At 42.1% G+C, this 288,358-nt stretch overlaps 1 protein-coding gene, 2 long non-coding RNA genes, 1 other non-coding gene and 1 pseudogene across 10 annotated transcripts; 3 read left to right on the forward strand and 2 right to left on the reverse strand.

Moving 5' to 3' along the window:
• Positions 1-7,870: 7,870 nt before the first annotated feature.
• KCTD1 (potassium channel tetramerization domain containing 1) lies at positions 7,871-210,978 on the reverse strand. Of its 3 annotated transcripts, none has more exons than XM_008955728.7 (5): positions 210,778-210,978; positions 54,062-54,240; positions 29,467-29,611; positions 12,575-12,880; positions 7,871-8,861 (listed from the first exon to the last, which is right to left on the reverse strand). In XM_008955728.7, the coding sequence occupies exons 1-5, from the start codon at positions 210,784-210,786 to the stop codon at positions 8,703-8,705; spliced, it is 798 nt and encodes a 265-aa protein (XP_008953976.1). In that variant the 5' UTR covers positions 210,787-210,978; the 3' UTR covers positions 7,871-8,702. The 3 variants fall into 3 exon arrangements, with proteins under 3 accessions (XP_008953976.1, XP_034799640.1, XP_034799638.1); XM_034943749.3 differs by lacking the exon at positions 210,778-210,978 and adding an exon at positions 101,910-102,077; XM_034943747.3 differs by lacking the exon at positions 210,778-210,978 and adding an exon at positions 99,745-101,889.
• Positions 152,370-154,816, forward strand: LOC100970657 (anamorsin-like; annotated as a pseudogene).
• Positions 190,899-203,802, forward strand: LOC117976808 (uncharacterized). The gene is made up of 3 exons (XR_004667578.3): positions 190,899-191,082; positions 192,316-192,457; positions 202,801-203,802. It is a non-coding gene; the product is annotated as an uncharacterized LOC117976808 (long non-coding RNA).
• LOC117976807 (uncharacterized) lies at positions 208,358-243,096 on the forward strand. Of its 5 annotated transcripts, XR_004667576.3 has the most exons (7): positions 208,358-209,230; positions 221,191-221,255; positions 222,633-222,684; positions 224,052-224,169; positions 237,641-239,970; positions 241,506-241,760; positions 242,789-243,096. It is a non-coding gene; the product is annotated as an uncharacterized LOC117976807 (long non-coding RNA). The 5 variants fall into 5 exon arrangements; XR_008621930.2 differs by lacking the exon at positions 222,633-222,684; XR_008621929.2 differs by lacking the exons at positions 221,191-221,255; positions 222,633-222,684 and having other exon boundaries at positions 208,359-209,230.
• LOC112437831 (small nucleolar RNA U3) lies at positions 242,750-242,963 on the reverse strand. The gene has a single exon (XR_003026335.2). It is a non-coding gene; the product is annotated as a small nucleolar RNA U3 (small nucleolar RNA).
• Positions 243,097-288,358: the final 45,262 nt, after the last annotated feature.

Below are 288,358 nucleotides of genomic sequence, written 5' to 3' on the forward strand. Positions count from 1 at the left end.
ACCCCATTTCTACACACACACACACACAAAATTAGCCAAGCGTGGTGGCGGGTGCCTAAAGTCCTAGCTACTCAGAGGCTGAGGTGGGAGGATCACTTGAACCTGGGAGGTCAAGGCTGCAGGGAACCATGATTGTGCTACTGCTGCACTCCAGTTTGGGCAACAGAGTGAGACCCTGTCTCCAAAACAAACAAACAAGACAAAACAAAAAACAGCAAACAAAAAAAACCGAATATGACACTAAAAGTATTTTGTAGGAGGCCAGGGGTAGCCCCAGGTGAGGCTGAGGGGTAAGTAGAGTTAGATTAAGGGGGCTTGGATGCCACACTAAGGAGAGAAGATGATTCTAAAAACAACAAGGAAACACCGTCAGGCTTTTAACAGGGGAGTAACCAGGCTGCAATGTGGAGGATGGATTTTAAGGGGTGACAATCTCAATTCTCAAGAGAAAAACCAATTAAGATCCTTTGGAAATGGTCCATATAGGAGGAAGTGATAATATGACATTGGTAAGTGGAGATAGGGGTGGAAAGGAAAAGACCAATTTAAGAAATATTTAGATGATACGTTCTGTAGAACTTGGTGACCATGTAAGTGTGGGGATTGCAGAAATGGCTCCCTGGTGTGAACAGAAAGGAGCATCCTGAACTGAGATAGGAAATCTAAAAGGAGAGAGGAAAGGCCCAGGGGCCAAAATAAGCTCGGTTCTTGATAGTCCAATGGGAATGCTTGGCAGATCCTACATCTATCATTGCTTATGACAAAATATATTGAATCAATGGGTTTACATGGCTTATCCTCCTGCCTGACTAAAAGTCAAATGGCAAGGTCATGCCTTATTCATCTTGTATCCTCAGGGCTGGCTACCCCACCCGAGCTCTGGGAGAGGTCTGCCTGCAGCACAGGTGACAGGAAAGCCATCGATGGTTGAGATCTGGCAGGGAGAGTAGAGGAGACTGAGAAAAGCAGTGACATGCAAGAAAAAGACATTCACACCTGGGGTGAGAATTTGAGAAGTAAGTGGCCTGGTGGCCTTGCATTGTCTGTGGCTCTTCCATGGGCCCTGTGAAAGGCCACCTCAATGCAGGCCTGCAGCCCTGTCAGTGTCCAGGCAAGTCATTCCCTTTGTATGCTTTTAATATCTACACGAAGGCTCCTAGTGATTGTGCAGAAGTCATCTCCATCCATCACTTGACTAACTTTGGAAGAAAAGTGGGGAGTGGATGGTGGAGGAGGGGTGTTATTGCAGACTGGACAGAGGCAGGAAGCTATTGGAAAGAAGAATTTGGGGTGTGTGTGTAGTTTTTCTACCATTCCTTTCCTACCTAGAGGAAAATAACTGATTTTGATATTGTAATGGCAGTAGGGAAAAGATTATACAGGTCAAAATTCTGTTTTATAAACACATCTACCATGCTTAAACTAAGAGCTATAGCTGAATTATTTTCATGAATATGCATTCTACTTAGAATTTCAAATTTTCTAGTGTTTATGTATTTAAGAGACCAAACATTTAAGAATATGACTTATAGAAGAACAACATCTTAAATAATTTTTAAAAATTTCAAATAAAGAGCAATAATGGATGAACATTTAAATTTTAGGGGCACATAAGCCATCTGCCTCCCACCATTGCCCCTTCCCAAGCCAGGTTCCCATTACTGCTGATTAACTTAAAAACCCAGCTGCGTCAGATTGCTCAAGTTGCAGACCTTTAGATGATCCTGTAAGGCCTCCTCAAACTGGATTTAACCAACTGATCTTGCTTCTTTTCCAACGAGTGTGATCCTCTGTGACAAGGATTTGATCTTCAGCTTTTGGGACAGGCTTTCCGAGTCAAGTTCCAAAGTTTGAATGGAACGCACAATACATGTTTCTGTGGCTTTTTCAGTCCTGATCAACAGCATAATTTAATACTTGTACTATCTGTTCCCTTTTCTGACAAGCACAATCTGATAAACAGATTGGGAGGAGCAGTGCAGCACTGTGTGATTCACACTGGGAATGAGGGGAAAAGGAGAGACGGAGAGAGAATGAACCTGGAGTCACATGAAATGCAGTCAGATTGAGCTCTCTGACGCGAATGTTTTAGCGCATGCAAGGGAGCTTTGTGGTCAGTGGTTAGGGTCATCGATTTACATTCCCCTTCAAATGCGGAAGTTTTGAAATCATTAAGTTTCAAAGAAACTCACCTAGATTAAAATACAAGGGAAAAGACGGACCTATACACCTACAGTAGGCTATTGTTACAGGTGGTAGATGCTATGGTAATTACTTCCTGTGCTGGTTTCTGTTCACTTAAGCCTCTGACAGCTTTTTAATAGGAGGTATAAGAATTCTGTAGCTGGTGGGCTATTTCCACAGGATTGGGCAGTTTTCTGCCTAATTAGGAAAGGATGAAGGCCCTTGGATTAAATGTCACTTAAGTACTCCTTGCAACGCCCCCAACACACATCCCCTACCTCCTCCATTAACTCCATTTGGAAGTATTCAGTCTGAACTTCAAAAGAATAGCAGATGCCAACTATTGTTTACATCAGTGAAATCATAAAAAGGCACATCACAAAAGCACACTCAGAAGATCCTTATTTACTGTTCTTAGGCTACACTAGGGAGCACAATGACATTACCCAGTGTTTTTAATACTTGTCTGAAGAGTCACTGTATTGGGCATTATTAAAATATGGAGTCCCAGCCTCTTCACTTACAAAGTGGAATTCAGGCTGGGCATGCTGGCTCACGCCTGTAATCCCAGCACTTTGGGAGGCCGTGGTGGGCACATCATATGAGGGCAGAAGTTCGAGACCAGCCTGGCCAACATGGCAAAAACCCGTCTAAAAATACAAAAAAATTAGCTGGGCATGGTGGCGGGCGCTTGTAATCCCAGCTACTCAGGAGGCTGAGGCAGGAGAATCACTTGAACCCAGGAGGCGGAGGTTGTAGTGAGCTGAGATCGCGCCACTGCACTCCAGCCTGGGTGACAGAGTGAGATTCCATCTCAAAAAAAAAGTGGAATTCAGAAATCTATGGGGAGATGGGGTGGCGGGGTGGTGGTGGGCTGGAATTATAACTTAAAAACATGCCTTTTGTGTGTCTTAAGAACAGGCAAGTTTGGAAATCACTGATAGAACCCATGATCAACTTTTATGGAAAAGAGCTGCCTGACAGTGACAAAGTCAGACACAATGCATATTCTCAGGGTTTTAGTCCTATATATGAATATTAGTCAGTCACAAATGTTATTAGTAATTCCTACCAGTAGATTCCTACTAATAGTTACTGCAATGACATTTTTGTCTAGTGTCTTACAATGGAGCACACTGCAGCTGCCAATGACAGCAAGCTCATTTTTTGCATGGGTTGGAAAAGGAGAAAGAGTTGAGTTCAAAGTATTATTCAGACCTGGTGTATGTGTACGTGAATAAGTGTTGTTCTTTGTTATCAGAAGATATTATCAAATCAAACTAAAAATTTGCATCAAATTTTCATTTTTTATAAAGTATGTCCTCGATCAACTTAGTTTTTGTGATCTCACATGCAATCCCACCCAAATGGAATTTTTCTAGAGTGTCTAAAATTGTTTTATTTCATAACTCTCAGAGTTGCAAACTCCTAGTCTGCAGATGTCTTGTTTGGGCTGTACATTTGAAAAAAAAAATGAGTTAGCTCCAATATTTACACATCTAGAGATTTCACACAAAAGTCTGGATTCCCAGGTTTTCTAGAAAAATGAGATGTTTAAGTAGAAGGACGCTGTTCTCCTATAGCTGCAACCTGCTGGGGTTGAGTAGGGGCTGCTCCTTCAAATGCTCCAGTTTGGCCATCTCTTACTGATTCATGTAACTTGCCCAGCCCTTGCAGACATCTGAGTTTGCTGCGCTAACACTAAGGTGATGTCTTATTTTCTCATACAACTTTATGTCATCAGCTCTTAGCCTGCTTCATTCATCATGAATGGATGAATGGGGAAAACAGCCACTTAACTGCCCCTCCCACCAACAGACTGTTCCCGGACAGTCAAGCCTGCAGACTCCCTAAATGAGTATCTGCCCACCTTCTGTGATTCTCCAATGGTTCCTAAATAAAGTCCAAATCCTTGTCTGGCAGTCAAGATCAGCTCCCCTCTCACACTCCCAAAATCCAATTCCACCTTCCTTTTCTAGCCCATGCTTCCCTCGTCCCACACCATGTGCTGACCCTGCCTTGTGCTTCTCCAGCTCAGAGCCTCTGCCCCACCCCCAAATACTCCTTCCTTGCAAAGCCTACCCATCTTTCAAGCGCCACCTCCCCAAAGGATAGTTTTTCTAATTTCCCAGACTAGATATGATCCCATATGATTGGGCATTTCTAGAATCCTTGGTTTGTAAATATGAAATGACACATATTCCATTGTGCCTTGGACAGTAGTTAGGTATGCACATACCTTAATTCACCTCTAGATGTGCAGAGAGCCCCGCTCCTCTCACTCCCCGGAAACCCACAGCGGAAACCATGTCATGGTCGCCCTAGTATCAGCAAAGCCAAGTGCCCAACATACTGAAGAAGATGGTCAAAATACTTAACTATAGGAGTGCATTTCCGTTATAAGGAGAAAATGCTATTAACTAATAATCTACTCCTTCCTCCTATTGCAACATAAAAACTTACTTTTTCTTAAATAGTTGTTTTGGGTCCTCTTTATAAAACTTAATCAAACATTAGCCTTTATCATATCCTTTATTTGATGTCTTAGGTTCTTAGTTACTTTAACCAAGAAATAGAGATGGATAATACAACCTCCAGTGTGGTCATAAGGATTGAATGAGTTAACAGGTAAAGTGCTCAGTATGGGTCTGGCACACAGCAAACACTAAATGGATGACTATTATTATTATGGAGAAACTCATCTAATATTTGGAACCAATTTATAAGTGGCTTGCCTTATTCTAGTTTTCTAAAATACTTCTTAGAAAAGAGCAGGTCAAATAGTGTAGCTTGTCTGCCCTAGACTAAAGAAATATATTTTGCTAAAGAAAAAAAAAAAAGATTATTTCAACTATCAAAGATTCAGGCAACAGTGGCTTTGAGATAGTCTTGCTCTGTCGCCTGGGCCGGAGTGCAGCAGTGCGATCTCGGCTCACTGCAACCTCCACCTCCTGGGTTCAAGTGATTCTCCTCCTCAGCCTCTCAAGTAGCTGGGACTACAGGCACGTGCCACCACGCCCAGCTAATTTGTGTATTTTTAGTAGAGACGGGGTTTCACCCTGTTGGTCAGGATGGTCTCGATCTCTTGACCTCATGATCCACCCACCTCGGCCTCCCAAAGTGCTGGGATTACAGGCATGAGCCACCGCGCACGGCCAACAGTGGCTTTTTAAAAAGCAAACTTTTATAGCTACCAAGGTAATGATTGATTCAGGAAAGGATTACCAATGGATGTTAAAACCATCTGGTGAGAGTGTGTTGAGAAACAGGATATTTATAGTCTCATAGCGTCATCCCACAGGTAATCATTAATTACAAAAAGAAAAAGCTACCTTTACACTGGATAATTTGGTGAATGTTACTTTAACCAAGAGGCCAAAACTGCCATTACTAATATGGGTCAAACTGAGTCTTGTGATATAATGCACTGAGGACATGATATCACCTATGTAGTATTCTTGAAACCAAAAAACCTGACTCTACCAGTGAAGGACAAATCAGACAAATCCAAATTGTGCAACAATCTACAAAACAGTTGACCTAGACTCTTCCAATAAGTCGATGTCATGGAAAGACCCCTCCGCCTCCAAAAAAAAAAGGAAGGGGTGGGGGGCATTATTAATAAATGCAATGCATAATCCTTGATCAGATCCTCTAGGTGAAAAGCACAGCTATAAAGATCCTTTTGGGGACAGTGGCGAAGTTTGAATATGAACTTTATATTGAATAATAAAAAGTAGTGAAAAATAAGATTGTGATTCATTCACGCCTGTAATCCCAGCACTTTGGGAGGCCGACGGGGGTGGATCACTTGAGGTCAGGAGTTCAAGATCAAGCCTGGCCAACATGGTGAAACCCATCTGTACCAAAAATAATAATAATAATAATTAGCTGGGTGTGGTGGCACATGCCTGTAGTCCCAGCTATTTGGGAGGCTGAGGTGGGAGAATCACTTGAACCCAGGAGGTGGAGGTTGTAGTGAGCCAAGATTGTGCCACTGCATTCCAGCCTAGGTGACAGAGTGAGACCCTGTCTCAAAAAGAAAAGAAAAGAAAAAAGTGGTGATTCAATTATATTTTGACATTTTGATTGACCTACTCTTTCCTAAAGTATTTTGGTATCTGGGAATCTACATGTTTCAAGACCTAAAAAGGTGAACATTACAAGTGAAATGTTTGCTCCATTGAACTGGATCAGAGTTTTTGTAGAAACAATGTGCAACTGGGATGCAGTCATATAAATGGACCGAAGAACTTAGAAAAGAACAAAGTGGATGCCAGTAGCCAGTGCACACCATTCTGTGCAGTATTTGGTTGGGACAATGCTAACTGCACATAGGCAGTCCTGGGTAAACATTAACTGATGACAATAACCAGCAGAGTCCCAAAGTGAGGCCCTTGCATTATTGATTTGAGGAAATTCTGCCTAATGAGAATGGATTGCTAGTAAATCATAGAGCAATTTTATTCTCCTTTCAGTAAGACATGGATGACTGAGCAGCTGGTGGGAGCAGCCCTGTTTGTCCCCATCTGAGAGAGTGGTGTATTAGTCTCAAATAGGGAAATTACGCAGCAATGTGGAAGCCTGGCTAGCCGTCATTAAAGTAATTCAGTGTTTGGGCTGCCTGTGTTTCAGGCAGTGATAGGAGCCATTAACAGCTCACTTTTAGTTTCAGAAGCCAGAGATATTTTCATTACTAGTGTCCTCAGGCATACACTTTTTAATTTAAAAAAAGAAACTAAGTTCAGGATGGAAATAACCCATCACCACAGGAATATCTCTGCACCAGAAACACATTCTAGTTTACCTGTCAATCTTACCAGCATGCCAGATTTATTTTGAGTGTCTGGAATGAGGAAGAGGAGGGAAGAAAGGTGGGTGTAGGGCCGATGGAGGAATCAGGGTCACTAATACCTTGGAAAAGCTGAGGACTTCATTCTAAAGTGCTGTTGAAATCTCAGGTTTTTTACTTCTCTGGCTAGTAATAAAATAATAGCTCTGGCTCTGAGATGTTCCCTACTTCTTCATAGCCATAACGCCCTACTTTTAAGATGCCTTGGAGAGGTGTTATGGTAGACTGAAGTTGGTCACAAATGCTTTGTTACTTCCCCCAACAGGAGGTTCTTATTCCCCCTCATTGAGTCTGGGCTGGCCGTGTGGCTGTTCAACCAACAGAAAGCAGCAGAAGTGTACTGTGCAGTCCGGGGCCCAGGCTTTTAGAGAACTGTGGCTTTCTCTGCCTCCTTCTTGGAATCCACTTACCATGTTGAGAGGGGCCCAAGCCACATAGAGGCCAACAGCCAAGTATTTGCAGCCATCTGGGTGAGCCATCTAGGACACTCCACGCCAATCAGACCCCTGGATTGGAGCAGTGGAGCAGACATGGAGCAGATGCAGCCCAGCGAAGGCCAGTATCACAGGCCAGAACAAAATGTTTTAAGCCATTAAATTTTGGTGTGACTTGCTCTGCAGCCAGAGATAACTGAAATAGGTGTAACCGAAAAGTCCGTAAGAAGGAAGATTTACCTTGCTAACCAATGCAGAATAACAAAGCACAGGAAATAACATTTGCTGAGTCGGAAGACAACTGTCTGGAACAGGTGATGACATCCTTAGCCTTTTGTAGGTTTTGACTTCAAAACTGACCCCGGCTTTCATGCCTCTTTTTGATGCTCAACATGGACAATTTCAAAAAGAAAAAATTTCACTTTAATCCAGCCTCACCCCCACATGTGTGTTTCACACAGACCTTATTTTTTAAACAGAGTTTATTGTATTTAATACATTATAAAATTTGAAAAATTGTAGGAAAGCAGCAGACTTGAACTGGAGCAATTCTAACAAGGAATAATTCTGGCCCCTTGGCAAAACTGATCAGTTTTAAAACAAAGTAAAGTTCACATCTGTGAGGTGGACAAAAAAGTGTGACTTCTGTACAAACTACATTTAAAATTTCATGTCTAACATCTTTGCAATGTGCTCATGAGGGTTTTTCTGAAGTCCTGCCTGGTCCCTGCCTAAAGAAAGACGTGGAACCTCCATATACAAACAAACTTGATTCAAGGTGTTTTGTTTGTTTTGTTTTTTTAAAAAAAAAGGAAAAAGAAAGACAAAGGAAAAAAGAAATATGGATGGCTGTTGGCAATGGAAACTGTAAGGAGACTGTGTCCTCACCACTCATGGCTTGTTTATTTGTCAGAGGCCTCGGGAGGCCCAGGACACTTCACGGCCATCACAGCACCAACTGCGGCTGTCACCTTTTTTTTTTTTTTCTTTTTTGCATTTCCTACCTTTTGACATATATATATATATTTATATATTTTTTACACCTTGAGGATATCACTATTCCAATTGTTCCCATATGAATACAGGTGTGGTCTCTATTGGATATAAATGTGTCTTTTATTCGATTTTACGTCCAGGACTTGGTTTGCTGTCCCAACTGCACATAAATGTCCCTTTTTTGTTTGAGTTATTGGTTGTGTGTGTTTTCCTTTTTGCATAAGAAATATGTCCATTTAGTCCAGAGGCTCTTGCTTTATCCGGATGACGGAGGGTACACGGGGCGTCCGCCTCAGTTCCCGCCGAAGGACGTATTCGCTGAACTGGGACGAGTCTACTCCTCCCCCACAGGAGCCCACGATTTCAAATCCTCTTTGCTGCAACCTCTCGAGGACCTGCAAGGGAACAAGACAAGCATCCAGTTAGGGGTGAGGTAAGTCCTATGGCTACATAAACACCCCAAAGTTTGAGATTATGCGCACTCTGGTTCATCTCATCCAGCACCCATGTCCCTGTGAGCTGCTCCTCTCAAAGGAAGACCCTGGATTAATGGGCAGGAGAGAGGAAGCAAGCATTTCTAATGCCTAAAATGTGCCTTTCATGCTTGCTTTACACACACCAGCTACAACGCTCGGTGGTGTTAGGCCCATTTTATAGATGAGAAAACTGAGGTTCATGGCTAGTCAGTGATGGGACTGGGTTTCCAACTCAGGTCTGTTTGGCCTCAAATCTCCTGTTTTTGTATATGCAATGCTGCCCTCTCTGTCAAAAATGAGGGTTCACATTTCAAAGCTCATTTATCACTAAAATACATCCTATGAGATGATAAAGAATCTGGAAAGGACAGTGATGGCAGAGTTTACTTAGTCAGTGATTCATTTGTACTCTCAACTCCGCCTTTGTTCAAGTTTCCTAATAACGAGTTAATATATATGTTTTGGCCTGGAAGACTGATGTAATTTCAATAGCAGAACAAAGGGATTACTGAAGACGCTAGAGGATTATCTACAGGTTTTCAAGTTTGTAACATCTGAAACAGATTTATTGCCCTGCATTCATTCAAGGAGACAAGAACCAGCACAATGATTACATATTAGAAAATGTATGAAAAATAAAGATATTCTAAACTTCTTATACAAATGTAAGCCATAGAATCTGTTCCTTAATTTTGAAATCAAATACCTAACGCCAGCAAGATTCCTGGGTGTGGCACTACATGTCTGACACTGTTAAATGCAGGAAACAGTACCTGTGACTCTTAGATTAGATAGACAAAAATACAGGAAACTGATCTGGAGCATTCTGTTTCTTTAGGAATCCAACAAATATTAGACTTGCAAATGTTTCCTGCCCGAGTTCTGAATATAATTAAATTACTTCCACACCACCTTAAAGGCAAAGTGATTCAATCATAACTTACTTAAAAACAAAACAAAACAAAAAAAACCCACCTCAAAAAAACTTTTATTGGGATGAACTGAAATGTAGTCAATGTAAAGTGAATCCTTACTTTTTTAAAAAGTATTATTTTTTAGTTGCCTACTTCAATATAGAATATAGTCTGCTATGTTGCAAAACAGCTTACTAGATGAGATGGGAAAGCAAGAGAGTATGTTTTGTTTTCTAAAAATTAAAACCTCAAGTGCTGGCAAATTAAAAAAACATACACAAGTCCTTATAAGAACAAAATTAACATTCTACCCAGCAGTGCTCTATTTCTGTAGGTAAATTCACAATGCATATGCATACCTGTCAGCATAAGGACAGGAAGAAAACAATCCCTAAATTCAAAATCAAGATGTGCTTTGGTGGCAGGTAAATACAAAGACGAAGAACAGCTCCCTCCATGGATTCCCCAGCAGAGGCAGGAATGCAGCCTCAGCAAGAGGCATCCCAGCTTGCTTGGCCAAACCAGCACCCTGGAAAAGATCCCTTGCCATGATTAGGAGAGGAAATCCAAAGGGGAGGAAGCCATGAACGGCAGAGAACCTAACCCTGATGTCCATTTTTCTTTGAGTCTTAAGGTCACTAAATGCTAACAGGAGGAAATCGCTAAGCTCTTCTTCGGAGTCCGATAGGCATCATGTGATAATTATTCAATGTGATCCAATGTTACCTTGGATGTGGTCAAAAGCTTATTTCAATGTAATGCAAACAGCTGATGGAGCCATTACTTTGGAAGCAACAACACGTTCACAGCAAAGTTCCTTAAACAGTGATCACATAACAACTTAGTGAGGTATCGGGTGTCGTAAGCCTTATCCCAGAGTCTCTGCGTGCCCACAGGCTGGTGCCTATTTCTTGGTCGGTGGAGCAGGACGCAAGGGTAGGTCATGGCTGTGTCATATGACCACATTAATCCAGATGAAAATTTCCATATCTGATGTGGGAAACTGTCAAGCACATGAATTGATGATCGTTATTCACTGGCCCGAAGGTGTGGCCGAGGCCTTCCTGTCCTGGCTCTGAATGGTTCTGCCCCTCTGTCTGCTCCAGTGATAGCCAGGGCAGGCTGTTGTGTGGAAGGGGACAGGCTTTCTGGGCTTTAAGGAGGCTTAAACTGCTGAGGCCGTCTCAGGAACGCTGTGCAGGGCCATGCGGGAGCACCACACACCTCCAGGGGGCGCTCTCCGCACAGGTGAGAACGCGAAGCTCGTCCTCGGGAACCCTGCGACCCAGCAGCCACCCCGCCGCCTGGGAGCATGTGCCTTCCGCTAGCATGCTTAGGGAACATTTTCTGCCAGTTTTCTGCTCTTCTGTTCTCAGACATCTGTTCATATATTTTAAAGAGTTATAAATAGTAGTGGAACAATCCTCAAGAGGCAGCACAGAAGAGTGGGTGCTTCTAGTCTCTGTGCTTTGGGAAGGGTTCTGCTGACTAAATACTGAACAAAGTCATGGGCCCATTCCAGTTAAAAAGAGGGAAAAAACTAGAACCCTCACTCCATTGACTTCAAATGGTTTTGTGTCACACGGAGCTGGAATCGAGACCCAGGTGTGCCTCTGCCTTCCCATCAGCAAGACAGAGAGGATTAACAGTGCTTACCTGTTAGGGTTGTAAGAAGACAACACATGTTCAGGCCATGGCCCAGGGTAGGGCAGAGAGTCGGTGCTCAGCACACATTAGCCTCTGAGTTCTCAATTCCACCCCCACATCTCTTGCTCCCCTACACTTCTCCATCTCAGGAAATGGCAGTTCCACTCACCCAGTTCCTCTGTCAAAAATCTTAGTCATCCCGGGCTTATGTCTCACAACCCACAGCCATCGTCAGAAAACCTTATTAGCTCTACCCTCCAGACACACACAACTGGACACTTTTCAACTGCTTGAACCACAGCTTGCTGCCTGGTCTCCTTGTTTCTCCTATTCTCTAGCTGCTGTCGCAATGTTCACTTTAAAATACGAGTTCTGTCAGTTCTCCCTTCTGCTCAAAACCCTCCAATGGATTTCCATTTGGCTCACATACACAAATGAACCAAAACCAAAAGATGCCAAAATAAACAATCCTAGGGCACTTGCCACCTCCTAACGAGGCTCTCCGTGATCTATCCCTGATTTTCCCGGGCCTCCTGTCTGGGTACTCTCTCTCCCTGAGTCACTTTCTTCAAGCCAAACTGGCTTTCCTGATAGTCCTCAATATGCCAGCATACTCTGCCCCAGAAATCCACTTACCACCTCCTGGGCAATATATTTATGTTGACTGTTTGCCTCCCACTCCACTCCCATAATGCAGTTCCATGAACACAGAGCTGTCCATTGTGTTCTGTGTCTGTCTGTCTCACTATGTTGCCCAGGCTGAACCTGAACTCCTGGGCTCAAGTGATCCTCCTGCCTTAGCCTCTGGAGTGGCTGGGACTATAGGCGTGTGCCACCGTGCCCAGCTGTTGTGTTCTATATCTGTCTCTTCTGTATCTCCAGTGCAGCACCTGGCACAATCACAAGACTTACGGAATGACTGCTATAGAGGGTGATAATTCACCTACCCAACAGAAGTGTCACTGAGTGAGTTTCTCAGCTCTTTGGAGGAAAGGCACCATGTGAGGGCAAGGTTAAGTGACAACAGTAAGAGTGGCATTTGATGCCACACAGTGCGTAACAATGCTATACCTGGACTGAGTTGAGGTGACAGTAGCCATTTAGTGGAAACCTGATGACGTGTGTCGAGTCGTGATTCCAGCCTGCATTGACAGAGTTACACATCACGTCGCCGATCTCTGGAAATACTTCTTCTATCAAGGATTTGTCACCGCTTAGCGTGATCCTTTCTCCGAGGTCTGGGGCCACACGCACGACGAGGCACTCACAGGGCCTTGAAAATCGACCAGTTTCTCTGTCCTGCTTCCATCTTTCCATCTCCAACAACATGGGCTGAAGCTGAAAATATTTTGCCTCTTCATATAACAAAGTGTAGTCCTGGAAAAAAAAAAAGGTATTTCACAGTGCAAACTGCAAACATAAAGTACTAAACATGTCCACATCTAAGAGGTGATTTTTTCCACTTCTTGTTATGTCACTAATCAAATCTGCATGTGCGTTTTTCACTTACGACATGTTTGTAGAGGCTCAATTTGCATTCATTCATTCATTCATTCATTCAGTGAAGATAAAAGGAGCTGAGTAGATTAGGGCTGGTCAGGCCTCTTCTAAGTGCTTTACATGATTTAAATCCTGTAACCCTCGTCAATGCCCAGTGAATTAGGAACCACTATTATTCCCATTTTGCAGATGAGAAAACTGAGATGTGAAAGGATTCACCCAAGACTTCTTTCTTTTAGTAGAAAAAATGTCTTTGGGTATTTCAAGTTTGATTGTGTCGGTGAGAACCCAATTTCTATCCTCTTGGATGGAACGCATATATTGACCAAGGGGAGGCACAAGCTTGCCAATGGGCACCCTTCATCAGAAGCTCCCGGTCACCTTTGGTGGCCACAGGAGGGTGTGGGACAGAGATATGAGGCTAGAGACAGGCAGGGATGGGCACCTGGAGGGCAGGCATGTGGCTTTTACTTGAACCTAGGTGTTGATTTGTGATGGTTTGGGGGAGGCTGGTGGACAGCTGGAAGGCTAGTGTACTGCCCTGTGCCACCTGATGGAGCTGCCATCATAGAGTCAGAGACATAAACAACTTTAGGCCTCGACTCCTGCAAGATGTGCAATAAAGAAAACCTGTCCATTTCTGCATTTCTGAAAGCAAGAACACCTGGTCTTTTGGCATGGTTTCCTTTCTTCCAGCCTTAAAATAATCTGTTGAATTGAAACAGAAACCTAACAAAACAGGTATTAAAACACACACATAAGCCACTGAATGGGAAGACAAAAGAGAATGAGGGGGAGGCAGCAACTCAGGAACAATGTTAACAAGCAGGTCAATGTTATGGCTAAACGTAGCTATGGCCACAATCATTTCTGGGTGTAAGATAAGTGGATACTTGTCTAGACATGTTGACTGAGAACATTTTAATCAGCTGACACAGGCATTTGTGCCTTCCGTCCATGGGCAAGAGCTGGCAGGGGATGCCCAGTGCCTGCATGACAGCCAATGTTGCAAATATGTGGTCCGAGTGCCTCAAAGAGGCCCCTGATGTCCAGATGGGCTAGAGTATGAGAAGCAGAAGATGACCATGGGATAAATAGTTTTATTTTGCACTTTGCTCTTTCTCTTGCAAATCAAGCAACAGCAGCAGCAGCTGTAGCGGCATTATTCAACGCTTCCAGAGAAAACAGCATGGAGAGATGAGAGTACTTGGGGGTCTTTAGCTGGGTAATCCACTTTCCATATAAAGAAACTCAGATCAGGTAGAAGATGCTGATGATGACACTCATCTCAGTGGAATGGGCTGCTGCTTTATTCTGTCCTTTTCTGGCAACCCCCTTACCACAGGAGTCTTGGTTCCCTGCAGGAAAGAAGCCCACTGCTCTGAAAATCTTCCTTGCACATGTTCTACCTGCTTAGCCTCCTGACCCAGAGGAGATACTGTTTTGCTTTAAGGAGCTGAAAACTAGGCTGAGGTGTGGCCACTCTTAAGACAGGGCAGAACCGGGGCCCTTAGCCCAGCCTGAGGGGTAGGAGTGGGGAAGCCTCTGCAGGTTCCTCCTGGTTCTACCTGGGATCCCCACTCCGGGGCTTTGTCATCTTGGCATCACACCAACTGTAAGATACTGACCTAAATACTTATTTACCAAGGAGATTTTAAACAGCAATGAGAGTTACACAAGCAAGAGAAGCGAGAACTTATGCTATTGCTTTTTATTTTCTTGTGAGATTTAATTACAAAACTTAGCACAAGGAAGGATCTAGACTCCAGTGAAAATATCACTTATCGGCTGGGCGTGGTGGTTCACGCCTGTAATCCCAGCACTTTGGGAGGCCGAGGCAGGTGGATTATCTGAGGTCAGGAGTCTGAGACCAGCCTGGCCAACATGACGAAACCCCGTCTCTACTAAAAATACAAAAAATTAGCCGGGCATGGTGGCGGACAAAGCCCTGATCTCCCAATGTGTCCAAAGTGAATGAAGCTAACAGGACTTGGGGTTAGAAGTCCTCCCCATGCTGACCCTGAGTTCTCACCATCTTTTCTTCCTTCTAGGTTCACAAGCCACTTGTTTAATAATCCACTCTGAGGTCTGGCCCTGGATGGGCAGTGAGGCTCACAACATAATGTTGCTCTAATTAATTGTTACCCACTCTTGGAAAAGTCGAGAAACACTGGCCCTTTTCAGATTTTTGGCCCTGCTCAGTGACCACTCTGGGATCCTGCTAGGGTTTATTAAAGCGAGAGTCAGAAGCGCTCCTATGAAGGTCGTGTTGCCCCTGGGCTAGAGTCTCATGGGCCTAGCGTTGAACTGCTTTAAGCCACCAGGTGTTCTTTTACTCTCTCTTGATCATCCTGGCTCCATTTTTTTCCTTTACTATGCTGTTCTATCTGGTCTCCAGAGTAGAGCCACTGCTATGTCACGGGGAGCAGACGACAGAGAACAGCTGAGCACTCATGCTTCTCTCTGGTGACTGCTCACCATGCTGCCTTGCCTCTAAGCACTGGCTGGCCAGAGAACTGAAATGATCCTTCTTGCTGCGTTACCATTTTCTGCACACGGTGAAGTGCACGTTGGCCATTCATTTTCTTGGCAGGCTCCTTTGTGTCTGTCTTTCTATCCTGTCTAACACCCGCTTATAGTCTCAGCTCATCAGAAATGAACCTGCAAAGCAGAGTCAGTCCCATTGGCTACTATCTTTAGAAACCTCCTTTCCTTCCTTAAATGGGATCATTTAACTTTACTCTCTAAGTACCACGGTTTTTAAAGTTTAGTGTGTTTCTGTTAGGTTCTCTGGCCTTGTGCTTATTTCCTTCAGGCCTCTGAATTTTCCGAAATCTTTCCTTAAGCCTTTGTTCTAATCTGGCAATGTCCTTTCTGGGGCTTTTACAAACTCGAGATGACGGGTCTCTTGTTTCCAAGGTACTTGGTGGAAATAGGCAGGGGTTTATGGGGCAGCAGCAGGTTCAGCACCTGTTTTTCTGAAGGAAATGAATTCACAACATCCACTTTTCCTCCCTTCTGAGAAATAAGCTTTCAGCAAAGCCACTCAAGAGTGTGCTAGATGCTATCACTCTTCTGCCCTGTCCTATGTCCATTTTATCTTCTCTGATTAAGAAGCACCATCTGGCCAGGCACAGTGGCTCACACCTGTAATTCCAGCACTTTGGAAGGTGGAGGCAGGAGGATTACTTGAGGCCAGGAGTTCAAGACCAGCCTGGGCAACATAGGGAGACCCTGTTTCTATAAAAAGTAAAAATATTAGCTGGATGTGGTGGCCCGGGCCTGTGGTCCCAGCTAAGTTGAGGCTGCAGTGAGCTATGTTTGCATCACTGCACTCCAGCCTAGGAGACCGAGAAAGACCCATCTCAAAAAAAAAGAAAAAAAAAAAGGCACCATCCATATTTCTTGCTTAGCCCCATATACATTTAAAGGGAAATCAGTTACTCACAGACCTATTATCATGTTTAAATCATTTCAAAATCTTAGAATACGGTTTTTTTTTTTGAGATGGAGCTTCGCTCTTGTCATCCAGGCTGGAGTACAGTGTTGTGATCTCAGCTCACTGCAACCTCTGCCTCCTGGGTTCAAGCGATTCTCCATCCTCAGCCTTCTGAGTAGGTGGGATTACAGGTGCCCACCACTACGCCCGGCTAATTTTTGTATTTTTAGTAGAGACGGGGTTTTGCCATGTTGGCCAGGCTGGTCTCGAACTTCTGACCTCAGGTGATCCACCTGCCTCGGCCTCCTGAAATGCCGGGATTACAGGCGTGAGCCACCACGCCCGGCCTGAATACATATTTTTAAAATAATTTAAGATTTACAATGATTTTTTTGAGGCAGGAAGATCAAGATCTCATTTTACATATGAGCTTCCCTAAGATCCTGAGGACAGGTACACGGGACAAGAAAACAGACATGGGTGGTGGACTCCAAAATGCAGACAGGCCAGGTTTTGAAACTTCTTTCTTGATTAAATAATTGGAATTCAGAAAATATCCTCCCTAGAGGGAGGAAAACGATATATTCAGTGTATTAGGTTCCTACTGCTGCTGTGAGAAATTACCACAAATTTGGTGGCTTAAGACAACACAAATTTATTCCCTTACAGTTCTTCAGGTCAGAAGTCGGAAATGGATCTCACTGGGCTGAAGTCATGGTGCCGGCAGGGATGCCTTCCTTCTGGAGGCTCTGGGGACAAATTCACTTCCTCATCTTTTCCAGCGTCCAGAGGCTGCGAGAATTCCTTGGCCCATGGCCAACAAGCACATCACTTCTCTCATCCCATCTTCTCTAACCCCGGCCCTCCTGCCTCCCTCAAATAAGGACCCCTGTGATTATACAGGGCCCACCTGGATTATCCAGGCTAATCCTCCCATCTCAAGACCCTTAACTTAATCACATCTGCAAAGTCCCCTTTGCCATGCAAAGCATTGTATTCACAGGTTCTGAGGACTGGGGCAAGCTTCCCCCTCACAGTCAACGGTTCTGCAAAACAGTTGAAAGGCTTATTTTCTGAATGTACCTGAGGCTTTACCCAGAAGCTGACAGATCCTTACACTCAAAAGGCAACTCAACTGTTCACCCATTTCATTTTAAAAACTGTGTAGGTGCCAGATGCCATGGAAGGCACCGTGAGCACAAAAAGGATTTTTCTCTGAGGAATGTCTCCAATACCTCCCAGGAGCTCTAGCTCTCCTCACCCCCAGGCTTAGGGCAGTGGGATCCTGCTCTTGGGACCCTCGGCAGTGGGTGGTTCCCTAGCAGGCAGGGCACCTATGTATCAGGGGTACCACCAGCAAAGCAGGGGTGCCAAGAAAATGAAAGGATTTTACCTTTTCCATTTCCAAAACAGCAACCAAGTAGTGGTCATCATAACAAAAGACAGATCTCTGTAGCACTTACTTTCCTTTGGTTTTAAAGATTTTGTTTATCTTGTCGGGGATGGAGGTTGGGGGAGTGGCCACTGCAGTTTTTTCAGTGTTTAGAGTACTAAAGCTCTTAATTGCCCTGGCCTTGTAATACTCCTTTGGGCTGGAATAATTTCTTTTTTAATGGAGTTTCTCTCTCCTTGTCCAGGCTGGAGTGCAATGGCATGATCTTAGCTCACTGCAACCTCTGCCTCCCAGGTTCAAGAGATTCTCCTGCCTCAGCCTCCAGAGTAGCTGGGATTACAGGTGCCCGCCACCATGCCCGGCTAATTTTTGTATTTTTAGTAGAGATGGGGTTTTGCCATGTTGGCCAGGCTGGTCTTGAACTCCCGACCTCAGGTGATCTGCTCACCTCAGCCTCCCATAGTGCTGGGATTACAGGTGTGAGCCACCGTGCCCGGCCCATTCTTTCTTTTCTTCAAAGCCTGGAGGGACTCGCCCACGTGCGCCTTTTCTCCTGCCACTACTTGACAGTTCTCACCAGGCGGTCCCCTCCTCATCCAGGGGCACTGACTCCCAGCTTCTCCCGACTACTCTTGTTTTCCTGGGTCAAGGATACCCAGACTAGGATTAGTCTTGATGGCTATTGAAAGAAATGGAAGCAGCAGCAGTGTCCCGTCTAGGCCCTGCCCCTGTCTCCACTCCCGTCTTACAGACAGAAGCACACACAGGTGACCGTGTCAGGGTGCTGACGGCGGGACGGAAGGCAGGCCCACCAGCATTCTGAAACAACACCCTGGCTTGGAAAGTCACGAGGACGCCACACCACAGGAGCTAGGCCTGATGTCTAGGGCGTGCTGAGGGAGGGGGCCAGAGACACCATCGGAGATGGTGCCGGGGTGGGGCTGGCTGCTCTTCCATCCTCCCAGTCCTGCCTCTGGGAAAATATCCTTGGGAGGAGAAAAGAGGTCATGGGCAGTACCAGACAGCGCTAGTCACCAGACCACGGATACAGCCTCGGTGGCGGCAGCTGAGGCCGTGGTCTGGGGCATGTCCTGAGTAGGCACTCCCGCAGGTACCAGTGAAGAAACTCTGGCGAGTGGGGGCCTATCCAGGTCGCCACTCTGCCTTCTCCGAGAAAGACCTACCCGCAGGTACCGGTGAAGAAACTCCGGCGAGTGGGGTCCTATCCAGGTCGCCACTCTGCCTTCTCTGAGAAAGTTCTACCCGCAGGAATGAGGACCTAGAAGCAATGTGTGTGTTGCCACAGCTGATTGGCTAAAGTACAGGCATGGAGCCAAGCTGAGCCAATCAGATGGTGTCTCTGTAGGACCAAGGGAAGGGAACGAGGCCCTGGGCTTGCTGAGACTGGCACATGTTAATGGCACCTCCTGCAATTTAAGTCTTCAGGGCGGTCCTGTTGTTTCCATCCCTGAGAGAATGCTTCCACTAATTCTATGAGATAAACTAGTAAGCGCTTCCTGTCAATACTCCCTTTAACTTTTCCTTAAGCTGGACAACTGGTTCTCGAGCAGGAGTAATTTTGACACTAGAGGGCATTTAGCAATGTCTGGAGACACTCTTGGTTGTTGCAACCGGGAAGGGGGTGCTACTGGAATTTGATGGGTAGGGAGGGATGCTGCTGAAAACCCTATATTGCACAGGACAGCCCCCACCACAAAGAATTGTTTGGCCCCAAATGTTACTTTGAGCTTGACAGAGATCGTTTTTATTGCAGCCTAAGGAGCATGCAACTCACCTTGATACAATGATCAGTTCATTCCTAGCATCATTCATGGTGGCTCAACCACATGCCTTTGCTACTGTGAGGTAGTATGAAGCAAACAGCATCACTGTGATGTATTCTCCCCAACATGTCTAATGTAAACCCATCATGTCTTTAGAGATGACTTCCAGTTTACAGGAAATTAAGGGCTAGATTCATGAGCTAAACTACACATGACAAGGCAACCACACAAATCGAGATGGCAGGACATTTTGCAGGACAGCTAGCCCAGTCTCCAGCAAGTTGTAAAGGGCATTGTGGGGTCAAGCAGGGAAACTCAAATATAGTTGTGGAATTAGAGGAAATAATTTTTTTTTAAATGGAAAGGTAAAGGTTATTGTCCAAAATAACCACAGGAAAAGATCCAGAAGGCTACTCACTAATGTTTTAACATTGGCAATCTGAGTGGTGGGAACATACGGTATAGTTTTTTTTTTTTTTTTGGTTTGTCTATATTTTTAAATCCTCTACAATGTACATGTACTTCTTCTATAATATTAAAACGTTATTAAAAATAAACAATAGAGGTTGGTTGTGGTGGTGGCTCACACCTGTAATCCCAGCACTTTGAGAGGCCAAGGCAGGAGGATTGCTTGAGCCTAGGAGTTTGAGATCAACCTGTGGCGGCTCAGTGAGACCGTCTCTACAAAAAATGAAAAACTAGCTGAGTGTGGTGGTGCATGCCTGCAGCCCCAGCTACTTCGGGGGCGCTGAGTGGGGAGGACTGCTTGAACCTGGGAGGTTGAGACTGCAGTGAGCTATGATTGCACCACTGCATTCCAGCCTGGGTGACAGCACAAGACCCTGTCTCAAAAAAAATTTTTTAAGGCCGGGCACAATGGCTCATGCCTGTTATCCCAGCACTTTGGGAGGCCGAGGTGGGTGGATCACCTGAGGTCAGAAGTTCAAGATCAGCCTACCAATATGGTGAAAACCCATCTCTACTAAAAATACAAAAGTTAGCTGGGCATGGTGGGGGGTGCCTGTAATCCCAGCTACTTGGGAGGCTGAGACAGGAGAATCACTTGAACCCAGGAGGCGAAGGTTGCAGTGAGCCGAGATTGCGCCATTGCACTCCAGCCTGGGTGACAGAGCGAGACTCTATCTCAAAAAAACCAATTTTTTTTTTAATTAATTAAAAAATACCCAATAGACTTTTGAACATATCCAGGGATAGGTAAGTTGGGAGCTGCCTGCCAGCAAATTTGTCTATGTCTAGGAATGGTGGACATACAGACAGACCATGAAAGATGTGAGCAACATGGGGGCCACTTACCAAAGATGATGTTAAAGATAAAAGGCTACAGAGAGAGAGAGAGAGAGAAAGAGAGAATTGTGTGGTTCTCCATAAAAAATGGGGCCGAAGCTCTAGACTCTTGGTGTGCTCAGAGTTGCAACCACGTGTGTGTGTGTGCCTATGCATGCGCACACGCTCATGTGCAGGGCATAAAACAACAATGAGCAAATCAGTAAAATTGGAGGGAGGGGAAAATTAAGGGAAGAGGGACAGTCATATCCATAATAAAACACTGCAGAAAAGTTCTGCAATCACTTATGCAGAGAACAGATCTCAACAGCTTTCCATGGAAGCCAGGACAGGAGCAACTGCCACTTAAATGGTGTTCTGAAATATGAAATTATCTCAAAGATGAAATGGGTATCCAGCTCGGACAGCACATTTGCGGAATGAGATTTTAGGGGTGGAGGATCTTGTGACTTCAGGATTGAATGCACTTGTTCACCCAGTATTAAATGGCTAGGGAAAGAAGCAGGTAATCAATAAACATTCTCCTCCCTAACAAACTTAGTGAAAGAGATTCTCTCCTCATGCAAAAAACCATGTCCTGGTCGGGCACGGTGGCTCACACCTATAATCCCAGCACTTTGGGAGGCTGAGGTGGGTGGATCACTTGAGGTCAGGAGTTTGAGACCAGCCTGGCCAACATGGTGAAACCCCATCTGTACTAAAAATATAAAAATTAGCGTGCCTGTGGCGTGGTGGCGTGTGGTGGCGCGTGCCTGTAGTCCAGCTACTTGGGAGGCTGAGGAAAGAGAACTGCTTGAACCCGGGAGGCAGAGGTTGCAGTGAGCCGAGATCGTGCTGCTGCACTCCAGCTTGGGTGACAGAGCAAGACTTTGTCTCAAAGAAACCAAAAAACCCCAAAAACCATGTCCCTCCCAGGTTCAAGAGAAAACTCTGACGAGGAAGAAAGCACCAATAGTACTGTTCGGGATGCGCAGACTGAAAGCTCCTATGTGTACCTGTATTTGTGACTCCTGTAAACCGCACTGCTCCTGCTGATGCAATTCCATCACCCGCCACCAGAGCGGAAGGACCCCTTCAGCTTCTGCTGCCCCTCCCAGGTTCCAGAACACCCTGTACTGTAATTTACAGCCTGTCACCAGAGGTTCTGTGGGAAATGTTTTAAGGCCCTGGGATATGTGAGTTTCATTTGACATGCTTTTGTTTTTTTTTTTTTCCTCAAGCGTGGGTTACAGCTAAATCCTTAGCCAATTAAAGGGTGTGTTTGGTACTTAGAATTGATAAATAGCAGGTCTTTAAGAGCTCTGGAATCCTCAGGGAGCACGCAAAAGGTGCAGAGAAGCAGCTGTGCCAATCCTAGGCAGGTGGGTGGGTGAGTCCTTAAGCAAACTGGCCACAGTTGAACTCCGTGTGGAAGTTTTTCCCTCCCCAGCACCTAACCTGAATGCTCTTGGAGGAAAAATAATGCCTGCTATGTAGGTTTATGTGCTGAGGTTTAGTTAAACCAAAGTACATGCCTAAAATACCTGGCTGTTTCTGGAACATACTGCAACTAAAAATGAATGGCTACTATCATTTCTAACTGTAATTCCCAATATATTCTTTTGTGATTCCCTGCAGCCTGCATCCTTTTCAATAATGGGAATTATAAATTAATATTATTCTGATAAGCAGCATACAATGATGATATTATATACACGTTTTGTATTTTCTACTTAGTCCTATATAATTTTGAAAGGAAGTGCATTGCCTATTCCTATTTAGATTGTGGCTTCCTGCATCTCTTTTAACCCTTTTCTGCTGTATTTCAGTGAATTAATACTAAACATTGATTATGTGCCCAACACACAATGTCCTCTGGAAAAACATAAAAATGTCCCTGCCTGGAGAACTGCTTGAACCTGTGAGGCAGAGGTTGCAGTAAGCCAAGATCGCACCACTGCCCATCTCAAACAAACAAACAAACAAACAAACAAAAAGGCCCTGCCTGCAAGAACCTTATAATGCAGCAAGGAAGTGAAGATATATACACAAAATATCCAGAGTCCAAACATCAGGAAGTAGATCAGCAGGTTTCAGATGAACTGGTGGGAACAAGAGCCTAGTTTGAATGTTAGCCTCACTCCATTCATCTATTTACCCATCCATGCGTTCATTCACTCACGCCACAAATATTTACATGCTTAATATGTGGCAGGTGCTGAGTGTGTGGGACAGATGCTGCTGGCTAGCTTCCCCAACAGCTATTTCAACCTCTTTCCCTTGCCTATTTCTCTTACTACAGAGGCTAAAAATAAGTGAAGAAAAAAAAAATCCCTTTCTCAGCCACCAAGGAGAGGCTCCGTTCTGGCCAATGAGCCACAAAGGGAAAGTCTTCTGTGGGATCGTCTGACAAGGACAGAGTCTTGTGAGTTGAAAAGCTGTCTGTCCCTTTATCCTGCCTTGACTGAGGATGCGATGCCTGGAATGGTGATGCCTGGTGCCGTGATGCAGTCACCATATGATCTTGAGGTGACAGGCATGAGGCCAGAACGTCAACACTGAGGATGGCAAAACAGAAAGACAGAAAGCCTCCTGGTCCTTGATAACATTGCTGGGCAGATACCTCTGCCACAGGCCTCTGACTTCTCACGTGAGAAAAACAAATCTCCAATAGTGTAAGCCGCTGTTAATTGGCTGTTCCCACTCTCGTAGCTGGAAGCATCCCTACCTCACAGCTGCGCAGATGGTGCTGCACAGTGAGTGATAGATGCACTGTGTGTGACCACGGAGAGTCAGGGGTACAGGTGAGCCTAAGCTACACTAGGCCCAGGTAGGTTTGCTGGGGGATGTGGTGAAAAAGATGACTCCTGAATTCCAGTAAAGGCCAGGGGAATGGCTGCATAGGCGCACAGAGGGGCAGTTGTCAGGGGGCAAGAGGAGGGTGTGTCTGAGGGACCAAGAGAAGTCCTGTAGGGACGTGTAGAGGGCGAGAGTGGGTGAGGTGGGCAGGGGCCAGAGCTTTCTGGGCCTTGTGGGCTCTGACAGGGATGTGGTGCTTTGCTCTGTGAGACAGAAGAATGAATGGAAGAAGCCATGGCTGCTCATTTCTGCTTGACCCTCTGACTCTGGGAGGACGTGCAGGTCTCCAGGAAAATGCCTTGAAGACACAACAAAGCCGAGTATACAGCCCCCCCAGGTCTCCTGCCTGAGTCACTACATTCCTTAAGAGATACATGACCCTAGTCCTTGCCTTTTCTTCCATATGAGATAAAGTCTGACAGGTTGGTGATGACGCTTCTGTAATCTATAACACGCTGTACTCTTACACCCAAAGCTCGATGTATTCTGCTTGTAGCATCTGAGCAAGTGTGATGTGATTTTCCATGTACTGAACCTCCACCACCTATATAACAAGCTGTGGGCTGAAATCCTGTGTGGGACCTCAGTAAGACTTCTGAGTAAAACTAACTTTAATTCTTGAAAAGCTTGGTTTATCTTCTTCATTCGACAGTTTCAGGAACAAGAGAAAGTCCCTGCAGAATTTCAAGCAGGAGCAACTCATGATACAGTATCCTTTTTAAAAAGTGTCACATGGTCAGGGATGGGGTAGGATGGTGGCAGGGAGAGAGAGGGGTGGGCACAACTGTCAAATGACTAAAGGAGGGATCCTTGTGGTGGTGGAACTGTTCAGAACCTTGACTGTATCAGTGTCAATATCCTGGTTGTGATCCTAGTATTTTGCAAGATGTTATTACTGGGGGGAACTGGGTAACACAGCATCTCTATTATGTCTTACAACTGTATGCAAATCTATAATGATGTCAAAATTAAAAGTTGAATTTTTTAAAAGTGTCTCATAGTTTCAATGCAGAGAACAAGTCAAAAAGGGGTAAGAGTGGGAGGGGGTAGACCAATTATGAAGCCACTCCAAGGAGTCCAGGGAGCTGCTGGGCCTTGGGCTAGGGAGGTGGGATGAGGGTAGTGGATTGATTCGCGATGCGTCCAGGAGGTTAAGATGACGGATGCGCTGACAGATCACATGTGGGAGGCGAAGAAGAGGAAAAAGTCCAGAAGGACTGCAGGTTCCTGCCTTGAGCAAGTAGGTGGATTCTGGCATCTTTTACTGAGATAGGATACAAAGGAAGAGGAGCAGATTTTGTTCTTGGTGGTGGTGGTGGCAGAGGGGGAGGCAGACAGAGTGAGCTCATTTTTGGGCATCTAAAGTTTAAAGAGCGAATGAACTATCCAGGCAGGGATTCTGGGTCGGCATTTGGAAATGCAATCACCTAAACATGAGGTGATTTTCATATTGTACTAACCAAACCTTCTCCTGATGAAGTCCAGGCTATATATAACTTAGCGAAAAATATAATGAAATCCTATGGCAGTTTTTCCTTACTAGTATACATGTCTGTAGCTGTGATAACTTGACTTCTTTTTTGACAACTTTATTTAAAAATTATTTTATTGTTTTATTTTAATGACTTAAGTCATATGTGAATGCCTGCTCATTGTAAAAACTAATGATAAAATTCATACTAAAGCATACGGAACTAAAAGTGAAATATCCTCCCTCACCCATTTCCAATTCTACTGCCTTTCCTCTAGGAAAATATGAGAGAGTAAGAAATTGTTCCCCCACCTCTCCACATCATGCTTTGGCCCTTCTCTCTACATGAGCTTACTTACTCCCTAAAGTGGGAAAGGGTCCAGAGCTGACTGGGGAGCGCCCGACGTTGGTGGCTCAGGTTGGACTAGTGGCCAGTCACTGCTGGAATCTGTGCCCTGGGCAGGGACCCAGCTTCCTGATTCCTCTTCCTGTCTCCACATGTGGCAAGCACCTGCTTTCTAGAACAGTCCTGGTTCTCTCCCTAGGTCTCTCTGTTTCACCTGCAGCTGCTGTGGGAAGCTGGCCTGCTCTCTTCAACTATGCTATTCATCAGCTGTGGCCTCGAAGACATGGGGCTGCTGTCTAAATCCAGTCAGTCCCCTTGATCATGTCTGAGAGTGTGTGACCCCAGGTGCAGACTGAGGGCTGGAGGTAGAGACTGCACTTTGGCCTTGGGCCTGCAGAGTGTTGTCTAATTCAGCTATTATCTGAGAGCCCTGGATAAAATTTTTGCCCAAATTAATAAAGTAGCATGGAGAATAAGGCAGGAAAGAGGTTCAAAAGTTATCATGCCAAGAAAAAACTGTATATACTATATTGAAAATTATCTTTGAAAAGCCTCTAGGAAGAGGCATATTGGAAATCGCTCCTTGGAATACCATGCAGCCATAAAAAGGAATGAGATCATGTCCTTGCAGGGATATGGATGAAGCTGGAAGCCATTATCCTCAGCAAATAACACAGGAACAGAAAACCAAACACTGCATGTTCTCACTTATAAGTGGGAGCTGAACAATGAGAATACATGGACAAAGGGAGGGGAAGAACACACACTGGGGCCTGTAGCAGGGATAGGGGGAGGGAGAGCATTAGGATAAATAACTAATGCATGCAAGGCTTAATACCTAGGTGATAGGTTGATAGGTGCAGCAAACCACCATAGCACGTTTACCTATGTAACAAACCTGCACATCCTGCACATGCACCCCAGAACTTAAAATTAATAATAAAATAATAATAATAATAATAATAATAGTAAAAAAGAAATCACTCCTCAATATGCTTCCTTTCCTGAGCTGGAAGAGATCACTACTGATGAAGCGGCTTTTGCTTAGGAGCCATGTTGCACAAACCAAACCCCCATGTCTTCAAACCCTGGAATCAAGCTCAGTGCGGTGAGATGCACGCCATTGAGGGGGCCTTGGGAACTGCCCTTGGCTGGGAGCAGCGGGCTCCTGTGCCTTCCTCAGGCTCATTCCAGGGCTGCGGGAAGCTCATTCACTGGCTGCAGTTATTATACTCTCTCTATTTTCTTGCCAATTGCATATAGTTGCCATGTAAAATAAATGTGCACATGATGCAACTCCTCTGTGCTCTCTTTTCCATTTGGCTAATAATCCTTGGCATGTGCCCCACTGTTCAAAATCCTGAAGGAGAAGATAACTAAGGGGCCCCTGAGCTTCTTATTAACTTGGGATCTACTCTTCTGGATCTTTTTCTATGCATTTATATATGCATACATACCTGATCTTTTACATAAATAGAAACATACTATACATATGGTTCTGCAACTTAATATTTTCACTGAATCATGGAATTACATGATTTTCCCCCCACATATCAACAGATACAGATCTACCACATCTTTTAAACTAGTCCATAGCATGGATAGTCTATAATATTTGTAACCATCTGCCAATGAACTTTCTTTTTTAGAAAGTCCAGTTTTTGCTATTATAAACATGACTATAATAAACATCCTATATACAAATATCTTTACAGATTTACCTGAATATTTCTAGCAGATCAAAGAGTATGTATATTTGAAACTTTAACATTTACTGCTGAATTGTCCTCCAAAAATGTTTAATGATTTTGACTTCCAACCACACCGTATGTTCCCTAACACTGTATATTACACATCTTTTTAATTTTTGCCAATCTAATGGATAAAAGGGAGTATCTAATTTTATTTTTATTTGATACAAAAGAAACTGAATGTCTTTGCAAATGTTTATTGCCAATTTCTGTTTTTTTCTTTGGGAAAATTTTGTTCATAGCTAAAAAAATTTTTCCACTGGGTTGTTTGTATGTTTCTCATAGATTTTTAAGATAGATCTTTTATGATGGGTATTCATCTTTTGTTGCAAATGTTTCTTATGGTCTGACACTTGTCTTCTATTTGTATATGATGTCTTCAATTCAACTATTTTTTTTAAAGGATAGCTTCTGGGTATGAAGTCTCATTTAGACAGGCCCCTTCTGCCTCAAAATTATACTTTTAGAAATTTCTTTGTATTTTTTCATAATACTTTTATTGCCCTCGTTTTTGTATTTATTTCTGAAATTTTTGTGAATTTATGATGTAGGATAGGGCTCTGGCTTTACAATTCCCTCAAATGTCTCAGTGGTGATCGTCTCAGCACCTATTACTGACTATTGCTTTCTTTTCCCACTGATGTGAAATGCCACCTTTATAGTACATCAAATTCCTATGCACCTGTACATCTATCTCTGGACCCTATTCTTCTCCATTGATTTGTATATTTCAGTGCTGTCAGAACGACACCTTTAAATTAATATAGCTCGAAAGTCTGTTTTGACGTTGATAGGACACATCCACCATTACCCACCTTTACCATCATTACTATGACCAGAAATACTTTTTTTAGCTATCCTTAACGCTTTTTTCTTCTACACAAACTTTATAAATGGTTCAAATTTCATTTTGAAAAATCTATTACTTAAGTGGGTTTGCACTGACTATATAGAATAATTTGAGGATAACTGACATCTTAACAATATTGAGGTTTCCCATCCAGGAACCTAGAATGTTCCTTCATTTATTCAACTCTTTTACACTTGTGTGTAGAGATCTGCGGTTTTCTTAATCAGCCTTTGCTTGTTTCTCGTTAGGTTTATTCCTAGGTGTTATAATTTTTGTTGTATATTTTTCTATTATAGCTTATGATTGGCTCTTGCTATTCTCTAAAAAGGCTATTGACTGGCTGGGCACAGTGGCTCATGCCTGTAATCCCAGCACTTTGGGAGGCTGAGGCAGGTGGATCACCTGAGGTCAGGAGTTTGAGACCAGCCTGCCCAACATGGTGAAACCCCGTCTCTACTAAAAATATGAAAAATTAGCTAGGCGTGGTGGTGGGCAGCTGTAATCCCAGCTACTCGGGAGGCTGAGGCAGGACAATTGCTTGAACCCAGGAGGCAGAGGTTGTGGTGAGCCAAGATCACGCCACTGCACTCCAGCCTGGGAGACAAGAGCAAAACTCCGTCTCAAAAAACAAACGAACAAACAAAAAAAGCTATATATTGATCCTGAATTGAGCTGCTTTAATGAGTTCTTTATAAGTTCTAATAGCATTAAGTTGACTTTTTAGAATCATCCATTTGAAGAAACATTGTCAGCTGCAAAAATTACATTTTCGTGAATTCCCTTCTAATATTAACACTTTCTATTTGTTCTCCTTGTCTGACTCCATTGCCTAGAGTTACCAGCACAATGTGGGCTATCTCAGCGTGACTAACCTTAACACTTATTACTAACTGTAAAGGGAACAATTCTAAAATTTTACTGTTCATGTTTGCTTTCGATTTCTGGGGGCGGGGAGGGGGAAGTCTTCATTAAGCTAAGGAGGTTTCCCCTTTTATTCTCTAGCTCTCTAAGACATATCAGAAATGAGCTTTGAATTTAATCAACTCCTTTTCAATTTGTTCAAGTGAATTATAATTCAATTCTTTAAATGAAAAGCGATCCTCTTTAAGTCAAGTAGAAGTTTAATGGCCATAACCACTATTTCAGGAATAGTGAACCATGTCAAAGAGAACTCTGGCACCTTTCGAGTTGGTGTATGTTAATAATGTAGAACTAGAAATATTTTTTTGGAGCACATAAAAAAATCACATATTTATGCTATTGGTGATTTAACATGGATCCCTCACCTTGAAATCATCAGGAATGAGGAGTTTGGATGTTCGTAGAAAATTCAAGATATATCTGAACATCTGTCCATCTCTGTCAATGAAATAGTGCTGTTTGAGACTGTCCAAAACAATGGGCTCTGTACCATCAAAAAGTCTTCCGATTCTGTGATAGAAAAGAGGGAACAGTGAAGACAATTAGATCAATTGTTCGGCCACTAGGACTAAGAGGTGTCTTTTATCACTGTCAAAGGTAGCACTTTTGAAGATGGCAGTAGGGAAAAATTACGATTGTCTGCAAAGTGTTGGTCCCCGCTTGATAAATATCTCAGGACGAGACCATTCAAAATAGTCCTAGGCTTTGTCAAATGAATTCTTTTATTCACTGTCTTTCACCTGCAAAGAAAATGTTCCTGACATGGTGATTACGGCTAAGTGCTGTCACTGTAATGGAAGATCACATCTTTCCCCGTGTTACTTAAAACAAGCGTCCCTGCTACTTAAAAAATGTTATTGCTCCAAAGCATCTTTGAAACAGGTTCTACTAAAAAAGCAATTTTGTTTTTAAGAAATCGTTTTCTGAGTTTTCCCCAACCACGAATCCCAAACTTTCTAAAAATAAGGCAAAGCCTATATGTTGACATCTACATTTAATTATATAAAAAAGAATAATTTAAAATGTCACTCATCTAGGAGAATATGTTTTCCACTAACAATATACACTACAGTTTCTTAGGTCTCAGCGCAAAAAGCATTTTTAACAGCCAGGCATCATTACAAAAAAAATTTGGCCACCCCCAAAATATGACCTGTTCCAGAACATGAGTAGCTATGCTTAAAAACAATGATCCACATTATGCTTTTCCCAATTTTGGAATGAACATTTGTATGGTGTGCTACAGTTGAAGTGTTTTGCATCTATCATCATTTATCCCACTAATAAAGGCTGAACCTATACACATTAGTATATACTCAGTTAATACAAGGTGGTCATATCTATACTGTGAAAACCTAGAGGGCTGGCTAATGACATGCAAGCATTCCATATCAGAGAAGAGAAATCTCTCTCTGATTTGGAACAATATCATTTTGTTGCTCTGAAGATGATTTTGAAATTATACATTTTCTAATCATAGGTTGAAGTGGGGCAGGTGTAATGATAAATCAATAATTTCACCCCTCTTAAAATACAACAAACAAACAAGTAGGAAAGCTACTTCCCTCTCTCCCCCAGAAGAAAGGCATGTGAATTTTTGTTTCAATAGAAATCTTTTAAAGATAATTTTAAAGCTCATGTTTTAAAATCATGTTTAAAAACTCATGTTACGTTACTCTGAAGGTAGTAAGTGCAAAGAGGAAAGCAAGTAATTATGGTAGGGTTATTTTCTAAAATTCAATAAATATTTTTGAGCTAGCATTTTATCCAACTTTCCATGAATTGCCTGTGATTATCCAGGGTGTGGATTACAACCTTTCTGGGATTCTTTCACTGCATGCCACCTAGTCATTCATTTCTCACTGACACATCAATCAAACAGTAGGCTTGAAACTAAAATATGCTTAGTCACTTACTTGTAGTGTTTCCAGGACAATTTGATACAGGATGAAAAAGAATGAGATTTGTTTGCCTATTATTAAAACATTTTACTCTTCACTCTTAACAACATGATAAATTTCCAGTTGACAGGGGAAGAAAAGGGAGCTATATTAAGTGCTTTCCAGATGCCTTGTACCATCCTTAGTACTTTATATATGTAACAAACCCATTATCTTCATTTTAAAGATGAAGAAATAGGCTCGAAAAGATGATTAACTTGCCCAACTAGTTAAGCAGCATTGGGGGATTTGTGCACAGTCTGTCTGGTCCTAAAGGGGCCTCCCTTACAACGATTGGAATGAAAAGAATTACCACTATCGAATGAAAGCTTATGGTCTAGAGTTTTATTTCTGCCATATATTTGTGGAGTGAGAATTTTACAATGAAATCCAAGCACCTATACCGAAATAAGTCAGTATCAGTGATCTTGTCACTTTAGTAAGAGAGGAAAAGTAGGTATTTTGTTCTTTTAAAAATCCTGTTTTTTAATTTTTAGATAAACTCTCATTTTCAGGTCTAGACTTGGATGTACGCTTGCACAGAATGAGTGACTAATAAACCTATACGGGGTGAATGTGTAAAGGAATCAGGACTGAGGAGTGCGGAATGAGAATGGGGTTTGGCTAGTTACTAGCTGTAATCTAGGTGAATCGACTTCTCTGTCTCCATTTTTTTTTAAATTAAGTCTCACTTTGTTTTATAAAATAACTTTAACTTTTTCTCAGGGTTGATGAGGAAATCCAGTGTGCTCGTGGTGAACTCAAAAAATGCACAGCAATAGAAAGTATTCCAAGCCAGCCAACAAAAATTTCTATAAAAGCAGCTCTTAAAAGACTGCAAGTGCTAAGGCACAGGATTTAAGGAGAAAAAGGAACAATCCTGGAAGTGCATTGTTTATAGACCTTTCTAAAAATAGGAGAGAAGTGTCAATTAAATGGTTTTTAAGATGCAAAAACCAAGAACAAAAAACAACCTCGGGTGTGGATGCAATGAGGCATCTTCACTTCCAATGTAGTTAAAATAGAAAAAAGCTGCAAAGAGAAGAGCAAGAGGGAGATCTGAAGCGAGCACTAGCAGAGCTGGCCCCACGAATAACCTAGAGGCCGCCTGGGCGTCCGGGTGGGAGAGACAGTGGGGAGAAGTGGACTCTTCAGGCGGCCTCCACCAAGACCAGAGGAGACGAAAAGCTGAGGAAGGCCTGGATTCCACCCAGCACAAGAGGAACCCTAGCCAGGGAATTTTTCTTATGAGGGGGTCCAGTCAAAGGGCAGCAAGAAAGGCCCAGGCCCTGTCTCGGGGGCCCCCTTGCCTGGTGAAACCGCAGACCCCCCGCCAGGCCGTGGGAACGCTGGCGGCCAGCTCGGCCAGACCCGATGGAAGGGGCTGAAAAACGCGCGCTGCCAGGGCAGAAAAGGCTGCGTGGGCTCCGTGGAAGCAGAGCAGGCAAGGGGTGTGGAGAGAAAGAGGAAAGGGCTGGAAGGGAAGGGTGCTTGGGCCGCGGAGGCACAGGCCTGGCGGAGGTGAAAGCCTCTCAGAGAAGAAAACGTTCCCCATTGGAAGCAACAAACGTTGGGAGTAATAAAAAGAAACGCAGGGCTGCTGATTTCTGCCAACTTTAAAAGGAGGAACGTTGGAGTTGTGAAAACACAGTGGAGGGGGCATGTGGTGCCAAGGGTCGTAAAATGGCGTCCCTGGGTGGTTTCTGAGATTGGCAGGACTGTGCTGTGGAAAAGTATTGTTTGGCTAAGCAAATAATGGGGAAAATCGGCACAGGCTGTATTTCTTGTGGACATGTGAATGGAGTTACAAATCAAACTGCAGTGATTTGTAAACTCTGATGCCTGAAAACTATGTGGAACTCATTACAGTTTACTAACCTTGGAGAACATTCCTGTTTTCCAACTAGCCAAGACCAAGCTGGCTCCAGACGATGTATGGCTGGTTTTGGATTTTTTTTTTTTTTTTCCACTCATTGAATCAAGTGGCAATGCTGAGAACGACTTTCTTCCACCAATTTCTTTTTGTTTTTTAAGGATGATCATTACTATTTTAACTAATTTTTTTACTTTTTAAAACATTTTATTTTGAACAATTTCAAACTTATGCCAAAGCAGAGAAAATAATAGAATGAACCCCCATATGACCATCAACCAGCTTCAAAAGCTGTCAATTCCTGGTTAATTTTGTTTCAACTCTACCTCTATGCCTCATTCTCCTTTCCACTGGTTATTCTGAGGTAAATCTCAAACACTGTATTATTTTACTGTACATATTTCATTAACTAATAAGATTGGAAAGTTCACTCAAAATATGTTCACTAAAAAAAAGTTCATTAAAAATGACAGATACTGAATTCCACTCAATATTAGCTTTTTAATATTAGCACTCTGAGGCCGGGCATGGTGGCTCATGCCTGTAATCCCAGCACTTTGGGAGGCTGAGGTGGGCAGATCCCAAGGTCAGGAGTTCAAGACGAGCCTGACCAACATGGTGAAACCCTGTCTCTACTAAAAATACAAAAATTAGCCGGGCGTGGTGGCACACACCTGTAATCCCAGCAACTCGGGAGGCTGAGGCAGAGAATTGCCTGAACCCGGGAGATGGAGGTTGCAGTGAGCCAAGATCATGTCACTGCACTCCAGCCTGGGCAACAGAGCGAGACTTTGTCTTAAAAAAAAAAAATTAGCACTCTGTTGATTACTCTTGTTTATAGAGCAAATAATGCAAGACCTAATCTCTGAGGAAACCAAGCTCATTTGGTGGGAAGTGAGTCTGGTTCTCTCCACTCTCCCTGGCATCGTGTGCTGTCCACACTGTGCATTAAAGAATGGTCTTAAGTCAAAGAGAGTATGGGGCTAGGATCCTACATTTGGCTTAGCGTGAATCATTCATTAAGAATTTTTTCTTGTGTATTCATTCATTTTATGGACCTGATATCTCTAATTTCCTGTGACTCAGGTTCTTAAGAATTTCTTTGTTTCTTGTGTAATCATTCAGTTACTCATTCACTCTTTCCACCAGTATTAGTGGGGGCTCACTATGCCAGATACAGGGGATGCAGTAGTAAATAAGCCACAGTCCTTGCTTTTGTGGAATTTAAGTCGTCGGGGCTGGGAGTGTGGGTCAAGTGCAGTGTGATCAAGTGTGTCACTGGGTGTGCACGGTGGGCTCAGGAGGTGCACCTGGCTCACCTAACTCAATCTGGGGTTGGCAGGGAAGAAAGAGAAAGCTCATTGGAGACCTGAAGGAGAAGAAGTTGGCCAGGTACAGGGGCAGGAGGTAAGGTTAGGTAAGCAGGGAGAAGGGTGGGGAAGATACAAAGGCTTGTAGCCAAACCCTGCCATGTGATTACTCTCTATTGGGGTGTAGTCAGGCTGGCTGAAAAATGAGGCTGAAGCAGCAGAAGCCAGATCGTAAAAAGCCATGTGAGCCAGGTCAAGGAGTTTAGATTTGGTCTCAAGGGCAATAGCGACTGGTGTCAGGCTATGTTGTCAGGGACAGAAAGTAAAAGAGCACATTTAGGAGTGAGACAGAGTCAAGGTGCCACATCTGAAATCACGCCTTCTCACAGACACAGCTTCTGGCTTATCCAAATCCTGTCTGTTTTGCCTTGCTTTGACTACATCATTTGCATAATGCAGTGGTTCTTAACCCTGGCTACACAGTGGCATCACCTGGGCAACTCTGAAAAAATAATGATGCTGGGCCCCCATCCCCAGCTATTCTGATGTAATTGGTTGGGAATGAAGCCCAGGCATCTGTATTTTTTTAAAAAAAACTCTCTAAGTCTCAACTGAGTTGAGAACCAGTGTAAAGGAGGTTGAGCAGAGAGACCAACAAGGAGGCAAGTCAACATCAATTGAGACCCTGTCATTCTGAAGTGTCAGAGCATACTTTCTTAAACTGTGAAGGATCTCCAGGACAACCAAGTTCAGCCTCTCATTTACAAATGGAGACACCGAGTCACAAATATATAACACTCAAGGATGCATGGCTGGGTAGACACAGAGGTGGCTCCAGACCCCACCATGCTGCCCCTGTGGTGATCGGCACAATGGTCAACCTCAAGCTTACAGGGGACAATGGCTCTAATGCCAGTTACTACTCATTGAATAGCATTATGTGCCAAAGAGTGAGCTGGCTGCTTTAAGGGTTTATATCTCATTTAATCTTTAAAATGAGGTCAAGGAAATCATTGGTAGACTGAGAAGATACCCTACACTGAACTGAACCAAACCAAACTGAAACACCCCAAGACTCCTGAGGTTCCTTACAAACTGCTGGTACAATCATAAAGAGGCCTAAGGAGGGATGGGAAAGAGGATTCTCAGGGCAATGGAAACCTCTGGGAAGAGTAGTACACATGAGGTTTCATCTCCACTTACCTTGCATCTCTTGTTCCATTATGTGCTGTGTCCCTACACTTAATCCTGAAAACTCTTAAGGGATTTGTCACTTTACAGCTAAGGAAGTTTAGCTTGAAGAGGCTGCCAATTCTGCCGAAGCTGCCTTCTGGCTCTAGGCTCTGTACCCCCCACCCTTCCCATGCTGCACTGTCTAGGGCACCCCATGCCACCTCATGCACCAAGGCATGTAACTCGACACCAGGCCTGGCTTTACCGAGAGGCCAGCAGGTTAATCCTTTCAACTCTCCCCTGTGGTCCATGCATGGTAATTACAGAGGGAGGGCTCATCTGCATTGCTGCAGGATGGACCAACCCAGAGAGGGTGGAGACATCCTGCTCAGGGGTGAGGCTGGGGAAAGAAGTGCAAAGACAGATGGACCACAGGATGAGGACGGCGAGAAAAGGGAAGGGCCCGGGTGGTTGGGCCCTTTTATCCATTTGGCTCTCCTTTGCCAAGAAATGCCTCTTTTTCTCTATGTCTAGGCTTCCAAGCCATGGGACATATGGTTTGGACTTTAGGAAAAGATTTCATTTAGTTTCTGGTCCAGAATTATTTTGCTGGCTAAGAGATTCAGAGGCTACTTACAAATGACATCTTTAGCATTTGGAGATATTTAATTACAAAAGTGATACCTGCTTATGTTGTCAACTGGAAAAGTATAGACGGTGAAGGAGCAGCAAAACAGAAGAACAATCTGCTGTGAGCCCACCACTCAGCAGGGAATTAATTTTTAAAAATCTGATTTAAAGAGTATTTTTCTTTCTTTTCTTTTTTCTTTTTGTTTGAGAGTGAGTCTCGCTCTATCACCCAGGCTGGAGTGCAGTGGCATGATCTCGGCTCACTGCAACCTCTGCCTCCCGGGTCAAAGTGATTCTCCTGCCTCAGCCTCCCGAGTAGCTGGGATTACAGGCACCTGCCACCACGCCCGGCTAGTTTTTGTATTTTTGGTAGAGTTGGGGTTTCACCATGTTGGCCAGGCTGGTCTTGAACTCTTGACCTCAGGTAATCTGCCCACCAAGGCCTCCCAAAGTACTGGGATTACAGGCATGAGCCACCACGCCCAGCCTGAGTATTTTTCTATTGAACCATTTTGTTTTTGGAAGCACTTGTAGCTTCATACTTTTTTATGGCTACTAATTTGGATTCTCAACCAACTTTTTTTCCTAATATCTGAAACCTAAGATAGACAAATCCAGGGTGGAGGCTGGGTGAAGGTGTGTAAGTTGTGTGCATGCACAACGGAGATGTGTGTGTGTGTGTGTGTGTGTGCGCGCGCACATGAGAGGCATGTGCAGAGCTGACAGCGCAGGTGCAACCTAAACTCAGGACAGCAGGAAGGGAAGGAGTCGTGGAGAGAGGAGATGGTGTTGCAACCAAAGGGTTCCTTTGCCTCCTTTCTGCTGAGATGAGAGAGGAATGAAACAAAGTGGGGGGAAGGGAAGGAAATGCTAGGTTAATATATGAAACCTTTAGAAAAATAGGGGTTCAATATTGTATTCTCCCTGTTTTTGCATATATTTTTAAATGTCCATAATAAAAAGTTTTTCTGTTAAAAAAGGGAATGCGATGCTGGAGATAATTATAGTGTAAAAAATATCATCAGTCAATTTGTTGTTTCAGAAGTCTGCATTATCATAAACAGCATTTAATTCATTTAAAGTATTATAACTGTTAAAAATTCTAGGACTAGCTCTTTAAGATTTCCAGACTCAAGAAATTTCATCTATATTTCATGAACACAGATAAAAATTAATTCAGAGCTTGTTATAGAAATGAATAGAAGTAATTTAAGAGAAGGGGGAAAATACCTTCTAAGTAAAAACAAACAAAACAAATTTTATCTACTTATGAGGAGATAATGTTTCTAGTACCTGTTCCCTGAGGTGGCATCATTTTCTTAAATGATACATAGAACTGAAGAAAGTAGGGGAGAAAGGAAAGGAAAGTTTGAAATATAAGAAAAAGTATGAGTGCAATAACAAGTCAGGAACTCGGCGTTTTGTAGAATCCATCACTGAGGGCTCAGGGCCACTCGGGGGTAGCTGATTCTCTGGTAAGCTTATTAATCCTCCCCTGACTTCGGTTAGAAAAATTTTAAAAATTAGAGGGTTACATTGACTGTTTACTATGAAAAGTACTATTACAATGAAACTGAATCTTTTTAGAATTGACATAAGTAGACTTTTTGTTTCTTCATTTACTGAATGCCCACCATGTTCCCTGTGCTCTTTGGGGCCTTAAACTGGGCATGATATGGTCCCACTGGGTGTCATGGAAGGACAGAGGAGAGGGAACCAGCCGGCCTAGGCAGGCAGGGAAGGCCTCCTGCTGGAGGCAATGACTCTGCAGGGTTTGGAGTAAGGGGAAGGGCACAGGGGCTTGGAGAAGAGATTTTAGTCCAAGAGCTCAGCTGAAGGGAGGCCACGGAGGCAGGAAAGAACATGATGTTTAATGGGTGACGTACAGACACAGCCAGTGAAGAGCATTTCTCTCAGTATTGACCTGAGCGGGGTAGATAAGGGCGCCATTATTCACAAGAGTTTTGGCACAGTCCTTCAGTCATGTCTTAGGAACTTCCTGGCATGTTCAGCTCCAAGACCCATAGACCTGGGTTTGAAACTTGCCTTGAGTTTTGATTTCTTCACCTGAGCAATGGGATAATACCTACCTCAAATAATTCTCATGAGGAATAAGTGGATATCTAATAAGCCCTACATTGAACTGAGTGCTCCTCTGTGCAGGGCACAGTATAGAGTCTTGACACCTCCATGAGGTAGGTACTATTATCCCCATTTTAGAGGCAAGGACACCTAGCCAACTAATCAACGGTAAGGCCAGAATTCACAACCAGGCAGCTGGACCGCAGAGCCCAGCTGGGACCCACATCCTCACTGTGGCCATTCTGCTGCTCAGTAAAGCACTGTGCGTGGCCTTGGTAAATGCTGACAGATTTGCATCCTTGGGAGACAGTGTGCTATGCCAAAACAGAATTCTGACTGAATAGAAAATCCTGCATGCATCTTGAATTGAAAGAAAACTTTTAAGATCACCTGGGCCTGTTCTCTGACTTGAGTGTTTGTTTAAACATGATTTCTAGGGTAAATGGCTATTTGTCTAAAATCAATTGAGGATCAGATCATCATAACCTCCCTGGGAAGCCCAATTTAGTATTTTTTTCAGCTAGAACAGTTTCTGTTTAGGTTTTCCCTTGCTTTTTATTTGGGCAGGCAAGCATGAACATATGCACAGAACCTGCCCCACAGCCCACGCCCACCCTCCTCTCAACACTGTTCTATATTTGGAGGTATTTCTGATACACTCCTTAGTCTCTTAATTTAAAACTCCATAATGTGTTTTCCATTTCACAATAATAGTTACTATTCAGAGAAAAAAATGTTAAAATAGCTAACATGTATTAAGAGTATCAAGTACTCCACTAAAAACTTTATGGATTATCTAATTTAATCCCTTTTTTTTTTTTTTTTTTTTTTGCCCAGGCTGGAGTGCAGTGGCATGATCTCGGCTCACTGCAACCTCCACCTCCTGGGTTCAAGCGATTTTCCTGCCTCAGCCTCCTGAGTAGCTGAGATTACAGGCGTGCGCCACTAGGCCAGCTAATTTTTGTATTTTAATAGAGACGGGGTTTCACCATGTTAGCCCCCATGTCTCGAACTCCTGACCTCAAGCGATCCGCCCCACTTGGCCTCCCAAAGTGTTGGGATTACAGGTGTGAGCCACTGCACCCGGCCCTGATTTAATCTTATTGCAGCTCTATAAAGTATTTTGATTTTCCTGATGGAGAAACTGAGTTACAGAGCCATCGAGTAACTTGCCAAGGGTTTCTGAGCTACATAGTCTATTGTCCCTGAAGAGTGAGGGCCAGCACATGCTCGATGCTGTCCCCGACTCACAGTGTCCGTCTGTCCCAGAAGTCCCAGCTCCTTTCCTGCTCTGGCACCTCCTGCCAATCTTTCTTCATCTCGCAGTTGTGCTCTTTGTTACAGAACGAACTCTTTTGCATGTGTTCCCAATGAACCTAATCTGTGTTGGAAGGACTGTTCCTATTCCTGGGTTTCTCAGTATTCGCAACCCTAAATACTGGACTGGGGCCTTCCTGTGTGAAGAAACATTCTTGATTCTTCATCTGTGGTGTCAATAGCTCTAACAAATGGAACAGACTCTGGGCCCATCCCCCTGTGACTGCTGCTCTCCAGGTGGCCCCGTCTCTCCCTATTTTTTGATTATTTCCCTTGGTGTTTTACTGTTCCAGACTGTTGGAATTAGCTTGCATGTCACTGCAGTCACTTCATATAAAAACGTCAGATTAATTATATGACACTATGAGAGGAGTATGGCCAAACCAGCTATATCTATTTTCAATTTAACAATTTTTCCCACTTGCAATCATGCCAGCAAAAGAACAGTATTTAAATCTTTTGCTTTTTACCTATAAGTGAAAAACCAGAGGCTTAACACAGTGCTTAATTCAAAAAGAAAGAACTAGAAAATAGATGTAATTTACTTAGAGACTAGGTAAATACATTTTGGACACCTAACAGAAGATGTTTGGAAGCAAGTAACTGAATCTACCCTGATTCCTTCACACCCCCACCTTACCCCTCCATACTCAGACACACACACACACGACTTCATTGATGGTATCAGTCAACGGAATATCTCTTCAAATATCTACAGTATTGAAAGGTGGTTGGATGAATGAAAAGGAATGAATTATTCTGTCGTTTATGATGTCAGAGTGACTAGGAAGCTTAAAAACACATTCAGAACCTAAGCCTTGCAATGACAAAGTCAAAGGAAGGAGACAGCCTCAGGACTGTGAGCTATATCTCTCGAAAAGGAGGACAGAAAGCTGAAAATTGGACAAGAATCCTAATATACAACTTCAAAAGTATACAGACATTTTAAAGAATCTATCAAAAGTCCATATTACCCAACATTTTAAGAATGTCTAATTGCTTCTTCAAATCACGTGGAGGATGTGCCTGGTTGGCTTTACGCTCTGAGAAGCTTAAGGTTTCTAATTTATGTCGCAAGCTTATTTAAATAGCCACCAAATCAAAATGACATGTGAAAAATATTAAGTTTATATCAGCTAATGATTCAAAGACAACACTTGTGGGTGTGTGTGGTTGGGAAATACCCAAGAAGGCGCTCACAGCATTCTGCCCTTGGGTGCACTGTGGCCAACAATGCACGGTCTGTAGGTGTGTCTTGTGCAATTGTCTACGCCCTTCTGGGCTTAGTCGTGGTTTATCATAGTTCAAAAATTTACCCAGAGGCCCCAAGCCAGTCCATAGCCATGCTAGGTGATAGGAATATCTATCAATATTTCTCCCTACCCCTCAAAGAACAGAACCAAGCCCTAACCTGAAAATCATTTCAAGAAATAAAAGTTTCCCAGCTAAGAAGGATTCCTCATTTTTTTCCTCTTCCTTTTAAGATGATCATGTACAGGCATTGAAAAGTTTTAGTAGTAGTTTGATGACTTCACTTCCCATAACTTGTTGTTCCACTAGCTTTTCATTCAGAAGGCCTGGGTGAGAAAGAAATACTTTTCTAATTTAAAAATCTGCATAAAGAATTATCAATGGGTTCCTCAAGAGCCTGACACATGGTGTACTTGGAAATACAAACCATATCTTCCCTGTTTAGCTTTTCTAATCGTTATAGACATCAAGCTAGGGTGAAGAATGGAACTTCATTTTTTTTTTTAACGTGGTTCCCTAGGTTTCCTTGGTTGATACAACAACCTTTATTCCAGTCCATTTTCTCTGAATTCCACCCTTAAAGCCATTTTGTTCCTTCTGCAATATATCATCAAAATGATGATGTTTTAATGATGTACCTTCTTTAGGGCCCCTAAGATTACAGATCAGTGGGATATACTTAAAAGAGCATTCTTTTTTTTTTTCTTTTATATTGACTGTTTGTGTTGCTTTGAGACTAGGAGAGTTTTCAGTTTTTAGGTAAGCTCTAAAGCCCTCAGGACTTTCTAAGCTATTTTTTGAAAATCAATTTTTGGCGGGGTGGGAGGGGCCTCGCCAAGTTTAACGAGGCTGGGTGGGAGTTCAGGAACACACTCAGCTCCGATCACAGAAACAAGTTTGGGCGAGCTCAAATTCACCCTTCAGCTACGAAGCCCTCCCAGCCTGGCAAGGTTTGCCACTGTTTGAAAGTGGTGGTTAGCTGTTATGTACAGTTGTAATTTATCTTCTGAATATGAAGAACACAATAAGAAAAGTTGCATAAGAATAAAAATAATCATTACCACCAGAAAAGATAAACAGCAATGTTATTACTAAGCAAACTGACACTTGGCATTTGACACTCGGTAGCAGCAGGAAGCCATTATCCAACGAGTGTCTTTTCCACTGATACCACGTCTTGAATAGATTCAGACAGTCGGGCAAATAGCTGATAAAATTGTGGCACTGAAACATGATTTTTAAAAAACATTTTCATTTGCAAATGTCACTGCCGTCAGATTGGAGCTTCCAGGTGCCTACTGTTGAAATATGAACGCATGAAAAACACACACCTTGTAAGATTACACCTGACTCTCATCCCCTGCTCGGACCAGGACCATCCTGGGTACCTTCGAAAGGCCAGCACGGAAAGCATTCTGCACCAACGCAGCTGGCTGCTTTGGGGACAAACTGTCACCACTTCCTATCTCCAGGCAGCTTGAGAGTAATCTTTCAGAAGCCAAATATTGGTAATTCATCTAACTGAGGCTATAAATCCTGCATTTTTAGTAAAAAGAAATGGTATTTTTATACACGACTTATATAATTAATAGACTGAACTGTCTGGTGATGCGGTGGACCAGACTCTTCTCCTAACGTAGCTCACGTTTCAGTGATCCACGTTTCAGTTATGTGGCAGTGGACCCATGAGATATCTTTCAGAGGGACTTTCTGATACTACTTATAGGAAGTTTGGGTTAGAGATAATGTTTCCCTGTGTTTCCCAAGCTGGTGTTGAACTTCCAGCTTCAAGCAATCCTCCTGCCTGGCCTCCCAAAGTGTAGGGATTACAAGCCATTGTGCCTGGCCTGTTTTTTTTCTTTCAATCCTGAATATTTAAATGAAAATTATAACATCATGGTTTTGGGGTGTGAATAAATGCTTCTGTTTGGGAGTTGGGGGCAAAGGTTATTTTCCACGTTGGCCTGATAAAAAACATTTCCTCAGCTTGAGAATAACTTGTACGGGATTTTCTTCCAGCCTAGCATACGCATAGCATAGGTATCCTTGAAAGGAGATGCGTGAGATTCGTGGGCTGGGCTGTATGAAATAACATCTAAAATTTTAAACCCCTTTGAATGGAGCTGTTCTCAAGACACAGTAAAGTGGAGCATATTTGTCACATGTTAACGTTGTAAGAGACTATCTGAATCTTCTACGAAATGCCTATGAATTTTTCAAACGAGTAAATCAATCACATGGTTTATTATTATAAAAGTTCTTTCTGGTATGATGAGGGTAGACTCGAAATACGATGAAAAAACAGAGCAAAAATGCCTGGGGTGTTGCTCAATGATATTATTCATGACTGATCAAAAACGAGTACAGTCAGTATTATTGTCCCAAGCGATGTGGATTGTGCCAGAGTCAATAGGAAAGGCCTCACTCTGCCAGTGAGTCTCCTGCCACACCACCATGGTGCCCATGGTACTGCATGGTGACGCGTTTACATCTCACCACCTTTCTCTGCAGCTCAGGTGCCCTGACTCGGAGAGGCATGTGGATTGTGGGGAAACTTATGAAAACTAAAGATTTTCCTCACAACCTGGGAGATATAGATTAAGTAAACAGCAGGTGGCGCTCAGGAATCTGCATCATTAGAAGTACCTCGAGATGACCCTGACACAGGGGGATTAGGGAAAAGCTATCAATTGGAGGAAAGCATTCTGAAGGCAGGGGTCACTCTTCTGTTAATCTGGTTCATTGCTCTTTCCCTCCAGGATAGCGAGACTAGAAAATTCCTTTCTGGTTTGTGCCTTGAATTAAAAACGATGTAAATCTTTGCTGCCCATATTAAACTAGGCCAGGCAGGTCCTAAGGCTACTCTAGCACCTAAGACTCAAAATGTTTGACTTTCACACTGCAGCTGCCCTGGGGTGGCTGAGTTGCTCCAGGTCATAAAGGGAGATACTAAGCAAAATTCATTCACATTCAACAAATATTTATCAAGTGTTTGCTCTGTGCCAGGCACCGAAGACTACTGGTGGATCTGTTATTTGTTTTAAAACCTAGGGCATAGGTTTAGAGGGCTTTTTTTTTTTTTAGATAGAGTCTTTCTGTGTCGCCCAGGGTCTGAAGTACAGTAGTGTGATCTCGGCTCACTGCAATCTCCGCCTCCCGGGCTCGAGCAATTCTCATGCCTCAGCCTCCCGAGTAGCTGGGACTACAGGTGCATGCTACCATGCCCAGCTAATTTTTGTATTTTTAGTAGAGATGGAGTTTCACCAGGTTGCCCAGGCTGGTCTCAAACTCCTGAGCTCAAGTGATCCACCCACCTCGGCCTCCCAAAGTGCTGGGATTACAGGTGTGAGCCACCGCACCTGGCCCAGAGAGCATATTTTTACAATAAAAATTTAAACAAAGTTTCCTGGATTGGTGTGTGAGTGTATGCATGCATGCGTGCTTATGTGTGTTCCATGTAGGAGTGTGAACCTTGAGTGTCGCACTGGTTGTTGCATTGGCGGGGTGTTTTGGGGTCTACTGTTCCAGCAGCAACAAGAAAGGAGGGCACAGCAGGAGGGTGGTGACTAACACAGCCATGGGCCTCAATCCTCCCAGCCTGGAGAGCAGCCCTCAATATCCCAGTATTGTCAAGTGCACCATTCTTTCCGGTGGGCACACAGTGCAAGGATCAAAGCTGGTCACTGACTGTTGCTAACAACTTTCTCTTCATAGGTACAAACAAGGAGCCATCAGACAAGTGGCAAAGTCACTGGTCCAAAGTCAACTTTGTCCCTGGCTGCAGGCAGGCTTGCACACTGGACATGTGGGCCTGAAAGAAAAGGACTTCAGAAACCCACACGCAAATAAGAACAAGACCCATTTATCCCATTGCCCAGTCCAAGGCGGTCCTTTCCAAACTGTTCCAAGTCATGATACACACAGAAAATGATGGTGCCATATTTGTATGACACTAGGGTAGCAAGAGTTTTGTTCACGGCAGGAAGTGACTGGCCTGGAGCTCTGGCTTCCTCGGGGGCTGAAGGGCTCACATGGGTAACCCATGTCCCAGCACTAACAGAGATGCCCTTGGCTAGGGAATAAGGTGAAGGCTGCCTTGAGAAGAAAGTGGCTTGAAATATCATAGACAACTTGACCTTTTGTCTAAAAACCACTCTTAGAACACAGTTCCAAAAGGGGTGTGTTGGACTATATGGCTGAACATGGGAAACATTAAAAAATCCTGTGCCCAGTCCCTGCTCCAGACCAATAAAATTGGGATCCAAAGATCCCACTTGGGGTGGGCACGGTGGCTGATGCCTATAACCCCGGCACTTTGGGAAGCCAAGGAGGATCACTTGACCCAGGAGTTCGAGACCAACCTAGGTAACAAAGTGAGACCTCGTCTCTACAAAAACATAAAAAATTAGCCAGGTGTGGTGACGTGCACCTGTAGTTCCAGTTACTTGAGAGGCTAAGATGGGAGGATTGCTTGAGCCCAGGAGGTTTATGCTGCAGTGAACTGTGACTGCACCACTGTACTCCAGCCGGGGCAATAGAGTGAGACCCTATCTGGAAAAAAAAAATTGGAATCTTTGAGGGGTAGAGGCAGGCAATTTTTTGTTGTTGTTGTTGAGTCCCAGTTGATTCTAACCTGCCCCTGAGTTTGAGAACCATCATTATGAGGCTGGGAGCCGTCGCTCATGCCTATAATCCCAGCACTTTGGGAGGCTAAGGAGGGTGGATCACTTGAGCCCAGGGGTTCAAGACCAGCCTGGGCAACATGGTGAAACCCCGTCTCTATAAAAAATTAAAAATTAACCGAATGTGGTGGTGTGTGCCTGTAGTCCCAGCTACTCAGTGGGAGGATGGCTTGGGCCTGGGAGATAGGATCATGCCACTGCACCGCAGGCTGAGTGACAGAACAAGACACTGTCTCAATAAATAAATAAATAAATAAATAAATAAATAAATAGAACCATTGTTATCAAAGAGGAGGAAACAATAAGCATCATGGAGTCAGAGTGGGAGCTGGAGGCCTGGCTCTTACCCCATTTCCCAAAGAACACTGACTCTTAAGGTGAAGCCACTTAACCTCTCAGAGTTTCAGGGCTCTTCTCTGTAGGGATAGAGGGATAAATACAGTCCCTACCTATAAGGTTATATGTGATATAACCTTATATATAAATACCGTCCCTACCTATAAGGTTATATGAAATAAACCCAGCCCAGCCTTTAAATGTAACTTTATGATTTGAATAACGTTACTGAATTATTTTCCCTTCATTCTTTGGAGGATCTGGCCTCTGAGTACAATATTTTACCCAATCATTAATTTATACATTGAACAAACTTTTGAATGTCCACCCTGCGGCTGGGATGCTACCAGGTCCCAAGGATACAGGATGAAACCTCCCTTCCAGGGAGAGGGTTTCTGTCTATGATGAGACTGAGTTTTGGGTAAGTGAGAAGTTACTGGAAGTTGAGTGTATGACCCGGAGTCCTGCCCTGAGTTATTTCATGTTAGGATACCCAGTATGACTCATCTGGCCATCAGAGGCTCTGGCAGGGGTGCAAATGTGCGATGTCTGTGGCTAGCAGAGTGGCCTTCATTTTCATAGATCCAGTGTGATTTGTGATAGTGACAAAATCTGCTTCTAAATCTAAACTGACATGCAAACTAGATTTTGTCTTGAAAATATAGATGAACAAAGATGTATTTTTTTGGGGAAAAACATGTAGGAATAAAATTAGTTTTAATATAAGGAGAGAACTATATGTCAAAGTGGGCCTATTTATCATGTGTGTTCTTTTCTTTCTTGTTCTAGAAAAAGAACACCTAGATCTCACGCTTCCATCTAGATGTTCTTTTGCTTTTTTGAAAATTTTTGTGTGTACATAGTAGGTATATATATTATGGGGTACATGAGATACTTTGAAACAGGCATGCAGTGCACAATAACCACATCATGGAGAATGGGGTATCCATCCCCTCGAGCATTTATCCTTTGCGTTACAAACAATCCAATTGTAACTTTTAGTTATTTTAAAATGTACAATTAAATTATTATTGACTATAGTCACTGTGTTGTGCTATCAAATACTAGGTCTTACTCGTTCTTTCTAGATACTTTCTGTACCCATTAACCACCCTCTCTTCCCCTCCACCCCCAGCCCACTACCCTAGATGCCATTAGCAAAAAGCTCAATTACTTTTGCACCAACCTAAATATTTTTCTTAATATCACTACTCACTGAAACCTTGCTTACTGGTGGTTTACTTGTTTACTGGCTGTCCTTCGCCCTTGCCCAGGTAAACTATAAGAGCAAGGACTTTTGTTGGTAACTATTTATGCATTGGCAGATGAGGAGCACACAGTAAGTCTGTTGAAAGAATGAAAGAACGGGCCACGCTCAGTGGTTCACACCTGTAATCTCAACACTTTGGGAGGCTGAGGTGGGAGGATCACTTGAGGCCAGGAGTTTGAGACCAGCCCTGGCAACATAGTGAGACCCCTGTCTTTACAAAAAATAGAAAAATTAGCCGGGTATGGTGGTGCATGCCTACAGTCCCAGCTACTCAGGAAGCTGAGGTGGGAGGATCACTTAAGCCCAGGAATTCAAGGCTACAGTGAGCTATGATCCTGCTACTGCCCTCCAGCCTGGGTGACAGAGCAAGACCCTGTCTCAAAAAACAATCAAACAGGACAAAACAAAAACAAACACAATAGAGGAAACTCAGGCACTGTATGGCTATCTTTCCTTTAAATTAGGCTCGAAGACTTTATGAGCTAGATTACTTTAAAAATAAGGCCTTTTTTGTTCCCTAGTGGCAAAGGAAGTTTGCTGAATCCAGCAGTTGTGCAAGGTAAGTTACTGAAGGACTGGCTTTTCAGCACTAAACATAAAATCCAGTTTCATTGTTTTTTTAAAAGTCATTTGAAGCCAACCATTTCATTTACTCTTTACCTATATAACTGAGGAGCAATTTTGGAAAAGCAATATTGTAAGATGAAAAGAAGAGAGAGAGAGAAGAGGAAAATTTCTTCTATTACCCTGGAGAAACTTTCCATTTTTCATTTGCCAGGTACTTTCCCCCCTTTTAAGTTCCTCCATAAACTAACTTTTTTTTTCAAAGATTAACCCATCTTGCCAACCAAAACTGTTCATCATTTTATGCGTTTCCTTAAGACTTTTCATAGCAGCAGGGATATGCTCTCTTTCCATCTGTGCCGAGACTGCATAACGAAGGTTGATTTAGACTCATCTAAAAATCCCTAATACCTATTCTGTGACTTTTAAATTTGCTATCGACATTGAATTATAAAGCATGTGGATGTAGAGAGCAGATTATAATAAAAAGCTCACTATTCCATGTCATGCAGTGATTCCGAAAGCAAGTGTAGTGAATAAATTGAATGCATTTTTTTTTTTTGGCATTTCTGTTGAGATCCTAAAACAACGGCTTGCACGATGAGGCTGCTGAACCCATGTCTACGAACTGTAGTGTTAAAACTGGAACTGTAAAGTCATAAAAAGTGATAGCACAGAATCCCCAACCCTAATACAGGATTACAGCAAACTCCCTAGGCTGGCATACAACAATTACAAGGAAAGCCAAATTGTTGAATGCAATTATCCTCTGAATGTATGCACCAATCCCTTAGTGTTGCAGTTGTCTGAATTTCCTTTTGGTGTAGCTCCACATAAGCAATCCGGTAATGGCTAACACATCCGAGAATGACGCACGCCAAAAGCTGGATTGCTGCTGGCAGAGCACACATGTTTGGCATCTCCATCCTAAAGCTCCAAATACACACACCCCTGGGTGGCCATGGGTGTTGACTGCAAGGCTGAAAGTAGAGTTTCTTGCGTTTTGCAATTACCTACATATGCCAGCATGCTTAGTAACTCTACTGCTATTTAGAAGAGACCAATTTAACATTATCTACTTATGTGGGAGTTAACTCATGTACTGGGTTTAAAATATACAAAAGCTTTGTCAAGCAGTCAGGTTGGATGGCTGAGGGGACTGAAACATGAGATCTCACCTTTTACCTCTAGGTCATTGGTTGACAATCAGTGCTTTTATTTAAGACCCTTGTCTTATTACCACTTGATAGTAATAACCTATTACACTTGATAGGTTTGATGAATTAGTAGTATCAGTCTACTTCTTGGTTTTAAAAATGGTTATCCACATCTGAATAACCATCAGTACAGCTGCTATTAAGATTGTTTTTGTTGGAGGTAATAGTAGAGAATGAATAGATCTAACTTTGAAATCAGACGTGTTTTCTTTTAAAGCAGAAATAGAATGTATTTTCATTATGCATGTGGCTAAGAGGATATTTCAGTGTCAACAGTAGATCTTAAAGAAGCCATATAATATGGTACCAATATTAATTATTTATGAAAAATTACTTAGTTACCTAGATCTTTTATTACCAATGATGTTAATAAAGGGTGCCTTGGATTTTTGACTAAGATATAATCAGGTCTGCCCTTAAAATTTTCAGGGTCCAGGGCAAGAGTGCGAGTGGAGGGTCTACTTTGCATACTTCTAGATATTTACAAGCTACAAATCAAGCTAACAAACTATTAAACAAAATATGTTCTATCTTCTTTATCCATTTATAATTCTTTTTTGATGGTAATATATTTTTCTTGACAATACTTATTTAAAGTGAAATTACTGCAGATCTGAACTGGGTGTCTTTCTTGGGGATTACAATTCAAAATGGCCGTCAGAATTGGAGACTCTTATGAGCCTCTGAAAGGAATCAGTGTTTACCACTGAGATGGTGGAGATTAACCTCTGTCTCAGAAATACCTCCTAAAGAGCTGTTTTGCATCTTACATACACATTGGTTAAGAAAAAATACATTACTGATATATGTAATACTTCAGTTAATTTGAAAACTTTAGTCCCTTTAGCTAAAAAAACACCTGATGATGGAAATGAATGAACAACATGAGTGGTTAACCTTGAGGCGTAAAAGTCAATTTACTCACTGAATCATTACTCAGGGTTTACAAGCTAAAAAAAAGCATGTGCACACACACACACACACACACACACACACACACATTGGAACCACTGGTAACCTTGGTAATAAGAGAAATGAAGATTGAAAGCTATTTTCTTTTGGTGAAATGGCCATCATGAGATACATGAAATAATCATTGAGGAAGAGGCCTACATTCTCCAGAAGGGATCATACATCTTGGTGCCATTCAGAGCCAGATGGTGAAAATCAAGACCTCTTTGGAAAACTGCAGAGGTTCCTATTTTATTGGCCTGGAGCAGGGCCTTGCATGGCTTTTCAATGCTTCCCAGGTGCTTCTAATGTTCAGCTGTAGAGTCCATCATACTACTTTTTGGGGACAAAGTTCTAAGGGTGCTCTTTAGCCAAGAGGGTAGGTTAAGTAGAGACAGAATTTTAAAAACACCTACAACATTTCAAAATGGAGTAAAGGGGGTTCTTTGCAGGAACTCTGAAATTGTAGAAAGATAATATTATATCTTTTAAGGTCACTTGTTACATACAAATTAGTGTTTTTAAACTACAGGTCTTTCCCTTGAAATCTTAGAAAAAGCCCCCCTATCCTCTGGGTGACACTAAGGAAGAGGTAGGTGAGGGTGGAACCAGGGGATCCAAGAGGGTGGGGCAGAGAATGGTCCCATAGGGTAGGAAGGGTTTGAAGCACCCCAGAATCTACAAAACTAACTGGAGTTATTTGTGATTCCATGGCCATGGGCAACCTAATGTCCTTGGATTTATCCAAGAGGGGTTAATAATATGCAAGAGACTTTCCCAGAAATTGGAAGGAGCCCCCGACGCTATGGGAAAAGCATGAAGAACTAGTTCTTCTCTGTTTCTTTGATTACTAAAATTTGCGTATGGGTCCCATTAAATTGGATGTTGCTTTGACATGAACATTTAATTACCTACAAAAATATGCCCCCCAAAACCCAAGAGGAAACAAAGCAATACCCGATGGTCAATTCAACAGCAAAACCAGTGTTACCTGAGCAGTGTCATTTGCTTTAGGTATTAGCAGCTGAAACAGAAGTTACTTTGTAAGGCTTGTTTCAAAGAGTCTTGACAAATTCTTAAAGATATCTCCTAATGATAAGGATGTCTCGGAACTTGTGACCGGCTGGGGTATTTAAGATAAAGGAGGAGAAGGTGCAGGCCAGGAGTCCCCTGAGACGGGAGTCATCCAGGCAAGAATCCAGATGTAAAGCTGCTTCCATGGCTAGGAAAGCAAGAAATGGAAAATATTTGGAATTTGAAAAGAAACAATTCCTGGGTTTGGCAGAAGATTAAGTATGAAGACAATACTACATGTTGGGCACAGGGCCACGGTGTGCTTTTCACAATCACATTTAATCCTCCCAGTAACCTTGCAAGGAGACCTATTTGTGCCTGTTTTACACGAGAGATGACAGGTGTTCAGAACTTAGACCTTTCCATAGCCAAAGAACTGTTCGCCATTTGCCAGCATCCAATCCGAGAACCAATGAATCACAAATTATTTTTGCTGTTGCTCCTGTGATCCTAGGACTCACTGGTGACAGAAAGCAGAGGGCAAGTCTAGGAAAGGAAGATCAACAATTCTATCTTTTCTAATTACATTGGTGAAAGAGACACTCGCTTTTTTATGTATTTCAGTATCAGGTTAGGGGAGGGGTAGGTTTAGTGAGATGCTTTTATAAAAACATCTGTTTCATAGTTCAGCGCTGTCCAACAGAAATAAACAGCAAGACACATGTAATTTTATATTATCTAGTAGCCACATTAAAAAATCAAAAGAAACAAGTGAAATTAATTTTAATAATATGTTTTATTTAACTCAACATATTATCATTCCAACATGAAATCAATTTAAAAAATTACTGAGTTTACATTTTTTTGGTACTAGGTCTTTAAAAATCAGTGTATATTTCAAACTTAGATGATATTTCAATTTGGATTGGCCATATTTAAAGCGCTCAATAGCTGTACGTGGCTACTGGCTACTGTATGACACAGCGCAGGTAAATAAAGTGATGAGATCCATGGAATTTGGTGCATGTTTCAGGGTTTGGATAAGAAGGAACAAAAATAGACTCTTAGAAATATCCATGGAAAGATGGACTGAGAAAGCATCTCCAAATGGGACACTATTTGAAGTCTTTACCTCATAATATATAGTGCCAGAATAATGAAAGTAGCAAATTATTTGAGAGATAGGAACTGAATGAATAGAGCCTCTCTCCCTCTGTCTTCTACTTTGGCCAGCAGACCAAGTGATACCAGGGAGCTTCCCAGGGGCTAAATCCTGGCGGGAATGAGTCAGTGGAAGGAGACCCACCTAGTTACAATGAGCATAGAAGAAAACCTATTGCTTAAGTCACAGAAAATATAGTTTTTATTAACTTCCCTCCTGTCTCAAGGTTTAATTTACAGAAACTGAAGCAAAAGGCCATCAGACCAGACCAGTAAATCTTGCTACAGTTGAAGGTTTGCTTTTTGTCTCTTAATATGCATTTTGTGACTTAAACCCTAGAATTAAATTCATCTAAAGAGGCAGCTGTGATTTTCTGTAGTTGATGGTGGTATTAACAGAGGGTCGGAAGGAACGGAAATAGGCATTTTCAAAAAGAACACTACTTATATAACAAAATTCTTGAAAAATAAAGCCATTATTATAATATGATTTTTCGTAGTACCTATTCCAATATACTTAGGAAAGGTGGGGACTAAATAATACTAACAGATGACTAATACAATCATTTCATTTTAAAGTATATAGTCTTTTGGATAATTGAACAAATGGAAACCTATTTTATTTAAATCATTTCAATTGTAGAAATTAAATCTGGAAATTAAGAGAGAAAACATTTCATCTTTCTTCTTTCCAACCTTCACATTCTTTCATAAATTATCAAGTAATGGAGTGAGATTTTAAAACAAAAAACAAAAAGTCGGCCTTCATGTAGCATGCAAGGTGACAGTGACTTTTATGTCAGTGGTGTCTACTTAGACTGTAAGCTATCTGTTATCTGTCACTTCATAAGACATTCTGAAAAATGTGGCCGGTGCCCTTCTGAAGCTCAAGGAGTGTGTTTCCAGTTCCTGTGATCAGAAACAGAGAAACGCCCTGTTTCCCGACATTACCCCACATGAATGCATGCCTCCTCCCCTATCCACCAGCAAAAAACTTCCCTTACAGGATCTGGGCATAGCCCCCAAATCTGGGGCAGAGCCAGGAGGGTTGTCCCAGGGTAGAAAGGAAATTATTTCTTTGGAACTCCTTTAGAAATGGGTGGTTGGGGCCAGGTGCAGTGGCTCACACCTGTAATCCCAGCACTTTGGCCAAGGCCAAGGTAGAAGAATTGCCTGAGGCCAGGAGTTTGAGACCAGTCTGGGCAACATAGCGCGACCCCATCTCTACAAAAAATAAAAATATTAGCCAGGTGCAGTGGCTCACACCTAGAGTCCCAGCACTTTCAGAGGCTGAGACGGAAGAATTGCTGAGGCCAGGAGTTCAAGACCAGCCTAGGGAACACAGTCTGACCCTGTCTCTACAAAAAATTAAAAAAAAAAAAAGCTGGGCATGGGGGCATGCACCTGTGGTCTCAGCTCCTGGGAAGGCTGAGGTGGAAAGGTCACTTAAGCCCAGAAGGTCAAGGCTGCAATGAGCCATGTTTGCACCACTGCACTCCAGCCTGGGCGACAGAACAAGACCCTGGCTCCAAAATAATAATAATAATAATAATAAAAAATGGGTGGGCAGGGGCATGGGAGGAGATATCTCATAAACATAAACGTATACTGCCTACTTGTAAATCACTCTCCATCTTTAAACAATTTGTATATTTATTTATCTGCCTTAAGTTCGTAAGTTCCATGGCCCTTCATTTTTTGTAAACTATACTATTTTGGCTTCTTGGACTTTTGCATACAGATCTAAATATAATGCCTCACTGCTGAGAATCTCTTTTTTTTCTAGTTCACAAGTTGATGAACCAACTGATCTCCTATAAAATTATCAGAACCTATAAGAAAGCATGTTTTTAAAGAAGGAAGGAACAAAGGTGTTGGGGAGAAATCACCATTTTTTTTTGTACTACATTGAGAATTATGAATATCATTGTAGAGCAAAATATCACAGTATTCCATTCTCCTGTGACATTTTTACATGGACTCAACTAAGCTGCGGGTCCAATCCTGATTCGAAGATGTCCAGCCATTGTCCAAGACATCCAGCCTAGGCAGCAGGGTGGCTCACACAGCACTTTCACATCCTGCCCCCTGCCTCCACGAGGCTACACTGCTATGCTGGTCAAAGGAAAAACAGTTAGGTTACCAAATACATGCACGTCGGAGTCTGATTTTTCAGTTTTTCAGATTACCTGGATTCAGGGTATTTGGTGAGGGTGGCCAGGCTGCTGGTGTACATGTGGCCGCCCACATCAATGTGGACAGGCGCATTGGATTTTGTGAGTTGTGCTGGAGTAGGGATGCCTTGGTTGTTCAGTGGAGATGCAGGGGATCTAGTGATCAGAGGTCTTGACATATTGGGCCGACTGTCCTACAGAGAGATAAGCAAGTTTAGATACTTTTTCTCTTTACAGTAGAAAGATAGGAAATACATATAGCATAAAGAATAAACGAGTGATTAACGATACTCATTCAGTAATAAAACCTGAAAAACCGGCAAGCTCTTGCTCTTGTTATAATGAATATCAGAAAAACCAATTCTGTAGCAAAGAAAAGGAAATCTTCACATGCTCAGAAATAAGGAGCTGAACTAATGTTCACTTCAAATAACTCTGAGGACTATGAAAGCTTATTATACTAAGAAATTCTTGCATTTAACAATTGACACATGGCAACTAGTATGATATGAAAAGTCTATTCATTCCAAATAAAATGACAATCAAACACTTCAAACAATACATATCTAAATAAAAAGCGTATGAGTTAGCCCTCTCTTTGAAAACTTCCTCATTGCTATGCACTTGGAATAAAAACAGACCTCTGACACCTGTGTTCTACAAAATGTTTTCTTAAACTTTCATTTTTCAAATCAGGAAAAACAGAGCATACTGGTCTGGCCATCAGCTCACATACTTAAAGCAACCTTGCAAAGAGATACCACAAGTTCATCAGTCAACAGAATATACCCTCAAATGATAAATATGTGCTTGCTCATGAACCACAAGCGAACTGCTCTTCTGCATGCCTGACTTCTTGAAGAAATCAAGTTCCCAAAGTGTAACTGAGGCAGATGCTGATGTGCGGTTGCACAAGCAAAGGTGCAATGTGAGCAAACAGACCAGAATGAGGATATCACCTGGTGGCAGTAACAACATGTTTAAGAAATTGTACCTTTTTTTTTCTTTTTTTGAAATGGAGTCTCGCTCTGTCGCCCAGGCTGGAGTGCAGTGGCACGATCTCGGCTCACTGCCAGCTCCGCCTCCTGGGTTCACGCCATTCTCCTGCCTCAGCCTCCTGAGTAGCTGGGATTACAGGCGTCCGCCACCACGCCCAGCTAATTTTTTGTATTTTTAGTAGAGACGGGGTTTCACCGTGTTAGCCAGGATGGTCTTGATCTCCTGACCTCGTGATCCACCCACCTCGGCCTCCCAAAGTGCTGGGATTACAGGGGTGAGCCACCGTGCCCAGCCCGCCCAGCTAATTTTTATATTTGTTGTAGAAACAGGGTTTCTCCATGTTGCCCATGCTGATCTTGACCTCCTGGGCTCAGGCAATCTGCTCATCTCAGCCTCCCAAAGCGCGAGGATTACAGGCGTGAACCACCTCACCCGGGTAGAAACTGTACTCTTGAGAAAATAAATTATTACATCCTTTCCATGGATACAATATAAATATTTCAAATGCTATCAAAACACGGTTGTTTGCTTTTAAATTAGAGCCCAAACCACAGACAAGTAAAGATAGGTCTCTGGTATTCAATGAAGGGGTCAAACATTTAGAGTATCTAACTGAAGAGTAAGCTAAAATAGCATTTATGTACAAATTCTGTAACACCGATGACACACGTATACTCTCAGATTTATAATTTTAGCCAAAGATTGTTTTCAAACATGCAAACAATGTATGGCAAAGCCAGGGATAAGGCACACTGAAGGGATTTTGAAAAATGCCTTTGATGGAGACCACAAAGGGGAAGTCATCTAGTTTTTGTGCATAAAATGCAGCATGATAAAATATAAATTTGCAAAACATCATAGATTTTATGATCTGGAACAGCTTCAGGAGTTACCTGGGGCACAACTGTTAGACTACTTAGCATTAACCACATGTCCAAGCAAGACTGTGAATGCACATGGTTTCTGAAGCTCAACATCTACTGTGAATGGGGTGGTGACTGGGCCTTTACGCAAAATGTTTACCATCTGTGTTGTGCGTTTCTACATGCTGAATTAACAGAGCCTAGAAACAGTTATAGAAAAAGAGTTAATGTTTTAGTTCTTAAATCGGCTGGTCGGCTCAAGGGCGTTTACTACATTATTCTTTATATGTTTCTAGATATTTTTAACAATGCAAAATAGATATTGAAAAACACAACAGGATGTTTGTAACACACAAAGAAGAGGAGTTAAAGGGGTATTGGGTATTGGAAAAAAATAAAAAAAACAAGACAGTTGGTAGGAAATATGAAACACGTAAGGTTCAGAAATACTAAAAGTAGCATTTTAAAATCTGGATGACAGAAAACATATTTTTCCTTTAAAAATGCAATCATACAACCTCCACTTTTAAGAGATACGTACTGACTTCCTGTTAGAAAATGATTTCCTGGCTACGGACACACAAACACACACACACAGGCACACACACACCTCCCTCCCTGTTACATTTCAGCCCATCACAGCGCGGCAGAGTCTGTAATAGTTTTTCAATTGGACACATTCTCTATCCTGCCTGAGGGTGCTCAGGCGAAAATGAACAGATTTGCAGGGTTAATATTGTCGTTAGACTGTGACCTCATTCAGCATGGCTCTAACACTGCCAGGTCTATACAGAAAGAGAAAAAAATGAAAGCATAACTGATCGGTTGAAGCATTCCAGATTTCTCAGAATATATACCATTTACACTGTAAGTCATAAATGCAATGGATATTGCTAAATTTAAAATTAAACCAGTGTTTCTTCAGCTGGGGGTGGGGGTGGGGTGGGGTGGAGATTGGCCCTTAAGGGCAAGGATTAGAAATGCCCTCCTTTGGTGAGCCCTCTTGGTTCTCCTAGGCGCTTTCCCCATCCTGGATGTTCTCCTCTTTCTGCAGGGTTGCTGTGGCTATGCTCATTTCTAAGGCATTAACTGATACTAGTTAACACAGTCAGAGCTTTTCACTTGGTATTTTCCATATGGGGCAGATTGTAAGAACTTTTTTTTTAGGAGACAGAGTCTCTCTCTGTTGCCCAGGCTGGAGTGCAGTGGTGTGATCAAAGCTGCTCACTGCAGCCTCAAACTTCTGGGATCAAGCGATCCCCCCACCTCAGCTTCCCAAGTAACTGGTACTACAGGTACGTGCCACCACACTCAGCTAACTATTATTATTATTGTTATTTGAGACAGGGTCTCACTCTGTCACCCAGGCTGGTGCAATTTCAGTTCATTGCAACCTCCACTTCCCAGGCTCAAGCGATTCTCCAGCCTCAGCCTCCTGAGTAGCTGACACTACAGGTGCAGGCCACTAATGCCCAGCTAATTTTGGTATTTTTAGTAGAGACAGGGTTTCGCCATGTTGCCCAGACTGGTCTTGAACTCGTGAGCTCAAAGTGATCCTCCTGCCTCAGCCTCCAAAGTGTTGGGATTACAGGCATGAGCTACCACATCTGGCCTAATTTTTTATTTTTAACATTTTTAGAGACAGGGGTCTCACTGTGTTGCCCAGGCTGGCCTTGAACTCCTGGCCTCAAGCAATCCTCCTGCTTCAGCCTCCCAAGTCACTGGGATTACAGGTGTGAGCCACTGTACCTGATATATAAGAACTTTAAAAATCCTTAGGCTGGGGTTGGGGGGGCGATATTTGGGGCTGAGAGTTTGGGCACTTGTATTAGACACTGAAGTTGATGCTCAATATGTATCCCATTGACTCCAGATGTTTCATCTAACACAACTGTGGCAACCTCTTCCTTGGCCAGTAGCTGGAGCTGACACTTTCTCAACCTCACCTGGATGGACACTGAAGTCCAGGATGGGATGCTGCTACCTGCAGCTGCCATCTCCCTGCCAGTTTAAGGATGAAGCCAATGCCCAGGATGGCAGAGCTGAGAGCTGGAAGGAAGCCAGGTCCTCGCTGACATTGTTGACACACTGCATCAGCCATCTCTCAGCCTCCCACCTCTAGATTTCCTGTGACTTGGGAAAATAAATTTCTGTATTTGTAAAGCTAGTTTGAAATGGGATTTCTGCCACCTGTCTTGATAAGGAATCCTTCCTGTTACACAGCTGCTTCCCTGCGAGGTCATTTGGCTTGGGGGCCTTGGCCAGGGATGCCAAGCATGGCTGCCTGCTGAGATGCAGCAGAGCCTTCTGTCGTTCATCATCGTCCTCAACTCTACCTTCCCATCATCATCTTAGTTTGTGTATGTCTTTCAGGATTACTTCTGGAGAAAGGAAAACCATAACCTTTAACCAGAAAGAGTGCAAGGGACTTGGATGTGCCGTCACACTGCTGAAGAAACAACTCAGAGTGCTGAAGACTATTTCGATTTCTGCGCATTACTCAGGCAAAGAGCTCTGTGATAAAACTCCCTCCGGAATACAGATGAAGAACCCGGGAGAGGAACCCTTGTCTTAACATGAAGCTACTTGATTACTGCTCCTCCCCTGTGCAGCCCATTGTTCTCTCCTTTGCAACATTTTTACTAATTTATTTTTTAGAGACAGGGTCTTGCTCTGTTGCCCAGGCTGCAGTGCAGTGGCACAATCATAGCTCACTACAGCCTTGAGTTCCTGAGCTCAAGTGATCTTTTTGTCTCAGTCTCCCAAGTAGCTAGGACTACAAGTGTGCACCACCACACTTGGCCAACTAATAACATTTTTTTTGTAGACACAGGGTCTTGCTATGTTGCTCAGACTGGTCTTAAACTCCTGGCCTCAACTGATCTTCCCACCTAGGCCTCCCAAAGTGCTGGAATTACAGGCATGAGCCACCAGGCCTGGGCCATGACATTTTATTATCATTATTATTATTATTTTGAGACAGGGTCTCACCTCTGTCACTCAGGCTGGAGTGCAGTGGCATGATCTCAGCTCAGTGCAGCTTCCGCTTCCCAGGTTCAAGCAATTTTCATGCCTCAGCCTCCCGAGTAGCTGGGACTGCAGGTGTGCGCCACCACCCCTGGCTAATTTTTTTTTTTCATGTTTTTAGTAGAAATGGGGTTTCGCTATGTTGCCCAGGCTGGTCTCGAACTCTTGAGCTCAGGTGATCAGCCCGCCTTGGCCTCCCAAAGTGCTGAGATTACAGGTGTTAGCCACCGCGCCCAGCCCATAACACTTATTAACATCTCTTGAGTGCCAGGCACTGTTCAAGGTGATAAGTGAACAAGAGTAAACAAAACAGGCTGGTCTCTGGCCTCAGCAGTCCTGCTGTTCAGTGGGAGGGAGCCCATGAAACATGCGACTACAATCAGGACAGAGGAAGGCCGGGCTACTATGGCAGCTGATGGAGAGGACATTTAACCCAGGGTTGGGGGCTGGGAAGGATGGGGAAGGATCCCTAGAGACTGAGAACTGAGAAGTTAACAAACACTGGGAGGTTGGAAGGAGAGTGCCCAGTGCTATTCCCAAGGCTCCAAAGTGGGAGAGCACATGGTACCTTTCAGAAATTAAAAGGTCAATATAGTGTCGCAACCACTTATTTTTTTCTCCAAGGTTGAGGGATAATGCGGGAGACAGAAGCTTGTATGTTGATCTGTGGTCTGAGAACCACAGAATTAAATGATAATTTACAATGAAAAAATAAATGAAGCCCACCATAACATCCTTGTGTCTGGAGAAGAGGAGGTAGAAAGGTTGGGAGCTAAGACCCCACAATCTAAACAGAGCTGTCCATAGAACTTTCTGCAGTACAGGAGATGCTCTGGACCTGCACAGTTCAATATGGTCACCACCAGCCACAAGTGGGTGTCATAGTGAGACTGAGGAACTGAATCTTTAATTTTATTTTAGCTAATTTAAATTTTAATTTAGGCCAAGCGTGGTGGCTCACCCCTGTAATTCCAGCACTTTGGGAGGCCGAGGCGGGCAGATCACCTGAGGTCAGGAGTTTGAGACCAGCCTGGCCAACATGGCAAAACCTCGTCTCTATTAAAAATACAAAAATTAGCCAGGTGTGGTGGCAGGTGCCTGTAATCCCAGCTACTCGGGAGGCGGAGGCAGGAGAATCGCTTGAACCTGGGAGGTGGCGGTTTCAGTGAGCCAAGATCGCGCCACTGTACTCCAGCCTGGGTAACAGAGCAAAACTCCGTCTCAATAATAATAGTAATAATAATAAATAAATTTTAATTTAGATAGCTACCTGTGGCTAGTTGCTATCATTTTGGACAGTGTAGTAACTTTGGGTAGCAAGTAAACTTTGCTAGAATTTTTCTTAATATTTGGAAGCCCAAATTATGACAAACTTGAATTTCCCACTTCTGTGATGGAGAAGCAGGAGTATTTTAGAACTGAATACAATTTATTCTTATTTCTTAGAGACACGGTCTCACTCTGTTGCCGAGGCTAGAATGGAGTGGTGCTATCAGGGATCACTGAAGCCTTGAGCTCCTGGGGTCAAGCGATCCTCCTGCCTCATTTTTCCAAGTAGGTGGGACTACAGGTGTGTGCCACCACACTTGGCTAATTAAATTTTTTTTTTCTTTTGTAGAGATGGGGACTTGCTATGTTTATCCAGGCTGGTCTTGAACTCCTGGCCTCAAGTGATCAAATGCCTTACGACCCCTCACAAACACATTCATTTCCCTCTCCCTTTCTAACAGTATTTCTCCCTTCTTTACTGACACTATACTTTTTTTTTTTTAAAAAAAGAATGATGCCCTGTGGATTTGGAAGAGCACTGAAGAAAAGGTGTCAGGAACAAAAGGGCATGTACTGTATGATTGTATTTACATGAAGTGACAGGCAGGCAGGACGATGACAAAGATCAGAACACTGGCCACCTTTGGGAGTAGTGACTGGAAGAGGGAGTGACCAGCAAAGCTGCACATCTTGATCTGAGTGGTGACACAGTTGTATACATACGCACATGGAAGATTCATTCACTTTAAGTTCTATTAAATAAAAATAAGATAAACTGAAAATAATCTTGGAAAAAAAATCCTCCAATCAGAACACTTTACTGTTGAAATACTTACTTAAATTTCTGTGAAATAACACTTATTTTTAAAGCCAAAAAAAGTGCTTATTATTTCCTTTGATAGAATTCACCAAATCTGACTAAAATATACTCTGACATGAAACAGCCCTTAGGAATTCTCTAATTCCTCTTTTCCCATATCTGTCCTGTATAGATTTTCCAGGCGTGCTGATCGGTGCATCTTTAACATTTCCATTTCCTAGCTGCTTCCCATAGCTTCATCATCCATCTCACCTACCCAACAGAGGAGCAATGATTTTTTTGGTAGTAGAATCCTTCAAGGGATTTGACTTCAGGCATCTTTCAAAAGAAGAAGAAGAAAAATCTGCCTTCTAACCTAGCTGTGTGCTGTTCAAACAGGAGCCCTGGGGGTACTGCCTTGAACAAATGAGCTGAAGTTTAAACTGAAAGTTTTAATGACTTTCTTTGTTAAGAATGTATGTCCCTGTCTTATGTCACGTTTCACTGTTGAGTTTGACCATATTACCTCTTTCACTGGAGAAAGAAACAGGTTTCTTAGTGATACCTCCAGAAAAGCATGTCAGCGGTAAAATACCTATATTCTTTGACATTTTAATTCATAACATTCAGTAGAGCAGTGAAAGAATTTAATACAGATCATAACTTTTCCACAAATTTCAACCTGGATTTAAATATATTTCTCTCTCTCTCTCTCTCTCTCTCTCTCTCACACACACACACACACAACATCTGTATTATATGGCATACTTGGATATGGGAATGTTCTGATTAATTCTGATAGTCTGACAAGAGTAATCAAAGTGTCTTAGGCAAGGATCTTGCTTCCTGGGATGGAAATTTGTGGTTGCCTTGGGAGTGTTGTTTCAGGAATGACATAATCATTGGACCCTCAATAAAGGTTCTTATAAGAAAACATCACTTTACTGACCACAGCTACTTAATTGTATAGCAAGTCTCTCAACCATAACATCGTGTTTTGAAAGAGGCCTCACTGGTTTCTTCATTCATTCAAGTGCTATTTATTGGGCACCTATCACCTGCCAAACTCTATGGTCTCTATTGACTTTAACTAAATAGCAGAATGAGCCTGAAGAGAAAGAAAATAATCTTTCTGGTAATTTCACTTAAGTAAAAAAAAAACAAACTCAGCAGTGATTCAAAATTGATGAGTACTGTATGCATAATTTATTTAGAGAACAGTTTCTGTCAATCTTGACCATTTGGGAAACAGCAAAGAATTAGCCAAAAAGGTCTTCTGAGTATCCACATTTGATGTCAAGTTTTCTAGTCACTTTATTCACAGGAGCCCCCTTCAAATTCATAGAGACTACTTATTCTTTTCTTTAAGAATATAATAAAATTTTTAAAATTTTATTTTTGACACTTAATTGTACATATTTATGAGGTACAGAGTGTTAGTTCCATATATCTATACAATGCTCAAATCAGAATAATTAGGATATCCATCACTTCAACCATGTATCGTTTCTTTGTGTTACTTATTCTTAATCATTATAAGAAGTGGGATTACTGGTTTTCTAGCTCACAGGACAGTAGCTACTTGCTAAAATCATCTAAAATTAAGTCATCCAAAGATCAAACCTCAGACAAAATTAGATTGGAAAGTATATAATATATTGAATAAAAATTTCCATCCCAAAACAGTAAAGGAAAACATTTTTCTAAGTTAAGACAATTTTCAAAACTCCATATAGCTGGAAAAGTCACATATACAGGGCACCCTAAGTAAGGGTACAGGAGAAAAAGCCCTGTTCCTTCGGAATCTGAAGACCTGGTTTGAACTCAGCCGCCCGCCCCGTGCGATCTCTGAGAAGTTACCAAACCGATCTAACCCCAGTATCCTCATCTGTAAGACAGGAATAAATCGCCCTACTTGACAGAGGGGCAAAGATGGCAGTAGATGAGACAGTGTTTGGGAAGACATCTAACAGAGCGTCTGGCATTTAGAAGGAAAAATGAAGTTTATTTCTTTCCTCCGAGCACAAAAAAAGTGAAATTTGACAAGCCAGATGGACAGACAGACAAGCCTTCTATGGGCCTAGCAAGAAGTACAGTGAACTACTCTAAGGTCGCTGAGCGGCAAGGCCCAACAAAAAGGCAGTGCTTTGCATTGATGTAACACAGTATTACATTGTGGGGTGCAGATAAATAGAAAGAAAATGGGACAAGATGCTAATTATGTGCCTTGGACAAAGTGTATGAAAGGAAGTAGAGAATGAAATCATCACAGTAGGTTCATGAAATGGCACTTGAGCTGTATTACTTTTCCTTTTCAGATTAAAATCGTAATTTCACAGAATTAAAAACAAATTAAAAATAGGGTGCTTCAAAGTTGTCTCAAAATGACCAGGGACTGTGTTAAATTAATCTGCAGTTCTTTCCTAATCTGAAGTAGTAAAATGTTACCCTTCTTGCTGTGGGGCAGGACAAGGCGTTACTGCTGTTTATCTATTTCACTGCACAGTCTGTCTGCCAGATACAGAGTGAGTGTCCTCAACATGCCTTCTTGTTTTTTTTCTTTTTCATAGTGAAATATGTATCTGAGAAGCTCCCTTATTAGATTACCAAGCTGAGGCCATGAAAAGAATGACTATTGGCCAACATTTCTTTGCTTTTAGTTCAAAAGGAAAATGAACTTGAGAAAAATAACATCTGAATAGAATTTCGCATGTTTTTTTAAATTAGATTTCTTACATATTTTTAAATACACTTAAAACACTAGAGAATATTTTAAATACATTCTACAGCTCAAATATAGATACTATTCACTTTTAAAAAGTTAAAACAGCATTAAAAGTGCCAGAGCTGCTTCAGTAATAATAGTGCTACAGGGAAAGGTCATTTTTGCAAATGTGTGTAGGTATAATAAAAAATTCTAGCATTAAATGCACCAAAATATTAGTAGGGATTAGGACTGGGTGATGATGCTATGGGCAAAAATTTTCAGTTGTTTTTATTCCTTTATGCTATACAGAGTTGAATATTTACTACTTTTGAATTTTAAAAATGGAAAAAACAGCACTCGATGGCCCAATTAAATCATTTAGTATACACTCTTGACACAGTGCTATATTTTACCTTCATAATAGGGATTTTTGACATTTTTAAGAGGCCAGAATGAAGAAATACAGGAATGGAACTAAACTTAGGGATAATACTTCCCTTTCCTTAATTTTCTTGCCAGGGAGTAAACACGTGGAACTGAAAATTAAATGGGCTTCAGGTCAAGGGAGCTCGTATTCAGCTGACACAGAAGACAATTTCATTTGATCCTGAAAGACAGGGGCAGTCGCCTATGGTTCCCACACTCTCGGGGTCTATCTGGTCATCTGCCCCCTCTTCCAGATCCCTCCATTCCCAGCTCTAAAACCTGGCAAGAGCAAAATGATCAAAGCTATCCAAGTACACTGCCTGTGTTTCCTGAAGTCGCTCTGCACACGCTGTTGTGGGGGGAAGATGCGAACGACAGCAAAGGTTGGCAATGAAACAGCGTCTAACATGTAGAGAGGGCCTTCGAGTCTGAAATCAGAAACCTCTGCACAATGTTAGGTATTATCACCATTTCACAGAAAAGGAAGTTGACTCTGAGGCCAAGTGGCTTAGCCTATAATTATCTAGTAATAAATTTACTGTGATATTTTACATGCTAGCCATTGTGTACCCAGATAAGGTTGCCACTCTCTTATTACTAGGCTATACATGCTCTGACATTCCCTGGAGGAGGGAGAGATTTGCCTTGTTCCTTTCACCCTGTCTGTGTTTGGGGGTGAACATACTGGCTGGAGGCTTAGAAGGAGGGTCAGTGATCACAGAGAAGGTGGGGACCAGCTGGCCCAGGAAGTGGACACCTCCCCTACCACAGAGAATTGGCACTTTATTCACTCCCCTAACTCTTAGTTCCATGTGCATTTAGCAGGACAAATCGGCCTCTACATAAATCATAAACTTATTAACTTCTTGGATGTGGTCACTGAAATTCCTCATTCAGCAGAGTATCGAAAGCTAAATGTGCTCCTTTTAACTTGAACTGAGTCTCTGGGAACCTCCTCTGAGATTCTTTTTTATGGAGATGGAGTCTCACTCTGTTGCCCAGGCTGGAGTGCAGTGGCGCGATCTTGGCTTACTGCAACCTCTGCCTCCTGGGTTCAAGCAATTCTCTTGCCTCAGCCTCCCGAGTAGCTGGGACTACAGGCGCACGCTGCCACACCCCGCTAATTTTTTTATTTTAGTAGACACAGGGTTTCACCATATTGCCCAGGCTGGTCTCGAACTCCTGAGCTCAGGCAATCCGCCTGCCTCTGCCTCTTAAAGTGCTAAGATTACAGGTGTGAGCCACCGCACCTGGCCTCCTCTGAGATTCTTAAGTGCCCATTTGCTTGACGTTTTTGCATTAAAAAAAAAAAAATTAAAATGCACAGTTTATACGTACATGACTTACTCTATATAATAAATGTGTTCATAAAAAGTTCATTTGCTCATTTGTTCATTTAGTTAGAAAATGTTGGCTGGTTGCTCTATTTGGTGCCAGGCTAGGGCACTATGGAAATGAACTCCTCAGGGTGTCTGTAAGTTTAATTTGAGAATTAGTCATATGCACAGGGAATTCCTGATGACAAGAGACTCCATGTAAATAAAAATTTTTTGGCCGGATGAGGTGGCTCATGTCTGGAATCCCAGCACTTTGGGAGGCCAAGGCAGGTGGATCACTTGAGGCCAGGAGTTCAAGACCAGCCTTGACAACGTGGTGAAATCCCATCTCTACTAAAAATGCAAAAATTAGCCAGGTGTGGTGGTGCATGCCTGTAGTCCCAGCTACTCGGGAGGCTGAGGCAAGAGAATCACTTGAATCAGGGAGGTGGAGGCTGTAGTGGGCTGAAATCATGCCCCTGCACTCCAGCCTGGGCAACACAGAAAGATTGTCTCAAAAAAAAAATTTTTTTTTCAATCAAATTATGCCTGAAATACTCTGAGAACTAAATAATACTTAAATACCCCAAAGAATGCACCTTTCTGGGTTTTATAAATCCAGGGTGTATTTTTTTTTTTTTTTTTTGAGACGTAGTCTCACTCTGTTGCCCAGGCTGGAGTGCAGTGGCGCCATCTCGGTTCACTGCAAGCTCCGCCTCCCGGGTTCACGCCATTCTCCTGCCTCAGCCTCCCGAGTAACTGGGACTACAGGCGCCCGCCACCAAGCCCGGCTAATTTTTTGTATTTTTAGTAGAGACGGGATTTCATTGTGTTAGCCAGGATGGTCTCCATCTCCTGACCTCGTGATCTGCCCACTTCGGCCTCCCAAAGTGCTGGGATTACAGGCGTGAGCCACCGCGCCCGGCCTCCAGGGTGTATTATTTTTAAATAAGACATACCTATATTTAGTAATTCCACATTACAAAGATCACACTTCTAACTTTTGCCCCAATTACCTTTTAAAGAGCAAACTATTTGTGGCACTTCTAACAGTGTTGACATGGAGTAAGGTACCTAAACTCAGAACGTTTTCCCGAGGATGCAACAACATAGAGACTAAGTTTTAGCCTAAGCCATGTCACCAATGAGCTATGTGGCCTTGGCAAATTCTTTTCTCGCTCACTTCAGCTTTCCCATTTATAATCTATGCAGTCGGACCAGATGCTCTATAATGCTCTTTCCAGTTCTGAATTTTTACTAGTCTATGATTTTTAAAAAATATAAGCCATAGAGATTCAAATATCTTAAGAAAGCTAGCATTTTAGAAGGTCAGAATTGGAATTCAAAATGCCTTTGAAAGAAAGGAGAACTGGTCATGAAATGAAGGGCATTCCAAAAGTATGAGTGCAAAAAAGAGCTAACCCAGGGAGATTCCTTAACAATCACACCATTTGCTCTAGCTGATTGGGAAGATTACATTTTAATCACTACTGCTTTCTACTTGCCTCCACTGGCAGGAGAAAACAGCAAATAAAATATGGTGCTTAATAAGCAAAATGCCTACTTGGGAAAGATTCTTAGTGTCATTTTATTGGAGTATCATTTACTTATTTATATCTTTTATTGTTCTAGAATATTAGTCTGAAAGCAGCTTGAGATTCCCCTGTAGAACAGAAAAAAAATTTGTCTCAATGATATAAAGTGATGCTTTTAAAAAATAAAGTAACGATCTCTTGTAAGCAGAATCAGTGCCAAGTTTTCCAAAAGACATATTTGGTAATAAAAATTTTTAAAGGTGTGGGGGAGGAGAGAGCCAAGCACAGTGGCTCATGCTTATAATCCCAGTGACTTGGGAGGCTGAAGTAGGAGGGCTGCTTGCGGCCAGGAGTTCGAGACCAGCCTGGGCAACATAGTGAGACCCTGTCTCTAAAAAGATTAAAAAACTAGCTGGGCGTAGTGGTCTCAGCCTACAGTCTGTGACTCAGGAGGATGAAACAGGAGGACTACGTAAGCCCAGGAGTTTGAGGCTGCAGTGAGCTATGATCATGCCACTGCATCCTAGCCCAGGCAACAGAGTGAGACCTTGTCTCAAAAAAAAAAAAAAAAAAGAAAAGAAAAGAAACGGCAGAGAGATGTTGGAAGGAAGTAGTGTCATGTTTACACCCAGACCTAATGGGTCATGTGTCCTGTTGATAGGAATGCTCCAGGCCTAGCAGTTTGCCAGAAACACTCCTCCTGGACCTAGGGGACATCTGGCATTCACTGGGATTTTTGTCCTCAGAAGATATAGACCAATTCTCTTCTGGCTGTTGGGCTGTCCAGTTCTTAGTTACATTCGTCCTATTTGGACCAATAGTGCCTGCAGCTGAACTGCCAGACCTGGTATTAGCACAGGAGATTTGTTTCTTGGAATATTTTGGAGAGGATAGTGGTTGATGAAACTTCCTGCTTAAGAGCAGATGGGTGAGAAGATATCAGTGAAAGCTTAGATTAAGAAGCAGGCATTTGAATGAGCCCTAAAGACAGCAGTGAACAATCATCCTCCTCAGTATTTTATTGCATTGAGCTATTCTTTATAATTTTCACACTGTAAAGGAGACATCTGTGTTCTTGGAGATATATCTTAAAATAAAAACCAACAAGAGTACAAAACAAACCAACTTTTAAAAGATCAACCTGACTGGGAAGAAAAGTTTCCTATAAAAATGGAAATGCATTAGAAAACCATTGTAACTTGTATTCAGATAGTGCCTTATGCATATGAAGCCATCATTTATGAGATCCCAGAACTCCAAAGACTTTACAAACAATCACGACCCTTGTAAGGTCCAGAGGAAGCAGAAGGGAAAGCCAATGCCATCTTTTGCAAAGAAGGAACACACGGAGACAGCAATATTTAGACTAGTTGCTCAAGTTCAAACAACCTAGTTGATTTAAAAGTTAGAAGCAAAATATTCCAGGATCTAAACTTACATCCTCCTATCTTAGATGTCTGGGGCAATCTGGTGGCGCCTGACCTACTAGGGCTTAGACTCTGAAAACAGGCCTCTTTTTTCTTTTTTTTTTTTTTGAGATAGAGTCTCACTCTGTCACCAAGGCTGGAGTGCAATGGCTTGCTCGGCTCACTGCAACCTCTGCCTCCTGGATTCAAGCGATTTTCCTGCCTCAGCCTCCTGAGTGAGTAGCTAGGATTACAGGTGTGCGCCACCAAGCCTGGCCAATTTTTGTATTTTTAGTAGAGATGGGATTTCACTGTGTTAGCCAGGCTGGTCTCGAACTCCTGGCCTCAGGTGATCCACCCACCTCGGCCTCCCAAAGTGCTAGGATTACAGGCGTGAGCCACAACAGCCAGCAGAAAACAGGCCTTTCATTTACCTGTGGCAGCAGACGGCACTGCACTAGAGCATTCCTGCCCAAGGAAATGAAATGGGCGGCAGAATTTCTTTGGTATTGTTAAGAGCCCAGCTTAATTTCATTAGATGTTTTTTTAAAGCAAAAGACACAGTATATAATGCCAAGACAATGACAGGGGCTGGGAGAACACAGCGGATAAATGCAATTTTGTCTGAGAAGAAAAGGGGTCAGGGTCAGGGAAGCAGGAAAGGGACAGACAGCAGCTCCAAAGAGGCCAAGCAGTGAGAAGAAAGGGAAGGGGAGCAGGAAGTGAGGAAAGGACAGTGGTGTGGGAGGGAGTGAGAAAGAAACTGATGGAAAGGAAAATATAGGAGATGAGAAAGAGACAAGAAGACAGGGGTGTGTGTTGGGAAGGAGGGATCAGACTAGTTTTACCTCCTCATTTTCTTGACCACCTGTTTACTTACATATTCAGGAGGTTGCTAATGCCTGTGTGCTTCCCTGTAGATCTTGTTTATCCCATGGGAGGAACTTACTCGATCCCTCTGCAAGTGGGCCCTTTTGTATGAGAGAAGTTTGGAAGAAAAGTTTAAAGGGTCCTCCAGGTCCTGCATTTTGCTTCAGTCCTCCCGCCAACCAATCTGAAAGATCCCTCTCTGTAGGGCTTCCTTCTGAAGATCCTGGGGCTGAAGCCTGATTTTTAGAGAATCAGGTAGATCCTTGGCCCTGATGGAATGTTCACCACTAAATGAGCTCACAGATAAATGGTTATAGCAAGTAGAATGGAAGATCACAGGCATCAGTTGAAAGCCTGCAGATGCAATCAGAATAAAATCAGGTGGTGAGTACCATCCAATTACTTTTCCTATCAACTCCCCACAGTACTTCATGAAATCCTTTTTTATTTTTGGTTCTTGGTAGAAAATAAATAAACAGTACTGATGATGACAAAGCAAGATGATAAGGCTCTAGAATGGAGTGCTCTGATCTCTTTCCAGTAAGTGACCTCAGTAGTGATTTGTCCCTCAGGACAGTGGGCATCAAATGCTTTTTGATTTGTTACCTACCCATCCTAAATGTCAATTAAAAGAAAAAACAAACCCCACAATTTCATGTTGTTAATAGGCACACATGTCAAGTAAAGGAAAATCAAACACTCACAAGATGATAGAGATTTTGAGGAAATAAAGTAAACACATAATACTTCCCAGGACAGAAACACTGATGCAGTCACCCTGCACAGTAAAAACTCCAGTAACCAGGGGGAGCTAGGCAGCCTGTGCTCACTGAGGAATCTCTGGGTTATCAGCCCACACTCTGAGAAGCGGGACATTAGGACTGCTGGTAGTACTGAAGTTTTAAAAAATGACAAGAAGGCAGCTGATATGGTTTCGCTCTGTGCCCCCATTCAAATCTCATCTTGTAGCTCCCATAATCCCCATGTGTTGTGGGAGGGAACTGGTGGGAGATAATTGAATCATGGGGACAAGTCTTTCCCATGCTGTTCTCATGATAGTGAATAAGTCTCACGAGATCTGATGGTTTTAAAAAAGGGGAGTTTCGAGGCTGGGCATGGTGGCTCACGCCTGTAATCCCAACACTTTGGGAGGCTGAGGTGGGCAGATCACCTGCGGTCGAGAGTTGGAGACCAGCCTGACCAACATGGAGAAACCCCGTCTCTACTAAAAAATACAAAAATTAGCCGAGCATGGTGATGCATGCCTGTAATCCTAGCTACTCAAGAGGCTGAGGCAGGAGAACTGCTTGAACCCAGGAGGCGGAGGTTCTCAGCAGTGAGCTGAGACCATGCCATTGCACTCCAGCCTGGGCAACAAGAGCGAAACTCCGTCTCCAAAAAAAAAAAAAAAAAAAAAAAAAAAAAGGGTAGTTTCCCTGCACAAGCTATCCTCTCTTGTCTGCCGCCACGTGAGACGTGCTTTTCACTTCCACCATGACTGTGAGGCCTCCCCAGTTACGTGGAACTGTAAGTCCAATAAACTTCTTTCTTTTGCAAATTGCCCAGTCTCAGGTATGTCTTTATCAGCAGCGTGAAAACAGACTAACACAGCAGCCAAACACCTCTGTGGGGCTGACTCTGGATTCCTGCAGCTACAAGAGACAGACTCAGAGTGGGTGGGGTGGGGTCCCCCCAAGTCCCCCAACCAGGGCAAAGTGTTTTCAAAAATGAAATATGGTACTCAGAATCACCCTAGGAAATAAGTCTACCTGCAGGCTCTGCAGGGGTAGGAACTGTGTTTTGTTTGCTGTACCCCCCCCCCATCTCTAGCACAGAGCAAGACACTCAGTAGGCACGAAATAAACATTAATATGGAATTCCAGAAGAGAATTTAAAAGGTGGGTGCATCGTAGCTCCCCATCTTTCACCTTCCTTCACATAAACTTTTTCTTCTCTCCAATAACTATATAAAATATTAGAAAACACTTTAGTATGGAGAATAAAAGCAGAAAGGGAAACAAACTAATTTGAAAAATGCAAAGCTATAATTTTTTGTTTTTGAGACAGAGTCTCACTCTGTTGCCCAGGCTGGGTCTGCCTCCTGGGTTCAAGCGATTCTCCTGCCTCAGCCTCCTGAGTAGCTGGACTACAGGTGCGCACCACCATGCCCGGCTAAATTTTGTATTTTTAGTAGAGACGGGGTTTCACCACATTGGTCAGGCTGGTCTTGAACTCCTGACCTTGTGATCCGCCCACCTTGGCCTCCCAAAGTGCTGGGATTACAGGCGTGAGCCATGGCGCCCAGCCAAAGCTATAATTTTTCATGAAGGTTTTCAAAAGTTTGCAAATGATTATTAAAGATTTAATGATTATTTTTAAGGGATACTTACAAAATGCCAGTCTACACATGTTGCTCACACACCATCCTTACTCCTTTTTTCTTTTTTTAAAATTAAAACAAAATTTTGTAGAGATGGGTTCTTGCTATGTTGTCCAGGCTGGTCTCAAACTCCTGGCCTCAAGTGATCCTCCCACTTCAGCCTCCCAAAGTGTTAGGATTACAGGCATGAGCTACTGCACCAGCCATCCTTATCTCCTTATCCCCTCTGTTTTCCGGTGATTCTGAACTTACTGTGAAATCCCAACACACTTTATACTGCACAGGACACTGTGCTATACAAAGTAAACTTTGTAAGTATTATAAATGTAAACTTTACAAGTATTATCTTTTCTGCTGAGGGATAATGTATACTAATGAACTTCTGAAGTTACTAATTACAAGAATAATATGTGGTAAATTCATTATTTTTCCTGCTTTTATTATATTCTCAAAGCTTTTTAAATACAAATTCTATCTCAATTAAGAGATAGTAAAAGAAAATTTGCCCGACTTTTACATTTACGCTTAAATCTCACAAGTGATGATTTTCACCTGTATTCAGAAATGCCTAACTTTAATGATGGCCTTAGATAGTCACTGCTTAAAGAATCCTCATGTAAATGAAAAAGTGCCCTCAGAAGTACAGAACATAACTCCTTCCTGTTTGTCTAATCTCCATGGCAAATATGCAAAAGATGAGACTCTGGTATGTGAGTGATACTAAAATATTAACCTCTTGTTCCTAAGTCAGTCCAGTATTTTATGGAAAAATGTTTTGTTGAGACAAATTAAAAAATATTCTAAGTTATTTGAAAATGCTCTGGTCTTCTAATGAAAATCCTAAACTAGAAGTAATGAAATGAAGTTAATAATAACGACACTTAACGTTCTGGCCTGTTTATCACCATTTAGAGGCAATGACCTGATATTAACCATCAATCAACCATTTATATAAACTAAGACTCAAAATAAATTCCATCACTGGAATTATTTCATCTGCCAATAACATACTGGATATCCTGTTTCATGTACTCGGTCTGTGGGTATTAAAATGTTAAACAAATTAAGCAGTGATTACCACCTCTCTCTCTAAAGATATATTCAGTTGTACTAATATAATTCAGTTGGACAAGAATAAAGAGAGAGATGGGAGGAGGTAAGAAATTAGCATATTTGAAATGTAAAAAATAATCGTGGAGAGGGACTGTGGCTGCTCTAGGTAAAAGTCTATATATTCGGAGCCAGTTGCTGCCATTTGTTGCTCTTAATTTAAAAATCTGTAAGAAAGCATCAAAATCAATTCAGTTCAGTCTTAATGAGACAGCTCTAGCGAGAGCCTATTCACTGTACCTGTTCTAATTAGCATGAATATGTCCTCAATGTCAAATCTGACAATACACTTAACTAAATTAATGTTAATCCCGTAACACAGGACTATATTTGAGTTAGTAGCTCTAAAATAGATTTTGCATATTAGCATTTTGATAATGAATAGCAAATGAATTCAGGGCTGGAAAAGATCTGGTTCATGATCATTTCTGAGAAAAGGGAAACTGAGGCTCAGGGTGACTGGGTGGCTTGCTCAGGGCCACAGCTGAGAAGCACCTGGTAAGCACAGCGGCCAGCTTCCACACACACATGTGCTGGCTATTTTCTTTCTGCCATCTCCCCAGAGAGAACTGGAGCCTGCATAACCATGTAAAACTAAATGGAAGTCAGACGATAGCCCCCTAAATTATTGATGACTAACAGTATTTGTCAAGACTCTACAACAGAAGACCTCAGGTACCCCCGCAGAGGTTATTAAGTATAATCCTTGCTTTTTAATTGCCACTTAAGGTGAAATTACTACCTCTTCAAGATTTATACGAAGACAATTTAGAGATTTAGTTTGAGGTGGATGTCGACACATGCTAATTGACCTTAATTCACACATATTTCTGAAGTGATGTGAAAGATAAGGGATGAGGAAATTTGACACATTAGAACTCCCCAAAACCCCCCAAATTAAAAATAACTGCTAAAAAGACGGTGTCAGCTGACCCCATATTTTAGCTCTAAAATGTTTACTATGTCCCAAACAAGAGGCTAGAAAATTATTAGCTTTCAATTTATGCCTACAAACTCCTCCTCCAGCTTGCCTGGAGATACTGAGATAGTAAGAAGAGTCCTCACTTTGAACTGGCATGACATTAAAATATCTCAGCGTTGGGCTGGCATCTCCCTGTTTTAATTTCCTAAAGGCTGGAAGTTCAGAGAGCTGAGCTCCTGGCTCCAGCACACACCTGCTGCCCAAAGTCGCTAAGCCTTCTCATGCTGTAAAAAGGAGGCAGCAGAACCCCACTGGTGGGGTGCCCACACCTGTTCATTGTGGAACCTTTTCTTTTCAGAGGAAAGCTTACATTTTAGCTGGAGATACAAACCAGAAGGCAAAGCTGCTGGGGGAGCGGGAGTGAAGGACAGGGACAGGCCAAGTCCTCCCTGGAGATGGGGGGAACCTCAGGGCCCTGAAGGGTGGAGCGCTGGCCTGGATCATCACAGAGGGGCTTTGGCTGTGACAGCCTGCGAGTCTGCTAATCACAATAATGCCAGGTGGCATTTGGGGGTGCCCACTGTGTGTTAGGCACCATTCTCAACCCTTGACATCACTATCTCATTTAATCTTTACAGTGGCCTTGTGACACTTCACTAAAAACACCACTATGGGCATATGCCAATATTCTTAAACGCTCTTTTGCAAAAGCTCAAAATCTCTCAGTTCAACCCATTTTCCAGGTAGCAGTCATCAAAGACTTAAAAAAAAGATTCCCTAAGAAACTGCCTCTTTTATAAATGGAGAAAAGAACACTTACTTCACAGGGCTGTCTGGGGATTTAATGAGGGTATGAGGTGTCTCCTACAGGGCTACGGGCACAGTAAGAAAACAATAAATTTTTCCTTAAAGATCTATCAAGATTGTGCCCCAGGAGCTACAAAATTCTAAAGGCTGGATTTATAGTTATTAAAAACTTCTATACTCGATTCCTGTGGACTCACAGTCCACATTAAAAGAAGAGAAAAGCAGAAAGGTCAGCATAAAAATATAGGCTGTATAATTTCATTTACATGAAACTCTAGAAAAGGTACAGCTACAACTAATCTCCAGTGGCAGGAAGCAGAGCAGTGGCTGCCTGCAGGCTGGGACATGGGAGGGGAGCTGCTGGGGAAGGAGCAGGAGGAAACTTTCTAACCTGACGAAAACGGTCTATACCTTAATTGGGGCAGTGTTATTTGTCAAAATTCACTAAACTGTACACTTAAAAACAGATGCACTTTGTTGTATATAAACCATACCTCAATAAAGGTGACTGGAAAAAAAAAGTAGTTCTAAGGAAAAAGAAGCAAGCACAAAATTTCACAACTGGATGCTTAGCCAAATTCCTCTTGCACGTTCTTCCAGGGACTGACAGACTACACTCATGTTGTGAGTTAAACTGTGTCCTCCAAACACTCATATGTTGAAGTTCTAACCCAGTACCTCAAAATGTGACCTCACTTGGAAATAGGGTTGCTGCAGAAGTAATCAGTTACAAGGAGATCATACAAGAATAGGGTGCGCCCCAAGCCAGTGATTGGCATCCTTATAGAAAGGGGAAACTTGGATACAGACAAGCACACGGGGAACATGCCACGTGAGCTTCAAGGCAGAGATCGATCGGTTGATGTGTCTACAAGCCAAGGAACACCAAAGATTGCCAGCAACCCACGAGCAGCTAGGAAGAATCATGAAACAGATTCCTCCGCACAGCCCTCAGACGGAACCAACCACGCCGACGACCTTGATCTCAGACTTCCGGCCTTCAGAACTGTGAGACAATCCATTTCTGTTGTGTAAACCACTCAGTTTGTAGTACTTTGTTATGGTGGTCCTAGGAAAATAATATAATCTGGTACACGTGTTTTACTCCAGCTACATAGGATTAGACACTTCAACCAACTGTAACTTTCTCAGGTTTAATCAAATCTTGACGGTACCTCTTTGTGGACCATGCCCATTACCATCCTCAAGACAGAGGCCACTGGGCTCTTCTGAACAGCGAATCTGCTTGGAGCTCATGAACTAATAATAAAAAGTTAGTATTTTCTGAGCACTGACTATGTGCCAGGCTCTGTGTCAAGTGCTGTGTGCGAGTCAGCTTATTTACCCTCTTCAATGACCATGAAATAGGAATAAATATCATTTTCTGATATAGAAACTGAGGCTTACAGAGGGTTCAGTAATTTGGTCAAGTCACAAAGCTAGTAACTAGCTGGGACCTAAACTAGATTTTAAACATCTCCCACAGTGCCTTGTATACTGCTCCATGAATCTGGAAGTATTACTGTTAGCTGACAGCCATGGGGTAACTTTTGGAGTTTGTGAATTAGAGTTAAAATTATTTTAAATAGAGATACATTTTTTTAAAGTTACTCAAAAATTACATTTTTTTTTCCCATGGTGATGTTGTAGATTTGCGTTTCCCAAAGTGTTATGAGAAACCGTGGCGCTCGATATTACCAAGTGGAGGCAGGGGACGATTAACGATCAAGTAGATTTGGGAAACACTGAGTTAAACAGGCTTCTTTATATAGGGCTTCCAAGAGGACGGCACTGTTTGCCAAGCTTCCCTGACCCTGGAACTCTATTTCTTTAGATACCTATTGAAGGGTCGGTGTTCCCTCTACTTTGGGGGAAACTCTGTTGCAGATAGTGACTTACTTTCTGTATGAAATTGTCGTGGGATTCGGCTATTTTGAGACTCAATTTCTGCATTTATAAAACGTAGATAATAGTCCTCCCCCGGCCACCCAAAAGAGTTATTGTAGGGATCAAATTAGATATATGTGAGAAGCACATTAAAATCTGAAAAAAGCTGAGTGTGGTGGCTCAAGCCTGTAATTCCAGCTACTCAGGAGGCTGAGGCAGAAGGATCACTTGAGCCCAGGTGTTCAAGGCCAGCTGGGACAACACAGCGAGATCCTCTCTCAAACAAATAATAAAATTAAAAAATTTAAAACAAAAAAATAAAATCCAAACCATCATACACCTAAGGTAAGCCTTGTGTGGTTTTCTGAGAATCTTACTATCTAACACAGTTTTTGAGTCTGGAAAAATAGTGGTGGGGAGCCTCCCATAATCTATTGTTGATTCCTCTTTCCTAAATTAAGAAAAGCTTCAAGCAGCTTGGGAAATGCAATTTGTGAAACAACAATTAATGTTTAGGAGATCAAACTCTGGCTGGTGCCGGAATGATGACCTGGATTCTGGGGTCTGAGCATACTCACTGCTGGCCAATGGGGCTTCAAGCAGAGAACAGACTCCAATCTGCAGTCTCAGAACGGCTCAGCAGTCATTGAGCAGGATTTGGAGACTGCAGCAGTCACACTGGAGACAATGTAGGGGACAAGAGGGAATGAATTCATAAACTTCTCAATTATTATCTTGGTATCTTCTAATGCAAATACCTTGAGCCCGTCATTGAAAAGATGCATCCTACCCATAACAACTGGATTAGGATCTAGACCTCACCAGGCACACACTGCCTGCTTTCCAGCAGGGGTAGGGGGATGCCTGTTGCTAGGAACAGCTCCCAGGACCACATCCACCCTTACTTATGGGCCAAGGTGAAGGCGCCAAGGAGCATGCAAGACAGCGCTCACAGGCTCCATCACTATCCAGCTTTAGTGAGACAGAGAAAGAGACAAGACTCCCAAAGCTTCCCCTAATACAGACAAAATGAGAAAATTCAAGGTCTGTTTTATTTCAAAACACTCTGTCTTTACAGATAGAATTAGCTCACTTTAACTGTATGTATTATTTATACTTTTTCCTGTAGGAATGATCTGCATTATTTACATGAGCCCCCAAAGTCACTCAGGCTCAGGAATCAGTATCCCAATGATATTATTCATTCTGTATTGTTCTTTTTTCAATATTGTTCAATTTTTCCCTAACCGTTAAGGAGCTGCCATACACCCAAACATTTAAGAAAGCCCTACCTTTCAAAACCCATATGTGGTATGTACATATATGTTTGAATGTGCATATGATATCTCTGGAAGAATCCACAAGAAAATGTTAACAGTGGCTGTCTCTAAAGAGGAAAATGGGGGATTGGCAGTCAGAAATAGGAGGCAGAGTCATTTTTCATGGTATATTTTTAAATTTTAACATGTACATGTGTTAAATTTTAAGACATTTTTTAATTTAAAAAAAAATCTAAAGGCACAAACCGCATATGCTCTTCTGGAGTCATTTGTTAGAGGCACGACTTTTAGTTCTCCTTTAACAAAATGCCTTGATCTCACTGTTTATATGTACTGCCTGGATGAACTCCACCCAGAAAGGACCTCTGGAAAGAATGCTGAATATCAAAAAAGTTCATTTCCCTAAAAAAAACTCTGTCATAGAAAACCCAGCCAATACTAACTGCCAATCCCCAACACCTTCCTTTGATGAGGGCAGGGCAGAATGATCCAAACAGCCACTTTAAAAATCTTGGTTTCTTTTGCACATGCAACTCTCTTTTTCTATCAGTATGGACTTTCCAGAAGGCCTTAGGGGTTAGCAGGAAGCTCCATTGTGCTAAGAGGGTGCAGACACACTCTGGTGAGGTAGGGCCACTAGTGTCCCCACAGATCAAATCTAGTTTAGAGATACTAAAGTAACCACATGACAAACTGCAACAATGCATGTGCTCTGATCGGCTGGCGGAACAAATCTGCTTCATTTCCAGGGCTGAATTCAGGGATGTGATTACCTTTTGTGAGCCAATATTCAATAATTCCCCACAGCCTCCAGTGAGGTCCAACTAACTGCTCCACCTCATCCCCTTCTCTGCAGCCAAGTCAAACTGAACTAACTTGGTATTTCCCAAAGATTTTCCAAAACCTTTGCGTGAGCTGATCCCTCTGCCCAGGATGCTCTCCTATGGTCAGCCTCTTCCTGCCTTGGCAATTTCTTTCCCAAAGCCCACATCTAAGCAGCCCCACTCCCCTGATAACCAACTGTCATGTCCCCTTGTTTTCATTTTCTGTAGATACATTTACATTTACTACTATATAATATTTCCTCCCTCCCTGCCTGGCTTCCTTCCTTCCTTGAGACAGGGTGTTGCTCTGTCACCCAGGCTGGAGTGCAGTGGCATGATCATAGCTCACTGTAAACTTGAACTTGTGGGCTCATATGATCCTCCCGCTTCAGCCTCTCAAAGTGATAGGATCACAGACATGAGCCACTGTGCTCAGCATATTTTCTTAATGTTACCTATTTCCCCTTTCTGCCCATCTCATTCCCCCTAGGATATAAGCTCTTGAGAGGGCAGGGCGCTTGTCATCTTGTGGCCTGCTATCATTTCCAGAGCCCACACAGCCCCTGTGGTAGGTGTTTAGTGAAGAGTAGTTCAGAGAGAGACATACAAATTATTCAGACAGTTTACCAGATCCTATGTTTCTGGAGGCAGGTGGCCAGTCTTTAAGAGCATTTTCTTCTGGGTTGAAAAAAAAAAATCCAGGGCGGCACAAAATTGTGACAGTTAAATGTGAGAAAAGAGACCAGTGAAGAAGCAGCCCTCTCCGAGGAAAGCCGGTGTGTTGGTTATGCATTTCTGGAGATTTGGGGAGCAGCAGGAGGAGGGAGACCATGCTGCCCATGCACAATGAACCTCCCTGGGCCTCAAGGAATTCATGAAATTCAAGAAATCTGCGGGATTCCTTCCAGCTCTTGGAGGCTGTGATCTAGACCCGGGTTCACACATAGAGGACCTCGTGCCCCTGCAGAGCTGCAGGATTATTTGAGGTGGCACGCGATGACCATTTTACGGCTTCTAAATAGTCCTACATGTGTTTGAATAGGTATTAGAAAATATAACTAGCACATCAAACCTGGGATTTCGTGGTGACTGTCACTTGAGATGAGGCTGGAATAGCCAAGAGAAAGATGCTAGGGAAATAGAAATATGGCAAAATCAGAAAGAGCAAAAGTCAAGCCCAAGGCACACGGAAAGGGGTTCCTCTGCTCCGCTGCCTCCTTCAGCGCATCCAGAGGGATGCTGGAGACCCAGGAGGGGCTCAGTCAACACTTGAAAATGCTGAGCCAATCCCACTTGAGAAAAGATAAAGAAAAGAAAAAGACTAGGAAATGGAGAACATGTGTGGATTAAAAGCAGCTTATCTCTGAGGGAGCCTTTCCCTGAAGAATTGGTATTTTCAGTCCCATTTATCTTACATTTTGGGTTTTTTTTTTTTTTTTGTCTCCAACAACTTTCAAACCACAAAATATACAATGACCAGTTTCCCTAGGATTAAAGCAACCTATTTTCTGTAAAATGTAGTGATGCGTAAACAGTGGCGCTGTGAGCACTAATGCTTTAACCCCTTAATTCCCAAACTACCTGTTTTTAACTTCCCTGCCCTCTGCCTGGGGCATTATCATCAGCAACTTAAAAAGCCAAAGCTTCTCCTCCTTGGCCCTTTAGGGACAGAAATTTACTCTGCAGTGCCAGGAAGGGCCATACACATCCTCACTGACTGGCCCTCTGCAAGGTGGGAGGTCAGGGTCAAGGACAGGTCTGCCTGCCCAGAGGAGGGAAAAAAGCTTCTGCTGAAATGGGAGCTACAGAGAGCTTTAAAAGGGGAGGGAGAGCAACTAACAGAGAGAAGAATAAAGCTAGCATTTGATGCAGAAGACAATTGAATGACCTACTGCTTTAGTGTCCTAATTCCATGTCAGTGACTGAATTTTTCTTTTGTGTACTCAAACCAAAACAAAGCTATTATTAAGGTTGTGTCAAGATCTTCAAACAGGTGAGGCTGAAAAACACATTTTTATGTTTATGTGAAAGACGGCTACTGCAAAAAAAAGGGGGGGGGGCGTGGGAGGGATGACGAGGTGGAACATAGAGGACTTTTAGGGCAGTAAAACTATTCTATATGATACCATAATGGCAGAGACATGTCACTATACGTTTGTCCAAATCCATAAAATGTACAACACTAAGATGAACCCTTCTGTAAAGTATGGACCTTGAGTGATAACAGTGTGTCAATGTTTCAGCAATTGCAGCAAACGTACCACGCTGTTCCTAGATGTCAATCTTGTGGTAAATTGTGCCTTTTTGGGGGCAGGAGGTTTATGGGAACTCTACATAATTTTTGTTCAATTTTGCTGTGAACCTAAAACTGCTCTGACAAATGTTATTAAGGAAAAATAAATAAGAGAAAAATATATAATTGTTGCAAATCCAGTAATTTTTTTCCAGAAAAAGCCAGCAAATAGCAGCCTAGCTCTTCCCTGATGAGCATCTAGTCTACTCAGGCCCAACTCAGCCTGAAATCTAGAAACTTTCTCTGCATACAGGCACTGCACTTAAAATCAATTAAGTAATGCTAACAAGAGCCTATTTTAATCCCAAAAACACCAGACCCAGCATGTTGCACAGAATGGAACTCATTGGTTCTCTCTGTGGTCTGAGAAATATTTCTAGACAGCGCTCTTATTTTATTAGCTTTTCTTTCAATACTATAGGCCCCTACCTTGAACTTGATCCTCAGCTTTTGTCTCCTATTCAAAGTAAAAAGGATGCTGGAGTTCATCTGGTTGAATGAGGAACAGCCTTTAATGGGGAGCCAGGATCCTTTCTGTGGGAGTACAGTGGGCCCCATGTGAGGAGGATGGTCCCAGGATGGTGGGGGGAAGGTGAGACCACAGCGCCAGCTGAACGTGGGTCAATCTTTTCCTTCTGAGTTTAAAGTCTATAAAAAGTTAATAAAACAATCTAAAGCCAATCACTCCACCTGTCCTCAGGATCCTGCCATGCCTATACTCTGCCATCTCTCTTGCTCTTTCTAAACAGGTTCAGGTCCTCTCTCTTTTTAAAAACGTACGGGATCCACCTATCATCTCCTCTAGAGCCCTACCTTCCTCCAGCTGCTGCTCTGCTGCCTGCCTCCTTGACAGTCAAACTGGAGTCATGTTTCTGTTCCTCCTTCTTCACCTCTCAGGCTCCCTCAATTCTCGCCAATATGGCTTCTGCCCCATGCCCCACAAAACTGTTCTTGCAGAGATGACTAATGGCCTCCCTATAGAGAAGCTGCAGGACACACACCCAGGCCTCATCTCACTTGAAATCTCAGCTGCATTGAACAAAATGGACCACTCCCTTTGCCCCTGAAACTAAGGCCCACAGTTCCCCTCCTCCTCTCCGGCCACTTGTAGTTCTATGCCGGCAACACTTTTTTTGCTTTGCCTCCACAGATTCCAGTTTCTTGAGGCCCTCTTCTCTTCTGTCACTGTAATTTCTTTCTAAGCAAAACAATCTGCCCCAATAGCTTCAATTATCATCTGTAAACTGATGAAATTCCAAATTTAGTCCTCCAGCCCACACCTTTGCCAAACCTGTGTATCTACCTGCTTATCCAACATTTCCACCTAGTCACACCATAAGCCCCTCAAGCCCAATGCTTCTAAAGCAGACCCATCACAGCCTCTTGTACTCCCCTGCAGTGGCCTCTGTTTCCACAGGCAGCACTAGCATGTCAATATCTACTTCTGTTCACCCACTACTGCCATCCTAGTCCTCAGACACAATGACCTCTCCCCTTGCTCTGATCCCTCTGCAATCCGTGGTCCGCATCTCCCCCTCCACTCAAAACCCTTCCATGACTGCCCTGCCTATAAGATGAGGCTTGAAACCTTTAAATGGCCTTGGCACTTGCACCTTGAACTCTTCAGCTTTCTCTCCCACCACTTCCCTATCCTCTCTAGGCTACAAGCCCGTGAACTTTCTTTTCTAGAATATTCTGGAATGTTCCATGTTCCTTCCTGTATCAGGGCCTTTGCTCATGTACATTTCTGTCTACCACATCTCTTAGTCCAAAATCCTTCTCTCTGTTGCTCTCTCTGCACCCCCAGAAGTTAAAACAGAGTAAATCCCAAAGGAAAAGAAGAACCAAGAGAAACTAACCAGTTGAAGAAAAGTGCCAAGAAAGAAAAACAGGTAAGTTCATCTCCTTTTATTAACTGTACTTTGTCCTCTCAGACCACATTCTTTACATTTAAAATAAAATGTAACCCAAGGAGGTTGTGCCTAACAGAATACAAATTTCCAAATGATATTAAATAACTTTGAGAATACTGATTTTAATTTCTGCAGTTGTGAATGATCAAAAGGACAAATGGGATCCATGACCAAATCCCATAAAAGTAAAAAGTAAAACAGGATTAGTGACAATAGTCACTGATATTTCCTAACAGAGCATGTGCTATGTCCTAATAGTAACAGAATTAAACTCAGAAAGTGAGAAGAGGTGCTAAACATAAACAATGTCAACAAAACCCTAAGGTGGACAGCTAGACCTACAGACAAGGATCCAGGCTTGTCTCTGGCCCTTCTCTTCTGTAGAAAGGGTGCTTACTTACGAATCAGAGTCTTCCAAGGGAACGGAAATGGAAGACTAGACAGATTCATGCCCTGGGTTGACATTTATTCCCTTAATATTTCAAAGCAGTATGTCTAGAGTTCTTTTTACTCTTTTCTCTACACCCAAATTTTAACATGGACCCCCTCAAGTTGGAGTTCTTTCCCTAAGAACTTCAATTTTGCCCTGTCAACCCTACACTTTGAATAAATATATATTGGGTGATTCTGAACCTCTATAATACAGTTTATCTTTGTTGTATTTCCAAGGAGTTAGAGGTTGAGCCAGGGAAAGACAGAAGAGATATGAGGGTTACAGGGAAAGGAAAAAAGGAAAGAAAAGATGAGTAGGCTTGAGGCAGAGAGGAAAGGGACATCCATATAGACCCGAAACACGGAAGAAGCTGAAAGTCTAGATTTGGTGAACTTTGGGGCAAGTCCATCTCGGTCCTATCCCTCCCTCATCCACAGAGGGCACAACCTACCCAAACGGACCCACACCTCACTAGGACAGCAGTATTACCATCACAACCACAGTTAATTTGGCTGATGATTTATTTTGGGTGTATGTGATTCCTACTATGTGCTAAGAAATCAACAAAGGAGAACAAATTAAAATTGGAACATACGTGGTAGAGCACTTGACTTAACCTTCAGGGCACTGTCTTAATCGTCTGACCCTGCAGAGAACAGCACAGTGCCAGGCACACAGTAGGTATGTAACAACTATTTAAGGGATGATGTGGGTTTTTTTCTTTATGTGCTATTGGAAGAGCTTTTTATTTCTAACCTTCACAGCTAAGGAATTTGTTTTCATCTTTTCAAATAAGGGTAAAATACTTAGATCCTTTCTGTTCAAGGCAAAGAGGGCAAAGATTATCAAGTAACCTTAAAATGTTACTATAACATATTTTTATTCATTTCTGCAAGTACTTTCAGTACTTAGTACGCACCAACCACTGTGGCAGGCATGGGGAATAGGGCAGTGAGTAACACAGGCCATGTCCCTGTCTTTGAGGAATAGACTTTATTTATTTAAACAGTAGAAGGAATAGAAATCATGAAAATATTAATTCTCACTCTTACAAATATATAACCATTATTTTTTTTGAAGAACTACTCTGGTTATGGCAAATAAAATGAATGAAATAAAATAAAATGAAACAGTGAGCATGGTGGCTCACACCTGTAATCCTAGCGCTTGGGAGGCTGAAGCAGGAGGATCCCTTGAGCCCAGTAGTTTGAGACCAGCCTGGGCAACATAGGGAGACCATGTCTCTATTAAAGACAAATAAATTAAATAAAATAACCCAAAATCAATTAGAAAATTTCAACCACAGGTTGAAATACTTTAAGTCAAATACATACAGATTTCATTAAGTCAAATATTGTAAAAAAGAAGTATATGTGTATATACCCTTAAAACATATAAATCCTAACCAAAAATGACAACACTGTAAGGTATACCAAAGTATGTTTAACTTTAAAAAGCCTGACCCAGTATCAAAATTCATATCAAGGACAAATGGGAGCTATAAAAACAGAATTTCCCTCAGTGTACTTAAACTTTGATCTAATTTAGAAGCATTTGATTTGCAGACATTTTTTGCCAGGGTAGAATCATAGGTTCTTAGGGTGGAAAGAGATTCTAAATGTCACCTGACCAGGTATTCCTGGATCCTAGTTGCCCTATTCAGAAGGGCTCTTCCTAAATTTGTTTGGTGAGGTCACCTCATTGACACCAAGTGGGAGGATCAGGATACAGTTTAGCTGTGAACAGTGGCCTCCCAAGCTGATCTTATTCTCCAAAGCTAATCCCACGATTCTTTAGCATTACAAATATGGATGAAGCATTTCACAAACAAGTGCTTGCCTTTGTTAACAGTTTCTTTTGATTCCATCAATAATACCTTAGCTGTTTTCTTTTATAAGAATGGGGGAGAAAGGCCTGATTTCTTGACAGACCTATCTGGAGAGTGGTAGTTGGAAGGAAAGTGTGTATCCTAGAGAACAAAGATCTCAGCCCTTGAGCAATTCATTCAGATTTTGAGTGGTATGCCGGGATGAGGATGGGCTGAATAAGGCAGGATGTAATCACACCATAAAGGCTACACATAACCTAACAAGTGAGGAGAGGCGGCTTTGTCAAGAAGGAAAGAGATTCTGAGTCTATGAGTCAGGATCAATTCCTTTTTTATTCTTTTTCTTTTTCTTATTTTTTTTTTTTGAGACAGGGCCTTGCTCTGTTGCCCAGGCTGGAATGCAGTGGCACAATCATAGCTCACTGCAGCCTTGAACTCCTGGGCTTAAGAGATCCTCCTGCCTCCAGGGTAGCTGGGAGTACAGACATGCACTCCCACACCCAGCTACATTTTAAAATTTTTGTAGAGATGGGGTCTCATTATGTTGCCCAGGCTGGTCTCAAACTCGTGGCCTCAAGCAATCCTCTAGCCTCGGCTTCCCGAAGTGCCGGGGTTACAGGTGTGAGTCATGGCTCCCTGCTGATCACTTCCTGCCTCTAGGCCAGAATCTGCTACTCACCTTCTCTGGGCCGCCATCTCCTCACCTGTGATGTCTGCCCTACCTAACAACAGGTTGAGGTGGTCAGAGAAGTCTGGCTCTGGCTTTACGCAGTGCCTTATTGTGATTATGTTGGCATGAGTGGTCAGTGTGGCCTGCTTCTGTGGGGGTGGGACCCAACTGATGGGGAAAAAGATGACACATTAAGAGGAGGAATCCTGGGGACTAGAGTAGCTGCTCAGTTACTTCCATCTATATTAATCATGGTTTTATTAGTTTTCCTGTCTTTCCCACTTGACTGTCAAGTCCATGGGAAACAAGACCTTCACTGCCTTGTTCTTTATTGCATCCTCAGTGATAAGCGAAGTTGGTGCTCAATAAATGTTTGTTAAATGAATAGAAGAAGTGAAAGACCTGGGATCCAGTCCTAGGTTTGCCATTGACCACCTCCTTCCTGGAGCAGGTCACTTAACCTCTGTAGCCTATGAGATTGCTGTGAGGATCACATGGAATAGAGGACCTTGAGTACTTACATAACATGTGATACACAGATGTTAGTTATTGGGTTGATTGTGGGAAAAAATTCTTCAGGAATGAGATATGTAGTAGCCCTCTTACCAAGCAATGCATTGAAGGCTAATAATCTAACTGCGATTCACACTTTATGATGCAGATAATGTTTGCTGACTTTATTTCTAAACAAGCTAGTATAAACTAAATTACGACTAAAATGTGAATTATTTGATGGTTTTTGTCAACTGAGCAAGTATTTTATTTCAGTCAAGTAGGAAAAGGGGGCTAAGAGAATGACTTAATTTGTCTCAAATGAGCACTTTATTACAAAGAGTGCTACTGTTCTATGTAATACATTGCCAGAAAGTTTCATATTCTTTATTGTATTTGGATGAGATCTTTTCTAGCTAAGTGGCCATAAGAATTTTTTCTTTGTTTCCTCTGTAGCGCAGGCTGTAGTGCAGTGGCACGATCTTGGCTCACTGCAACCTCCACCTCCGAGGCTCAAGCAGTCCTCCCACTGCAGCCTCCGAGTAGCTGGGACTACAGGCATGTGCCACCATGCTGGGCTAATGTTCGTATTTTTTGTAAAGATGGGGTTTCACCATATTGCCCAGGCTGGTTTCGAACTCTTTGAGATCAAGTGATCTGCCTGCCTCAGCCTCCCAAAGTGCTGGGATTACAGGTATGAGCCACCACTCCTGGCCTGTGAGAATATTTGTAAAGCTATTATTAAAAAAAAAAAAAAAAAAGCAAGCCATGGAATTTGCGATTTATCATCTGGTTGTATGTGTTAGATTTTAATAATAAAAGTATAAGAGGTTCTAGTTCCATATTCTAGATGACTAAGATATATCTTTATTGAAACACATTTGGAATATGGTTTACTGGTATCGTAACATTCTAATGAAAATTATAAATAAAAAGTGACTGATCTCCATAAGTACACTGCTTATAATTAGGAAAAATCAATTTGTATATTTTTTTATGAGATGGATCTTACTGAAACCTGAAGATTTATATTGCTCACACTTGTAATTCATTTCAATTTTTTTATTTACAGTCTACTTAAAAATATACATAGAAAATAAAATCTACTTAGAGTTTGTTCAAAATTAATCCTTTAAATATTTTACATAAAGTATATTTAAATTTTTCTCTGTGGCATAAAGGAGAGAACAGAAGTTTGTGTTTCATTTTATTTTTATATTTAAGTGAGTCACACAGTACCTATACCTAAAATTTAATATCCATCTTTCTCTAAACTTTAGTTTTTATTATTTGTCTCTTGATTATCATTATTTTATCCTTGCCAAAGATGTGAGTTCTCCAACTGGTTTCTTTGTACATCTCCATACTTCTGCCTGTGTTTATAAATATTTTGTAATTTTTTTGGACCCTTTGTCTTATCTTTCAAAGAGAATACTGAAGATCATCTGTAAATTGTATATAATCTCTCTCATTTTCCTCTGACCTGTCAATAATCTCTAACCAATAGAATACATATGTATATTTTATACATATGTATTTTAAAGCTATCATTTATTCAGCACTTACTATGGGCTTTTAATACAAGTGTATTTGTATTATCCCTATTAAGAAATGTAGTAACCTGCCTAAGATCATTCAGGTCAATGATTCATGTAACTTTAACTTGGTCTATCCCTTGGTAATTCTACCAGAACCCATAGAGATATGAGTTTTGCTCCAAACTGATGTACCTCTTTCTTTATGACCAGAGGTTCCTTAACCACTTACTTCTCCTATACTTTTTTCTACTGTCTTTTCCTCATTTTCCCTTTTACTCTCATCACCAAAGTGTTCTTTATCTCTTGTGTTATCTGTCATCACCAGCAAAAGACCTACATGTCTGTGATTTTCACTTCTGAAGGATATTCTTGTAGTAAGAAGTCAGGTGACTCCAAGACAGCAGAATCTTTTCACTCACCTGTTCTGGCTGGGCAAGAGCTCCCTGCCAAGGACATCATGGAGGGAAAAGCCTGGGGTTGCGGGGGGGGGCTGCCATCCTGTGCCAAGAGGTAAACCCTTCCCCCATAAAGTACCTTGGTATTACTAAACATTTTCTATTTGTCAGGCACTTTATAGTCATTTTTATTGGTTCTTTTTACTAGTTATAACTGCATCAGAACTGCATTCCTTTTCTCTTTTAATTAAGTGCTCTGAATGAAGTGACAAAGACTGAGGGCCTTGGGGAGCAAGTCTTCAACTGCCAAACAGTCAGTGAACAGATAAAGAACCAAAGAAACAGAGGACTGGTCCCAGCGAGCGTCAGACCCCCAGCAAGGAGCCAGGCTGCACTGACCCACTGAAGAAATGGCTCCCGCGGGCTTGACTTTGTATTTTAAAAAAAGTCCCCAAGTCAACCTAAGACTGTAGCTTTCAGCCACTGATGTCTCGGGTGTACACTGACATTTGGAAGACTGGGCTGTTCATTTCACCCGACCCATCATGTTCCCCTTTCTTTCCCTGAGGCTCCAAAAACACAAAATCACACTAAGATTCATTCTGTTTTCAAAAGACACATCCATCAATATACTTGTGTTTTGGTGTCCTTTTTCTCCTCTCTTTAACACCTAACTATACCATGTTTATAACTTTATCTATAAGGTACAGCTTTAAAAGTACCAGTGTAGAAGTGGCCTGGAGCTGGAACCAGAACTTTAACTTTGCTTCTTGGTAGGTAGGTGAATGTGAGGGTCAGTTTTCCTCATCTGTAGAATGGGTATGATGAAAGTTCCTATCCTTCCCCTTCAGCTGTGCATAGATTCACAGGACTTATCACACAGTCAGGGTTTATTCATTTGGTTACTTATTTGCCTCCCCCACGAGACTGAGTGATTCCTCCAAAAAAAAAAAAAAAAAAAAAAAAAAAAAAGTTTTTCCTGTGTCCCCTCAGTCTGTCTAGCCCAGTACCTGACACTAGGAACTGCCCTACTAAGCCCTTGGAATGAAATCACATACAGGAAAGCCCTTTGCTTTCCTGTGAAAAACTATCTACAAGTACCTTAGTGATTACTCATAGTGTGGCCCCACAGACCTGAGAGGTGAATGAAACCACGCTGGGCTCCAAAGCCATACATTTAGTGAGTGTGAGTTGTAATTAACATGTGAACTATGACAGGGTAGCAGTTCTGGATTTTGTGGGATTATTGTACGTATGCTCAATCTTAAAATATGTGGCTTCACAACAGGGTGAACATTTAGAGTGGCTCATATGTGGTGGAATGTGGCAGCTTACTTGGAGTGGGGACACCTAAAACACAAGTATACTAAGGCTTACAGGAGAAGCCTGCAATGTTACAGCAAGGAAAAGGCTTAAATTTTTTGACAAGGTAATATTTTATTTTTTCCTGGGTTTCCACATTCCCCATACATGCACTTCAGGTTTAACTGTTTAGTCTTTCAGTTCTGTTAGGCCACTTTTGGTCCCATTTCTGAGATACTAATACACACCCCTTACTCTCCAGGGCTGACCTGGGAACACTCATCAAATGAGATAAGACTGATCTCCAGCCAGTACTTTGGACTTGCCCTAGGTATTCCACTGTAGTTTCTCCAGTGTCTTCTCTTAAATATTTCTAAGTTATTCTTCACCTCCAAGTTCCTACCTTGCACACAGTAAGTGCTCAATAAATGCTTTCAGAAATGAATCTGCTTTTCAGTTTTTCTGAATAGCATTCTCCTTCACCTTCCCCTTCTCTCAGATCTTGGCTCACGTCCCAAGAGGTGGTTCTAAAAACCCTTCAAGGGAGGAGTTATAGGATGACATGGGATTCTATGACTCCATGATCCTTTTCATAAATTAAAAAAAAAAAAACCCACGAGACACATTCCTGGATCATTACCACCCCCACCACCTCCATAAAGTGATCCTGAAAAAAACAGTAAAATCCAGCATTGTGAACACCCTACCATTAATTATAAAAGACGAACATGTGAAAGAACTCTGGGGTGAGCGGAAAAGAAGCTAGCATAATCAGCTTTCTAATGTTCTTGTTATACTTTTATTTAGATCTGTGTGTTTCTACAGCAACATGTTTCTAAATTGCTACCTCAATCCACTGAAAAATAAACATTCAGCAAGTCTCTTTTTTTTCTGGAGTGAAAAAACAACAACAATATTTGTTCAAGATGTAAGAAAATATCCAAAATCTATTTAGATATAGTTTTGTCAGAAAGAATATTACAAAATAGAAGCCAATATTCCATATAAACTGGCTTAATACAATATGCTATTCTATAAAACCCAAAAACCTATTCCATAAGGACTATGCTGGCTGAATACTATAAGTATTTGGAGGGCAAACTAAATCAGAGGTAATAAATCCCTGCACTGTCACACTAAAAACAAGTCACAAAAGATCATTAACTGGTCAGCGATAATGTATCAAAATACCAACCAATTATCTTAATTCTGTAGTCTATTTCAACCGTATATTAGTACACCTCAACTTTAAGTGGCATTTCTATTGATTTACATAGTATCGAAGGCAGAAGTCAAGTATTAGAAAATTGTGGTGCATTTTTGCATTAGGGAAACGTAAACATCATAACACAGGCTCTAGCCAAATATAGACCCTACTTCTAGAATACTGAAATTAAGAGATTTATGCAGATTATAGCTATAATGACCTTCATAATATTTTAGGAATCCTAGTATAATGACCACTCCCTTCATCTCAAGCCATTCCAAATAAAATTTAATCTCTTTTGAAAAACTGTTGATTTCATTCTGTTCATTGTTGTCTCATTTCATCTGTGAATGTGCTGTAGCCTGGGCAGCAATTATGCCCATCAGTGGGCTGCCCAAATCCTAGTGCTAATTTTTTAGCACTAGAAAATTTCTGGCCGGGCATGGTGGCTCATGCCTGTAATCCCAGCACTTTGGGAGGCTGAGGCGGGTGGATCACCTGAGGTCAGGAGTTTGAGACCAGCCTGGCCAACATGGTGAAACGCCGTCTCTACTAAAAATACAAAAATTAGCCGGGCATGGTGGCACATGTCTGTAATCCCAGCTACTCAGGAGGCTGAGGCAGAAGAATCGCTTGAACCCAGGAGGCGGAGGCTGCAGTGAGCCGAGATCGCACCACTGCACTCCAGCCTGGGAAACAAGAGCAAAACTCTGTCTTAAAAAAAAAAAGAAAAGAAAATTTCCATGCCTCTGTAAAGAGAAATAGGAAGGGTCTGCAGAACTAAGTTAGAAGAAGGTGTGGAGTTAAATCCCACGTGGGCCACAGAACATGCAAATCTTAAGGTAAAGCATCCACACGGATGGGCTTTTTTAGGTTAATTGTGAGAGGGAAGAGGGCCCAGGTAGGCCAGAGTGCAAGAGCCTGCACTGAGATTTCGTATCTCCCAGAAGACCTGCAAAAGTGCTACTGGCCAGAGTCTATGGATGCCCTGAAAGAAGAAACAACAGAGGGGCCCCCGGTGCAGCACCTGGACAAGCTACTTCCAAGAGCCAAACTGAAGGCTGGGGCTAGGACTTTATGATAAAGATCTGCATTTGTTCAAATGTAAAGCATTCTGCACTAACAAAATGATAGCAAATATTCATATAGTGCTCATATTTGAAGCACTTTTCAAGCAGTATCTCATTTAACACCCATGCTCCTGTGAGATCATTGTTATCATCATTCCCGTTTGACTGAGGAGGAAACTGAGGCACCCAGAGATCTGGGCAGAGCTGAGATTTGCTCCAGGGGATGTGGCTCTGGAGTCTGTTCTTAACCACTATGTGATATAGTTTCTCAAATGAGGTTGCTCCAAATCCCAGACCCAGCAAAGGCTGGGGGCCCCACACAGCAAAACGGAAGCATGCCACACACCGGAAATATTCTTTTGTGTGTCTCTGCATACTTATGTCACTGCTTTGTGATGCTGTCTTTTAACAAGTTCTCTCTTCTTTAGTTGTTCCAGAAAGCATCACAGGTAATAATGTGATTTCATGTTCTATCATCTTCTCTTTATTGGATTCTTTTATTTGAACAGTTGATAAGAATTTTGCAATCAACAGGCCATGGGTTTGAAAGAACATACTGTGGAATCTGACAGGCTGGGTTCAAATCCCAGCCAGCATAGTTACTTACCAGTTGTTAGGGCTCAAACAAGTGAATCAACATCTATGACCCTTAGCTTGCTTCCTCCTTTATAAAATGAAAATAATAACCATAATTCCTGGAAGGGCTGCATGAGGATTAAATGAGACCACATCGGCCAGTGCTCAAGATGTTCAGAGCACATGCACTGCCTAGGAGTCTTTTCAAGCGCAGGGGCTGATTCAGGGGCACAGAGTGGTGGGATTTTTGCATTTCCCACAAGCTCCCAAGTAATGCAGATGTTGCTGGTTGGTGGACCACTTTAAAGCTTTCAGTATGTCTTCATTATTATTAATGTTAATGATTATATTCTACTCCATAGCTACAGAACCAGTTAGAGATTGTGACAGTGTACATCAGAACTCTCCAATGAATGAATCAAGTTTGTCTCTGCAGACTGCATGCAGTACAACAAGATGGGAGCCTCATGCCTTATGCCCCTACAGTGCTCCCCCATTCACTCCTGCCTGGATCTGGTCTAACAGTCCACTCACTGACCCATAACAGCCAGGAATGTGGAAATAATTCACGTTTCTAAGTTAAGTTCCTTAAAACTGCATGTCAAAAACCATAGCAACTTGAAATATCAGAATTAATCCACAATCACAAGAAACTTATCCTCAACACTTATTTCTCAGATTATGATAAAAATGAAGGATTTTTTCAAATATCAAGTTTACATATACATATATATATATATGAAGATATTATCTATGAACATTTTGTCTAAATGGAGGGTGAGGCAGAGAAATGTATAAATATGAAATTCAATTTAAAAAATATAGATAGTGTACTTAACTAGTTTGGTCCCTGGCACACAGTGAAAGGGCCCAAATGGGAACTGGTGCTATAAATAATTGCTTCCTTTTTCTTGTGTTAAGACAGAAAGGATGGGGATTGAATGGGGAGATACTAGGCTGAACCGGGTTAAACCGGACTAGGGACATGAAGCAAAACTAGAAATTCATGATCACAAGCTCCCAAACTAGTCCTGACATTTTAATGTGGCAACTGAATTACTCACAAAGGAAGCAACATCTGTCTCTGTCATCCCTTAGCATTCCTTTCTGAACTCCTCCTCTTGTTGCCTAGAGGCCTAGCACCTAATGCTGTCTTAAATCTGCCAGCCTCTTCGGGCAGCACGTTTTACCCCCCTTCCTCCCAGGCTGGATCAAAACCTTCCAGGGTTCACTGCCAGTCGGGGGAAAGCAGTACACTTGACCCTTGAATGACAGGGGTTTGAACTGTGCGGGTTCACTTATATGCGAGTGTTTTTCAATGAAAGTCACACCAAGTGTGCCTGCCTGTCCTGCTTCCCTTTCTACCTCCTCTATCTCCTCTGCCTCTGCCACCCCTCAAACAGCAAGATCAACCCCTCCTCTTCCCCCACCTCCTACTCAACCTGAAGATGACAAGGAGACCTTTATGATCATCCACTTCCACTCAACGAATAGTAAATATATTTTTTCTATCTTATGACTTTCTTGATAACATTTTCTTTTCTCTAGCTTACTTTATTGTAAGAATACAGATGATACATAAAGCATACAAAATATGTGTTAATCAACTGTTTATGGTATTGGCAAAGCTTCTGGTCAACAGCAAGCTATTAGTTAAGTTTTGGGGAAGTCAAAAATTTGTTAAAAGCAGCGTTTTGACTGCAGGGGGTTGGCGTCCCTAAGCCCTGAGTTGTTCAATGGTCAACTGTAATTCAGGGTGTGAATGAGTCCAGATACTCCCAGGAAAGGTCTGGATTATGAAAAGGATTTTCAAGTGGCATTGGCTCTATCTTCCGGTGGAGATGGTGCTGCAGGGTTGGAGGTGCAGAATGGGCTGGTGGAGTGGGGATCACTAAGAAGCTTGAGTCCATCCTCAGCTCTCTCCTTCCAGGTCTCTCCAATTCCCTCAGCTATCCGGGGTTACATAAATGAACTCATCACTAGAGGCCTGCACCATCTTCCTGCTGCCCTGCAGCCCACAGGATTAAACACAACCAAAGTCCCTGCCTGGAGAAAGAGGAGCTGAATCACACACCTCAGGATGGAGAGGGTCTTCAGAGAAAGGAAATTCTCATTGGGGGTGAAAATGTGAAAAGCTAGCCCAAAGCACACTACGTACATGCAGGAGTTGCCTAAAAGCACATATGATTAAAAACTCCAAAGAAAACGCAGACACTTTTGACTTACGATACTGTAAGATAGCTCCCACCTCCGTTATTTTTGAAAATTCTGTTACCCAAGGCTTGGGCAAAATTTATGATATCCACCCCTGCCAAATAAAAAAACCCTGTCTGTCATGAATGAAAGTTTGTTGTCATATGTAAGTGGATCTTTTTTAGGGAGAAAGAAAAGGCTCTGTCAGGTTGCTATACGCTATAAGCTAAAAGGTAAGAAGTCTGGCTGTAAAGAAAGTGTTGAAAGGAATTTGGAGAATCACTGAAAACCCAGAACATGCCTCATTAGGTTCAGCTTCCTGTAGTGCTAGTGTGGGCATAGCAGGGTCTGTCATCCAGTTTATGGTCATGGGCATTAGATAACACAACCTCATATTCAGGTTTAATCTCAACCCATACCCTTTGCTGTAGTGTATCTCCAACGGCTGAAAAGATCATTTATTTCTGGGCCATCTACAAGCTCATGCTCTCATAAAGACTCAAAACCATTCAGCACCCATCTTCTCTTGAAAGAGAAGAGTAGGCAAAGGAACAGTTTTCATAAATCTGAAAATCCAAAAGAACTTTATAGGGCCCAAAACTTTAAAAGTTCACCTGTTTCCCCTCTGATGATCATGTAGCAAGCAGAGAATTATTTCAGCTTTAAGGGCATAAATCCACTAATTGCCCAGCCTCTATGAATCCCTCTTGAGGGCAAGGACTGAATCCTGCTCCTCTCTGCAGCACTTAGCAAGCAGAAAGATGCTCAGTTAACAGTGGATGAACTGAATTCAGCATCTTAGAGCACTAAAAACGTTAATTAAGGAAGTGTGCCTGTGCAATGTTTCAAATGTTAAAGCTACGTTTTCTTTCATGTTAGTTTATCAAGGTCAATCCATATCCCCTTTTTTTGAACCAATTAATTCATACTACCTTATCCCTTATATAAATTCTCCAAAGAAATCTTTAAAAAGGCAACTTGACTATTGGTACAATGCAATGAATGACAGATAAGTAAAATTGGTTCTACAAATAAAAGTTCTAACATATGACAGACCTACAGATGACTAGTTTACATGTACGTTCCTAAGACTTCAAAGACACGTACTACACAGCAACTCCTGTATCGATTTTGCTTTCAAAATGGCAGTTAAAACACCAAAAGGTGTCTTGAAACTCAAGTTTTATTGGATAACTGAAGTAGGGCTTTGACTGGCCTGGACCCACCTGGATGATCATCCAAGTGGTCTCACATATAACTAGTGGTCCTCGGAAAACAAAGGCTTCTTCCTGCTTGAAAACTACTTAGTAATGACAAGAGGGTGGCCTTTTGGTGACATTTGCTTGGGGAGTCAAATTTTAAAATCAGGGTGATACAAAGATTTAAGTTTTGGATGAATGGGATCCACTTTCTCCCTGGCAACAAATATTTCTTTTTCTGTTTCATGGGTCAGCTTGAGTACAGAGTGAACTGACATCAGATATGAGTTTATATCAATTTAAAATAATACTCCTGAATACTGGTTACAACATTAATATGTGAGTGCACGGAAGAGAATATAAAGGTACAGATTTCTTTCCCAAAATGACTGCTGCAAAACACTGAGTGCATCACCTTTTAACTGTCTTTATTTTGATCTAGTTTAAACAGATAAAGAAGCCAAAATTTTGCAAATTGGCCACTTGCCAGGTGGAAAACGATTAATTTATAGATTCCTGGTACAAAAGCCAAAACAGTAGGCGCTCAGTAACTACTTCCTGAATGAAGAAAGTTATATACTTATGTACAAAACATTTAGTTTCTCCACCAACTTGAACTTTTCATAAAGGAGAGCAAACATTCTTGCAGTAGAAAAAGGAATGTAGCCACAAACTAATATTAAAAATCAGAAAAATACCCACTCTTTAAAAGGCAGTTAATCTTAATAGCTCCAAATAACCATGGCAAGAAGTCTTGTTACAATCGCTATACTCCTTTCATGTTTATAAAAATTCGATTCCATCTATAAGAAATAAAGAACATCCCTCCCTCTTAGTCTTCAAATTCAAAATAGGACCTTAGCAGTTATTTCAATAATACATAAAACGCATGCCTTTCACTATTAAGTAGATACATTAAATATTCCTTCTTCCTTGCCCCTACAGAACCTGAGTGGATTCCCTGAGCTGTCAGCCTCTGGCTTCTCCTCAAAGGTAAGTTAATGAGCAATTAACTGTGTCAGCCTGCTTGCAGCCTGCTGCAGTTTCCACCCTGCTAACTATAAGGACCAACGGCCCACACTGAAGACAATAAAACACAAACAGGGGATGTGTACCAGCCCCCAAAATCTTTTCACTAATAGATGTCCTCTCTACAGAATTCCTTAAAAGTATTTCTGGAAATAATCTAGGTTAGGGTCAAGCAAGTGCAACTAAAGACACCTTTGTCACAGCTTGCAAATGCTTCACACTTTTGTTTGGCACAGGAGAGAGACATGTCTACAAAAACTGTAGTGACAAAACTATGACATTCAGAATCTAAACTTTATTAGTATTTTTTCCTCTGAGAATGATAAAGAACAAAATTATAAATCTCTATCATCCCTCTAAACTGAAGTACTATTCTCTGAGGTAGGAAAAATGCTCTATTTTTATGCAAAGAGAATAGTTATAAGGATGGAAGATACAGTGGTAAGCAGTTTAAAATGGACTACATGACCTCCACCTGGGAGCTTGCAAACCGTACCAATAACTGGATCATTTTAGATCACAATAGCTATTTGGGGGACAAGGGAACTAAAACTACGCTTTACTTTTAACACAACCATTCAAGAGAATTAAAGAGTGGACCAGTTAAAGCGACCATCACAACCATCGCCATAATTCCTCACTCCCCCCAAAAGCCAGATACTTCACATGAGCAATCACACATTCCATAATCTTTGTTAATCCTTGAATGCATTCATTTTTTAACCAGTCCCATAAATAATATACTTAACAACACCCTCAAGAAGTAAAAAGAGTAAATGCATTTAAAGAAGCAGGCTCTTCATCTTTAGGGAAACTTGCAATATTAGTAGAAAATCAAAACATCAGTGTGTGACCTCTCTGTTATCGAGATGTCTCTAAGATGGTCAACAGTGGAATTCCGTATGACACTACTTGATAAAGTCCAGTCAGTATTAGGCTAGAGAGCCCATGTTTATGATTAAGTAATAATGACTGAAGCTGGAGCTGCACAGGGCATTTCCTGGGGATTAATGACCAGCCAGAAGAGTTGATGACCCAAAGCAATGCCACAGGCCAGCAACCTCAGCTAGGCATTAAGCCCCAGGAAATGCACTGAACCTCAACTCTTACAGTGATTTTAATACACAAAGAAGGAAAAAGTTTGCTATCAGCTTTCTACTGAGCAATACTTCGACTGCTCAGACTTCATAAGTGAAAAGCTGACTATTAAAAATGTGCAAACTGAAAACTTTTTGTAGTGTTTTAACTAACAGGGACTTGGAGCTAAGATCTTGTTTGAGAGCCATAATAATCATATAAGCCACATATGGACACTCAAATCTATATTTAACTTAGGAGTTACCTGACAATAATGCAAGAATAATAAAAGCATCAGTATACAGTTTTTTGGAACTGATTTATTTTACTCAGGTAAATAAAAGATAATGACTGAAAGACTGCATTCCTTAGAACAAAACAAAACCAATGAAACGAAACCCTCTTATATTTTGTGGTTCTTTACGTCACAATTCTATATTACACTGGTGTCAAGAAACCAGCAGACAGATGCCAGTAGACAAATGGTTTCATTGTTATCCCAAGGCCATGCACGCCTTAATAAACTTTCTTAGGCTTTTAACTCTTAATTAATCAGGTGCTATTCTAAACTAGGGCATTTCAAGGGTTTTTACTGTATCAGAAGAATGTGAACATTTATTTTTGCTTTCAAAGAAAAAGCAAACCCTAAATTCTCCTCTCCATTCTTAAAACTCACTAACACAACCTGTCAGAAATGGACTACACACCTGAAGTACAGAAGACACATAGCCTACAGGTCTTGTGTATTTTAGAGAACTTTGGTGTTTATATTACCACTCACAGCCCCTTTCTCAGTTGGCCTTGAGGCTTGCCCATTAGCTGGTAAACGTTTGAAAGGGTCAGTGTGTCCAGAACTGGAATTTCCACTTTGGAAAAAGCACAGAGGTACCTGACATATGTTCCTGGAGGGCCTGCACTATACCTTCAGACCTGCAAAATTCCTACTTCTGCTTGATGGCAGGCAGGTCAAAGTTGTAAAACCTCCAGTGGCTACTCCTGCCTGCAGAATAGAACACAGTGTCCAAAGACCCCTGGTTTCTGACTCCTAGAGAGTGTCCAAAACATGAATATAACTTTAATAATACTCACGAAAATACTACCTTGGGGAAAATAAGAAAAGAAGAATCTAACACTAGAGGCCCCAATCTCGACCCAGAATTTGGCACTGCTTAGACTTAAATCATGTTAGGGTGGAAATAGTTTCTTCCTCTTTGATGAGGAGAGTGAAGCCAAGGAGAAGTGAAGTGATTTGTCCATGCTGACTCAGCTGCTGGGATAGCACTCTTACTCTAATTATCTACTTCATAGGTATTATCTGCCCCCTAGATAGTGAGCTCCGTGGGGCTAGGGGGAGACAGCAATGTTTCAGTGCCCACAGTGCTGGGCACCACAGGCCCATACTCCAATTTGTAGCCTGACTGGAATTGCAGATACCACGTTCCCACTTTAGTTTATGGAAATTGCACCCCACACTGCCAGTTTACATTCAACTACATGTTACAGTATAAACTGGCACTCTCAACTGCCTGGCTCTCCACTCTCCACCCCTTTTCTTTAAAAAAAAAAAAAGCTACAGGAAGTGGGATTGGCACCGTTTTCTTTTCAATAATTTATAACTGTTTTTCTACCTTCTAAAGTCATGGCGAATACGTAATAGAGTCTTTTAAGGGTTACTTGATTCAAATATGTCTTAAGTAACTGCTTCCTTTACGTTTACAGTGTTCTCACAGTCTTTGCCTTATAAAACTCATGCATTCAATGAAGAGCGGCTGCAAGAGTGAGCTAATCCTTTTGTTCGGCGAACTTTGAAGTTTTTCGCCTTACTGCACAGCAGTGATTTGTTAGGTAGCATGCCCTCTCTCACATCTTTTAAGGTTAGGTGTAAAGTTTCCCAAAAAGCACCAAGAGAGTTAACTTCTAAGGGTGAAACGAAATCCGATTCAGTACATTATCTACTTTTTAAAACTTCCCCCCTACCCAGAGCTGCATTAGCACAAAAGTTAGTCCCGAAGTGGTACCAAAGAAACATTTCATGCATAGAGTTTGGTTTGGTTACCTGGGTGGGGGAAACAATAGCAGGTGAAACTATTGTGGGAGAATTGGTGCTTCTGTGCCCATTGGCTTCTGGAAGAAGAGGCAGGGGGTCGTGTTTCACGGAAACCACCACCACCGCATCCACAGGCTCCGAGGGGCGGATACAAAGTCTTTTGGGGGAAGTGGGGCCGCAGATTTCCCCCGACCCGAACACCGACTCGTACAGGGCGCGCTTGGGCGCAGCCTCGGATTTCACGTCGGGCCCGACCTGGCTGTCTTTGGGGAGGATGTAAGTGTTCCCCAGCGAGGGCGGCTGGGGGCGGTGGTGGTGGGAGGGATGGGTGGGGGGGTGGTGGGAGTGGTGCCGTGCCGCCCCGTTCAGAGCCTCGGCGTAGCAGCCCTGCGGGGCGGGCGAGCCCAGCTTGGTGCCAATGCCCGCGATGCTGTTGAGCGTGGCGATGGAGACGGCGCCGATGCAGTGGTTGGTGTAGGTCTTGGAGAGCTTGGCCGCCTTGGAGAGCATCTGCATCCGAGTGCCTAGCAAGTTCTTGCCGATGGCTTTGTTCTCGTACCAGGTCACATCGCCCTCGCTGCAGTGGTCCCGGGGCCGCTGGAAGAACGCCTTGCAGAGAGGGTTGCGTTTCGACAGGTACTTGACGAAGCTGGCGTAGGGGCAGAACTCGGTGCCCGTCTCATACATGCGGGGCAAGTTCTCCTCGTCGCTGCTCTCGGCGCGCTTCTTGCTCCACGACGACGAGCGCGACTTGTGGTAGGGCCCGAGGGACTTGAAGTAGACGAACTTGCGACCGTCCTCGTCCATGGCCAGCCCAAAAGAGTCCTCCTCCAACTCACGCTGGTTCTCGCGGCCGCGGGTACAGAAGTACATGCACGTTTCGAACCAGACCTTGTTGAGCAGCCCGAAGGGCGTGTTGGTGCTGAAGACGCTGGAGGTGTACAGCTTGCGCAGGTCGGCGCGCGTGATGGCTTGCTTCTGCACCACCGGCCCGGCGCCCTGCTCCTCGAGCTTGCGGATGACCGCGGCCAGCGTCAGGTTGGCGCTGCGCAGCTCGGGATCCTTGGTGAGGTCGAGCGTGCGGCAGTACGGGGGCTCATTGAGGTAGCGGTTGAGGGAGCTGCGGATGCTGATGAGCGACGACTTGCTGTAGAGCTGGCCGCTCTTGGAGCGGGCCTCGGCATAGAAGGAGCGCAGCACGCGGCACAGCGCCCCCTTGTCCATGGTCTCGAAGTCCGGGCTCTGCGCCTTCTCGCTCAGGTACTCCCGGAAGATGCGCACGGCGTAGCGGGTGGCCAGCCGGGTGTTCTCGCTCAGCCGGGCCCGCTCGGGGCGCTGCAGCACGTCGGGGTCCAGCTCGGCGCCGTCCCCGGGCGGCCCACCGCGGGCCCGGGGCGCCAGCAGTCGCGGCGGCGCCTCGGGCTCCAGCGCGGCGCTCTGGTCCATATTGATCATATGGACCGGCTCGGGCTCCAGCTCCTCCCCGGCCGAGTCCTCGGGCTCCAGGGGCTCGTCCCAGTCCAGCCCCATCTCCTCCTCTTCCTCCTCCTCCTCGTCCTCCTCCAGCCCCCCACCTCCGTCCTCCTCCTCCTCCTCGTCCCCCGTTATCTGCACCTCCTGGATCTCGTCCTCCTCCTCCTCTTCCTCCTCCTCCTCGCCCGCGCTGCAGTAGTGCGGACGGCCGTGGCGGCGGCCGCGGCCCCCCGCGCCGCGCTCGCCCTCGCCCCGCTCCCCATTGTTCTCGGCGGCGGCGGCGGCAGCGCTGGCGCTGCCGCCCGCGCTGGTGTTACAGTCCCCGCTGCCAGGCATTCTCGCCATATTGCCGTCTCTCTGCCAGTCCTCGGGCAGGGCGCATGCGCTATATTGGACCGCAGCGCTGAGAGCTTTTGTGTTTAATGACCTTCAGCTACCGGGAGGCAAAGCCGGGCTCTTAAAGGAGCCGCGCTCCAATTGTCATTCACGAGCGCAGCTCCGGAGGGGCAGCGGCGCGCAGGGGATGGAGGGGAGGGGGGAGGGGGGGACAAGTTAGACGGGAAAGATAGGGTAAAGGACGGAGGCTGACCAGACCTTCTTCCTCCCCCACCCGGCTCCCACTTCTAAGAAAACTTTGAAGGAAAAAAAAAAAAGGAAAGGGAGGGAGAGCTGTCGGTGGGGGCGAAACACTCCCAACTTACCCTCTGGCGGAGAATTGCGCGGGCCCGGGCGGGAGAGAGGGAGGGCCGGCGAGAGGGCGGGACGGTCTCGTTTCTCTAAGTAATGCCCGAGGAGCAGTGCCCCTTCCACTGCCCCCTCATTGCCCCCCGGAGCCGGGGGGTCGGGGCGGCGGCTGCGCCGGGCGGGCCGCGGGTGCTGCCGCGGGAAACCCGTGTCTGGGGCCGCCCGGAGCGGAGCGGAGCAGGCAGGTTAATGAGCAGGGTGGAGGAGGCACGGCGAGGCCCCGCACCCTCTCGGCGCCCGCGGCCAGGGCGCAGCGGGCGAGGCTTGGGAGCGGGATGGGGCTGGCGGCGGCGGCGGCTCCCCCACCTACTTGCTGGCGGCGAGGCGCGGGGGCCTGGGGCCAGCCGCGCGGCTCCCAACTCCCTTTCCGACTCTTGCAAAGGAGCGAAACACGCCCCACGTCAGCCTCATCCCTTTCGACTTTTCCAACAGCCACATTTAAGCTGTCATTAAAGACCTGGGGCGCTCCCCGTAGGTCTGGGGCAAGTCCGCGCCGGTCCAGCCAGCCCCGGGAAGGAGCGAGGGAGAGAAGACTGGGAGGGGCCGGTGGGAGGGGAGAAGAGGGAAGAGGCGCTTGGGACCCCAGGGGCCACAGGGACCCTTCCCCACCCGCCCAGGGCGCCGCCCTCCCTGCCCCTGAGCAAAGTGACACAACTCCCTCGGGCGAGGCGCTCCACCAGGCTGGAGCTGAAGTCTCCCTAAGGCCCATCGGGCAGGCGGAAAAAGCGAACTTGGGTCTCGGCCGACCCTGCCGCAGCCACAATTCGGCAATTCGGATCCGGAGCGCACTCTCACTCAAAGTTTGCCAACAGCCATTCGTTCGCCCTCCGGGCTGCGCTGCCTCAGGCGCGCGGGGGCGGGCACCTCGGAAACTGGAAAAGCAGCCAAAGAGCTCGCCGGGTCTCGCTTTCCCATAGGAGACACTGCCCCACTTCCAGCCAAACGCCCGCCCCCGGCGCGCCCAGGCTCCGGGCGCGTCCTTGCGTCGCCGCCTCCCGCTCTCCCGGCCCAGGGGCAGCGTCCCAGAGCCGCCGGGGACCTCGGCTGTTCTCTTAGGAGGCACAGCCCAGGCCACTTTCGGAGCTCGCGCTGCATCCTAACTTTCACCTCCTCCCGCAGCCCGTGTGTACCCTGGCGCGCGGGCCAGCTGCGAGTCCCTGGGGTGAGGGGACACGAGGGAGTCAGGTCCCCAGCAGCGCGCCCCGGTGCCAGGCCGTCCTGCTGGGAGGCAGCCTCGCCTGCTCCTCGGGTGCGTCCTCGAATTTACCTCCAAGTCCGAATTCTCGGCAGTTAAGCTGTGAGAGTTATGTCAACTGCCTGTTTCCCCCTTCCCTGGCCCTCCTGTCTTGCTCTCAAGGGAAACATTTTACGCATCAATTGAAACCCATCCATCAATTTGCATTTTTTTTTTTTAAGAAAGAATGAAAGACCAGGTCTCAGGGCCGTGTGGGCTTCTGAGTGGGAGTTGACGATGTCTTTTTCTGCAGCGAACGCTGCTGGTCCTCCGCGTGCCTCCCCGGCCCTGGACGCCACCCGAGCTTCGGGGAAACCGCGCCAGGTGTGAAACAAGTTAGAGCAAGTCCCTGCCTCGCGGGCCGCCTCTGGCTCCTTAGGGAAACACAAGACACACAGACACACACACACACACACACACACACACACACACACACACACACACACACACACACACACACCAGGCTCTCATCCGCCAGGCTCTCCGCGGAGAACCGTCCGGGAATCGTCCCCGAGGTGCGGCGCGGGAGGGGGCCGGCTTTGTTCACAATGCACTGCCCGCCGCACCCGCCCTGGACACGTGCAGAAAGGCGTGTTCGTTTCTCCGAGGCTGCGGTGAGCAGCTAAGTTAGTTGCACACTGGGACCCCCACATACGAGCTGGCACACACTAGTCACACACGGCTACTTCCAGAGGGCTGGCCCTTTGTCCTGGGACGCTCCCAGGTTTTCGGGCCGCGGTGCGGAGAACTCAGGTGGGTGCCCGGCAAGTTACCTACCAGGGGCTGTTCCCCCGCGGCCCTCGCCATAAGCGCAGGGACCCGGGGGCCGCGCTGGCTCCGGGCTGCGCTCCTGGCTTGGCAGGGGACCAGGCCCACGCTGCAGCCTGGGAGCGGAGCCGCCCCCCAGGTCTCCCCACCTCTGCGGGCGGCGGGGTCCACCCCCCTCCCACCAGCTCCCCTCCCTACTGGGCGAGCTGCTTTGAATTGCTCGCAGTTTGCCGGAGGCGGTGTGCTGGGTTGGACGCTCCGGGAAACAAAGCAACCCAAAACAGCTCCCAGTTGACGTCAACTTATTTCCAGAAAAGAAAATAGTTTTGTGCTCCCAGGACAAAATATCCCCCAGGGCAGGTCTCTACTGGCAAAAGTCAGGGGAAGGAGGTGGGGTGTAGCAGAACCGAAAAACCCCAAGCGCAAGTAACTTTTTAACGGACTTGGAAAAGCAGCAGTTTTGGGTGCTGCTTGGACAGTTTGCAAACAACGGGCAGGACCCGCGCTTAAATTCGATATGAAAAACCCACCTTGGAAAGTATGCCTTGGCCTGATTATCGGGCAACTGTGGATCTGCTTCGTTGCACCAGCTCCGGAAAGGCTACCAAAATGATCTGCCCGTAGGATACTTCATTAAATACTGGAAAAGAAGACGTCTTTGGGCTACTATCTGTAGGAGTCACGGGAAGAACACCCAGAAAAATAGATATATACCCTGCTTCCCCTCGACCAAAAGAAAAAAAAAGTTGCTTAATTTTTAAAACCCAATAACACAAAATTACAGTGGAGTTCATAAAGTAGTTCAATTCCAAGTTTAATAAATGATCCCTTAAAAACATCCTGTGGTTCCATACACTCAATTCCAAAATGAAAGAATCAAAAAAGCTTTCTTCTTATTATTTCTGTAGAGGCAATATTGGTTGTCGTTCTGCCTATCAGGCAGCATCCGATTCCTCTACTTGACCTCTCCATATCATGAAGTCCGTTCAGACTACCACCTTGACAATCGAAGCTGCCGGTCACCCCTTTGAAAGGATGCTTTATTTCTTGTGCAGGATACATGACTTCTTTATAATCCCAGTACTATAGGGAACATTTATGGCAATTATTTAACTGTCAGAACTCTCTAAACTATGGTAAGATGTTTACAACTTTTAACAAGATTCTCCACCTTTTGCTGGTGGGGGTGGGGGGTCTCTTTGTATTTTGTGCTTCTCCACTTCTCAGAATACTTGAAAATAGTGACATGGTTATTTCGGCATGAAAAACTCCAAATGTTTCCCCCTCGATTCATAACCCAACTACTTCCATTTCAGGCTCACATTTTATGAAAGGTTATACTATACAGAAACATATTCAGCTCTTCCTCCTTTTTGCTTCCAGTTTTCTGAGTATCATCTGTTAATATACTGGATATAGTTGGTTTTTATCTGCCTGTTTCCTCTCTACTAAAGCAACACACACCCTTGTAGTTTCAGTCTGGTGCCTGGGGACATGGTGAGCACTTGTCATTTATATTGAATGAAGAGAATCTGTGTTTGGTTAAATCTTACATTTAGCAGGGAAGTTTTTGTGAAAAATTAAAAATAACATGAATCTGAAGTTCTGTATTAAAAATCAGGACAAATAGTAACTACAAGGCAACATTATTGTTTGCAAGTTAAAATGAATTTAATGGCTGCTTTGGATGAATATTTCCTTATCATTAATTCCCTCTCTAGTGGAACATGCTTTAGAAAGTTATTGCAGAAGTAGAGTGAGGGACCCTTTTCTTGCAGCAGAGTTAATGTTGCCCCTTCCGAAGGCAGATCTGGGGAATGGAAGTGTCTATTAAGAGAGGTGGGCTGGGGAGGATTTAAATTGTTAAATTTCAGAAATTTCATGGGCTCTTGAGAGCAGAGGCCAGAAAAAGCATTTGGTTCATCATTTTAAAGACGCAAATTAAAAGAGACGCCATACTGTCTTGATGTAATTACTAAAAGATTCATAAAGGGCTTTCAAGGCTAAATATGAATTCAAATTGAAACTATTTTGGTATATCTTGGTTTTAGAGGTTTCTTTTTCTTTTTCTTTTTTTTTCTTTTGAGACAGGGTCTTACTCTTTCACCCAGGCTGGAGAGCAGTGGCATGATTATGGCTCACTGCAGCCTCAACTTCCTGGGCTCAAGTGATCCTCCCATCTCATCTTCCCAAGTAGCTGGGACTACAGGCCTGCTCCACCAAGCCTTCCTAATTTTTGTATTTTTTATAGAGATAAGTTTCCCCATGTTGCCAATGCTGGTCTTGAGCTCCTGGGCTCAAGTGAGCCACCACTCCTGTCTCAGAGTTTAGCTATTAATTCTGTTGAATTCAACTGAAGATCATCTTGAGTAATGTTTTTTGAACTCAGATGAAAATTGAACCCATGCCATCTAAGTTGACAAAGTGTAAGAAAAGAAAAATAACTCCACAGGAGCAGAAACTTTGTCTTATTTATTTCTGTATTTCCAGTTCATTTCCAATTCAGTTTCTTGGTATATTTTAGCAGAGTGACTGGCACATAGTAGATACCCAATAAATATACGCACATTGATGTGTGGGGAGAAAGCTAACTTCAACAAAAGGTTGTATAGCAGAGTGGTGAAAAACTCTCTCTGAAGTCAGCCTACCTGGGTGTGAATCCTAGTTTGCCTTACTAGCCACCCTTTTCTATGGCTCAGTTCTCTCGTTATATTACCTGGGTGATAATGATAACAGTCCCTACCCCTTGGGATTGTTTTGAGAATTAAATAAGTTGATATGCACAAAACACTTAACACATTGTCTGGAACATTCATACACATTCAACCATTACTTCTTATTTATTAAGGCTCTATTGTTTCCCAAGCTTGATAGCAAACAAGAAAACTAAGGCCAGAGAGGGTAAAAAAAAAAAAAAAGGTGAAGACATTTGCCCAAGGTCTCCCAGACCTGACCAGGGCAGGCAAGTCTGGTTCCATAGGCCATGCTTGAACCACTTGACCATATTCAGCCTCTAGGAACCAAAGAATGAAGAGAGAAAGAGAGACAGAGAGAAAGAAAAGAAAAGATGAAAAGAAAAAAGAAAAGAAGATGAAAGAAAAGAAAGGAAGGAAAGAATGAAAGAAATAAAGAGGAAGGAAAGAAAGAATCTTCAATAATTCAGAAAGAAAGAAAAAGAAGGAAGGAAGGAAAGAAAGAATAGAGAAAGAATAATCAAGGGAACAATTCAGAAGGAAAGAAAAAGAAAGAAGGAAGGAAAAAAAGAAAGAAAGAAAAGAGAATCTTCAAGGGAACAATTCAGAAAGAAAGAAAAGACGAAAGACAGAGAGAAAGAAAAGAGAAGAGAAGAAAGAAAGAAACTTCAAGGGAAAAATTCCCTACCATTAAAATACCCCTGTGTATAATAGGATTTGGGAAACTTGGAAAGGCAGAATAGTACTTTGCCAAGGTCTTGGACTGTGACACACGTATAAATGGACTGAGAAACAGTGTCACCTTTGTCACTTGCCCACCTAAACACTGGTACATGTTTTCTTGGCTATTGGAAGTAGGGACCCATCTGTGTCTTAGAAGAAATGGCAGTGAAGAATTCAGAGACAAAAGGAACGCCCACAAATTCAACCAGACTAGAAAGAGGCACTTTCTATTGAAATCCTGGGCTATTGTAAATCTCCTGGGGCAAAGAGGGTATTCCTATTTTTTTCTTCAATGCTTTGTCAAAAAACAGGTCAGAGTAAACTTAATGCAGTAATTGACAGGAATAGAATATTTAGTTCCTAATTGCTACCTGGTAACTACAATTCTAGGTCTTTCCACCTAATAATCACCTACTTGTTTCCTAGGCTATTTGTAAAACAAATAATGTACAAGAGAAATGTAGTTTTCCATAAGTAAATTGGGTTTTTATCGAGCCTAAGAGTGTACCATCTCTCATTGTTATAATATTCTGATCATGAAACTTCACTTGGTTAATAAAGAAGTCAAATGTAAAGGTTGTCAAAGTTAAATGAAACCTAAAATTCAGAATGATAGTCATTTCTTTCTCTATCTTCTAGTTGTATATATTGGTAAAAGGTATGTGGGATTAAAGTGGACATTAGTCCTGCTATTAAATAAAATTTTATTTCAGTGTCATTGGAATACTAATTATGGTGGAAAAGGAGATAAAGGTATGTGATAATATGTCATGTAACAAGTATGTATTTTTTAAATAATGGAAGAACTACTTACAATGGTCTCACAATCTAAAATATTCCTGAAACGATTTGCTGTTATTTCAAATAAAGTGGTCTACTAAGTTAGTAAAAGCAAAACAAATACGAACTTAAACACTTTCTACCCAAATGTTGGTATGAAAATGTTATCCTTATCTTCTTTTACTATCAATATAAATTAAAATATCCTTTTACAGGAAAATCGCTTGAACCTGGGAGGCGAAGCTTGCAATGAGCCGAGATTGTGCCACTGCACTCCAGCCTGGGCAACAAGAGTGAAACTCCGTCTCAAAAATGAAAATAAAATAAATAAAAATGAAACAGCCTTTTAAGAATGCAATTATTAGGCAACGTCTTCAAAAGCCATGAAAATGTTCATATTCTTTGATGCACAAATTGCTTCTAGAAGTTCATCTTAGGAAATATCCTGCTTTACTTGTATTTTGGTAAAGTTTGGTTTATTGCATCCAGGCCACTTGGACAAATGAATTTTGTGGTATATGTCACAAACTATGCTGTAGAACTGCATTTTATACTGTCTTAGAGACCTCTCTTTGTTCACAGAAGTTTAGAGAATAAGTATTTGTGGAATGGAGAAGAAAGAAGTTCAATTAGGGTAAAATCACATCTTATCAATGTTCTATAGCAATGTCAGTTACCATTTAATGAGTATCGATAATGATAGTGAAATAAACGATATGTACTTAAAGGGCAAAACAAGATAAATTTTAAAGCTCATATTTCAATATCTTCATGACATTGAGAAAGTTTAAGGACCAGATTTTGAAGCTCTAGATATCAGAAATTGGTATCTGGGTGTATTGGGGCAATTCACAGGATGTGTGGAGGAGTGGGTATGTACCTGCCCCGTGGCTGTGTTTCTAAATGAACTAAAAAAGAAAAAAAAAAATCCCCTTTTAAATACCCAGAAGCACTAACCCACATTTTGAACTAATTGACTTACTTTTTCTTAGGAAAGCTTAATTTAACTGATAGGGGCACATGGGTTTATCTGAATATTTAAAGAAGCCCTGGGATGGGTTTGTTCTATTTCTTTAATTTGATGCTGGAGATCCAGGCTTTGCACCTGATGGAAGGAGACTGCCTTGGAGAGGGGCAGAGAAGCAGGAAACATTGTGACCTGGCCCTTCTCTTCTGTGACCTAAGTTTGCAGAGCCAGGGCATCATTGCTCCCAGGGGAAGCCTCACCATTCTTCATGTTTAGTCTTCCTACAGCCTGTCCCTGAATTAGGATACCCCAGGGGTCACATGGTGTCATTACTCCCAGTAAAAACAATCTCCCCTGACATGGATTGCATCTGTTGTTTTACAATCTTTTCTCTCTTTATAGCTCATTCCCTTAAACTAAAAAGCACAAAACACAAATGTGGTTTATCATTCTTTTCTGATTATAAAAGCAGTGTGTGTTCATTGGCAAAGATTTGGGAAGTACAGAAATCTGGAAACATACATGCATCATATTTCTTTCTTGCTAACGTTTAGTGAATGCTTGCTGTGGGCCTAGGTTTTTACATTAACACTCTCGATTTCTTCTTATGAGTATATGTGAGGGTTGTTCCTATTCCTATTTCACATGTGTAGAAACCCAGAGAGCTTCAATAACTTGCCCAACCTCACAGAGTTAGTGAGGCCAGACTCTAGGGCACACACACTTTCTGAACAACTCACCAGGCCAGGACCTTTCAGTTCTATTTCCACTGCCTAGAGACAACCACTCAAATACATTTGGGTGTTATTTCCGTGAATTCAATCACATGCCATTTACCGTTTAAGTACTACATACAGTATTTGAAAATCTGTAATTCAAACTACATAATCAGTGGATTTTTGGCAAACTCCGTCAAGCACCTGCTAAGAGACAGGAAGGAAAGAAGGTTCTCTCCAGGAACTCCCTGACTCCAGGGAGGGGCAAATTTTCAATAAGCCCAAAATGGTCAATAGTGTTTCTTCTGTTAATAGCATTCCTCCTGTCTTTCTCATGGTTATCTTAGTGCAATCTGCCGTAGAAAACACACAAACTTATTCTCTGTCCAACTCTGGGAAGTTAGTTGAACTGTCAGAGTTTGAGGATGAATTCCTCAAGCTTTTTTGGCTATTCATATGGTATTACATACAGAATACAGCTTTTAAGTGGATAGTCACTGAAATGCCCAGGAAAGTGTTTGCTGTGGCTACTGTTCCCAGTTCTGTGATACTTTGGATATTCTAAGTGCTTTTTAGACCTCAGTACCATGCTTTAGTGGTCAACATGCTTTCTAAATTCACTATTAACTTTGCTTTCCTAGAATTGTTAGTTTTTAGATTTAGAGCCTGAGATATAATAACTTTTAGAGTGCATCAGAATTAGCTGAATTACCTGGAGAACTTGCTTAAAATATGCATATTCACGGGTGCCAACTTCAGAGATTCTGATTTAGCAGCTCTTGAGTGTGGCCCAGGGATGTATATTTTTAACATACAGCTCAAACAATTCTAATACTAATGTGACCACACTTCGAGAAACACTGCCTCAAAGCTCATATATTAAGCAATAAAATAATTTCCTCTCTAGCAATCATTCTGGGGCAGTGAATTCACTTGAAAATTGAATGCAAGTTGTGAAACCTCTTCAGAAGATGCACACACACACATACACACACCAATTTTGCCTACCGTTTCAGCAGAGATTGGAGTGAAGCCTGCATTCTTGAAGCTCTGCAGCTACGTGGTCTCCAATACCACTTTAATACATATCCTCCCCTGGTCAAAACATCATCTTGGCTCCTTTCTTACTTTAGTTTCAAGTCCAAACTCCCCATAGTCTTGCCACAGTCTAATTTCCTGACATTCTCTGTTTCATCTCCCTGATATGAGTCCAGCTCTCTGTTGGGGAAGACTCCAGAGAGTTCTGGAGAGCTCAGACATCGGGAGAACATTTGGCTGGGAGTCCCCAGGACAGTGATCATGGAACTTGCGTGTGTTTCCAAATTACCCGGAAGGCTTGTTGAAGCAGGGTGCCTACATTTCTCAAAAGAAGACATACAAATGGCAAACAGGCACATGAAAATGTGCTCAACATCATTGATCATCAAGAGAAATATAAATCAAAACTACAATGAGATATCATCTCACCCCAGTTAAAATGGCTTACATCCAAAAGACAGGCAATAACAAATGCTGGCGAGGATGTGGAGAAGAGGGAATGCTTGTATGCTGTTGGTGGGAATGTAAATTAGTACAACCACTATGGAGAATAGTTTGGAGGTTCCTCAAAAAACTAAAAATAGAGCTTCCATACAATCCAGCAATCCCACTGCTGGATATATACCCAAAAGATAGGAAATCAGTATATAGAAGAAATATCTGTACTCCCATGTTTGTTGCAGCACTGTTGACAATAGCTAAGATTTGGAAGCAACCTAAGTGTCCATCAACAGATGAATAGATAAAGAAAATGTGGCTTGTATACACAATGGAGTACTATTCAGCCATAGAAAAGAATGAGATCGGCCTGGTGCAGTGGCTCAAGCCTGTAATCCCAGCACTTTGGGAGGCTGAGGCTGGCGGATCACGAGGTCAAGAGATTGAGACCATCCTGGCCAACATGGTGAAACCCCATCTCTACTAAAAATACAAAAAATTAGCTGGGCGTGGTGGCACACACCTGTAGTCCCAGCTACTCAGGAGGCTGAGGCAGGAGGAACGTTTGAATCTGGGAGGTGGAGGTTGCAGTGAGCCGAGATTGCACCACTGCACTCCAGCCTGGGTGACAGAGCAAGACTCCATCTCAAAAAAAAGCAAAAAAAGAAAAAGAAAAGAAAAGAAAAGAATGAGATCCTGTCATTTGCACCAACCTGGATGGAACTGGGGGTCATTATGTTAAGTGAAAGAAGCCAAGCACAGAGAGATAAATATCCCATGTTCTCACTGGAGATAGAGAGTAGAGGATGGTTACCAGAGACTGGGAAGGGTAGTGGGGTGGTTGGGGGAGTGGTGGGAGGATTAATAGGTACAAAAAAATTAGAAAAAATGAATAAGACCTGCTATTTGGTGGCACAACAGGGGGACTATAGTCAACAATAATTTAACTGTATATTTTAAAATAACTAAAAGAGTATAATTGGATTGTTTGTAACACAAAGGATAAATGCTTGAGGGGATGGATACCCCATTCTCCATGATGTGGTTATTATGCATTGCATGCCTTAACAAAATATCTCATATACCCCCAAAATACACACACCTACTATGTACCCACAAAAAAGAAAACAAGAAAAGAGAAGAAACAGAGTGCTGGGTTCACCCTCAGAGTGTCTGATTCAGCCAGTCTGGGGTAGAGCTGAGCATGTGCACACCCTCAGGTGATTATGCTGCTGCTGGTTCCTGTCCCATTGTGAGAACCACTGGCCTAGAAGAGGCAGATACACATCCCCAGAGGGAAGAGTCAGCATAGTAAAGGAGGATTGGTGGGGCTAAGGATCAAGGGTGTGGAGCCTGGTGAGTCTCTCTGGGTCAATTCAGGAGGACTAGGGGGTTCAGAATCTTTTTTATGGCTCCCATGGTAGGAGGGGCTGTTAAAAGGCCTGAAGCAGAGTAGACTCAACCCTAAAATATCAACTTCCTTTCAATGGGGAAATTTCCCCTCTCCCTTCCACTGATCTAAATTGTCTTGATTTTTTAAGGCCCAGCTCCAAATCCCATGTCTCTAGGAGGGTCGAAAGCAGCGACCTTCTGCTGCAGGACGCAATGGCCAGGCCCTTTTGCCAGTGCCCTTCAGTGGAGCACTCTCCCTTTGGTTGTAAGTTACAAGTTCTCGGATTTGCATTTGGCTTTTCTTCCTTCTACTCTCGTTCCTTGGGGTTCCTTCTCTTTGGGAGGCTTCACATTACACGTGATTCTCAACATTGGCTATACCTTAGAATCACCAGGGGAGCTTTTAAAAATTTAAACACTGCAGAATAATTTAAGACAAATGTTAGCTGTTACCACCTTCCCCCCACCAGAAAAAAAAAAAAAAAAAAACAGATAAGGAAAATGTGGCAATTTTTTTTTAAGTATTTAATACAGGTTACATGGGTGTTCATTCTCTCTACTTTTGTGTATGACAAACATTCTCACAACAAAAAATATGTATCAATGCCAGATCCCACCCCAGATTTGTTAAAATAAAAGCTCCTCCAGCCACGTGTGAGCCCCCCAAGAGCCCCTTGTACACTCTGGTTTTCTGTTATTAAATTCTTTTTAATCCTTCTTCAGGCCTCTCCTAGACTGCAGTGGTTCCTGCGATTGGCTGCATGTTAATATCACCTGGAGAACTTGCAAAAAATACTGATACCCAGATCCTTTTCCAAAAGAACCAGATCGAATAGGTCTGGGAAGTGGCCTGGGCTTGGGGACTTTTCAAAGTCCTGCAGGTGATTCTAATGTGCAACTAAGATTGGGACCCACTGCCCTTAGACTGGCACCCATTCACACATGTCTATTCAGGTCTGGCAGGGGGTGGGGAAGGGTGTGTTCTGGGGTGTGTTTAGGTTGTCTGTGAACCTGCAGAAATTGTATGCAAAATGTTCTGTATATGTACATCTGTGTATTTTTCTAGAATTAAAATCCATAGCTTTCAACATCTTAAAGGAGTCTGATGCAAAATGGTTTAAGAAACAACCACGTGGGTGTAGAGCAATAAACATGTGCATCCTCTATCATTGCTAGAAGGGTAAATGGTACAGTCTTTTTAGAGGACAGTGGGAAAATGCACATCCCTTTCAACGCAGTAAATCATTTCTAGAAATGGGCTGCACACAAAGATATATGTACAAGGGTGCTCTTGAAGTATTGTTTATAATAAAGAATCATTGGATACAATCTAACTTCAGAGGCAGATGGTGAATAAATAAATTATATCTCATCTATTCAACAGAACACTATCTATAGATATAAAGAATAATGTAGGTTTGTAAGTGCTGAGTGCAGTGGTCTCCAAGACATTTTATTAAGCAAGTAAAAAAATTAATGGAAAGTATAAGCCCATTTGCTGAAAAAAAAACTCTGACCTAAAATGATACATACATATTTTACAAATGTAACTGCAGTGGAGTAAAAAGAAAACACATAAAATCATTTACAGTGGTGACTTTGGGAGAAGAGAGTGGCATTGAGGAACTTTAACTTCTTATACTCCATGCTTTGGTATTGTTTGAATTTTGCAACATGAGTATGTGTCCCTTTATTGCTTATTTAATAGGAATTGGGTCCGTCCATGTGCTGTCATCTCTGAACTCTGTCTCCATGGCCTTCATTGCTCTGTTGAGTGGCCCATGTCTCCAGGTGCCTATTGTAGATATATGTTCTGGGTCTCTCTGCTTGCATGTCAAGCAGGTCCTCCAAACCCAATAAGCCTAAAACCAACACAATGGTCTTCTTACCACGCCCACCCTCTGTTCTAGGTGTTTCTATTACAGTGCCTGACATACCTCAGACCTTTCTAAGGATGCTGACTTGCTCACAGCCACTGATGAAGGGACAGATTTGTCAAGCCAAGTGGTCTGTCACATGACCAGCAACTATAAGGGATGTGCCCAAGGATGGGTCCCTGGGCAGCCAATCCCTGGGCTAACTAGAAGGCTGGATTGAAACTCCTGAGCCAAACAGTCTCTCTTTCTCTAGGAATCAGGGTCAGAGTAGTCAGTAGTTAGAAGAAAGGGGGCAGGGCCATGGAATCAGCCCAGTCCTGTGCTGGCGTGAGCACCTGCTGAGGGCCTGGGGCTGCTCTGTATCCAGACCCACCGTCTAGTCTGGCCTCCAAGGAGTCTCACTCTCCTAGAGTGCTGATGTTGGGTTTGAATGAGGTTCCACTTCCCTTTTAGTCTCACTACATCCCTATAGTTAATCAGCCCTGTCATAAATTTCTCTTGCTTACAACCAAGAAATCCTAACTATGCCTTCGCCCTCTGCCCAGGTGCAACTCCCAAATCTCTGACTCAGGGAAAGGCACCACAATTCACCCTGTATCCATAACTGAAACCTGGACAATATCCCATCCTCCTTCTCACTCTTTCTCAGGCTCCACTTCCACTGAAGCACCAAGCCCTGCCAATTGTATCTCAAGATTTGTTTGTTTGTTTGTTTTTGAGATAGGGCTACCCAGGCTGGCCTCCTGTGGTGCCATCTCAGCTCACTGCAGCCTTGACCTCCCAGGCTCAAGTGACTTTCCTACCTCAGTCTCCCAAGCAGCTGGAATTACAGGCACACATCACCATGCTCGGCTAATTTTTATTTTTTGTGTGTGAAGACCGGTGGAGGGGGGGCGGTGGGGGCGGGGGGTTCTCCCTATGTTGCCTGGGCTGGTCTTGAACTCCTGGGCTTAAGTGATATTCCCACCTCAGCCTCCCAAGGTGTTGGGATTACAGGCATGCACCACTGCACCCGGCCTCAAGATTTGTTTTTAAATTCATCTATTATGTCTTCATCCAAAGGTTGATAATAGTCTTTTCTTTTGTATTAATCGGCTTGGGGTACTATTAACAAAATACTATAGACTGGGTGGCTTAAACAACAGAAATTAATTTTCTCACAGTTCTGGAGGCTGGAAGTCCAAGATTAAGGTGTCAGCAGGGTTGGTTTCTGTTGAGGCCTCTTTTCCTGGTTGTAGATGACCTCTTCTCTGTGTGAGAGCCTGGAGAGAGAGCGCTCTCTGGCATCTCTCTCTTCTTATGAACACATCAGTTCTACCAGATTAGGGCCCACCCTTATGCCCTTGTTTAACCTTAATTACCTCTTTAACAACCCTATCTCCAAATAGAGTCACACTGCAGGGTTAGCGCTTCAGCATATGAATTTGGGAGGAACACAGTTCCGTCCGCAACACCATCCAAATCTGCTCCTCCTGCTTTATTTCCCATCTCTGCAATGCACCCGAGCTAGGAACTCTGTAGTCCCCTTCCCTGCTTCCTCTCCTTTATGTCAAATCCATTCCATTCAGCCCATGCTCTCCAGTTCCAATGGCATCACACTAATTCAGGCCATTTCTGCTGTTCAGTGATGCAGCAAACAAAGTAGAAGGTGAAACTGGAGGCAGCACCACCCACAGGAGAGTGGGCAGCCTGCAAACGTGTCCAGGCTGAGTTTAGTCTCTGATCCCTGGTCCTTTGTATCCTTTAACTTAGACTATTGGTGTAAGTTTGTCTTCCCTGAAAACCAACAAACCAAACTATAACGTACTCCCTGCCTACTCCTTTACAGGGGTCCACCATTCTCCAAAACCAGCCTCACCCTCCAGCTACCAGGAAGTAATTGCTCTTCCTTGAAAACACTTGTCTCTCATCCTACCTTGACTCTTATGCCCTTGGCCATACTCTTCATCTCCTGGCTCAACAACTCAACTCCCAGAGATCTTTTTGGAATGATTTCACATGTTACCTCCTCTTGGAAACATTCCCTGACTTCAGCAGGCCTGGGCTTCCCTCTCTGTGAAAGCAAGAGAGTGTAGTATAGTGGTGAGTGTATGGGCTCTGGCACCAAACAACTTGGATTCAAATTCTGGCACTGCCACTTATGTGTTGTGTGATCTTGGGCAAAATCTTTCACCTTTTTGTTTGTAGAATAGGGGATTGTTGTGAGGACTAAATGAGTTAATATGGATAAAGAGCTTAGAAGAGTGCCTGGCATACTGTTAAGTGCTTATTCATGTTAGCAATGATCATGATCTTGCCTTGGTAGTGCCAACCACTGAATTGTGAGTCTTCCAGTCTTAGCTCAAGTCCTCTGAGGCACCTTCTCTCACTCTGTATGGCAGATTTCTCCTTTGGTTCCCCAGCACTTTGGACAGGTATTGTAACTGCTATTTTTCTTCTTAACCAGACTCCTTAGGCTTCATTCAAAGAGAGGGGCTTTTTTTTTTTTTTTTTTTTGTATTCACATTGCCTAGCATAGCTACTGGCACGTAGAAGGTATTTGACAGATGTTTCTTGCATGTATTGTAATTGTGAATTTACATGCCTGTATCACTCATTTGGCTGTAAGCTCCGTGTATCCATTCATTTTTTGCACAAGGAGAAGGACTGGGATGCTAACTCAGACTGAGCATGGACTTGGAGCCAGATAGCCTCACTGAGATCAAGCAGTGCTACTTTCTGACTGCGTAAGCTTGAGCAAGTCACTTTTCCAGTCAAATTCTGATTAACACAATATACACCCCAGGCCTGGGCTCTAGCTGCACCTCAGTGTGCCTTATACCTGGACCATCAATTCCCATCCATGTCACAAGCCTTTCTCCAAACAGCTCCCCTCTGCCTAGGATGCCTTTCCCTCTTTCATACTTGACACCTTCCTAGTTATCTGTTAGGACCCAGCTCACATATGTCTTTGAGGCTTTTAGAAAGCCATCTCTGATCTTTGTCCTATGGTAATACTTCTATATTATTTTATTATAATAACATCTTCCCAGCAAGGCTGCTGTGTGTGTATGTGTGTGTGTAATAACAGTTTCAGGCCAGGCACAGTGACTCATGCCCATAATCCCAGCACTTTGGGAGGCTGAGGTGAGTGGATCACCTGAGGTCAGGAGTTCAAGACCAGCCTGATCGACATGGTGAAACCCTGTCTCCACTAAAAATACAAAATTATTCGGGCATGGTGATGCATGCCTGTAATTCCAGCTATTCGGGAGGCCGAGGCAGGAGAATAGCTTGAACCCGGGAGGCAGAGGTTTTAGTGAGCTGAGACTGTGCCATTGCACTCCAGCCTGGGCAACAAGAACCAAACTCTGTCTCAAGAAAAAAAAAACAAAAAACAAAGGGTCATAAACACAGCCTGCAATATGTATTCAAAACCAGGCAAAAGGAAACACCACAAAGCATCAAAAGGAAAGAGATACTTGTGACTAAATCCTAGGCTAAAATGATAATGTTAGTCAAGTCTTCTAAAAAGTTGACCAACTTTTCTTTAAAGAGTAGCTATTATGGATAAGATGAGAGAAAAGGAGGTGAAGAATTCATTAATATTGGGAAGATCCTTTGAAGGTGAAGACTGCAGGGTGAGAGTGCTAAGGTGTCAGATTACTGTGTAATTAGGGACCAGTTCTGTTCCAGATCATCTCTATCTCTGGCAGAGTCTCCCTTTATTTTTGCAAACAATTGAATTCTTTCATTCATAACCTTTCCCTTTACATGGATGTGGTTCTGAGGGGATTCATCAAAGAGCTTGGAGATCATCAGCTGAATCAAGTTGTCTTTACATACCATGTTATGGAAATGAAATCTTTATCTCCCTTTCTGTTTTTAAAACAGGATTTAAATTCTGTCTTTGAAAATGAAAGCCTTCCCAGAGTATACTCTGGAACTTACATCTCTGAGAGATATAAACCCATCAAGAATGCCCAATGGTATATTGAAAAGTTTTTCCTTTTCACCTGCAAGAAAGAAACTTGTCTTTCTTTTTTAAATGACTTTCATTTTGTGGGCATTCATTTGATTCTTCTGGGTCCCAACTTACTTTTCTGGATGAATTAGACTGTCTTTAATTTGCTGCTTGATGCTTGTGTGGGAGTGAGCCATGCTTTGTTTCCAGAACTTCTTCCCTGTGGGATGTTGAGGAGTTAGTGCCAATTTTTTTTTTTTTCAAAGAAGGATGGAAGAGTCAAGTTTAGTACTAAGGATTAGCTCAGCAGTGGTTGCTAAACTCTTTGAAATCATTAGATGAAAAGCAAAAATAGAGCTGTACTAAGTATACAGATCATTGTTATTTTTGTTATTATTGTGGGAATTTTCCATTCAGAGAGTATATCATTACTGGATAATTTTCTCTCCAGATTTATGATGTTTAGTTTTGTTTAGGAAAAATGTGTTTCTTTGACAAGTACTTTTTACTTTTTTTTCCCCCCCAAGATAACTTTCTTGTCTTGGTAGAAGCTGAACCCTATGGGATTCATTGTATCCAGGCATTATATTCAGTGCCTAACACAGACCCCGGCACACAGTAGGGACCAGTTTGTTGAACTGAGTTGAATCTAATGGCTTGCCATTTTGAAGTGGTATCAGATAGCTGTAATCAAATATTGTTTTCTCTTCAATTAATTCAATGCAAGATTATGGCATTTTAAACCATTTTCTTCTTGAAATTCCAATTCTCCAGGTTTCATGGTCTGTCCAAGGATCCTAGCACTGTATCTGTGACCTGGGTAGGGAGTAGGAAGCCAGATTCCATAAGGACAGTTTCTGCCCAGGCTTCTGCCCTGTGTTTTCCCTGGCTGCACTTCCCACCCCACCAGGCCCACACCTGCACTGCAGAGGCACGGGACCAGTTCCACCGAACACCTTCTGGCTGTCCTGAAATAAACCGACAGAACTTGCCACTCCCGGTACACCACCAGGCTCTGAGTTGGTTAACAATTCGCTGAGAAGACAGCTCTAGAATTGCTTCTGCCTACGAAGGGTGAGGATGGGTATATATAAGAGATTTCCAACTTGACAAATCCATTTGGGAAGGCTGAATTTGCAGTTTGAGGAGGGAGTTTGTTCAAAGAGCATCTGTATGAACATTCTGCTGGAGCAGCCTGTGGGCCGAAATCCACAAGGCTGGCACTTTGAGGTTCAACTTGATTCTACAGGCTCTGCGGTCTCATCCCAAAGTCACAGCCCACACAACTGGCATTTCCCCTGGTGGTTTGGATTAGACAACAGTCCCCAAGCTCTACTTTGGAGGCAAGATCTAAAAAAAAAAAAAAAAAGTTGGGGGTGGGGGCAAACAGGGAAGGGATTATGATCTATGTATCTGTTCATTTCCAGTCAGGGATTTGTGCCCCAATGTCCCTGGGGTGGTGGAGGCATCAGCCTTGAGGGTAGTGCCACAAAAGGCTGTTCCCTGAGACAAACGAGCAGGGGAGGGTTGGTTTTCTTGGCTGCAAGTGGCTCTCTGGGAGCTAGGGAAGAAAGAAAAGGGAGTAACTCTGAGAGGCTCCTGCAAACCCTCTCTTTGCCAGTAGAGTTCAGATACTGCCCAGTCTTCCCTTGACACTAGTTGCCTACTCTTCCATCAATTACATTTTAAAGAGCTATAGCCAAACACCACCAAGGTCTCTATCTTTTAGGATTTCTGCTAATCCTTACCTTCAGATAAGAAATCCCCAGGCATTTCTCAGTGTTTCAAGAAACGTGTTACTAATTCAAAGGTGCTGAAATCAGGTTATTTACATACAAACTGTGTAACAACCACTCTGGAATCTATTTGCAATTCCAACATGCTTTCTTGAGAGTAAGTTAATTGTGTCTCCATCTTAGGGATGGTGTGGGGATGAGAGGGAAATGCTGTTGTTCTAGAGGCAGAGATCTGATTTTTTTTTTTTTTTTTGAGACGCAGTCTTACTCTGTTGCCCAGGCTAGAGTGCAGTGGCAGGATCTCGGCTCACTGCAACCTCCGCCTCCTGGATTCAAGCAATTCTCCTGCCTCAGCCTCCCGAGTAGGTGGGATTACAGGCATGCACCACCACACTTGGCTAATTTTTGTATTTTTAGTAGAGACGAGGGTTTCACCATGTTGGCCAGGCTGGTCTCTAACTCCTAACTTCATGATCCACCTGCCTCAGCCTCCCAAAGTGCTGGGATTACAGGTGTGAGCCACCGTGCCCGGCCAAGTGCTTCTTTGAAACCATCTACTGTTACAGCAAATAGAAACTTTGAAGATTGAGATTTCTTTTAATCTATATAAAAAAGCAGCTGTCCTTCTCTACCTGCCCCCTCTCTTACTGCATCAGAAGGAGGAAAACAACAATGAAATTATATTTTTCAGAAAAATATTGTTTTGAAAGCAAAATCAAGAGATCAAGGCCTCATGTTTTGTAAACATTTGTAGGATTTTAAGTTAGCACAACATTTTAGATCTTTTTCTTCTCTGGCCGTTGGAAAATTCATTTCCTACCCATTTCCTTCTACTTAATGAAGCATGATTAATAGATTCCACAAGGTGATGTTAAATTAAACCCCACATACAGCAAAAGTAATATAAGTGGAATTATCAAGAGGGAAAGAGTGGAGTAGTTAACAAATATAAATGGATCAGCTCATACAATTATTGTATTTTTTTATTTTTTATTTTTTTCCAAGACAGGGTCTCACTCTGTCACCCAGGCTGGAGTGAAGTGTCACTCCTAGCTCACTGCAGCCTCGGCCTCCCTGGGCTCAGGTGATCTCCCCATCTCAGCCTCTTGAGTACCTGGGACTACAGGCACGCACCACCACACCCAGCTAATATTTATATTTTTAGTAGAGATGGGGTTTTGCCATGTTGCCCAGGCTGGTCTCGAACTCCTGGGCTCAAGCAATCCACCCACCTCGGCCTCCCAAGGTGCTGGGATTATGGGTTTAAGCCACCACACCCAGCCTCAGCTCATACTTTTTAAATGATTTCTTTTCCTACAACATAAAAAAAAAATGAGATAGGTTGTGTAGACAGTCATTTATATAATCATTGCATCTAAAACCGTTACACTGTAGAATAGTACAAATAAAAAATAAAGTAATTAACATGATCCATGGAGAGCTTAATCAAGGCCAACACTCTGTTTGCTTCCTGTTAATTTGTAACTAATTTGCTGCTACTGGTATACTTTTGATACCCAGCTTTGTACATTGCAAGCAAAACACTGGAAGCTCAACAAATTGCTCTGATATCTTTTGTGCTAAATTGACCCTTGTTGATACTGTTGAAAATACAAAGCTGGATTCCAAATATATTTTCTTTGGGAAAATAAAGAATATTTTCTTATTTTTTTTGGTTTGGGCATAATAATTTGATTTAAGAGGAAGGGACAGGAATTACTGCTTAATATTTTCAAAAGGCAATTAGTCTGTTAACTGATCCCACCTCTATTGCATAAGTAGCATTTTAACAAAAGGACTGAGCTAAAGCACTTGTAATAATAATATGTTAATCATATGACCTTTGTATGGTGTGTTAGAGGTCACAAAGCACTTTTACGTGTATTAGCTCATCAAAACTTCACAACAAAAAAATGAGGAAGTAGTATTATTATTCTACACTTGACAGATAAGAAAACAGGCTGAGAGCATTTAAACAACTTGCCCCCAAAAAATCCAGGTATTAAGATGCAGGGCCAGGAATTGAACCCTGTGCTTATATCCCAAATCCTGTATTCCTTCACTACACTACAGCTGCCACCTAAAAATTGCAGAAGTACTACATGGGGCTCTGAGAAATAATCTTAGTGCTTTGGGCAGAGCTTCTCTCAGTAACTGATAAAACCCACTCAGATCCCTTCCTTCCTGACAACTCACAGCTCAAATGTCATGGAAAAGAAACACTTCCTACCTCTCTCGCCTTTCTCCCGCCCCCGACAACACTCTTCTATTCAGGCTGTCAGATTCTTCTTGCAAAGCATTTGGGACACAAATCAGGCAGGTGGGGGGTGGGGGGTGCGGGGTGCACATTGCCTTGATTCTCATGACAATGACAACTAAACTGTTACATTAATTGTTGAGGGGGAAGAAGGGGTACAGATTATTCACAAAGAACAGATAATTCCCAGCTCACCTCGGGTTATGAAATACCTGCTCTAACTTGATCTTAACACTCTCCTAGCTCAGATCTGAAATCATCTATTGGAATTTAGTTTTAGACAGAAAGACACACAGCTTATAAAGCTATTCACTCCCAAATAATTAGGAATAATACATTGTCTGAGAAACTGAATTAATTAGACATTAGCAGTCAATTAACTAAAAGGTCACATAGGCTGGGTGCAGTGGCTCACGCCTGTAATCCAAGCACTTTGGGAGGCCAAGTTGGGTGGATCACCTGAGGTCAGGAGTTCGAAACCAGCCTGACCAACATGGTGAAACCCTGTCTCTACTAAAAAGACAAAATTAGCTGGGCATGGTGGCACATGCCTGTAATCCCAGCTATTAGGGAGGCTGAGGCAAGAGAATCTCTTGAACCCAGGAAGGGGAGGTTGCAGTGAGATGAAATTGTGCCACTGCATTGCAGCCTGGGCGACAGAGCAAGACTCCATCTAAAAAAAAAAAAAAAAAAAAAAAAAAAAAAAAAAATATATATATATATATATGATTTCAGCAATTCAAACCTTAAGGACAGGGGAAATCATGTTTCAGCTGACAGAAACAAGGAAATTTGGAAAAAGGCTTCTCATTGGGGGATTGTATAACTCTATTTTGTCCGAGGATGTTCCAGCCATACTCTGAGTGTAACTCCATTCTATCTAAGGATGTTCCAATTTTACTATAATCCTAACTCTCTATTACTTTCTTTCTTTTTTGGAGACAAGGTCTTGCTCTGTTGCCCAGGCTGGAATTCAGTGGTGTGATCATAGCTCACTGCAGCCTCGACCTCCCGGGCTCAAGCTATATTCCTGCCTCAGCCTCCCAATTAGCTGGGACTACAGGCATGTGCCACCACGTCTGGCTAATTTATTTTTTATTTTTGTAGAGACGAGGTTTCACTATGTTTCCCAGGCTGGTCTAGAACTCTCAGGCTCAAGATATCCTCCCACCTCAGCCTCCCAAAGTGCTGGGATTACAGGCATGAGCCACCACACCGGGCCTCTATTACTTTCTGAGGATGCACAGGTATACAGATGTTTCTCAATTTACCATGGGGTTACCTCCTGATAAACCCATTGTAAGTTGATGAATTGTGTTGAACCATCATAAGTCGGGGATGTCTATACCCTGACTGTAATTCCATTATTCTCTAAGAATGCCTCAGTCATGTATAGCTCTATTATTCTGTGAGGTTGTCTAAATCATATGCCGAGTATAACTCAATTAATCTCTGAGTTTGTTTCAGGCACTTCCATGGTTCTAAGAATATTTTTGGCCAGATAACATTTCCAAATACTCCATTTGTATTTTTATTGCTAATTATAAAATATTTTTACTGGTAAATAGCCATTACATCTAAAATTCCTCAGCTTTTTCTTTTACAGAATGTAAAGGCTTAATAGTAGATTTCTAAGTAACCATTGAATATGAAAAAAAGTCTTTCTCTCACTAATTAGAGGGTGGAGACCGAGTATCCATTCATTTCTGCATTAATAGAATGTCCCTTGCACATAGCAGGCCAGTAAATACAAGTTATTGAATGAACGAATGGGTAAGTAAGTAAATGAATGACTGAGTTCCAATTCTCCAAGCTTTGGAAAAACTGCCATAGCCTTAACAAACAGAGAATAATCAAGAACACTTCATATTGCAATTTTAAAAAATACCCATATCTGGTTATACAGTTGTCCCTCAGTATCTGAGGGGCACTGGTTTCAAGATACCCTCCCCAACAGGATATCAAAATCTGAGGATGCTCAAGTTACTGATATAAAATGGTATTGTGTTTGCATATCACCTACACACATCCTCCCGTGTACTTTAAATCATCTCTAGATTACTTATAATACCTAATACAATATAAATGCTATGAAAATAGTTGTACTGTATTGTTTTTGTGTTATTTTAATTGTTGTATTATTATTTTTTATTTATTTATTTTTTAGAATATTTTCAATGTGAGGTTGGTTGAATCTAAGAATGCAGAACTTACAGATACATAGAGCCAAATGTATATAGATATTCTTGGATCATAAATATAGTATGGTGATTGTGCATAGTAACTGGCATTCATAGTGTAACCCATTTCAAATAGCCATTATTAAAAAAAGTCACGGGGTAGCAAATGCAAGCTTTGCTAAAAGGTGTCTACGTGTATAATGTTCCATGTTGCCTCTTTAGACAATGGTATGAAGTGTTTGGTGTAGAGGTCAAGAAGAACAAATTAACCCATTGAGTGAATTTATTCTGTTTGAATGTGAGATAGTACATGATACTTAATTCTGTATTCATTAAAAAAAATTAAACTTCATGCTAGTGGTAAGGTTTTTTGTTTTGTTTGTTGTTGATGTTGTTGTTGTTGTTTTTTTTTTTTTTTGAGACGTAGTCTCGCTCTGTTGCCCAGGCTGGAGTGCAGTGGCTCAATCTCGGTTGACTGCAACCTCTGCCTCCCAGGTTCAAGTGATTCTCCTGCCTCAGCCTCCCGAGTACCTGGGACTACAGGCACGCACCACCATGCCCAGCTAATTTTTGTATTTTTAGTAGAGACAGGGTTTCACCATATTGGTCATGCTGGTCTTGAACTCCTGACCTCATGATCCACCTGCCTTGGCCTCCCAAAGTGCTGGGATTCAGGTGTGAGTCACTGCTGGTTTTAAAAATTCTTGGCTGGCACCATTACAGAATGACAAATGAGATTTCTTTCTGTGCAAGAAAATTAGGTAATTCAAGGAAAGTGAAAAGTCACAGGCATGGTACATGAATCCGATTGTAACAAGTTCTTTTTATTGGTTTTGGGTGGCATTTTATTAGGGCCAGAGTTATCAGAAGAGCTAAGGGATGTGAACATCAGAATGACTACAATATAATGATCTTATTTAAATGAATCAGTGTGTGGGGTTATGGCAATGGGATGAGGCACTCTGTTGCTTTTGATGCAGGAACTGCAAAGTAGACTATGGGGTTACACCAATAAGCCACTTGTGCTGCCAAACATTCCAACAATTATTTATTCAGGAACTGCCCCCCATGGTGGTAAACCCTGAGATACTAAATAAATTAGACCATGAGCTAGGTGAGGAGCTCCCATATTTGTAGACGAGAGGACATAAAATCTCAAGATAGTTGCAGGTCAAACTAGTGTAGGAGTTGAAAAAATGCTGGAAAAACTCAAGTAAACAAAGGTGCTCCTCAAAATGGCTCAGGTTTGAAGGAAATGATTTTATATTAAGTATACAACTAAGTTAATAGTTGAGTTTCTGAGATACAGATATTTATAGTCTGATTTATAGTGTAACCCTACAGACTCAATAATGCCCCCCTTTTTTTTTGAGACAGAGTCTCGCTCTGTCACCTAGGCTGGAGTGCAATGGCAATAACCCCTTTTTATAACAAATATTTCATAACACCTTACCATCCTGAAATGTAATTCATAGATAATATAATCTAGTTTCACCTATAACCTCAAAAATCACTATATAGTGAGGTACCTGGAGAAGTCAAATTCATAGAAACAAAATTAGAATGGGTGGATGCCAGAGGCTGGGGGGAGGGGAGAATGAGGTGTTATTGTTTAATGGATACAGGGTTTCTGTTGTGCAAGATGGAAATTCTGTGGATGGATGATGGTGATGGTTGTACAACAGTGTGAATGTACTTAATGCCACTGAACTATACGCTTAAAAATTGTTAAGATGGTAAATATTACATGTATTTTACCACAATTAAAAAAATCATGATGCTGCCCTACTTAAAAAGAGACAAAAAGGGCAAGTTGTTTATTTTGAATTAATACAAACAATAAAATGTTTATGTTTGGGCACAACTATGCCGGAAGACGTGATAAGGTGGTGAGAAGCTGGTTATCTCTGGAATCACCATGAATGTGTGTGCTACAAATGCAGTCGGCTATAAGTGCCTTTCCAGAGCAATGCTGCTGTGCACGGAATTTGCCAAAAGGTGGCCAACTCTCAGAAAGTTCTGCCCAAAGCAAGGCACAATTTTGTCTACATGTATACAGTAGTTGCATTTTTGGAAAATTCAGTGTCTTTAAAATCTTGCAAAATATACATCATGTTTTTCAATTCAATATGTAAAACAAATTGAATTCATAGATAATTCTAAGCAGATTTTTCACCTACAGGCTGGGTTGGATGTGAAAGTCGTGAGAAGTTTTTGTGTTTCAAGACTGGTCCTTGCATTTGCTGGACATCTCCCATCCCTGGTCCCTGCCCATCAAATACCAGTATTGCCCCAAAGTCATTGTGACAACCAAAAGACCCCCCAGGTTTCCATCAAACCCCTTCTTGAGAGCCACTGACACGTGTTGGCCATACTTTGTGCCCCAGGTCCAGGGACCCTCTCACTAGTGCTGGTCAGATCCCTCTTTCCACTATGATTTTCTCCATCTTGGAGCTCATAGTTTGATTGTCTCTTATTGATCATAATTAATAAAAAATAAAACAGCTTTTTAACAGTGCTGCCTAATTAGCTGAAAACCAAATAATAGAGGATCTTAAATAAACACATTCTCCTCTTTTATAAACACACGGCTCCTTTTATAAAAGCTGACAAATGAATGAGCTGATGTCAGATATTTGTTCTAAATATTAGCCCTCCGTGCATGTTGCCATGGGACTCGTGATGCCTTTAGGTAGCACAGTATCCTCCAGTCATTTGAGAAGGATTAACTTACACTAAAAATGGTTCCCAGTTAACACAGACTTCTACCATGGTCTTTTCAAACACACAAAAAGTAATTCTCAAGAGCACAAGGGCTTTGAGGGCAGGCCTTTGAGTGCCTCCCAGGTAGCTTTGAGCATGGAAGGCACTCAATACATATCTGTTGAATTGAATTTGTCTATGTTAGATATTTATAATAACTACGAATATTAATTAATCAAAACACACTAGCTTCAATCCCTCCAGATAGACAGCATTTTAATGTACTATATTTCACTTTCAAGTATGTCATCATCTCACAATTGATAAAGAGAAATGTGAGTTGCGGTGAAGATCAAAACTTTTGCACAGGTTCTTCTTCCAGTGATTTTATGATAGATAAAATGAAGAACCTGGAATCTGCAGAGTAATTATGTTAGATAGCTTCACATCATCATTTATTCATTCCCAGGATAAAACTGTTTCTCCTGGGCCCTATGAGAAACAAGTTTGGCTAGGACAAGCAACCCTCAATTATAGTGATATCTTTGCTGTGGAAAAAAAAATAAAGGTGTAATTAAATTTTGCAGGTGCAACAATCCTGCTACCACGAACCATGGAGGAAATCTGTGAAATTATCCTGAGCAATTTTCTCCAGTGTAACTTGGAAATTAGCCCACCTGGAGACATAAACCCACAATTTCCTCTGCCATTGTCTTATCACATCCATCTTGTCTTAAATGCTGAGACTCCTGTTGCAGAAAGAAACAGGTTTGAACACCCGAATCTCAGCAATGGAGTAGAATATTTCAGAAGTTTGAATTCCAGACACATTGACTTTCACGGTGGCTTTAAAAGACCATAAAAACCAACCGAAAGTACTGCAGGGCATAAACTAACCCGCCAGCAAAGCATCGCCGAGTCGTGGCAACTCGGATACGCGTGCAGACTTGAAAATGCAGAGCGCCGCGCCAAAGCCTGCGTTCCTGGGAAACCACATGCAGCGTCTCCCAAGAACGTGGTGTGCGTGCGGGCAGGGTTCGGGAAACAAAACTAGTTCACGCCAGAGACTGCGACCCCCTGGACCGGGCCGTTTCTAACTTTCCTCTCTCTGTCTCTCCAGGGGTGGAGGGAGGGGCATGATCCAGACACCAGAACAAAGACAGCCAGGTCAGAAATGGTGTGGTCTGTTTCTGCAAGTCCCAGTCTTTGTGACCTGGGGAAATGGCTTAGTCTCTAGCCTGCCAGCTAGAAAGGGAAAGCCTTTATTTGCTCAAGTGCTTTGGGATCTTCAAAGGAAGGCTCTGAACTATTATTCAAATATTTGTACATGATTTAGGTTGTGCTCTTCATATTTCATTATGCTCCCCCAGACTTCTCAGGGAATTTGGATCACTCAGAAACTTTAGCGTGCTATCGTCCCTTACTCATCCTGCCCTCCCTAAAGCCTCATTGAAAGCACTGATCTTTTGATTATTGGAGCTTCTGAAACAGAGCCAAGGATGAGGCTTTAAGTGTCAGCTACGACGATATTCGGTGTTATTTTGCTATTAGCATGGCTTGCTTGCTTTTTTACTTCATATAAATGCTTACACATTCCAGACACATGGACGTGTAAGTAAATACATATATTCACAGAAGGATACACCTCATACATGCCTTGGCACTCCTGTGTCTAAACTCCTTGTAGATAGCATCGCCTCCAGGAAGCTTTGCTAACACTGCTCCATCCGCTTCAGTAAGAGTAGATGTCCCTTTATAGCCCTCTCCAGGTTCTTATGCATACATCTGTCACAGCACTTTTCACCGTGTCTCGTAATTGTATGTTATTGTTTGTTGTACCATTTGACTACGAATTCTTTGAAGACAAAAATTGTATTGTTTATCGCTGTTTCTCCTGTGATTAGTACAATGCATAGCACATGGTAGGAATTCAGTATATATTTGTTAAATGGATGAATGGATCCATCATCCATATTCTACTCCCTTGCTGAGATTTGGGTGCTCAAACCTGTTTCCATTCATCCATTTAACACACATATACTGAATTCCTATCAAATAAAATGTATAAAAATACATTTTAATGTATTTTTGCCAGTCTTTTGGCTTCCCTTAATTTATTAATCTTTGCAAGTTGTTTTTAAGCTTTCAAGAGTTATACATGTTCCTAGTAGACATTTCAAACGATTCAGAAGTACACACAGAGGGGAAAAAATGAATCTGTTTTCATCGTTCCTCATCAATCCCACCCCCTTCCTCCAGAGGAAAGCACTGTTAAAGCCTTTCTTCACATTTATAAACACATATTTAAATATACCAACAAAAATATTTTTTAAAACAAGGTTATATTTTAGGATTTGTTCTGTCTTGACATTTCTACTTAATATATAACACATTCTTATTATTTTGTATATATAGGCTCAGAATATTTATTAATCAGGTATTCATCTATGTATTTATTTATTATTAAAATGTTCAATGCACTTGTTTTAAAAAAAATTGAACAGTGCAGAAGGTAAAAAATGAAAAGTGAAACTGCCTTTGTCCATTACCACTGTTTATTTCATATTGCAGAAGTAAACACTTTGTAACCATGCCTAGTTTTAGTACTTTTGGTGGTTATCCCTGCAACTATGAATCGTTTCTTGATTTCTCAGCATTAGATAGTATCTATCAACTCCTTGATAAGTTGAAGAATTTAGTGATTTATGTTTAGTTATTTTAGTGGTTACATTAATAACCTTATATAAAATACTAAAATTCCATCTTGCCCCATCAACCTTACCCAGAAAATACTGGTACCCTGCTGTGTGCTTTGTGGATGTTAGAACACATACACTCTCCTTCCATTTCTTCAGACTTCTCTCAGCATCATCATCCATCACTGTCAAGGTTTATCATATTTACATCTGGGCTTTAGTAGTTTCCATTTATTCTGTCCAATGTCTCTGCTTTTGGCTTCTAGAAATTTTTTGAAATTTCTTATCTGCTAATGACACCTCCCTTGTTAATGTTGTTATCAATCAATTCTTTTCAGGGTATCTTTGTTATCATCTTGATGGGGCTTAGGGAGGTAGTAGAGCTAAATACAGGCGCTTATTGTGACATCTTGAACAGGGCTCTCCTTTTCTTTTCAATGTGATTATTTCTTTCGGATAAATTCATGAGCATTTCTTAATTTTTTTTTTTTTTTTTTAGACTTTTTAGACAAGTTTTTGCTCTGTCATCCAGGCTGAAATGCAGTGGCTCAATCGTAGCTCACTGTAACCTTGAACTCCTGAGTTCAAGGATCCTCCCTCCTCAGCCTGCTGAATGGGTAGGACTACGGGAGTCCAACACCATGCCTGGCTAATTAGTTTTTAGTTTTTTTTTTTTTTTTTTGTAGAGATGAGATTTTGCCATGTCATCCAAACTGGTCTTGAATACCAGACCTCAAGTGATCCTCCTGCCTGAGCCTCCCAAAGTGCTGGAATTACAAGCTTGAACCAGCATGCGTGGCTGAGCATTTCTTAATTCTGACCACCCATAAATACAATGGTGTCTGTGATCTGAATTGTGTTGGAAAGAATTTAGGGATTTCGGAAGAAGTCAATGAAGATGATTATTTCTGGGCCATCACTGTAACTCACTGTAGTATTTTTCTATTTGCCCCATCTCCACCTTGCTTTTCTTTTCTTTTTTCTTTTCTTTTCTTTTTTTTTTTTTTTGACAGAGTCTTGCTCTGTTGCCCAGGATGGAGTGCAGTGCTCCGATCTCGGCTCACTGCAATCTCAGCTTCCTGGATTCAAGCGATCTCCTGCCTCAGCCTCTTGAGTAGCTGGGACCACAGACATGCACCACCACATCCGGCTAATTCCACCTTTTATCTTAGTAAGCAGTAATATCCATGTCCTTCTATAAATATTTTTGCTCTTCTATAAATCACTTTTACAAATGTTGGTAGTATATTGTTTATAAAAGAACTGAACCGCCTTTAATGAAAACATATTTACACTAAAATTAAAACTCTATCAAGGATTTGAAATTGCTTGTATCATAAACTATTGTTAGTATTTGCTCCTATTTATATTCCCAAGTGGAGAGTAAGCTGCCTGAAGAATTATAAAGAACTTCCAAGGTTGCATCTTACTCATTTTTTTAATAAAATTGTACCTAGCAAAGTACGTGCCATGTAGTTGGTGTTCCATTAGTTTTGCTGAACTCAACTGAACCAACCTTGGCCATACCTGTGGATTCTCCATTGCAGACTCTGGGCTCTAACCCATGGGAATAGTATGGTTTTACACATTTCTTCCCTAGGTGACTGTATGAAGGAGCCCTTGACATGCCTGAGAAACTCCCTTTTAATCATAATTACATATGACTTCTCTTCCCCTCCTGTATGCCAATATTAAATGCACCAGGGAAACTGATTTCAATTACAGTGGATGCCTTACCCCTTCCAGTTGATCAAATTACACATCCACACTTCCATGGAGGTTATCCAGTGTAATTCTTAGTACTGGGGAGCATGAACAGGGTACCAATTACTTAAGAAGTGCTCATTAGGAATTAGAAAGCCAACATAATTACCACATGCCAATTGCATAGGAAATAGGAAGGCTTCTCAACAAAGCCAGGCTTATTTTATGTATCCCATATAGTTCCTACAGGATGTGTTTTTACCTGTTTTGTTTTTTTTTTCAGTCCGCCAAATACTGGATGCATATACAAGATGAAGACTTAACAAGTAGGAAATGTACAGACTGCAAACTCCTTATTTGTCTCACTCCACTATACCTCCAGCACCTAGCTGGGCACACAGTCAGTGCTCTAAACATATTTATTGGATCTTTTTAATACCTCCAGTAGAAAATAAGTTAATTTTATACGTATAGTGTGAGCTTTTTCTCACACACACACACACACACACACACAAAGCATCCAAAGTTTTGAATGTCCAGTTAGTGTCCAATTAGTGTTGGACACACTTGGCAATCAAAACATATTTGGTGATTGGTTAATTGCTTTATTTTATGCATGACCTTAGGAACTAATTAAATTACATAACAATTTTGCAGATGACCACAGAGAAAACAAAAATTGTAAATTTTTTCAATAATTGTCATCTGGTGAGTTCCACCTGATTTAGATAAAGTTAGGGTTTTCTGTACTGTTTCCCCTAAGAGGAGGCTTAATTTGCTTCTTATAATTTAGCTGTGTTCTCTTAAAATATAAGTGTAACATAGAAATAGTTTGGGGAACAAGTCAGATTTTCCATAAATTACATGCAAAACACAAAAGTTATTTCCCATCATCAAATTTTCATATTTTTATTTCATGTTAGCATGCAGAAATATTTAATAATGACGAAATAGTCTATAAATGGCCAAGCCACAGCCTGGGAACAGTAAGTGGCACTTAAAAAGCTTGTTTTTGACTCCAGCTGGAAGGGGAAAACTGAAGCCATTTCTTCAGCTGGGCACCCTCTCTTGGTGCTTAGGTCTCCCACACATTGGAAGGAGCCCCGTTTATCCTTTGAGTCACAAAGGAAGTATAGGATGATGAAACTTTGAGCTACCCCCATTTTTGCCTCATCTCTATCTACTTAGCAGTGTGGAGAAGTTGGCCAATGGTAACATAGCCCTTGTGGATTCTCTCAGAAGCAGGTAAGTTCCATTTTTAGTAAGGCTTTCCATGTTTCTGAGAGTTCAGGCTCCACCTGCCCAAAGCCAAGTGGGTGACTTAGAGAGGTGATTCATTGAGTCAACAAACATCTATTGAGCACCCACCCTGTGCCAAGCCCCATTCCAGGCTCTTGGTCTAGGCAGTGAATAAGGCAAAGTTCCTGCTTGCTTCTGGCCGGGGAGACAAACAAGAATCACGCGAATGCATAATATGATGTCAGGTGTCCTGAGTGCAGTGACAACAAGGACAGTAGGGTCAGGGGATACTGAGTAATAGGCGGAAGGTGCTGTGCAGTGGGCGCGGTTTGCATCTAGTAAGGGAACTTAGGATACCCAGGGTGATATAGGAGCTCAGTGTGGTTCCCTGGTGAACCTAGCACCTTTATCATTCAGTCAGATCTAAATTCTGATAAGGACAGGGCACACTCTGTTCACCAACATAGCTAGGCAAGCAGCAGCTGAGAGCACACTCTCAGCCTGCGTTGGTGTGGAGCCCAAGGATGTGATTTATTATTACTATTGTTATCACCTCTGTCAGCCTTGGCAATGAAGTTCCCATTGTTTCTAAATATGATTCTCAAAGAAGCCACAGAAACTCACATACCAGAGGACACTGGGGAGGGAGTGTGGCAAAATGGCTTAGAGCTGGGGTCAGCGTACCATGGCCTGCAGCTAATCCAGCCCCCTATCTATTTTTATAGGGCCCATGGGCTAAGGATGTATTACATTTTACATGTTTTAATGGGTGGCCAAAAATGCATAAACAGATAAATCAATAGTAAACTTTGTGATGAGAAAATTTTATAAAATTCAAATTTTAGTGTTCATACATAAAGTTTTACTGGAACACAGCCATGCTCATTTTGAACATGTTGTCTTGGCTGCGTTTGTGCTGAAATAGCAGAGTTAATAGTGGTGATGAGATTGTATGGCCCACACAGCCTAAACTATTTATGATTTGGTCCCATAAGACAAAGTCTGTTGACCCTGGCTAATAGTATGGCTTGTATTCAGCAAGGAACTGGGTATAACATTTTGGTATGTGTTGGAAAAAGAATACTATACAAATATGAAAAAGAATTAGATTTCCATATGGGTGATGTCTATGATATGTTAAGTAAAACAAACAAAAACAATTTGAGTATAATACATCTGACTTCTCTAAATATTCCACTAGGATATCAGCTCCATAAGTGCAGCCCTGTGTCTGTTTTGTACATGTTTTTGTTTTTAGAGATGGGGTCTCATTCTGTTTCCAAGGCTATAGTGCAGTGGTATGATCATGGCTCACTATAGCCTCAAACTTCCAGGCTCAAGCAGTCCTCCCACCTCAGCCTCCATAGTATTACTAGGAAGCTGGGACTATAGGCACACACCATCATGCCTGGCTAATTTTTAAATCTTTTAGATAGATGAGATGGCACTATGTTGCCCAGGCTGATCTCAAACTTCTGGACTCAAGAGATCCTCCCGCCTCAGCCTCCCAAAGTGCTAGGATTACAGGCATGAGCCACCATGCCTGGCCTTTGTTCACTGTTATATCCCCAGTACCTAGAACCTTGTGTCCCCTGGTATACTGTCAATAAATATTTGTTGAGCTGGGCACAGTGGTACATACCTGTAGTCCCAGCTACTGGGGAAGCTGAGGCAGGAGGATTTCTTGGGTGCAGGAGTTCAAGGCCAGCAAGACCTCATCTCTAGATAAATAAATACATACATATTTGTTGAATGAATGAATGAATATAACACAACACCTAGGGGGCTATATAAAATATATATGAAATTTGGTTTCATAAAAATTTAAAAGATAAAAATATATATTTTTTACATGGCCAAAACCATCATAAGTAAACTTAGCCATGATAAACTTCAAGAAATCACCAAGGGCCTATTACTTAATGAACTCCTACAAATCAGTAAGATCAACAACCCAATAGGAAAGTATGCAAATAGGGCTGGGCATGCTGCCTCATGCCTGTAATCCCAGCACTTTGGAACGCTGAGGTGGGTAGGTCGCGTGAGCTCAAGAGTTCGAGACCAGCCTGGGTAACATGGTGAAACCCTGTCTCTACCAAAAAAAAAAAAAAAAAATTAGCGGGGCATATTGGTGCGTGCCTGTGGTCTCAGCTTCTCTGAGGCTGAGGTGGGAGGATCACTTGAGCCTGGGAGGTGGAGGTTACAGGTGAGCCAAGACCGTGCCACTGCACTCCAACCTAGGTGACAGAGTGACACCCCGCCTAAAAAAAAAAAAAAAAAAAAAAGTCAGCAAATAATAACAGGCAATTTATAGAAAGTAACTGCAAATGGCTCCTTAAGCCTATTTAAACATGACCAAGTTCACTCATAAGAGAAAAGCAAATTAAACTAAATGAGTTATTGTTTTTCCACCTCTCAGCTAACGAGAACACATTGTACTAGTGGAATTGTAAATTAGCAGAACTTTGTAGGGAGTACAGTTTGACAATATGTAACCACAATTTAAAGTGCATATACCCTTTGATCTAATGATTCTAATTTCAGAAAGTTATCCTATAGAAATATTCACGTTCGAAATGACACAATTGCCTGGTTATTTATTGAGACATTGCTTACAATCCCAAAATATGGAAAATAATTTAAATGTCCATCAATAGGTGAAATAAATTAATGTGCAGCCTGCAAGATACCATGCACCTCTAGAAAAGAAAGAGGCAGCTTTTCATGTATAGATGTGGAAGGATCTCCAACATATGTTAAGTATGAAAAAGTAGAATGAGCATGTATAGAATAACACCATTTGGTTTTTTTTTTTAAAAGGATTTATATGGAGTTCTTTGCATAGACTATCTTTAGAAAAATACAGAAGAAACTGGTAGTAGTGGTTGCCTTTGAGAAGTGTAACTTTTACATATAAAATTAATATTGAAATATGAACTTATTAATTCAATTTAGAGAAAAAATAAGTATACATAGAAAAATCTGAAAGAATATAAACAAAAAACATTACAGGGAATTTTCACTTTTAAGTTATATATTTCCATAATGTTTAATAGTAGATAGATGGTAATTTTAAAAATATATGATGGAGATAAAAGAGAGCAAAAGTAGGCCAGGTGCAGTGGCTCACATCTGTAATTCCAGCACTTTGGGAGGCCAAAGCAGGTGGATCACCTGAGGTCAGGAGTTCAAGACCAGTCTGGACAACATGGTGAAACCCTGTCTCTACTAAAAATACAAAAATTAGCTGGATGTGGTGGCGGGCGCCTGTAATCCCAGCTACTCAGGAGGCTGAGGCAGGAGAATCACTTGAACCCAGGAGGCGAAGGTTGCAGTAAGCTGAGATCGCATAATTGCACTCCAATCTGGGTGACAGAGCAAGACTTTGTCTCAAAAAAAAAAAAAAAAGAAAAGAAAAAGAAAAGAAAAGAGTAAAAGTGAGCATGAGCTTTTATTCAGAGATGTGGGTAATAGGACTTACTATGACAGCTACTAAAACTACCAAATCATCTAACAAATGTAATCTGGCTTCATGTGTGACATTATTCTATGCAAATGGTACTCTCTGATGTACTCTGTTTCACCTTATAGGAATTCAAAAGCACTTGGCCATATATAAGTTCCATTAAAGTGGATAAAAGTTTATTTCATCTGATGCTGCTATCATCTAAATCTTTAGCACAACAAAAATACAGTGAGGTCACTAATGAGTTATTTCAGCTATCGTTTTGATTACATATATTAACAGGTGTTTTAGGAAATTTAAAAATATCCTTTCTGTTTAAGAAAAGTTGTCCAACTTCTTTCTCCATCTATCAAAATACAAAAGTGGCTCCTAAGGACGCTGGAGGAAGATTATGACACTCTCAGTAATGGTAGCTGTTTTCTTAAGCACAGGACAGCCACCCAGCTTCCCTGTAAATGAATGTCAGGCATTTCTTGATTTTGAGTTGGGTCTGTTGTTTTGCATCCTCAAGTTAATATCAGTCCACAGATCAAGAAATAAATCCATATAGTGGCCTGTCTTTGTATTTTCCAGAATCCAGTTGGGTTTGGTGCCAGCCCAGAAGGTTTTGTGTATTTGAAGTCATTTCTTATATGAAAGACCAGGGTTCTGAGGCAATATTGGGATTGGAGTGAGGGCTTTGAGGGCTCATCAAGTGTGCTGGCAATACCCGGAACAGATATTTCTTGGCGTGGATCCACCTGTGTTATCCAATAGAGTAGCCACTGGCCATGAAATGTGGCAAGACAAATTGAGATGTGCTGCAAGTATAAAATACAGACTGGATTTTGAAGATTGGGGGAATAAAAGGTAAAATATCTCACTAACAATGTTTTATATTGACTACATGTTGAAAATAATTTTGTGATGTATTGAGTTAAACAAAATGTATTAATAAAATTAATTTCATCTGTTTCTTTTAACCTTTTTTATGTGATCACTAGAAAATTTAAATCTACATATGTAATTTGCATTACATTTTTGTTAGTGCTAAGTTAGGGGGTTTCCTATTCATTAGATCTTTCAGTCATTCATTCAACAACTATTTATGAGGAGATTACTATGTGTCAGGCATTGAGCTGGGTCCAGGAGGTATCATGACAAATGAGACACAGTCCCTGCCTTTAAGGGGCTTTCATTTTAGTGCAAGAGGAATATGAGAAGTGCTGAGACAGGTATTCACAGGGTGTTTTGTGAGTACCTAGGAGGGGGCTCCTGACCGCACTGGCTGTGTAGGGTGTGATGATGGAGGCTGAGGCAAGAAAGGGTTCCTAGAGTAGGTGAAGTATAAACTGAGTGCTGAAAATTGGCAGGAGTTAACCAGATCAGGAGAAAAAGGGATACGAGAGGAAGGTGTTGCAGGCATGGATAACGGCATGTATAAGACTGGGAGGCAGAGAGACGGCAGCTCCCTGTAGGAGGAGCACGTAGTCCTGCTGGAGTGTGGGAGTGAGCTGAAGGACTGTGGGGGTGGCAGGCAGGTCTAGATTGCAAGGAGCCCTCCTTCTAGGTGTGTCCTGCTTCTGACTTTGGGTGACGCCTCATGAGCATTCCAGGCCACCCTTGCCCTGGTCTGATGCTGCCCCCTGATACCAGGCTGGAGGTTGCTTTTGGGAGCCAAAGAGAAAAGTGAACTTAACTGGACCCCTAACTGCCCCACCTGTGTAGCCAGGACCTCTATCTGTTGGGAAGGTACATTCCTTGTACATTTTGGCCACCGGCATACTTTTGGCAACTAATGCCTTTTAACAAACACATTTTCAATTATGGTAAGATCATTATCTAACCATATTGGTAATATACTTAAGGCCTAAAGTTACCATCCAAATGGAATTCTCTACCTGTACAAAGAATTCAGTGTTTGACTAAAGCATTGCAATACATTCTAGAGTCAGAAGTTTTTGTTCAACTATTTAATGAGTGACTTTAAACAAGTTAATTAACATGCAGGGGCCTCTGTTCATTTTTTAATGAGAGGTTTCAACTCAGTGATCTCTAGTTTTCTTTTAGTTTTAACTTTGACAGAGTCTGGTAAATGGTGTGCACACTAATAAAGAATTATCTAACTAGGAAAAGACCAGCTACAATACCAAGAAAGCAAAAATGGGATTTCATTCAGTTTAATGGTCCAAGTCAGAGAATTAATTATATATTTTGCAATTATTATTCAAAGTATCGTATTTTATTGAATTACTCTGTGTGACACATCTAATTTTAAAAAAGACAAAATTGGCAAAATGAGAATAATAAGCACCCTTTGGACAGATTTTCCCTGGTAGTAATTTTTAAATCTCCCAAATATGATTAATTATAGTCGAACTTAAAAAGTACAGGTATGCTTGGGCAACATAGTGAGACCTTGTCTCTGTTAAAACAAAACAAAACAAAGAAGATTCGCTGGGCATGGTGGTGCATTCCTATAGTCCTAGCTACCTGGCAGGCTTGAACCCAGTTGTTCAAGGCTGCAGTGAGCTAGGATTGGGCCTCTGCACTCCAGCCTGGGCCACAGAGGAAGACGCTGTCTCTTAAAAAACAAAACAAAACAAGCAGTCTCTTCAATACAATTCAATTGTTTTATTGTATTTCACTTTATAGCAATTCAAAGATACTGCATTTTTTACAAATTAAAGGTCTGTGGCAACACTATATCTAGCAAATCAATCAGCACCATGTTCCCAACAGCATGTGCTCACTTTGTATCTTTGTGTCGTGTTTTGGTAATTCTCATAATTCTTCAAACTTTTTATTATTATTATATCTGTAATGGTGATCTGTGATCAATGACTTGATATTACTATTGCAATTGTTTTGAGGTGCCATGAACTACACCCATATAAGACAGTGAACTTAATCAATAAGCGTTGCATGTGTTCCGACTGCTCCACCAACCAGCTGTTCCTCAGTCTCCCTCCCTCTCCTCAGGCCTCCTATTCTCTGAAACACAACAATATTGAAATTAGGCCAACTAATAACCCTACAATGGTCTCTAAGTGTTCAAGTAAAAGGAAGAGTCGCATGTCTAAATAAAAAACTAGAAATGATGAAGCTTAGTGAGGAAGGCATGTTGATGGTCGAACTAGGTAGAAAGCTAAGCCTTTTGCACAAGTTTTCTAAGTTGTGAATGCAAAGGAAAAGATTTTGAAGGAAATTAAAAGTGCTACTCCAGTGAACACACAAATAACAAGAAAGCAAAACAGCCTCATTGCTGATATGGAGAAAGTTTGAGTGGTCCGGATGGAAGATCAAACCAGCCGCAACATTCCCTTAAGCCAAAGCCTAATCCAAAGCAGGGCCCTAACTGTCTTCAATTCTATGAAGGCTGAGAGGGGTGAGGTAGCTGTAGAAGAAAAGTTTGAAGCTAGCAGAGGTTGTTGGTTCATGAGGTTTAAGGAAAGAAACCATCTCCGTAACATAAAAGTGCAAGGTAAAGGAGCAAGTGCTGATAGAGAAGCTGCAGCAAGTTATCCAGAAGATCTAGCTAAGATCTATTTATTCAGTAAAGGTGGTTACACTAAACAGATTTTCAATGCAGATAAAACAGCTTTCTATTAGAAGCAGATACCATCCAGGACTTTCATAGCTAGAGAGAAGTCACTGCCTGGCTTCAAGTGACAGGCTGACTCTCTTGTTAGGGGCTAAGGCAGCTGGTGACTTTAAGTGGAAGCCAGTGCTCATTTATAACTCTGAAAATTGTAGGACTCTGAAGAATTATGCTAAATCTACTCTGCCTGTGCTCTGTCAATGAAAAACGAAGCCTGGATAAAAGCACATCTACTTACAGCATGGTTTACTGAATATTTTAAGCTCCCTGTTGAGACCTACTACTCAGAAAAAAAGATTCCTTTCAAAATATTACTGCTCATTGACAATGCACCTAGTCACCCAGGAGTGCTGATGGAGATATACAGATGAGAGATTAATGTTGTTTTCATGTCTGCTAACATAACATCCATTCTGTAGCCCATAAATCGGTAGTAATTTTGACTTTTGAGTCTTATTATTTAAGAAATCCATTTCATAACGTGATAACAGCCATAGATTATGTGATTCCTCTGATGGATCTGGGCAAAGTAAACTGAAAATATTCTGGAAAAGATTCACCATTTAGATGCCATTAAGAACATTTATGATTCATGAGAGGAGGTAAAAATTATCAACATTAATAGGCGTTTGGAGGAAGGTGATTCTGACCCTCATAAACGACTTTCAGGGGCTCAAGACATCAAGACAACAGTGGAGGAAGTAATTGCAGATGTAGTGGAAATAGCAAGAGAACTAGAATTAGAAGTGGAGCCTGAAGATGTGACTGAATTCCTGCAAGCTCATGAGAAAACGTTAACAGATGTGGAGTTGTTTCCTATAAATGAGCAAATAAAGTGGTTTCTTGAGATGAAATCTACTCCTAGGGAAGATGCTGTGATCATTGCTGAAACGATAACAAAGGTTTTAGAATATGACATAAATTTAGTGACAAAGCAGCAGCAGGGTATGAGAGAACTGACACCAATTTTGAAAGAAGTCCTACTGTGGGTAAAATGCCACCAAACAGCCTTGCATGCTACAGAGAAACCTTTCATAAAAGGAAGAATCAATCCATGTGGCAAAATTCATACTTGTCTCAATTTAAGAAATTGTGGCCAGGTGTGGTGCTGTGCACCTGTAATCCCAGTACTTTGGGAAGCCAAGGCCGGCTTGAACCCATGAGCTCCAGGTTACTGTAGGCTATGATGGTGCCAGCCTGGGCAACAGTGTAAGACTCTGTAGAAAGTAAAGAAAGAAAGAGGGAAAGGAAGGGAAGGGAAGGGAAGGGAAAGGGAGGGGAGGGGAGGGGAGGGGAGTGAAAACAGTTTTGACTCACAGACTCCCTGGATAGTTTTTAAGGAACCCCCGGGGTCCCTGGACCACACAGTGAGAACTTCTGGAATACAGATCAGCTGAAAATAATTTGTACTCTGTGGAAAATAGAGTTTGAATGCAGGGGTTTATCAGTAAGTATGGAATAGTGACAATTCTGCAGAGTAATGAAGAGTTGGGCACAGCTTTGAAGGGTGACAATTGCCTAGGGAGCAGTTGACATTAGAAACAAGGTAGCTGGTGTGTGTGACACCTGTTATTAGGGGCCCAGAAAGCATTTCTTGGAGGCTGGGCTGTCAAAGAAGCACAGTACAGAGAAGGAGGCGCCAACTTGGGAGGGACTTCAGGCCATTTGGAGTTTGCATGAGATAGGAGACAGTTTGCAAAGCAGAGAGAGCTTCTGGAAGGTTCCTGATACCCCACTGGAGACATCATCCAATCCATTGCTTTTCACACTTTCCACAAGGAGCAGAACTCCTTTTTCACAAGAATCGAATGCAAAGCCCTAATATATACAGTATAGAGCAGTGTGTTGCTTTGGATGAAATATGGAAGAGGTCCATGCGGCTTGGCTTACTGAAGCATGAACTCAGATCCCTAGGCTCCCAGGAAGAGTGGAGGAAACCCACTGATCTAACTGCAAACAATCAGCAGAGCAGGGATAAATACTCTCTAAGGATCCCTCTCCTAGGCATATGTGTAGGGGGAATGGAGGATATGAAGGGAGATACCTGCATGAGGCGACCTCATAATTAAAGGCTCTGTCTAGACCTGTGGCTGTGGGATAAGACCTGGGGGAGGACAGGATGGTAACGTGAATGTGAGTGAGGGCAACAGAGAGACAAGACTCGGGCCTGTGGCTCAGATTTTCAGTCTTGGACCTTGGGTTGGCCACTGGCCACAGGAGGACATTTAGAAAGAGTGAAGAATGAATAACAACATTAACTGAGCATTTATTATATGCAAGCCATTCAGTTAAGCACTTTCCACGAATGGTCTTGTTTCATCCTCATGAAACCTCTATGGGATTTTATGACTTTCCACATTTTATGGAAACAGAATTCAAGAAATTAAGTAACTGGAGCAAAGGGGCATAGGTCTCAGTGGTGGGGCCAGGCTTTCTGAAATTCTCAATGTAAAGCCAGTTATATAAAGTCTTTCAGACTTTAAATAAACTTGAAAGGGGTTATCAAAGACATCACAACAATGCTTTCAAAGTATCTTGGCTACTGCGGTAGTTACTATCAATGGCCTAGCCGTTGGCCACTCTCCTTTCTTTCTTGCTAACAGAACCCCATTTTTATTCAGATATCTGGTGGCTGTGTGCATCAAGGAAGGTTAGACCCCTCCCTAGCCCCAGTGGGTCAACCTTGACTGGTATAAGCACAGCATGGTGATTCCATCCCCTGCCAGAAATGAGCACACAAGGCAATTCTGGCCAGTGAGAGAGAAAGGGAAGTTTACTGGGAGACTACTATTATATGTGCCTGCTGATAAAGGGATGCATGGGAAGAAACAGCATCTTCTCTGACTTCATGAAGTCATAACTACATGTGATACCCAGATTATTGGCAGCCACCTTGTGAGCACAAGGGGAGTCGATCTGAGAAGGCAGAACTGAAAGGAGGTAATGCTTCTGTTGTTAAGTTGCCAAATTAGTGAATCCTGGAACAGCCCTATCTCCGTACTTCGTAAGTGAATGCGTTATTTTATTTTATTTTATTTATTTTATTTTTGAGACAGTCTTACTGTGTCGCCCAGGCTGGAGTGCAGTGGCATGATCTCAGCTCACTGCAACCTCTGCCTCCTGGGTTCAAGCAGTTCTCCTGCCTCAGCTTCCTGAGTAGCTGGGGTTACAGGCACATGGCACCACACCTGGCTCATTTTTTTTTTTTTTTCACTTTAGTAGAGATGGGGTTTCACCGTGTTGGCCAAGCTGGTCTCAAACTCCTGATCTCAAATGATCTGCCTGCCTTGGCTACCCAAAGTGCTGGGATTACAGGCATGAGCCACCGTGCCCGGCTGTGAATGCATTTTGCTCATTTATTAGAAATGTATTAGACCATTTCTGAGTCTCTTATTATCAGTGGCCCAAAGCATCCTAAGCAAATTGTGACTTATATTGCCCTATCTATTTAGAAAGGCAGCTGATCAAGCGATACCTTAAAACGTATGGTTGTTTTCTTTTAGCAAGGCTTCTCTTAGAAAATATAAACTTAACCAGGCCTTCTTTTCTGCTTGTGTGGTACAGTTTTACCTGCTGAAAAATGAATAGCTATTTGCAGAGCAATGTTAAAAGGTTACATGATGCAACTGCAAATATTCACTTATTTAGGCTATTGTTTACATTCCATTATGGATGAAAACTGCCTATATGCATTTTTGGTATTTCTAACTCCAGAAATCTGGATGTATTATACACATGAAGTATCACATTTTTTCTTGTGTTCAAGAGATTCTGGCTAGGTCCTACATGGTATCTCTTACAGGGACTAATTTTAAATAAAAACTAATAATTTTTTTCTAAAGTTTTCCATGCCTAATAGTCCTGATGGTGAACCCCAAATCATGGCTGCTTTGTTTGACACACCAGGAATGCTTATTACTTATTATATACACTAAGGAGAATACGAAGATCAGTGGTTCAGATTAGATAATGTATATGAAAATCACTGATTTTTTTTTTTCAATTGAGTCAGGGTCTTGCTCTGTTGCTCAGGCTGGAGTGCAGTGGTGCAATTATAGCTTGAACTCCTGGCCTCAAGCCATCCTCCTGCCTCAGCCTCCCATGCAGCTGAAACTACAAGTACATACCACTACACCAGCTAATTATTATTATTTTTTCCATAGAGACAGGGTCTCACCTTGTTGTCCAGGCTGGTCTCAAACTCCTGGCTCCAAGCAGTCCTCCTGCCTTGGCCTACCAAAGTGTTGGGATTACAGGCATGTGCCACCATGCAGGGCCTGAAAATACTTTAAATAACTAAATTATTTTCAATCTCCTTTACTCATCTTTTAAGGATAATTTCATCCTTTCAGGAAGGGTTACTGAAGATACAAGATAAAGCATGTTGCTCAAGGTCTCCCGACTACTACTACTACTAATAATTTAAAAAGGCCCTGAGCTGGGATTGAACCGCAAGTCCATCTTACTACAGAGCCACATCCCAAATTCTATTCAAGGTGCAGGGATTTCCCCAAGGCCTTCACCATGGCCACCTTCCTGCAGAAATTGCAATACGTACTAAACTGCTCAAAAGGTGTGCAAAAGGAGAGGGCGGAAGCAACAGACCTCCATACTGTACATACACAGAGTAAGCTGTACAAATTCTCTAGTTACCCTTAAGTCCTGCCTAAGGCAATCAAATAAACAATCTTGGGACACTAAATTATCTAATTCGAACCACCGAACTTTATATTCCTCTTAGTGTATATAATAAATAAATTAGCACTCCTGGTGTGTCAAACAAACCAGCCATGATTTGGAGTTTACCATCAGGACTGTTAGACATGGAAGCATTTTTTTAAAAATCAGTTTTTGTGTAAAATTAGTCCCTGTAAGAGATACAATGTGGGACCTAGCCACAATCTATTGAACACATGATACAATACTATTTTTAACATTAGAGCATAAATCATGCACTGTCTAGTTACTGTGTAAGTAACTACAACTACTAGTTACTTTGTTAGTCTAGTAACAACTTCTGACACCTGGGCATATTCATGAAAGTCTTTACCATGTGTAATAAAGGCTCATACAGAGCTTCGTCACTACCAATTATGAGAATGAAGGTCTTAGTTCCCATCTCTTAAGAGTAGAATTGTCTAATTCTTAAAACCATACTTGAAAAAAAATCCCTTATGATACAAAAAGTTAGAAACAGTTTTTTTCTTTACCAGAAAAATAATTTAAATAATCTTTCAAATTATGTAGTTCTTCTGCAGTGAAGTGTAAGAAGATGACAGTGAAATGGCAACATATGCTTTGCTGAGAAAATCGGGAAAAAGAGGAAAAACTCAGAATTCTGCAGTCGCCTTGGGATTGTTCATTTACAATAGTTCCATGGCTACCATCACCAAGCTGTGGGCTCTGTGCCCATCATTCCATGTCCTCCAATCTCTAGTTCTCCCCCCAGCATCTGTTCAGGGGTTTCTACCTTGCATGCATACTCACCTCTATTCAGCCCAGCCTAGTAAACCATCACTGTCGATGCTGATGGCCCATCCAACATGAGCCCTATATGTTCTTGCCCTTCTCTAATCCAAAGATCTTGACTTCCATCCAGTTCAGCAACCCACCTCCATGACCACATCCTTGACTTTGTCTTCAGTGGGAAGTGCTCCAGCTCTGAAAGCTTAAGCATTATAATCCCCTCTGCTCTGTAACCTTCCATGTTCTACCTTTCTTATGTTCCTGGAAGCAGCTAATCTAATGGGGAAATGGGGGCAAGTTTTAGAAGCAGAGATCTGGGTTTAAATGTTGGCTTTGCCACTTGCTGGCTGTGTGACCTCAGGTAAATTATATTTCTGAGCCTTATATTCTTTGTCTGTGACATAGTATTTTGCAGGATTGTAAGGTGGGCTGCATATGACTGAAAGCACCTAGCAACACAGTCGATGCTCAGTGAAGCTAATTTCTCCCCTTCCCTCCCTCTTCCTCACACCTATTAACTTTATTGTTCAATCTCACAGAGAATGCTGGTCTCTCCGGTCTCTCGTCCCCCTCTGGGCTTCAAGGTCAGTCATTTCATTTCTCTGATGTTCCACCACATGGCTCAGGTTAACACCAAGCCTGGGACAATGCACCACTTCCATGCTTCACTCTTGCTCTTGGACTGCCCAGAACATTTAGCTTGGCCAGGGAGGCCCTGCACATTTCTGTTTCTGAAGCTTCTCATAAGGGAGGAGGAGGAGGAAGACAAGGAGGAGGAGGAGCAATATGAGGAGAAGGAAGAGGAGGAGGAAGAGGAGGAGGAAGAGGAGGAGGAAGAGGAGGAGGAAGAGGAGGAGGAAGAAGAGGAGGAAGAGGAGGAAGAAGAGGAGGAGGAGGAAGAGGAGGAGGAGGAAGAGGAGGAGGAGGAAGAGGAGGAGGAGGAAGAGGAGGAGGAGGAAGAGGAGGAGGAGGAAGAGGAGGAGGAGGAAGAGGAGGAGGAGGAGGAAGATAAGAAGGAGAAGGAAGAAGATGAGGAGGAGGAGGAAGACAAGGAGGAGGAAGACAAGGAGAAGGAGGAGGAAGAAGACAAGGAGAAGGAGGAGGAAGAAGACAAGGAGAAGGAGGAGGAAGAAGACAACGAGGAGGAGGAGGAAGACAAGGAGCAGGAGGAAAAGGACAAGGAGGGAGGAGGAAGACAAGGAGGAGGAGGAAGATGAGGAGGAGGAAGAGAAGGAAGAGGAGGAGGAAGAGGAGGAGGAAGATGAGGAGAAGGAAGATGATGATGAGGAGGAGGAAGAAGATGAGGAGGAGGAAGATGAGGAGGAGGAAGACAAGGAGCAGGAGGAGAAGGACAAGGAGGGAGGAGGAAGACAAGGAGGAAGAGGAGAACAAGGAGGAAGAGGAAGATAAGGAGGAGAAGGAGGAAGATGAGGAGGACGAGGAGGAAGAGGAGGAGGAGAAAGAAGAGAAGGGGGGGAGAAGCAGTCAAAACAGGATTATAAAAACGGTGGAATATTTTATGTTTAGAGGAAATACCCCAACCCCATCCTTGATGCCTTCACTTATGTGGAAGAAGAAATCACATTAGCATAACAAGTGGCATGATTTACCATCTTGGTGAGCTTGAAGGAGCTGGGCTTGGACAGCTGCTCTGTGATCTTCTACTCCATGGTCTAGAAGGGTTGCTCCTTCCTCCTGCTAGGGAAGGCTTAGGTCAAGAGCTGCCAGTGACTGGGAGGGGAAGTTAGCCTAAATCAGTAGAGTATTAGGAAGATCACTTGTCTGCAAATGTATGCTGCATTCTCTAATATAAGCTTATTTAGTAATAAAGGTAAACTTTTGGCATTTGTGTACAGACATTTCTTAATTGATGTCTACAAGTCAGGTGGAGGAGAGAAGTGATTTTTGTTGGGTCTCCTTAAAATCCTAAAGTTTATATTTAACAAATTAAGTCTTTTAAAGTTAAGAATATAGTGCACATATAATTGTGCTGCTCCTATGACAGAGAAATTAAGACAAAAATCACAGTAGACCCCAGGTGAGGGGATCCAGGTAACTGCAGCACAAATGCGTTGCAATCAGAGACTATCTGCTCCTTTCAAGCCTGTTACTGGATCCGCAGGCCCTGGTGATGGCTAACTTTATGTCAACTCAGCTAGGCTGCGGTGCCCAAATGTCTGGCCAACCAACAGTCTAGACGCTGCTGAGAAGATATTTTGGAATGAGATTAACATTTAAATCAGTGGAGCAGATGACCCCCCATCATGTGAGTGGGCCTCATCCAGTCAGTGGAAGGCCTTTAGAGAAACGATTGAGGCCCCCAGGAAGCAGAAATTCTATCTCCAGGCTGTTTTTGGACTCTGGGCTGCAACATCAACAACTTCCAGCCCACCTGCCAGACCTGCAGATTTGGGACTTAGCAGCCCTCATAATCATGTGAGCCAATCCCTTAGAATAAATATCTCTCTCTCCATTTTCCTCTCCCCCATCTCCTCCCCTCTCCCTCTTCCACTTTCCCTCTCCCCACTCTTCTGCTCTTTATCTCTCTCCTCTCTTCATCTAATTGATTCTGTATCTCTGGAGAACTCTGACTCATACAGACCCTTATGCTCGATGTATAACTCTATTTAGACATTAAGTTGAAAGTCTAAATTTAGGGCTTGATGAATGATTTCAGGCCTGGCACAAGGGGCTTCCTCACTACCCTCTACCCCATTCCTGTGATAGGTCCTGAGCATCACCATACATTTCTTATTTCCAACTTCACCTCAGCCCTCAGTTTCCTTAGAATTCCTTCATTCTTCTCTGATAAGGCAGAAGCCACAAGTGCATCTCTAGTAACCTGTCTCCATTCTTCAGTAGAAATAGAATCCCAGTTTTTAGGCAAACATTTGGCCCTCTAGAATAAAGATCACATTTTCTAGTTTCCCTTGCAGTTAGGCTTTGGCACGTGACTATATTCTGGTCAATGGATATTAGAGGGAGGGGCCCGCACAACTCGTGGGCAATGTCCTTCCTTCCTCCTTCTTGCTGGCAGAATGGAGGGGCTAGACTGCCACAAAGTGACTTTGGGATAAGAAGCCACACACAGAGGAGCAATCACAGAGAAGTGCCTATGTGCCCTGCATTGTGCCACCACCACCTACCTGAGGCTCATCACTGCTGGACTTCTGGGGCCTCCATTTACTTTTAAGTAGACCCTCTTCTAAGTTTTGTATTAAATAAAGCAAAGCTTTAACATTAGAAATGTATTGTAGGCTGGGTTCATTGGCTCACACCGGTAATCCCAGCACTTTGGGAGTCCAAGGTGGGAGGACTGCTTGAGACCATGAGTTCAAGACCAGCCTGGGCAACATAGCAAGACCCTATCTCTACAAAAAATAATTTTAAAAAGTTAGCCAGGTGTGGTAGTGTGCCCCTGTAGTCCTAGCTACTCAGGAAGCTGAGGAGGTGGGAGGATCACTTGAGCCCAGAAGTTCAAGGCTTTAGTGAACCATGATGACACTACTGCACTGCAGCTAGGCAACAGTGTGAGACTTTGTCTCAAAAGAAAAATTAAAAATAACTAAAAATAAAGTAATGTAATCCTAATTGTAGTGGACTGAATGTTTGTATCCCCCACAGATTCATGTGTTGAAGCCCTAACTCGCATGTGATAATATTTGGAGATGGGGTCTTTGGAAGGTAACTAGGGTTAGGTAAGGTCATGAGGGTGAGACCTTCAAGATGGGATTAGTGCCCTTATAGGAAGATATACCAGAAAGCTCTCTCCCTCTCTTTCTTCTTTTTGTGTGCACAAAGAAAGGTCATTTGAACACATAGTAAAAAAAGGTGATCACCTACAAGACAGAAAGAGAGCCCTCACCAGAAAGTGAACCCTGCAGGACCTTGCTCTTGGACTTTCCATCCTCTAGAACTGTAAGAAAATAAATTTCTGTTGTTTAAGTCACCTAGTCTATGGTATTTTGTTATGGCAGCCCGAGGGGACTTAATTCTAATTAAACACTAATTCTGACTCATGTGTACCTGGCAAGGGATTTCTGATGAGGGAGTTTGGTGGTTAAACAACTGATGCTTTGAATTCAGATAGATTTGCATTTGGACTCTACATTACCAACAAGAGTTGGGTAATCTTGACTAAGCTGGTTTACCACCTTAAATATCAGGTTCTTCTTCTGAAAAATGGAGGTAATATTCAATTTACAAGGTTTTTGTGAAGATTAAATCAATGTGCCGAGCACAAAGTAATAGTTTACTAAACGACAGGTAGCCATTGCTACTGTTGTTAAGAATGTTACTACTCTCTATAATGTTTGTCTTAAACATTCTTCTCTCTTCAAGCCTTGAGTTCCATTTCCGTTAATCTAAGAGATGTTAGTTGGAATTGCTGATGAAAGAGTTCTTAAAATCACATATGGCTCTTTGATTTCCTCTTTCCCATCCACTTTCCTTCTTGAAAAATTTGGTTGTAACACCACTAGAGCAGAGCCAAGTGGTCATATGGGCCTGCTCTGGGGAAGCTGCAGTGACCCAGAGAAGGCACTGGAGTCTCGGTGGGTAAAGAGAATATATGTGTAGGAGGGCTGCTTGCTGTAGGAATAGGAGTCCCATGGGGTGAGGAGGACCTCCATGTGGGAGGGGAAACTGGCTCAGGTCACTGGAGCCCAGGCAAGTTGAGGAGGGTACCCCCAGAGAGGGAACACCGAGATGAAAGTTAGAGCCTGAGGTGAAAGCACAAGGGCACCCCATAAAGGAGTGGCCTAGTGTGGGCTGCTGGGGCCTGAGCAAGGTGATGATGATGTGCACATGGGAGGAAGGAACAAACTTGAGGTGTGGAGACTGAGAGGAGGGCATTGTGCAGGGAGGGGCAGCAGTGGTAATATTGATTACATACAGGGGCCTGATCAGATAATATCCTGTATCATATAGGATGGAAGATAACTACCCTGTGATTAGGGACTGGAATTGGAGGTATTGGTATGAGCTGAAGTTTTGCAAGATAAGCAGATATAAAAACAAATGGGTATTTTTTGTAAACAAAAGGTGTTAATAACTAACTATGTGTATGTACATACATGCTTCCAAACTCTTTCCACTGAGAGAGTCTGGGAGCAAACACAGCAGTAGCAATGAACACACCTAGTACTGGGGTCTTGGTGGTTTTTTTTTTTTGGAGTCTTGCTCTGTCACCCAGGCTGGAGTGCAATGGCACACTCTCAGCTCACTGCAACCTCCACCTCCCCGGTTCAAGCAATTGTCCTGCCTCAGCCTCCCAAGTAGCTGGGATTACAGGGGTCCACTGCCACATCCAACTAATTTTTGTATTTTTAGTAGAGACAGGGTATCATTGTGTTAGCCACACTGGTTTTGAACTCCTGACCTCAAGAGATCTGCCTACCTCGGCCTCCCAAAGTGCTGGGATTACAGGCGTGAGCCACCGCACCTGGCCCCTGGCTTCTAGATACTATTGCTCAGTGCAAGAAACCAGAACTTCTTGGAGAAATGATGGGTTCCAAGGCTGATTCTAAGACACTGTACTCATTGACAATCACTTCCCATTCTGACTTCCCCTCAACTCCTAGCAACCACTAATCAATCAGCTTGACTTCCCCTCAACTCCTAGCAACCACTAATCAATCAGCTTGCTGTCTCTATGAATCCTGTACCTATTCTGGACATTTCATGTAGATGGAATCATAGAATATATGACCTTTGTGTTTGGCTTCTTGAAGTTAGCTCGTTTACAAGGTTCATCCATATTGTTCCATGTATCAGAACTTCATTTGTTTTCATGGCTGAATAATATTCCACGTAGGGATGTACTCCCTTCTGTTATCCAGTCATTAGCTGATGGACACTGAGATTGTTTTCAGATTGTTTTCACTGTTAGACTATTATAAATGATGCTGGAATGAACATTCATGTATAAGCTTTTGTATGGATATATGTTTTCAATTCTCTCTTTTTTTTTACACACACACACACGCACACACACGCACACACACACACACGTTTTTGATTTTCTAGGAGTACAAATGTGGGGCCATATGGTAGTACTATCTTTAACTTTTTTGAGGGACTTCAAAATTGTTTCCAAAGCAGCTTCACAAGTTTACATTCCCATCAGCTGTGTTTGAGAATTCCTATTTCTCCACATCCTAACCAACACTTGTTATTGTCTGTGTTTTAAATTATATAGCTATCCTAAGTGGGTGTGAGTATCTCATTGTAGTTTTGATTTGCATTTCCCTAATGACTAATAAGATTGAGCATCTTTTTATGCGCTTATTGGCCATTCGTATATATTCTTTGGAGAAATCTCTCTTTAAATTCTTTGCCTATTTTAAATAGGTTTATTTGTTTTTTATTGTTGAGTTGTGAGGGTTCTTTATGTATTCGCAATGCAAATCTTTTATCAGATTATGATTTATAAACATTTTTTCCTATTCTGTGGGTTGTCTTTTGGACTTTCTTCCTGATGTCTTTTGTAGCAAGAATGGTTTTAATTTTGATAAAGTCCAAATTGTCTATTTTTTCTTTTGTTACTTGTGTTTTTGGTATCACCTCTAAGATACTATTGACAAATCCAAGATCACAAAGATTTATTTCAATGTTTTCTTCTAAGAGTTTTACTATCTTAGCTCTTAGAATTAGTTATGATCTTTTTTTGTATGTGATAATTTTATAAATGGTATAATGTATGATGACTTTTATTTCATTTTTGTCACATTCTTTTGCATGTAGATATCCAGTTGTTCCAGCAAAAGTTGTTGAAAAGACTATTCCTTCTCCATTGAATTGTTTGGTGCTCTTTTAGAAATTCAATTGACCGGGGGAGAAGCCGGGAGCGAGCCCAGGTGGCAGTCTTGATTCTCTTTTGGCTAGCAGTTTTTAGGTCCGTCAGTACTGCATTGCAAGAATGGCAGATTTTGGGATCTCTGCTGGCCAGTTTGTGGCAGTGGTCTGGGATAAGTCATCCCCAGTGGAGGCTCTGAAAGGTCTGGTGGATGAGCTTCAAGGTTAACTGGCAATGAGGGCCATGGGTCTGTGGAAAACATGAACCAGCTGTTTCAGTCTGCCCACAAAGAATCCAGCTTTGACATTATTTTGTCGGGTTTAGTCCCGGGAAGTACCACTCTGCACAGTGCTGAGATTTTGGCTGAAATCACCCAGATCCTTCAGCCTGGTGGATGTCTTTTTCTGAAAGAGCCAGTAGAGACAGCTGTAGATAACAATAGCAAAGTGAAGACAGCATCTAAGCTGTGTTCAGCCCTGACTCTTTCTGGTCTTGTGGAAGTGAAAGAGCTGCAACGGGAGCCCCTAACCCCTGAGGAAATACAGTCTGTTCGAGAACACCTTGGTCATGAAAGTGACAGCCTGCTGTTTGTTCAGATCACAGGCAAAAAACAAAACTTTGAAGTGGATTCTTCTAGTCAGCTTAAGTTTTCCATCACCAAGAAGTCTTCTCCTTCAGTGAAGCCTGCTGTGGACCCTGCTGCTGCCAAGCTGTGGACCCTCTCAGCCAACGATATGGAGGACGACAGCATGGATCTCATTGACTCAGATGAGCTGCTGGATCCAGAAGATTTGAAGAAGCCAGATCCGGCTTCCCTGCAGGCTGCTTCTTGTGGGGAAGGGAAAAAGAGGAAGGCCTGTAAGAACTGCACCTGTGGCCTTGCCACAGAACTGGAAAAAGAGAAGTCAAGGGAACAGATGAGCTCCCAGCCCAAGTCGGCTTGTGGAAACTGCTACCTGGGTGATGCCTTCCGCTGTGCCAGCTGCCCCTACCTTGGGATGCCAGCCTTCAAACCTGGGGAAAAGGCACTTCTGAGCAATAGCAATCTTCACGATGCCTAGGAAGGGCCTGACATGGGACCCATCTGCTCCTCCAGCCAACTCCTGTCCCTCAAATCCCACCACGGTGTCTCCTCCCACCTCCTCTGGATTTGTTCACTCTGAGATCTATTTGCAGAGTGGGTGCTTAGCAGACAGAGTGAAGCTGGCTGGGGGGGGCGCAGTGGTGTGTAGTGCTGCTGTGTATCAAAAGACCAAGGTATTATGGGGCCCGGTTACTCAGCATGGGATGGGTTTCTTCACCTCATGTTAAGAGAAGGGAGTGTGTCCTGAAGAAGCCCCTCTTCTGATGTTAAAATGCTGACCAGAACACTCTTGAGCCCAGGCATCCTTGAGCATTAACACTCTAACAGAGCTGCAGACCCCTGCCCTGAGTCTCATCTCAGCAATGCTGCCACCTGCTTGTCTTTCAGAGTTGATAGTTTACTCCATTCTTTGTGACACGAGTCAAGTGTCTCGCAACCTCCTCAGGGCACCAGAGGACTCACTCACTGGTTGCTGTGATGATACCCAGTGTCCCTCTGCCCCCTTCCATCCCCAACCACATTTTACTGTAGCATTGCATCTGTGTCCTGTTGTCATTTATGTTAACCTTCAGGTATTAAACTTGCTGCATATCTTGAGATATCTTGAGATTCTGCATGTCTTATAAAGAGAGGGGATGTGCATTTGTGTGTGATGTTGGATAGTCATCCATGCTCAGTTTGGACCATTGGAGGAACTTAGTGTCACACACAAATGGGGCTAGTCCTACACTTAGAATAGGGCCTGTCTGCCCACTTTAGAAGAGCCCAGGTTGATGAGCATTTAGAGGGAAGCAGGGCAGAACTCTGAACAACAATAAGTCTCTCTGAGCAGAGACCCCTTTGTTCTTGTTACCCACCCGTACGGACTTGGGATCTATCTTGCCAAATATTTGGAGAGATTGTGTGGATTTAAGAGACCTGGATTTTTATATTTTGCCAGTAAATAAAAGTGTTCATTGGTAAAAAAAAAAAAAAAAAGAAAGAAAGAAAGAAATTCAATTGACCATAAATGTAAAGGCATACTTCTGGACTCTCAGTTCTATTCCATTAATCTATATGACTATCCTTATGTCAGCATCATATCTATATATCTATCCTTATGATTACTGGAGCATTTATTAAGTTCTGAAATTGAGGAAAGTGTGAGTATTCCAACTTTGTTCTTCCTTTTCAAGATGTGATGCAACAAACACAGCCGTGATTTTGATGGAGACTGCATTGAATCTGCAGATCAATTTGGGGAGCACTGCCATCTTAACAATACTATGTCTTCCAATCCATGAACATAGTATGCCTTTCCAATTCTTTAGGTCTTTAATTTTCTTCAACATAATTTGTAGTTTTCAGTTTACAAATCTTGCATTTCCTTTGTTAACTTTATTCCTAGATTTTTTGCTGCAATTATAAATGGAAATGTTTACTTAATTTTATTATTGTATTGTTCATTATTAGTGTATACAATTGATTTTTAGTATTGATCTTGTATCATGTAACCTTGCAGAACTTGTTTGTTTTTATCATTTTTGGTGGATTTCTTAGTATTTTATATATTAAAAATTTATGTCACCTGAGGATAGTTTTACTTCTTCCTTTCTCATATTTATGCCTTTATTTCAATTTCTTGCCTAATTGCCCTTACCAGAACCTCCAGGTACACTTCCATGATGAATGGAAGTGATGAGAACAGACATTCTTCTTGTGTTACTGACTTTAGGGGAAATGTCTAGTCTTTCACAATTAAGTATGATGTTAGTTGTGGGGTTTTCATAAATGTCTTTATTGGGTTGAGGAAGTTATTTAGTGTTTTTATCATGAAAGGGTGTTGAATTTTGCCAACTGATTTTTCTGTGTCAATTGAGATTTTTGTCCTTTATTCTATTACTGTGGTATAAGACATGATTGATTTTCATGTTAAACCAACCGTGCCTTCTTGGGATAAATCTCATTTGATCATGGTTTCATATGTTGCTGGATTCCATTTGTATTCTGTTGAAAATTTTTACATCTATATTTATAAGAAATGTGGGTATAGTTTTCCTGTCTTGTGATGGCTTTATCTGATTTTGTTATCAGGGTAATGCTGACTTCATAGAATAAGTTGGGAATTGTTCTCTCCTCTTTCATTTTTTGAAAGTATTTAATTATTTATGCTTAGGCATAACAAGCAAATGGTATAAAATATCAAAGATTCAAAAGTGTTTTTAGTATCAGATTAAGTCATCCAGGTCCCTCTTCCAGAGTCTCATCACACAATTCCTCTCTCCAGAGGTAAAGATCTTTATCTGTTTCTTCCACAGGCATCAGGAACTTATCAGCTACATGATAGATCTCATAAATTCCCCTTAGAGATCTGTTCTTCCTCCTGGGTTAATAACATCATGATCCACATAAACTTAAGTTCTCCTTCCACAGTTGTATCAGTTCAGCATATGCTCACCTGCGAATAACAAATATCCTAAAGAACAAAGGGCCTAAATATGAGAATAGTAGTTTATTTCTCTTTCATTTGATACTACAAAGCAACAGTAACCAAAACAGCATAGTCGTGGTACAAAAACAGGCACATAGACCAATGGAACAGAAGGGAGAGCCCAGAAATAAGGCCACACATCTACAACCATCTGATCTTTGACAAGGCTGACAAAAACATGCAATGGGGAAGAGATGCCTATTCAATAAATGGTGTGGGATAACTGGCTAGCCATATGCAGAAGATTGAAGCTGACCCCCTTCCGTATAGCATATACAAAAATCAACTCAAGATAGATTAAAGACTTAAATGTAGGCCAGGCCCGGTGGCTCACACCTGTAATCCCAGCATTTTGGGAGGCTGAGGCAGGTGGATTGCTTGAGTCCAGGAGTTTGAGATCAGCCTGGGCAACATGGTGAAACCTTGTCTGTACTAGAAATACAAAAAAAACTAGCCAGTCGTGGTGGTGCACGCCTCTAGTCCCACGTACTTGGGAGGCTGAGGTGGGAGAATCACCTCAGCCTAAGAGGTCGAGGCTGCAGTGAACCAAGATTGCCCCACTGCACTCCAGCCTGGGCAACTGGAGTGAGACCCTGTTTAAAAAAAAAAAAAAAAAGACTAAAATGTAAGCCAGGTACTATGGCTCATGCCTGTAATTCCAGCACTTTGGGAGGCCGAGGTGGGTGGATCACCTGAGGCCAGGAGTTCAAGACCAGCCTGGCCAATATATGATGAAACCCCGCCTCAACTAAAAATACAAAAATTAGCCAGATGTGGTGGCACGCTCCTGTTATCCCAGCTATTTGACAGGCTGAGGCAGGAGGATCACTTGAACCTGGGAGGCAGAGGGTGCAGTGGGCCGAGATTGTGCCACTGCACTCCAGGCTGAATGACAGAGTGAGACTGTGTCTCAAAAAAAGAAAATAAATAAATAAATAAATAAATAGAACCCCACACTATAAAAACCCTAGGAGAAAACCTGGGCAATACCAGCCCATACATTGGAAAAGGCATTTGAAAAAGACGTCAAAAGTAATCACAACAAAAGCAAAAATTGACAAATGGGATCTAATTAAACTTAAGAGCTTCTGCACACAGAAAAAAAAAAGCTATCAGCAGAGTAAGCAGACAACCTACAGAATGGGAGAAAATATTTGCGAACTATGCATCTGACAAAGGTCTAATATCTAGCATCTATAAGGAACTTAAACAAATTTACAGGAAACAAACAAACAACCCCATTAAAAAGTGGGCAAAGGACATGAACAGACACTTTCCAAAAGAAGACATACATGTGGCCAACAAGTATATGAAAAGAAGCTCCATACCACTGATCATTAGAGAAATGCAAATCAAAACCACAATGAAATACCATCTCACACAGTCAGAATGGCTATTATTAAAAAATCAAAAAAATAACAGATTCTGACAAGGTTGTGGAGAAAAGGAAACACTTACATACTGGTGAGAGTTTAAATTAGTTCAACCATTGTGGAAAGCAGTATGGCAACTTCTCAAAGAGCTAAAAGCAGAACTACCATTTGACCCAGCAATCCCATTACTGGGTATATACCCAGAGGAATATAAATCATTTTACCATAAAGACACATGCACACAAAAGTTTACTGCAGGACTATTCACAATAGCAGGATATGGAATCAACCTAAATGTCTATAAAGAAAATGTGGTACATATATACCATGGAATACTATGCAGCCATAAAAAATGAGATCATGTCTTGCAGGAACATAAATGGAGCTGGAGGCTATTATCCTTAGCAAACTAACACAGGAACAGAAAACCAAATACTGCATGTTCTCACTTACAAGTGGGAGCTAAATGATGAGAACTCATGAAAACAAAGAAAGGAACAACAGACACAGGGGTCTACTTGAGGGTGAAGGGTGGGAGGAGGGAGAGGAGCAGAAAAGATAACTCTTGGATACTGGGTTTAATACCTGGGTGATGAAATAATCTGTACAATTAATCCCTGTGAAACGAGTTTATCTATGTAACAAACCTTCACATATATCCCTGAACCTAAAATAAAAGTTAAAAAAAAATAAAGAAACTCAGGAAGTAGGCCTGCAGTCCAGGGCTGACTTGGTGACTTTATTACCTCTTTAGGAACCCAGGTTCCTTCTAGCTCACTACCCTGCCATCCTCAGAGTATAGCCTTTATCCTCCTGTCCCAAAAATGGATTACTGTGTTCCAGGCAATAGGGTAGAGAAGGAAAAAGAAACAGACAAAGGGCATGCCTCAGCCGTCTTTTAGTAAAGGTTCAGGAAATCACCACATGACACATCTGTTCCGTTTCATTGATCAGGATGTACTCATATGGTCTCACTTAGCTGCAAGGGAAGCTGGGAGATGTGGTCTTTATTTTGAGTCAACATGGGCTGTCTACAATCGAGGGTCTTATTATGAAAAAAGAAGAGAGACAACAAATTAGTTACAACCACACATTCGACCTGGCAATTTTGCCCTAATTTTTCCCCAAATGTATCACCCTTTTTCCTTTGCCATTCCTCCCTTACACAAGTCCTTATAGCTTCTCACCTGAATTACTATGGTACTGTAGCTTCTTAACTGTGTGTTTTTTTAGAATTCCAATCTCTTCCCTTCAGAAAATTTTTCATTATATCTTTTCTGAAATAAATATGTAATCCCATCAAACCTTCAATGGTTTTCCAATTACCTCCAGAAAAAATTTCCAACTCCTACATGTGGCTTCCAAGTTTCATTCACGACCTGGCCCTAGACCACTGTTATAGCTGTAGCTTCTGTCTGTCTCTCTTTCTCTACTTGAACTTTTTGCTCAAGCCATACCTATATCCTGTCCCCCCTCCAACCCCCCTAAATACACCATATATCTATATCTATATCTATATCTATATCTATCTATCTATCTATATATATAACATCTTAGTAACTGAGGTAGGTCGATTACAAAAATTGTTTACCCTTCTCTTTGCAATGTGACTTTTGTGAACCCAAAAGTATCTGAGACAGGTCTCAATCAATTTAGAAAGCTTATTTTGCTGAGGTTAAGGACATGCCTGCGGCACAGCCTCAAGAAGTCCTGACAACATGTGCCCAAGGTGGTTGGGGCATGGCTTGCTTTTTACATTTTAGGGAGACATCAGTCAATACATGTAAGACTTACATTGGTTCAATCTGGAAGGGTGGGACAGCTCAAAGCAGGAGATATCAGGTCATAGGTAGATTTAAAAATGTTCTGATTGGCAATTGGTTGAAATAGTTATTATCAATAGAAAGAAATGTCTGGGTTAAGATAAGGGGTTGTGGAGACCAAGGTTTTATCATGTAGATTAAGTCTTCAGGTAGCAGGCTTCAGAGAGATTAGTTTGTAAATGTTTCTTAAGGCCTGTGTTGATGTTAATGCCAGTTGGCTTTTCCTGAATTTCAAAAGGGAGGCGGGTATGATGAGGCATGTCTGACTGCCCCTTCCCATCATGGCTGAACCAGTTTTTTAGGTTAACTTCGGAATGCCCTTGGCCAAGAGGAGAGGTTCATTCAGACAGTTGGGGGGCCTTAGAATTTTAGTTTTGGTTTACACTTTGTAGCTCCTTCCATCAAGAGATGGGTCCACTACCCCACTCTTTGAATCTGGCTGGCTTCACGACTTGCTGGGGCAATGGAATGTGTGTGAAATAACTACATGCTAGTTCTGAGTGAGAGCCTAAAGAGGCCGTGTGTGCTTCAGCGATCTCTTGAACCTGTCTCTGTCATTAGAATAAGCCTGGCCTAGCCTGCTAGATGATGAGAGGCCAAGTGCAGTGCTGCACATCATCCCAGTCAAGGCCAGTTCTGACCATCCAGCCCTTGGCTGACCTGCTGGCCGACCTCAGCTCTGTAAGCCAGACCATTCAAGATCAGCCAAGTCAGACTCAGGTCAGCATAATGGCTTAGGTGACACATAGACTCACGTAACATAAGGACTGGTTGCTGCTTTAAGCCACTAAGCTGTGGGAGACAGCATTCACTATGGAATTAGATCAAGGACACAGTGCTTTTGCATGTGCTATTCCTTCACCTTAAAATGCCTATTTTTTTTTTCAGCTTAGTAAACTCCTAAACTCATCTTTCTATCAAGACCCAGATCAAATATAATCTTAACTGGAAATTTTCTTGTCCCTACCTGGGCAGATCTAGCTGCTTTCTTTCTTTTTTATTTTTTTATGAGATAGGGTCTTGCTCTGTTGCCCAGGCTAGAGTGCAGTGGCACAATCATAGCTCACTGTCACCTCTGACTCCTGGGCTCAAGCAATCCTCTGACTTCAGCCTCCTCAGTAGCTGAGACGATAGGTGCAAGCCACCAAGCCAGGCTAATTTAAAATAATTTTTTTAGAGATGGGATCTTGCTGTGTTGCCAAGGCTGGTAACTTTGGCCTCAAGTGATACTCCTGCCTCAGCCTTCCGAGTAATTGGGATTACAGGCATGAGCTACGTGCCTGGCTAGACACCTTTTTGACAAACCTCACACCTCTATTATAGCATGTAACATATAGATACTTGTTCACACAGCCATTTCTCCTTTTGGCTGAGCTAGCTGAGGGCAAGGACAACCTATCCTATGATGTGCACCAAAAATATCTTTTGCACGAATGAAAAAATAAATTCTAGGATGTTAAGCATATGTAATTCTTTCTCTTTTATTCTCTTTCTTCCAAACAATAAATATAGTTTCTTATAATGCCTAGGTCTTTCCTTCCATAATATGTCCTCACTCACCCAAATTTCAGTCACTGATCACACATTGGAGGATGTGTTTATACCTCTTTTTCCTTCTCATGTGTGGCTTTTAAGCCCATGCAGTGTCATATTTTCATTGATTGGTAATTTCCCGTATTGAACAGTCACGTTACTCCTTGAAGTTTTTGAATTCTTTTATTTTTTAAATTCATTTACTTTTTGAGACAGGGTCTTACTCTGTCATCCAGGCTGGAGTGCAGTGGTGTGATCTTGGTTCACTGCAGCCTCAAACTCCCAGACTCAAGTGATCCTCCTGCCTTAGCCTCCCAAGTAGCTGGGACTACAGGTGTGCACCACCATACCTGGCTAATTTTTAAAAATTTGTTTGTACAGTTGGGGTCTCACTATGTTGCCCAGACTGGTTTCAAACTCCTGACCTCAAGCAATCTTCCCACCTCAGCCTCCCAAAGTGCTGGGATTACAGGTGTGAGCCACTGCACCTGGTCTCAAATTCTTAAAGTTTCTCAATTGTTTGATTTAGTTTTCAACTACATTCACCACTACTCTTTTAAATAAATTTTAAAAGTTTACCTGTTAGCTTTTTAAATTTTAAATGTTTAAAATAATCCTTTGAATGCATTGCTTACTTTTAATGTTACTATTGTCAGCTTCCTTAAAAGTGATTAAAAGACACTGTTTGATCTCTTGTCTTACCTGCTTCACTAATTTTCTATTTCCAAGTGAGAGTGGAGATGGCTGAGAAAATTGTTCTAACCACAGGCTAATTGGCAACTAGGTAGGATCTTGTGACCTGTGGTTTTTCAGTTCTTTAGTTCAACCGATTCACCTAGAGCTTCATTTGTTATGTGCCAGTTGGACATGGCTCAAGCGTCAGTTCTTAGTGCAAAATGATGTTTGTGACAGAAAGAACCTGAAGAAAGGCACGAAAGCCATCCTTCTGCTCACTGTAGCATTCCCAGAAGGAGCCTGGGGGAGCACAGCAGTCCATATGGGGCAGGGTCGGTGGGCTGCTCCCACCCTCTGCACTGTCACCCCCGAGCCCGCTGCCCCCTCATTATTCTTTGTTGTATTTTATGTGTCAGTCCCCAAATTTCTGAATGTATAATTAATCACCTCCTAAGTCTTATTGTGCACAGTGATGCTTTACCCACTTTATATTGAACACAGTATATTTGATTATTTTGAAGAAGGAAATCCATCGGCAAGAAGCGAGCTGCGTCTTTTCTGCAAGTTCTGATTTCATCAGAAAGCTCTTCTGGAACAAGCCAATTGCTTCTGATGTCAAACTTAGCAATCATTTATGAAATAATACAACAACAATAACATTTAATGCCTTTCATCAGATCAGACTGTAAATACTAATTAGTTATAGTTCATCGCATTCTGGTGGGGCTCAGTAAATTATGATGCTTGTTTTATAGATATTGAAACAAAGACAAGAGATTAGAGGCACTTGCCCAAGGCTGCAGAGGACGATGTCAAAATTGGGGTTGTAACTCTTGTGTCCTGGATTTATAGGATAAATCTCTGGATTTATAGGATAAAACTCTCTGGATTTATAGGATAAAATGTTAAGGTAGTACCAACATCTAATATAATGCAATGAACAAGTCCTGCCATGTCAGCCACTGCACTTTATATGATACATTTATATGAAAATCCCTTAGCATTAAATATTTAAGAAGAAAACATTTTAATGAAAATAGTAAACATCTCAAGTGCCTAGCATAAATGCATCATGGCCTAATTCTCCCTAATGGGCTGTGATATTAAAATGAATTCGGCTCCTGCCTCACTGTCCACTGCCACGCTGGGAATGAAGCAAAAGATTTCTTGCTTAAGCACCAAGTTCAGCCCTGGGAGGTTAATGGGACCATATTACCGGGTGATGGACCACCATGTCTAAAAGTGGTGTCTCAATAACAGCTCAAAGGACGGAGATGACTTGCTGTAAAGTTCTTTGCTCTTTAAAATCCTGGATACAATTTACTTTTTAAATAACTGATTTCCCCCTCATGAAGACTGTTTCTCAGAATGTGGAAACCCTGCCTTTGAGCTCTAAAAGCGGGTAGTTCAGATTGACTCCAATGCTAAGACTGTTAACATGTCTGCCCATCTAACCACCAGTAGGATTTTCTGTTTTCTAGGTGACTGAAACTACAGCCTTCAAATTCCAGAAAGAGCCTAGAACATAACTTTTACAACGATAAAGTCAATTGTATTTCATTTGGGATAGTTCATTTAAATTCCACCGGCTCCAGTGACAAACTTCGAAAATGCTTTTGCCAAAAGTGATCTAAATTTCTGCCATAAAACACATAAAGTGTGTCAACTTACTGATTTTGGTTTGTGATCTGCAAAATGGGGATATTTGCACTATACATACCCATTTCATGAATATCTTAACTGAAATACTGAACATTTAACAAGTCATTAAAAAATGCTTCATTCAAAAATTTATTTAGAGAAGCCAAGAGAATAAGGCATTATCTCATGATGTTATGAGAATAAATCTAAGATGTGGGTACATCTATGGTGTCTGTCCCTATCTATCTTGTAAGTCCACTTTGAGTTACTTTTTTTTTCTTTTTTCCTTGTCAGCAGATTCCAGTTGAGTTACTTTCTGTATATAGTGTGAGGTATAGCTCAAAGTTTAAATTTTTCCTTATGAATAAACAATTTTAAGTCCCATTTGTTGAAAAGACTATCTTTGGCCAGGCATGGTGGCTCATGCCTGTAATCCCAACACTTTGGGAGGCCAAGGCAGGTAGATTGCTTGAGCCCAGGAGTTCAAGACCAGCCTGGGTAACCGTGTGAGACCCCATCTCTACAAAAATAAAAATAAAAAAATTAGCTGGGTGTGATGGCACATGCCTGTAGTCCTAGCTACTTGGGAGGGTGATGCAGGAGGATTGCTTGAGCCCATAAATTTAAGGTTACAGTGAGCTATGACAGCGCCAATGCACTCTAGCCTGGGAAACAGAGTGAGGCTCTAAGAAAGAGAGAGAGAGAGAAAGAAAGGAAGAAAGGAAGGAAGGAAGGAATGAAGGAAGGAAGGAAGGAAGGAGGGAGGGAGGGAGGGAAGGGAGGGAGGGAGAAAGAAAGAGAGAGAAAGAGAGAAAGAAAGAGAGAAAGAAAGAAAGAGAAAGAAAGAAAGGAAGAAAGGAGTCTATCTCTTTACTACTTGATGGCCTTTGTCAACAACCAGCTGCATGCACCTGTGGGTCTGCTTCTGGACTCTGACAAGATATCACTGTTACCCTTATTTTTATTCTTCTGTACTTAATATGTCTTTTTTCTGTGGCTCTTTTAAGATTTTCCTTGTATAACTGAGTATGAGCAATTTGACTAGGACATGTCTTGGTGTTCATTGTTCATGCTTCTTGTCTTTGGGGTTTGTTAATCTTGGATCTGTGGGTTTATGGTTTTTGTCAAGTTTGGAAAGTTTTTGGTCATTATTTCTTCAAATATTATTTTTCTATCTGGCTCTCTCTCTCTCCTTTGGAAACTCTAATTACAGGTATATTCAGCTGCTTGAGGTTGTCCCACATCTCACTGGTGCTTTTCTCATTTTTAAAAAATTAATTTTTCTCTTTCATTTTGGATGGTGTCTGTTGCTATGTCTTCAACATCATTAATCTTTTCACCTGCAATGTCTAATCTTTATCTATTTTTTTTTCACTTCAAACATTGAATTTTCATCTCTAGAAACTTGATTTGCCTCACTTAACTTTTTGGACATATGGAATACAGTTATAGTAACTGGGTTTTGTTTGTTTGTTTGTTTGTTTGTTTTGAGATGGAGTCTCTCTCTGTCTCCCAGGCTGGAGTGCACTGGAATGATCTTGGCTCACTGCAACCTCCACCTCCCGGGTTCAAGTGATTCTCCTGTCTCAACCTCCTGAGTAGCTGGAATTACAGGTGTGCACCACCACACTCAGCTAATTTTTATATTTTTAGTAGAGGCGGGGTTTCACCATGTTGGCCAGGCTGGTCTCAAACTGCTGACCTAAGGTGATCTGGCTGCCTTGGCCTCCCAAAATGTTGAGATTACAAGGGTGAGCCACCATGCCCGGCCATAATAACTGTTTTAGTGCCCTATCTGCTAATTTAACATCTGTGTTAGTTCTGGATTGGTTTTCATTGATTGACTATTCTCATAAGTCATATTTTTCTGCTCTTTTGCATGCCTGGTAATCTATAATTGGATGCCAGACATTGTGAATTTTACTTTTTTGGGTGATGAAGACTTACATGTTGCTATAAATATTTTTGAGCTTTGTTCTGGGATGAGTTAAGTTACTTGGAAACAGTTTGATCTTTTGGGGTTTTGCTTTTAAGATTTGTTAGGTGGCTCTGGAGTAGTGCTTAGCTAATTACCCACCATTACTGAAGCAAGACTTTCCTTAGTCATCTACCCAATGCCCTGTTAATTATGAGTTTTTCCAATCTGGCTGGTAGGAACAGGCACTATCCTTGCCCTGTGTGAGTACTGGGCACGGTTTCCTCTAATTCTGTTGAATAATCTTTCCCCTGACTTGGATAGTTTCCTCACATGCATGTGCTGATCAAATTCTGTTAAATAATGCAGGGAACCCAATGCAGACCCCAGGGCTTCTCTCTGTGCAGCTGTTTCCTCTCTGATACTCTGACTTGCAAACTCTGGCAGCCTTGGTGTCCCTGGAATCTTGCTTTATCTCTTCAACTCAGGGAGTCCACCAGGTTCTCTCTGGGGTCCCTATCTATTTTGGGTTGAATTGATCCCCTTCCCAAAAACATGTTGAAATCCTAACCCCCAGTACCTCAGAATGTAACTGATTTGGAAACAGGGTCTTTATTGAGATAATCAAGCCAAAATTAGCTTATTAGAATGGGTCCTAATCCGATAGGACCGGTGTCTTTGTAAGAAGAGGAAACTTGGACAGAGACTTGTACAGATGGGAGACCACGTGAGGACACAGGGAGAAGATGGTCATCTACAAGCCAAGGAATGCCGAGGCACCCAGAAGCTAGGAAAGAGGCATGGAACAGACTCTCCCTCACAGACTTTGGAAGGAACCAATGCTGCTGATATTTTGATTTCAGACTTCTGGCCTGCAGAACTGTGGTCAATAAATTTCTGACATTTAAGCCATTCAGTGTGTGGTACTTTCTTACAGCAGCTCTGGCAAACTTAACACATCTTCCTTGCGCTGTATCCTGGAAACTCTTCGGGCAGTGAGCAGGAGCAAGCATAGGGCTCAGCACATGTGTTTTCCACCTCTCATTTTTTCGTTGCTTGACATCCATTGTCTTAAAAACCAGTGTTGGTTTGGTTTCTGTTGTTTTAGGTGGAAGGGTAAATGTGGTCCTTGTTATTATTGCTTGTTGGCTGGAAGCAGAAGTCCTCACTCATTTGATTTTTAATTGTCCAGTGTCACTGTTTCATATTCTGGGGACTATGTTTCAGTTTGCCAATGGGATTATAAACTTTGAGACCAGAGACCTTTGTGCCAACCACAACGCCTGAACTAGTCCCCTGTGCATGACAGGAGTGCAATACGTATCTGAGCTGAACAGTGTATTTTTGGTTTTTCGGACTCAGCACACTGAGGATTGACTTGTGATGAAAAATCAATGGATGTGAAATTTCTTATTCCACTTGATATTTTTAGTGTGTGAAAAATAGCCTGAAACTAAAATATTTTAGTTCCTATCTTGTTTTCAAAGAAGTGACACTCTGACGATTTCCTTTTTTTTTTTTTTTTTTTGAGACGGAGTCTCGCTCTGTTGCCCAGGCTGGAGTGCAGTGGCGCAATCTCGGCTCACTGCAAGCTCCGCCTCCCGGGTTCACGCCATTCTCCTGCCTCAGCCTCCCGAGTAGCTGGGACTACAGGCGCCCGCTACCACGCCCGGCTAATTTTTTGTATTTTTAGTAGAGACGGGGTTTCACCGTGTTAGCCAGGATGGTCTCGATCTCCTGACCTCGTGATCCGCCCGCCTCGGCCTCCCAAAGTGCTGGGATTACAGGCGTGAGCCACCGCGCCCGGCCCGATTTCCTTTTTAAATTAACAGTCATGTACCTGGTAGCACAGAGCTGTGGCAGAAATTCTTGGGCCCAAACCACCCAGCCTGTGAAGTAAAATGAACAGCCTGTCACGGCTCATCTGGATTTTCTATCTGTCATTTTTGTCTGTCTCTCAGTTCTTTTCAAGGAAGGAGGTAACATGATTTGGTACCCAGGCTTTCCTTGACATGGGTGTGAAAGCAAAAGGAGAGAATCACATTTTTTGGTTTCATTCTGGAGATTCAAATTAACTCCATTTTTTATTGTACTGCTAAAGTGTCCATAGAAAGCTAAAACATACACAAGAAACTCTGGTCCAAAATTTCCCAAGTATAAGCTTTATAAATTGTAAAGCTGTAGACTAATGGCTTTAGTATATCATTTACAAAGCAAGCATTTTTGTCCTACTTTGAACAGAGAGAAGAGGCTCTTTCATTTGACCAAACTGCTGACAGAATGTGCTGAAAACATAATTTCATACATTTATTCATCAATCATCAAGCATGTCCCTATATCGGGGCCTTTGCATATATTGTTCCCTCTGCCTGGATTGCTCTTCTCCCAGATATTTACATGGTTCACCCCCTCATCTCATTCAGGACTACACTCAATGGTCATTTTCTGAGCAAGGCCTTCCCTGCCCATCCTACTTAACAGAGCGTTGCTGCCCCACCACCCCTTCCTCATGTGACATTCTTTTCACTTGCCCTCTTTTATTTTCTTCATATCACTTATCACTTACCACCTGACAGTCAGTCAGAAAAATATCTACACATATACGTTGATCTAACACACATGTGTTTATTTATTTATCGTCTATCCTCTTCTCCTAGTCTAGTGTCTACTCCATGGGAACAGAAACTGTTCCTGCTATATTCTCGCACCTAGATCAGTGCCCAGCACACAGTATGCCTTCAGTTAATATTTGTTGAATAAATGAACACATGTTTGCTGATTTCCTCTCTGTGCAAAGGCACTGGAGGGAGGAGCTATGATGTGAATCACCCCAGCCCCGAATTCCAAGAAGCTCACCTTCTAATAGAAAGACAAATAGAAAAAATCCATGACTATGCTCCAAAGCAAAAGAATGGGTTGAATAATGTAGTTTGAAAGCACAATGGAAAAAGGGGTGGGGAGAGGCAGGGGAGTTTTTGAGATGAGCCTGGTGCAGATGTGGGATGGGCAGAGAGGAGAGGGATGAATCGCTCAGCCTCACAACACAGAGTGAGCAGATACTTGGAACCCTAGGAGTTGACAGAATGCTTTGGACCCAGCTGGAAATCTGTGTGGGTTTGTGAAGATGTAGCAGGCAAGAAAGGAGACTTGGGGCCTGATCTTGGAAGGCTTTGGAATGTTTGGAATTTGGAATCTATCTTAAAGGAGTTAAGTGGGTAGTATTTTTAAACCACCTCTAGCGAATCAATCTCCTATCCAGGAAACTTAGTTGTTTATCAGCATCTCATTGAATGTGAACTCGTTAACATGGTGACCTACACTCATCTTGTTCCCTTAAACATATATACAGAGATACCTTTTCTCTTACCAGTTATGTACCGTGAAAGTGTGGCACAAGTGTAAGAATACTTAGTAGCTTTCACTAACAATTTGCTCATTGATTGATTTGCTTTTTAAAATTTTCAAATAACAGCTTGCCTTCATTTATGTTCCTGTATATAAATGAACCCAGCACTTTCTTAGGAAGGCTCTTGATCTGGTTACATGGACCAAATGAATTCCATGCAATCAGTAGAAGGACAGAATGTGAAGTGAAACAAATCATAACATCCTCCACACCTGGGCAGGGAAACGTTATGGGCTTATGGAAACCTGATAGACTACAAAGCTTTGTAAATAACTGCCCCCCATCCCTTCTCACCCCATCCAACTCAGCCCAGTCCTGAGGCTCAGCAGACTGAATGACTGGTTCTGTGGCTCCCAGCTGCTCAGTGGCTGAACCAAACCTGTGAGTCAGGTGAGAACTTTTTCTACTCCTCTCATTTATGGAGCAAGGGTGGGTTATGTCAAGGCTACTGGAGAAAAACAGCATCAGTGAGGATATTTTGCTAGTCTGTCAGATTTACTCAGGGTTTTAGGGGAGGAGTCCGTGGATAGAGAAGGGGATGGGAGACTTAAATAATATAAGAAACAAGTAGTACTGAGCATTTTGATGTGCAAATGAAGATCTCTTATGAGAAGAGTGCAAAATCAACTTGAGTCTTAAAGCTGGAACAGGAAACATCAAAGAAATATCTGTTTTGGGTGGACCCCTCCAGCCTCAGTATCCTGTCCCCTTACAGTACTGGTCCCCTGAGAAATTTGAGATACAGCATTCTACCCCGTTCTGATTAGAATGTGATCACTTATCTACCTAGTTTCAAATGGGCATGTTTTTATTGGTTGGAGACAAAAGGCATTTCCAAGGAAAGGACGTGGACTATAAAGAAACATCTCAGCACTAGCTATAAGAATTGGGATCACTAGTGCTTTTTTTTTTTTTTTTTTGAGACAGAGTTTTGCTCTTGTTGCCCAGGCTGGAGTTCAATGGCACTGTCTCAGCTCACTGCAACCTCTGCCTCCTAGGTTCAAGTGATTCTCCTGCCTCAGCCTCCCAAGTAGCTGGGATTACAGGTGTCCACCACCATGCCCTGCTAATTTTTGTATTTTTAGTAGAGATGGGGTTTCACCATGTTGGCCAGGCTGGTCTTGAACTCTTGATCTCAGGTGATCCACCTGCCTCACCCTCCCAAAGTGCTGGGATTACAGGCGTGAGCCACTGCACCTGGCCCACTAGTGCTTTTAATTGTCATGGGAGACAATAATTTTTTTTAAGTGTTTCTTTTTTTTTTCTTCTCTTTTTATTGTTGGACCTCAGGTGCTGAGTTGGAATTAACCATACTCTATAGTACATGGCTCATCATCATGGGTCTGTGATTGATTGATTGATAGATTGATCAAGTGCTTTAATCCCCATCTTCTCCCCTAAATTTACCAACCACAGGTGGCCTTCCTCATGGTTTTTAAGGTTTATTCCCTTGTTTTATATGTTCTTACCAGATGTGGATTGTTGTTTTATATGCCTATTTCTTTTTTACTCTGTACAACTCCCTCGAGGCCCATCTATGACACATGTTTACAGCTAATCCCTTACATACATATATATATATATATATATATATACACACACACACACACACACACACATATATGTATACATACATACATACACACACACACTCATATATACATAAAGAGACAGAGTCTCACTCTGTCACCCAGGCTGGAGTGCAGTGGCACAATAATAGGTCACTGTAACCTCCAACTCCTGGGCTCAAGTGATCCTTGGGCTTCAGCCTCTTGAGTGGCTGGGACTACAGACATGTGCCACTATGCCTGGCTAATTAAAAAAAAAAAAACACTTGTAGAGACCAGGTCTGGTTACTCAGGCTGGTCTCAAATTCCGGGGCTCAAGTGATCCTCCTGCCTTTGCCTCCAGAGTGCTGGGATTACAAGCATGAGCCATGGCATCCAGCCTAATCCATTACTTGTAATGCAATCTAGACTTATTTTGCTAATCCACTCTCCCGGTGATGGACAGAGACCTTGCCTTTTGGGAGGCTATTTCAAAGAGAACAAGATGCTCAATCTACATCAATAGTTTTACATATAAATTCAATTATTTCGTATTTCAGTAATGTGGAAAACAAGCAAACCTTGCCATTATTATTATTGACCAAATAAACACAGAACTTTGCCCAGACTGTTAAGTGTACTCTGCCTGACCTTGATTTGGTGGAGTAAGGAAGAGAAAGGGGTGGGAATTGCTGGGTATGTCTTGCTCTGCTCACTTAACACCTATGAACCTGTGAGTAGTGGACTCATGCATTTTAAACAAATTGGCCATCCCAAGATAACCTTTCCAGGTCATTTCTCCAGGCTAAGTCCATTCAAAAACACTGCTCAAAAAACAGAGTATGTCTTGAATACGATTACATTCAGGGTCAAGGAACAGGCATTACAGTAATCCACAGAGCTAGTTATGTCAGCCAAGAGGAATGTATGCTGTCAACTGCCGTACAAAGATGTGTATCATAGCTGACGCTTCTCAACATATCTCTCTCCCATGCCGTGTTTGAGGAGCAAAGGCTCTTAATAGACAGGATGACTAACAATTTGGCTTTTGAAATATGATATGGGAAAATCAGGATAAACAAAATTCTTTCCATCAATTGGGTACTATTATTGAGCTGAAAATATGAGAAGCTAGAGGGAATAATGTTTTATAAATGATGACATGTATTTTAAGTAGCCAACAATATTGTTTTAATGAATGTAATTTTTCAAATTATGCCACAGCCTCCTATGTGGTAGAGAATGGTTTTGGCATGTATAATGCGGTGTCCAAATCTCCCATATGTTGGTTATAATTGAACCAAAAGTTGGATAGAGAAATAAAAGAGTGTGGGTGGAAGAGATAACTTAGTTAAATGTATTTGTTTTTATCCCCAAAACCACAGCTGTGAGCTTGGCATTAAGCAATCAGAGGAAGAAGGAAGGAAGGAAGGGAGGGAGGGAGGGAGGGAGGGAAGGAGGGAGGGAGGGAGGGAAGGAGGGCAGGCAAGGTAAGGGAGGGAGAGGGAAACAAAAAGAAGGAAAAAAAAAAAAGGAAGACAGAAAGTCCATGTGAACTTTGAAGCTATAACAGTACATCACAGCACAAATAATTAGTTCTTTGTTGACTGGTTCCGCCTATGCCCAGTTACGAAGGCAGTGTTAATGAGGAAAAAATGCTGAACTTGGGTAAATAAGAAGACCTAGGTTTAAAAAAAAAAAAAAAAAAAAAGACTCTGGCACTCAAAGCCATGTGACCTTAAGCAAGTCTTTTTATCTTTCTAAATCTTATTTTTCTCATCTGCAAAATAGGCAAGACAATTATCTTACAAGTGGTTATGCAGACTCAGTGGGAATGCCCTTAGAAATTGTCAAGTGTTGTTCAAGTGTGAGGGTTCAAAAGAAAATTTACCTCCAAGAAGTTAATTGAATGGATTAGGAGATGAATCAGCATATTTAGTGTTGTCAGTACTCCTGTAGGATAACTTATGGTTTCAGAGAACCCTGCCAAGTGGACTAGAGCCTTTGCTTCAGGAACTAGATGCATTCCACCTACCACCTACCTACTCTGTCCTCAGAGAACCGCAAATCAAGGACTCAAGAAAACACATTCTCAGAATAAACGATGCCTCTCTAGAGCTTCATCTTTCTCAGATACCCAGATCCTGTGATAAGGATAAAGGTGAACGAGGAAGGACCTTAAGGCAAGACTGTTTCAAGATTGACTCTGTGGGCCAATTTAATTTACAGTTCTGTACACGACTCGATGTGCTGCAAATCCAATTAGTTTCGACCATTTTCCAAATCAGGGTTGTTATTATTTAGAATTAAAGTAGTTGCATTTCTACTGATACTTGAAAAATTCAACTGTTTTCCAACTATTTTCAACTATTTTCCAAATCAGGGTTGTTATTATCTAGAATTAAAGTAGCTGTGTTTCTACCGATATTTGGAAAACTATGCGTAGATGAACTGCATTTACGGTTGGATGTTTCCTTTCACAAACTGCAGAAATCATCTGTCCCAGTGTTTCTGTAAGAATAAGTAGTTGGCATTTTACAGTCCTCCAGGGAAAGCCAGTGTCCATTTCTCTTTGCCTATAGAGTGAGGCTCTGCCTTCCCTGGAGTCTTCGGCCTTCTCTGGAGTCTTGGATAATTATTGTCTATTTGGCAGAATTAGCATGATTGGTACTATCCTAAGTGTCTAATTTTGAGTACTAGAAAAAAAAGTTTAGCTTAGATATATGTTGTGTATAGATGCCTTTGTTGCTTAAAAACTTTAGTGTGTCTTGCTTAGCTAAGTAGATATCAAGTTTCTTCTATACAGGAGCTATAGTAGATGCCACTGGTATACCCACTCCATACTTCCTGCTACAGTGTGTCTTAAATGATGATCTCAAAGTATTGCTTATTTCCTTACTTGACTTTGTAAACAGATTTCACTTCTGGTTGTAAAAAGAATGTATGTTCACTTTTGGCAATAGAAAAGTAAAAAGAAGAAAAGGAAAAATTTCCATACTATTACTTCCCAATGAGACCACTAATAACATTTTGGTGTATGTAATTTGTTTGTTTGTGCAGGTGATATAGACGTATTGTAGGTGACACTGTGGGTTGTCTCAGAATAGCCATTTCTCTTTATTTTCATTGCTATCAGCATGTGGTTTTGTGTAGGCTTCCATAGCCACGTGTTTGAGGGATGCTGGCTGTCGACAGCTATTCAGGTCTCATTTTACTAGGCCAATAATTGCTTAAGGCCTGGGCACTGGAATCAAGCCTGGGCAATGGGACCTGAGGAGACATCTGCCGGCAGTGCGGGCTTGTAAAATAGAAGCACGGGAAAGATGCCTCTTCTTCACTGGACATGGCCCTGTCTGCATCCTTGGACTACAAGGGGAGCCACTGCAGAGTGGAGAGATGAAGAGCACACTTATTCTTGAGAAGCCACCAAATGCACCAGCTCCAAAGTGCCGTTCTTGGGCTTCCTATTATGTGAGATGACAAGTGGCCTTCTCATTTAAATCACTTTCAACTGTGTTTCCTGTTACTTTCAGCCAAAATCATCCTAACTTATCTTGCATTCTTTCCTCAATAGTATATTGTATGCACTTACCTAGTCATACAATATTCTTCACAAGGAAACCCTGCATAATGGTAGTTGCTATTTGCTTGTGTCTCTCCTCACAGGTCTCTGAACTCCTCGAGGGCAGAGATGAGGGGTTTTTGTTTGTTTTATGGTATTTTTTCTGTCTCATAATCAGACCTTAACACAATGTCTGGCACAATGTAGACACTAAGATTCTGTGGAATGCGGGGACTGATGACTGAATTCCTTATTGTGGCTAAAAGGCCCTGGTAGAAGGTGACAAGTATTTATTGAGCATGACAGATTGTCTTCACTGTTCTCCAGGGAGCTGTCCTTATGAAATTCAAATTCACGTGTGAGTTTGCATTTGCTGAAGGTAAATCTTAAAAAAAAAACAAAAAACTATAACAAGTTAGTCTGACACTTTTGTGACAGCGATCAAAATTGCATTTTTTTTTTTTTTTTTTTGAGACAGGGTCTTGTTCTGTTGCCCAGGCTGGAGTGTGGTGGTGCAATCGCGGCTCACTGCATCCTCCACCTCCGGAGCTCAAGCTCTCCTCCCACGTCAGTCTCCTGAGTAGCTGGGACTAAGGCATGCAGCACCACGCCTGCCTAATTTTTGTATTTTTTGTAGAGGCAGGGTTTCGCCATGTTGCCCAGGCTGGTCTCAAACTCCTGGGCTCAAGCGATCTGCCGGCCCTGGCCTCCCAAAATGCTGGGATTACAGGTGTGAGGCACTGAGCCTGGCCTAAAATTGCGAATTTGATAGCAATTTAAAAATAAAAGGTAGGGGTGGTGGTGTAGCTTTATTCACTGCATAGCGGTCATCCTGAAACACTTGAAAAGCTTTTTTTTTTTTTTTTTTTTTTTTTTAGACGGAGCCTCCCTCTGTCGCCCAGGCTGGAGTGCCGTGGCGCGATCTCGGCTCACTGCAAACTCCGCCTCCCGGGTTCACGCCATTCTCCTGCCTCAGCCTCCCGAGTAGCTGGGACTACAGGCGCCCGCCACCACGCCCGGCTAATTTTTTTGTATTTTTAATAGAGACGGGGTTTCACCGTGTTAGCCAGGATGGTCTTGATCTCCTGACCCCGTGATCTACCCGCCTCCGCCTCCCAAAGTGCTGGGATTACAGGCGTGAGCCACCGTGCACGGCCGAAAAGAATTCTTTACAAAGCTATGCTGAAGAATTTATTTCTTTGGGGGGATTTGGGGTATATGTTTATCTTTTTACTTTTCTTTTTAAATATAAGGGTGCCACTTACTCGTTTGGATGAATGTGGTCGGGTCCTCTGATTATTGCTCCCCTAACCTCTTGTGCTTCCCATGTCACAAAATACACACTCCAGCGTCCATAGACACTGTCCATAGACTACCTGATGGTGCACGTTTCCTGCTATACGGGAAGCTCGGCACTTCCTAGTTGTTCCATAAATACCTGCTCAATGAATGATTAAAAATTGAGGCGGCGGAATTCGTCTTAGCCGTCCAAGAGCTGAGTCTGCAATCTGGACTATACGTGGAAAAACGAGACAAGCAGGGGCGACACTGGGGGAGAGGAGGGAGGGGAAGGCAGAGGAAAGAAGCAGCTCATCTTCGCCCCACCCCGAGCCGTCCTAAGGAAATGCACTAATAGGAAACTTGCACAAGGGGGCAGAGCAGAGCCGCGGTGAACGCCAACCTGTTGGCTCTTGGTCTTTGCTAATGGTATTCTTTAAATAGTATTGGTTAATACGGAGTTGGTTTGAAAATACAATTTCTCTTGTTAAAAGGCACTGGAAGACCCAAACCCTTCTTTCACAGTGTCATCATGCATTCCAGAAAACACATTTTTTGTTTTGTTAAATAGGAACAAAATATGCATTTGATGGTCCTCACGTGCTTTCTGTGGCCTCTGCAGGAGAGTTAAATTGGTTCCAGAAAAGAGCCAAGAAGTTCATGGATTTCTGACAATTCACCCCCAAGGCTTGACCTCCACTTCTGCACTGAATATGGGCTAATGAAAGGGCGCTGAACTGGAATTTTACAAAGATGGATTCTAGTCCAGGTTTTCTCTCTAATTAGCTGTGTGGCTTTAAGTCATTTCACATCTCTGGGACATATTTTTCTTATTTGCAAAACAGAGGGACTTATTAAGGGCATTTCTCAATCCAATACAACTATGGCTTGGAAGCTGTCTAAATTCTCTACTAAAGATCACAGAAGTAAGAAAAAAATAGAGGGTGAGGAGGGCTAAGAAGAACCAAGTTGTAAGAACTCACGAGAGGAGCAGAAGAGGAGGTGCAAAGGCATGGGTTGGTAAAGAGGTACCTCATTTTGAGAAAACACTGGACTAAGTTTTCTTCAAGCTCTACATTCTGAGGTTCTGCTACTTCTTATTTTGTATCTCCATTTGGATATCTACCACAGACTCAACTTGCTCCACATCAAAGTCATTTCTCCTCCCCATAAACCATCTGTTTCCCAGCGTCCATGCCTGCTGGTGGGTAGCATACTGAATGTCACCTACACCCAACCCTGGAGTCCTTGCCAGCCATTGTCTCTGTTTCCTACCATAGAGCTAAACTCTGGTGAGGGAGACAGTGAAAGGGTCAACAAATACATATGCCAATATAAACACCGATGAATTCCATAAAGAAAGGAAGGATTCTTAATCAAAAATAACGTGAATATGCATATGAGATAAAGAAAAGAGCCTAGTTTGGCTGGCAGAGGTCTCTGGGAAGATGACATTTAAGTTGAGATCTGAAGCAGGAGCCTACCAGATGGGTAGGGGTGGAGAGGGTAGAGAGGGGGTGGCGGAAGTGCATACAGAGGCTCTGGGGCTGCAGAGGGTGCGTCAGAGGAGACTGAGTGTTGAGAGGACCAGCGTGACGTGGGGGTAGTGAACAAGCCATAAAGGGGCAAGACACAGTTGAAGAGGCATACAGCATTCTTCAGGCCAACCAGGGAATGATTTTATTCTAGGAAAATGGCCAGTCATCTTTTATTTAGTCCTCTTATTCATCATCTATATGCAATCAGCCATCAAATCTGGTTAATATGTGTCGAACATCTTTTCTGTCTCTTACATTGTTTCATTTTTAATGTCTGGTCTCTGCCTTCACCTCATGTGCAGACAATCTCTTCATTGCCTCTCCTGGCTCCAGGTCTCTTCCCTCTCCCTGACTATCCCTCCTACCCACTACCCGCCCTGAACATTTCTTCTCACTAAGTCTGCAAACTGCTGCCAACTGATGTTCCTCAATGCTTCTTTCATTCTATTATGCCATCACTCAGAATCTTCCATGGCTTCCTAACGTCTATCAAATAATGAATAAATTCCTCTTTCCTTAAGAGGTATCCCCATTTTGGCTGATATGCTTTAACTGTGTCCCCACCCAAATCTCATCTTGTAGTACCCATGATACACACGTGTCATGGGAGGGACTCAGTAGGATGTAATTGAATCATGGGGGCAGTTACCCCCATGCTGCTGTTCTCATGAAAGTGAGTTCTCATGACATCTGATGGTTTTATAAGGGAGTTTCCCCCTTTGCTTGACACTTCTCCTTTCTGCCACCATGTGAAGAAGGACATGTTTGCTTCCCTTTCCACCATAATTGTAAGTTTCCTGAGGCCTCCCCAGCCCTGCAGAACTGTGAGTCAATTAAACCTCTTTCCTTTATAAATTACCCAGTCTTAGACAATTCTTTATAGCAGCATAAGAACAGACTAATAGAGTAAATTGGTACCAGTAGAGTGGGGTGCTGCTATAAGGATACCTGAAATATGAAAGTGACTTTGCAACTAGGTAACAGGCAGAGGCTGGAAGAGTTTGGAGGGCTCAGAAGAAGACAACAGGAAAATGTGGGAAATTTGGGAGCTTCCTAGAGACTTGGAGAGCTCAGGAGACAGGAAGATGTGGGAAAGTTTGGAATTTCCTAGAGACATGGTGAATGGCTTTGACCAAAATGCTGATAGTGACATGGACGATGCAGTCCAGGGTGAGGTGGTCTCAAATGGAGATGAGGAACTTGTTGGGAACTGAAACAAAGATGATTCTTGCTATGCTTTAGCAAAGAGACTGGCGGCATTTTGCCTCTGCCCTAGAGATTTGTGGAACTTTGAACTTGAGAGAGATGATTTAGGGTATCTGGTGGAAGAAATTTCTAAGAGTCAAAGCTTTCAAGAGGAAGCACAGCATAAAAGTTTGGAAAATTTGCAGCCTAATGATGCAATAGAAAAGAAAACTCCATTTTCTGGGGAGAAATTCAAGCCAGCTGCAGAAATTTGCATAAGTAATGAGGAGCCAAATGTTAATCACCAAGACAATGGGGAAAATGTCCCCAGGGCATATCAGAGAACTTCATGGCAGCCATTCCCATCACAGGCCCAGAGGCCTAAGAGGGAAAAATGGTTTTGTGGGCAAGACCCAGGGACCCCTTGCTCTGTGCAGCCTCAGGACATGGTGACCTGCATCCCAGCTGCTTCAGCTCCAGCCATGGCTAAAAGGAGCCAAGGCAAAACTCAGGCTTCAGAGGGTGCAAGTCCCAAGCCTTGGCGGCTTCCATGTGGTGTTAAGCCTGTGGGTATACAGAAGTCAAGAACTGAGGTCTGGGAACCTCCACCTAGATTTCAGAGGACATACGGAAATGCCTGGATGTCCAGGCAGAAGTTTGCTGCAGTGGCGGAGCCTTCATGGAGAATTTCCACTAGGGCAGTGTGGGAGGGAGATGTGGGGTCGAGCCCCTACGAGGAGTGCCCACTGGGGCACTGGCTAGTGGAACTGTGAGAAGAGGACCACCATCCTTCAGACCTCAGAATGGTAGATCTACTGACATCTTGCACCATGCACCTGGAAAAGCCACAGACATTCAATGCTAGCCCATGAAAACAGCTGGAAGGGAGGATGTACCCTGCAAAGCCATAGGGGTAGAGCTGCCCAAGGCCATGGGAGTCCACCTCTTGCATCAGCATGACCTGGATATGAGACATGGAATCAAAGGAGATCATTTTGGAAATGTAAGGTTTGGTGACTGCCCTGTTGAATTTCAGACTTGTGTGGGACCTGTAGTTCTTTGTTTTGACCAATTTCTCCCAATTTGAACAGGTTTTTCCCAATGCCTGTACCCCCATTGTATCTGGGAAGAAACTAAGTTACTTTTGATTTTGCAGGTTCATAGGCAAAAGGGACTTGCCTTGTCTCAGATGAGACCTTGGACTTGGACTTTGGTTTAATGCTGGAATGAATTAAGACTTTGGAGGACTGTTGGAAAGGCACGATTGTGTTTTGAAATGTAAGGACATGAGATTTGGCAGGGGCGGGGGAGGAACGATATGGTTTGACTGTGTCCCCAAGCCATGTCTCATCTTGAATTGTAGTTCCCATAATCCCCATGTGTCATGGGAGGGACCCAGTGGGAGATAAATGAATCATAGGGGTGGTTACCTCCATGCTGTTCTCATGATAGTTAGTTCTCATGAGATCTGATGGTTTTATAAGGTGCTTTTCCCCTTTTGCTCAGCACTTCTCCTTCCTGCCACCATGTGGAGAAGGACATGTTTGTTTCCCCTTCCACCATGATTGTAAGTTTCCTGAGGCTTCCCCAGCCCTGCAGAACTGTGAGTCAATTAAACTTCTTTCCTTTATAAATTATTCAGTCGTTGGCAGTTCTTTATAGCAGTGTAAGAATTGACTAATACATTGGGTATTCTGTTGTAATGTCCTATAACATTGTTCCTTCATGCTACAAGAAGCCCCATTCATAAATAAGATCCCAGGCATCTTCATGCATTTAAGTTTTAGTGATGATGCAGTAGGTGTCTTTTGCCTCTCTAGTCCCCCTTCCTAACAGGATTCAGCATTTCCTTCTCATTTCCATATCTCTTCCACATAGTCCACCCTGGCCAGACCATATATTCCCCTTCCTTGGCTACAACTGTTGCCTTGGAGAGAGCATGCAGAGTGGCCCAAATCAGGTCAATCAGAGTGTATTTGGGACTTCTGAATCCTAGAACAAAGATGCTCTGTTCTGGATGATGTACATATGGATGTGAAACCTGGAACTGCTCTGGTCATTTTGCCACCATGAGGTTTAGGCTGTAGCTAACACTGTGAAAGCACAGTGAAGACATGTAAAGACACTGGATCCTTCCTTAATGGGACACTGAACTTTACAGTTTCATGAGCCAAAAAAAAAAAAAAAAAAAAAAACCTTTTATTGTTGGAGCCAACTCGATTAGGACTTTCTGTTGCTTGCAATCAAGAGCATCCAAACAGCTTAAGCCTATGCCAGCACTGTTCCAGAAAAGTCCTTATTCTCATGAAGCTAACCTCCTACCACAGGGCTTGAAGGAAGCAGACCAAAAACCAAGAAATAAATAAATAAGATAACTTTATCTATTGGTAAGTTCAATGAAGAAAACAAAACAAAATGATAGAGACAGCTTGGGCAGAGGGATGGCTACTTTAGATCTGGGAGTGAGGGAAGGCTTCCCTGAGGAGGTGATTTTTTTTTTTTTTTGAGGCAAGGTCTTGCTCCATCACCCAGGGTGGAGTGCAGTGGTGCAATTACGGCTCACCACAGCCTCCACTTCCTGGTTCAATTAATCCTCCTACCTCAGCTCCTGAGGGGCTGGGACCACAGGCACGGGCCACCATGCCTGGCTAACTTTTTTGTTGTTTGGTTGAGACAGGGTCTCTATATGTTGCCTAGGCTGGTTTTGAATTCCTGGCCTCAAATGATCCTCCCTCTTTGGCCTTCCAAAGTGCTGGGAATATAGACACGAGTCCCTGTGCCCAGCAGGAAGTAATATTTAATAAGAAACAAGACCTATCCATGGGCAGATGAGGGGGAAGAAGATTTCAGGCAAAGGGATCAGCCAGTGCAAAGGCTGTGCAATGGGAAATTGCCTGGTGGATTACAAGAACAGAAAGGAGCCACTACAGCTGAACAAAGGGCATGAATAGCAAATAATGGTATCAAATAAAAAGTATGGAATAATGATGCTTGTTCCTCTTTCTTAATTACATCCCCCTCTATCTAAACATCTTTTGAAGATTTCAAGGCCTAACTTATGCCCCACCTCCTTCTTGAACTCTCCCTAACTGAGCTAAGAATCACTTATCCTTTGTACTAATGAGTTCTTGGGCTCTCCCCTCCTTTGCACCTGGAAACTGGAAATTGGAAAGTAGCTCCCATGTACTGTCTTCTACAGCTTTTGATTTTTTTCTTATGATTTTGTTGACTCTCCTCAATTTGATTCTAGTCTTTGAGACAATCTTCTGGGTTTTGTGTGTGTGTGTGTGTGTGTGTGCCTATAACAAAAGCTTAATGCCAGTAAGCCTAACTGTCGTGAAAACACACCAAGCTTCTAGATTTACTGTTTCGCTACCAGGGTGCATTAGAAATATTAGATTGAACCATGTACAATTGTCATTCATTGTGGGGTCAAAAATATCAAGCATCAGCATTGTCATATGGCTCAGCACACACTAAAACGTCATTTTAAATGACAATATAGTTCAATTGTGCAGCTAATTATCCCAATGCATTGGTCATGGTTCCAGAAAAATTCTCTTTTTGGAACCTGGGCCCTCTAAGGAAATGCTCTGTTGTAATGAAGCTATGTATCTTTGGCCACCTGACTTCCCTTAAATTAGTTGTTTGCAGCAAATAATTAAAACAGCAACAATAAACAACACTATGCAATTTAGCATTTGTTTTCATTTAGGCTTAGATGCTGCATTTGAATTCTATGATGTCATTAGTTTTTAGTGATATAATTTGAGGAAAGCAATGGGATATTAGTACATATGTGACCTTAGTCAAGAAATTCCTGGCCACTCTTAATAGAAGCCATGACTGTACCTAGTTATCCACAAAGGAAGAGTCCACCTGGTTCTTGCTGTAGGAACTTGGTGGTGGAACTGCTTTACCATGCCTGACTGGAAGAAGACAAGCCAGAGCCCCCAGGGATCTGCAGGCTGCCGGGAGGTTGCCTTGGCCCCCACCCCACTTCCCACCATGTGATCTGCCAGGAGTGGTGAAAATTATAACCTTCCCTGGGCTAGAGGCCCTCCTTTCCCTCCAAAATGGTAAAGTGGCCATATAATTTACTTTTGTTTTATGAGTCTGTGTTCTCTATGTAAGATACATGTTTCAGAGTTAATCATTTATTTTTCATCCAGACTAAAACATTTATACAAGCCTTTGGACCTCAGTCTTCTCACTTGTAAACAGGACCCGGACTAAGTATTTCTAAGGTCATTTTTGGTAACAGGCCATGTGGTTGACCAATGACATTTTCATTGGTAAGATATTAATGCATCTATAATACACACACACACACACACATACATGCACACACACATACATGCACACACACACACATGCACACACACACACAGACCTTTTTTCATAGATCTGATTTTTATCGTAATTCCCATGTACCATTTCCATGCAAGTTTCTTTTAAAGAGTGGAAATAAATCTACTTACGGGCAATTCACATTTTGTGAACAACTTCATTACAGCTCAACCAAATTTCTTCAAACATGCCAAAGGCACTAAGAAGGACAACTTGAAAGTTCTAAAGGAAGCAGTTTGCATTTGGGAAATAAAATAGTAAAAAAAAAAAAAGTGTCTGAGTGATTTCTTAAGCGGTGAAATCCCCCCTTTTTTGCCCTTTTTCTTGTGTTTTAAAAATAGCCTAAATTAAACCTTACTCAACTTTCTACAAAAAAAATATACCTTTAGGCTGAGAGACAGCATTAGAAATTTCATCCTAAAGAATTATTTTTGGGGAAGGGGTATGGGGTGGAGTTATAAGAGCCTGAAGATAGAGGCTTCTAATTAAATTGGCCTCTCAACCAGAACTGCAGAGTCTACGCTATAATCACCACAATTCGGTTTAAATCTGGGACAGAATGATAATTTTGTTAGTTCAGAGGTTTTTAAACTATGGCTCATAACTGCTGGAGAGTTTCCGATTACTCTTCTAGGTTCTGCAAGGCATGTGTATTTGCTGGGGGACCAGGGGACTTTTAGTAAATGAATAAATAGGAGAGATTTTTACAGTCTCAGGGAGTTTAAGTGGGTCTCAAGATAATCAGGAAGTGCTGGAGTTGTCTTTCTGGCTTTGCAGATGGCAACAAATCTACAACAAATTATGAGGGAGGAAGTGTGGAAGGGTTTTCTTACTTATGGTGATGGATTTGCCTTTATTCATCTGCACCCTCCAACCCAGTTGGTGTGCAGTGCAGGCTTGAGGAGAAAAAGCTAGTGATGGGAGCTGTAAAAGGAGAAAAGCGTAAAATTGGGCCAGCCCATGACCTTAGCCTCTGCCCTGCAAGCTAACCAACTGAGCTAACCAGCCATAAGTGAAACAGATCATTCACTCCTTAATTTGTTCAATAATATTGATTGAATGCAATAAGTAAGTAAGGTGCAAGGTGCAGAAGATACCAAGGCAGAAGAGGTAGGCAGAGCCAGAAGTTTACACTCTTGAGGGAGCAGACATTCATGGATAAACATGCAGGTAAATGTTAATTACAATTGTAATAAGAGCTGTGATAGAAATGTCAAGGTTTCCTGAGAGCACAGAGCAGAGCAGCTGAGCCTAGTTTGGGCAATGGGCCCTGTGAAAGGGACATTTACATTGCAACCTCAAAGATGAGGAGAAAAATGGACGAGGCAAAGTGTTGTGAGATCAGCATTCCAGTCCAAGGGACCAGCATGTGCAAAGTCCCTGAGTTGGGAAAGAGATTGACCCCCCCGCTTTTTTTTTTGACAGAATCTTCCTCTGTTGCCCAGGCTGGAGTGCAGTGGTGTGATCTCAGCTCACTGCAACCTCTACCTCCTGGGTACAAGTGATTCTCCCACCTCAGCCTCCCGAGTAGCTGGGATTATAGACGTCTACCACCATGCCCAGCTAATTTTTGTATTATTAGTAGAGACGGGGTTTCACCATGTTGGCCAGGATGGTTCTAACTCCTGGAGCTTGGCCCTTTCAAGGAACAAGAAAGAAGCCTCGTCTGTCCAGAGCAGTGGTTCCTGAGGTATAGCCCACAGAACCCTGGGGTCCCTTGAGACCCATATGAAAGATCAGCAAGGTCAAAACTGTGTTCATAATAATACTAAGGTGTTATTTGCTTTTTCACTGTGATGACATTTATCTGAATGGTGCAAAAGAAATGATGGGTAAAACTGCTGGTGCCTTCCTGCTAATACAGGCAACAGCAGCACACTACATGAGTGATCACTGTATCTTTCACTGCTGCACACCCCCAGTTTTTAAAAAAATCCAGTTTCACTTAACAAAGCAGTAAAAATTGTTAATTTTATTAAGTCTTGACCCTTGAGTATATGTCTTTTTTTGTTTTTTTAGAGATAAGGTCTCACTGTCATCCAGGCTGGAGTACATTGGCACAATGACAGCTCACTGCAGCCTCAAACTCCTGGGCTCAGAAGATCGTCCTACCACAGGCTTCTGAGTAGCTAGGACTATAGGAATGCCACCATGCCCAGAAGCTTTTTAAGAATATTTTGTAGAAACATGGTCTTGCCATGTTGCCCAGGCTGGTCTCAAATTCCTGGACTCTTAGGAATTTGAGAGGCCAAGGCGATCCTTCCACCATGGCCTCCCAAAATGTTGGGATTATAGGCATGAGCCACTGTGCCCAGCCCACGTCTGCTTAGTGTTCTGTGTTGCTGACTGGAAAGTATGTATAAAGCATTTTTGCTGCACACTGTGCTATGAAGATGATCTCAAGGAAAAGTACTTGTGTGGTTGAGTTGTGAGCTGCACTAGCCACTTTGTCATGGAACGCCATTTTTATCTGAAAGAGCAAGTGACAGACGAACTATGATTATTGAGTCTTGGGTAATTGGCAGATGTTTCCTTGAATGAAGGATGCTTATCACCTCAAGGAAAACAACTGGTTGCTGCTTTGAGACCTTCACTTGAAGCTCTTAAGTGAAAGTTTTAGAATTTTGGAAAACTTCCATCTGCAACTGCGATCTTGATATCCTCCCTACACTTATATATGCTTTTCTGATTAGATTGGTGGTGATACTATTCTAGTTACCTGTCAGACAATATAATCTCTCATTTTGCCACTGAAACTTACCAAAATCTCCTTTGTGAAAAACTATTTCATTTATAAGTAAAGATACTGGAATTCTAAATAGAACAGAATCAAGCACCTTATCAATAAACCAGGTAGGGCTTATTCCAGGAATGCAAAGTATTTTCATAGCAGGAAATTAACATATCATTACATTCATGTATCACTTAACTATGGAGATATGTTCTGAGAAATGTGTTATTAGGCAATTTTGTCCTTCCTTGTTCAAACATCACTAGGTGTATTTACACAGACCTAGCTTTTATAGCCTGCTCCACATTTAGGCTATATGGTATAGCCTATTGCTCCTAGGCCACAAACCTGTACAGCATGTTACTGCACTGAATACTGTAGGCAATAGTAACACAATAGTAAGTATGTGTGTATCTAAACATAGAAAAGGTACAGTAAAAATAAGGTATTCTAATCTAATGGGACCACTACTGTATATGTGGTCTGTCATTGACTGAAGCATCATTATACAATGCATGACTGACTGTACTTCAAGAATTAAAGGAGAAAATTAATACAAACATATCAGTAAAAGATTATGAGGAATTAAAGGTCAACATAGCAGCTATTCCTAATAAAATTCTAACAAAAATATGACTATAAGGAAATCACTTACATAGAATAAAAATATTTCAAAAAATCCTCCATTAAATGCACTACAACTTTAAAACCATTTCATGGCCAGGCGCGGTGGCTCACACCTGTAATCCCAACACTCTGGGAGGCCGAGGCGGGCGGATCACGAGGTCAGGAGATCGAGACCATCCTGGCTAACATGGTGAAACCCCGTCTCTACTAAGAAATACAAAAAAATTAGCCGGGTGTGGTGGCGGGCGCCTGTAATCCCAGCTACTCTGGAGGCTGAGGCAGGAGAATGGTGTGAACCCGGCAGGCGGAGCTTGAAGTGAGCCGAGATCGCACCACTGCACTCCAGGCTGGGTGACAGAGTGAGACTCCGTCTCAAAACAAACAAACAAACAAACAAACAAAACCATTTCATTTAAAATCAACATACAGGCCGGTGCAGTGGCTCACACCTGTAATCCCCGCACTTTGGGAGGCCGAGGTGGGCAGATCACTTGAGGTCAGGAGTTTGAGACCAGCCTGGCCAACATGGTGAAACCCCCTCTCTACTAAAAATACAAAAAATTAGCTTGGCATAGTGGCAGGTGCCTGTAATCCCAGCTACGCGGGAGGATGAGGCAGGAGAATTGCTTGAACCTAGGAGGCAGAGGTTACAGCAAGCCAAGATTGCACCACTGCACTCCAGCCTGGGTGACAGAGTGAGACTCCATCTTAAAAAATAATAATAAAATTAAAAAACAAAATAAATCAACATAAAGACAGGAAAGTTTGCTCTAACCATTACAATTTGACTTTGTCATGGAAGAGTTAGTGAATGCAATAAAAGGGCAGTAAATAACTGAAATAAACAATTGGAAAGAAGAAATAAATATTTTTGCTGATGATATGAAAATCTAAGAGATACTGAGTTTTTAAAAAAATTAGAATTAGTAAGAGAATACAAGAGTTTGAGGATACAGGATAATGACACATATATTAGCTTTTATCTGTTCTAATGATAAGCATATAGAAATGGAGAAGATGAAAATATCCTCTTCAGAAAATAGTGAACAAAAATAGCTAGGGATATAATTAATAATATAGCTACATCTATATGAATAAAATTCAATCTTAGTAAAGGTCTCAAAACAACATCTGAACAAATGAAAAGATATATCAAGTTATTGGATATGAAAATGGAATATGGCATAAAATTATCAATTATTCCAAAGAAATATAGAAATTTTATGTAATTACAATTAGAATTGCAATAGTCTTGGGAGGGGGTGAGGAGGGGAAGGAACTGGATGAAATGATTTAAAATTTCATAAGGAATACATTTATTCACTTCAGAATAAATGCTCAGGAATAGCAGGAAAATAATAAAAAAGAACAGTGCAAGGGGAATTACCTTACGCAACATGAGAGGATATTGTAAAGCTGTTATGAAGTAAATATTGTATTGGTATGAGAATGAGAAATAGATCAGTGAAAGAGAAAAGAGGATCTAGAAGTCTTGGATATGAGAATGTAATATACATCACATATCAAATGTGGGAGTTCAGTGTAGTGGGAAAATAATAAATTATTTTAAAAACAATACTGGCTATTCATCTGAAATAAAGTAAAATTAAATCCCTGTTTTATACCATAAACAAAAATACATTCCCCAGAGAGTAAAGTCTTAACTGTGGACAACAAAACAAGACAAATTATCGTAGAAGGAGGCTTCATGTATAATCCAAGGACAAGGAAACCTTAACAAGACTGGAAAACACAAGAGGCCATAAAAGAAACATATTGTTGACCATATCGTAAATGTAGTATGATCCCATAATACACACAATCATTATTCGTCAATTAAACATAAAATAAAATAACTACCCCCCCAAATGTGTACAGTATTAAATATTCTAAGCAAATTCAAAACACAAACGATAGATTTGGAAAAAATACTTGTAACCCAAACTGCAAAGAATGTACTTATATCATATAGAAAGAGATTTTATAATTTGTCAACTCAATAGAAAAATGATGAAGGAATAAGAAAAGGCAATTTATAGAAGCACAAAAGCAGAGAGTCAACAAATGTACAAAAAGATGCTTGAATTTACCATCGTTAGGGAAATGCAAATTAAAGTACTAATGAGACATCATATCTGCCTATCAGGCCTGCCAAAATTAAAGACAACTACAACAATATTACAAAGTTGAAATGTAAATTGTACAGCACTTTGGGGAAGTGACATGGCAGTATCTATTAAAATTTGAAATACACATACTCAGAAGAATAAGCAAACTGTGGTATATGCATACAACGGACCACTCAGCAATCAAAAGGAAAGAACTACGCTACACTCAACAGCATGGTTCAATCTCAAAAACATGCTGACAAAATAATCCAGATACAAAAGATTCCAGACTGTATGATTCCATTTATATCAAATTCTGGAACAGGGAAAACTATCTACAGTATTAGAATATATGTATCAGTATGTTTAAATATAGCATTATTCAGGGTGGCAAAAAAGTGGGAAAAAAATGAATCCTCATTAGTACAAAATGGGAAAATGAATCATGGTAGTGCACCTCTAGACTAGCACACTGCCAAGGAAAAAGCAAAGAATAGAGCTACACTGGTTGGCTTGGAGGGATTTCTATATGGTATGCTTTATAAGTGAGTGCAGAAAAGCATTTATGATATAATCCATTTTGTGAAACAACGATCCCAACCTCCGTATCAAAATGTGTACACATGTATATGCATGTGTGTGTTGTGGTCTGTACCTCATTATAGAAATACAAAGGAAAATATGGAAAATACATATCGGGCATGTTAGCATGAGTTACACGGGGAGGGGAGGGAAGGAAAAGAGTAAGAAAGGGGCATTGAGCTAAAAGACCGAGCTAAAAACAACAGTATGTATGATATGATTACATGTGCACATTTATATAATTAAAATTTATATTTATAGAGGATTACTTAAGTAAATGCTGTCAATCTTGTAGATATTTTAAATTTGGATTAAACTAGAACTTCAGAGCTCTGTAATTGGACTACATCATCTTGGTCCTTCTTTATTTTTACCGAATTGAACTTCAGCCCTCTCTATTTTACGGAGAAGAAACTAAAGCAGTAAAGCTTAATTGACTTCCCCAAATGAACACAGCTAGGAATTGGCCAACCATGGATCTGAATGCGGGCAGTCTAACTCCACAAACCACACACAATTCTGGCCATTTGCTAAACGCCCTCTGAGACTCTAGCAGAAATGAGTGAGGCAAAATTTAAGGGGGTGCCAAGAGACTCAGAAAGAAAAGAAACAGCATTTTAAAAATAATAAAATTAATGTTAAAAATCCACATTGAACAAAAACATCAAATATTTTAATGTAATTCTAGCTGCCTTGGAACCTTGTCTTTATTAACTTTTGATCTGCTTCTCATTATGGCTTTTTTTGCATTAATTTTTATTTCAAAAAATATTGCATTAAAATATTATTTATCTCAATTTCTGAGTTTTTTCTTGTCCCTTAAATGTTATGCTGGACCTGTTTGTCTCTACCGTTTGGCCACCAAGTGACACTAAGCAAAACCTGTGCATCTCAAAGGCTGTTTTCTCTTCTATAAAGTAGGAATGATAAGAGTTTCCCTGCCCACTGTGCCCACAGGACTAGGGTGAGAAACTAAGAAGATATGAATACAGAATTGCTAGTGCAACAGGCATATTCTTGCTACTGGAGTTGCTCATGAATGGATAAGCAAGTTGAATCCCCAGACCTGGTCGTGCTCCTGCGCGCTTGGCGTGCCCACACCCACGGCTGGAAAATCGCCTGGAACCTAACGTTTGTTTGAATGGCAGCCGCAGGAGCCTTCACCCATCATGTACCCCTCTCCGCCGTTCTGAGCATGTGGTGCAAGAATGGATCTCTTAAGCTAGAGCAGTGCTTCTCTAACTTAACTGTGACACAGATCCCCCCAGGGATCTTGTTAAAAACCACATCAGTCAGTCCAGTGCGGGGCGCAAGGGTCTGCATTTCTAACAAGCCCCAGGTGATGCTGAGGTTACTGGTACACAAACCATAGAGCTTTGAGGACTAAGGAGCCAGACTAGATGCTTGGTGAGATCAGAAGGACTGTGAAATGCCCCCAAATAGTGACAGCCCTCTACACACCAGGCACAGTTGTGCACAATCCTTAAAAGAGCCCTGGGAGATAGGTTATCATGAAGCCCCCCAACCAAAGACCATCAAGAACACACTTGTAGTCACGCCAGGGTAGATTAATTCAGCTTGCTGCAGCAAGTGAGGACACACACCAGGGAACTGCAGGAGGGTGTGGGAGGGGTTGTTCCGGGGTTGGGGCTTGTGCTGGGAGAGTCTAAGGAGGGGTTAAGGAATGAGTGGACAGTTTTAGACTGAGTTCAGTCCAACAGCAAGGGCCATTTGACGATTGGGGTTATCTTGATAATTTGTCCAGGAGGGTGGAAGATTAAAGTGGGCTAGGACTGCCGTGAAGAGAGAACCAATAGTCAAGTTAGTCAGAAGAGGGGGGAGTTTATGTTTGTGGTTGCAGAGTGCCCATCTGTCTATTTCATGGCGGTCTGGTTGCTGGTTTGTTCCCACAAAGTCATAGAGAAACACTGTCTGATTATTGTTTTTATTATGTGAGTGATGGTTATGTTCCCTTAGGAACATCACAGCTAGTATTGTCCTTCGACCTGAGCAAGCTGGGACCCTGTGCCTCTCAGGGCTCCTCACATTGCAGCAACTTCCTGGAATTTTCTAGGTCCCTCCCTGCTGCCTGAGACTGGCCAGAGCTGGCAGTGCCATCACACCAGGGTGCCCTGAGTCCCGACCGAAACTCCCATTTCTCCCATTCAGAGTGCTCTCTGAATTTCTACTGGGTTGGTGAAAAAGTAATCGCGGTTCTTCTTATTACTTTCAATGGCAAAAGCCACAATTACTTCTGCATCAACGAATACCTGAGCATTGGGGTCACTGGATGCCCTCAGGACTTCACACTCACATGATCACCCATGGCCCTGTGTCTGGACACCTCTTCCAGGAGGGCAGCCTGGCGAGCGGCTTGAGCTGCCAGAATGGTCCTGCCACGCTTCAGAGAAACCCAGTGTTCATACAGATGGGCCCCCACGGAAGTTATTTGCCTGGGGCCTGGACATCCAACAGCTGGACCCCATTCCAACCTAGCCGGCAGTTGCTGGAACTATTTTCATTTTCTTGAATATTATCATCCTCATTATACAGAAGAGGAAACTGAGGTTCCCAGAAGTTAAGCAACTCCCCTGGAATTCCACAGCAGAGAAGCGGTGAAGCGGGGATTCCTCCCACTGCTCTCACCCGCTGCGGTCCCTGCCATGACTCGCTCCCTCCAGAGCACCTCGGAGGGCTTCAGACCCTTCGCGTTTGTGCTCCATCTACTGCTGACGCTTCCAACACTGCGCCTAGTTTTCAAACGGTTTAAATTTTTTTGTTGTTGTTCCTGTGTGGTACTTGCAACTCTCCATGCATCTCCCATGTTTTGCGCTTCCCCTCCTTCCTCCTCCTGACTCTATCGTCTCTGGATTGCTTCTGATTAGGTGCCTCCCATGCTCCTTCTGAACCCCGGGCCAGATTTGTCACAGGACAAAAGAACACTCCAAAGTGTAAACTTTGGCTTTATGTGAACCCCAGAGACTGTGAACAACGAAGAATGTTCTCTCAAATGGCAGGAGGACTATCCAGATTGCTGGGGGTGGTGCTGATGTGAGCTGCGAGGAGGAGGCGCTGGGTGTGTGGGCAGAAATGTGAAATGTGTTAAGGCTTCTATTATGGGGTCAGCCCACCTAGTGTGGTCACCCTCCCCTCTGCCGATTTCAAGAGCTGGAAACAGAGGGAAGTTAAGCCATGACTAAGAAGCCTGGCGTCCTTTCAATGGAGAAAGGTAGCCCTGTCGCTTCAGTGGGATGAGGCCTGTTTCTTGCTGTTGGAGAAGATTCCAGAACACAAAAGAAGGCATGTCTCTGTGAGTTGATTCAGCGGTCGGCTCACCCTAGAGGCAGTGTCTCTAATGGGAGGAGCCTGGGCTTTGGGGTCCACTGACCTGGGCTGGAATCTCAGCTTTGTCAGTTTATTAGCTGTGCAGCCTTGAGAAAGTTATGTGCCTCAGTTTTCACATCTGAAGAGTGGAGACAATAATGTTTTCCTCAAAGGGTTGTTGTGAGAATTGAATAAGAGGGTGTCAGTGCAGTGACTGGCACTTTGTGGCTATTGTTATCATTTTTGTAATGTTAGACCATCTTAGCAAGGACAGTCTGAATTTGTAGGCTGGCTCTCCTGGGTGTCACATCAAAGACTTAAGGAAATCTCTCCCATATATACATAGTTTGTCTTTAAAAAATCAGTTGCAAATTAATCATCTATCAGTATATCCAGGTCTTTTGCACTCACTGTACATTTTCAGCCTGTATCATACCTGCAGGTAATAAAGTGCAAAAGCACCGCAGCTTGTTATGTAATAGAGCATCTTTCATTTACCCAGAAACTCCCACGCTTCACAGTTCAGTGTCAAATCAGTCCAAGTTCATTCTATTCATAACCTTCATAACTTCCTAGAAGACACTTGAATATCTTCTTTTCCTCCTTTAATATTTTATTTATCTCCCACCAAAATTTTTCCAGTAGTTAAAAAAAAAAAAAGTCTTAAAATACAACTGCAAAACTATTCCAGGCCTAAGCACAGCATACAATTCATTTTTTAACCTCAGCATTTCTGAAGGCCAAGAGATCTGCTGGCTGTTCAGGCTGTAGCAGCAGCCGCAGTGGAGGAGGCTTAGTTAGCAGCCCCCATTTTGGGGTCAGCTGTGTCAGGTTTGAATCACGTCTCTACTGCTTAACAGTTAGCTGTGTGACTGTGCCTCACATTAGGTGGCTACGACATTCGTATTGGTCACAGGGGCTGGTGGTAGTCATTGGATGTGTTTGGGGAAGTGCCCGGCAGGGCAGCAAAGGGCAGGTGGCTAGGAACAGGAGCTGTGGGAGCTCTTGGTGCTGTCTTCAGCAGCCAGTCCACCTGAGAACAAGACCTCACCCCTTTTGATTCAACTACAGCCAACTGCCTCTTTCCTGACTTTCTGACCTCTGCACATTATTCATTTTGCGTAATATTATTGCCCATATCTGCTCCTAAAAATGTTGCTTTTATCATGCTGTCCTTAAAAAAGTCTTGCAAAATTCCCTCTTGCTGTGTCGTTTTTAGAGTCCTGCATGCAACAGCCTCCCTTCCTTCTTTGCCTCTCCGTCCCTCTATCTCTCTTCAAACCTCAGAGGATTCTACAGATGTCTGGAGATGCCCACGGGACTGCGGCCCAGCCTGGAGACTTAGGGAGCTCTCGGTCTTGGTGAGCAATGCATGTTGCCCCAGAGTCCCCTGGGGAGAAACATCTCCCCACAGAAAATCTGGGTTCTGAACCATGGAGATTGCTTGAGTCCAGGAGTTCCTAGTGTGAACAGGGGTCTCGTTGGGCAGTAGTGAAGTCAGAAGAGCTGAGAATCCCTGCGAAGTAAGGACACAAGAAAAAGAGAAGACGATGCAGGACACAGCATCTGGGAGCAAAGAAGTCTGGAGAAGCTGGAGCCTAGAGTGCAAGTGAGGCAGTGGGAGGAGTCGCCAGTCTATCTGGCTGTCCGCAGATGCGGGGCTCCCGAAGCCGGGCCCAGGGCTTTGGTTCCTATCTTGTAGGCAGTGGGAGGTTATTGAACCTTTTCAAGCAAGGATGTAACATCATGTCATATCCAAAGAAAAGATCAGTTTAATGGTTGTAAAAGGATTTCATGGTTATTATAGAGAATTGGAAAAATAAAGGAAAAAATGAGAAAATAAAAATCCTAGGGCCCAGAGTTAAACGTTATTGTGTAACAATACAATAATGATAAACATTATCGATAAAATTATTGTATTCTTATTATCTCTCTCCCCCATCCCATCGTAGCTATTGTGTAATGGGCGCTGATTATGTGCCTGGCTCCATTACAAAGATTTGCTTTGTTTAATCCTCACAACACCGCTGTGCTGTAGGTCAAATGCTGATCCACGTTTTCAGATGAGGATATGTTCAAACCCTGGGCCGCATAGTTGGAAGCAGCAGCTTAGGGGTCTAGGCCCAGATAATCAGGCTCCAGCACCTGTATTCCGAATCCTTGGGCCACACTGCTGCTTGGGGATCACACAGCATAGAATCAATACACACGTGCATCAGTAGATGGCCAGTTTTGTTTAAGATAGAGTTTGGCATCCTAATATTCTGAACTGGGTTGTCAAAAGAGAATTTTGGTAATAGCAGGAAGGAGCTTGTGTTGGTGGGGAGTGGTTTACAGGGAGGAGGTAGGTGGGACAAGCGTGGTGGCCACAGCAATGGTCCAGAGAAGAGAGGTCTAAAGGAGAAATTCCAGTGGTCCAGAGGAGAGAGGGTAGATGAGTAAGTGTAGAGAATGAGAGTGTGGCTGCAGTGGCTCATGCCTGTAATTCGCACTTAGGGAGGCTGAAGTGGGAGGATTGCTTGAGCCCAGGAGTTCGAGACCAGTCCGGAAAACATAGTGAGACCTCATCCCTCCAAAAAATTTAAAAATGATCTATTCATGATGCCTCCCACCTGTAGTCCCAGCTACTGGTGAGGCAGGTGGTGGGGTAGCTGAGGTTCCTGGGAGCTGAACCTGGGAGATTCAGGCTGCAGTGAGCCGTGACGGTGCCCCTGCATTCCAGCCTGGGTGACAGAGTGAGACTCTGTCTCTGAAAAACAAACAAACAAAAAGGAATGAGAGTGAGAGGGGATGGGAGCGTGGAAGTAGGAATGACCTTGATGAGTCTGTGTGTGAGCAAATGCATAGGCACCATGATGCATCTGCACATACACGTGTCTGTGTGTGTCCAGGAGGGATTGAGGGAAAGAAAAGAATCAGGAAAATCATTGGGATTCTGTACTGAGCACCTGAGCACTTAGAGGAGGGAGAAATGTTCAGGACAGGAGGAAGGTGATGACTTTACTTTGGGACCTTATAAGAGTGTGTGCTGTCTGTCAAGCGGGGGTGTGCACTGGGCAGGTAGACACACGCAGGCAGAAAAACAGAATGGAGTCAGCTGCACTGGTTTGTTCTAAAGTCAAGGAACATGAGGTTCCCTGGGAAGAGTGGTCAAAATAGAAAGAGGAGGCATCTGCGGAGGAAGCTTGGGGACACAGAGAGGACAAGGACGGCAGAGTTGGATGGTACTGTGGGATCTAGATCCGAGAGAGTAGCCAAGATCCCAGAAGCAGGGTGGATAGGAACAGGAAAGGGGGCTGAATTTGTGGTTCTCCTCCCCAAACTCCTGTTTCTGCCAGACTGATTTCTTACTTGCCTTTTAAAATCGTTTTTACCTGCAGTTCATCTCACTGTCCCAGCCTGGCTTGCTGTGTGTGTATGTAAGGCCTGTTTATACCCGCACCTCCTCCAGGAAGCTTTCCCAACCCACTGGCCACTGGGCCTTGTACTTTGTTCAAGTTCCCTACCCCATTGTCATTTACCACGTTTCCCCCAAGATTCCAAACATCTGGAGGCAGAGCCTTTGCCTTCCTTGTAGCCCCACGGTGCCTCAGAACCAGGTGCTGATTAATTGGTTGCTTGTAACCCACAGCATAGAGTGTAATATTTTACTTGTATAGTTTGGATTTTTAAAAATATTCTTTCTCTAGACACCAGAAGCTCCTCTGCCCTTTTTAGCTCAGACACAGCTTTGTGAATGCTTCCCATGGCATATTCTTTCCTGTTGGGCTAGCATTTTGCTACTCTTCACAGGCAGCCCAAGAGTGAATTTTCACCTTCTGTTCAGTTTCCTTTTTTCATTTCCCCACTGGTCTCCATTGCAGTAAGCCTCCCACCCCTCTTATCCCCAAGTTATGACAACCCCCCATCCTAGAACCCCTGGTGCAGTCCGTCTGGCATGCCATATTTGCCTAGCTGTTTAACTCTTTGTAGGTATTCATTGATCTGATGGGGTTAGGTGGGCAGAGTCTGTTCCATGCCCCTTCTTTAGGCACAAAATCAGTGCCTAAAGTGACATTTCAACCAGCCTTCTAGACAACTCTAAGGGCAGGTATCAGATCTCGAGATGAGCTTCACCATTTCACCTTGGGTTCCTTCAAGACTCATAGGTTCCATTTAGAGCCAGAAGGAATCTTCACTCATATACACATGCATATGTGTACAATACATACGCATATGTATATTTATATGATGAGGACCAGTAATAATTATACTGACAATGGCACTGATGACAATGACTACCATGTTCTGAGCACTTACTACATGCCGGGCACTATGCAAAGTGCTGTCTAGATGTTGCTCTATTTAATCCCCTCTTCCCTGCCTGACACTTTTCCATGCCCTATGGAATCGGGCTTGATCTTAAATCACTGCAATGCTGGGTGGGTTTTTTTGGCTTTCTTTGTAGGGATGTGACAGACTCGACCCAGGAAATCTTTGTAATCAGTGCAGGAGCTTTGGAGGAAATCCACAGCAGTGGAAGTGAATGTCCTAATCCTGCCTCATCTCTATGTCTTATCTTCTCTCCTTAGAGCGAGTGACCAATGCCCTGGATGCAAAATGTCAACTTGGGGAAGCAATGACACTTGTCCCCTCCCAGAAATCGGTGCCTCTCGGGCATGTCCTGTGATAATATTCCACTAAATAAGCAATGGTTGATGAGATTCTAATTAATTAAAAAGAGAATACAAAAGTTTAGCAGGGAAAATTTCCTGAGAAAGAATAAACCAGCTTCCCAATTTTGATTTTTAATTCTGCTTAGGGCTATTACCATTCAGTTGGAAAGTGGTAGGAAACCAACAGTGTTGATGTTGAAAAATACAAACTAGAGCACTAACTAATCTCTACTTCCCTAAGTCATTCAAAAAAACTGTTAAGGAAGTAAAAAAGGGAACTTCACTGAGAAATATGTTGGATTCAGTGACAGGCAGAGATTACATTTGGTGTTTGAGGTCAGTTAAGTAGCGTGAAACACTGAAAGACTGCAGAGGTTGCGATCCCAAGAGAAGTTAAAAATAAAACCTTTTAGAGCATGTTCCATTCTACATTTTGTAATGCTGTCCCATTTTGAAAAGGCGTAAGAATGCACTAAATGAACACACTAGAAGGAAATGTAATTTGAAAAGTACAACCTGCGGGGAGGGTGGGAGGGCGGAAGGTGTGAGAAGCCAGATGGCGGTGGGCGGAGGGGCGTGCGCTGGCGTGAGGGGAGGCAAGGGAAGTGGAAGCAGGAGGCAGGGAGGTTCTGTTTTGTGTTGAAGGATGGTGTGTTAGTGAGTTCAGGCTGCCATAACAAAATAGCACAGACTGGGTGGCTTAAACAACAGAAATTTATTTCCCACGGTTCTGGAGGCTGGGATGTCCAAGATCAAGGAGCCGGAGAAGCAGATTCTGGCGGGGCTCTCTCTCTGGCTCGCCGACAGCCACCTTCTTGCTGTGTGCTCACACAGCCTCTTCTTTGTGTGAGAGCAGATAGAGACTGAGCTATCTGGTGTCTCTTCTTATAGGAACACTAATATTATTAGATCAGGGCCCTACCCTTACGAACTGGTAATTACTCTTAATTATGTCCCCAAAGTCCCTATCTCTAAATACAGCCACCATGGGGGTGGGGTTTCAACATATGAAATTCGGGGGTACACAAAAAGATGCGTTGTTCAACAGATGGTTGTAGGCTACAGGAAGGGGCCAATGGAGAGAGGAAAGACAAGATGTTAGAAGGGACAACAAGAAAGAAAGACAGGATTAGTAGAGCCATGGTGGAGACTTGGTGTCAGGAATAGAGGGAGTGGACATCTCAATAAGTCAGGAGGCAAAATTATCTGATAAGTGGGAATGAGTTTGGAATTTGGGAAGAGTAAAGAGATCTAGAACAGCCTCTGCGGGGAATGAAATAAGAAGTTAGCTGGGTACTGCCAGGCAATATCAAGGGGCCTGCTGGCCGGGTGCAGTGGCTCACGCCTGTAATCCCAGCACTTTGAGAGGCCAAGGCGGGCATATCACGAGGTCAGGAAATTAAGACCATCCTGGCTAACACGATGAAACCCTGTCTCTACTAAAAATACAAAAAATTAGCCGGGCTTGGTGGCGGGTGCCTGTAGTCCCAGCTACTCGGGAGGCTGAGGCAGGAGAATGGTGTGAACTCGGGAGGCGGAGCTTGCAGTGAGCTGAGATAGCACCACTGCACTCCAGCCTGGGTGACAGAGTGAGACTCTGTCTCAAAAAAAAAAGGGGGGCCTGCTAAGGTGAGCTAACATGACTGCCACCCAGAGATCAGCTTACACATCACCTCTTTATGGAGGTCTCACCTGCTTTAATTTTTTTGCATAGCACTTAATCCTATCTGATTTGGTTCTCATCCCCGTTTCCCCTAGAAAGTATACTCTGTGAGACCTTGGATTTTTTGCCTTGTATTTCTAAGGCTTAAAGTAGTGCCTAACATAGAAAAAGCCATGTAAATACTGGATGAATGGATGGATGTTGTAATGGCAGCAGGAAGAATTATGTGACAATCCACCAGTGCCACTCAGGGCCTCAGGATCAAAAGTGAGGAAAAAGGAAGGTTATCAAGGACCGACCATTGGCAAGACAGAAAAGACAGAGAGGTCAAGGTGATGAAAGAGTTAAGGGTGGCAGTGAGAACGCTGTGGAAACAAGTGTCCACTGAACCCAGGCTGACTAAGGAGGGAGAGTTGACAAGGAAGACAAGCAGTGGGGGTGAGTAAAGAGGAAGCAGGGGGCAGGTATGGTGGCTCACACCTTCATCCTAGCATTTCAGGAGGCCAAGGCGGGCAGATCACCTGAGGTCTGAAGTTCGAGACCAGCCTGGCCAAATGGTGAAACCCTGTCTCTACTAAAAATACAAAAATTAGCTGGGTGTGGTGGTGGACATTTGTAATCCCAGCTACTGGGGAGGCTGAGGCAGGAGAATCACTTGAACCTGGGAGGTGGAGGTTGCCGTGAGCTGAGATTGCACCATTGCACTCCAGCCTGGCAACAGAGTGAGACTCTGTCTAAAAAAAAAAAATAAAAGAGAGAGAGAGAGAAAGAGGAAGCAGGGAAGGGACTGCAGACTGCACTGAGGTTGAAAAGCAGGCTTAGTGGGAACAGTTGGAGAATAATATACTCTGGTCAACAGAATGCCAGGAGTGGGAGATTGCTGAGCTGCAGAGATGCCAAGTGATGCAAACGGCCAACCTGTGTCCATGACAGTGGGTTGCCCACATGAAGCAGAAGTGAGGGGTACTGAAGTTTAGCCCATCAAGGCACTGCAAAATAGGGCAGCCTTCCCTAACGTGTATGTTCCAAGAATAGTAATTCTGAGAGTTAAATTGTACTGACAGAATAAAGGGCTCTGTGGTCAAATAACTTTAGAAAATCTAAGTTAGAAAATGGATTCCCCATATTGCAAGATTTCTATAAATCTTCAAAATACTTCAAAAGGCTTCAAAAGAGGGTATCATGTTTCCCAGGGTTATTTGACTGACTAATCCTTTTTTATTTTTTAGAGATAGGGTCTCACTATTGCCTGGAGTGAGACCCCATCTCAAAAAAATAAAGTGCAGAGGTGTGATCATAGCTCACAGCAGCCTCAAAGTTCTGGGCTCAAGTGATCGTCCTGCCTCAGCCTCCTGAGTAGCTAGGATTACAGGCACATAAATCCTTTTATGTTTCTCTTTGAGACAGGGTCTCGCTCTGTCACCTAGGCTGGAGTGCAGTGCTGCAATCATAACTCACTGCAGCCTCAACCTCTTGGGCTCAAGCAATCCTCCTCCCTCAGCCTCCAGAGTAGCTGGGATTACAAGCATGCACCACCATGCCTGGTTATTATTATTATTGTAGAGATGAGGTCTTAATATGGTGCCCAGACTGGTCTCAAACTCCTGACCTTAAGCAATCTTCCCACCTCGGCCTCCTAAAGTGCTAGGTTTACAGGCATGAGCTGCCATGCCCAGCTGTGTGAATCCTTTTTTATTTCCCTCCAGGAGCATCTCTAGGGTCGACTTTACCCCTAAAACAGAGGTTCTCAAAGTGCGGTCCCTTGGACAGCAGCATCAGCATCCATTGGGGACCTGCTAGAAATGCAAATTCTCAGGCCTCACCCTAGACCTATCTAATTGAAAACTCTGGGAATGGAGCCAGAAATCTGTGTTTTAACAAGCTCTGCAGACAATTCTGTTGTATACTAAAGTTTAAGAATGACTGAGCTAGAAAATACTTTGGGAAGGCTGATTCATATTCATATGTGGAAAAGACTATTTGGTAAGGGGTTGGATAAGTCTTTCATATTAATGCTGAAGTCATATAGTAAGACTGCAGAAGTTGAAATGGAGAAGAAAAATATGAGTCCAATAGTAATATGCAAATTAAGATTGCAATATTTAACACTAGCCTAATTAATACATCACGTCAATATATTAACAAAAATGATATTGGATTGACTATTCCTTTGGATTTTTCATGCTGTTACGTCCCTCTGTTAGCATGGATCAAGAGCTGACTCCTTCCCAATATACTTTGTCAAGTTGTTAGGGGGAGCAGGAGGGAGAAAGAAAGAGAAACGGATTTGAAATGTGTTTCCTTTCTTTTCTTTTTCTCCATCCTTTGACGGAGGCACCAAAAAAGTAATTATGAGGCCAAAAAGTAGACAACAGTAAAAAGCAAAGAGAGAAGATAGAGCGTATGTAAACTATATCATCAGCTCTTGAATAACCAACCTTATCAGAAGATATAATTTTCAGGTGTTAAAAATGTATCTGTCATGCTCCTTAGCAGAATAATTTGGAGACGTTCTTACCAGACATTTATAGTTTGCAGAAGAGCTGTCAAAAATAACTCAGCTATATGAACACTTCAACTGTACAATGAAAAAAAAGTGTGACTCTAAAAGGAATCTGGGTGCATGTTTTCAAAAGTAAAATTTGAATCTCAGCCTAAAATCTAAAATGCATTTTGACTCAGAATTTTTTTAAGAGGGAAAAAGAAAGAAGACCCCTTGAACAATTATGCATAACTAAAATATTGAGCTTTTTAAATGATTTGAACTTCAGCTAGAAACATTCTGTTTCTAATGCATTTAGACATAAAGACATCAGAAGTGAAAGAATAGCATGTGCAAAGATTTGCATGAACACAAAGGTTTAATGGGAAGAAAAAAAAAATAAGAAATGCCCCTGATTTCTTAAGGTGGAAGTGTGCAGAATTTCCTTTGTCTTTCACTCACTCAACCCTGGCTCACCTTGCAGCATGATACATGATTGGTCAGGTCTCTGTGACTCCACTGGTCTTGAACTCCTGTGGCTATTTCTACTAAGTGGGGATGAGCTAGACTGGAGCAGGTCTAGATAAAGATCTGTTTTTCCTATAGAAAACCACCTGCACTTCTTACAGAGCTAGTGTGACTTATACAACCTTTGAATGACTCACTTTTCAGATACTTTGGATCTTTGAAATATAATATTCTCAGCCACTAAAAAAGGCTGAATTCAGCTAGGTGCGGTGGCTCACGCCTGTAACCCCAGCACTTTGGGAGGCTGAGGCGGGTGGATCACAAGGTCAGGAGTTCAAGGCCAGCCTGGCCAAGATAGTGAAACCCCCCCATCTCTACTAAAAATACAAAGATTAGCTGGGTGCGGTGGCAGGTGCCTGTAATCCCAGCTACTCAGGAGGCTGGGGCAGGAGAATCACTTGAACCTTGAACCCAAGCAGCGGAGGTTGCGGTGAGCCGAGATCATGCCGCTACACTCCAGTCTGGGAAACAGAGTGAGACTCCATCTCAAAAAAAAAAAAAAAAAAAAAAAAGGCTGAATTCTGAAATTTTGGCCTCATTTTGAGAGTTGTCTCTTCTACCAAACTTCATTTGTGCAGACTGCATTAAGTAGGGTCCAAAGTCCTTAGACTCCAGATCCTAAAACCTGCCTTCCATCCCAGACTTGGAATGGCATTTCTGATAAGGGAGAGACCAATGTAGTTCATACTGCAGGTGAATTTCTTTGACCATTGTGAGTTCCTGGAACTCACGGACAAAGGAGCTGGCCCTCACAGGTGATGGCCATTTAACAAATCACCTAGATCTTTTGTTTTGTTTTGTTTTGTTTTGTTTTTGGAGACAGAGTCTCATTGCTCTGTTGCACAGGCTGGAGTGCAGTGGCATAATCTCGGCTCACTGCAACCTCTGCCTCCCAGGTTCAAGTGATTCTCCCGCCTCAGCCTCCCAAGTAGCTGGGATTACAGGCGTGCACCACCATGCCTGTATAATTTTTTTTTTGTATTTTTAGTAGAGACGGGGTTTCACCATGTTGGCCAGGCTGGTCTCAAACTCCTAACCTCAAGTGATCCACCCACCTCGGCCTCCCAAAGTGATGGGATTACAAGTGTGAGCCACTGCGCCAGGCTTTAAATCACCTAGATCTTCTTACCTCTTCATCAAATGATGATGGTGACTCTTAGCAGGAGAAAGCAGTGCTATAAATGGGAGTGGGACCAAACCAAATCTCTGCAGGCCATTCACCATTTCTGGAAATGGCTGTGAGGCTATAAATATCCAAGGGCTCCTGATGAAAATTTTAAAGAGCAAGACAATTTAAAAAATGTTTACATACCTTGTCATGTACAATGGGAGCATAAGCCCCATATACTCTCACTGCGGATTTCTCTTATCGTTAAGTCAGTTACAGAGGGACCCACCCTGTAGCATTTAAATAGATTGCAGTCCTCATTAATTTGTTTACCTGTATCCAAATGTAAATTGGAGCAGAAGTATTTACACCTCTTTGGAATTACTTTATTGTGTTTCCTACTGAGTGGGCACAGAGTAAATATTTTTTCCTCATTTGTTAAGATGAGGAAGGTAATCATTCCCACCTTTATAGTGAACGTGAAAATATGAGAGGAGTTAAAATATGTAACGTTCCTAGCATATGGAAGGTGCCTAATAATTATTAGTATTAGTAATTACTAATCAGTATTAGTAAGAGGCAGCTGCACCTAGAGACTAAGAGCAAGGACTGGAAACTTGAATGCACAGATCAACTCCTGGCTCAGCCACTCACCATATGTGAACCTGGGCAAGTTACTTTATCTCTCTGCACTTCCATCTCCTCATCTAAAACATGGGGATGCCAATAATATCACCCTCTTCGGTGATGGATGAGGATTACACAAGTAATATCTTGCAAAGCCCTTGAAAAAGAGTCTGGCATTTAGAAGCATTGTATTGGTGTTACATATTCAGTTCTTACAACAACCTTCTGAGGTGGTTTTCCTCACCCACATTGTATAGATAATGAAACCAAAGCTTTGGGGTCACACAATTAACAGTGGGTCTCTATTTTTAAGCAACCAGAAGAACCAAGTCATTTCACGACCCCACATGAGAGGACTTCACATGGGTCTTCAGCAGCATAGACACTGTTCCATTCCCTGGCAGCACGTGACTGCCTAAGACTGGGTTATTATCTTTACTAGTATTCCTGATCACTTGTGGCATCAAGCGCTCTCAACCCAGAGTATGGTAGACGCTGGAGGTTAACAGCATTTTCTTCTGTTGATTTGATTAAATAAACAGGAAAGCAGGCCTCTTATGATCCATATCTCTGGGAAACTGGCAGTAAGTGGATTGCACCAGATAACAAGGTCTGCTTTCTTTCTCCTCTCTGCCCCACAGCCCAGGAAGAAACAGACGGCTCGGAGGTGCTGATCCTTCCAGCTGTCCCCGTTGAGCCTCGGTTGTTTCGGTGAAGGAGCAAAGACAGCTTTTTTGTTTGTGTTTTTTTTTGTGTGTTTTTTGAGACGGAGTCTTGCTCTGTCGCCCAGGCTGGAGTACAGTGGCGCAATCTCAGCTCACTGCAACCTCCGCCTCCTGGGTTCAAGCGATTCTTCTGCCCCAGCCTCCCGAGTAGCTGGGACTACAGGCACGCACCACCACACCCGGCTAATTTTTTTGTATTTTCGTAGAGATGGGGTTTCACCATGTTGGCCAGGATGGTCTCGATCTCCTCACCTCGTGATCCACCCGCCTCGGCCTCCCAAAGTGCTGGGGAAAGGCAGCTTTTTAAAGCTGGCTGGGCTTTCCTTTTCCAGGAGAGAGAGGCAATGGTGAGAAACTAACAGCAAGACCAGAGGCGATTCCAAGTTTACTTGCCAATGTGTGTCACTGCCATCTGCTGGATGGAATGGGTATCAGACCGGGTCCCGTGTTTCTTCTCAGTGTTAATACGCAAATTCAGTGACTCCCATTGTGGGGGTTCAGAACCTAGCGGTGCATTTGCATCATTTCATAGCATAAGTGTCTGCAGATTTTGGAAATCCCATGACAACTGTGCACAGGACGACCTCCACATGAGTAATCAAAAGGCAAAACAGGACCATCTTTGAGGCAACGTCCTACTTAGCATCAATGCTTCCCCAGATCAAATTTGATCTGTTCCCAAATGATTGATCTAATTGGTTAGAAAAAGCCCATAACCAGCAGGTGAGGGTATCTGGCAGAACTTGGGTCCTCTTGTCAATGGCAAAAAGTACTTACAGGGAAGTGAAATCAACATCTGGCTTTATTCTTGCGTCCCCTGAAATTATGTGTTCATGTATCCAACAGCTATGTATTGAGCACTTATCCTGTGTGCCAGGCACTGTATTAAGGAACTGAGAAAGCAAAGGTGAATAAACACAGTCCCTGCTCTTAACAATATATGGATATTTTCTGAGTGCTTATTTTGTGCTAGGCATATACATCCTGTTACATCTCATTTTATTCTCTGAACAACTCTAGGACTATTATTATCTCCTTTACAATGATCTCATATTATTATCTCATTTGTAGTTCAGAAAACTGAAGCTTAGAGAGATTCAGTAATTTAACCAAGAAAATACAGCACAGACAGAGATGGAGTGGGATTTGCATATGGGATGGTGGGAATGGATGGGTAGGATAGAGAAGGATCAGTACCACGGACCAATGTAGCTTTTTCTCCCCCTCACATAGAAAGTCTGGGTCTTTTGTTTTACACACATTTTCTGTTCCATTGGCTACAAATTTCCAGCAAAGTGAAAGTGCTACAAAAACAAGTAAGTGATGATAGCAGTAGATGCTTTGGAAAGATTTATCAGGAAGAATATCCCTTCCTCTAGCCAGCATTTGAAATCTATCTCGTTAACATTCTCTTCAGTTCATAACTCTTCTTCTTAATAGCAGCGTTGGTGTCGGCAGCAAGGGCTGAATTGTTGTCAGTTCCCATTGGATAGAAAACAAATCCCTATTTTGGTCAGCATGACAGAGTACTTGTGAGCAAACGATTTGCTCAGCAAGAGATAGAGACCAATTCACATGTTCTGATCACAACAATCTCTCACAACAATCTCACACTGTTTTTGTTTTTTTTCTTTCTCTCTTGGCATAACAGCAGGGTGCTGGTGTGGCAGGGAGATACAGAGGTGGGGGCGAAGAGAGAACAGGAGGAATGGAAGCCGGTGGCAGAACAAGCAAGCCCTTTGCCAAGTGCCCTTGAAAAGGGCTTAAATAGTATGTCCTGGACAGAAAGGACTATGGGTGTTGATGAGAAAGCAGAACGGCTAATGGGGGCTAATGGCAGGGTTTTGTAGTCAGCCAGCTGAGTTAGAATCCCTGCTCTGCCACTAGCCTAGTCTTTGACTTCAGGAAACGGATATAACCTTTCTAATCCTCCAGGCAAGAGGAGATACAGCTAGGGTTAGGGTAGGGGGAACACTGATGGAAAAGTCTGAGATCTATTTAGAAGGTAAAGTTGGCCGGGTGTGGTGGCTCACACCTGTAATCCCAGCACTTTGGGAGGCCGAGGTGGGCGGATCACTTGAGGTCAGGAGTTCGAGACCAGCTTGGCCAAAATGGTGAAACCCCACCTCTACTAAGAATAGAAAAATTAGCCGATCATAGTGGCGGGCACCTGTAGTCCCAGCTACTCAGGAGGCTGAGACAGGAGAATCGCTTGAGCCTAGGAGGGGGAGGTTGCAGTGAGCCGAGATCGAGCCACTGCACTCCAGCCTGGGTGACAGAGCAAAACTCGGTCTCAAAAAAAAAAAAAAAGAAAGAAAGAAGAAGAAGAAGAAGAAGAAGGTAAAGTGTACAGAACCTAGTAAAGGGTTGGCCATAGGTGAACAAGAGAGAAGTGTCAAGTGGACACCGAGTTTTCAGGCATGTTACCTAGGGTGGGTGCAGAACAAGATGGGTGCAGAATACTACTTGCCTCACAGTCTTGTTTGGAGGGCTCAGGGAGATAGGTATTCCAGACGGCCTCTGCTACTTGTTCCCTAAATCTTAGCCATGGATGTTGCCAGTGCCTGGGGTTTCCGAGGCAGCTGAGATAAGGTGAGACTGATATGGACCGAGGGACTGAGACAGCAGGGGCCAGACTTGGGGTGGCTCCTCCAGAGAAAGTGCCCTTTGGGGTTGACTGATACTACTTATATGCACTTCAGTTGGACATACTCTTATTTTTCCTCTTAACAATCCTGTAAGGCAGGTTAAAGAGATGACATCGTTCCCATTTTTATAGAGAAAAAGGAATAGGCCAAAATGATGGTTGTTTTTCCAACTGGAATTTGCCCTCAGGGCCATCCACATGAGAACCACCATGAAAAGTAGCTTATGGAATTGCATTTGTACATCAAACCCCTATGGAGAGAGTGATATTCAAAGTGTTTTCAGTTGAGTGATTTGCATAATTGTGTCAGTTATTTGTATGTAAACGGACTTTTAAAAAGCGTCCAACCATTCATTTCATAATCATCTGACATGTTTATAATATTTTAATACAATTAATTTGCACTATAAGGCACAGGTTTGTTTCAGAAGGCTCAACATAGGCCTCCTTCAATGATGAATTCCAACTTAGTCAGACTTGGATAAATGGAACCACACGGTACACTTCATAAAGGAAAAGCATTTTGGATAACAGGATAAAAAGAGCCGGCTGATGAGTGCCTGATACACTGTAGGCACTCCAGACCCAATTGTTGAACAAATGGAGGGAGGGATTAAAGAATGACTAGATGCTTTGGTTTCCTTTGTGAATGCTGTTACACCGGATGTGAATGAGGCTTCTCACTGCTACTTAATCTGGCTATTAGAAATGACGTGAAAGATACAAAATCCACCCAGGCTTCAGAATTCCCACGTCTATTCAATTAACATGCCCGAAACTTAGGTGTCCACTTGACACTTCTCTCTTCTTGTTCACCGATGGCCAACCCTTTATTAGGTTCTGTAAACTTTCCCCTCTACATAGGTCTCAAACCCTTCCATCAGTATTTCCCCTACCCTAACCCCAGCTATATCTTCTCTTGCCTGGATGACTATAATAGCCTTCCAAGGGCTATGCTTCATCCATCTGGGTCCCTCTGACCACTTCCCAGAATGCCAGCAGAGTTATTCTTTCCAAACACCAATCTGATTACTGTTGCCCCTCTCCCAATCCTCCCCATCACTTACTCTTGGGTGAAGACCAGGTGCCTGTCCCTGCAGTCTGCATCACTGCTTCCTCCGTCTCTTACTCCAGCCAGTTAAGCCCTGAGTTCCTCCCCCTTTGCTAAGCCTCTCCTGGCTTGGTAAAATACTGTTCCTTCTTTTTTCTCCCTGGAACTTAGTCTCTGTTCTGTCTCTCTTGCCCAGGCCCCTTCATCCTTTAGATCTCAGTGTGTGGCACTTCTGACCCTGGTCCAGGCCATTTTGGCCCTCTTTAAGTTAATGCTACCAGAACCCCATATTCCTTTTCCTTCAAAGCACTCATCTCTGTCAGTTGTTCAATTATTCGATGAATGTCTGCCTCTCTGTCTGGACTATAAGCTCCACGAGATTGGAGGCTCTGAATGCTTTTTCTCACCATTGTGTCTCCAGCATTTAACACAGTAGTTCCTATACAGCAAGCACAAATATTTGTTCAATGAATGAATGAATGGACCTAATGAACACAGGCTTATTATGCTTAAAGGATAATCTGTTTTGTTTTCTTCAGTTATCTCAAACCAAACTCATCAACAAGCAAAACATTATTTACATCTAGCATGTTTTTATGAATGAAAAGCCAGAGCGAGTTGTGTCTCACTTCTGCATGAGTAAGCTATTAAAATAAGCATACATGCTTGCATCCAAAAATTTCATTTTTATTCCCAAGATAGTTCGTCCTAAAGATGGAGCAAATAAATGCTCTGTTTGCTTGGGAAATTATAAACTGCAGTCCAAAAGAAGGTTCAGAAATGCAGTTTAATAAACACTAAATAAAAACGTTGGTGAAGTAATGGTTCACAAACATCATTTGAATGACTCAAATGCAATGCAAATGGGAAAAGATCTTAGCTAAAAACATCACATCAGAAGTAGAAAACTATCACTCTGATTCAGAAACATTAAGACAAGAAAGCATTTGTGCAAGCAATTGTTATTGCTAAATGCAGAGCTAAATGGAGGTTTAAGAAAGTTCTCTGATAAAATACATCTGTCACTAATTACTCTTACATTTAAAAACCTAAATTGCTTTGGATAAATAATTTGATGCCAAAAGGTCCATAATGCATTATTCAACACAAATCGAATAATACGCTTTCATCATCATCTAGTTGAAGTCTTACTGAAGTTACTTTCCTAATACTTAAGTGGCATAATTTGTAGAATGATTACTGAAGGCTTCCCCCAAAATAAATATCTCACATCAGAGTAAGTTGAATGGTCGGTAAATCACATTACTTAAGTAAATATGAAACAAGCTATTACTGTGCATCCCTACTATGCAAGCCCTGGCAAAGAATTACAAACACAAAAATCTTACAGCTAGAAGAGAGACCTCTAGTGTGTGTTGGAGAACTTTATATATTGTGCTTCAGGCATAATTAATACAGCAAAATCACTGCAGTCGTTTTGCATACTGTGGTGGGAGATTTTTGACAAATATCTTTCACCCTCAATTCATTTCAAAATTTCTTCCCGGCTGTGTGACATTTTTGCCTAATTAGATACCTTCTTCTTAACATAAGCCTAACCCAATGAAGTTTTCTCCGTGATGCAAAGTTTTAAAGTTTCATGGTCACCTTTGCAACCTAATTAGTAAACATTTAACCTACTGTCATCATAACAACTGCTCACAATTCTTTCCATTCAGGCAGCAGCAGGACTCCCGAGTCAAACTGTTGTAGTCAGTGTTTTAGTTTCCTGAATATCAGCCCCTCGTAGTAAGCCAAATGCCACACAAATACAAACACGAGGAATAAATCGGCACACTGCCCATTATCCAGGAGACAAACGGATCCACTGCTATTTTAAATTCACCAAGTAGGCTATTAGTTGCCACAGATTCCCATATATGTAGGTGAATTCCTTGATGTAGAATCAGGTTTAATGAATCATTCTACAGCATCAGCCTCAGCCTTTTAAAATCCTTTATTTTCTCCTTTTCCACATTAAAAACACATTTGAGATATACACAGAAAATGTTTCTCTAAAAAACGCACACATACACACAAAACAGGAGGTCTCTTAAGGAGTCTACTGCTGAGAAGGTAAAAGCATTTTGCTCATTTTTAATTTGCTAAAACAATCCAAGCATGCTTGGTACCCAGAGGGTATTCTCAAATAAACTTGTATCTCTAGCTGCCAGCTTAGTTGATTGAAAACAGAAGGCAAACGTTTCTTAAAGAATATGTTAAACTGTTATGTCTCCCAGTACCACTCAGGATACACACACACACAGACACACACACGCACACATACCGCATAGTCAAGGATTTGCTTGAAAGCAGCCAGTTCTATTATCTAAAAGGTAATACATTTGTACCAAATTACTCCTGCCTACTGCGGTGCACCTTTCAGCGAAGAAGCCAGTGCCACTGGGATCCTGGACAGTTCTCGTGTGTCATTCTCCACGTACAAAGCCAACGGCCCCATTTGCGACTTTGCTAACTTAGTTGGCTTCCGCCCAGCCGAACCCCGAAGCACAGTCACTGAAAACGTTTTGATACCAGAAAATCATTTCCACGACAGTGCAAGTGTTCGAAAGCACAAAGGCAGACTGTCTACCCGCGACAGTTCGCAAGTTGCGGTGGCGGGGCGGCTGTGCGAAGCGCGCGTGCAGGTAAGGGATTCCTGCACCCAGGTCTGCTTTTCTCTTCCTGGATGTTTTGGGGCTCGACCTCACTTTTAACGCGAATTCACCATTACGCGCCCCCCACCCCGTTCTTTTTCCAGGAGGCGCGGACTGTTTTCTAGCCAGGTCCCTCTTGGGGGCAGGAGAGGAAGCACACTTCACATTTCAATAAAGAAGGGTGGCGGGAGTGGGTAGGGGGGCGGCGGGAGTTGGGGGGGCGGAGGAGGAAAGAGGTCAGAAAGGAGCCAAACTGAATCCCTCCCGCCCACCTCTGCGCCCCGAGCGCTGGTTCAGACGGCGGAGGCCAGAGGCGGCCGGGAAACTGTCCCTTTAAGGGAACCTAGGCCGCCAGGAGGGGAGGGAAGGATGCGGGCTCCTGACTTGGCGCTGACGGCAGCGCGGGGAAGAGGCGAGCGCAGCAAAGCCACAGCCATTACCTGCAGCGCTCGCATCTTTCCCCCGTCCCAGCGCCGCCCCCGCCCCCTCCCCGCCTCCCAAGGAGACTTCTAATCCGGAGCATGTGCTGTGCCCTTTATCCGGGGAGGAGGTGGGGAGGAAGAGGAATAAGAGCTTTTTAAAAATAAATGAAACGTTTGCATCCAAAAGGGGGAGGAGGGCTGGAGATGGGAGGGAGTGGGAGGGGGCTTTAAAGGCGCCCGGGTGGGCGGAGGCGGCGAATCTGGACCAGCCCGGCCGGCGACGAAGAGCGCCGGGCACCGGCCGCGGCCCACAAAGGGGAGCGGCGTGGTCCGGCCCGGGCAAAAGGGGGAAGGAAAAACCGCCCCGGGCCCCAGTCCGCTCGGCCGCCACAATGGCGTCTTTCACGGGGCGTCCGGGGGCGCCGCCGAGGCTGCCTGCGAGAAGGGGGCGGCGGGGCCCCTACCCCCGGCAGGAGCGCAGCCCCGGGCGCCGCCGCCCCCTGCGCGCCCCGCAGGGATGTGCGCTTGGCTCTGGGCGCCCCCGCGGCGCTGGGCGCTCTCGGCGGGGCCGGTTTGCGGGCGCGGAGCTCTGCGCCGGGGAAGAAAGGGACGCGCGGGGCTCGGGGGAGGAGGGAGGGGCTCGGGGAGGGCGGGGGAGAGCCGCGGCGGAGCGGCCGCGGGGAGGCTGGCGCGCGGAGCGGCGGGCGGGCGGCTCTGGCACGGGCTCCCAGAGCCGCGGCGGCTCCTCTCCGAGATCCGGAACCCGGCCCAGAGATCCGGAAACCCGGCCCCGGCGCGCCAGCTCCCGGCCCCCGGCCGCGGCCCCTGCTGGCCGCACCCGCTCCTCCTGCCCGCTCTGCTCCGCCCTGCTCGCGCCAGCTCCCACTGGAGGAAGAAAGCCGAGAACCGGGAGCGGCAGCCCCGGAGGAGGCGGCGGCCCCTGCCCCGCCGCGGGTCCAAGCGGATTCCTAGTCGCCCGCCGCGGCGGGCGGCGTGTGTGCGAGTGTGCCGCGCTCTCGCCCCATGCCTGGCACATGCGTAAAAGCGAGTTGCGCCCAAAGTCCCAGCCATACCCTCCTTAGCAAATAATAACAAACCCAAACCGTCAGATCTTACCTGAAACATTGAAGCACAAAGTCTCTCTCCAAGTCCCCTTTTCCTTTTCCTCTCCCCCCTTTTCCGATTTCTCTCCCAGCGATCTGCTCGGCTCGCCACACCAGAGAGAAATGCAATAGCTTGGCTAAGGTAGACAGAACAAAATACAGAGAAGAGTTGCTCCAGGGCTTTGAAACCCCTCAAGGCAAGGATCAGGATACAATTAGCTCATGCCTCTACCTCTAGTCTAAATCAATCTCCAAAATAAAACTTAAATCAAATTAACCGATCACAGGGCAAACAATTGATCTCCTTCAAAAATAAAGCTCTACATATACGTATAGAGAAATATACACATAGGAAATTTTTTTCCAGATTTTTTTTTGGTGGAAAAACAGTCTCATTCCAGCCTCCAACTTGCTTTTTACCCTCCTCTTGCACAGAAAAGCTGATTTTAATCGTTGTGATTAGTTTTGATGTAACGTTTCCGCGGGCGATTTCTGCAAATGGATGGAGTGTTTCTTTGCCAAAAGAGGGAAAAGCAGCAGATGATGATAATTATAAGGATTGTTGGTTGTTTCTTTTTATTTGTGTCTAGGGCTCTCTCTTCACTTTCTCAAGTTGACCTGACATTGCTGTTACACTAAGGTCGCACAACTTGTTGAGGATCATCGCCCTGTCTGATAAAAGGATAGGTGATAATTTGGCAATAGAGCAGCACATTTTTGGTTCCTTTGGCGACATAACGTCCCAAATGACGTGGATAAAAATAAGCACATGCAGTCTGCTTTGCCCCAATCAAGTCTGAATCAGCGCCTGAGGGTGATATACAAACTCATTTCATATGTTCAACCATGCAGAACTGTAGAAAGATTGAAGGAGTGACACCGCATTTTTTTTAATGGCAAAATTAAAAGAAAACAAAACCCACATTAGGTGTAGCCAAGGACCTACCATTCAGTTTTATTTGATCAACCTTCTGAACACACCTCACCTCCTCCCTTCTCTTTGCTATTCTCCACCTGGTATCTTTTATAGGGGGGGTTGTATAATTCCATTATTTGACGGAAGTGCTCAACAGAGCTAGACAGGCTAACATAAATACATTTCCCCAGATTGTTACTCTGGTTCTGACCTCCCCCACTCCTCATCAGTTCTTCCTCTTTAGGTCTTTGTTCAAGGAGATTGTGCCTGGGCCAGTGGTTATCTTAGTTCTTTTTAGTTAGGGTGGGATATTTGGTTATAAACTCAAGGATCACCTCCCATTACTGTTATATCCTCGTAGGATACTTTTTGAAATGGTATGTTTTTGAGCACTTCACAGTTCATTAATTCAAAGACTTTGCTGACATTTCTTATGGAAAAGATCAGGTTATATGGCCAAGGATACTAAAGAAAGAAAGTAACCCTAAATAGAACCAGACATGTCCTGCAAATACCTGCAACTGGCAGCATTTCACAGGAAGTATTTTTTAACCATCATTTTTCCTTTAAGATAAGCAACTGCTGCAATGCCAACAGAAAAGGGAAGGACCGAGCTTTTAAAAAGTAAATAGAGTCAATCAGATTAGTGCTATAATACATGAAAGATTAACATCATAACGAGAGCCAGGGGTGTTGGCAGATTTTTTTTAATGTAACAGGTTTATATTACATGAGATCTTTGCACATTCTTTTTCTCTCTATCCCCACACACAAGGTTGATACATTCTCTGATCTACAATAAAAAATTTTAAATGTCCACAAGCCCTGAATTCAATGGAATAAAAACTTTGTTCTTGCCCCTAAATGGCACTAAATGTTAATACAGGAGAGTGTGAGAAGAAAAGAGACTATGGAAGAAATATCCCCAATCACTGATATGATGACTGAACACATTAAAGGTGTGGCCTAAAGTGACTTTTAATTAAAAACAAACAAACAAAAACAATCAAGTGTCACATAGAGAACCATGCATCATTGTCCTAGAATTTTAGAACTGGAAAGATCCTTTGCAGGCATCTAGTCCTTTGGCATCATTTTATAGATGAGGGAAACAGGCAGCTTGCCCAGTGTCAGGAGCCAGCCATTGACAGGGGATCGGCCACAAGAGGCAGGACAAGAAGAAAGGTGAGTGACGTTCCTCTGCGAGCCCTGACCCTGCAAAGTTGAGCATAGCATTCTAAATTTTGTTGACATGGCTTGAACCGTACTTTTGAAATTCCCTTTTTGAGATTGTCCTCAAATCCTGTAGCACAATCTTCTAAATATCTTTGATGGCAACAAAGTTTTGATCTTTGATCATTTAACTTTGGAAACAACAACACAAAAAATTATTGCCAGGTCTAGACATTAAGTAGATGAGAAAGATGGCTTATGCTACTTAGAGTCAAAAAAAGAAAATAGGACTAAAAACAGGACAGTTTTCTTATTAGTTCCTAAGAGGAATAAAGACAGTTCTCAAAATATTTTAAGCAATGAAATTATTACTGGAAAAAGGGCTTTCCTTTTTAAGATAACTGCTCTGAAGAGAATAATATTCATTTGAGTGAATTAAGTTCTGAAATGTACATTTATAAGACATTTTAATATTCCAGAATGATGTCACTTACAAAAAGACGATCTTTTAAAACATTAGGCCATTGAGATTTTAAAGTGATTCAACCTGTTTGGTTGATCTTGAACTTGTAGTAATTCCAGTGGCAAATAGACTGAAGGTAAATTTTCATTCTATTGTGGTGGGGATCTTTATTTTCTTGCATTTCAAAGGGATCTCAAAGTTGAGGCTGTATAAAATATTTTGAAAATTTATTTTGTTCCATGCAATAGAAAGAAATCAGTAAACTTCATGACCTTTAAATCAAGAGTAATGAAAATTTATTTTAAATTTTAAAATAGGCTGTCAGTGAAATAGCATGTGAAAAGTCAGGTTCATATCTTGCCAAGTACGAGATACAAACTTAACAGACTTCAGTCAGCCTCTGCAATCATAAAATGACCTGAAAGTACTTTTGTACTTTTTATCTAATTAATAATCTGCATTTTTGGGTGTCTGTAGCACCTTTTTTGCCCATCTTTAAGAAATTGGGAAAAAGAGTATATTAAAAATCCATCTAACCTCCTTTTTTTTTTCCTGTAAATAACTGGTATGAGACCAGCAGCCTAACAACCATTAGCCACACGGAAGACAATGGCAATAAAATTGTCAGCAAGAAAACAATCAAGAAGAAAACTGGTTTCTTTCTGTTTTCATCTTCCAGGATCTCACTGTCAAAATAAGTTCTACCACTTTTTAAAGGCAGAAAAAACCAAGATAGGATATTTTGAATTGAAACTAGCAGCTCAGCTGAAAAAGGTTTGCATTACGACGGTTGTGGAAGAGAAAACGAGATGTTCTTGGAGGGGAGCAGCAGCCTCCCTTCTAATGTCAGCATGGGAAAGCACATTTGGTTGCATCACAGTCACTGAACCCTCAGAGTGCAAGTTGCCACAGAACAGCACGGTTTTGTCCAGGGTAGCCCTGCGGTACATTCTTGGCGGTGATTTGACAAGATCTGGACATTAGCTGCTGAGATGAAATGTGAAATTGCAGAACCCTCCACTGAAGCAGTCAGACACTCAGATCAAATTTTAAAATCCCATTGCACTTTCCATTAGGAAGAAGAGAGAGGCCTCAGTGCTTGGGCTCAACCTGGGTGTGCATAGATACCACTAGCTGTGGTGAGGCTGCCACAGTTTCCCCTACCTGGTCACTAAACAACAGCATTTCCATCATTGCTCCAGCAGAATCCACCTGTGACTACCATGAGAGGCCCTGCTGCATGGGAAGGCTAATTATATTGTTTTATTTTATCCCTGGGTCAGTTTTTTTGTGGGAAAATCACCTGTTTTTTATCAGCCAACCTGAAACCCCCTATAATGCTGCAGAATGTGCACATTTTCCTGGAGTTGAATAGAAGTATTAATGAGCTCTAACAAAATGGGTTTGTGATTCCTGGAGTTTGGCCCCAGCCACCACCTGTTTATAATTAGCCTCTGGAAAACCTATTAGTTTCCTGTATCACTGTCAATATTGAGTTTGTAATACCTCATCTTCTGAGAAAGTAAATCTTCTAATAGTTGCAGATACGCCAATGGGCATATTTCTGAAACAGAAATACATACCAAGTCCTTGTATTGAGACCCTTAAATCAATGTGGTCTCTCTTTTTTTTTTTTTTGGAGGTGGAGTCTTGCTCTATTGGCCAGGCTGGAGTACAGTGGCACTATCTTGGCTCACTGAAACCTCTGCCTCCCACGTTCAAGTGATTCTCCTGCCTCAGCCTCCCCAGTAGCTGGGATTACAGGCATGCGCCACCATGCCCGGCTAATTTTTGTATTATTATTATTATTATTATTATTATTATTATTATTTTTAGTAGAGATGGGGTTTCACCATGTTGGCCAGGCTGGTCTTGAACTCCTGACCTCAGGTGATCCACCCGCCTCAGCCTCCCAAAGTGCTGAGATTACAGGCATGAGCCACCGTGCCTGGCCCATGGCCCAATGTGATCTTTTATCAAAGTTTCTTCTCTGGTTGTCTAATATGAACACTAGTTATAATCTCACACTGTAAAACAATACAGATGTATGAAGAAATAAAACCCGACTATGATTGGATACCCTGACAGCTGTTTTTGATAGTCTTATTCAGTTGAGAAATCTGTTTGTCCACAAGGAGGTAGATGTGTGGAGAAAGTTGTGAAGCATCTGTATTCATTACTGGCATTTGAAATTCTTTGCTGGATACTTACCTTCTATATTTTAAATAAATAATTGCAAGTAGATTTTATGACTCTAGTTGAGTTACAATAGTAATTCTGCCACCTTAACTTGTGGTGTTACCTGATCCTTAGTTTTTTTAGCCATAAAATATGAATGAAAATATCTATTTTGAAGGGTTATTTTGAGGTTAAATGGGATAATATATGGAAAGTGTCTAGAACTGAGCCTAGCACACAGTCAGTTCTCAATAAATGATAGCAACTATTATCATTTTGGTTTATAGTAGCTGAATAAGTCACATGGTCTCTAGTGTTTAAGTTAACAGCATAGAAGAAGGATATCTTTGCAATAGGAGTACTAATTTATCAACATCTCTGTGGCTAATCTTTTTAAAAGATAATAACTAAGTCTTGTTTTATTATTTCATCTAGAAATTACATGGACATCTCACTTTGTCACATGTAAGATAATGGGGTGAAATGAGATTTTCTCCAAGGTAAATCCTAGCTATGAAAAATCATGTTTGTGATGCTGCTTACTGGTGAACACACTTTCTTTTTGTTCCATTGAGGATCCTTGATTTTGACAAGACTGTCTCACACATATAAAACAATTAATTAAGCATTATGTATAATTGCTCGTGTAAGAAGTGGTACTTGACTAGAATTCTGCCATGAACCTCTTTCTTCATAATTATTTGCTTTTTGCCTTTCAGGAGTTACAAAATCAGTATAAGCAAGCACTTCACAAACAAAATTTAAAAAAAAGAAAATGCAGTTTTCAAAATAGGAAGAAATAAACTTCAGGGCTGATTGAAATCTCTAAGAAATAGTTCAATCAATCAATCATATCATACCATCCTATTTTCTACATTCTCCAGTTTATGTATTAAATATATTCTTTGCTAAGCTTCAGACCTTATCATTTTCAGATTATTCCATGTAATCTGTTAGGCTATCCATTTTAAAGCTAGTGGCTTTTTAAAGAAATGCAGTGGCTGTTTTAAAGAAACATTTTTAATAAGATATACATTTCCTTAGATATTTTGTACTAGTTCATATTCCAGTGCCTCCTAGTAAACTCTCTGGCGCTGAAAGTTACTTCTGTTTGCAGTGTAATGTGTCACATGCACAGCCCATCCGGTACAGAACCACTTAGCTTCGCTTCACTGTTCTACTGTCTGAACCAAGGCCATTCATGAGAAACCCCATAATACAATTGCGGCACCTCCGGGGCACCATATACATTTATGTAAGTTATCTCTATTTGCATCCTTTGGGTGTCAGAACCTCTCAGCTTTGCTAACCATAAAAAGTCCGCCTTAAGCATATTACTAACTTTAAAACTCTAATGATATGGATGTCATATTTCAATTTTTAAGAAACCTTTCCCTGCTCCACCCCTGAAAAAATCCAATAAAACTTATCCAGTGGAATCATGCTATGGTTAAACATATAAAATGTATTTAAAAGAAAAAGAATTGTGAATATGCTATAGCCAACCTCCCCCCACCAAAAAAAACCCACAAAAAACAAAAACTACACACACACACACACACGTGTGCACACACACACACCCCCCAAAGGTCAAGAACAACAAAAATATCTTGTCAATAAGTAATAATTAAACAAGAAACAAGGCCAGGTGCAGTGGCCCACGCCTGTAATCCCAGCAATTTGGGAGCCAAGGCAGGTGGATCACCTGAGGTCAGGAGTTCGAGACCAGCCTGGCCAACATGGTGAACCCGTCTCTACTAAAAATATGAAAAATAGCTGGGCATGGTGGCAGATGCCTGTAATCCCAGCTACTTGGGAGAGTGAGGCAGGAAAATCACTTGAACCTGGGAGGCAGAGATTGCAGTGAGCCAAGATCACCCCACTGCATGGCAGCCAGGAGAGAACAAGACTCTCGCTCAAAAAACAAACAAAAAACAAAAACACAAAGAAAAAAGAAAAAGAAACAAAGTATTAACTCTAACTCTGGCAAGAGCCGCTGTAAACAAATTGCTGCTGATAGCAAGAATCTTTGCACTTTCTTTAAAGTTATCAGGAGAGAAAGCAGTTTCTAGGGTCTTAATGAGTATTAGCCTGATCAGTTAAAATGTGCACTGGGAGATGGGGAGCAAATCAACAGGACTATTCGGTATGGACGTTTAAATGATTTCAACATTATTTTTACTAATAACATTAATAATAGTAGTGATAAGAAACAATGATGACTGATGGTACAAAACTTCCATTGTGTAAAGACCATCTGGTTATGAGAGTCAGACATGAAAATCTGAAATTAAATCCTCAATCTGTCCCTCTAAGGTTGCTTTGTACATAATGAATATCTTAATTTTTAAAAAAGGAAAAAGAAATCGATTGTACCAAACGTACAGCAGCTCCTGCTGAGAAAACAAAGTTGGTGTGTCTATTTCTTTTCTAATTGTAGATGTCCCTAAACAAAACAAAGCCTCTGTGAAAGAGCTTGCAGATAATGGTAGTAACTCATCAGCCTTTTATCTCGTTTCTTTGTGTCTGAAGATTTTCATAGATAAAGCATTATTATACTCCTATTATTCCTTATTTCCCCAAGGCAAGGGCAAGCATTACTGCAGGTTTTCTTCCTATAGTAAAGCCTACTTAAAGATGTCTTTTGGGGGGAGAAGAAGCTAAACCTTTGGTCTTCTACAACAAATACATAGTTTAAAACTTATCTTTATGTAGTAAAGACAGATATCAAAGAGAAAGCATCTAACTCAGAACCCAGAAGATGGCCAGTATTCATACATATTTGTTATTTTAGTTTTATTGATCATACCCAGGGTTTAACTCTTTCTAACTTTTGGATTTTCTGGCAATATCAAAATAGAGTGGAGATAGAAGATATCGTGTGATTCCATTTATGTAGGGTACTTAGGATAGTCAAATTCATAAAGATAGAAGGTAGAATAGTATTTACCTGGGGTTGGGGAGAGGAAAGAATGGGGAGCTGTTGTTTAAGGGGTACAGAGTTTCAATTTGGGAAGATGAAAAAGATCTGTACGTGGATGGTGGTGATGGTTGGACAACAACGTGATTGTTGTACTTAATGCCAGTGAACTGTACACTTAAAAATCATTAAAATGGAAAATTTTATATATTTTTTGCCACAATTAAAAATGAGTAAGATATACAAATATTAAACTGTAAGAAACAGGTGAGAGGAAAAAAGTACAATACGGTAAAAAACAAAGCAAGGCATCTAGTTCTCTGATTCTCTCCTTAATTAGTGTTACATCTGAGTTACACCTGGTCACGATGGCCCATAAAGAAGTGGGGCAGAAACCCCAGGACCTTGTGTTGACCACATGGTCAATGTGTTGATCACATTGAAGACCCAGCGTGAGTGGGAGCTGGGTCTGATCACCATTCTTTGTCCGGCACAGCTAAAATGCCCCATTCATTGCAGATTCCTTCACTGTGGTATAAAAACTTGGATATTCTGAGCCAAATCAAATCACTGGAAATTGCTAAATGGTGTGTCTGGATACTTGAAATTATGTAGACAAAATAGCCTGGTGTTTGACAATATTTTAGACATGTCCTATGTGTTTGTCATTGTGTAGATGTGAACTTGTACATGAAAATACAAAATTTACAACAGCTTGCAGATTCATAAAATAATGAACTAAACTGGTTATTTAGAATCGTGAAACAAAAACCTGTTTTTACCTTTTTTTTTTTTTTGAGGTTTGGATTGGGTTAGAGGTAGCTAAAGCCTTGATTTTCTTTCATAATTTCTGTGGCCATCTAGAGATGCCTGTTCTGTCCATTTAGCCTAAATAGCTACCTCTGGTCTCATTGTACTTGCTACAGTTTTAGTGGTGCTCTTTTATTTTCTGAAAATAGAGTTATTTTTGTTGTTGTTGTTGTTGTTGTTGTTGTTCTGGAAATAATAGCAAGAGAACCTTTTAGATTTTAAAGAGTAAAAACACATTTTTCTCTGCTTTCTTCATTTCCTATAAGGGTGCCACTCTCTGATTTTAAAATCTATTCAACCTGAAAACTGACCTCTATCTGCAGTTCATCTTTGATTATATTTTGTGAATTATTTGTAAGGAAGATTGGTGCTGATGGCAGAGTGGCCTGTCATAATCATATTTAGAGGTATGCCTTTTCTAAATACTGGGTTATTCAACTCATCCTCCCTGAACTGTGTCTTGGTTCTCTTAGAAATGCATCAGTGCAAAAGAACTGAGGTTTTTCCTTGTGCTTGATCTAGAAAGAACTAACCCTATGATAGAAACTTAAGAAAAAATGTAAAATTGATAATAAATAAATTAAAGGACAAACACAAGCCCAAGCAGTCTGCTTCTTTGCAGGTTTATAGGTAGTAGGATTGGGGTTAGGTGGTGGAGAAGGTGTAAAACCACTCTCCTTTTTCTTCTTTGAATTCATGGACATCACAAGTTCTCATTGTCATTCCTGGAAGAACCAGAAAGTAAACTAAGATGATAATGTTACTCTCCACTTTTAGACAACATGTTAAGTTTCAAAGCATCATGACACAGTTTTGAGTCTATATTTTAATCTCTGATATATTTAGCCTTAGCTAGCGCTGACATTATTTTACGTAGTCCTGGTATTTTCCTGTGGTAACGTTCCTATTTTCTAACACTCCTTATTCAGATAGAGACAATGAGAAGTTGTATTTGTACAATTTACCAAACACTCACCTTCACTGCTTCATTTTATTCTTTTACCCAGGGTTGTTAATCTAATTTTATTGAAGATGAGGAAAGAGAAAGAATGACTTCCCTAAAGTCATATAGCAGAGGAGAAAGAGCCTTCGTCTGACTCCAGGACCAGCACTTTTTGTAGCAGAGGAAACCTTGCATTTGTGTTATTCCTAACCAGTTGTCTTGCTCTCAAGTCCTCCTTTTCTATATCCATCTCTGGCTTCCTAGACAAAAAACAGGCTCTTATAGGAAGCATATGTAAACGAAAACAGTGAATAAACTTTTCAAATAATTTGTTCTGTCGCAAAAGTCAGTAAATAAAACAGGAGACATCAAATCAGCCAATTTCTTTATCCATGGGATATCAAGCTCCTTGTTTGAAGGAAGCAACTAATGACTTTCTCCTTCCTCTCCTCCTCCTCCTTCTTTCTCTTTCCCTTTTCTATGAAGACTCTGACTCTTGTAGTTGTTCTGATGTCATACCCGTGGGAAGGGCTCCTGAGATTCTATGATGATCTCTCTGTAGACAGAGCTTGGTTCCTGGGAGGAGTTAATATGCTCATTCGTTGGTGTGCTTGTCAAATGCATAACTCAGATATATCAAACAGGGTGCAGCTCTTTTTTTAAATTTAATTTAATTTAAAGTTCCAGGATACATGTGCAGGACATGCAGGTTTGTTACATAGGTAAATGTGTGCCATAGTGGTTTACAATGCAGCTCTTTAGGAACCTCAGTAAGACCTTTGTCCTGTGAGTTAGCAGGAAAGGGGTGGCTTTGCCCCAAAGGAAGGGTAACTATTCACGATGAGGTTGAGTTTTCTATTGCCCATGCCCACACCTATTTTTTTTAATATGAGGAAGGAGGGAGACAGGGAGGCAGATGAGTAAACAAGTGGCAGAAAATACCTTTCCAATGCTCCCATGCTGATCAATATGCCTGCACTACCCTGCTGGGTCATAATCCCTGTAACTTGGCTTCATTTACAGGGTCCAACGCAGGATGCCTGGAAGCCGAATGGACACAGATAGGACTGAAGAGAACAGAACACAAGGTCTTCATTCTTTGGACACCCTATTCATATTCTATTCCCATTTTTTTAAAACTTGCATAACATCTTTCTTCTCCCCTTTGCCTTTCCACATACTCTGTTGGTGATAAATAAAGGGAAAGGTGTTTCCCAACAAAAGAAAGTTCTAGAGGAACATCTTCACAGCCTAATTGGCTGGCTTTTAATTTTGAAGAATCTTGACAATGTCGTTTTCCTAATTAGACTAGGAGAACCTGATAGGGGTGCTGATATTACCTCCTCCAGGAAATTAAGTGTGTAAGACAGCTTCTATCCAAAGGAAACTGTCCACTCTTTCTCTAAGTAATTACTTTCCCCAACTTCACATCAGTGAAACTTGAACCTTTTAGAAGAGAAAGGCCTTGCACCCTCTGCCCGGGTGTACATTACATGTGCCAAATCACAGAAAAAATCTTGAGGAGGTCTAAGTTTTAACACTTTAAAGTTAGAAGATTCTCCCAGTTTTCTCTGCCTGTTCTATGTCTCTATATGTAGTTTCATGTTGATTATAGATGTAGATATTCGCATTTCCTCTTGATGAAGAAAAAGAAGTTGTGCTTCTGCAAATGAAAACAAATTCCATTATTTCTTAATGACTCTAAGTTCTCCCAAACTGAATTGGACCCTGCAAAAGGTAGTCAGGTACTTGCCTCTGGCAGAGGCCACTATGTAATACATTAGGGCCATTAGGGCGAGAGGGAGGAGAGCTTGTCACACACGAAGCCATTGTACCATTTTATATACAACAGGAGATATCTCCCAAACCCCACGGGTGGTCTAATAGCCTAAAGCATCAGAATTGATTACCCTTGGCTTGCTTAATTCCAAATGTCCTTGATAGTCAACAAAAGACTTGGTTGATGCAGAATTCTAAACTCCCTGTCCATGGTTAAGCACTGTAGTAGTAGCTGCCCGGACAGTAAGAAGAGATGTTTGAAAAGAGTATGAACCTAAGCCACTGACTTGTAATATAGAAATCAAGTCAGTTACCCATTTTGCCCACAACATTTGTGTTATGCAGAGGGGTTGCTTCTCCCTTTCACAAGCAGGAAAAATGTGAACTGCAGTGAAGGCAGGCAGAGACTTTACTTCCTGGGGCATAGACTTATTTTGCTGATAGAAAGGCCCTGGGCCTCAGTAGGCTCCTAATAAAAAATAAGGTAAACATAAAAAAATTAAAAATAAAATTTGAAAATAACATTAAAAGATTAAAAATGAAACCATCTAGTCAATGGTTTCTCTCTGCTCTTGGAGTAAAGACCAAAATCTCCCAAGGACCTGCTTGATCTGGCCCATCTCCCTCTGCATTCTCATGAAGCTCCTGTCTTCCCACTCTGAGTACCCTCTGCTGCTCTCCTTTAGCTCTTCCAGCTCAGCTCACTGCTCCAGAGCCTTTGCACAAGAAGCATCTCGTGTAAGTAGAATGCTGTTTCCTTCCTCCAGCCTAGTAATGCCTGTTCATCCTTCAGCTCAGATATCACTTCCTTAGGGAAGGTTTTCTCCCCTTTGGGACCAGATCAGTGCTCTCTGTAATAAGCACTCTTAGTTCACTGGACTTTTTCTTTTGAGTATTAATCAATTTGCAAGTATTCCTTTATGGGATTATTTAATTACCATTAGCTTCCATAAGGAGGAACTGTAGTCATGAACCACATAGTGCATTCCCATCAATGAGGGACCACATATCGGGTGGTGGTCCCATAAAATTATAATGCCGTACTTTTACTGTGTTTTCTGGAATGAAGGTAATAATCCCATGTAGATTTCTAGGACCTCAGCCCTAGAGAGGGTTACTTAGTAAATTTAGTGTGAAAATCTGTATTCAAAACCATCACCTAAGGACATTCTGATGCAAGTAAGCCTCATCACACATTAGAAATGCTGGTCTAAGTTGGGCATGGTGGCTCATACCTGTAATCCCAGCATTTTGGGAGGCCAAGGCAGGAGGATCACTTGAGGCCAGAAGTTTGAGACCAGCCTGGACAAACAGCAAGACCCCATCTCTATTTTTTTAAAAAGAAAGAAACACTGGTCCACATTACTTAGAGGAGGAACCTTTAGAGAGCACAGCTAAGTCCATGTTCTTTGTTTAAATATTTTGTATAGTTCTATTTGTAAGAGGTAAGGAGAGGGCCTTGAGATTTCCCTCAGGATGAATTCAGTTCTCTGTGGGAAACAATTCTCCACAACCACCTTTTAGTTCTAACTTAGAGCCAATAGATGGTAGCTTTGTCAGGGTTGGTGGTTCCTGATTTTATTGAGAGTACAGGAAAATTATGAATCAATGGTTCATGGCCACAGGGTAGGTGCTGAAAGAAGATAAGAGGGCAGACTAATGGAACCCCATAACCAAGCTATGTGGCTCCATCTTGGACATCTGAAAGAGGTAGTGTGGTGCGGTGAAGAGAACATCAGGCCAAAGTTGGTCCTGCCATTTACTAGTTGCACAGCCTTGCTTGAATGAATCTTTTGGGCATCAGTTTGCTTATTTATAAAATGGGGGCAATTAATATCACTTCGTGGTGGTGTCAGAAGGATCAGACATAACATATATAAAGCCCTTGGCATGTAATACACATGCAAAAAAGCACACATGTACGTACATACGTGTGTGTGTGTGTGTGTGGTAGATTATGTGTATCTTGGGTTTCAAGGAAAAAGCCAAATTATATATTATTTTTTCTATTATAAAGCCATGTTTAAAAAATGGGTAATAATCTCTGAAACACAGATTTCTGGTTTTTTTTTGTTTTTGTTTTTTGTTTGTTTTTTTTGAGACAGAGTCTCGCTGTGTCACCCAGGCTAGAGTGCAATGGCACGATCTCGTCTCACTGCAACCTCTGCCTCCCGAGTTCAGTCAATTCTTCTACCTCCACCTCCTGAGTAGCTGGGACCACAGGTATGTGCCACCACACCTGGCTAATTTTTGTATTTTTAATAGAGAGGGGTTTTCACCATATTGGCCAGGCTGGTCTTGAACTCCTGACCTCGTTATCCACCTGGCTTGGCCTCCTAAAGTGCTGGGATTACAGGAGTAAACCACCATGCCCGACCTCTGTTTTTATTTTTAGGGATTATGTGAATTTGAGTGGAAGCATTGTCACATCAATACCTTCTTGCTTCACTCAGGCAAGAAACTGAAAGGGAAATTCTGTATCTTTAACTTATCCTCCACTTCTCAGAATAAAGAAAGCAAAACATTTCAAACTCTCCAAAAATTTTGTCAACCCATTAAGTGTTTATTAGCATTTTACTTCCCAAGTACAAATCAGAAATAGAATAGTTTTAGCCAATGAAATGTTTTATATAGGAAATAATCAGAGAACAATACCAGGTGGTATGCAAACCTTTGTAGCTCACAGAAGGGCAGAGCAGAGGGAAAATGGACCATGTAATCCAAGTCTGTGACCATGGATTTGTGGGAATGGAAGAGAATATTCACATTGAAGAGTGTGAGATGGGGGTGAGGTGCTGAGGTGGGTCACTGAAGGTTGAGCAATAACCTCAGAGATAGTCCAAGGCCTCCCTGGGGTGGTAGAAAGGGCAGAGAAAGTCAAGTTTTTCCAGACTTATCAGTGAGCAGAACATGGATAGACCCAGCAAGGGGAAGAAAAATTGGAGGCAGGAGAACTGTAGTAGCTTCTGATTAAAAATGGAGACGCAGTCAGGTGCAGTGGCTTGCACCTGTAATGCTAGCATTTTGGGAGGCCAACAGGAGGATTGCTTGAGTCTAGGAGTTCGTGGCTAGCTTGGGCAACATAGCAAGACCTGGTCTCTACTTAAAAAAAAAAAAAGAGAGATGCCTCTCTGGGTGTTTGTGTTCATGCTTTGGTTGGGTTCACGGTGATTGCTTTAGTTGGGGGTGGGTGGAGGACCCATGAGAGTCATTGCTGGGCTCCTCATAGCTGCAGTGTGGGGGTCAGGGCATGCCATCAGCTGTCAGTGGTGGTTGGAACAGCCCTGTTTGGGCTGCTCTGTGAACATGTAGAGAGATTCCATCGTCTCTCACAGTACATTTTGCTTTCTGTAAAAATTGTCCTTGGGGTAGGAAGATCCTCATTTTCGGTACAGAACAAACACAAATAAGATATTTCATATCTTCTCTGCCATTTTCACCCTTCCCTGTAATTGGAAACTCTTGCCCCCAGTCTCACCTGTAGGATTCTATCTTCAAATGTAGAATTCTCTTCTCCTCACCAACCCCTCCCTGTCTGTCTCATTTTTTCCCTGCTTCAAATTTTCATGATCTTTTATTTTTCAGTTCTTTTGATTAGTGATGGTAAAGGGAGTAGGGGAGAAGAGGGAGAGGACTCTTCTGTTTCATTAGTTTCTGATAAAGTGTGCAGTTTTTAAAGGCTGCTTTCAAAAATCCACACACTTTCTGTTGAACAGTCTTTAATTTACCTCCTCTTTTCAGGCTTTGGTTTTGTGCTCAGAGGCATTCAGACCTTGTGCACCTCCACATGGTGTCTGAACTGCCTCCAGCTGATTCTGAGGGTTGAGCTTTTCTTTACCCTTCAGCTTGCTATTAACCATTTTCTTCTTATTCCTGGAGTATGCTCGTTTTCCTCAAGTTCACTGCTGCGGACTTTCTCTTGGGAGTCACCCCCAATTATAATATCAAACCCAGTTTGTGGGGCGATCTAGCTGCCCAATACAGCTCTCATACTCAGACACTCCCTGTTACATAAGACAAAATGAATTCTCTTCTCCTCACTAGTAGACACTCACCCAAGTTGCATTTAAGTCTGGGTTGCTTATAAAGCATCAACATATCACCTCCCCCGATTGCACCTAGTATGTTTCATAGGCAAAACCTGAGAGAATCTTTGTTGTTCTAATTACAGTTATTGTGTTAGCAACTCGAGTTATTACTCAGTGACTAGATGTATGCATATTTCTTTTTAAAATCTTTTGGGTGTTTGGGATTTGAAACCTAAGGGCTTTTTCATTTTTGTAAGTTATTTCCCCAATAAGACACATACAGCTTGGGTTGTTGAGGTTTGGGGAAAGGAGTAGAGGGGCTTCAGGGTGCTTGTTCCTCGGTAGTGAAAGTCACAGTACGTGACTACTTTTGGGCTTCTTGGTGAGTCTTACTCTGTGGGAGTCCTCCCTTCCTCCTTCCCTCCCTCCCTTCCTTTGTATCCTTTCATTCCTCTTCCTCTTCTTCATGACAGTTGTTCTTGCTTTCCTTTCAACTAGAAGTGAAGGTGCCTTCATCACTCTTAGGCTCTCTTTCCCCTTATCTTTTTTTGATGTTTTTTAAAATTTATTTTATTTTTATTTTATTTGTTTTTTTGAGACAGGGTCTTGGTCAGTTGCCCAGAGCTGGAATGCAGTGGCACCATCATAGCTCACTGCAGCCTCAACCTTCTGGGCTCAAACCATCCTCCTACCTCAGCCTTCCAGGTAGCTGAGACTACATGGTGCACACCACCAACTCCTGGCTAATTTTTGCAATTTTTTGTAGAGATGGGATTTCACTATTTTGCCCAGGCTGTCCTTAAACTCCTGGGCTCAAGCGACCCACCTGCCTTGGCCTCCCAAAGTGCTGGGATTACAGGTGTGAGCCACCGTGCCAGACCCTCTTCCCCCTTACCTTCCTAATCATCTCTCCCCATCCACTGCACCCAGGCTTCACTTCCTCTTTAAGTCCTCAAGGTAAGCTTCAAAACCAACCTCTGCTTGTGACTCTGAGTCTTTACAGATGTCATTCTTGTTTCACTACTTTTCAGTCCAGCAGAATAGCTCGGCCCTGTATCAGCCAGCAAGTTTCTTTCCATCTTTCTGTCTGTCCAAAATATTTTAAAGGCCAGGTGCAGTGGCTCATGCCTGTAACCCCAGCAGTTTGGGAGACCGAGGTTGGCGGATCATTTGAGGTTCTGGAATTTGAGACCAGCCTGGCCAACACGGTGAAACCCCATCTTTACCAAAAATACAAAAATTAGCCAGATGTGGTGGTACATGCCTGTAATCTCAGCTACTCAGGAGGCTGAGGCAGGAGAATTGTTTGAACCTGGGAGGTGGAGGTTGCAATGAGCTGAAATCGTGCCACTTGCTTTTTAGCCTGGATGACAGAGCAAGACTCTGTCTCAAAAAAAAAAAAAAAAAAAAGCCCAAAATATATTTAAAATATTTAGGACTTCTTTGGAGTTCTTAGGGCCTAAGAACATTCTGGAGATTTTGCACTTAACACTTGGGTCCAGTACAATATGTAATGTAGTTGTGAACATGACCTTGCTCCTAATTCCCTAAAAGCCAACCAGATGTCCCTACTCTTGTTTCCAGACCTCCTGACCCCAAGCAGCCTCCTCTAAACCATCTCCTATCCTAGACTTCTGGGACTCTGAGAATATTGTTGTTCATTACATCCATTCATTCATTCTTACAGTTGGTCCACAAATACCTGGAGAAAGGCCCACAAGGGGCTTTGAGGTGTATAGATATAAGACCTGAATTACAGTCTCAGGATGTTCCCCATTCCAAGTCTCTTAGGGTAGGGACCTAAGGACCGCTGGAAAAGGAACAAACAGGGATTTCGAATATGAATTTTCCTATCATAAAACAGGAATGGTTCTGTTTACATATCTCTTGCTAAACTTAATTCTGTATTGGCTTAAGTGTAAGCTTGATCAGAGACACTAGTAGAAGGAAGCTTCTTTGAGCTCTGGTCCTATTGTATGAATTGATCTCTAATTAAGGAAGAGTTTTCCCCTCAGGGTTATACACAGAATCTTACTCTATTAATTTGTTTCTGGGCCTTTGTTGCTATGAACTTTGGCCAGCATTTCACCCCCATCTGTGAACACACTCTGGGAATCCCGCACATCCACACTTTCTGGGTGAGGAGAGAGACAAGTGGCTCCCGTTTAGGCTGCATCTGACCTAGCCCTGTCCCTCAAGGCTCCCACCCTGTCCAAGTGAATGTAAGAGTAAGACTCCTAGCCCTGGCCTTCTCCTAACAACAAAAGAAAGTTTCAGTTTCCTGAAAAGTCTTGCACTTTCCATCTTTCTGTCTGTTCATCTACTCCCTATCATCAGAATCACTCTTCTGGATTGAGATTGGAAGGGAAGTGAGAGTGAAAATGTCATAGGAGCCAGAGCTTTTCCACCTTGACTGTGTCATTAAGCAGCACATTCTACACCATGGAATTTAAGATGCCATCAACTGTAAGACGTAACATTATTTTATGTCTGATATGGTTTGGCTACGTCCCCACCCAAATCTCATTTTGAATTGTAGTTCCCATAATCCCCAGATGTTGTGGGAGGGACTGAGGGAGGTAATTGAATCATGGGGGTGGGTTTTCCTCTGCTGGTCTTGTGACAGTGAATAAGTCTCACAAGATCTGATGGTTTTATAAAGGGGAGTTTCCCTGCACACGTTCTCTTGCCTGCTGCCATGTAAGATGTGCCTTTTCTCCTCATTCGCCTTCCACCATGATTGTGAGGCCTCCCCAGCCATGTGGAACTATGAATCCATTAAACCTCTTTTCCTTTATACATTACCCAGTCCCAGGTATGTCTTTTATTAGCAGCATGAGAACGGACTCATACAATGTTCCACAGGAAAAAAGAAACCAGCCAATTAAACTATGATAATCATTGACTGAAAAAATATGCATTCTAGAATCAACGAAATATGTAGCACAGTGATTACATGTACAGGACTTGGAGTCAGGCTGCTTGGGTTTGAATCTCAGCTCTGTTGCTTAATGTTTGACTTTGGGCAAGCCATGTAACCCCTGTGCCTCAGTTTCCTCATCATTGAGATGACAATAATTGTATCTACTTGAGAGGGTAGTTGTGAGTATTAAATAAATGCCTACATGTAAAACACTTAACAATACTTAGAATATAATAAAGGCTTAATAAATGTTAACAATTTTTAATTGAATGCTAATAAAGTGTAGTTAACAACTAAAAGTATTGAGCAATTACTATGTTTCTGGTGTGGTGCCAAGCACTTAGGATGGATTATCTTGTCTTGACCTATAATCAAGTAACCCAAGGAGGACAATGCTATGATTATTCCATCTTAAAATCCTTTTTTTTTTTTTTTTTTTTTTTTTTTTTTGGAGACAGTCTTTCTCTGTCACCCAGGTTGGGATGCTGTGGCACAATCTCGGCTCACTGCAACCTCTGCCTCCTGGGTTCAAGTGATTCTCATGTCTCAGCCTCCTGAGTAGCCGGGATTACATGCACATACCACCACGCCTGGCTGATTTTTGTATTTTTAATAGAGACGGGGTTTTGCCATGTTAGCCAGGCTGGTCTCGAATGCCTGACCTCAAATGATTTGCCTGCTGGGATTACAGGCATGAGCCACCGCATCCAGCCTTAAACTCCTTTTTAAGGAGATCCTTCCTTTTGTTTTTGAGACAGGGCTTCATTCTGTCACTCAGGGTAGAGTCCAGTAGCATGATCATAGCCTACTGCAGCCTCAAACTCCTGGGCTCAAGCAATCTTCCTGCCTTAGCCCTCTTGAGTAACTGGGACTACAGGTGTACACAACTAGGCCCAGCTAATTTTTTTTTTTTTTTTTTTGGTAGAGACAGTGTCTCACTATGTTGCTCAGGCTGGTCTCAAATTCCTGGCCTCAAGTGATCCCGGTGAACATTTTTTATTTTACTGCTCTGGAGGTCAGAAGTCTAAAAATCAGACTGTCAGCAGGGCTATGTTCCTTCTGGAGGCTCTAGAGAAGAATCCATTGCCTTGCTTCCTTTTACAGTTTCTATAGGCCATCTGCATTCCTTGGCTTATGGCCCCTTCCTCAAATCACTACAGCTTCTTGCTTCTAAATCACTCCAGCTTCTTGCTTTTATTGTCACATCTCCAACTATTCACTCGGATCTTCCTGCCTTTCTTTTATAAGACCCCTTCAGAGTCCACCGAGTCCACCTGGGTAATCCAGGATAATCTCATCTCAAGATTCTTGACTTAATCACACATGCAAAGTCGATTTTTTCCATGTAAGGTAACACAAGTTCCAGGGATAGAATGTAAATATTTTTTAGGGGTCTTATTCAACTTGCCCCAGACATGATAAAATTTGTATTAAAAAATTGATGGAAGAGGAGAGAATGGAGTAAGAAAGATCAGTTAAGTGACTGATTAATACTACAGATGAGGGATGATCAGGTCATAGACCAAGATAGTCACAGTGGGGAGAGAAAGGTAGAGTCAGATTGCAGATGTTGGGAGGTAGATTTGCTCTCAAAGCATTATCCTGAGCACTAGGATTCCTTTTTATTATTATTATTATTATTATTATACTTTAAGTTTTAGAGTACATGTGCACAATGTGCAGGTTTGTTACATATGTATACATGTGCCATGTTGGTGTGCTGCACCCATTAACTTGTCGTTTAGCATTAGGTATATCACCTAATGCTATCCCTTCCCCCTCCCCCCAGCACTAGGATTTCTGACAAGCCTCCAGGTGGTATCCATGCTGCTGGCTCTTGAACAACAGCTTGAGTGGGAAGGTCCTGGGGAAAACCAGCATTCAAGGGGTGTCAAAAGGAACCCAAGGCCGGGTGCAGTGGCTCACACCTGTAATCCTAGCATGTTGGGAGACTGAGGTGGGAGGATCAATTGTGGCCCAGAGTTCAAGACAAGCCTGGGCAACATAATGAGAACCCATCTCTACAAAAAATAGAAAAAAAAGTTAGCTGGGCATAGTGATGCACACCTGTAGTCCCAGCTACTCGTGAGGCTGAGGCAGGAGAATCGCTTACGCCCAAGAGTTCTAGGCTGCAATCAGCCGTGATTGCACCACTGCACTCCAGCCTGGGCAACAGAGTGAGACCCTGTCTCTAAAAACAACAACAAAAAGAAGATGAATAAAAAGAAGAGGAGGAGGAGAAGGAAGAGGAAGAGGAAGAAGAAGAAGAAGAAGGAGGAGAAGAAGAAGAAGAAGAAGAAGAAGAAGAAGAAGAAGAAGAAGAAGAAGAAGAAGAAGAAGAAGAAGAGAAACACAAGAGGCAGAGACCATAGCTTCTGTGAAGAAGAATCCCAAGAGAGGATGGTGTCCTGAAGCCCTCCGGAAAGGAGAGGATTTTAAGAAAGTGGTCAAGAGAGGAAAAGAAAGATGCTAAAAACTGTCCAAAAGATTTGGCTACTAAGTCACTGGTGTCCTTAAAGACAGCAGGTTTGGTGGGGTTGTGAGAGCCCAAAGTCTGTACCATTTTGCCCTACCTTCTCTGAATAGATTCTATTCAGCTATATTTATCTAAAAATGTGGGACTGGGTTAGCAGAGAGGGGCAGAGGCACAGGGAACACTCTGTCTTAACTCCAGCAGCAGCTGTGCTGTCATGGGAGCTCAAAGCCATGGCATGTCAGTTTACGGGCCTGTTCTTGGCTCTGGATGTGCTGCCATCTCCACCTGTGAGCTTATTTTGGGACATGCAAAATATTTATTTGCAAAAGTACACAACAGCAGACAGCATGAAATAATGGGCCTCATAAATATCCTACAACTGCAACAGCAACACCAAATGCCTAGGTTAGTGGACTGAAGGAAGAAGGGCACTTCAGGTGAAGGCTGATGTCCACCTGCTTACTTATTCAGTTCACTCTTCCAGGGGGCTCCATCATGCAGAATTATTTTCTTTTGGTGTTATATTCTATCTTATCTTTCCTGCCCTATGCATTAAAAACAGTTTGTGTTTTTGTTTGTTTGGGGTGTACATTGACCTAAAATTAAGGGATTACAATTTGGTCATAAATTGTAATCCCATCATTTTAATAGAGGCCATGCCTCTAAGAATACATTAATGATTGTTAGCTTGTCTTCATATTCTCTACTTTGATGTCCTTCTGTCGCTCTGGAGAGCCATCTAGTCTTTTAAAAGAGCATGGTTGCACATTTGTTAAGGCATAAGGGGGCTAACTTGTTCTTTTCTGTATATGACTCTACCAACTGTGACCTTACAAAGCAGAAAGGAGATATCTACAGTATTATGGTGACGATTTGTGGAGGAAAATACTAAGACAGAATGAAAATGGAAACTGGAAGCCCATTGGCTCTGTTTCTCTATTATTTTAAAAGGAAACAACCACTTAATACTGGATTTTCTAAAAGGAAAAAAAGAAGTAAAAATAAAAGCTAATTTTAGTTTAGGTTGCGTTTGCTTATTTGCATATTCCCCTTTTCCTGTTTGTTGGAATCAGAGAAAAATAACTATCATCTAATCTTTTGACTTAAACACAATTTGGCATTTTAGTTGGCTCATTCTTTGATTGTCAAAGTTTTCCTTTAAAAAAAAAACAATTTTCTCTACCCACTTTGAGATTGATGTATTCATTTCTATTCCACTGGAGTGGCATTTAAAAAAATCTGTTTTGATGTCACAATTATTCTACCATTAGAACACTGGATTCAAACAATCATTTCATTTCACTTTATCTGCTTCATTGATGATCACCAAAAAAATACACTAGTCATCAAGGCCCTCTTTGTGCTTTTTTGTCCACTTGGTGCATGGCTGGTGAGTCTAACAAAGTAAAGTACACCGTGATAAGTAATCGAGTATGTTTGTGGTATTTGCATTGTATCCAGGCTGAAATACATAAATGACAAGAGGAGAGTAGCTACTACTATTGACTGGGAACAGACAATGTTGGACATAGACTTCTGTGAACTCTATCTGAGCTGGCTCTGTCAGCCCCCATCTCTCTGAGAGGTTGGGGTTATTATTCTCTTTTTCTAGGAGACAAATCTGAAGCTCAGAGCAGCTAGGTAAACTCTTCCAGGTCACAAAAATGCTATATTTCATTGAATTTTAGATGTCACCGGTTGTATTGATTTTATGTACCGTGAAGAAAGAAAGATATACCACCACAACTATACCACAGTAATTGTTTTATTCCTTAGAATTTTTATTGTATACCTATTGGAAGAGTTTCTTGGCTAGGCTCAGTGGCTCACGCCTGTAATCCTAGCACTTTGGGAGGCAGAGGTGGGCGGATCACTTGAGCCCAGGGGTTTGAAACCAGCCAGGGCAACGTGGCGAAACCCTGTCTCTACAAAAATACAAAAAAAAATTAGCCAGGCACGGCGGTGCACGCCTGTAGTCTCAGTACTCAGGAGGCTGAGGTGGGAGGATTGTTTGAGCCCAGGAAGTGGAGGTTGCAGTGAGCCAAGATTGAGCCACTGCACTCCAGCCTGGGTGACAGAGTGAGACCCTGAAAAAGATTTTAAACTTATTTTGGCATGGATTTCTCTCATATACATCTCTTGTGCGTATGTAATAAGGAAAGTATACATGAAATAAATTAGTTAAGGTATTTACAAAACTTCAGATTCTGAGTCTGACTCATCTGAATTATTTTCCAACTTGGAGTCATCAAGTTCATGTTTGGCTGCACAGGATCACCCTCTTTGCCATCAAGAGCATTGGTGATGTAGTATTTCCTAAGAGATGTCCCCACTCATCTCCAGGATTCTCTTCCTAGCCATTGCACAGTTTCATGCCCGTGTATAGGCAATGACAACTAAGGCTGACTGCTGCTGGCTGACAGCGCATGTGGGCTGCAGTATGACTTCAGAAATATTAAAATGTGAGTAAATATATGTCTTTAGGTTCAAATTTAGGTCTGTGTATCTCTTAACTCAGGCACAGAGAAGAGGCTTGTGCCTTGTGTTTCCAGAGGTTGTTGTTTCCCATCATAGGGCAGGAGCAGGTGCTAGATTTGATCTGAACTCCAACTTCTGCTCCTTACCTTTCACTCAGTTGTTAGTACCACCTATGTTCCCTTTCACACCTCTTATGGAGGCAGCTTGGTGAACTTTTGGGGGAAAAGGAAAATTCAAAACAAAATGAAGAACTTTTTCTGGTTGTTGCTGTCGAAACCTCCCTGATGATTTCAGTGGAAGTTCTCTGGAGCAGACAATTTCACAAACATCTGAATCAAGTGTACTCTGTCAGAGTCACCAGAGTGTGAAGATTCTGCTGTTTAGTTCTGTGCAAGGAGATTGGTTAAGAAAATTGTGAAGTATCCCAAATGCAGACAGCTGTCACTCTGAGGAACCGACTATACTGAACTTCCTTGGGATGCCCGCCCCTAATTGCTGCAGCTACAACCACTGCTTGTAGCCAGGGTGGGCTGAAAAGTACCACAGTCTGCTGTGGAAAAAAGCCTCATGTCCATAGGTTTTAGAGTTGAACCTACATCATCATAAATGAATTTCTTGGATGGATGCCCCCTTTGCCTAAAACACAGGAGGGATCACACTAAGAGAAGTCATCCAAGATGCTCATGTTTCGTGCATGAAAGTACATCTGTATATATTTTCCATTTTGCCCTTTTCAGTTTTCTTTGAGCACTGGAGTTTGTATATTTGTTTTATATTTTGGCAGCTAGGGACCAAGATATTTCTTTTCTGTTTGTTTTCTCCAACTCTTTTTACAGTTTAACAAGTCAAATACAAAACTCAGGGGAGTTAATAAGCCTCGTGATGGTATTGTGCATAGCATCACATTATTGATTGGATATACTGCATTGGAATGCTGTAGAAGAGCCCCAGACCAAAAAATTTCAGACGCCTGAAGCTTTGAGCTTTCCAATTAGGCTGAAAGGTTCCCCTGATAACCAGTAGTGCTGAAGCTTTTAATATTGTTTAGCTCTATCAGTTATCAGCAACATTTTCTAGTTATGGAGGCCAGAGGATCACTTGATGTCAGCAAGGTAGCTCATCTAATCTACTTGCCCCCTTTCTAATCAAATATTCTATCTGGAAGAAAAGAAATTTTCAGTTTCACGTAAGGTGATCATAATTGGGAGCAAACGCTTCTTTCCCTTCTTCTATGCTATCTCCTCCTGTGCAGTCTATTTTGCATCCAAAGATACATTTGAAAGTCGAAATCCCTTAAAGCGAAATATTCTAAACTGACAGAAGAATTTCTAGTGGCACAGCAGCCTAGAGCCATGTTTTTATGAGGACATCACTTTCTATTTCCAAGCTTCACCATGCACTCTTGCTTTCTTAGTGCTGGGAGCCATGCCACATCAACTTGCCTCCCTCTCAGCTTTTAATGTTTTTTTAATGGAGTCCAGTTTTCCACCTAAGTTATGGCTAGCTTTCTGACAAACCATCAGACACCTAAGTGACCATAATGGAAGTGTCCAGATGTGACATGGGAAAAGGCTATGGCTCACTTTCGTGCCTTTAAACAAAACCATATTATAACCATTCATTTTTACTTGGCCTCTGGGTTTGCTGTAAAGGCTAAAATGGGGCTTAAGAAAACATTTTAAAAATTAATATATGATATGAAGTCTTTTCTTGTAATCCACAAGCAAAAGCAATCATTTCTAAATCTGGCTGGCATGGTGAGTATGCTGCCTGTACAGTGAAATAGCAGGAGTGCTGCATGTTTTTCTGAAGCAAAGAACTGCTCAGGTAGCAATGAAGTTAGTTATCTAATGAAATAAAGCAAATGCACTTTACAGATTCCCAGTTGTTTAGAAGAATTTAAGAAAATAATTGTAAATTAAAATGAATTTGAAATGAATGGTGAATCATTGGAAATGCAAATTTGTCAGAGAATACGGGCATTTCTATGATAAAGGAAGAAATATATCCTCTTGAAAGTCAGCAATTTAGATGGCTTTATCTATACAATTTGGAAGACATTTGCAGAGCATTTGGTAATTAAATATGCCCTCAGCTGAGCAATAATGCCCGGGGTTGTCCTGCTGGCAAATAAAAGCTAAGTGTTCTTACTATGCCTGGGTTTTGAATTTCTGCCTGGAATCCTGTGAGTTGTCTGTGATACTGCTTGTGAGGTTGTACAATCCATGCAATAATGTGAGTAAATCAGTCTTTACTAAAAAACAAGCAGAATTCATTTTCCTAGCTTCTCAACAACTGGCTCTTTCTTGACATTCAGATTTTAACTCAACATCTCCACCTACCCAGTGAAGCCTTTCCGTCCACGTTAGCCCACCCTATCTGACCACGTTCCTTTATTTTTATTTCACTGATCACTGTCTGAAATGATTTTCTTCATTTGTTTGCTGGTTTATTGAATGCCTCTGCCTAGGAGAAAATAAACTCTTCGAGAGCAGGATGTTACCTGTCTCCTTCATGTCTGATTTCCCAGCTCTTGGAAGCAGTGCTGGCACATTGTGAGGTCTTCAATAAGGGAGGTTACATGAATGAATGAATGAATGAATGAAGAGTGCTGACTAGCATATAGCTCCAAAGGGAGTTATAGAACATTGGATAGCTCATAGGCTTGGTATAAGATATGGATATACATGGAGTCTAATAAAATGTAGCCTAATGAGGGCAGGAACTATCTTTATACTTGAAAAAAATTTCCACGACAGCTGATATTTTACACTGTTGGAGGCTTATCAATGGGGATTTCTTGAGGAGGTGACCTGGTGTTATAATTCATGCCAGCAAGGGTATGGGGGGGTACTGGGGGCCACTTTCAGGGATCATAAGCCCACAGTAAGTCACCTGGATTGACGAGGACTGTCCTTTCCAGTGTGGACAATTCTGTTCACTTGAAATTCCTTGAACAGAGTTTTTTTCTTAAACAAAAAAATAGAAAGATATTTTACCATGTGATTAATATTTTGGGTGCTTTCTGTTAAACCGATCCTTGCCTTTACGTAGGTAAAAACTGTTCTTAAAAAAGCAGTTTGGCTGATGGAGTCTGAGATTCATTAAAAAGATTAGTAACTTAAAAGAAAACAAAAACAAGAAACTTCTTTGAATTTGATGTATTTTATAGGAAGGGGCCTAGTTTGATGTTGCCCAGCTTAACTTTTTATCCAAATTGCCCTTGAGGAATGTTTTTTAATCGGATGCATTTTTATCCGTATCTTCTGAAGTGACTTTTTTTTTCTTTTTACAGGAGGGTAGAATAACATGGAAAGCAGCTTTTATTCACTCCAAGGACAACTAACTCACATACAACAAAGGGCAGAATAAGTCTCTAGGTGCATAGATTAGCCTCAGGGTGTCATGGGTGTGTGTGTCTTACTTAGGAACCTCTTTAAACATAATTACCTTGTGATTAGTATCTGATGCTAATGGTATATTTTCATTTAGAAAGTCTGAGGTCTTTATTTTCTGAGACAGTGAATGAACTTCTTTTCACCTTGTTCCTGGCTATTTTTCCTCCATTGCCTTAATAAAGACTCAAGTGCATAGGCACATACACCTTCCTGCAAATGGTAAATTTTCTAATAAAACAGTTTCCCTTTCTATTATAATTCTAGTTGAGTGAAATATAAAATATTTACTAAGCCCCTTTTTTATTTTTAAGGTATATATTTTCTGGGTGGTTTATGCATTTAAGAAAAGGAATGAATATTTTCTTTTTTCTTTCTTTCTTTTTTTTTTTAGGCGGAGTTTTGCTCTTGTTGCCCAGGCTGGAGTGCAATTGTGCGATCTCAGCTCACCGTAACCTCTGCCTCCCGGATTCAAGTGATTCTCCTGCCTCAGTCTCCTGAGTAGCTGGGATTACAGGCATGCACCACCATGCCTGGCTAATTTTGTATTTTTTTTTTCTTTTAGTAGAAATGGGGTTTCTCCATGTTGGTCAGGCTAGTTGAGAATTCCTGACCTCAGGTGATCTGCCCCCCTCGGCCTCTCAAAGTGCTGGGATTACAAATGTGAACATTTTCTTACTGATTCTGTCTAATGTTTCTGTTTAATATGGTTACCAGGGGAAGCCCATCTGGGGGAAGGGTTTATAAGTTTAACTAAAATGTGAGAAATGGAGATAGAGAACACTGTAGTGTTCTTTCCAGCCAAAGCTCGTTAATACAGTTTTGGTCATGTTCGAAGACTTTTAAAAAATGGGTTTGGAGACAATTTTATGTCCAGTCTTTAATCACTAACCACAGCGTGTTTCTCCCGTCACTTCCGTGATTCCGAGGTTAGCATATAATGTTTGGATCACGGCAATGGCTGCATTGTGAGCCACATATAAAAAAAGTTGTAATCAATTTCTTTGATGTCATAAAGTCACAGCCCACCAATCTAATATCAACGTAATGGGATAGAAATTGTCAGGCTATAGTTAGTTACTGGCTTTAAAAAAAATTAAAGCATCAACAAAATCTGCTTCTAGCAAGAAACATGTATATTAAAAGACTATTTGGGGAAAAAAAATGAATGTAAATCCTTCCTTGTTTGAGTGACTTCTAGTAGTTCATATGTTTTCTAAAACAAAAGCGTCTGGAAAATGAAGGCCATTCCATGGAAGCTGGTGAATATGTAGGGTCCTTATAAGGTCTAGCTTTCTGGAGTTTGTCATTAAAGTGTGGTTTTATGATTCCTCCCAAAAAAGGTGGGGGTAAGAAAAGGGAGAACCCAGAACAAGGGAGAGAGAAGAATGGTGGCAAACAGGAATATGGACAAACTGGAGACTGATCTGTAAACTTGGGAGGAGATGGTTTCCTTAAGAAGTCTGCATGTAATATTTAAGTGATGCATTCATATAACATCTTGACTTAATAAAAGAAAAAGAAAAGAAAATGAAAGAAAAAATCTGCAGCAAGACAATAAAAAGTTTCCTCCTCATACCCACCGCCTTAGGGGTTTTTCCTTGGAGCCTCAGAGCTTATCCCACTGAAACTCATCAATTTTTGCTTTTATGCTGGAAATGCCCAAAAACATTTGAAGCTTCATAGCCACCCCTTGGGGTGAGAAGGTTTCACAATGCCCGCAGAGCCACACAGCCTGTCCCCAGGGAAGGCCAAGGGGCCACAGGGTGGGGGAGAGAGGCATTCTTTCTGTTCCTAGGCAGGGATCAAGTGCCCTTCCCCTGCCAGTCTGCAAACAAAGGACCCAACCTCAAAGCTCTTGCCCCAGTGCGTGACCTCGGGGGCCAAAGGCAAAACATTTTATCTCTGGGTCCTAGTGACATAAGCTCCTCAGGCTCTGCAATTGTAGTTTATGATGTGACTAGAAACCTTTGATGGAATGACTATTGCCTTCTATTTCTCTGCCCAGCCATTTATTATTCTGTATATTTTTGAGAGCTGTGGGAAACTTTCATAACCAAAGCCTGAGCCAGGCTAAAACTTGTTCTATTTGGAATCTCTAATGAAGTCAAAACATGGCCTGGATTTTCTGAAAGGCTCCTCTGGCTGCCTGCAACAGCCCCAGGGCACAATCAGACAGGGATGGAGAAGGCCTGGGAGCAGATTTTGTTACCAAGAATAGGACAGAACAATGTTTGCCTCCAAAACACTAGGGCTGCTATTTACCTTCTCAGCTGGAAGAAGTGAGGCATAAATGCATTATTGCACATAAAGTGTAAATACCAATTCTTTAATTTCTAAATTTTTAGGATTTTATTTTTTCTTAACTCCCCTTAAATAAAACGTCAGGGAAAATTTTTAGCATAATTGATTTCCTGAACTAAGGGAATAAATTCATTTCAGAAGTTTTGACCCTCTAAAGTGCTGTTACTTTGCCTAAAATGGAAGTATGGAGGAGGCAGAATAAAAATTGTAAGACATTTCCAGGTGATTATGGGGGTTGAGAACGCTTCCATGTGTGTGCTGTGTGTGTTGGCAATGTCATCATTTCAGGAACTGCTATGAAAAAACCAAGTTTCCCTATGTTTGGATGTAAAACTTCATCTACTTTTCAGAAGCTCTCCAAAATTATTTACCAGCTTGAGACTGCTCCCTCAAAAGGAGCCTCAGTTCCTAACAAAAGTGGTAAGTTGTAAAATGTAGATCCTAGTTTTTACTTAAGTCAAAGGTTAATAGTAAAAGGGGGGTTGATTCCTCACTGTTTCAAGTTAATGTTTATTTTTCACCATCATTTAAAGAATTTTTCAGGCCCTTATTTCACTGCTGAAAGCAGAGTAAGAGAACTCAGATCATGCCCCAGGGCTTGAATAAAGGAATAAAAACAGCACAACATTTGCATCTATTTAACTGTCTCAGTTCTAAGAGTCCCCTCACAGTAAGAGGGGGGAAACCATATCTCTAGGTTAAATGAAGCTTTTCTGAGATATTTGCCGAAAACACAATTCAGAGAAAGATAATCATTGTCAGAAATGACCTAGGAAGTCAAAGCCTTGTGATTGAAAACACAAAGCTTAGAAAGGTGCATTCTCTTGCTTCTCTGCCTGCCCGGATATCAATGAACATCAGCTAAAGGTGGCTGAAGAACCAATTTCATGCATCTACTGTACGAGGAAATGAACTGAGCCAAGGGCAAAAATAAAATTATACAAATGTTATTATAGACTAGCCTGCTTCTGTCCTAGTTTAATTCAAATTTTAGTGCTGCAGGCTTTGCTTCTGGCAGTAGCCTTCCTGAATAAATCAACATTTGCTTACATCTAAATTATTAGGGAAGCATGTGACTTTGTTTATTGTATAAATTATACGCAAGGTTAAAGCATTAACTGTTGAACTGGCTTTGTTCAGTCACCTCCCCAACTCTCCCCCAAATCATCTCTCCCCTAAATAGGAAATAAAAATCTGAAACTACTAATTGCTTTTAGACAAACCAAATAACAAAGCTGCATTATGAACCTGAGGTTACAGATGGAGAGCACTGTTAAAGGTGTGGCAGGAGACAGTCTTGGTGTTGAGGAAAAAGAAAGGCACTCTGGGCCAAGAAATTGTTCACCTGAGCTCTGATGGGGTGTCTGCACAAAGGAAAATGGTGATCTGGTAAATAATCGGTTAAGTTGATTAAGGCAGCCAACCAAATGGGATAATTTAATACAAAACTAAAGAAAGCCTTTTGGCTAGGATTTCAGTAAGCAAGGAATTTCAAATTATATTGCAATGTTGGACCCAAACATTTTTATTGCCATTATCTGCTAGAAAGTTAGACATAGGCTGGAAAACACACTTAGGAACAATGATTTGTTTTTTGTTTGTTTGTTTGTTTTGTTTTTCTCTCTGCACATCACTGTGAAATGACTCCTGAAAGACCATCCATACTTATTTAGAAAATAAGCCTGGGCTTTGATAACTAGACAATTTGACTTTCTAAGTGTTTAGACAAGCCAGGTATCAGGTGTGTCCTGCTATGAGAACATCCAATTTAAATAAACATCAAGGGTTCAGAGTAGACAAATCAGAAGGTAATTGTTTACTTTACAAAAGGTTCTTTTTATAAGATCATCCGCAATATGCCTCTTTTTGTTGACCTTTCCCACAGTATAATTTGCAAAATTATAATTAAATTCAATCTTTTCCAAAAATATATGTTTTTCTTTTTCTTTCTCAAGACTTTTTGTAGAAACTCTGCAGGTCAGAAGATTTTTGTATGGAATGATCTTCTCCAATCAATTATTTGAATCTAAGGTGTGCTCAAGAGGATAATCGGTTTCCCATTCAACCACTTAGGATTCTTTCTCTCTGCGTCCTAAATTTGGCTTTGAGACCTTGGATGATGATTCTCCTAATCTGGTCAATGGACCACCTGCAAGAATCACCCAGGACTGGAGCCCAGGAATCTGCTCAGTAACGTGACTGGGGTGCATGTGAGCTAACATTTAAGAACTACTTTTGCAGAGTCTAATATGTGTAGACTCTAATATGTGCAGAGTCTAATATGTGTAAACTGTGTAGCTCTCTACTCTCTCATGCACTTTGCATCATCTTCTAGTCATTGTGTCCTGGAGCCCAGCCCAAAAGGCCTCCCAATCCCTGCCCTGCTTTGTTTTGGTCAAGAAGGGTATCTCTGGAGCACACTTACCATGGTAGATCTTGATTTGTATCAGGTATTTATGAAAAATTGCCACACATAACTACAATTCTTTTTGAAATAACTTATTATACGTAAAATTAAATTGCTTTCCACTCAATGAATATCTGTAAGAAATAGCTTTTTAATTTTTTTATTTTTTATTTTTGAGGCAGGGTCTCACTTTGCTGCCCAGGCTGGTTTCAAACTCCTGGGCTCAAGCTATCCTCCCACCTCAGCCCCCACGGTAGCTGCGACTACATGCACATGCCACAATGTCTGGCTAATTGAAAAAAAAAAAAATTTTTTTTTGGTCGGGCGTGGTGGCTCATGCCTGTAATCCCAGCACTTTGGGAGGCTGAGGTGGGCGGATCACTTGAGGTCAGGAGTTCGAGACCAGCCTGGCCAACCAACATGGTGAAAACCCGTCTCTACTAAAAGTACAAAAAAATTAGTTGGGCATGGTGGCAGGCACCTGTAATCCCAGCTACTTGGGAGGCTGAGGCATGAGAATTGTTTGAACCCAGAGGCAGAGGTTGCAGTGAGCTGAGATCACGCTACTGCACTCCAGCCTGGGCAACAGAGCGAGACCCTGTCTCAAAAAAGTAAAAATTAAAACAAAACACAAAAAAATTTTTATTTAAGTCATGGTCTCACTCTGCTTCCCAGGCTGATCTCAAACTCCCAGGCTCAGGGGATCCTCCTTGCTCAATCTCCTACAGTGCTGGGGTTACAAGTGTGAGCCCCTGCACCTGCCCTTAATTAATTAATTAATTATAAATGGGAAGCACTGAAACTGTGTCCTTCCCTCTCTTACTCTTCCAGAGGAAGAGAAGATCATCAGTGGCAAATGGCAGTCACAGGAAAGCAACACCTACAGCCGGTTTCACACGTGTGGAGAGCACCCTGAGCCTCCTCCTCCTGGTTTCCCATGCTCTGCAAGTTCAGAGAAACTTCTCTCACAACCAACTATAGAAACGATCTCGGAACGTACAGTCTTAGAAATGGCTTTTTAATTGCAGCATATCAGAGTGAAAAAAGACCCAGAGATGTTGGAATCAGACAATCCTGGTTTCAAATCGGTTTCATTGTTCATCTTCATGTGATGTTTGGCAAGAAATAAAACATTTCTGCGTTCAGTTTCCTTGTCTGTGATATTACATAACATATTGCAAATATGCTGAGTGTTGAGAAAATAATGAACAACATGCAAGGAGTAGCTGGGATATGGTAGCAGCTCAGTAGATAATGATGATGATCAATATTCACCATTAACAAGTAGTTGTGAAATCCACAAATGGTGGACATAAAAGGTTAACCAGTGAAGTGCTGGGACAACGTTGCTGAAGAAATATTGGAATGTTCCTGCTTAGATTGGCCTCAGCCTGAAAACTGTTTACTTCCTGCCCAAATCTGGGGCCTGTCTCCTCTTCCAGCATTCCCTGAGGGAAGAGACAGAGAAAGAAAGTATAGGCAGAAATCATAGAAGTCAGCTGCTTTCAGATAACTTCTATAGCTGGTATTTTTACAGAGACTACATGTTGGGAGATGGTAAATTTACCTAGAAATTAATGTGATGAAGACTTTATACGTGAAACGGGAACTTTGGGATACTGACAACAGACAGACTAATGACTCTGTAGTGGTTTTTTTGGGGGTTTTGTTTTGTTTTAGACAAAGTCTTGCTCTGTCACCCAGGCTGGAGTGCAGTGGCGCGATTTTGGCTCACTGCAACCTCTGCCTCCTGAGTTCAAGTGATTCTCCTGCTTCAGCCTCCTGAGTAGCTGGGATTACAGGTTCCCGCCACCATGCCTGGCTAGTCTTTTGTATTTTTAGTAGAGATGGGGTTTCACCATGTTGGCCAGGCTGGTTTCGAACTCCTGGACTCAAATGATCCACCTCGGCCTCCCAAAGTGCTGGGATTACAGGCATGAGCCACTGCGCCTGGCCATGATTCTTTAGTATTAATAAAAGTTTTCATAAAAGATATGTCACAGAGTAGGATACAAAAAAGACACACATCAAGCATACTTTGGATGGTGAAATGAGAATAGTGTACAGGGAAAGGCAGGAAAGACCTGGCTTAGGGATTCTCCAGTTCCCCAACTGGGCACCACTGAATGCTGGAAACAATACTGAAGATGACAATTTTCTAGGGACCTAATCTCGCAGAGGGTAATAGTAACCCTCCCAGAATGGTGTCTTAACAAGTTTTCTTCCTGCTTGGAGATGTTACACTATCTATTTGCAAGTATGTTTTGTCGTTCAATTATCATATCAAGCCTATGAAATTGGTTTTATTTTTAGCCCCATGGTCCTGGGAATATTTTGGGAAGTGGTTACATCTTGAGTAATGGAGAATACCAGTTGAATCCCACATTGTGTGAAATATGTCTCCATTGGAGAGATTTACCATTTGTCTTCCCAGTATCCATTTGCTATTTTTAAGGTAAAATGACACCTCAAATTCCATCTGGGGAACCACTCTCTCCCACTCTCAGGCCACATAGTTTAAAAAGCATCACATCCATTCTTAACATTCTCTTTTGTTAGAGGATTTAGTTCATTCATCCTCCATGTGACCCAGTCGGAACGAGGCATAAGGAGACTGTTGTTCTTTCCCAAGGGACTTGAACCTGGAAGTAGGTGAGCTGGTGCTACTGTTGCCACCTTGCCACCACAGGTAAGTGAAGAATAAGGCCAATGAGTGGATGAACACAGAGCCCACTGAGAGGTGGACAGAAAATGGGTCTTGATGACATTTTTGGAGCCTAAATGAAACTGTTATTGAAGAAAGTCCCATCCTGGAATTTTTACCTATGTGAGCCAATAAACTTTCTTCTGCCTTGAGCTAGTTTTGGTGGAATTTTTTTTTTGTTTTTTTTTTTTTTCATTTTCAACAGAAGAGAGTTGATTTGGTTTGGCTGTGTCTCCACCCAAGTCTTATCTTGAATTCTAGTTCCCATAATCCTCACATGACATGGGAGGGACCTGGTGGGAGGTAATTGAATCATGAGGGTGGTTTCTCCCATTCTGTTCTTGTGATAGTGAGTTCTCATGAGATCTTATGGTTTTATAAGCATCTGGCATTTCCCCTGCTTGCACTCCTTCTCTCTCCTGCCGCTGTGTGAAGAGGTGCCTTCCACCATGATTGTAAATTTCCTGAGGCCTCCCCAGCCCTGTGGAACTGTGAGTCAATTAAACCTCTTTTCTTTATAAATTAGCCAGTCTTGGGTATTTCTTCATAGCAGCGTGAGAACAGACTAATACAAGAGTCCTAACTGGAAAAAGATCTCTTTCTCCCCACTCAATGCCATAACGAACTATAGATAGAGCTTGTCTGTTAGGTGGCTGTTTCGCAAACCAAGGACAAAATGGAAAACTGGCAAGTCATGGGCAATTTTATGCTCTGAGATAATGTAAAGACAATCTCCCCAACATAGAGCACATTTCTGCAGGGATTGCTGGTTACATACTGTGATAGTTGTTCTTTCCGTCTTAAAGTCCTGATTATAGCTGGGCATATAATCGATTTTTTAAAAAGACTTCATCAGATTCTTTTGTGACTCAGCATGGCCATCTGACTAATCTCTGGCCAATGGGATTTAAGCAGCTTCTCCAGGTAATTTCCTTAAAAGATAGCCAGGATGTGCCCTTTGTCCTTTTTTCTTTGTCCTTTCCTTCATCGTGCTGCCTAAAATGTGGGTTTAATGGCTGGAATTCTAACTATCATCTTGTATCATGAGGCCAGATTTCTACTTCAGAAATGGCAGAGCCATGAGCTAAAAAGATTCTGGATCCGTAGGAACTTCAGGGAACAAGCTATCTTACAGCTCTGGTTTGCCAACATTTGAATTCTTACTTGAGAAAGAAATAAACCTCTGTCTTATTTAAGTCACTGTTATTTTGAGTTTTTGTTAGCATCAAGCTTAATCCTAATTAAGGCAGTTCCAAAAATATGTTTTACAAGAAATTATTTTCTCCATCTTTCTTTGACTATCCATGAAACTGAAAATGAGTACAGCTAATGTATGTAAAGTCCATATGATGTTGATATATTCTTTCAATATATATTATATAAGCAATTGCAGCAATGTCCAAGTTAGATTCAGTGCAAACCAAAGTGACCCAATTCTTCCTATCTGCTGGGTGCTGTGCTAGGCCAATGAGATTTGTCAATGATAAAAGTACAAATTTATTTTTTCTTTCCTTAACAAATATTTCTTTTATAAAATTTTGTACCCTTTGACTAATAACTGCATTTTTTTTCTCCCCCTGGTGCCTGGCAACCACCATTTTACTCTCTGCTTTTATGAATTTGATTATTTTACATTCCTCAAGTAAGAGATATCATGTAGTATTTGTCCTTCTGTGTCTGGTTTATTTCATTTAGCATAATGTCCTCCAGGTTCATCCATGTTGTTGCAATTGGCAAGTTTTCTTTTTTTTTTTCTTTAAGTCTGAATAGTATTCCAGTGTAGGTATGTACCACATTTTCTTTATTCATTCATCTGATGATGGATATATAGCTTATTTCCATATCTTGGCTATTGTGAATAATGCTGCAATGAACATGGGAATGAAGGTATCTCTTTGAGATCCTGATTTCCATTTTTTTTTTTTGATATCTACCTAGAAGTGGGATTGGTGGGTTTATGGTTTGTTTGTTTATTTATTTATTTATTTATTTATTTTTGAGACGGAGTTTCGCTCTGTCACCCAGGCTGGAGTGCAGTGGCATGATCTCGGCTCACTGCAACCTCCGCCTCCTGGGTTCAAGTGATTCTCCTGCCTCAGCCTCCCGAGTAGCTGGGAATCCAGGCATGCAACAACACGCCTGGCTGATTTTTGTACTTTTAATAGGGACAGGGTTTCACTATATTGGCCAGGCTGGTCTCGAGCTCATGATATCAGGTGATCCGCCCACTTTGGCCTCCCAAAGTGCTGGGGTTACAGGTGTGAGCCACTGCACCTGGCCATCATTTTTAATTTTTTGAGGAACCTCTATGCTGTTTTCCATAGTGACTTACAAATTTACATTCTTACCAACAATGTACAATGGTTCCCTTTCCTCCACATGCTCAATAACAACTTATCTTTCATTTGTTTGTTTGTTTATTTATTTGTTTGTTTTATAATAGTCATACTAACAGATATGAGGTGATATCTCATTGTGGTTTTGATTTATTTGTTTATTTGTTTTATTATTTGTTTGTTTGTTTTATAATAGTCATACTAACAGATGTGAGGTGATATCTCACTGTGGTTTTGATTTCCATTTCCCTGGTGATTAGTGATGTTGAGCACCTTTTCGTATACCTGTTGGCCATGTGTATGTCTTCTTTGAAAACTGTTCAGGTCCTTTGCCCATTTTTTAATCGAGTTACTTGCTTTTTGCTATTGAGTTGTAGAAATTATTTATGTATATTGGATGTGTCAACCCTTGATCAGATATATCATTTGCAAATACTTTCTCCCATTCCTTATGCTGCCTTTGCATTTTGTTGATTGTTCTCTTTGCTGCGCGGAATCTTTTTATTTTGATGTAATTTCATCTGCCTACTTTTGCTTTTTTGCCTGAATTTTGGTTTTATATTTAAAAAAATCACTGCCAAGGCCAATGTCAGGAAGTTATTTTCCTATGTAGTCTTCTAGGAGTTTTACAGTTTCAGGTCTTATGTTTAAATCTTCAATCCATTTTGAGTTGAGTTTTTGGTATGGTTTAAGATAAAGGTCCAATTGTCCAATTTGCATGGAGATATACAGTTTTTCCAGTACCATTTATTGAAGAGACTGTCCTTTCCCCATTGTGTATTCTTGGCACCCTTGTCAAAGATTATTTGACCATCTGTTAGTCTATATGTCTGTTTTTAAGCCAGTACCATACTGTTTTGATTACTGTAGCTTAATAACATATTTTTATTTTATTTTGAGTTTTATAGAGGCAGGGTCTCACTATATTGGCCAGGATGGTCTCAAACTCCTGGTCTCAAGCAATCCTCCTGCCTCAGTCTCCCAGTGTGCTGGGATTACAGGCATGAGCCACCACACCTAGCTTTTTATATATTTTGAAATCAGGAAGTTTGATGCCTCCTTCCAGTTATGTTCTTGATGAAAGTATGAGTTTTATACACAGATTTAATTTTTGGTTAAAAATCAATTAAATTATACTTTCAAAGATAAGATTTTGAGGTGTTTTAGAAGAGAAATGAGAAGCAAGGTGCTATGTATATTGTAGTTTGGATAAATGTTGTTCATAGAGGTATAGACACTGAAAGCCTTTGCTTCACAATAGCTATGGTACAGATGCTATAGGGCGGAAAATAATTAGTCAGGGCTGAAGTTAATAAACTACATAGGAATCACTGGATTCAATTCTATTTGTTTCACGGAGGTACTTCACATTGCTAGGTGACTTTGAAGGAAAGCAAGTATTTTTCAGCTTTAAAATTAGAAAAATTAGTGGATGTTAGGCAATCTATGGAAAATTTTGAAGTAATTATTAGTAATTTCTCAACAGTAGGTAAATTCAAATGTTCATTCCCCTGTTAAAGATATGGAGGCAGAAAATAAAAAACTAAAAATGATCATGGGAGTGGTGTTGCTAGAAACTGGGAATAACGTTCATATCCTTTAGCTTGGTGACTACCCATCTACCCACACATTCATATATGGGAGTTATTGATAGTTCTGATTTGTTTGATTGGTGAATGTCATTTTCCAAGATATGTTGAAATTCCTAGAAGAAATAAGTGTTTTGTCAGGTGTGATGAATGCAGGGAAGGAAGATGAAAACAAGACAACATAGATGTATCAGTTTTCTCTTGCTGTTAATAAACTACCCTAAAGCTTAGTGGCTTAAAACAATAGCATGTGATTCTGGAGGTTGACAATTTGGGCTGAGCTCAGCTGGGCAGTTTTGATCTCATCTTTTTCACGTGTCTTTTGCAACCCTGGGGTGACTATGTGGGTCTTCTGGGAGTTGACGGCTGTTGGTTGAAATACCTGGACTTTCCTCCACATGGTCCCTCATCCTCTAGAAGGCTAACATGCACTTATTCCCATAGTAGTAGCAGAATTTTAAGAGAAAGTGGGTTTGCATGTGGTGGCTCACACCTGTAATCCCAGCACATTGGACAGCTGAGGCAGGTAGATTGCTTGAGCCCAGAAGTTTGAAACCAGCCTGGGCAACATGGCGAAATCTTGTCTCTACAAAAATTACAAGAATTAACTGGTCATGGTGTCATGGGCCTGTAGTCCCAGCTAGTCAGGAGGCTGAGGCAGGAGGCTTGAGCCTGGGAGGCAGAGTTTGCAGTAAGCCAAGATCACGTCACTGCACTCCATCCTGGGCAGTACAGCAAGACCCTGTCTCAAAAAAAGAAAGAAAGAAGAAAGAAAAAGAAAGAAAGAAGAAAGAAAAAGAAAGAAAGAAGAAGGAAAAAGAAAGAAAGAAGAAAGAAAAAGAAAGAAGAAAAAGAAAGAAAGAAAGAAAAAGAAAGAAAGAAAAAAGAGAAAGAAAGAAAGAGAACACATACAAGGAATGTATTCTAAGGATTGGTTTTGATCTCATCTTCTGTTCCTTCCACTGCATGCTACTATAGTTTCCAAAAAACGGTAAGACCAGCCTTTTTGATGAGAGGAGCTGCAGTCACATTTCAAAGGGCACAGATACAAAAAAGGGAGGGGCGTGGCCATTTTTCAATCAATCTACTATCATGAACAGTATTGGGAAGCTGAGGGAAGATGGTCTTGATTTGTTGTTGAAAAAATGTGTGGAGAAATAGGAAGAAATAAAAAGAGGATACAGGCAGGGAGAAAGAAGGGCATCAAAGAGCAATGGCTGGTTAAAATGTGATACAAATAGCAATAGGGAACCCCGGAAGACCCTTAAGCAAGGCAGAAATGTAGACGAAGCAGAGGGCATGTATAAACATCCGCAGAGTTATAGGAGACTTCTGGCTGAGGGCCCGGCAAGATAAGTAGAGCGTTTGTATCTCTGAGTTTCTGAGTTAATGATGCCAGCAGTCTCTGGACCAGCCAAATTGTGGTGGATTTATTATTTACATTACAACTGCATTGTAAAATGAAAGCATATGTCTATATTTTCAATGCTTTGAAAATATCATTGAACATGCTGTAGAATTTTATATCCAGTATCAGGATGCAATTTCCCTATCAAATAAAATTGTTGTTTGCTTTCTGTACTCTATATTATTATGGAAATTTCACAGTTTATCAGCTACAGTGAAGTCGACTGAAATGAGTAGGCCACATATTATACAAGCTGTTTTCTCCCACCCCTCCGAATATCCTGATTCCCTTTCTATTTATGCTAATATTGTTTTATGCTAATAATGTACTTTTTCTGTTTATCTGTTTTGTTGCCATACAGCCTGATTCATAGGAGAAACGCAAATGTTTTAAAGCTCTCTGGTGGAAATGATAGTGTTCTGAAATAACTCTAGCCAGGAAACATCTTGGTGGTACCCTCTAGTTTCACTTTTCTTCCTGCCTCTCTTGATGATCCATTGCTGAACCCAACAAATAAGAAGTTGCTCAGGGCCTGGTTAATTTTGCTGATTTCTGCAAAGTATGCCTGTGTTTGTTCCTAGTGACCATAAGAGTAATAGTAACTTACTGTGCAACTGGATAATATTGGGGGAGACCCCCTTTTCCAAAAGCAATTGACCCCCTCCCCCTTTTTAAAATTGCAGTGTGAAACCAGCAAGTACCCAAATCCTGTTAGCACATAGTGTTCTTATATTTCTGAGTTCTGGAATAACAATTTAATAGGGTGTGTCTCCCCTTAATGGTTGTGATGCAGGGCAGGCAAGCCCCCAAATTTAAGGGCTTATCCTGGAGAATTCTTGGCTTTGTCCAGGAAAGAATTCAATGGCAAGCTAGCGGTGTTAAACAGCAATCTTTTATTGAACAGTAGTGCTCCTTGTGGAACAGGGCTAACTCCTAGGCAGCAGGCCTACAACCTGCAATGTAGGGGCTGTTGGCAACTGTATTTCTACCCACTTTCAATTACATGCAAATTAGGGGGTGGGTCAATGCAATTTGAGGGGATGGGTTATTTAGAACTTTCTGGGAAAGGGGCAGTAATTTTCAGGTCATTGCCATAGAAAGGGGTGGTAACTTTCAGGTCGTTGCCATGGCATTTGTAAACCATCATAGCACCGGTGGGAGAGACTTATGCTAACAGGCAATGAGGGCAGCTAGCTTTCCTCACCATCTGCTGGGTCCTGCAGTTTTCTTCGCTTTATTCCCTTGGAACCTGGAAATGAGTCCCGCTGGTGTCCTACCTCAGTTGCATGTTTTGAAAAATACACCGCATTAGAGCTTGGTAGCTCCTATTTTCTCTAAAAGTGGTCTTCAGGTCTTGTGTCCATTTTCTCATTTTAATTTGTTGCCTTGCATTTGGCTGACTGTGGATTCTGAGCAGGAGGGAAGGATCAGCTGGCAAAGCAAGGAAAAGTACGGTGGGAGGGTCCTTCCCTGGTTAGGGGTCTAGGGGATAGTTGTTTAACCTGTAAGTGTGAGAGATTTTATAAAGAAAATATTCAGAAAAATCGCTTCTCGGCCTTTTGGTTAAGATCAAGTGAAGAAAATATTCAGAAAATATCCGCTTGTGTAAAATAATATTTAAAGAACAAATGAATGTTTCTGGTAGCATGTCTTCATTATAAAGCCAAGTCAGTTAATCCTTGTGGCTGAGAGCATGACCTTTGACGCTAGTTTCCACCTCTTCCTAGCTGCATGACTGTGGGCAAATATGTTAAACCTCAGTCAGTCTCGGCTTAATAATAACTCATAAGAATGTGTCAAAAGTTAAATTAATAAGTGTATTTGGTGCACAGTGCTTGGCATACAGTAAGGGCTCAGCACTGGCATCATCGTCATTATCGCTGTTGTTGTCATCATTGTCATTAACCAGCCTCCTCACATCTATTTTCTTATGCTGGTGTTCAAGGCCAAACTCTATCAATCATGTGATGTTGACTAGTAGGTGCTAGGTACATAGCCCTCAACAAGTTTATGAGAAATAAGGGAATGAGTGAGTCAATCTATCAATCATATTGTAATTACAGTGGTGCAGTGGTGTGTGTGCGTGTGTGTGTGTGTGTCTTTAAAAGGAGGATTCATTAACTGAGCGTGATGGTGAGCACCTATAGTCCCAGCTACTCAGGAGGCTGATGTGAGAGGATTGCTTGAACCCAGGAGTTCAAGCCACTGCACTACAGCCTGGGTGACAAAGCAAGATTCTGCCTCAAAAAGAATAAATAAATAAAATAAAATAAAAGGAGGATTCAACCCAAATAAATAGATAAGTGCTTTTGATGACCTATAAATGGTGGAATTACTAGTAACAAAAAACTTTCACCAGGGATTTATTGATGTGTTTGAAAATCCTAAATAGAAAACCAATAGCAAGTACGTAGAAGAAGCATTGCCTCAAGGCACCCAGGCCCTCACTTGACTTATCTCTGTCTTATCTCCCAAGGCTGCACCTGAGGCTCCCCCTTTGGAATTCTAGGGCTCAGAGGAGTCTGGGTGAACACAAATGCCCTAAAGAAATATTGCAATTAATGTCTTTGTAGCTTGACTGTTTTAATAATGCTTTAAAAATTGTTTGAAAAAAGGGCAATGTTCATAGCTAGAGACTGAATTTCAGGCAACAAATACATCACATTATTCTAGACATCTTGGCCATCACAACTTCATGATAATGTGCCCTGTTTTTCAGGAAAGGCTGGGCATGGTGGCCCATGCCTGTAATCCCAGCACTTTGGGAGGCCGAGGTGGGAGGATTGCTTGAATCCAAGAGTTTGAGATCAGTCTGGACAATATAGTGAGACCCCGCCTCTAAACAAAAAAACAAATTTAAATTATCTGGGAATGGTGGCACATGCCTGTAGTCTCAGCTACTTGGGAGGCTGAGCAGGGGAGGATAGCTTGAGCCAGAGAGGTCAAGGCTGCAGTGATCATAGCTGCAGTGAGCTATGATCACACCACTGAACTCCAGCCTGGGTGACAGAGCAAGATCCTGTCTGAAAACAACAACAACCACAAAGTCCCCCTGCCCCCCGCCCCAAAAAACACTGAGGAAAATTCTAAAATTATGAAGTACAGAAAGCGTCAGGATTGTTTTCAAATTTACTGAAGTCTCTGACTTTCCACACTCTGGTCTCTAATTAACCTCTTTCCCAAGACTTCCCAGGGTGTTATCTTCTTCTGAATTGGTGCATTCTCCTTACAGCCCCTCCTTAAACAACCTCCTCTTGCTTTTAGGGACCTCTCTCCTTTCCCCGTTTAAATCCTATCCATCTTTCAAGTCCTAAGACAAATTCTATCTCTTCTAGGATATAGTTTTCTACAGCTCTCTCCCTTATTTAGATCCACACAGTGTAGCATTTAATTGTTCTGTGTTAGCTTTGTCTTCCTAAGTAGGTCACGTTCTCCTTGAGGGCAAAGATTATGCTTTAGTTTCCCTTGTTTCTCACTTGGAGAGGCTGGGAGTGATATATACATAGTAGGTGCTGATTAAATATTTGTTGATTGATTCCCTGCAAAGGAGTAGCTGCAAACTAAAGTTAAAGCACTAAACAAACCAAAGCAGTGATCTGAATCTCCCTTTGGGAAGATACTCTTACGGGAATGGAAAAAATTCTTCAAAGAGCCTTGTCAGCTAATGTTCTTTTTTGAATGCCCTTCTAATGAGATATCAGGTGGGGGTGGCGCAGGGCTGCAGGAGCACTGTTCTCCTTCCCTGTATAGTTTGGGGTCAGCTACCAAGGACATCCCAGGAGAACAGGGACTCTGGGGTACAGAGGCATGAGGATAGGATATAAAACAAAAAGGAAGTGAAATGCTTGTACACTCATGTCTACACCCAAGAATGTGTAATGCAAATCTCTTACCCACAAACCAGAATGAAGAGAGGTTTGATCCTGCAGCTAGAAAATAAGAGCAAGAGTGAGAGAGAGAGAGAGAGAGAGAGAGAGAGAGAGACAGAGAGAGAGAGACAGAGAGAGAGACAGAGCCCGGAGGCTCTTTGGGGGTGATAATATTCTCTAAAGCTGGGGAGGGGAGAGCTGATAAAAAGTGCTTGTTCACACTTAGCAGCATGAAAGGTGACTGAGAATTAGCCTAAGCCTCTGTGCCTAGCCTCTTTATAATGTACTGAAAGTTTCATAGCTCTATGCAGGGCAGAGACTGGGCAGGGTACAATTCTTTACAAGACTAAATCTTCAGGGATCTAAGGAAAGGGAAAAGAATGAATGAGAGGCACACTAGCAGGGTTGGGATAAATGGGTGCAGGAGGAGAAAAGCTGCTTCTTCCTCTTCTCTGGAGAGATCAAGGATGAGTGGATAGAGGGCTGTGTGAGCACATACACTTCAGAACCTGATGATGGGTAGTGGCTGAGGCCACTCATACAAACATGAAAATCACTGCTGAGTTGATGCACATTCATTTCTGATAGCTCAGCAATCTTACCATAAATAGGGAAGAGCAGATGCCATTCATTGTTCTGGAATTGGAGGCACGGGCTCATTGTCTTGCTTGAGATATTTGGACCAGCATCATTTATTAATCTAAATATTCAGTAAAAGTGGAAAGTCAAGGATTCTCAGGTTATGGAAATTAGTGATACCCTCCAACAGAAATAGACGTCAACTCTACTCTTACAGATGCTGATGAAAAAGTAAAATGATTTGGTGGCCCATTGGCCAATTTACCTATTCATCTCTCTACCATCTATGAGTCTATATTTTTGATGCATTTCAAAGTAAATTGCAGACATCAACACACTTAACCCTAAATACTTCATAATGCACATATATAACTAAAGTTCAATATATGTTTACAGTTTTTTTCTTATGATATAAGATTAGCAAGGTTGCTTATATACAATGTAAATTGCTTACCTATAAGATGGAATGGTCCCTAATGTGGATGTTATTATCCTTAAGTGGAATTTTAATTTCCACTCTAGGTCCAAAATATTTCCTTTGTAAAATAATTCCTTTGAAATGATAATGGAACATATGAAACACACACACACACACACACACACACACTTCATCTCTCCTCTTGGATCTTTGAACATACACATACACTCTCTTCGTCTCTCCTCTTGGATCTTTGAACTTTGCTTCTGCTTAAAATCTCTCAGGATGGTTTCTGTAACTCTTTTTGGGGAGCGTTTGTTCCCTCTGGGTATGAGGCTCATCCACGGGTTCTTAAATATTGTAAAACCACCCATGTCCCACAGGTATAGCTGGGAAGACTGTTGGGTGATTCTGAGAAAGGAAAAGCAGGCGAGGAGAAGAGGTTAGGATATTTTTTATGGGAAAAAGCCATAACCAATGTCTAGATGGTTGAATATGCAATAAGCTGCCTGCTATTGCCCTGGGTTCTCAGCGGATATTCATAGCACAGAATATTCCAGGCAAAGTACTAGTTTGGTTTCACCCTTGCTCTGCTTGGCAGTCCAGCAGCGCATGGGTAGGGGAGGCCTTCCCAGCAGAAGACACTTTCAGATGTGACCTTTCCTCACTACTTACATTGAGAAGGAAGAGGGTAGAGCAGAGTAGGCTGGAGATCTAAGAGCACAGTGCTCGGAGGAGAGATGGTGGGAGAGAGAACGCAGCCCCAGTCACTCTCCTTTATGACTTCCGGAGTCTGCTAGTGCCACAGTTCTCAAGTGTGCTTTGGGGGGTGGAGGGGGGTGCTCTGGAGGTCCCTTATGACTTCCGGAGCTCACTAGTGCCACAGTTCACTTAGGGACCCTCTCAGGGTATGTGTGAGGTCATCCCTTTTCCAACTGCGTAGTCATGTGAAGCTGAATTTTCTTTAGCTACACCACTAAAACAACATATTGCAACAAAGCGAATGCAGAAGTGGATATGAGAACCTAGCTGCCTTTTCTTAACATAGGTGTTAAAGAGACTTGCAAAAATGCAAAGTAATGTTACTCTTCTCATAAATTTTTAACTTTGGAAAATATAGTTTTTTAAATGGAATAAAAATGCTATCTATGTGTTATGTACCTTAGCATGTAATGGGTTTATTGTTCTTTTAAAATAAATGTCTACATGAATATTTAAAGTTTTCTTACTTTTAATTTCTTTCTCTCTCTCCCTTTCCTTCCTTCCTTCCTTCCTTCTTTCCTTCCTTCCTTCTTTCCCTCCTTCCTCCCTCCCTTCCTCCCTCTCTTTCTCTTTCTCTCTTTCTTTCTTTCTTGACAGAGTCTTGCTCTGTTGCCCAGGCTGCAGTGCAGTGGCACAATCTCAGCTCACTGCAACTTCTTCCTTCCGGGTTCAAGCAATTCTCCTGTCTCAGCCTCCTGACAAAGTGGGATTACAGCCGCCAGCCACCATGCTTGGCTAATTTTTGTATTTTTAGTAGAGACAGGGTTTCACCATGTTGGCCAGGCTGATCTCAAACTCCTGACCTCAAGTTATCCGCCTGCCTCGGCTTCCCAAAGTGCTGGAATTACAGGTGTGAACCATTTTAATTTCTAATATCATCACTAATAATCTACATAAATAAAAGCTCTTTGGGGTTCCCGATAATCGCTGAGTGAAGAGGCTCTGAGACTAGAGTTTGAGAACATCTGCCTAAGGAAGAGCTTACGAATTCCAAAACCATGGCAGGAATGGCGATCCTTAGAGAAGATGGATTCATTTCAGGGACATGTTAACTGTAAAAAGATCAACTCTTCCTCTCTGAACCAACAGCCTGTGTCTACTCCCAAGTGCAAGTGTCCTGAGAGAGGTATGGCTGCATGCCTGCCAGGGAGTTTCCTTCCTTTACTTCATAGCACTGTTTGTTCACAACATTTTCTTCCTTATTGACTTGAACACAAGGACACCGCCTACCTCATGTCTTCCTTCTTCCCGTGGATGTCCAGATGAAGCACTCCACACTCCTTTGAGTGAGATAAACAAGGAAGATGTGTGCTTAGTCCAGAGGTTTCATCAAGAAATGAAAGCAGAGACAATAAAGTTTTGGTCTTGGTTCTCCTGTTGGCTTCAGAATGAACATAATTAAGATGATTAACGATCAACTCAGGCCTGAAAAATGAGTAACTGTAGGTCATGTTGCCATGAAGTTACGAAGAAAAAGAACTCTTCAGAGGTGTATACATGTTCCTGGCCACTCTGCTTCTTAGGGTGGAGTTAGAGGACTCCCCGCCCTCCTTGCCTGCGAAGGAGGAGGCGTGGCCACACAGATAAAGCTGGTCTGAAAAGAGTATGGCTTTATTTGTTCTGGGGCCAGGTGAGCTTGCAAATCCACAAACTCAGGATCTGGCTGACTTAACCACCCAGCACAGGTGTCTCTGGAAAAAGTTGGCTACCACCCCTGGGTAGACCCTTTCACCAGTTAGCAGAAAGGGAGGCGCTGAGTCACCATCACCAAATTATTTTCCCTGAATTTCCCAATTAGATACTTTAGTCTTTCTTTACTGGCAAGGAGTGAGAATGTGCAGACAGGCAAAGCGTGTTAATGCTGGTGCAGCCCCCTCTGCTTGGAAGGAGGTTCAGGAATCAGGTACAAGTCTTATTGCCAAGCACATGCCTTCATTTGTTGAAGGGTCACTGAGTGCCTATCTGTGGCACTGACCTAGTTACGGCTTCTGAAAGAAACTGTCTTGAGCGGGGAGCTTCAACTGGGCACTGGAGGAGCTGGGAGGCAAAGGACCAGCCTGTTCATTGGCTAGAGAAATCCAAGGCTGATATCAGAGATCACATGATAAACACCAGGCAAGAGGGCTCAGAGATGGGCATCAAGGTCAGCCCTGGAGCCATGAACTCCTTACATATGTGAGGAACTAGAAAGGGGTGGTGTTCCAGACAGTTGTCTTGCTCCCTGGCTTCCACACTCGCAGCCTACCTCTGGGAGCCAGTGGGGTGTTTTGTACACAGATGAGTAAGGTTTGCTAACAGGACCAAGGATAGAGTGATCAGAGTTGTGTTTCACAAAGATAATTTGTTAGGTACCTACTACACGCTAGATTCAGGTACTAATCCAATATTGTACCTGGGTCGCTAAGACTCCAACTTCCCAAGACCCCTCCCTTTCTGGGGGCAGAGTTAGGGCATTTGGTAATCTTCCTCAGCATCCACGGTAGCTTGGCTGCTGCCCTTGCCTTTAGTCGCAGCTGTGGCCGACCCTAAGCTTCTTTGATATAGGTGTTCTGCTCTGTTCTTCCTGTACTTCTGTTTCTTGTGTGGCTGCCTTTCCTCATGGCCAGTCCTCTTTTAAGCACCACTATTCTAGGTCCAGCATTCTTTTTTATTTTTTATTGAGATAGAGTCTGGCTCTGACACTCAGGCTGGAGTGCAGTGGTGTGATCTTGGCTCACTGCAACCTCCACCTCCTGGGTTCAAATGATTCTCCTGCCTTAGCCTCCTGAGTAGCTGGGATTAGAGGTGCCCACCACCATGCCCAGCTAAATTTTGTATTTTTTAGTAGAGATGGGGTTTTACCATGTTGGTCAGGCTGGTCTCAAACTCCTGACCTCAGGTGATCCACCTGCCTCAGCCTCCCAAAGTGCTGGGATTACAGGAGTGAGCCACCACGCCAGGCCATGGTCTAGCATTCTCAAGCTGGAGCGTGTCCCTCCTCATTCCAGCTAATTGCAACTCTTGGGTGATCAAAGAGTCTTGCTTATTGTATTTGGTAGTGGTTTCTGCCGAGACACTTAGAACGGATTCTCTAGAATCAGAGCAGCTGGGTCTGTAAAGGGCAGTTTTTGATGGCACAGCAACTTGCTGTGGAACAGCAAGAATTCTTGAATTCTTCACTCACTCTGAACCAGGGTCTGAAGGTGGATCATGTGTAGAGTGATCACATAATTTGTGGTCCAAGCTGAGATAATTTTGAGAATGAATGGAAGTGCTATGAATAATGACACCAGTGCAACAGGGGTCCCTGAGATTGCCGTTCTGTTCTTCCTCACACGTGCCTGATCTTTTTAGGGGTAGTGTTCAGTGATTAGTCTGACAGTTTCTTCTTCCTTTTTCTTTTTTTGGTTTAAAGACAGAGTCTCACGCTGTCACCTAGGCTGGATTGCAGTGGCACAATCATAGCTCACTGCAGCCTTGAATTCCTGGGCTCAAGCAATCCTCCCCTCTCAGCCTCCTGAGTACTTGCAACTACAGGCAAGCCACCACCACACTCAGCTAACTTTTAAACATTTTTTGTAGGGATGGGGTCCTGCTATGTTGCCCAGGGTGGTCTTCAACACTTGAGGACTGAACTCAAGCAATCCTCCCACCATGGCCTTTCAAAGTGCAAGGATTATAGGTGTGAGCCACATCACTCAGCCTGACAGTTTTTTTATTTTCTCCCAGGAAAACCTAGGAAGTTTTCATGTGAATCCCATGCCTGCTGAACTGCTCAGATAAAATAAAAATAGTAGCTAACATTTATATAGCACTTACCATATGGTAAACACTGTTCTATGTGTTTTGCATTTGTTAACTTATTCAATCTTCCCAATCCCATGAGATTGGTATTCTATTTTTGTTTCCATTTTACAGATGGAAAAATAGGAACACAGAGGTTAAATAGCTTGTCTAAGCAGCAGAGCCAGAATTTGAACCTAAGAGGCTCCAGAGCATGTGCATGTGAATACTGCATCATGTTGCCTCTGCCCTGCAGCCTTATAATTTAGTTCCAACCAACATTTATTGAGGACCTGCTACATGCCTGGATGTGTGCTGGGTACTAGTGGTGCCAAGTCTAATGAACATGATGCCTTCTATGTTTCAGTTCCCCATCAGGGACAATGAATGAGGCCTGCTCTTGTACTGGGAAAATAATCTATAGGGTGTCCTGTGGGGAAGGCCAGGTATACCATCATGCAACATGCAGATTTATATTCAGCTTACAGTTTATCTTATTTGGATGGCCACTGCTGAATTACCTTAGTTCTCAGTTCTCAGACTTCGGTGTTATGAGTTGTTCTTTGAACCCATAATTAAAATCTTTCAATCAGAGGCAGTGCTCCCAAAGCAATGTGCACTGTTTATGAAACTACCAAGGGAATGTTCTCAATAGGCAAGGAAGGTTAATGAGAGCACACTGGTGGCTTCGTTTGTGGCTGCCTCTTGGCAACCCCATGCTGTTACCCCCATCTTGTTTTATACACCAAACATCTTGTTTTGGGGACTTTGCAGAAAGAAGATGGGAGCAGACCCTCCAGGGACAACATTTTTTCAATTTATTTCCTTAAGAAGTATGATGTGTAGGGTGGCGATGTGCAATTCTGACTACCTTAATATGGTTTCCTCTAAGAATTCATGATGTTGAAACAGAGGCATTTGAATAAAACAAGGGGAAGGTTTTCATCTTGGCGAGGTACAAGGGCTTTTTTTTTTTTTTTTTTTTTGGCATGAGCACACCCTTGAGAAACAGAGCGCTTATTGTTCAGCATATCAGGGCTCTGTGCCGGTCAAGGAAATGCTGATGAAGTACTTACGCTCGGTGGAGGGGTGAGGAGTGGGAGGTCCTCATGAGATGGATTTATTTAGCCTGCCCTTCCAGATAGCCTTCCAATCGTGTAAAGGCGGTGGTGTGTGTGTGCATGCCTGTGTGTTTAAAATTAGAAAAATCACAGAAATGTACAAGGAGCCCTCGTGCCCTGACTGTCCCCAGTTCATGGAATTGTTTGCCTGCTTTGGTTCACATCGTGCTGCACTATGTACAACGCACACGAACATACCCTGTCTCGTCTGAATGAAAAACTTTGAAGGAAGTTAGGATGTTAAAACAGTGTGTTTCCAAATAGGGCATTTCTCAAGCACAGTTTTCCCTAAATGAAGAAGTATGTAGTGTGTTGAAGCTAACCTGCTATCAAACCAAATTGATCATTGTTCATTGAGTGCCCACCCGATGAGGGTCCATGTATTGAGCACTCGGTAGGGGTGAGGGATTGGCTGGTGATTAAGTGGATCATACCACCTTATACTGACTTACAGAGGTGGGTGATCATGAGCCATTTTACAGATAGGGAGAGTGAGACACAGAGAAAGTAGACAGCTTTTTCTAAAGTAGTAGAACCAGGATCCAAGCCTAAGCTGTTCAGGCAGCAAAAACTTGCCATGGGACTACCATGTTTTTTCCTGTGCATGCTGAAGGGACCCTTAGAGGAAGTTCCCACAGATATGTTCACATTCAAATTAATGAACTTTACACCTGGGATTGGAAATTCCTAGAGAATAGGGTAATGTGTGTGGGGTGTGTGTGTGTGTGTGTGTGTGTGTGAAAGAGTGAGAGAGAGACAGAGATTTGCTAATACAGATTAAATGTAGTCATAAATCTTAAAAGATTTATTCTCCACACTTTATTTTATTTTATTTTTGAGGCAGGGTCTAACTCTGTTGCCCAGGCTGGAGTGAAGTGGTGTGATCATGGCTCATTGCAACCTTGACCACCCCAGGCTCAGGTGATCCTCCTTAGTAGCTGGGACTACAGATGAGCACCATCAAGCCCAGCTAATTATTTTTATTTGTTATTGTAGAGACAGGTTTTTGCCATGTTGCCTAGGCTGGTCTTAAACTCCTAGGCTCAAGCAATCCTCCTGCCTTGGCCTCCCAAAGTGTTAGGATTACAGGTGTGAGCCATCTCATCTAGCCCTCCACATTTTATTATAAAATTTTTCATACAGACAACAAAGATGAATGAATTATATAGTGAACACTTATATACAATGGAGTGTCTGCTATTAATATTTTACTATAGCTATTTTTATCTAGCTATTATCTATCAATCATCTATTTATCTGTCTAATTTATCTATTCATCTATCCATCTGTGAGTCTATATTTTTGATGCATTTCAAAATAAATTGCAGACATAAATACACTTAACCCTAAATACTTCATAATATGCATATATAACTAAAGTTTAACACGTTTACAGTTTTTTTTTCTTTTGATGTAAGATGTACATGCAATGAAATGCACAGGTCTTGAGTACAGATTTACAGAGTTTTGATAAATACTGTGTAACCCAAATTTCTCTCAAGTTATAAAATATAACTATCACCCCAGAAGGTTCCCTCACACCCTTTCCCAGTCAATTTCTGCCTCTCCCCAGCCCCACCCCTCCAGAGACAACCAGTGTTCTGACTTTTCCACCAATGACTCTTTTGTGTGAGGCTTCTTCCACTTTGCATAACATTTTGACATTTATCCATATTGCTGTGGGTAATGTTGTTTGTTCCTTTTACTTGCTGATTGATATTTCATTGTATGAATATTCTATAGTTTGTTTATTTTTTTTTGTTGATGGACTTTTTCTAGTTTTTGGATTCCATGGATAAAGCTGTTCTGAATACTGTATAAATCTTTTTGTAAAGATATGTTTTTGTTGCTCTTGGGTAAATGCCAAGAAGTAGAATTGCTGGGACAAAGGGTAGATATATGTTTAGTTGTATAAGTAACTATCAGAACTTGTCACAGTGGTTCCACCTTTCCGGTCCCACCCACAACGTATGGTGTTGCTCCATACCCCTGTCGGTGTTTAGAGTTGTCTGTCCTTTTTAATTTAGCCATTCTGGTGGGTGTCTAGGTAGAAAATTAAAGTTGATGGCAATGGCAATAGTTATGATAGAGTGATAGATACCTCTCCATAGCAAATTACAGTCGCTATTCCTTAGATTTCACTTGGAAGCTCATCATTTTGGCTGTTGGGTCTGCTCTTAACTCTCTAAGTACCCACTCTAATGTTTTCTGATTGACAGATGGAAGTGCTCCCAGGCAGTACTGATTTTCAGGCTAATGCTCCTACTACAATCAGCTCACTTAGGGCTTCTTTGTGTAGTCTGGATGCTCAGCTTTAACCCTTTGACATTTCTTTGCTTTACTTCTTTGTCAGACAAACTTCTTAAGCCAGATTGCGATTTCTCTTCTTTTTCAGAGTTTTCACCTGGCAAGAGGTTGATGATTTAAATGTCAAAAGAGGCAGACTCCAGATAAAATGCTGAACAAACAATTTTGAGGACTTAGACCTTTCTTTTCTGCCATTACTACTTCTCAAGCTTCTTCTGATTCCCAGAGAATGGGATGGAAAAAAATGAGGTGGGGGTTGGAAGGACCGGCCTCTGCTCTTATGTGTGCAGCTATGCTTCTGGGTCTCTTCATTCGTGTTGATTGAGTGCCTTGAATTTCTGGGGCCTCAGTTTCCTCACTTGTAGAAGAGAGAGACTGGAACAAATGACATTTAGGGCTTTCTGTCTTTCTGAAATTTCAAAACTAACTTTCTATTTTGTTAGAAGTTAAGAAATTTCTTAAAGCTTGGAGGTGAAGCTGTTGCTTTAAAAAATTTTAAGTGATTCTTTAATATTTCCTACACCTTCTCCAACGGCTTAATAATAACCTGATATATTCATGGAAACAGGTCTCACTTATATATTTTGATTTAAGGGTTTCTTTAATTATGCCATTTACTGTTTTCAGATGCTGCGGTTTCACTCTGGTAGGATTCAGTCTCAAACTGCAGAGGTACTGGGTAAGCTGGTATTTATTTTACCTTTGTTTTGGGATTCTTTCAGACAGACTGGATGTTTGCACTGGACTCATTGATTTTCTCCCCCCCGCCCCCACTTACATTGTCATTCTATGCTATTCAGTTGTATTTTATAATTGGGTGGTGGCAGTAATGAGAAAGAAGAGTATGAGAAATGATGTTTAGGTGGGCTGCAGTCTCTGTCTGTAGGCAATCATTGTGAAGCAAGAAGGAAGGGGATGGGAATAGCTAGAGAGAATTGGCTTAAGGGGAAATAGCCCAAATCTCAGTTAAAACAAGATAAGGGTCAAAGAGATAGAATCTACTGATAAAGGTGTGTTCCCTTGCACTGCCACTAATGTGCGGGAGCATTAAATGTAAGGGAGATTTTCTGGGGTTGTTATTCCCTGCAGTCTCAGGAAGAGAAAGTATCCCAGTCACAGAGGAAACCTTCAACTACAGACAAACCACAGTCCCCAAATCCTCTCAAGCTATAAGGTTTCAAGCACAAAATTCTTGAGCAAACACACCAGGTGCCTCTCTGCATTGATTGTGATTTTTGGTGCTAAACAGAGAGCATTGCAGATGATGCTGAAGGTCAAATGAAGGTGGAGAAACCGCAAAACAGCATGACACACCACCCAACTGCAAGCTAATTGGGAAGGAAATGGTTTCAAACTGACAGACTGTGGCCTGATAACCGAAATCTCATAGGGACAAAAGGTTCGTGTCATTTAAAGGGGTAGCTTTGCCTATTTAAATTGTGCAAACAAAAGAAATGAAAACCCCCTCCTGGGATGGGAAGTTCTATTAGCAGATATTACCATCCTTGCTTTTATGCCCTCCTGTGTCACAAGCCCTGAACATGTGCTGCGTGTCCTCAGGCATTCATTGGTTAATTTACTTATTCAAAGTAAGGCAACAACAACAAAAAAGCAACAGAAAAACCCCAAACAAATTACATACTGGGGCACAGACAGCATTAAGATGCAGTGCACAATTTTGATATGTGGGCTTTTAAAAGAAATGTGTTTGGTCTGAAATTGTACATATGTTAAACTCTGCAGAAAGTAAGATGCCTCCTACAGTGGTTCCTCTGGGAATTGAAAGAAAAAATTCTTTGAAGGTATGACTGTATTGAGAACCAGAGGTATTTGATATAATATCAGGTACTCCATTGTGGCCAACAACAGTCAATTTGGGCTTGACCTTAATCAATGTTCCAGTAAAGGCACAGGAGAAGGCCAATGTTTCTATCATATGGATATGGTAGAAGTTAATTATATACTTAATTATATCCTTTAGTTTTGAAATTTTTATGGAATTACTTCCAAAATAACCTTGTGTAATATATTCCCTTATATTTTAAAGCTGAATTGTAATGAGTGAAATAATACAAAATAATTAATACTTTAAACTTTGCACTTAGTTGAGTCTTCAAAAGAAACCATTCGACAATCTATGATGACAATACTTTGGGGTTGACAAGGCCTACATTTTTCTAATGGGAATATTAAAGTCTAGAAAGATTAATGAACATATTCATGTCATGAAAGAAGCTGAGGTAGGGTTCCAACCAACCTTTTTCTCTTGTCTCAAAGATTAATTAATGAGTTTTTTTCTGTCATGGACTATGATAGTACCCATGTATTTTGTGTATCTTAATGCATTTAGTTCAGCATCTGTGACATCATAATATTTAACTTTGGTTTGATGACAAGTACTTGTGTTTAAAAGAAATAAATATGAGCTAGGGTAAGAAAATTGTAAATTCACAGTTACTTCCCATTTTCTGCTTCTGAATAGAACATTCTTTCCAGAGCAATACTACTACTAATTCTAATAAAAACGAAACAAACTTAAAGTAAAAAAAAAAGACTTGTTGCTATTGTAAAAAAATTGAGACAATTTCCTTTGTGATTTATCTTAATTACGTAATCATTGCTTCATAAGATTTCCCAAACTTGAGAGCATTAGACTCAAGAAACCCAAAGTGACATGTAATATTTATTGTATTTAAAGGACTTTGCCATTCAGTTTAGCAGGCATGACAGGTCCATGGCACTTATGGTGCCAGCTCTGGTCCATTTGAAGTTATCAATTGACCTGCAGAACATTTAGAAACATACCAATGATTGGTAAGTAAGCTTTTCTTGGGTAGCTATGATTTGGATGGCTGGCATGTGAATGCTAGCATTCCCATGAGAAATACAGGTTACTAGGCAAATTGAGTTTTATTAAACTCTGAACTCTGAGAGAGTACCAGCTCTACATGCAAAAAAATAGTTATTTGAGGGAAAACTTTCCTGTCCTAAATTTCTCTCCTACCAATTTATCATAGTAGCAGAAATGACCAGTATTCACAGCCATTTCTTAGGTTTAAGGCTCTCTGTCCAGAAGGTCTCCCTTAAAATGCAAATATGTTACTCAGAAAGGGCTACTCATCAATCCATTTGCACTTCAGGAAGGATTAGTTTATCAGATCAGAGGAAAGAAAATAAGACCCCAAGGAATAGGAGATAGAAAGCCCAGTCTGATTGGAAAAGAGGCTGGGTAAAGTATTTTCAACAGGCCCTTTGCTGTCTTGACTATGGGGCCTTTGTGAATTTATCTTCTATTGCTTTAAATATACCCTTGCTGCCATTGAAATTCAACTCTGCCTCAACTGTCCACTTCCATTCTCATCTTTTCTCTGCAGTATTTTCTGAGCTACCTAGGAAGAAGTAAGCTCTCCTCCATCTGAATCCCTCATGTTCATTACCTGTATCATTCATTAGTCAAATCTTGTCTTTGGGCTGGTGTATGGCTCATGCCTGTAATCCCAGCACTTTGGGAAGCAGAGCTGGGAGGATCTCTCGAAGACAGGAGTTCGAGGTTGCAGTGAGCTGATTGTGCCACTGCACTCCAGCATGGTTGACATAGTGAGACTCTGCCTCTGAAAAAAAAAAAAAAAAAAAAAAAAAGATCCAGGTGCAGTGGCTCATGCCTGTAATCCCAGTGCTTTGGGAGGCTGATGCTGGAGGAGCACTTGAGCCCAGGAGTTCGAGACCAGCCAGGGCAACATAGTGAGACCCCTGGCCCTATTTTTAAAAAGTTAAAAAAAAACCTAAAAAAGTAAAAAGGAAAATAAAAAAAAACTCTGCTCTTTGTTGTAGATATTCTTTCATTTGTATACATCTTATTCACCAACTTTATAGTCAGCTCCTGGAGTGCTCAGGAACCAAGTTAGTGATCTGAGGGAAGAGAGAGGCTAACTTGGGTAAGAGTGGAGAGCAGTGACTGCTGCCTATTCCTGAAACATCCTGGATTCTGTCATGATGCTTTTACCTGGATTCTTCCCTTTGCCTCTTTCCTTTGGAATAGTGACTTTCTGGCTTTGGTTTTGGTTTCAATGTTCAGGTAGTTCTTAACTCCTTGATCCAGAGGCCACACACATTGTTACTCATCAAGCCCTGAATCACTGCAGGGCCATTTTGCTAGTAGGGTGGCTGCTCCTTCATTCTAGTAGGCAGGTCTGTGCAATGAATGGATGCAGGTACAAGTACCACTCTGGAAATCACTATACCTCTGGCTCCTTGGTCATAAAAAGGGGTATTCTGGCTCTAGTAGGACACTAGGTATCAGGTTCTGGCTTGCGGATCAATGCTGTGACAGAATCATGTCATTGGAAAATAATCCAACTTCTGGTTAGCTGGTATAACTACTCAACCAACCCAAGACCTGGTTAAAAAAAAAGTGAAGAATAGGGACCAGGAGACAGGAAGATCAGTCAGCTGGTTACAAAATTCTGGATGCAATAAGCTTTGATAGGAAGCCTGTGTTGTTGACGCATTATTTGTAAAAGTTCTTACCTGGGTCATATGGCCATGGCCCTCTTCAGCTGATTATATAGTAGGGTGTTGATACCTTATACTTCTTAATATTCTGTTAGATCACTCAAGATTGTTTGGTTGCATGCAAGACAATGACTTGGGTAACCTAACTAAAGAGAACATTTAAGGGCTTCGTAAATAAAAAGCTAAGGATAAAACTTTAGATGCAGCTTAATCCAATACTCCAAATGCCATTAGAGCCATCTCTCTCCCATGTTCACTTCTCCTCTTTTCTGGGTTGATGTTATTCTCAGACCCAAAGATAAACACCATCAGTGTCTGGCTTATGTGGTTCTTACAGCACATGCTTGTGTAGCAGAAGGAAAATACTCTTTGTCACTCTCTGAATCTTCATAGCAATCCCTAGAAAGGGCTCTCATTGGTCTTACTGGGGTCACATAGTTGTTTATGCCGATAGGCCAGCCTGACTTGCAGGTCTACCATTTGCTGAGGACAGTGTTTTCTTTTGATTGACAACCCTGCCAGACTGCAGGGAATAGGCAAGAGGCAGTCTTACAAAGAAACTGATACAAGGAACCAACAAAGTAACAATGTCCAAATCGCCCCACAAATGTCTTCACCTTATGGATACTTAACTAATGTGTGTTGATAATGATGATGAAGTGTTTGCAGAAGAAGGAAGACTAGGGATCCAGAAAGGGGGATTCTGGGCATCTGGGGGCACAAGAGGCTGCCGCTGGGGGTGTGGGAAAGGTCAACGGCACTGAAAATGAGAAAAATTTTGCTCCAAAAGGAGGCTGGGAGCTAGGTACAATGGCTCACGCCTATAATCCCATCACTTTGGGAGGCTGAGGTGGGAATTCGAGACCAGCCTGGGCAACATAGTGAGACCTGTTTCTACAAAAAACCAACCCAACCCAAACTAAAACAACCAAAAAGAGGCTTGAGTGAGGGATGTTGCTCATAGTGAAGATCCGACGTTTTTTATTTCACACTTTTGCCTGTGGCTGACGCTGACTGACGGGAAAGTATTTGCTGAACCAAATGACTCTATAAAGATAACATGCTTTCCAGCAGTTTCCTTTTCGGGGGGATGGGGTGACATGGCACACTTTCTGGTTTTGATGAATCACCCCAGATAGCAGGAGGCTTTCGTTTGCTTATATACTAGATCAATTTCAAGGTCTCAAACTGTGTATTATAATTAGCAATGCAAACCTCCAGAGCATCATCTCTTACTCTAAAGAAAATATTGTGTGGATCTAGTAGAGTATTCTCATAAGCTTTATTTTTCCTCACCCCTCTACTGAGTTCTTTCAGTGTCCAAGCTGACTGAGAAAGCCACTCTTTAGAAAGTAGAATCTGATGTTGAGATCTCTTTATTAATAAGTATAGGCCCAATGGTTGCAGAATTCTCTTCTATGTTTAATGGCCCTTTATTAATTAGTCCTCAGTATCATAGAGAGAATGAAAATGAGACTATGGTTCTATGGGAGGAAGAAAAAAAACCTCTGTTGGGACAATCTGAAGTACTGAGACTCACTTTTTTTTTTTTTTTCCCGAGACAGAGTCTTGCTGTGTCACCCAGGCTGGAGTGCAGTGGTGCGATCTCAGCTCACTGCAACCTCTGCCTCCTGGGTCCAAACAATTCTGCCTCAGCCTCCTGAGTAGCTGGGATTACAGGCACCCACCACCACGCCTGGCTAGTTTTTTGTATTTTTAGTATAGAGGGGGTTTCACCATGTTGGCCAGGCTGGTCTCGAACTCCTAATCTTGTGATCTGCCCACCTCAGCCTCCCAAAGTGCTGGGATACAGGCTTGAGCCACCACGCCTTGCCTTCTTTTTCTTTCTTTCTTTCTTTTTTTTTTTTTGAGATGGAATATTGTTCTGTTGCCCAGGCTGGAGTGCAGTAGCACGATCTCGGCTCACTGCAACCTCTGCCTCCCAGGTTCAAGCCATTCCCCTGCCTCAGCCTCCCGAGTAGCTGGGATTACAGGCATGCACCACCACACCTGGCTAATTTTGTATTTTGTATTCACCATTTTAGCCAGGCTGGTCTCGAACTCCTGACCTCAGGTAATCAGCCTGCCTTGGCCTCCCAAAGTGCTAGGATTACAGGTGTGAGCCACCGCGCCCGGCCTCACTTCTCTCTTGTTGGAGCTCTCAGGAAAGTGGACGCTTACTCTTCTCCACCAGTTAAAAGTAAGAGTAAGTTCTGGAATGGGATGAGTCCCCATGAGTGTGGAGCCAATCTGGAGGAGAGCAGAGTCAAGAGATAGAGAAAGGGACACTGAATCTTTGGTGACATTTTTGAAGCCCTGATCAAGCCTTCCTAAAGTCTACTTCTGTGTGCTAATTATGTCCCTTTCTCATAAGCTAGTTTGAGCTGGTTTTTCTCTTACTCTCATATCAAGAGTTCTGATAGTCACAACATATGACAATAACCTTCACCCATCAAAGAGATGCTATAATGGTGAGGAATGGTTTCATGAGTTAAGACCACTAAGATAAGCATTGGAGGTCCAGCATTTACTTTCCTCTAATGATACTTCTTACTTTTTCTTGACTTTCATATCGCTAGGGTCCCATTCTGTGTGAACCTGCAAAAAAAAAGACCTTAATTAGTGAAATTTCGTATCTAGGTTGCAGTGTGTTCAGAGAGGACTGGGCTCGATGCAGGTGTTAGGAGAAGTGTATATTGGTCATCTTGAGTGTAGAATTTCTGCAAATAAGAGCTGACTCTACAGAAGCAGTGTGCTGGGTTAAAAAGAGCCCTGGGCAGGAGGCAGGAGAGAATGGGGTTGTGCCTCTATTAGCTTGTGACTTGGGGATAAGGAAGTTAAGTGGCCAGGGCTCAGCTTTCTCATTTATAAAACGAAGGGCCTGAGTGAAATGGTTTGGAAGATCCTTCCAGCTCGGAAGATGTATGACTTAATGAATTGAAGCACCCAGCCGGCCCTTTCAGGGGAGTGGGAGGCTTCTTAGCCTCCTAGGATGCCCCTGATGTGGGGTGCCCCGTTGGAAGGAGGTTTCCAGTTTTCAGTGGCTCACTTCAGAATGGGTAGACTGAGTAGTAATGAGCTTTACATCTGCATTCAGTGGCTGCTCAATTTTTAATTTAATTTGTATTATTTTATTTTTCATTTTTTTGAGACAGGGTCTCACTCTGTTACCCAGGCTGGAGTGCAGTGGTGCAATTATAACTCACTGCAGGCTCCAATTCCTGGGCTGAAGCCCAAGATTAAATGCAGCTGCTATTTTATGAGAGGAGAAAAAATTACTGTGGGTGAACCCCCTTCCCTCATTCATTAATTTGAGGCAAAGAGTCTGAAGGGTTAGCCTGTTTGAAAGAGCACTAAGACTTGTCTGAAGTCAAAAAGGAAGTGAGTGCCAAGGGCCCCTGACACTTTGCCCAGGGCCAGCTCAGGATAAGGACAGATAGCTGGGAGCTGGAGAGACTGTCACCTGCTTCTGGGCTCTGCTGAGGGCTGCCTTCCCCGCACCTGTGCATTAGGAATGCTGGGTCCCCCCACAGAGTGACATCCTTGCTGTGAGCAGCGGAAGCAGCAGGAGCTGGCAAAGGCGCTCTTCAAGAAGGCTTTTTTTTCTTTTTTTTTTTTTTTTTTTTGAGATAGGGACAGGGTCTCACTGTGTCTTCTAGGCTGGGGTGCTGTGGTGAGATTGCATGATCATAGCTCAGCTCACTGCAGACTCAAACTACTGGGCTCAAGTGATCCTTCTGCCTAAGCCTCCTGAATAGCTGGAACTACAGGCATGTGCCATCATACCTGTCTAGTTTTTAAATTTTTTTTTTTTTTTTTAACAGAGATGGGTTCTCACTGTGTTGCCCAGGCTGTTCTCAAACTGCTGGCCTCAAGTGAGCCTCCTGCCTCTGCCTCGCAAAGCACTGGGATTATAGGTATAAGCCACCACGTATAGCTCTTTTGTTTTTTCTTTTTAAGGATTGTGTTTCATCTTTTTTTTTTTGTTTGTATAAATTTAAAGGCTAGGCCAGGTGTGGTGGCTCACGCCTGTAATCCCAGCACTTTGGGAGGCTGAGGCAAGTGAATCACTTGAGGCCAGGAGTTAGCAGCCTGGCCAACATGGTGAAACCCCGTCTCTACTAATAATACAAAACTTAGCCAGGCAGGGTGGTGCATGCTTGTAGTCCCAGCTACTGGGGAGGCTGAGGCATGAGAATTGCTTAAACCCAGGAGGTGGAGGTTGCAGTGAGCCGAGACTGCACCACTGCACTCTAGCCTGGGCGACAGAGTGAGACTTTGTCTCAAAAAAAAAAAAAAAAAAAAAAATTTAAAGGGCACAAGTGCAGTTTTGTTACATGGATATATTGGATAGTGGTGAAGTCTGAGCTTTGATCTTAACCATCACCCCAATAGTGTACCTTGTACCCATTAAGTAATTTCTCACAGTTTACCCTACTCCCACCCTTCTGCGTCTCCAATATCTATTATTCCACACTCTATGTCCATGTGTACACATTATTCTTTTTTTTTTATGGCTGAGTATATTCCATTCTGAGGCTCTTCCTGGGCTGTGACTGTCAGGGTGGCAGGATGCAGGATCCTCATCAGCATCTTGATTAGCCGCAGCCATTCATCTCACTTTTTAAATTGAGATATAATTTCCATATTGTGAAAGTCACCACATTAAAGTGTACAATCCAGCAGTTTTAGTTTATTCACGAGACTGTCCAATCATCAGCACTATCTAATTCCAGAACATTTTCATCACCCCAAAAAGAAATCTTGTACCCACTAGGAGTCACTCCTCCTTCCTGCCCTGACATCTGCTAATTTACTTTCTGTCTGCAGATTTGCCTACTTTGGACTTTCATATAAATGGAATCATACAATCTATGCTCTTTTGTGTTTGACTTCCCTCATGTTCATCCATGTTGTAGGATGTATCAGCACTCTATTCCTTTTTATGGCTGAATACTATTTCTTTGTATGGATATATCACATTTGATTTGTCCATTCATCATTTGATGGACATCTGGGTTGATTCTGCTCTGGGGCTATTATGAATAATGCTGCCATTCAATAAAATGCTTTATTGAACATTTTTGTTCAATAAAGGTTTTTATTTCTCTGGGTACAGTCTTAGGATTGGGATTGCTGGGCCATGTGGTAATTACATTTAACTTTTTTTTTTTTGAGACAGAGTCTCACTCTGTTGCCCAGGCTGTAGTACAGTGGCGCGATCTCGGCTCACTGCAACCTCTGCCTCCCAGGTTCAAGCAATTCTCCTGCCTCAGCTTCCTGAGTAGCTGGGATTACAGTTGCCCACCACCATGCCTGGCTAATTTTTGTATGTTTAGTAGAGATGGGGTTTCACTATGTTGGCCAGGCTGGTCTTGAACTTCTGACCTCAGGTGATTTGCCTGCCTCGGCCTCCAAAGTGCTGGGATTACAGGTGTGAGCCACCGCGCCCAGCCACGTTTAACTTTTTAAAGAACGGCCAAACTCTTTTTCATATCATTTGTCTCTTTTTAACTGCAGGGGCACAAAGAAAAATGGAAATTGCTGTCACCTTTGGCTGGAAAGGATGGTGCTATCATGTTATTTTTTATGTATCTCCCTTATAGCACATTCTTTGCTCTCTGAGGTTATAGTCAATAGTGAGCTGGAAAGAATTTCCACAATGAAATTGGAAAGGCCTGGAACAGTGCCTTAAATTTTCTGAATCCTTTGTTTTCTCATCTGTAAAATGTGTCCAGGATTGCTGTGAGTCGTGAACAAGACAACAGTCACAGAGCTCTTGGCAGGGGCCCAGTGCTAAGTGGGAATTGACTCAATGCCATGCTCCTTGACCCTCTCCAAGCAAGGGATGGTGTCTTTGCTCTCTGCGTGCTCAGCACCTGGCAAGGGTCCTGACACTAAAGAGCTTGTTCAATAGTTGTTCAATGGATGAATCCATGATGAGGGGATGCGTGAAATCATCATGAGCAAGAAAATGCCTGCATATAGTAGGTGTTCAATACATGTTAGGCATTGGGATGAATGTATTAAAAAGGGCATTAAAACTGCAGGAAAAATGCTATTCTTAACAGAAGCTCCCAACAGAAATATTTTTCTTGGCATTTGGGAGACTCTGCCTAAGATCACTCATAGGGAACATATGTACAACTGTCTCTTCCCCTTTGAAATTAATTGGTCTTTGCTCAAGCTTCTGTCTGTCTCCATAGAGGAGGAAGTGCCTTCTTCTTTTTTATGGAGTAATAATCACATGACATTTTCCTGTCTCTCATCATTGGGAGCTGAGTAGTGGGAGGGCCAGAGAAAGCCTGTCTGACCTGTCTGAATGATCCTGTTTGCTGCTTTTATGCCCTGGCATCCCGGGCCATGCTGGGATGCCATTCTGGACATGCCAGGGAGAGCCTGGCACACAAGGAGATAAGACAGTTTAGTTTAACACAAATTGAATGATTCCAGCCTCAAGTCCCAATCAAAGAGATTTACTGTGTTTTTAAAAAGACACGAATGTTGACTTGACTAGTGAAAAGATGCATGGAGGCTGCACCAAGCAAGGAGCCTTATAGGAACCATTAAATCAATGTGGCTACAGCATATCTTAGTTGTGATCCCTCAGAAATATAAATCAACCTTGTACTCTGAGATTAAGATATGCTCTCCAGATAGCTGGCACTTTTAAGAATGGCACAAGTTTTACTTTAAAAGACCTTAAAATGCACAAAGATGTATCAATAAGAGCCGGGGCAAATTTCCGTTTATGAACAGGAATAATTTTCTCTTATTGTTTACAGAGGTCAGGCAAAGTGCATTTATTTATGTAACTCAGGCAGAAGCATCCTGTTGAGGGGAGGGTGAGAAGGAGTGGGGGATCCTGGATTTTTACAGATGGTCTGTCCTTATTGATCATGTTCAAATGCTTGAGTCCCTGTTTCATTTTCTCTGGGAAGAGAGGACTCACTTATCAATTCACCACAAAATACACAGCATAGCATGGGTTGGGCACGCCCTTCTGGTGACAAGGAGCTCATATGCTGGGCTGATGGTGAGAATGAGGTGTCTTTTTGGGGAGTTTTACGGGCTGTGTTGGATGATCTTATATGCGTAACCCCTCTATGGTGATCATTTCTTACGGGGAGAAAATGTGGGGCTGAAGGTGAAACAAATTGCTCTTTGTCCAAGAAGGTTACTGCACTTTTGTAAATAACACTTCAAATTGAGTGGGACAACATGGAACACCTGCCTGGTATGGGGAATAGGGAGCTGAGATTATAGGTTCACGAGGGTTTTTATTTTTATTTTTTGCCACTTTGGAAGAGTTCAATATGTTTGACCTTGGACAAGTCACTTCATTTCTCTGGGGCTCTGTTTCTTCTCCCCAGTAAGAGCACCTACTAATCAGCATTTTCCAAATTGCTCTGTGAGAAGACCTAGGTTTTGTCAGATAATTCTGTGGCAGCTGGGGATGGGGATGGAGGCAGGTGGATGGGGCTCTGGAGCCCCAGACTCTCCTTTAAAACAGTTTTGCTTTTCCTGTTCTATACTTTAGCACTCACTCAGTGGTGTTATTTGCAAAATGAGATATCCTACTAAAAAATATTGAAAACCCGCTGGACTTGTTTGTCTCTTACATTTCTTTTTCACTTTAAAATTTGGAGCCCTGCATCCCTAGGCTTTCCCTGCTCCCCAGGGTCCTTTCTTTGTGCTGGGGGAGGTGAGTTGTCAAAATGAGGCTGTGAACCACCAAGCCTTAGCTCAGTGTCACTGTGAGAGCCCATTTCTCTAATTCAGGACCTGCCACAAATGCAGAGAGGCTCAACCCACGGAAGGGGAGCTGAGGAGCCTGCCAGCTCTCATTACAAGTTTCAAGCATTCTGATGACCTTATTTAGGAATAGGTGAGTCTCTGCATCTGGCCGTTAAGTCCCATGAACCCAGAAACTTGTCACTCTTTTAGGATTTCATAAAAGAAATGGCTGCATGTCTCACAAAAGAGGCCTCCAGAGTGGTATGAGCAGGCTATTTTTTGCTTAAAATATATTGCCTGATAGCCTGAAGGCCGGCTCAGTAAGAGGGCTGGGGAGGCAGGGCAACACCCTGTAACTGGCTGCTTAGTGTTTATGCTAATGAAGTGACCATCTGCATCAAATAATTATAAGTGGTCTCCCCTGACTGATCTCCATGTGCTGACACAGACTGAGAGGAGGCGTCCCCTTTACGGCCGCTGCAGCCCGGGGAGGGGAGGCTGAGGAGGAGATCATGTGTACTCCTCCACTTCAAGGCACACAACCTGCTGAGTGGACAGGTGCTGGCAGTGTGATGTCCATGGGCAATGAAGCCTGCCTGTCCTCCGAGCTGACATCTATATCTCCGTCGATCTGGATTTCGAAACTGACACAACATAAGGAATGTCACTCTCTATTACTCCATATTCACATTCGTCTCCATTGCATTGGAAGTCCTCTGAGCAAATATCTTGATCACAACTGCCCTCTTCTTTCAGCTGAACAGGATAAGCCACTGCAGTGGGGCAGTGGTGTGTGTTATCAACCTTCTGGTTTTGTCTCCTGGTTGTGGGTGCTGTCCAGCATTTGCTAGAATGGTGAAATGATTGCAAATTGTTTTTAGGGTTTCATAATTCTGGCCAAGTCCAGTTTTTCCTTTGTTAGTGAAATAGAGTTGGCATTTAGATCTGATATTTGGATGCCTTTGTGCATGGCAAGTTTCATTTGTTAACTTTCAAAATAATTAATGTCACTTTGGAACCTGGACACCAGCACAGTGCAAGTATAACTCAGCTCTGCCCATGCAATTCCCTCTTGTCTCAGGTGTTCTGACTTTGGCTCCCTGACAATTCTTTCTCTGGCACTTTCTCCAGTCCTGAGAAAACCTCTGGCAGGGCAACAGCAGGCCTGACTGGGCAGACATCATCCGGTGAGTGTTCGTGCTGCAATTTTGTACAACTAGAAGCAGAGAACCCACTTCTATTTGCTGAAAGGAGCTAAGAAAATCTTTTGAGATTTTGAATTTGTGTTTTGTGACTGAGAGATGATGTCAAATGTACTTCCATTTGTGTTTTAAGGCAGAATTTTAGAAGGTCACTGCAGGGGAGGGGTTTTCTTATGTACTGGATGGCAGTTTCATTGCTTTTAAATAAAAACACATATAGGTATATTTAATGTTCCTTTAAAAAACAAAATAAGAAAGAAAACTTTTTATTTATATCTATTTATTATCTATCTATCTATCTGTCTCCCTATCTATCAGTCAATCATCTATCTAGCTACCTCTATCATCTATAAGTCATTCTAAAAATCCAGCACTAATATACTTTGGCGTTCTTCGTAAATACACTTCAGGACTTTTCTGGGAAGAGTGAGAGACCTCAAATAGGACATATGCAGACTAGATACATTTATTAATGAAAGAGTTAAATTCTTAGTGAGAAATTTCATGTTTGACTTCCAACTCAGTCGAAATAATACACTGGCTTTAATTATAGGCCTTTTATTTGCTTTCCATTTGTGCAGCTCCTTTATGTCATTATTTGAAACTAAGCTCTGAGAGTTACAAGAAGGTGGACTAAGTACACATGGTGTTCCCCTGTTCCAGGTCATTAGAAATGATAGAAACACACACATACGTGTGCATACATACATATACATATATGCACACACATCTTCATACATATATATACACATGTATGTATTCAGAGACTAGACTAGGAATCTTCCCATGGACCATAAACTGTGAGGAATCCTAGCAAGGAAAAACAGATAGAATCAGATTGAAGAAGAAGCTCCAGAGATGCTCAGAGAAGGTACTCTTTGTTGGAGGTGGAGGTGGAGGACGCTTGAAGCAGGGGAGATTTGGAGGCAACTAACATGCCACATGCCCATCTGGTGGTAGATGATGGTTCCAGAAGGGAAACCCGGGCCTTTCCTCTCTAATGGCCATATTTCTACCACAGCTTCTAGAATAGGCACAGGAAACTAGCAGGGTCTACACAGCACAAAGTGAGTAGAAATTTGGCTGCATCTTACCAATTTGAGCACTGTACTTTAGTAAAGTGTGTAATCCAGGATTAATTACAATAGTTTCTTTTTCTTTGTTTAATTTTGTATTTTTTGCTTTAAGAAATTAACTTTTCTGAGGTGTAATTTTTATGGAAGAAAACGGACCAATTTTAAGTGGACAGTTCAATAAGTCACTTAATTGTAATGTAAGTGTACAATTCTGACAAATGTATACAGTGTGTAACCACCACTGCAATCATGATAGAGACATGGTTCCTCAGAAAGTTAAACATAGAGTTATCATGCAATCTGGTAATTTCCTTTCCCTGGGGGTGTACCCAAGACAAAAACATGTTCACACAAAAACATCTACATAAATGTCTACAGCAGCAAAATTTATCGCCCCAAAAAGTTCTCTTGTGCTGCTTTATAGGCATTCCTCTCCTCCTACCTCTTACCCATGACCATCACTGATTTGCCTTTTGTCAGTAGAGTTTTGACTTTTCTAGAGTTTTATTTACACAGAATCACACAGTGTGTGGTCCTTTGTAATTGGTTTCTTTTGTCTGGCTTCCTTTTTTTAGATTCATCCATATCATTGTGTGTATCATTGGTTTGTTCCTTTTTATTTCTAGGTAGTGGTCCGTTATATGAACATACTGAGGTTTGTTTATCTGGTCAACAGTTGATGAGTATTTAGATTGTTTCTAGTTTTTGGTTCACATGAAGGTTTTGAATGTTAAATCTTGCATTCCTGGGATGAATGCTATAAACATTTGAGTACAAAACTTTGTGAAAACATTTATTTTCATTTCTTTTGGATAAATACCTGAAAGGGATTGATGAGTCATATGGTATGTGCATTCTTTAAAACAATTTTTTAAACTGTTTTCCAGTGTGGCTCTACCATTTCGTATTTCTGCCAGCAATGTATGATGGATGGTTCTAGTTCTTCCACTTCCCTTGTCATCATCCTAGTCAGCATAGTCTTTTAAATTTTAGCCATTCTATGAGTGTGGCATGGTATCTCATGGTTTTCATATATATTTCCTCAAAGGCTAATGATGGTAAGCATGTTTTCCTGTGTTAATTTGCCAGTTATAGATCTTCTTTAGTGAAGTTTTTATTCTAACTTTTTGTCCTTTTTCTTCTCGTTAATTTTTTTTTTTTTTTTTTTTTAAGAGAGACAATGTCTCACTCTGTCACTCAGGCTGGAGTGCAGTGGTGTGATCACAGCTCACTGCAGCCTTGAACTCCTGGGCTCAAGCGATCCTCCGACCTCAGGCTCCTGAGTAGCTGGGACTACAGGCGTGCACAACCATGCTTGACTAATTTCTTAATTTTTTGTAGAGAAAGAGTCTCACTTTGTTTCCCAGGCTGGTCTCAAATTCCTGGCCTCCTCCCGCCTCAGCCTCCTAAAGCGCTGGGATTACAGGTGTGAACCCAACCCTGTCCTGTTTTTAAGTTGGCCTGTCTTTTAATTATTGAGTTTTGTTTTTGACATATATTTCACAAGCATTTTCTCCCAGTCCGTGAGAAAAATAAATCCACCTTGTTCCCGATCTTAGGGTGAAAGTACTTAGTCTTTCACCATTAAGGATAATATTTGCTGTAGGCTTTTTGTAGCTGCTCTTTATCCAGTTGAGGAAGTTTCCTTCTATTTCTAGTTTGCTGAGAGCTTTTATCATAAATGAATGTTGACTTATGTCAAATTCTCTTTCTGAATCTATTGAGATGAACTTGTGGTTGTTCTTTTTGCATTTATTAACATGATGATTACATCAATTGGTTTTTAATGTTAAATCTTGCATTCCTGGGATGAATTTTACTTGGTTATAAGGTGTTATCCCTTTTATGTATTGATGGATTTGATTTTCTCTAACTTTGTTAACATGTTTAATGTTTATATTTATTAAGAAAATTGGTTGTAATTTTCTCTGATAATATCTTGTGTGGTTTTTGTATTAAGGTAATGTTGATGTCATAACAGGAAATAGGAAGCATTCTCTTCTATTCTTCTGGAAAAATTGAGTGTAGAATTTGTATTATTTAATTCTTAGATGTTTGGAATAATTCATCAGTGAATTCTTTATGTGAAGTTTTCTGGAGTTTTCTTCATATAAAAGTTTTAAACTATGAATTAAATTTACTTAATAATTTAATTTGATTCTTTATTGTGAAGGGGCCATTCAGATTATTGATTTCTTCTTGAATGAGGTTTGCATCTCAAAGAATTTTTTCATTCCATCTAAGTTATCAAATTTATTGGCATCAAATTCATAATATTCCCCTATTATCTTTTCAATAGCTGTAGAATGTGTAGTGATGGCCCATCTTTCAGTCCTGATGTTGGTGTTTGTATCTTCTTTTCTTTATTTTTCATCAGTTTCGCTAGAGTTTTATCAATTTTATTTATATTTTCAAAAAACAACTTTTGTTTCCATTGTTTTTCTGTTTTCATTTAAATTAATTTCTATATGTACATACACACACAAATGAACACACACAGACTTGTTTTATGGCCTCCAGTATGATCTATCCTGGTGATTGTTCTAGGTGTACTCAAAAAAGAATATACCTTCTGCCAGTGTTAACTGGAGTGTTTTATAAATGTCAGGTCAAATTCATTGATAGTGTTGTTCAAATCTTCCATAGCTATACTGATTTTCTGTCTACTTGATCTATCAGTTACTGAGAGAAGAGTGTAAAACTCTCCAACAATAATTGTGGATTCATTTATTTTGCCTTTGTATTTTGTCAATTTTTCTTCATATAGTTAAAGACTCTGTTATTAGGTACATGTATTTAGGATTATCGTGTCCTCTTGATAAGAGGATCCCTTTGTCATTGTAAAATATCCTTATCCTAGGTAATATTCTGTGTTCTAAAAATCTACCTTGTCTGATATAGCCATTCCAACTTTCTTTTGATTCGTGTTTTCATGTATAAAATTTTCCATCCTTTTACTTTTAACTTATCCATGTCTTACTCTCCACCCTGCCTTGCCCTGTTCTGCCTTTCCTTTCCTTTCTCTGTCTCTTTCTTTCTTTTGACAGGATCTTGCTGTTGCCTGGGCTGGAGTGCAGTGGCATGATCACAACTCACTGCAGCTTTGACATCCTTGGCTTAAGTGATCCTCCCACCTTAGCCTCCCGAGCTGAAACCACAGGTAGCCGCCACCATGCTCAGCTAACTTTTTTTGTATTTCTTTCTTTCTTTCTTTCTTTTTTTTTTTTTTGAGAAACAGGATCTCCCTTTTCTGCCCAGGCTGGTTTCAAACTGCTTCAAGCAATCCTCCCATCTCAGCCACCCAAAGTGCTGGGATTACAGGTGTGAGCCACCACGCCCAGCCTAGATTAATTTTTTTATGGTTTCATTTCATCTTTACTTTTAACTTAGTAGCTATACATTTCCAATTTTTATTATTATTTATTGGTTTTAACACTGTTGTCTGTTAGTCCCATCATTTCTGTTATTTCTTTGCTTGTTTCCATGTATTGATTTTCTATTGCTATAGAGCACATTTTCTTGCTTCTTTTCATACCTTGTAATTTTTTAAAAATCAGATATTGTGCAGTGTAAATTTTATACTGTTACTTGCTGGATTTTGTGCACTGTTAAGTGACTTTGAATTAGCTTTTCTTTTTGATTTGCTTTTATACTTTGTTAGGGCAGTTTCACAGCAGTCTTTAATCTAGGTCTAATTTAATCTCATTGTTAAGGCAATACCCTTTAGTGGATCCTACCTGATGCCCCATATTATGATATCTTTCTGATTTATGAAGCCAGATTAAATAAGCTGGGAGTTCTGGGTTTTCTTGAAACCATTAAGGATTAATTGATTTCAGTTAACTACTTTGTCTGGTGGAGTACAGATTATTTCCAGCCCTGTACAAGCTTTGGAAATTATCTGTGTATCATTTCTGGTGATTCTTTTTTCTCACCTCTGGCAATTTCTTCTCCTTCTCCTCTTCTTCCTCCTCCTCTTTCTCCTTTGTCTTTGCAATTGCAGATCAGTACTCAGCCAAGTACTTGAGGATATTCCTCTATAGATGCTGGAGTTCTCTCTGTGTATATAGTCCTTTTGCTCCTGGTTTCTCTGCCCCTCAACTTTTAGCTGCCTTGGCTTCTCTGATCTCTAGTCTGTGACTCCGCAACTCAATAGAACTGCTGGTCTGTGTTTGGATTCATCCTCCCTGTCCTACAGCCTGAAAATGGCTCTCACCAATTGTAGCCAGTTACTATCTTCTTGACATCACAGTCTCACATTGCCTGTTGTTTAATGTCTGAAAACCAGTCACAGGTTTTGTTCTGTTTTCCTCTTGTTTAAGCAGGAGGATAAATTCAGCTTCTGTTATTTCATCTATAAGCAGAAATTGTCTTATGTGTTATTTTCTCTTGCCAAAAGCATTTTAGAGCTGGAAAGTAACACGTTCAGGGGAAATTTAAAGGCGCATCCTTTATCTTCCATCTCTCTGCCTCCAAACAGAACCTTCAATGTAACCCACTTGCCTGCCACAACTCCAGGGCTTGTTAAACTTGGCCGTATGGACAAATAAACTGAAAATAAAAAAGATGGGTTGGATCTGTTTATTACACAGTGAGTTCCTCATGGACATGTGCTGTTTGCCTCTAGGAACACCCCACAGCACGGCTTGATGCTTCTGAGGACCTACCAGAGGTGGTCCTGTTTTTTGACTTGAGCATTTTACATTTGTTTTTCAGAAGAATGAAGGTTAGCAGTTATCCCTGTGCCTCAGTGGATCCTCTCTGAGAATATGTCTATTGAAACACTTGAGTGACAAGTACCATTAGTGGTATCAAAAAAGCTCAAGAAATTTGATGTAAGTTCTCAAAAACTTACATCAAAGAACCACTAAGGGCAAAGGGAAGTGAATGTGTCCTTTCGAGAAGGACAAGTTGAAGCAGCATGGTACACACATTTTGTTGAAATTTCATATTTTCTACTAAAAATTCATGAAGACATCTCTGGATTTAACTGTGTATGCTTCAGATTTTGAAATTGTATATTCCTCATATTCAGTGGTTGAATGCACCCGAATCCCTGCTGTTCCTTGACCACTGCATAATGAGTTTTCAAGAGCTGGCCTGTGCAAACCCCACTACACTTTGTCAGCCACATGTGGGATTAAGCATATGTTTTACTCACTCTTTCTCCTTCCATCCTTAGAACTACAGAAGAACAGGAGCTGACCATTTGTTACTTCGTTTTTGAAAGTTGCCCACATCTGTTCTGCTGGCTTCATAAGTGGATGTCTCTTCTCCATGGCGAGATTATAAATAGGGTGTGGTGATCAGGTCTGGAAGGTCTCTTGCATTTCCTCCAGAGGCTGGTACAGTGCTGGAGACAGGAAAGGCACTGGGCTTTTAGTGACTTACGAAGCTAGATCAAGTTAGCTAGGAGTTCTGGGTTTTCTCAAAACCACCAATAATTAATTGCTTTCAGTTAACTACTTTTTTCTTTGAGTCTTGCTGTACAGAACTCTCTTCTACTTCTCTGCTCTTAACTGGATGGGATGGTAGGAGAAGGAGGGGGATTAGGGGATGGAATCGGTAGTCAAATCTTTATCCCCTGTGTGCCCAAGGTAGAGGAAGGAGCCATGCTATTATTTCTGCTAGCCATCCAAATGTCTTTGTGTGGTAAGGAGAGCTGCAGTCATTGCTTTCAATTTACTAATGGGAAACAGAGACTCAGAGGGGCTGAATAATTAGTTCATTCTACTTGGGTAGAATTGAGAGAAAGAGAAGACAGCTTTCCTAATTCCACTGCTCCTGCCATTGTGCTTCCCGTGTGGTCCAACAACTCAACTAAGTGACATTTGCTCTTTCAAAAATGCAGATTTGCCTTTCTAAAGGGAACACATTTTATGAAGTGGATAAATCAATTTGAGATATTTGGTCAAATCAAGGAATGAGGAGAAATGAAATTAGTGTTCTGAGCATAACACAATGGCGAGTTCATGACAGCTTCCCCATTCTCCCTGACCACAAGTTCCACTTGAGCCTTCTTTCTTTGGCGGGGGGAGGGGTGCGGGGGGGGGGGTGGTGGGAATCTCAAATTGCATTTATCCCATAATAATACTTAATGCCTTTGCAAAAATTAGTCTTCAGAATTCTATATGGAAAGGGTTCATCTTTATTTCCCCAGCATTTTAAAGGTGTCACTTTAAAAATCCTATGTACAATCTTCAGTGTAAAATAAGCCAGTACGATTGTGTAGATTATACACCATTCCATAATACAACTAGTCTACTAACGTGGCCTTAGACACCTGAGATGCACACTGCATGGTGTTTCATGATTTAAAAAAATCTTTTGGCTGGGTGCGGTGGCTCACACCTATAATCCCAGCACTTTGGGAGGCCGAGGCGGGTGGATCACGAGGTCAGGAGATCGAGACCATCCTGGTTAACATGGTGAAACCCCGTCTCTACTAAAAATACAAAAAATTAGCCCGGCGTGGTGGTGGGCGCCTGTAGTCCCAGCTACTCGGGAGGCTGAGGCAGGAGAATGGCGTGAACCCGGGAGGCGGAGCTTGCAGTGAGCGGAGATAGCACCACTGCACTCCAGCCTGGGCGACAGAGCTAGACTCCATCTCAAAAAAAAAAAGAAAAAAAAATCTTTTGTCATTCAGTGAAAGGCAAGAATGACAACTAAACCCTAAAAAAGCCCTTTTGATTCAGACTCCTACATGGCCACTGTTTTCTATATTTCATACCCAGTGTGCAATTAGTCGAGGTGTGTGCCTCTGAATTCTTCAAGAGTTAAAATTCAACACCCGGCACCTAGTAGCAAATGAGAAATTCGGTTGTTTTCTCTTAGACCGTCAGTCTTTTATAAGCCTATTACAAAACCAACACTTCTCATTGCCAGGCCAATCCTAAACTATTAAATAGAGGCTAGTATTTGAATTAAGGGTGTTATTGTAATCGTTTTAAATTTTGAGATGGGCTCTTACTGTGTTACCCCGGCTGGAGTGCAGTGGTGGGATCTCCGCTCACTGCAGCCTTGACCTCCTGGGCTCAAGGGATCTCCCTGTCTCAGCCTCCTGAGTAGCTGGGACTACAGGTATGTGCCACAACGCCCAGCTAATTTGTGTGCTTTTTGTAGCGAAGGGGTTTTGCCATGTTGCCCAGGCTGATTTTGAACTCCTGAGATGAAGCTATCTGCCTGCTTCGGCCTCCCAGAGCGTTGGTATTACAGGCCTGAGCCACCACACCAGGCCTTATTGTAATCTTAACACATAAAAGTGTAGGGCTTGGTTAAGATTAAGGGAATGTCTTGAGCTTGGTTCTTTTGGGGGAGGCTATATCTCTGTTGTAAAAATCCACCCCAAAACTATCTTATTATACTCAGGAAGATATGAGGGGGTTGTTCTTTGGAACTGGGCTGCCCAGTGCAGTCCCCATTAATCACCTATGCTACTGAGCACTGGAAGTATGGCTCACTTAGATTGATAGCCCTGGTTTAGATCTTTTCCTGCAGTGGTGGGTTACTTCTCACTGTCAGAAAAAGCAGGAACCGAAGGGGAGTGGTCAGCTAAGCCAGACATAAAGCAACAGGAGGACTGAGCTCACTAAGTTTGTGGACTCTGAATTCTAAGTTTTACCCTTGGGCTGTTGGTGAACATGGTCAATATCTCACCATTTGAGATATCTTTTTTTTTTTTTTTTTTTGAGATGGAGTCTTGCTGTGTCACCTAGGCTGGAGTGAAGTGGCGTGATGTCGGCTCACTGCAACCTCCACCTCCAGGGTTCAAGTGATTCTCCTACCTCAGCCTCCCGAGTGGCTGGAATTACAGGCGCCTGCCACCATGCCCGGCTAATTTTTGTATTTTTAGTAGAGATGGGATTTCACCATGTGGGCCAGGTTTGTCTTGAACTCCTGACCTCAAGTGATCCAACTGCCTCGGCCTCCCAAAGTGTTGGGATTACAGGTGTGAGCCACCACACCCAGCCCCACCTTTCAATATTTCTTTGGGATATCTCTGGGTCTTTACTCTCTAAACTAATGCTGTTTAATAGAAATATAACATGAAATACATATATAATTTTAAATTTTCCTGTAGCCATGCTAAAAAGGGAAAAAGAAACAGGTGAAGGTAATTTTAATAATAGATTTGATTCAGCACACTATACAGAAAATATTATCGTTAAAAAATGTGCCAAGTGCAGTGGCTCATGCCTGTAATCCCAGCACTTTGGGAGGCCAGGGTGGGAAGATATCTTGAGTCCAGGAGTTCGAGACCAGCCTTAGCAACATAGTGAGCCCCTGTCTCTACTAAAAATAAAATACATTAGCTGGGTGTGGTGGCACTAGTTCTAGCTACTTAAGAGGCTGAGGTGGGAGGACTGCTTGAGCCCAGGAGTTCAAGGCTGTAGTGAGTCACAATCATGCCACTACATTCCCACCTGGGAGACAGAGAGAGGCTCTTTCTCCGAAATAATGATAATAATAATACAAGTAATCAATCACTGTAAAACTTATTAATGAGATGTTTTACATTCTCTTGTTTGTTCTAAGTCTTTGAAATCTGGCATGTATTTTATACTCACAGCACATGTGAAGCTGGACCAGTCACTTTTCAAGTGCTCAAGACCCATATGTGGCTGTACAGGGCAGTATGGACATTTTGACTTTAGTCCTCAAATAGGCAAGAGAAAGACATAAACTGGAATCTAGAATAAAGGAAGAACATCTCATAGTTATATTCAAGTTGATTACAGATTATACTATAATGTAAGTATGGACTTCTAAAAAACGTTATAAACCCAGGTTGTTGTATATATCTAAAATCTAACTGGAGGTAAAAGGGGAAAAACTAGTTATCCATTGATCACCAAGGTATGCTAGGAACTACGCTTGTTGTTTGACACATATTATTTTACTAAATCCTTACAATAATCTTATGACTGTTATTATTGGCCCCATTGAAAATTAACAAAATTGAGATGCAGAAGGAGTAGAAGCTTATCCAAAGAATTACAACAAGAAATCAATACTAGAGCTAGGATCCTACCTGAGCCCACACTGCCTAACTAGGTGACATAGCTCCATTCATTCTGAGCTCTTAGATCACCCTGGACCCAAGTAAATTTAACCTTCATTTGATGAAAATATTTGCCTATTAAGCCCTCTAAAACAAATCTAGAAAACATGCACACCACACAATTTTCATTTGTAGTTTTTATTTTCTAAGTTTTATGGGCTTTGATATCTTCAGAAAAATGTGAAGAATAACACGTACATTCATCTTGTGAATAAATAAATAGATAGATACATGGGTATAAAAACAGACCATATTTTGTGGATGGGAAATATTACTGACATACTGCTTATAGTTAGATGCTGTCGTTGGATGACATTGGGCAAGCTTGTCATGTGTCTTCTGATGTCTCCCTTGTCCTTTATCAACTCACCTTCTTGCTGAACACTTTTGGAGTTTCTTGTATGTTTATTGGCTACTGAATCTCCTTCCAACTAAATTATGTAGAGTCTAGGAAACACAGTTCTGAAATTTAATCCTGGTTCATTTGCTAGAACTCTGGATTTTTTTCCCCAAATAGTTTGGTTTCTTATACACTAATCAGGACCATTTCCCTAGTTGGAAAAAAGCAGGCACAAGGTGTGGTGGCAGACTTGCATGGTGGGTGGCCCTGAGGTGGGGTGCATGGCAGGTGAGGACCTCTGGCCTTTGAAGGACTTGGGGAGAGAGCAGAGATTTCAGAGGAAAAACAACAAATCAAACAGACTCAAATAACGTACAAATGAGCACCAGCCCATTTTGTTGTAGAAAGTTGGGTACTTTTTTTTGTGTGTGTGTGTGTTTTGTAGAGATGGGGTTTTGCCATGCTGCCCAGGCTGGTCTCGAACACTTGGGCTTAAGTGATTTGCCCACCTCGGCTTCCGAAAGTGCTAGGGTTACAGGAGTGCGCCACCACACCCGGCCAGGTACTCTTAAGTGATGAGCAGACGTGCCATATTTAGTTGAATATCTTCAAGAGAGAAGCACACACTATAGGGCCACAAGCTCTAAATGAACGCTGTCATACTAATTTAGAGAGCAACTTTACCCAATTGTCTTCCCCAGTACTTCCCTAAGAATTCAAGGGATGTAAAAATTCAAAGCCCTGGTTGCATCTGGAGTTTAAATGTAAAGGAATGTAAACTGTTTTTCCTGGTTACAGAGAGTCTCTCTCTCTCTCTGAATCGTATTGGTCAGGTTGGATTCCTCACTTCTAGAGAGATGAATAAACCCATCTGGAGACTTTGCATTTGTAAAAGCCTAAAGTAACACAAAATGTTGAGTGTTTTATGAACATAGCTAGCACATTTAACTCTGAGACTAGGTGGAAAAGAACATTGCAATGAGGCACATAGTTTTTGTTTTTGTAATGTTTTAAAAATTGAGAAGGAATGATCAAAACACAGCTAAAGACAAGTTAATCTAACTAAGATTGATAAGAACATGCATTAGGACATGCTTATTTTGACCTAGATGTGATTGTTATTTTAGTATTCTACGTCCTTGCTAGTCTTGCAAATATAGTCTTTCATGAAGAAAAATAAAAGCCTAGACAAAATGACCCCCTATTCAAACCAAACTGCCATGGTGTCTTTGGTGTGTAAATGGAATTACGTTCTTTACAGCAGTGATTTTTAGTCACGTGTACTGGGTTAGATTGATTGTCAAATTTGGGGAGAGGAAAGAATTTCCCTCTGGGGTGTACTGGCAATTATTTTTCAGTTGTTTTTGCCCTGCTCTGGAGCATGAAGCCAATATCATTTTTAGGATCAGGTGAGTTTATCCAACATGATCAATTTCCTGTGATTGTCTGCTGCTGTCACAGGGGGAGGGGAAAGCAGCTCTCCTTGATCACTTTGACACTAAAAGCTGTCGTTTGGAAATTGACCAGGACATAAAACTCTGAGCCCCTAATGACAACCACAAAAAGATCAAGAGACTAATGAAGTCATGGAGAGAGTCGGGATAGTACAAAGCGGGTT

The sequence above is a fragment of the Pan paniscus genome, chromosome 17 (genome assembly GCF_029289425.2).
Source record: "Pan paniscus chromosome 17, NHGRI_mPanPan1-v2.0_pri, whole genome shotgun sequence".
Classification (NCBI taxonomy): Eukaryota; Metazoa; Chordata; class Mammalia; order Primates; family Hominidae; genus Pan; species Pan paniscus.

Excerpts from the sequence above, each read along its gene's own strand:
- KCTD1 (XM_034943747.3), bottom strand. The coding sequence starts at position 101,553 with ATGGCGAGAATGCCTGGCAGCGGGGACTGTAACACCAGCGCGGGCGGC. Across the intron at positions 54,241-99,744 it reads CTATTGTTTCCCCCACCCAG|GACAGTCGGCCCAATATGTC; the intron begins GTAACCAAACCA and ends ATCTCTCTGTAG. Across the intron at positions 29,612-54,061 it reads ACCAAATACCCTGAATCCAG|AATCGGAAGACTTTTTGATG; the intron begins GTAATCTGAAAA and ends TTTCTATCACAG.